The sequence below is a fragment of the Trachypithecus francoisi genome, unplaced genomic scaffold (genome assembly GCF_009764315.1).
Source record: "Trachypithecus francoisi isolate TF-2019V2 unplaced genomic scaffold, Tfra_2.0 Lachesis_group10, whole genome shotgun sequence".
In the NCBI taxonomy this organism is placed as follows: Eukaryota; Metazoa; Chordata; class Mammalia; order Primates; family Cercopithecidae; genus Trachypithecus; species Trachypithecus francoisi.
In genome coordinates this window covers 47993857-48282214 of record NW_022681455.1, presented here as the reverse complement: position 1 = coordinate 48282214, position 288358 = coordinate 47993857, and the positions used below count along the sequence as shown (strand labels likewise).

Here is a 288358-nt window from a genome sequence, read left to right as displayed (position 1 = left end):
AATAGTTAAGATTTTTCTGTTCCTCAAGAATCAGGTTTTGCCCTCTTGGGAAATGTAGGGCTCCACTGAGAATACATGGAATAAGTAAAAACATTCTTGTCTGGGCACGCTGGCTCACGCCTGTAATCCCAGCACTTTGGGAGTCTAAGGTGGGCAGATCATGAGGTCAGGAGATCGAGACCATCCTGGCTAACATGGTGAAAACCTGTCTCTACTAAAAATTCAAAAAAATTAGCTGGGCGTGGTGGCGGGCACCTGTAGTTCCAGCTACTCAGGAGACTGAGGCAGGAGAATGACATGAACCCAGGAGGCAGAGCTTGCAGTGAGTGGAGATCTCACCACCTCACTCTAGCCTGGGCAACAGGGTGAGACTCTCCATCTAAAAAAAAACAAAAAACAAAATTCTTCTCAAATATTTTCATCACAGCATCATGGAAGAAATTTAACAATGTAATAAGTGTCTAGGATATAGTCCAAAATAGTTACAAAGCAAAATTTCTTTGAAGTTTTATTTAAAAATTCTTACACAGTTTCCATTCTAATTCAGAATATACCCATGCTTTCTTTGGTTTGCAGTATATTTTCCCCAAATCTTTTATTAAAGTAGACCCACTCTGAGAACATGTCATGTGTATCCTGTGGCTCTTTGTATCCTGTCATGTTGTAACATATTCTATTTTATCACTGATATTTCTGTTCAACAATCAGTATTGAAAGGCTCATAGATTCTTGATCACTGACTATAGATGACTCAAATGACTTATGCTGATACAGCACAACTCAACTCAGGGGCTTCCTGCCACTCTTCTACCCAATTCCTGACCTTCTCCCTCAAGGAAAAAAATCTATTCCTCTTCACAAAATGTTGGGTTACATGTTTAAGAAAGGCTTCACGGGAAGCAGGAAAATGGAAGGAGTTTGCCATGATAGATAGAAAATCAATGATATCTTTGAATATATATCTGCCTGCCAGATTTCTTTCTCCCTACCTGAACATTCGACATTGCAAGATGTTATTACAACAACACAGAAGGTAAACTTACTTCATAATGTGTTGAAAAATAATTTCTAACTGTTCTAAATTTTATTCCTAAAACTATGCTCTTGGATTACCATGTTACAATACCTGTCTCTGGAACATTGTGAGTTAATATAACATGAAGCACTGTGTATCATACAACACTAAACAAATAGTACTTTAAAGCTGCACCACTAATGTATGCTTATTGAAGAGAAATTAGAGAAATAAAACAGGAATAACAATGCTATAAAAATCATATAATCATTTATCCTACTACTTAGAGATAACTAATATAAAGTAACATCATTCTAGGCCAATAATATCCTTTCAGATAATTTTAATTTTTTTGCTTTTTAATTTTTACATTAATTATATTATACTTTGTATCCCCTTATGGACTGAGTTTGTTCCCCCAAAATATATAGGCTGAAAGCCTACTCCCTAATGTGATTGTATTTGGAGATACAGCCTTTAAGGAGGTAATTAAGGTTAAAGGGATCATAAGGGTAGGGCCCAAATCCATTAGGACTGTGTCCTTATAAGAAAAGGAAGAGAAGCTTTATACTCACACAGGAAGGGTCATGTGAGAACATCATGGGAATGTGGCTATCTGCAAGTCAGCAAATAAGGCTACACTACAAACCAATTCTACTGGCACCTGTTTCTTGGAATTTCATCTTCCAGAATTGTGAGAAAATAAATTTCTGTTGTTTAAGCTACCCAATCTGCAGTATTCTCTTATGGCAACCTAAGGAGAGTAATACAAGCTTATATTTTCTTTTTTTGGGGGAGGTCACACATTCTTAAAAAACAAACACCTTTTCTTTTAATAAATATGCTTCTATTATTATTTTAAATGGTATGAACTCCTATTTATTTCAAGTAAGAAGACAAAGGTGTTTCTTTAGCATTCTAGAATTATAAGAAAACCTAATTAAGTAAAATTAGATTTTATTATGACTAGTTCCTCAATTTTATAACCACTAATGGTTGGCTTCCAGTTAACACATTCTACCCACCTGTTTGTACTCTATTAATTACTTAATTAACCTGATTTTTCATCATCCCTGCTTCAGTTGGGGGTAACTATAAAGAATACCTTTGGTTTTCTCCAGTTGTCTTCCTCATAACTGCTAAAGACCTGGATGGATATTTTGTAAGCTTTATACCTTGTGTTGATGAGTTTAAGAGCCAACTCTGATATGTATGGGGGAAAAGTAGAAGAGATTTCAATGGAATTGGGTATGGAAAGGGATACTTCACTTCAGGGTGGAATCACTTCCATGCACTGCCTTCTACTTGAGATCTTATATCTACGTGACGGCCAAGGCTAATTATTTGAGTCCCGAAATTGAAAACTTTATTGAAACATATATTCAATTTTTATAAAGATTTACCTTTAAGGATTGGCATAAGGAGCTCCCAGTTTTGTTGTTCAAATCTGTAAACATTTAGGCAAATCCGTATGCAGGAGTTAAGTTTCTAGTAATTGTTACAGAACTGTTTCAATGTAAGATTGTCCCTGGGCTCTTAGAAATACCATAATCCAAACACCAATTGTTAAAACATACACCAGCTGCTGGGCACAGCACAGAGTAAAATGTGTCATGGTGACTTTACTGATCTTTGAGCTGACAGGAGCACTTGTGCAGTGAATTCTATATGGTAGCCAGAGGTCATATAAGGACAAGGAGATTCACTCATCACCTCATTCTTAATTCTAAGCATTACAATCTACAAATTTCAAAATGAACATTGTTCTTATTCTCAGAATCCTATTTGTGTTACTAATATTCATAAAATAGAATGCAAAATCTCGATCTATCATTACACAAACAACCCCTCAAGTAAGTCTGCATTTTGATAACATTTTTGAAAGTACATGAATGTAAAGCCAGTATCTATACATTGTTGTCTTCCTCACTCCAATAAACTTACATATATACACATCAACAGCATTCCTATAAACTCAAATTTTAGTGATCATGTTCCTTTAGCACAGATTAATTTTCATAAGACCACTGTCATTTCCTGCATCAACTGTACTCTATAGAGTGGATGACAGTCTTGCTGGTGCTATGAATGACAAATCTATGTTTTATACAGCTAACCATGATATTTAAAGTAGCTCTAACTGGAGGAGGATCCTATTTTGTATATCATCCTCTTCCCGTGGTCTATTTTCCCTTTATCTTTCTCTAGAGTTCCTTATTTGAAGTTATTGACCCTTTCTAACTTCAAAGATGACATGCACTTTATCTCCAAAATTGCTGGAAATTTTCTTTAAAACAGTGCTAGTGCCTTAGGGGGGCATGCTAAAAGAGAAATTACTAGGGGGCATGCTAAAAGAGAAATTACATCGCCCATCGATGGTGGATTGGATAAAGAAAATGTGGTGTACGTACACCATGGACTATGCAATCACAAAAAAAGAACAAAATCATATTCTTTGCAGCAACATGGATACAGCCAGAGGCCATAAACCTAAGCAAATTAATGCAGAGACAGAAAAACAAATACTGCATGTCTGATAAGTGGGAGATAAACATTGGGTACTCATGAACATAAAGATGGGAAGAATAGACATTGTGGACTGCTAGAGAGGGTAAAAAGAGTGGGGCCATGGTTTGAAAAACTACCCATTGGGTACTATGCTCACTATCTGAATGATGACATTATGTGTACCCCAAACCTCAGTGTTATGCGATATACCCATGTGACAAATTTGAACATGGACTTCCTATTTTAAATTTAAAGAAAAAAGTTGAAGTAAAGCATACCTGGGGTATAGGTAAAGATTTGAGGCAAATATTTATGTGGCGTGCCCTCCCTTGCCCCCAGATGCATTTCTGATTTTCTCATTGTCTTTGGTTTTAAGCACTTTTATCATGATGTGCCTAGGTACTATTTTTCATAGACATTATCCAGGTTGTGGTTTGCTAAGTTTACTGGGTGAGTAGACGTTTATGTATTTTTTACTACACTCAGCGAACTTTCAGATGCATCCAGATGGGTACATGCCTCCAGGAAAAGTTGCAACTAATCAGTCTCAATTCATCACTCCGTTAAGAGCTTTTAATTCTTGCCTTTTATTTTCTTAGGGCCCTGCCTCTGGAAAGTTTTTTTCTGTTAAGCACCTTGAGACTGCAGGAATTTCTACTGGTTTTAAAAAACTATCTTAACTATTTGGCAACCCATGTGATACAGCTTGGGAATTCACCAAATATATTGAAAAAGAAACCAGCCAAGAGTTGAAGTTCCTTGAATCTCCAGGTTTTCGGTTTTTATTTGCTTGTTTGTTTTACTTCAATTTGATGTGAGTGCTTCTGGGTTCTTTTTTCTCTATTCCCCACCAAGGATCCTCTGCTCCCAAAAGCGTAGATTCCCAAACGTTGTTCCACAACAAAAACTATCAAAGACCTCCAAAGTAAAAGCCGGTACAAACTCTGAAAATGTCTTCCCTCTCCGGAATTTCAGTACCTTTGGTCTTCCTTGCTTTTGCAACTCCTGATTGTTGAGACGGAGTCTCGCTCTGTCGCCCAGGCTGGAGTGCAGTGGCGCGATCACTGCAAGCTCCGCCTCCCGGGTTCACGCCATTTTCCTGCCACAGCTTCCGGAGTAGCTGGGACTACAGGCTCCCGCCACCGCGCCCAGCTAATTTTTTTGTGTTTTTAGTAGAGACGGGGTTTCACCATGTTAGCCAGGATGGTCTCAATCTCCTGGCCTCATGATCTACCCCCTCGGCCTCCCAAAGTGCTGGGATTACAGGTGTGAGTCACCGTGCCCGGCCAACTCCTGATACTTTTAAAAACACATGTTATGTTGGTTTATTGGTTTTGTTGTTGTTGTTGTTGTTTTCAAAGAAAGCATTGGAATGCCACCAACTACTCCAAAACACAAGTCTGTGGTATGTTTATTAATATCTAAAAGGTCCTCACTTGACTGTAATTCTGCATAAAATTCCATATCACAAGATTCAATACATTGAGAGAGTGAACATCTTCTAATCATATAAAAACAACAAAAAAGTAATGAACACATAATTTATAACTTTCTGAATCAATTTGTTTGACCAAATAACTGTCTTCATTTTAGCAAAATGAGATCACCTGACACAATAATTTAAGGAAGGGGTATTAAATGGAAGCATGATTAAGAAAATGTACATTTTAATAAGACAAATATTAGGGGAAAGGGGGTAGTTCTAGTCCACCACAAAGCCAAAGAAAAATTTGAGCACCAAGAAAAAGTAGAAACAATTGCAGATGACGGAAGAAATTACCACAAAAGGGAAAAGGTATGTTTTGCCTCTGTAATTATTCTAACGTTTGGTTTTTAGCCAAAATGTAACAGAGTCCAAAGAGAAAAAAAAGTATTGTTCCTTCTTCATTCTCAGTAAAGGATCATAACATTTAAAAATAACTGACTGAGCCTGTAATCCCAGCACTTTGGGAGGCCGAGACGGGCGGATCACGAGGTCAGGAGATCGAGACCATCCTGGCTAACATGGTGAAACCCCGTCTCTACTAAAAAATACAAAAAAATTAGCCGGGCAAGGTGGCGGGCGCCTGTAGTCCCAGCTACTCGGGAGGCTGAGGCAGGAGAATGGCGTGAACCCGGGAGGCGGAGCTTGCAGTGAGCTGAGATCCGGCCATTGCACTCCAGCCTGGGCGGCAGAGCCAGACTCCGTCTCAAAAAAAAAAAAAAAAAAACTGACTGAGAGCAGTGATTTTTTAGGTGTGTTCTGTAGACTTCTAAGAATTATTTTGCAAGAGATGTGGTGGTAGCCTGCCTCCATCATGGCCCTGCAGTGATTCATGCCCACTGGTATTCATGCCCTTGCATAATCCCCTTCTATATAGGGCTTACCCGAGTAATTGATAGGATTTATCAGAAATGAAGGAGTATGTCTTTCAAAACTAGGCCATAAAGGACATGACAACTTCCTTCTTGCTTTCTTCTGGATTGAACTTTCTTCTGGAAGTCATCTGTTACATCATGAAGACACTCAAACAGCCCTATGAAGGCAAAGAACAAAGGCCTCCTGCCAAAAGCCAGCAGCAGTGGGCCAGTAAGCCACTTTGAAATCAGATCCTTTAGCCTCTGTCAAGCCTTCTGTTGAGTGTAACCCTGACATCTTTTCTGCAAGCCTATGAGAGACATTAGGTTAGAACCACCCAGTTTTATGACTTTTGACTCACAAAACTGTGTGAGATAATAAATATTTACTAGTAAGCCACGATTTGGAGGAGGGGAATTGATTACACAGCAAAAGATTACTAATACAGATAACTAATAGGGATACTGCATAGGAACTCAGGAGGAGAAGATAAAGGATAAAGCGAGTACTTGGAATTTGTAGCACTCCATCTTTCAGCTTGATACTATTTCTGACATTCTTCAGGAGTAGCCCTACCATTTGTATTCTAGGCAACTGAATATTATTTAAGAGAAGTCCCTTGAACAAATCCATTACATGTGATAGCCTCCTTTACTAGACCTTAAAAAATTGCTTCCTGGCCAGGCAAAGTGGCTCGCACCTATAATCCCAGCACTTTGGGAGGCCAAGGCTGGAGGATCTCTTGAGGGCAAGAGTTGGAGATAAGCCTGGGCACCATAGTAAGACCCTAATCCACAAAATAAAAAATTTAGCCACTGATAGCAGCACTGCCTATAGTCCCAGCCACTTGGGGGTGCTGAAGTGAGAGGTTTGCTTGAGACCAGAAGTTTGAGGCTACACTGAGCTATGATCATGCCACTGGACTCCAGCCTGGGAGATGGAGTGAGATCTTCTCTCTAAAGATTAAAATAAAAAAATTACTTCCTGTCCTACTTTCCAGATTTTCCCCTTTATCCTCCCTTCAAACTCAATAATCCTTAGCAATAACAACCAATAACCTTCTGCTAAACAATAGTATATTGTCATAAAAGCCATGTTGCCAATGTAATTAACACATATATTAGATTATCACAAAGAATCAAAGCAAATGCAGAAGGTCAAGGAAAAGTGACACTCAGGTGTCTAAGTTGTCATGTTTGTAAAACGTATCATTTTTCATCTGTTCTCTCACACATCCATTTAGATTAACATGAATTTTCAGCACATGCCTTCTGAACACTTGCCTCTCTTTATGTGCTTTTTAGAAGAGTCTATCAGCAATTTTAATATCTACTCTGTGAAAGACAGTCAGCTGGAGTTGTGGGTTTACTAAATGTGTTACTAGACAAAAATCATTAGTGAATCTTAACTCCTGCCTGAAATAAAAATATAAAAACTCTGAGTCATAGGCAGAGTCATTTGATCCATCCCACGACACTGAAGGAAAGTTCGCTTCTTTTTAAATTCCCTCACTCCTCTCTGGCCTTGAATTTTCTCATCTGTCTATCATAGTATATCCAGAGGTTTGCATCCAGGTGGAAAAAGGCTAAATAGCAACACAAAGCATTTACTCAAACTGCTGAAAGCATCTCAAGAAGGAGCATAAAAGTTTCAGGAAGGACAGTTACATAACCAGTTGTCTTAATAATCCATAAGTGAGTTTAGGAGACACAAGGAGGATCAAGATGAGATTTGGCAGGGTGGAACTGAGAGCTTGAGGGAAGCTTAGTTTGTATTTACTTGAAATTATTTTAATTATGTTGGACCACAGCCTTATAAGTTGGTATTAATGATATACCACAAGTCTCTTGAGTAATATTTTAGAAAAATAAAAACTGATACAGAAGTTTAAAGGTGACAGAGAAGAGAAAATGTGAATGATTATACTCAGTATTCTATGTAGATTTCCAGAGATAATTTATCATTTAGTTTTTAATGGATATTTGCATAAGAATATTAGCAGGCAAGGTGACAGTTGATGACATTTTACTGATTCTAAGATTATTCTTTCACCTCTTTCCAAAAGAAAGACATCAATTTATTTCCATCTTAGTTGGAATGTACCTATATAAATGGTTACTCATAAAAAAGTTACAATGCCAACGAGTTTTTTATAACGTCCTTAGCCAAGAGACAAGCCAATACTTTGGAATCTTATTCACCAGCAAACTTTGTGAACAGAGACATTTCTGTAATCCCTGAAATAACACAGCATAGAAGACCACCTAACCCTCTTACCATGCAGAAAGCATGAAGGCTTTGGACTTTTAGGTCTCTAAAGAAGGGAAGATAAAACAACTAAGGGGTGCCAGAGAAGGAAATTTAGCAGTCACTGATTCAGTAAATAAAAATAAGAACAAAAAAGAAAGACAATAAAAGGCTCAAGTTTATCAAAAGAATAAGCGTCAGTTCCGTGCCCCTGTGGTTTTCTTAGTCTCCTTTATGTGGTTGTATATTTAGACTTTCCAAAGTTCTTTCTCAGACCTTATTATTTACTTTAGTATTCTCTCTGTTAACTTCTCACCCAAAGGTCCTTGAATTTCCAAATCTTTATTGTCGTCCAGAGCTTTCTCCTGAGTCCAGATCCGTGCATCCAATCACCTACTCACTGTCCACAAGGTATGCCCTAAGGAAATTCGAAACCAGTAGATCTAAAGTAAATTCACCATCTTTTCTCCAAAACAACTTCTTACCCAGGTTGCCCTATCTCAGTAAATGAGAGAATTATTCATCTTGTGTGTAAGGCAGAAACATAGCAGTCATCTTTGAAATGGGTTGTTTTATCCCCTACAGAAACAAATCTTTCCTTGCTTGCTTTTATGTCTGGACTCTTTCTAAGCTGTCTTCTCCTTTCCATCCACAGCACTTCTACCATCCCTGTCCAAGGTACTCTCACCTCCTGTCGGGCTTCCACAACAGCCTGCTTGCCACTCTCTCCTTTTTACGTAGGCTCCAGCAATCCATTCTCCACAGAAAGGACAGAAAGATCTTTTGAAAAAGAAGATATTACTCCCTAACTCGCAAATTCTCACAAAGGCCTTTCACTGTTATTAATGTGATGGGAAACGTTCTTGCAATGACTGGGAAGCCTTGTTTTTTCTCACTCCTTCTAAGCATCATTCTTCTTCCAGGTCCTGTAATGCCATGTGTCCTCACACACATGCCCTGTCTTCCATCAGTCTGTAAAGCTTTCCTACAAACACTCTGCCTAATTACCTACAATTCATCCTTCAGATTGCAACCCAAATAGACCTTCTTCAGGGAATTCTGTTCTGAGCCCTCAGATTAGAACTATTCCCTAATATTTTATGAGATCAGTCTATAGTTTCTGTACTATAAATTCCGTAGATTCTGTTTCTTTTTTTTTCACCAATTTGAATGGATCTCTGCTCTTCCCAACAAGTGATTCTATATAAGAGATACTGACAGAAAAGGAAAATTTAGAAAGACTTATTTGGAATTAAGAAACATTTAGATATTTGTTGTCAGTATCTTATTTTTGGTGAAAAGATGTTCCAAAATCATTTTGCACTAAAAAAGAAAATACTTATCTTCTTTCTATACATACCTGTTATGGCCTGAATTGTGTTCCCACAAAATGCGTATGTTGACGTTCTAACTTCTGCTGTGGATGCATTTGGAGATAGAGCCTTTGGGAGGTAATTAAGGTTAAGTAAGGTTTAGGAGATGATGAAGTCTTGAGAGCACAGCCTCATAGTTGAGATCAGGTCCCCTATGAAAGGGCTTAAGGGAATGGGTTGCTCAGTTTTGTTCTTCTGTCATGTGAGGACACATTGTTCTCCTTCATTTTTGCTATGTGAGGACACCCGCATGCCATCTATGAAGCAGAGGCCCTCACAAGATGCTGAACTTGCCAACATCCTGATCTTGGACTTCTAAGCTCCCAGAACAGTGAGAAAATAAATTTCTTCACTTTTTAAATAAGTTACCCAGTCTCAGATCATTTGTTATACCAGCACAAATGGACTTCAGACAATACAAATGTGCCAAGGATACACAATGAGAAAAGAACAATTTCTTCAACAAAAGACGTTAGAATAACAGCATATCCACATGCAAAAGAATGTAGTTGGGCCCTTAACGCCCTACGCAAAAATTAACTCAAAATGAATGATTAACTATAGTTACACACTACACTCTCAAATATGTATAATTACCATTTGTCAACTAAGAATAAAATGAAATGTAAAAGTGGATTAAATAAGCATAAGATTTGAAAACTATAAAACTACTAGAAGAAAGCATAGGGAGAAAGCTTCATGATATTGGATTTGGCAATGATTTATTGGATATGACATGAAAAGCATAGGAAACAGAAGCAAAAACAGACAAATCAGACTACATCGAACTTAAACACTGCAGTCCCGCAAAAGAAATTATGGAGTGAAAGCAACCTAGAGAATGGAAGAAAATATTGCAAACCATATGTCTAATAGTTAATATTCAGAATAAAGAACTCATAGAACTCGAATAACAACAACCAAAAGCAATCCAATCTAAAAAGCGGACAAAGAACTTGACTAGATATTTTTTCAAAGAAAATATATAAATGAACAGTAAGCAAAGAATAGGATGCTAAATATCCCTAATCGTTAGGGAAATGCAAATCAAAACCACAGCGAGATATCATTTCACACTCATTAGGATGGTCACTTTCAAAAACACAGAAAATGACAATTGTTGGCAAGGATATGGAGAAATTGGATTCACTGAGCACTGTTGATTAGAATGAAAATTAAACAGCCACTGTGGAAAATAATATGGAGGCTCCTAAAGTAATTACAAATAAAATTACCATATGATTCAGCAATCCCACTTCTAGGTATATAGCCAAATGAATTGAACACATGCTCCAAAAAAAAAAAAAAAAAAAAACACTTGCACACTCATGTTCACTGCAACATTGGTTACAATAGCCAAGAAGTGAAAATAACCTAAATTTTCATGAACAGATGAATGGATGAAGAAAATGTCATGTATACGTTATATTATATATATACATTATATATATATATAATGGAATATTATGCAACCTTCACAAAGAAGAAAATCTTGCAGTGTGTTACAAGGTGGATGAAATAAAATTGTCACAAAAAAACAAATGCTTCATGACTTCATGACTATTTAGATATCAATAAAGCTATCTAAAATAGTCAAACTCCTAGAAGCAAAGTAGAATGGAGGATGACAGGGGCCAAAGATCAGGGGAAAAAAGGGAGCTATGGTTCTGTGAATACAGAGTTATATTTTTGCTAGATGAAACAAATTCTAGATATCTGTTACATGAAAATGTGCATATAACTAACACCATAGTACTCTACACTTAAAGGTGGTTAAAATGGTACATTTTATGTTGCGTGTTTTTGATAACAATAAAAACAATTAAAAGCATGAGAGTATGATAATATATTTATTGATATACAGAATGTCATTACTTAACATCATCAATAGGTTCCTGGAAACTGCAGCTTTAAGCAAAAGGACACACAGCAGGTCATTGAATAACACTGTTTCCTTCAGCGGTTGTTTTGTTACAAGGTTGACGAGAAAAAAATGGTTTTTCACATGTTATTTTGCGTAAAATAGTTTAGTAAAACAGCATAGCAAAAAAATAGCAAAAAACCTATAGATAATATTAAGTGAGAATTTACTGAATTTACTTCTCTAGAGCTGAATTTATAATAATCAGCTTAACATTTGCAGTGAACTGGCTTCCTGCAATGGAGTGACTGAAACAGGAATACTTGTTTCTTTGAGCAGACAGCCTAGAGATTTATCTCATTCTCTCTCAATGTATACAATCATTAAAAAAAAAAAGTCAACCTTCAAGTTTTGGACATTTTTACTTTAAGATTCCCAATAAAAATGTATTCTAGCAATGTTTGATTGGATATGCAAAGCTAGAATTCAGGTCAGGCCTAGAAATCACCCATATTTAGAGGTGAAAGGAAAACTGTGGCTGTGAGGGATAAAAATAGAGAAGTGCAGAGTGCTAGGAACCTTGGGAGACGTTAAAGATATGTGGGTCTAATAAAACAAGAGCTGGAGGAGGAAAGTTTAAAAGGTCATAGAGGATATTCAGCCACAGACTTTTAGCCTTAGCTAAAAGATTGTGGGTATATTCCAAGAGGCACCAAATACATATTTTTTCCACAAAAACAGTGTTTTTGGTCTCTTGTTTCTTATGTTAAAGTAATAGTTAATTCCCTTGGGAGATCTTTCCTTTTGTATTTTATAAGCATTGATGTTCCACAAATATATATATATATTCCTTGGGTGGAGAACTAAATTCAATTCTAGAGCACAGCTTGATGCAAATGTCAGAGAATTAAAAAAAAAAAAAAAAAGCAACAATTAAGAAAAAAAAAAGCTACTTGCTAAAAAATCACACAAGACCTGAAATGCACAAAAAGGGAAATGTATTTGGAAGATTGCAGAGATATTCATGCTTTAGAAAAATTGGATGAGGAGGCAATTTTTACCTAATTGTTATATCGTCAATTTGCCAATGGTGACAACCAATTTGCATGTTTAACTAAAAAGAAAAATAATAAACAACATCTGAATGCAAATTAACAGTTTTGGTTGTTCATTTTAATGGGCAGGTGAAACAGTTATACAAAACCAAACATTGAACACAGAGAAATAAAGCTATCAAAATTCAGTTTAACATTTAACCAGTAATTGTGGTAGTTGCCCTTAAATATGTATAAACATACACAAATACGGTGTAAAAAAGCAACACAGAATATCATATGTCTGGGAGAGAATGAAAACGTATGGCTATGGTTCTCAATGCAGCTGTCTGACCATTTGACTAGTTTAATTTTAGACAAAACTTTTCTATTCTCAACTTATTAAATATAATTGATTGGATATGCCCATTGTCAAAGCATCAGTGATTTGTAATTTGAAATGCCAAAAAAGTAGCTGAAATAAGAATAAGAAATTCAGCCTAAAATGCTTAAGAATGTCCTTGGAATGGATAATTGCCAAAAGACGTAATTTAGAGACAAGTTAGAAACTCCTGTTGTTCTGTCTTCCTGAGATTTTTTTTTTTTTTATCAGATTGATCGCTTTGCTTACAATGCTACAGTTACTCTGCCAAATGAGAACTCAGAGAGGGAAAATAATTATATTGAAATATGTAGATACAAGTATAAAATATATAAAATAAACAGAACTGGGATTTAGAGATAGGTATGTGGTCTGTGGTCCTCTGCAGAAGTATCATTCCCCTGCAGTCCTGTTCTCTCACCTCAACATTCCTGGTTGGAGGAAGCACGAGCCCATCCTTTTAACTGTAAAATAGGGCAGCAAGCCCAAGTTAGGGGCTTTTCTTCACCCACTGGGCGTACCTGTCCTGTACTTGTCACACTTTCATTATTTGCTTACCTACTTTTCCTGCTAAAAAGTAGGCTCTTTAAAGACGGGGGCTGTTTTGTCTTTTCATAATATCGAGCAATAAGAAACTCCTTTTTTACTGAGTTATTTGTTTTATTCCATTCTCTACTCAATCTGGTAAATTCTAAGACAATATATTTTCTTTCCAACCATGTTCATTTTGGAGATAAGAACCTTCTATATTCATGGTGCAATTCTTGGCTTTCCAACAGCCTTAGTGGCATAACCGTGGCTTCATCTTCCAACTGGAAGAATTGATCTCCATCCAGTGCCTAAGGTATGACTATACTGTAGGAAATCAAGATCATTACACTTTATTGTCCCATCCCATGTATCTTTGTATATTTTAAGATTACATTTTTTAAAGTGAATACTTACATATCATTTACAACATGTTAATCTCCTAACTCATATAACTTACAACAATCCTTCAAGCCAAGAACCATTATTAGCATCCCATTTCAGAGAGAGAAAAACTGAGACAAAGGGAGCAATAGGCAGAGCTGATATTTCAAGCAAAGTTATCAACCTGAATCTTGTCTCCATTCTGTCCCTATATAGGTACATTTCTCCATGATAGGTAAATTCTATCTGCCAATTGCATTGAAAGTCTTTTGAGGGAAGAGGCTACAATGAATTTGAATTAAACAGAGAAATTCTAATCTGGAGATAGAATAACACTAAATAACTATACAAACTTTGATGAATCGGTTAGCCTTTCTGGGTTGATTATAATATGAGGATCTCCAAAGTCTATTATTTAATATATATTACAATACATGAGCTACTCTCTACAAAATAGTTGGCACATCTAAGACCCTAAGTAAATGTTAGTTTTCCCCACCTCCAAAATGCTGTGATGCACTGAAATTTTCATTGTTCTCACAGCCCAAAAATAAAGAGATAAAATAAGCTTTAGTAAATACAAATTACCTGATGAATAAGAAAATAGAGCATGCAATACTGAAAAAGGGTAAATCAACCCAAACTTTCTATATGCTTCAGGTCTGCAGTTTGTTTTTAATTGATGTACTTTCAGTGACTGACATGATGGCATGAGCATTTTAGATAATCAGTAAAAATTTCTTAAATGAATAAACAAAATGTAAAATCTACACTGTTATTTTATTGTTTTTAACAATTATTGTGTTACATCATGTGGGAATTTGGAAGAACATTTTGCAAAACAAAATACATGAAAAAGAAGAAATAAAAACAAAAAGAAAAAATAAAACAAGATGTTGAAGAACATATATCAGACAAATTTCATTGCATTTTTATAAAAGTATACATGAATAGTGTAAAAAAAAAGGGCTTTTAAAATAAATGTACTTGTCCTTCATTTTATAAAGCAGCCAACATTTTAAAATCTAACACAATTCAACTGTTAAAATCAGTTTCATTTCTTTGGACATTAGTATATTCACTTTAATACATATAATGAAAAGTGGCCAAAGTATTTGCTGTAGATAAATTAGTAACCATTGAGAGCCACATTAGGAAGAATTACAAGCCTCAATATTTTCTATATTGATTTGTAGGTGAGACTGCAGTCATTACAAAATTACTTAACATTTCAATAAGTGAGTATCAGCTCAGTTCAATTACCAGTAATACCTGGATAATAACAACATCCATCTCAAAAGGTAATTGTGAGATTTTCAGAAGCTAAGCCATGTAAAATCTCTAGAACAGTGCCAGCTGTAGTGAAAGTTCAACAAATATTTGCTGCTACAACAAAATAGTTATCTCCAATAACCAAGATGAAGGAGAGCAGTAACAATATCACAGATCATGTACCCATGAGAAGATCTATATCTAAATAATTAATTTGGTACAGTGTAATCGTTTAACTTCTACGAAGACTATATGGTGGGAATAAATTGTAGAAAATGGACTTTAGAAGATTTAGAACACTGACTTATTGATCATTTTAGAATTTGAGATATTACTGGAGAAACAGCATTTTAATAACATAAAGCAAACTAAGCAAGAAATAAATATATATCTTTTTTGTCATTTGCAATAGATTTCCTTGTACTGAGATGGGGGATGGTGAAGGAGGCAGTAGAAAAATGAGGAAAATCTCTTAGATGCTCAAATGTTAAATGGCAATAATATTTCCCAGACAGAGCACTGGGAAATGATGATGATTGTCATGCTGCTCCCTCTCTCTCCTTGCCAATAGTAAAGGCATGAGGACTTAGTTGGGTTTGAAACACTTTCTCTACATTCATCGGCTATACAATGAATGTAGAGAAAGTGTTTCAAACCAGAGTGAGAGACTTTGGAGAGTTCCCTAAGCTCTCTAGGCCTCAATGTCTTCATCTGCAAGCTGGTAATAGTAGTAGTAGTAATCATAATAATGCATACATACATATATTAATAGATTGCAGTTATAATTAGCAACACTATAGGTAAATTACCGTAATGAATACAAGAACCCTGATGAATAGTAGTTGTGTTATATTGAAAGAGGAGCTGAGGTTCAAATTCTGTTCCACTGTAAAATAGGTGCATGGTATTGGGAAAGTCATACCAATTCTCTAGGCTCAATTCATTCACATAACAGATAAAGCCTGTGCTTGCTCATGAAGAATCTATCTACTTATAAATGTTCAGTGACTCACTCCTCTACAGAGAATGAGAACTGTGGTGAAGCACCTGCTGTATCACTCAATGTTTAATAGACATTTAGATATTCTTCAGACTCTGAATTATGAATTTTAGTCCCCAAATACCTTTCCCTTAGACTTACTAATTTTATCCCATAATATAGTAATGTGTGTCTGTGAGTGCATGTCATATGCACATATGTAAACCAATGTATACTTGTGTGTGATGAATATTGGACAGAACAATTAGCAAAAATAATCAGAACATTCAAAACCTAGGAGAGTTCCTCAGGAATCTTACTCTGAATGCCAGTTACATAGCATTTGTGAATTGTGACTGTTGATATGCGGAAATTTTGAGTAAGTCTCAAGCTTCACTCAGTAAACCATGTTGTGAAATTAACATACATTTAAGAAGGTCTAGAATATTAGTAGCTCTTCTATTTTCAATTTAATGAGCGAATATAGAAATGATTAGATTCATAAATGGTAGATAGGACCCAAATTTAGTTCATCTTATCTCCTTCAAACTCTAGTTCAAGTTTGCTGTTTAGTATTTCTTTAAATACAAAGATTTTCCTTTTTTTTTTTTTTTTTTTTTTTTTGCATTTCTGTAGGGTCCTATGAAAGGCAAATTGATGAATCCTTAGGACATGCCATGGTGTCCTGGTCCACTTCTGTGAAAGCCAATGTCTTCTTTGGGATACGTTACTTATATTCAATAACTAATTAAAATCATCAATATAAAATGAACTTTGTGTTTTAGTACTTAATTGGAAAATTATTTTAAGATTGAGCTGTTGATAATAGCCATCTTAAGAGAGTATAATGATTCAATCAGCAATAATGTCAAAAAAATTACATTTTGAAATGCTGGTTTTGTCATAATATGCTGTTGAACATCTATTTAGCTGTTCTGTTATTTAGGCCGTTCTGTATTTAGGCCGTTCTGTTATCATGTAATTCTGTCTAGTATTACATGGTGTTGATTGTGTCCACCTCCCCCACCTAAGCATGGGCCCATGTCTTACCATTCTTTATTATGCCCCACAACATCTATTATTTACTTCAAGAGCCAATCAACATATCACTACTTTTGAAGCAACTCACCCAACACTTGGCAACAGAGTAAGCATTCAGGAAAAGAAAATGGTGGCCAGGCATGGTGGCTCATGCCTGTAATCCCAGCATTTTGGGAGGCCTAGGCGGGTGGATCACGAGGTCAGGAAATCGAGACCATCCTGGCTAACACGGTGAAACCCCGTCTTTACTAAAAATACAAAATATTAGCCGGGCATGGTGGCGGGCGCCTGTAGTCCGAGCTACGCGGGAGACTGAGGCAGGAGAATGGCGTAAACCCGGGAGGCGGAGCTTGCAATGAGCAGAGATCATGCCACTGCACTCCAACCTGGGCGACAGAGCGAGACTCCGTCTCAAAAAATAAAAATAAAAATAAAAATAAAAAAATAAATACATAAAATAATAATAATAAACGTTTTGAAATTTTACTAGAATGAAAAATTGTGATAGCATGGATTTATCTTCTAACTTTTGAATTCTTAAGATAATTGCTAAACTGTTCATGTTTCAGTTACAACAAACAAAACTAACTAAAACAAAAAGAAAATTAAATTATCTTCCAAAAATGCAAAAATGAAAATCCATTTTTTTTATGAAACCCTTAAGAATTTTTACATACTGTCTAAGAAAACATCTAGTGATGCTTCTTATGGCAAACTATTCTTCAATTCAACTTAAAGCAATTATAAATAGAGAAATATTATGCATACATTAATACAAGCATCATTGAGATTTTAAGGCAGACACAGAACCATAGAGCACCTTTGTAAAGAAGTTCATGGATCTTCAAGGTTCCATGTGTGGTCTGTAGCCTTGGTTTTAGAAGGTCGGTCTGGCTCTCTGCCACTGCCAGCTTCCCATATTAGGTACAAGATTAAATGAAAAGCTGAAAAGAAAAACAAATAGGTTCAAAAGTTGGAAAACACAAAAGACTTGGGCAGGTGTTTAGAGAGACTAGTGCTTAATATTATAGACTTCCAAATCAGAAATAAGCCTTGATATCAGGCTCTGATACCTACTAGATTTGTAATGTTAAGTGCTTTATTTATTGTCTGAAATTTAGTTAATTTATCTATAATATAAAATTACTATTACGTTCTTTATCAGATTGTTGTTGGATATGATGATTTATGGCATATATGAAAATGTATTAGATACATTTATTATTTGCATTTTTGGAGATATAAGAGAGGAACTTTGATGTTAATAATCCGCAAGAGAATTTTCTCCAGCGATCATGCTTCATGTAAAGTCTTTCATCATTTGAATTCTTTTTAAAAACATTTTTAAAATGTTTATTTTAGTTCCAGGGATACATGTGCAAGTTTGTTATATAGGTAAATTACATAAGATGGGAGTTTGTTGTACAGATTATTTCATCACCCAGGTAATAAGCATGTTACCTAATAGGTAGCTTTTTGATCCTCACCGTCCTTCCACCCTCCACTCTCAAGTAGACCCCAGTGTCTGTTGATCCCTTCTTTGTGTCCTTGTGTATTCAATGTTCAGCTTCCACTTAAAAGCGAGAACATGCAGTGTTTAGTTTTGTGTTGCTGCATTAGTTTGCTTAAGATAATGATCTCCAGATCCCTTCCTTACACCATATATGAAAATCAACTCAAGATGGATTAAAGACTTAAATGTAAAGCCTAAAACTATAAAAACGCTTGAAGAAAACCTAGGAAATACCATTCTGAATATCAGCTCCAACAATGATTTCATGACAAAGATGTTAAAAGCAATTACAACCAAAACAAAAATTGACAAATAGGACCTAATTAAACTAAAGAGCTTCTGCACAGCAAAAGATACTATCAACAGAGTAAGCAGACAACCTACAGAATGGAAAACAGATATTTGCAAACTATACATCTGACAAAAGGTCTAATATCCAGAATCTATAATAAATAAATAAACAAGCAAAAAACAAGAAAAAGTAGACAAAGGAAACGAACACTGTTTTGTTTTTGTTTTTGCTTTTGAGACACTCTCACTCTGTCGCCCAGTCTGGAGTGTGGTGGTGCAATCCTGGCTCTCTGCAACCTTCACCTCCTAGGTTCAAGCAATTCTCCTGCCTCAGCCTTGTGAGTAGCTGAAGCTACAGGTGCATGTCACCACAGCCAGCTAATTTTGTTGTTGTTGTTGTTGTTGTATTTTTAGTAGAGATGGGGTTTCACCATGTTGGCCAGGCTGGTCTCAAACTCCTGACCTCAAACGATCCACCTGCCTCGGCCTCTCAAAGTGTTGGGATTACAGGCATAAGCCACTGCACCCAGCCAACACTTTTCAAAAGCAGACATAAATGTGACCAACAAGCATATGAAAAAATCAATATCATTAATCATTAGAGAAATGCAAATCAAACCAGAGTGAGATATCATCTTATACGAGTCAGATGACTATTAGTAAAAAGTAAAAAAAAATAATAACGTATTGGCAAGGCTGCAGAGAAAGGGAACATTTGTACACTACTGGTGGGGCTGTAAATTACTTCAGCCAGTGTGGAAAGAAGTTTGGTGATTTCTTAGAGAACTTAAAGCAGAACTACCATTCAAACCACCAATCCCATTATTAGGTATATACCCAAAGGAATATAAATCATTCTACCATAAAGCTACATGCATGCATATGTTCATTTCAGCACTATTCACAACAGCAAGGACATGAGTCAACCTAGATGCCCATCAGCAGTGGACTGGATAAAGAAAGTTTGGCATATATGCACTATGGAATACTACACAGCCATAAAAAGAATAAGATCGTGTCTTTTGCATCATTTGAATTCAGATCTTAACTATTTATATGCCAGGGTATAGAAAGCTGTAAATCCTCTCTGCCCTACATTATGTCGTTTTCAAGATTTATATCAGAGGATGGAATAAAGGCCCAGACTGCCTACCTACCAGATACATAGATGACATAATACTGACGTAGGTAACAAATTCACTGGATGGCAAAATCAACAGGCCAGAAAAATGGGCATAGACACATAAAAAGTATAAAATCGAATAGGGATTGAGATAAATATTCATATTTGATTCCCACCCAGTAAATGAACTATATATTTGCAAGGTAGAGGAGATTGGTTGTGGGGAAATATCAGGATTTGTGAATTGACCACGTGCTTTCTCTGTGCTGACATCACTACTATTATATTAATTGGGTCCAAAACATATCTTCTACTTGTTGCTCTTGTTTTCTTATCCTTTGGAGTTCATTTATTCTACCATATCTATTCAATCCTACTTCTATCTGTAGATTGGAACCTATAGATTGAAATGAGCGTTTTTAGGAATGTGAATATTTAATACTCAATACATATATTAGGTGCTAAAATATCAACTAAACAAGGATCAAGAACTAGGAAAAGTAAGTTCCAATGGTCAGAGAAAACTGTACTTGTATTCATATATATACATATACACACATGTATTCAGATTCTCTCATTTGCTAGCTGTGTTCCTTGGTTGTGTAACTTTTATGAGCCTCTATTTTCTCTTCTGTGAAATAGGGGCAGGCAATACATATACCATAGAATCTGTGATATATTTAAACCTTTCAGAAGGCTTTTAACTCCCTTCCTTCTCCTTCATGGAAGGCAGCTGCTAAGATTATAAAATAATTTGCTCTAAATGAAGTGAACTTGGGTCTCCTTGTGAACACTATATTGAAACAGTAAACAATCAATGTAAAGAGAAGGTCAACTAGGATAGTGTGAAATAGGGGACCTGGATATAAATAAAATGGTTAAAGAACCAAAGGATAGTCAGATGAGAAAATAATACTTAGTGCAGGATAGGGCTGGACATAAAGTTTGTCTTCAAATACAGAAAGGAATATGATACAGAAGAGTAAGTCTATTGCTGCAAAGAACAAAAGTAGGAACCAAGGGTAAAAGTTACCAAGGGACTGCTTTGGGTTTACTATAAATAGGAATTATTTATTATAAATAAGAATTTAGATGGAAAAACTCAAGCATTTGATGAAAAAATGGTCAGATGTACTGTAGAGATATCCCCACACTGGGTAAAAATAAATGAACTGGAGGTGACAGCATTCATTTCATGTATATCATACGTGAATATAAAGATACAAAAGTAAGTCATTATAAGCCTGTAAGTCTATTATTTCTTGATAGATGACACAGAAGTTCCTGACACTTGTAAGAAAGAATAATAACTGATGGCAATTGTGGAATTGCTGTATCTTAGTCTATTTTGTGCTTACTGTAACAGAATACCTAAGACTGGATAGCTCATAATAAACACAAATTTATTTCTCACTGTTCTGGAGGCTGGGAAGTCCAAGATCAAGAGACCAGCATCTGGTGAGGGTCTTTTTCTGGGTCCACACATGGCAGAAGAGTAAACAAGCTAGCTGAACACTACATAAAGCATTTATTATAAGGGCCTCAATCTCATCTATGAGGGGGGGAATTCCTTATGCTAATCACCTCTTAAACACCCTACCTCTTAATTCTATCACATTCAAATGATAGCACTCTGGATAACTTGAAATATATACTTGTAAGACAAATAGTTATTGCCTCAAGTGCCATTACCTCTAAAATAGCAGGGCCTTATCCCTCTCTCAAATTTTCTCCAAGTTATATGCAGGAGTAACCAAAAGTATGCCTCACTTGTATTCAGTTAAACCTATCAGCAGCATACGTCCCCAGGTTTCTGTCCTGCTCTTACTCTTGTAGTTTTGTTTTCCCGGATACACATCTCCTGAGCAAATCAGAGTAGCCTCACAGCAGCCACTGCAGCCATGGGAACATCATATCGAGCGATGAATGTTCATCTGGAAGTTCCCGAGCCTGAGTTCCATGGCCCGAGGTTTCATGCAGAAACAAGAGCATCTTCCACATCTCCAGGCCATTGTTTTGTTGCATGGGCCCTGACACAGTTTTTCCCATGCTCATAATTTCCCAAAGTCCCAACTTAGCAATGCCATCAGCCCTCTGCCTCTACCCTACCCTGTCAGTTCAAAACCAAGCCAAGAAGCCAATTTCAAATAGGCTTCACACCAGCTCCAGCCTTCCCTTCTACCCCCTTTTTCCTTTCTTTCTAATTCCTTGCTCCTGCACAACCCAGTGAAGACCAATTCTGTTTCTAGTTCCCAGTGACTAAATAAAAGCATCAATGCACAAAACCAAATAGATCTGGTTGGTATAGATTTATGTTGAGAATGCAAATAGGCAGTATGTTGGTGACGGTATTTAGAAGGGGGGAAATTATCAATTATTTTAGCAGCAGCTGGCCCAAATATCCTGTTTCTTTTTTTTTTTTTTGCAAGAGGAAGGCAGATTGTAAAGCCTTTTAAGATAACTTCAAATGTACTAATATTATAATTCTATAAAGAGATTTCTTTCATGCTCTATAGAAATAGGCCATTAAATTTGCAGGTCTAAAGGAACTTTTCAGTAATTACTTTGCTTAAACGCAATTAGTATATCAGCCCATGTAACTGGCAAGAAAAAGGAGGACGAAGTAAATTATCCAACTTTGTTTCACTGTGTATATTAGAGATGAATAAATCAGTCTCTTTTAACAGCTATACCTATATTTTAATCTGACTTTATAATGTGAAACAGTAAATTGCATTGGCCTATTTTTGAAGGACTTATCTGCTTGGTCTGCAGGTGTGGGAATATGCTGGTCTTAAATAGAGACTGATTTAAGAGTCGCCCTTACAGGGAAATTGGAGATAATAGAGTTAATATTTCAATATTTTTGTTTCTATGTGTCTTTTCTAGAGAAAGAAGGTTTCTTCTTTTCCATCTCTCACCTTCCTATCTCCATGAAGTAACTTAAATGCAGTAAAACATTTCTTCTATTAATCATGTTTTTGGGGCCTATTGCTTCAACAAGTACATGACAGTATAAATTCTATTGCCATCATTTTAAAAAGCAAAGGCTCTTCTTTCTACCTGGTTTATCAGAGTAGGCTTGCAGTGGCTATTCCAAAAGCAGGATTTCTAGGAACATCTGGCAGACAGGAATTCAGTTTTAAGAGACATAAATTGTACTTAGATATTTCACTAAATAGCTGTTTGAGCTTGTACAAGGAACTTAACCTATTACTTCCTACTCTTACCATCCATGAATATGATTAAATATTCCATCTTTCCCACAGTTTTAAATAAGGATAAATAAGATACTGGATTGGAAAATATTTATTTATTTTTCCCGTCTTTAAATACTGTTTGCTTTTAAACACCATGTAATCGTGTTTAAAACAGTGTTATTTGTAAAGCAAATAGTGTCCTACGTAAACCTTTAAACAGTGTTTACTTTGTGGGAGCACTATTGATAATGTTTAGAAATATCAATCCATTTAATTTTCAGAACAGCCAGGTGAGTTGCAGCTATTACTATCCACATTTTCTAGATGAAAAAAACAAAGACACAGAGAGGTTAAGTAACTTGCACAACTTTTTCCAGCTAGTAAGTAGCTGAACTGAGATTTTAATACAGTCCACCTGGATCTGAAATCCATCCCCTTAACCCCTCTGCTGTTCTGTTTCTCACTTTGAACACTCTAATATGTTGTACGAATTTTAGGCACTATTATATTACTTTTTACTTTAATTGCTTTACTCTCAAATGGGGATAGTCGTACACTGAAGGTTTATAGTATTGTGTCAAGGGTGTACTTCCAGATGCAGCTTAAGCCACAGAAAATTTATTAGAAGATTTGAGGAAGAAATAAATTATTGAACTGTTAAATTATTTAGAGTGTTGCCTTTATTTTAAAATAATAACACATATTTTTAAAGAATAAAGCAAAAATCACAAATTTTTCATAGCAAAACATGAAAATTCAAATAATTTTAACATGAAATTTAGGGCAGATGAAAACAGCCCTCAGCTGGCTGCAAGGAACATGCAGGACAGCTAGCTATATCCCCATTAGAGGCAACTTTTGATGGAAATGATGGACAAGGATGAGAAGTCACAGACATGGTCAGCACCTCACTGAGAACAAAAAAAAATTGATAATAATGATGTGTTTGTGAGTTATATATGTGATTTCTTATGTGGTACCCAGCAGACAGCTTTATGATTCTCATATATCTTCCCATTTCATGTTAGTTCCCTCCTAAATTTTAGATCACCAAAAAGGATTCTCTGGAATTGCACCAGGACCAACAGGACAAGACACTCATCTGCCCTCATGAGTTGAGAGTATCATAGCTGATGGATTATAGTATGTCTTTGATGAAAACTGCCCTCAGCTGGCTGCAAGGAACAGCCTCGCTGAAAGTTATGCCTCTCCTGGAGGTAGCAGTGGGCAATGCCTGGCTGATGTGGAAATGCAAAGGCTAAGGCCTATGCTTCAATTTGGGAAAACTCAGGAAGGCCAACCCAGCTGGAGCTTTCAATAACGGGTGAGGCCTCTGTTGCATCCCCATAGTAGGCCAGCTCCTTTCTCTGCCTGTGTCCTCCATACCTCCTTAAAGATTTATCTCAGAGCATACTCCCCGAAAACCTTTGCAAGCAACTCTGTCTCAGAGACTGTTTCCAGGGAACCCAATCTAAGACAACTGCTCTGTGGAATGTTCAGCTCCTGTGATGTGGACTTGACAGATTAATTGACCATGATCATTGTTTAAAAAAAAAAAAAAGTCCACAGTGTTGAAGTGCGTAGCTAAATGAGAATAAAATTGTTATGCTTTCAAGTATCAGGATGAGCTATACAAAGTGACTCAAAGCCAGGTTCAAATGTGAGGATTAGAACCAGAGCATATGAGGGAACGAGATCTGGCTACTCAAAGAGAAGACATGGCTGGTACCACTTAACAGAGATAGACAGTCTTACTGGCACAGGAGTTCTTTTCAAGGAGTGAGAACAGTCCTGTGTTAAAGCCATGACTCAGAAATGGACAGTCCAAAGCAAAAAAATCAATATGGGAGTGTACAAATGGACTCAATAAGAAAATGACAATAATACTAGAGTATTATTACAAGGCAGAAGAAAATATCCTAGTGAATTGCTGACCTACTCCTGACATTGTCTTCACTGCAAATCTGGTTATTGATTAGTTGTTGCCTATATAGGTCCCATGCTCACCGCTTATTCCTAAGGATTTTGTCATCTTTACATAATAAAAAAATTAAATATTTTCTGAAAATCATTCTCAAGCAATGGCAAAAATAGAACATGAGATGTATAACCAGGTTTCCATCTGAGACAATGAGCAGGTTATTAAATGGCTCTGAAATCAGTTAATCTCTCTGAGTCCTATTTTTCTTCTCTGTAAAATGAAGAAAAAATAATTACATAAATATTACAGACTTATTGCTAATCTTAAATGAGTCATTACAAGTGAAAATTATCTCTACATTATCACAGGTTGACAAAAATGTTTATTTTTAGTGACTAAAAGAAGATTTTATAAAAAAAAATAAGGATAGCAATTTTAATTCATTCCTCAAGAAAATCAGAAACAGTATCACACTGAAAATAACACTAGATAAAATATAAAAATAACTTTCATAAAAGGTATACGATATTAGAAATTGCAAAGTCAAAGCAGATGAGAAAATGGAAAGCAACAGGTAAGTGAAGAGGGAAGGTGCTTTTGCTTTGAGGGAATTTGCAAATTGTAGCACATTTGAATTTTCATTTTGATGACCAGCCAAGGCAAGATGGGTAGAAATCTAATGGAGGAAATGCAATGGTGAGGATTCTAGTAGGACAAAGTTCTCATAGTAATTTGAAACATAAAAAAGCTGCATTCTCAGAATAAAAGTGAGTCAATCAGCCTTCATACTAATTTGTAGCCTGCACTTCACATTTCAGGGCTAGTTCTACTAACATCCGACTTTGATTTAAGATGGCTTTCAGGCTGGGCATGGTGGTTCACGCCTGTAATCCCGGCACTTTGGGAGGCTGAGGCAGGTAGATCACCTGAGGTCAGGAGTTCGAGACCAGCCTGGCCAATATGGCAAAACCCTTTCTGTATTAAAAATACAAAAATTAGCCAGGTGTGTGGGCATGCACCTATAATCCCAGCTACTTGGGAGGCTGAGGCAGGAGAATTGCTTGAACCCAGGAGGCGGAGGTTGCAGTGAGCCAAGATTGTGCCAATGCACTCCAACATGGTTGACAGAGCAAAACTCTGTCAAAAAAAAAAAAAGGAAGGAAGGAAGGAAGGAAGGAAGGAAGGAAGGAAGGAAGGAAGAAAGAAGAAAAGAAAGAAAGAAAGAGAGAAAGAAAGAAAGAAAGAAAGAAAGAAGAAAGAAAGAAAGAAGGCTTTGAGTGGGTTATGTCCCAGGCACCTGGGGCATAGTTATATGCAAGTTTTACCTGGAGGAAGTTGCATTCATGCTGCAGCTCAAGTATGAACCTCTCACATACCAATGGAGGCACAGGAGGAAATGGAAAATCAGAGGAAGCCACAGAGAAAACAAAGTCTTCACATATTGGAATCATCGGAAAAATACTAAAAAACATAATGCTTATACATAAAGGAACAATAGTTTATAATATCTGCAGAAAATAGGAAAGTATAAAAAAAGTCATTATGCATTTGAAAGACAGCTAAATCAACTTGAGAAATTAAAAGTGCAGTAACTGTAAAAAAAAAAAAAAAAACTTTCAAAGGCCCCACCTTCTAGGACTATCACCTTGAGGGTTAGGATTTTAGCATGTGAATTCTAGGGGGACACAAACCTTCAGACCATAACAACAGTTATTGGAAAATGAGTCAAAAGGATGCACTATATGCACTTCACATATTTGCCTTTTTATGTGGAGAATAATACAATGTACCCCACAAAACATTTTCTTTTTTACATCCATTACAATGTTTATATAAAATTAGTTAAAAGTGCACAATAATTACCACTTAAAAGGTGTTTCTATGTGACTGGGTCTAAACTGGCCTTGTAAAATATATGATTCCATTTAATCACATATTGTTAATCTCATTTGAAGATAAAGAAACAGGCTCAGTATCACACTGCTAGTCAGTAAAAAAGCGAGGATTTAAATTCTCATCTGACTTCAAAGCACATCCTCATAATCATTGTTCTCTAAATTTATTTTTTAAATTTGTTCCTTTCATGTTTGAGGAAAGTGTAGGTGCCACACCTGGAAAGGAGTGAAAAATATGCTGACATAACAGTTGTCAGTCATATTTATTAAGCAGTGAGCTACTTCTGTACATTACCCTAATTTTTCAAGAATAATAATTTACAATTAATATTTATTCAATTAAGCAATTTGTACTTAGTGGTTAAGATAATTTTATATTTAATTTGATTATTTAATAGAGATAACTGCTTCATACATTTTTTAGATTAGAGAAAGCATAATTACTGCCAATATTGATCTACTGGTATTTATTTTTAACATTTTGAAAAGTTTAGTTCGCATTTGTTAATTTGAAAATATGGAGAGCGATTGTGATGACCATTCTGGTCCTTCTGCTCTGTCACCTACCGCCATTATTGACCAGGCAAGGGTTTAGTATTTCCAATCTGGGCCTGTGAGCAGAGAGATGTCTATGTGGGTTCACTTGGGAAAGGTTCTGAGAAATTGGAACTATGATGATTACCTTCCTTTTATTTGTGTAATGAAATGAGAAAATTTTATAAATTTGAAAAAATGTGACAAGTTGGAAAATACACTTCCAGAGATAGTACTTATCTAAAAAAAAAAAAAAAAAACAGTGTTCACAGAATTAATTTACAAGTCAGCGATTTGGATCTCTGATCATACTTCTCTATATAAAATACGGGCTATTCTTCTCTCTAGAGTAGCCCTCAAACTAGGTGTAACCCAGTGGTGCTGAATTTAGAGGCATGACATTCCCAATGTCATGTTGAGTGGGGATGGTGCTGCCTATTTTAGATTTGAAACAGCTCCCTGCCATGGTTGAAATAATGAACACATTTCATTATTGACAAGTGAGGTGTCAGCCCCTAAAAGAAACAAGCAGGCAAGCAGAAGGGTCGTTTGAAGTGGACTGGTGACATTGTTGGAAGGGTTGTAGAAGGTCCCAGCCTGAAACAAGTCAATTACAATGTTCACAATCATCCAGCTGCCATGTCTAAGAAGGATACCCCAAGACTGATGTGCTGTCAGAACCCAAGAAGATAATAATGCCGCAAAGGAGACAGGCAAAATAGAAAAGAATATTCTGAAGGGCCATTGCCTCAGAGGTGATAGGAGGCTCTTATTACTGAGACAGATCAGCTCTCCACCTTTGTCAAGTTTCTCGAGCATAAGATTGAGGACCTCACTGAACCAGCCTTCTTCGCTTTCTTGATATCAGTGCCCGAGGAGGGGTTGGGACTAGGCTGATGGGGCTGAGAACTTCATTGAGCCAGCTTTCTTTGTTTTCTTGTTATCAGTGCCTAAGAAGGAGTGAGACTAGGCTATGGGACTGAGGTTGACATTATCCTGTTAAGAGAAGAAAGAAATCTGTGAGGGGAATGGAGGATCTTGCTCCAACTGTCCCCGTTCCTGTCATGACTGCCTCCTCAGTCTGTAGTTGCAAGGTCTCACAGAGGAGCCTCAGCTTTTTCTTATTTGTCTTTAGCATCAACATTCACACAGAATCATACACTGTGAACTAGAGTGCTTCCACAGATAAGAGAAACGCTGCTTTCAAATATATCTTTAATTATTCATTTGTTCTTCCTCGACAGACACTTAATAATTACCGGGATGGTTAAAAATACTATGAGACAGACATTCTAGCATTCACCATTTAAGAAGTCTACATATTTACATTAGTATATTTGCCAAAATAATTAAAATTTTAGTTAAATGTGATGAGTATCTCTCCACAAATAAGGCACTAACAGAATTAAAGAAGATAAAAGATCACTTCACAGGTACACACACACAGAAGGTCTTATTAATACGAACTGAAAATGAATCTTCAGAATCTATGTCTCTTACTTTAGAACATTGGGACATTGGTTTATTTCCTTAAACTTATCCAGTTTCCAAAGGTTATTGATTCTGTTAACTGACCACATTTGTAAATTCTTTCATTATACTAGAATGTAATCCTTTGGTATCTAAAGACTGAATACCATTTAAAGGGTCAAAGTGTTCCCTTTCTATCTTCTCTTCCGTAGTGAGTTTCAACTCCCTCTTTCTCTTTTATATATCTCCTTGTTAAGGAAACAAAAGTAAACAGTAGTTGAGTATGTGTGTTATTTCCATCAGGTTAACAAAACTGTGAGTCCTTCTTAAATAGTTCCCTGTTGTTCAGTTTATCCTCTTTTCTGATCTTAGCAAATGTAATTTCTTTTATTGTTTTGGGCTATTTTCATAGATCTCAACACAGTCTGAGCTTTGGGGTATCCTGACTATATTGCTACATACCTGGATGCTCTAAGACATTTTTTTTCACATTAAGAGTTAATGGTTCTAGTGATCTCTTTGCATCCATTCTTCTTCCTATTGTATGTGTTGTTTTAAAGGCTAACTTCAGAGAGCTCTGTACGTAGTCAACGTATTCTCTTTTCTTTTCCTCTTCTGTGGAATTATCAGAGTTTCACTGTAGAAAATACCATCATTCTTTTGCATCAAATTTTATTTAAATGTACTTATATCACAAGAAAATGAATATGGATTTACTGTAAAATTAATACAGAAGTTTAGAAAATAAACAGATAAATTTCCCGTGCCCATAACAATCCCAATTGCATACCCAGAGGTAGTTATCATTCTTACTTTTATGTTTCAATATCACTTTATAGTGATGTTGGCATTTAAAAATGGCTGAAGATATATTATCTGAGCATCTAAACACCAGAACTTTCTACAATTTTAGTATGTGTTTTGATCCTCAATTTATAGACCAATGTGCCATAATAATTGAAGAAATTATAGTGCATGGTGCTGTTGTGCTATATATAGAGCATGATGCTTGGTAAGGTGCTGCAGCTGGCCAGTTTGTGTTGCCATGGAATCCTGGTTCTTTGTTGTATAGGCAGAGGATGTGGAACCTGAAAAAGGGATTGCACTGACATCACAGTATTGCTGCAGGAATGACATAGGTCTTCTAGGATTATCATTTGTCCATATGTTTTGACAGTTAAAGCTCTTTTTAAACCAATGAATTGTTCAAGTATGTATTATATGCCTTTTTTATTATAGGGCACTATGGATTTGAAATGTCTACATGGTAGAAATAGCATTAAACTAAAACATGGCAAATCTTGATTATTATGGATAAATGATACATATGTGGGTATTTGGATTTTTTAAAAGCAAACACATGTATTTTGCAATTGTTTTCATGTTGGTACGTATACAGTCCTGCATCATACTATTTAATAGCTGCATGATATTGCACAGTTTACATATCACTTGTGATTTCAACAGTAAACATTTATGGGCAGGGTTAAGGGAACCAGCAAAAGATGGTGAAATACCCAGGTATTAGCAACAGAAGAAAGCAATTACCACCTCTCGTCCTGAGAAAACAAGGAGAGTATGTTCTTTGTTACCGGAGTCCAGTGAATGTTGTGGTCATGGAAGTCTTGCCCAGACTTTCCCGGTAGGAGGTCTGGCCACTGGTAGAGGGATACAGCCACTACCAACCACAGTATGGCAGAGAAGTAGCAGAGAAGAAATAATAGAAATCCCCTCTCACTCTCCAATTTTGTTGTTGCCTCCACGGGCCAATCCAAACCGAAAGCCAGAAGGTAAGGGAACCCCAGATCAGCTTCCAAGCAATAAGAGCAAGACAGAGAAAGGATATAGAGGGGCAATCACAGAACAGTGAACATTGCTTGTGTAGAAGGATCATTCTGTAAACCTTTATTAAAGGTTTAATTTTAGCTCAGTGGATATTAAAATGTTCTACAGAATGAGAGATATCTTAAGTAAAGTAAAAAGACAAGCACCAGATTGGAAGAACATATTTGTAAAGATAAAAATATTATATGTATATAATACCATATATATACACACATATATAATAGAAATATGGCTGGGCGCGGTGGCTCAAGCCTGTAATCCCAGCACTTTGGGAGGCCGAGACGGATGGATCACGAGGTCAGGAGATCAAGAGCATCCTGGGTAACACGGTGAAACCCCGTCTCTACTAAAAAAAAAAAAAAAAAAAAAAAAAAAACAAAAAAACTAGCCGGGCGTGGTGGCAGGCGCCTGTAGTCCCGGTTACTCCAGAGGCTGAGGCAGGAGAATGGCGTAAACCCCGGGAGGCGGAGTTTGCAGTGAGCTGAGATCCGGCCACTGCACTCCAGCCTGGGCGACAGAGCGAGACTCCGTCTCAAAAAAAAAAAAAAAAAAAAAAAAAAAAAAAAAAAAAAAAAAGAAATATATATATACATATATAATAGAAAAGATTACTAACCACAGTATGTTTTTTAATGTTACTTTAAGAATGAACAACCTAATAAACCTATCTACCTATTACTATCTATCACTTCACAGTTACCCTGTGTGTGTGTGGTAAAAGCATCTGGACTCTACTCAGCAAATTTTCAGTATGCAATACAATGTTATTAACTATGATTCTGATGCTGTACATTAGATATCTAGACTTATCCATCCTATATAACTGCCACTCTGTAACTTTTGACCTACATTTTTCCTTCCCCTCCCTCCTCTCACCTCACCCTTTGTAACCACTGTTCTGCTCTGTTTCTGTTATGTATTCTATTTTTTTTTAATCTGTTTATAAGTGAGATTATGCAGGGCAGGTTATTTCTTCCAATGTCTGGCTTATTTCACTTAGCCTAATGGCCTTCAGGTTCATCCATGTTGTCACAAATGTCAGGATTTCTATCTTTCTAAAGACTAAATAATATTTAATTGTGTGTGCTTGTGTACGTGTGTGTGTGTATGCACATACCACATTTTTAAATCCATTCATGTGTTAATAGACACTTAAGTTGATTCCATGTTTTGGCTATTGTAAATAATGCTGAAGTAAGCGTGGTAGTACAGATATGTCTTGGACACACTGATTTCATTTTCCTTTGGAAACATACCCAATGGTGGAATTGCTGTATCATATGGTAGTTCTGTGTTTAACTTTTGAGGAAACTCCATGCTGTGTTAAACTGGCTTTACCAGTTTACATTTCCAACGGTTGTGTACAAGGGCTCTCTTTTCTCCACACTCTCACCAATACCTATCACTTGGTTGTTATTTTTTTTTCTCTCTTTTTAATTTTGTTTTTAAAATAACAACCATCCCAATAGGTGTGAGGAAATATTTCATAGCAGTTTTGATTTTTATTTCCCTGATGATTAATGATGTTGACCAATTTTTACATACCCGTTAGTGACATTTTTTTTTTTCTTCTTTGGGGAAAAAAAAAGACTATGCATGTCCTTTGCTCATTTTAAAATCTGGTTATTTTGGGGTTTTGGTTTTGGGGGTTTTATTGTTGTTATGTTGAGTAGTGTGAGTTTCTTATAGATTAGGGATATTAATCCCTTATCAGATACATAGTTTACAAATATTTTCTCCCAATTTGTAGGCTGCCTTCTCATTTCATTGATCGTTTCCTTTACTCTGAAGGAGCTTTTTAGTTTGATGTAGTTCCACTTGTTTATTTATGTCTTTTTTGCCTGATATTTTGGTGTGATATCCAAAAAACACATTGTCAAGGCCCTATGTTTTCTTCCAGGAATTTTATAGTTTCAGGTCTCACTAAACTAATGTTTAAATGATGAACAGTGTTTGTAGTCTTAGGATAAACACTTCGTTATGTTTTACTAATTTTTTTGTACAGTAAGAAATTTAATTTCATGATTTAAAAAAGTTGTATGTTTCATGTATGACATTGGGCTATTAGGTTTTTATGACAATCTTGTGGTACTGGTGTTATAGTAGCCTTGGGATGAATAAGGAAACTTTTCTCTTTATTCTTTACTTTGAAACAGCTTAAATAAAAAGAATTATCAGACAACTCGTAAGTCCCTTACATGATGATTTGAATTCACAAAATAAGCAGATGTCATTTAAAACAGTACTGCTTTGAATATTTTTTTAGTTTCATTTTTAGTTTTCTAAGGTATTTTACTTGTTTTTCCAGACATTTTTGTCACTTTTGTTGTCCTAGAAAAGATTATTTTATTTAAATTTTTAAACATATCAGCATGAATTTGCACATAATGTTATCTTCTTGTTTTTCATTTTCTCAACATCTGTAATTATGTGCCGTTTCTTTTTCCTAATGTTATTAGTGAATTGTCTTTTTCCCATTAATCAGACTTGCTAGCATTTTTAATATTTTGTTGATTAGTGTTTTCCAAAAATTCATCTTTTAGCTTTTTGTTGTTGTTGTTCTCTGTATTATGAAGCCTGAATTTATCATTGCTTATATTCATTCTCTCTATATTCTTGGAATTATTTTCAGCATCTCTAATGAAAGGCTAAATCTATTATTGATTTTTTTCATTTTCTAATATATGCAGATAAGGCTATAATTGTTTCCCTGAGAATCAACTTGGAGGGAAAGATAGTAAAAGAACAATTTTTAAAATACTTTTCATTTTTACTTATATAATAGGTTGAGGTTAAAATGGAAGTTTTGGCTGAAACTCCAGAACACTGGAAACTACATCTTGGGATAAGATAATAACCCTACAAAGAATAATTTTCAATCAGATATTTGTAAGACTTTAGGCAACTGTTAAGTTCCTCACTCACATCTAGGATATTAAAGGGTCAAGAGTTTCATTTGGTGAAAATTGTGGAAGAGGATTTCTCTGGATTGAACTTTGGTGAAGAATCATAACCACTGTCTCTCTCCTACAAGGAAGAATAGTGGGGAGTGTGCTACATCCCAGCTCCACATCGCTGGAAATGGGATTTGAGGTAATGACTAGGAGTTTAACCTATATTCCCTGCAGTTGGAAGGACAGCAGTGGTAGCCTGGGGTCTGAGTCTAGACTAAGAAATGAACGTGCAGCAGGCTGTAGTGGCTTTTGTGGCAGCAAAGTCATGACCTGAAGTTTGGTGGGAAACTGTTCTTCCACAGTTTATTGGGAAAAAGACTTGTGATTTCCATTGACCAGACCTTTATGGAGAGGCAGCATCACCTCTCTCCAACCATACCAGCTAAGTAGAGGACCTGATTAGCTAGAAGGAGAGAAGGGGTAAAAGAATTAGGTGAGGAAAAAGAAAGGAAGCCAATCAGCTTCCTTTCCTTTGCTGTTTGTCCACAGTAGGACCTGCAAGGGAAAGGGGGAGATACCTGAAATCAAGGTTAGCTTCTTTAATGATGACATAGGACTGGACATTTTAGGGGCTGAACTGAGACTTTGTTTGGTAAATGAATGTAAACAGGAATTATTAATTTATAATAAATCATGAGGCTACCCAGTTTACCTGAACAGGGAAAAGTGGAAGAAATAGCTCCACTCAACAACTGTAAAAAGCAATGAGAAGAAAAAGTAAAATCACTTTATGACTACATCCCATGAGTCATGTTTGTTCCCATTATAGTTTTATTGGCTTGACCTGATGATTTCTGAGAGGAAGTGTTAATGTCCTCTATTATGGTTATGTCTTTATCTACTAGTCCTTATATATTGCATTGAGTTTTCTTTAGCAAATTTTAAACTGATACAGCTAGGAAAATAAAGACTCCTGTTTTATAAGTTCCTAGTAAAATGGACTTTGTGTTGTAATAAAATAGGCCTCTTTATTCAAATAATTGATCTTCACATTGAATTTTATTTTTTTGTTGCATTACTGTTGCCACAGCCATTTTTAAAATAAATTTTACTAGATATTTTTTTCGATCCTATATTTTGTTTGGGATGTGTCTCTCAAAAATACCATTTAGTAACTTGGGTTGTCTACTTGCTCTTATTCTGGTTTCTCTGTTTAACTTTTTAAATTCAATCCAACATTTTCTCTCTCATAGAAAAATTTATACCTCCATATTTATTTTGATTACTTTTTATGTATTTTTAAATTACTTATTATTTTTTAAAATTATTTTGACATAATGAAACAAACATGGTAAAATATTTTAGGTTGTTTACCATGTAATTTCGTTACCTAAGTTGTTTCTCTTGAGATTTTGGTCAGGATTCTCAATCCCAAGTTGTAGACGCACAACTCAAATAACATAAGAAAAAAATGTGCATGTGTTTATGTGCAGGCTGAAGCAAGAAACACACAGAACAATGAGAGGAAAGTGACCCTCAGTGTTGATAAGAGTATCAGGGCTCAAATAGCATCAGAGTAATCTTTCCAACTTCCTGTCACCAAGCTTAGATTCACTCTCTTTATTGTCATCATTTTCTCAGTCTTCTTCTTCATGCAGCTCCTACTTGAATAGTGATGGCTTTAGGCTCATATTCTTATAATTCTAAATCCTATGGGATGAAAGAGTTCTTTTCATCTTTTCCTCAGTAAAACAAAATTGCAGGAAAGAATTTAGATGAACTTGGTTTTGATCACGTTACAACAGTTACTGTTGCTTGGGAATTGAGTCACCATGACTGAAAAGAGAGGTTCTGTTAATGGGAGAATAAGGGAAGAAATTACATTGTAAGGGAAGACATCACATTTTCAGGAGGCCTCATTGATTCTGGGTCAATCTTGTTTACTGTTTAGACATCTTACAATCCATATCCATTATCTTAGTGACTTACATTAACGTTTAATACATATTTGAAGATATACCTATTTTTCTACATATATCTTGATTGGTTTTAGTATCTAGATCCAGATCCAAGTTCTACAGAAACTTCAGCATGGTTCACACCCCCTCATGCACATCCACTCACATCCACCTACCATGTTGATATCACCTGAATTGTAAAAGGTTCATACTGTTTTCAATTTTATGAGATATGTGCCAGTAATTATTTGCTTTCACTACGCTCTTCCTGTCCTGTTACATCTCAATAATAGTAATTTTTTCTGGATTTGCCTTGCTGTTGAAAATTATCAACCCAGCATGTGCTGTTGAGTTTCATTAATATGGCAAGTAACTGAAATTGCTTATGGGGAATTTCCAATGAAATTATCTGTAGAAAATCTACTTATAGTACACATTTGTTTGCATAGTAAACATGCACCTAAAAACTCTGGGGTTCATTAAATCTATGCATAAACAAATTCAGTTTTAACTTTTACATCAAAACACCTAATTCAGAAAGCTCTATTCGCAGCATAGCCTAGAAGCTCAGGGAGGCCAAGGGGTTTGCTTCAGACATTCAGTGAGTAGTGACAGACTGACCATAGAGATGCTGCATTCTAAACCTCATATCATAATTATTTCCCCTTTGCTACAAATCCACAAGTACATTGCTTGTAGGAACATGAGGAAAATATGACTGAAAGTAAGTTTTTACCTGGATTCTGAAATAATGAGAGAATGTTCCTAGGATTTATATTCTACATCTTCACTTCAAAGGCTTTCTTTTTCAGCAAACCTGTCTCTCATCTGCATCTCATGTTGCTGTTATCCTGTGGAATTAATGTCCTGTACCCAGCTTATGGAGGACAAAAGAAGCAAGCAAATTTGATTATCTTCTATGAGGCAGGAAGTGCAAAGAGCCATGATACCAAGTTCTAGAACAGAAATTCCTAAAGTGGTTGGATGGCCTGCTTCTTCAAGGCCTGTTACCACCTGTCCAGCATGCTAGCAACTGCTGGCCCTGGAAGGAGGTATTCCTTTAAGGGCTGGAATTGTGCAGGCTGGTGACCACTATCTGGAGATCCTGCAATTTGAAAAGCCCTCTCCAAGTGCACATTAGTAATCTGGATGAGGTCCACACCAGCTCTGCCAACCTCATTACTGCCAGGAAGGAAGCAGCTTCTCAAATGAAAGGAAGATAAATAAGCTTCTTTGTCATAGCAATTCCAGACAAAAATAGCTGAAATGTTATTTAATACGAAGCAAATTACTGTAGAGGTTCTGAGCTTGTCATTTTAAGGAATCTGTGTCTAGGTACTTAAGTCTTCAAAAAAAAAAAAAAAAGTCAGATACAATATGCCGTGTATGGAGCAATTTCAAATGGCCCCGTTTTTTGGTATAATACTTAATTTTACTTTCAATTTTTAATTATAGCTTATATTCGATGATAATTCTTATTTCCATTATTTGAATCTTATTTTACCCATAGCTACTTAAACAGGACAGGGACATCTCTGCAGTTAACAGGACCAAGGAAACATTTTTGTTAAGAAGATTAGTCACTTTCTGCAAGCACTAAGTGGTAATAGATACTACCAAACATAAGCATAATGATGGCAAGAAAAATATCAATTCCATATTCATGAAACTCCAGGCAGGTGCGGTGGCTCACGCCTGTAATCCCAGTGCTTTGGGAGGCCGAGGTGGGTGGATCACTTGAGGTCAGGAGTTCAAGACCAGCCTGGCCAACATGGTGAAACCCTGCCTCTACTGAAAATACAAAAATTAGCCAGGCGTGGTGGTGAGTGCCTGTAATCCCAGCTACTCAGGAGGCTGAGGTGGGAGAATCACTTGAACCCAGGAGGTGGAGGTTGCAGTGAGCTGAGATCTCGCCACTGCACTCCAGCCCAGGTGACAGAGCAAGACTCTGTCAAAAAAAAAAAAAAAGAAGAAGAAGAAAAGAAAAGAAATTCCAGTTACTTTCCTCCATCCTTGACTTATCTCATTTCTTTTTCTTTGAAGTTAAACTAACTCCTGTGTTTGCTACTTTGCACCTTGCATCAGAACTTCAGTTCTTCTTGTTGCAGTTGTTTTGTGTTGGGAAACCGTGATATTAATGATGCTTGAAGGTATCTTCAGGGGTTGTTTGCTCCTGGGCTTTTCCTGATGTCCAGGAATGCCAGTTTGGGTGGCTGTGACTGGCAAAACTAAAAAGGGATATGGGCCCTTCTTACTGAGGCCATGAGACCTGACAGGTAATCAAGGAACTCAACTACTAATCAAGAACTTAACTGATGGAAGTAACCTAGTCTCTGCTTTCTACTGCCTTCTCTTTCTGAAATTGATGTTAAGGGACACCTGTACCCTCTCATTCTTGCTGCAAGGCTTGGCCAGGCTTATCCTATTTAGCATACATTCAGAAAGGTGAGCTGTTACTATTTGTAGATGGACTGAACTTAACTTCTGTATTTATGACCGCTTTGATTTTTTCTTCCCCCAGCAAACCTAAACTGTACTATATCCCTCTGTTTGTTCTTACAATAGCTTCCTATTAAGGGCCTATCTTCTTGTTTATATTATGTCCTCAGAAGACAGGGGCTTTGTCCTTCTCATTTCTAAGATGCTAGACACAGAGTAATTGGTCAGTGAAACCTTGCTGATTTAAACAATTGAAAGACCCAAAGTGAACTTTATAGAGGCATGTTGGATAACACCCCGAAATATTTCTTACTCTATTATTGACCATTCTTAGTGATTTATTAATTGTAAAAAAAAAAAAAAAAAATGAGCATACTACTTGGAATTCTTTAGCTTTGCATTTAAATTTCAAATCTATCATTTATCTATGGTATGATCTACACTTCTTGAGTTTCAATTTCCTTGTCTTTCAGATGGGATAATGATGCCTCTTTTAGAAGATTTTCATAAGGATTAAACTAAGTGACATAAAACTGTTAAGCATTATATCTGTCATATACAAGATGAATTTCCCCATCTTAACAATAAAAAGATTTGTTAATTATTTTTATATTTCTTTAATGTTATATTTTAAGTTAAAATTATTAATAACCATTACTTTTTAAATTATGCTTGCCTTCTAAAGCACATTTAAATTTTACGAGCCTTTATTCTCCAGGTGAAAGCTAAATTTAGTCAATATTTTTCTAAGAAAAGAATTTTTGATCCATGGTAATACATTAATATTAAACTGTTAAATTAAAAAATAAATATAATTATTACTTTACTATTTGTCATGTTTACCTAGATTTACATTGCAAAAATTGTTTTAACAAGAAATAAAATTATGGTCATTTTTGGTTTTGTTCCTATATCAATGTTTGTGTATATAACTACAAAATTTTCAGTTGTAACAGTCAAATATTTAATCAACGTATTCTTTTTACACTGATTATTCTAGCGTATTAATTCTTACTTGTCTAAGGCAATATATATTTATTCTAGTCTTGTATTGATTATATACTTCAATGCAGAGGAATTCTTGTGATTCCCTTATGTTTAAATTCTCCAAGGTAGCATAGAAGACCCATCACAATATTGCCCCATGCTGTTGCTGTCTTCAGATTCATCTTTCAACTCCATCTCACATTTAGTTTCTTCTTCAAACACAATGGCACAATGAATTTCCCTTTCTTTCTTGCTTTCTTGCTTTCGACATAGTCTTGCTCTCTGTTTTCCAGGCTGGAGTGCAGTGGCACCATCTCAGCTCACTGCAACTTCTGCCTCCTGGGTTCAAGTGATTCTCCTGCCTCAGCCTCCTGAGTAGCTGGGATTACAGGTGCCCGCCACCACACCCACATAATTTTTGTATTTTTAGTAAAGATGGGATTTTACCATGTCGTCCAGGCTGGTCTTGAACTCCTGACCTCAGGTGATCCACCAACCTTGGCCTCCCAAAATACTGGGATTACAGTCATGAGCCTCCACGCCCTGCCATGCACAAGGAATTTCAAGACATCCCCATGTACTGTGTGCCCTTATGTGTCTGTGCCTTCGCCAATTTCTTTAGTATTCAATCTCTACCCTCCTTTCTCTATCTGCTAAACGATTTCTTTTTCAAGAACTAATTGAAATGTCACTTCCTCCACCCTCAGATAATTAGTTCCTTCCTCCTCTGCACTTCTACAGTATTCTTCTCATAAAATTATTATAAAATTTAGGTTATCTTATAATTGATTTGTCTGCCTATCTATTAATATCTATCAGAAGCTTCTAGAGAAGAGACCATATCCTATTCATCATTGCTTCCCCATAGCCTGGCACAGTACCAACAAAAATATTGTAAATATGTCCAAATAAATCTGTCTTTTTTTTAAGTGTGTGAGGTGTGGCATAGATATTTTAACTCTTGTTATTCAGATGATAATATGAGGTTAGGTTCCAAAAGCACAGAGTAAATCAAAGCCCTAGCTGACATCAGAGAGCGGGCATCCTGACAATGGATGCATTGCCTTTGGCTCTCTATCTATGAATTTCACTCACACTCTACATTTCATAGAAACACAACAGTTATATTTCTTTTTTATTATTTATTATTTATTTATTTATTTATTTATTTATTTATTTAGAGATGGAGTCTCGCTCTGTCGCCCAGGTTGGAGTGCAGTGGTGCAATGTCGGCTCACTGCAAGCTCCACCTCCTGGATTCACGCCACTCTCCTGCCTCAGCCTCCTGAGTAGCTGGGACTACAGTCTCCTGCCAACACACCACTCCTGGTTACTTTTTTGTGTAGTTTTAGTAGAGTCGGGGTTCACTGTGTTAGCCATGGTGGTCTCGATCTCCTGACTTCGTGAGCTGCCCACCTTGGCCTCCCAAAGTGCTGAGATTACAGGGGTGAGCCACAACGCCTGGCCTATATTTCTTTTTTAAAAGAATATCACTATGGAATAGGTTTTCCTGTTCCACAAGAAGAGGTATCCTGTGTCAGACAGGTATATCTTCGTAGGTCAAATCCAAGGAAGTATTTGCCAAGACAACTATACGTTTTCAGTGTAAATGGATTTTCTTTTATGCATATTATTTCTTTAAAAAACTTTAGGTACACTTTATACATGTGAAGTAATACTTCATAATTGGACATGATAAAGTACATAATTTGGTAAGTTTTGACACATATATACCTCTATGAAATTATCAACACATCAATATAATGAACATATCCATAATCCCCCAAAATTTTCTTATGTCCGTTTATAATCTATCCTACATCTTTGTAATCTATACTACCCTGTCCCCAAAATGACAGTTCTTGCATTGATGTGTTTTCTGTCTCTATCAGTTTGCTTTTTCTAGAGTTTTACATAAATAGAATCATACAGTGTGTACTCTTATTGTTTGGCTTGCCATTTTTCACTCAATTTAATTATTTTGAGACTCATATATTCTGCTACACATATCAACAATAATTCTTAAAGTCACTTCTTCCTCTAACCTGCTATGATTTCAAGGAAGAGAAACCATATTTATCTGTTATCTTAAAATATCATTATATTTACTCACATTTATCATATTACCCCAACTCTTCCTTATATTCTTAGTCCATCAATCACATTTCTTTCATTGTATTGTCCTTTGAGATATAATCTTTATTCAATCACATATCTTGGAAATGAAGGATTTGAAAAACTATCCTCAAGTATTTACAGAGGGAAAGTCATTTCTTGACTTGTCAAATCCGTATATCTTCTAATGTTCTGTCAATGCTGCTCTCAGTTGATTGTATTACGCAGCATTCAGTGGGGCCTTTGCAGACTTCCTTATTTTCTAATCGATGTCAGTGTTTCTTCCTTTTATGTGTAATGTAACCCTATATCCTATTTCTTCCCCTTATCTATCAACCCAGCAGAAAATTATGCTAAAATTGTCCAAACAAGTTCCCTCAAGTGGATTCTTCTCATCGTCACTACTCACGATTCATATCTTCATTTCCTTGCATTACTTCTTCACAAATTAGTCCTTTGGTTGCACCATAATACTGTCATTCGTCCCTGTAACTTTCTTTTTTGTGACTTTGTTTTTCAGAGAAAGAAAGAATAGGATGCTACTGGTAGAATACATTCCTTTTTATCTGAAATGCTCTTTCTCTTTCAGTTCCATTTTTACCAACCATTTTTTTTCTAGATTCACTTTGAATTTCTTTCTAAATCTTCTGAAATACATCCATTTTAAATCTATGTCTCTTTTCTATGTGCTCCCATAACAATTCATATTTACCCCTATTACACATTTTATGTCATTAATTTTGTGGTAGGATGAAGTATGCATAAGACTATTTTCTTGCTTCTTGCAGGCTCTCAAATGACAGCTTTGAATCTTTGAAAATGCCTTGCATTCATGGGATGGTCAATAAATATTATTTCAGCAGCTTCAGTGTCATTCTCCCTTCTCAAAGCAGATGTAAAAGCTTCCATGGTGACCTTCCCATCATCCCTATTCATGAACCAGTAGGTCTCTTTATAGTCAATTTCCTTCTTCTCCTCGCCATTGTTTCTTCCTTTAAACTTATAGATAATTAATATATGAAGGGGGAGAAAAGGAGTGAAAATGTAGTAAGAGGTGATTATATCTAAGATTAAAAGTAGGCAGAGAGGTGGTCAGATTTAATAAAAATTCTTTTCCAGCAATTTCTCCCGTCCTATACCTTGAAATTACATGAGGAGAAGCAATATTATTTCTTCTGCTTAATGGCAGACTAATTTGATCTATTTTAAATTATCACCCATTCTTGACACATCATTTTACAAATCCACCTCTGTGTAGTCCCCGATACCTTTGTCCTGCTTGCAAAAAAAAAAAAAAGAAGAAGAAGAAAAGGAAATGGAAAAGCAGTGAACTTTCCCCCAAAGATAGGAAATAAAAGTAAAAAGTTTAATTTCTATAATACTTTAAAATGCATTCTATGGCTTGGAGTGATTCACCTAACTGTCCTGAATTCACATTTTTAAAAAGAGAACTGCTTGAGCAAGTCACTTTACCTTTTGGGGATTTCAATTCTTCACCTGAAAAATGAAGGGGTTTGAAGTAGATGATCTCTGAAATTCCTTTTATCTTCAAGCATCCATAAATCTGTGACTCTATAATATGTGCCTTGCAGGAATCCTGCAAGAATTAATGCTTTTAAAATAATTTAAGACTCAAGGATGAAAGGTTTTATGCTACTGCCAAAAACTATTTTTATCAAGTGAAGCATGCCAGGGAAGTCTGTTGTGCCTGGGGATAGCTGCTGTCAGTGGCATCCCCAGCACTGCCTGTGCCCAACACAGCCCCAGATAGTAAAAGAGAATAAAAAGAATTCCACAGATGGAGCCAGAAATCATAGTGAGTAGAGAGCATAGACATTCCTAAAATTCAAACAAGAGCATGACATGATAACATGATACACTGATAATATGTTCATGCAAACGCTAGTGCTTACAGGGAAGCGTTCATGAAAGGATCTTGCCTTGGTGGCCTCACTAAGACCCATTCCCATGCCAGGGAAGGTGAGTTGGTGACATTCCTGTGTATCTGCTTGCACAGTGTATTCCCCATGACTTTTTGTGCTAAAGCTGTCCTGTCCTGACCCTTTCTGCCCTATCAAAGCAAACCTGTTTGGTACCCCCGTTTTGGTTACCCAAGTAACTAAAGTGATTATCCAATCATAGATTAAGATGTCAAGACAATTTATAAATTATTAATTTGATTTTTCTCATTTTGCCTGAGAGTAGTCAATGAGCTATCAAAAATTATAATTAATACATAGTTAGTCCAGGACTGAATAGCAGGTCTATGACTCATAACCAGTAGTTCTTTCACCACAGCTTATTATCTTAATATTCTCTTGTCTTAATACCTCTCAATACTGGTTGATGGATGTGTAATGAATCCCCTAGCTGCCTATTGAAAAAAGGCTTCAATGTTTAAATGCAAAATATAAAGTAGATAGTTTAACATTTGGCAAGGCCAGTGGAGAAGATATTGTAAATTAACACTGCAAGAGCTGTTATGAATTCCTCCACGCCATCTAGGGATAATAAAGAAACCATGGCTAATAGACTTATCTCATCAGTGGATTCCTATTTTAATTTCTGCCTGGATTTCATTTTCCAAATATGGAATGGGAAAATTAGAATTAAAACCACTGAACTCAGAGAATCATTTTTGTTCAGGGTAGATGAACGCCAGCAAATTTAGGACAGAAGACAGATGTATGGAATGTATTAGAGTAAGATGTACTGTGAGATTTTATCTAGGTCTTTAGTGTGTGTGTGTGTGTGTGTGTGTGTGTGTGTGTGTATGTGTACTCTTAATCTGGGGATCTTAAAAAATAGAATTTCTCCTGGTGGCTCATGCCTGTAATGCTAGCACTTTGGGAGCCTGAGGCAGACGGATCATCAGAGGTCAGGAGTTCGAGACCAGCCTAACCAACATGGCAAAACTCCGTCTCTACTAAAATTACAAAAAAAAAAAAAAAAAATTAGCTGGGTATGGTGGCATGGGCCTTTAATCCCAGCTACTTGGGAGGTTAAGGCAGGAGAATCGCTTGAACCAGGAGTGGAGGTTGCAGTGAGCCAAGACTGCGCCACTATACTCCATCCTGGACAACAAAGCGAGACTCCATCAAAAAGAAAGCGGAAAGAAAGAGAGAGAGAGGGAAGGAGGGAGGGAGGAAGGGAGGGAGGGAGGGAGGAAGGAAGGAAGGAAGGAAGGAAGGAAGGAAGGAAGGAAGGAGGAAGGAAGGAAGGAAGGGAAAACAGAAAAGAAAAAGAAAAGAAAATTTCTGCTTCAAAAGACCTTGAGTGTGGTCCAAGGTTCTGTACTCAGGTGATGCTGATGCTACCAGTCTGAGGACCGCATATTAAATAGCAGTGCTCTACCTTTAGCATGCTTCAGAATTACCTGAAGAAATTCTAATTTTGCAGAGATTCTGATTCCGAAGTTCTGGGTGGGGTCTAAGCAACTATCTAACAAGCTCCCATGTGTTTGATTGAGGTCCATATTTTGAATACTACTACCCTATACTATGAGCATTCCTTTTATAATTTCATTTTTATTATTACCTTTACTTGCCACTCAACAATGACAATAATGATGCTTTTTGTTTTAGGTTAAGGAGAGTAAAAGTCATAAAAATTTAAAAGGTTAAAATGAGTGCCTAATATATACTAACACATAATGATTTTTGTTAATCTGTATGTTTCCTCACATTAGTAATCCTAAATGATGATAATTTTGCCAAGGTTTACGTTGCTATTGGTGACCATCAACCCAGAAGATATAAGTTATCAGAAATTGTTTACTGTGAAATTTTCAAATGAAATTTAATAGAAAAAGAGATTATGCTAGACACTTGTTTGTAAGTATGAGCCTGAAAACTTTGCTGCAAATTAAAGTTGTAAAAAATGGACTGTATTTAAATAATGTGGGAGCATGCTCTTTTAAAGGATGACTGAACACGCTATTGTGACTTTACATCTGTCATGAATGAAGCAATCAAATCAAGACTGAAGTGAAACAGTTGATGAATATTACATGTGACTTCTTTTAATGATTTGAACATTTATGGAGCCCAGCTGCCTACCAATGCGCATTCTACATTATGATATATTGTCTGCATTATTGAATGGCCAGCCCTATGCGTGGTGATTTTAGGGGATTCAGAAGCCCTTCATACCCTGGTTTTCTCGTGGAATATTTATTTTACCCCTTCTGAGATTTTTTTCCCAGCCTAGTGTAGAAAAATATCATAGGCTTTGGAATTAGGCAGGTCTCAGTTAAAATCCTGGCACAGATAATGACAGAATAACCTCTATGATTCTGCTGCAAAATGGCACCAAAAATATCTGCCTGACAGTGTTGTTGTGAGCATTAGAAACAATATAAGTTAACTATCCTTTACTTAAATAAAACGTCCAGCAGGTAGCAACTATTTTCTATGGAGGAGCAATGTTTTCATAAGCTTCCCTGAGAATGACCTTCCCTCCAGACAAATCCAATAATCATATAAAAATGACAAATGTTAATATAAAAATATTGATACAAAATACAGTAGATATGCAGTGACTCTAATAATTGCATGCATTTCTGAATGCATATTTACTTAATATTTTTTATAATTAAATTTCGAATTTCTAACATTAAATGCATCACCTACTCCGAACTTTAAACAGACAATAATAAATTTTTATAACAGTGTAGATTCTGAATTGACTATATCAGATATTATATTAAGAACTAATACGGCCGGGCACGGTGGCTCAAGCCTGTAATCCCAGCACTTTGGGAGGCCGAGACGGGCGGATCACGAGGTCAGGAGATCGAGACCATCCTGGCTAATACGGTGAAACCCTGTCTCTACTTAAAAAATACCAAAAACTAGCCGGGCGACGAGGCGGGCGCCTGTAGTCCCAGCTACTCGGGAGGCTGAGGCAGGAGAATGGCGTAAACCCGGGAGGCGGAGCTTGCAGTGAGCTGAGATCCGGCCACTGCACTCCAGCCTGGGTGGCAGAGCAAGACTCCGTCTCAAAAAAAAAAAAAAAAAAGAACTAATACATACTGCATATTCTACATCTACTGATAAGGACTGAAATTGGAGAAATAGTTCTGAGAAACTCTAGAAAATAGTGATGAACATTTAAAAATAAAATCAAACTGAGTCTTCAACTAAAAGAGACTTCTGAATCAAACAAGGCAGATGGAAAATATTAAAGAAAGAAAAGAATAGGATTTTTAGAAGAGGCAAAGTAATTACAGGTAGTTCAGAATGTGGACAAATGGCAAGCCCTAATCATTATGGTAGGCATAAGATGAGACACACATGAGACATAAAATTGTGATTCACAACTTTGGGAATAAGAATTTCAAATGCAATTGATAAATGCACTGAATGCTGTCACAATGAATAGGTTTTGCTCAACTGGTTGCGTGAGATATCAATACTATTTAAAGAGCTGATTAAGTGGATTGGCATTTAAGAACAAAAAAACTACAAAATCATATACAAGATTGCAATTCAATAATGGGTCAATAAAGGTTAAAATTAAAACAATATACATTAGTTTTCAAAAGATTCATCATTGGACTCTAATCATATCTGAATATGATTATTAGTTGTCTTTACAACGACTATATGATTAAATGCATTAACGTGTTAATATTTTATTATCAGTAACTAAAATCTGTTAAAACAAAAATGTCTGTGTGGGTATAGCTATTGTGATTCTTCTTTATCTCATAGAGACAGAATAACAGGATTTCAACCTATTCCACTACTTAATTTGTGATCAAAATTTCCCAGAGTCTCAGAGTTCAATATTATGGAAAGTATTAAATAAAGAATACTTAGATTATTCCTAAAAACCTTGTCTGCTTTAGAATAAAGACATTGTAAATTATTCTGCTATCACTACTATTTAATTGCTATTAGTCTTTTGGAAATTTCTGCCCTTGTTACTACTGATTTCACTCCATTATGGCACTGGTATACCTCTGTCTTCAACATGGGAAAGCTTGCATCAGAGTAATGATTACCCCCATTCCTATTTATTTATTTGTTTTGAGATGGAGTTTCACTCTTGTTGTCTAGGCTGGAGTGCAGTGATATGATTTTTGGCTCACTGCAACCTCCGCCTCCCGGGTTCAAGTGATTCTCTTGCCTCCGCCTCCTGAGTAACCTGTATTACAGGCGCCTGCCAGTACACTTAGCTAATTTTTTGTATTTTTAGGAGAGACACGGTTTCACCAGGTTGGCCAGGCTGCTCTCGAACTCCTGACCTCAGGTAATCCACCTGCCTCGGCCTCCCAGAGTGCTGGGATTACAGGAGTGAGCCACTGCACCGAGCCATCCCCCATTCCTTTAAACTAGAGATTTGGACAAAGTTTATGTGACAGGAGAAAAGAGAGCTAATTTTGACTGTATGAAACATATAAATTTTCACTGCACTAAAACCACAGTCTTTTAGTTCATCAAATGCTTAATGGTATTCCTACAAGATTTGTCAGACTTAGCTGGATTTTTGCTGATTTTCATATCACAGCTTTTAAAAGATAAGTCACCTTCAATAACTTTCACATTTACACAATCATCCAAACGTAGGAGCATTCATTTAATGCACAGCTTTTGTTTGCTCTATTCCATAGTCATCTTTAACACTATCGATTGACAGTCATTAAACAGAACCCAAAAGGTCAATTGCTTTTTATGAAGAAAGGAAATATTGTAAACTACAAATCACTTACCCATTTCAGAACTTAGGATTTTCATTAAATAGATTTCCTTAAACCAAATCAACCTATTTGTTGAGCATCTAAATTATGTTAAGAGGGAAAAATTAATCAGTTCTGATTTAGGGGACCCACCCTTCCAAATGGGGCACATTAAAATGCTGTTAAATAAGACCTCTAAAAAACACAAAGAATATTGCCTTGTGTTTTATCAGATCAACAAAACACTACATGCTACCTTATAAAACTTACAGGAAATGGCAGGGAATCTATGATCCTGAATTCCCTTGTTGATGTTCTTGTAACCTAGCATGCCCACTCAAAATTTTATTTTGATTTTTGAAATAAAATTATGGCTACAGTCTTACTTTACTGCAGCCAATTGGGTTATATATTTTTAAATAACATTAATATTTTTACTGATAAGTTATTTGTTTTTATGTCAGTATGTTCTGTATACTACATGATTTAACTAAAATCTAACTGCTTAAGGACCACCATATAATAGTTCCATTAAGACTAAATATGCATAGATACAACGATTGACCCATGTCTTACTGGCCTAACTCAAAACTGATAACTGAAGGAAAGGAGAGCTCACACAATAGCAGGTTAATTCTTTTTGATAGGTATGACTTTTTTGATTTGCTTTGTCAGCTTCCTATTTAGAATAAATATGCAGGCTTTGAAGAAAGATAATTCTGAATTTGAATCCAGGCTCTGCCATCTAGTGGTTATGAGACCTTAAGAAAATTATTTATCCTCTTGGAGCTTCAATTAGTTTATCTCGAACTCTATAACAATGATTACTGCCCACCTAGGACTTTTTTGAAGATTAAATAAGACAATGTATGCAAGGGTCCTGTCTCTTAGTAAGGGTCCCATGAATATAAATTAGTATAATTAACATCATTAATATTAATAGCATCATTGTTACATTATAATTCCTTATTAGTAAATTATACAGTAGACAACTTGGTTTATGAAATTTGTTATTTTATTGCTTAAAAGCATAAAGTTACTAGTTATAGTTATAGAGGAAAAACAACTACTAAGTATAAGACTCAGAGTGCTGGAGCTGCTGAAGATACTGGATAGACTGAAGATACTGGATAGACCAGAGGAGAAAAAAACTGAAAGATGGTCACAAGGAGTTGACATCAAATCCATTTCACATTTTTCTGGTCTGAGGCTAGACCTGTCCTTAAACAAATGCCATTTCCCATTACTGCACAGACAAAGACCTAGGCATGGAAAAGAGGGGAGGATTGGTTGGTAGGTGATAGGAGTGGAATCAGCAGCAGTCTCTGTGTCTACCATGTCAGTGTTTTAAGTGCTAGGCTTCTCCAACTCTGCTGAAAGCCTGCTTTGGAACAAACAGTTCTTTTATATTTAATATATAAGTTTGAAAATAATAGTAACTAAAGACAGTATTAACGTGAAAAGATTCTTATTTGTCCATTTAGAAAAGGACAAGAATAACAAAACTGGTAGGACAGATTTTAACACTTGTGGGATGATTAAAAAATACCTAGCAACCACAGAGCATCAAGGTGGAATTGTTTCATTTCTTTCTATGTATTGAATGTTTTCCTTGAGAGACATACTAACTGTATAACTTTATAAGTCTGAGTCTTTTTCCCCCATGAAAATAAGAAAAGCTAAGGGGGAAAATGCAAATGCCACTTTTTATTGATATCATTCTATTGTCTCCTACTCATAGACACAAAATGTTTAGTTCATTTGTAAGCAGACTTGCTCTGAAAAATAAGTGAGTATCTCTTTTTCTTTTTGCCTCCACAATCCCTGTTCTGCCCTGCTATTTTCCATTGATGTATATTAGGAAAAAAAAAAAACAGAAATTGGTAATATATCCTTGTATTTGAATTTTTTGATTTTTATTAAAGAATATTCTTCTAGTGCAGGAGTCTGCCACCTACAGCCCAAAGGCCAGATTCAGACTGCTACCTGTTTATTTATAATTTGTAAACTAAGAATGGGGTTTTCTTCTTTAAATTGTCAAGGTAAGAAAATAAGAAAAGAATAATAATTTTTTGCAAGTGAAAAATGTATGAAATGCAAATGTCAGTGTCCATAATTAAAGTTTTATTAGGACATAACCCTGCTCATTTGTTTATGCATTGTCAATGGCTGCTTTCATACCACTGCAGCAGAGTTGAGTATGTGACACAGACCACATTTTGCACTCTCATTGCTTTGCACTGCTATTTGGTTCACTGTAAATCATAGTGACACAATTACAATTCTACAACATTTCTGATGCTGTGAATATTGCTGTACCACATTTTTAAAATTTGTTGTTACAGGTCATGTCAAAACAAAAAAAAAATTAGACTCTGAATGTTGCAGTCTTATAGTACAATGGAGTGTGGATTATTTCATTGTCAAATTAGATGAAAAAAATTTGTTTTTTAAGCAAGTATTATCATTACCAGACTAAGCAAGCATCACATCTCTAACTCAGAGATAAACAGCAATCTGAAAAAAATAGAAAATTGTAAATGGAATATCTTATCATGATAGAATTTCTTCAAAAAATAAAATGCAAAAATGAGGCCGCAACTGAATTTCTCAGCAGCTCACTTATCAGCCAAGCAAGGACATTCTTTTGCTGATGTTGTATTATAAAATCATGAGTGATTGCAGCAACTGAAGAAATGTAGCTAGAGAAAGTAATTAGGACTATCAACTTTCTGGCAAGAACGGTTTCTCAAAGAACTGAAAGCACTGTGAGTATATCAATAGTCAGCTAAAAGTGAAAAAGGCAAATGATCTTGAGAGGCCTTTCTTAACTCTTGATGATCAACTCATGTTATCAATACTAGTCAGTTGTTCCTTATTAGAAAAGTCAATGGTAAGTTTGAAGTGACTGGAAAATTAACCTCTATCAATATGCTTATACATGAGAATGTTCTCAAAAAAGCCAAGAAAATACTAATTAAGCACTACCTGAAGTGGAATCTGCTAAGATGTGTTATAACTGATGGTGATAAAAATATGTATGAAGCAGAAAATAACTTAATTTTTATAAATTTACAAAGCTTGTGAAAATGTAACGTATTTAAACTCCTTGCTATGCATTTATTATTCATTAGCAAGTACTTCTCAGAAAATATTTGAATCTGTTGTGTGCTATAGAACCATATCATCAACAGTAAATTTCCTTCACTCTTGCAGACTTAACTATTGGGTGATTGTGAGCTCAGGGCCCAGACTAAATTTTTTTTGAATGAGAAGTACTCTCACTGGGTGCGGTGGTTCACGCCTGTAATCCCAGCACTTTGGGAGGCTGAGGCAGGTGGATTGTGTGAGCTCAGGACTTTGTGACTAGCCTGGGAAACATGGTGAAACCCAGTCTCTACTAAGATACAAAAAATCAGTCAGGTGTGGCAGTGTGCACCTGTAGTTTCAGCTACTCAGGAGGCTGAGGCAGGAGAATTGCTTGAACCTGGGAGGTGGAGGTTGCGGTGAGCCAAGATTGTGTGCTGCACTCTGGCCTGGGTGACACTGGGAGACAGAGAGAGACTCCATCTCAAAAAAAAAAAAAAAAAAAAAAAAAAGAAGAAGAAGTACTCTTAATCACTATTATAAAACACTGAGTGGTTTTGAAATTAGATTTTCTTATAGAATTAGAAGTGTTTCTTAATGAACATAAGAAACGCCAAATAGTGCTTATATGTGACATGTATATTTCAGTAGTCATTTACACAAAAACTGATATTGTTTGAGTCACAAATAATGTCGAATGCTCTATATGCATTGTGCTGACAAACATTAGGACAATTAACTAGATGAATTGTCCTATTCATCTTACACAAATTAGTAGTGAGCTAAACTACAGTTCTGACCGAAAATACAGTTACAGCAACATTTTTGTGACTATGATGAAAGTGCAAAGGAATTTTCTTATTTCAAAATACATTTAAATGCAACTGAGGAGTTTCCATCTAACATTCAATTGGAAGTGATTAACTGCAATGTAATCACATATTAAAAGTCAAATATCAAGAGAAGTATCCAGTAGAATACAGAGATTCCTTTTATTTAAGATATAAAGAAATCCAATTAAATCATATGCTTGTAGATTGTTAACAGTAGTTGGCAGTACCTGTGTGAAAGATATTTCATAGATGAAACACAAAAAATTTCATTCCAGGTCAACATTAAGAGACTAATATTTGCAATTAATTTTGATGGTTGAGAACTCTAAATTTGAACCCCATCATAGGAGGATTTTTTTTTTAAATACACTGCTATAGCAAATTACTACAAACTTAGTGGCTTACAACTCCCTTTTATTATCTCACAGATATTTAGCTCAAAAGTCTGAGTACAATGTGGCTCCTCTGAGTCCTCTGCTTAGAAGTCTCTTGAAACCAAAATCAAGGTATTAACATAGCTGTCTTTCTTTCTGGAGACTCTGGGGATAATTCTACTTCTAAACTTGTTCAGATTTTAAATAAATTTGATTTCTTTTGGTTGTGTAACTGAGGCCCCCATTTCCTTGCCGACTGTCAACCGGGGCTAATCTTGACTCTTAGATACTCCAGACACCTTCTTTTTCATGCTTTCCATGTGGCCACTCCACCTCTGGCAGGCAAAGTCCCTCTCATGCTTCTAATCTCTCTAACTTATTTTGCTGCATCTCTCTGACTCTAGCTTCAGAAAGTTCTCTGCCTCAAAGTGCCCACCTGAATAATTCTGGCAAATCTTCCATTTTAACCCCCATAACCCTAATTATATCTGCAATGTCCCTTTTGTTATAGCATGTAGTCAAAGGCCACAAGGATTAAGATGTAGACATATGTCTTGGGCTATTATTCTGCCTACTATATCCAACTAAGCAAATGTGATTACTCAAAAAGAATTCTATTCTTCTTCTTAGTAGATTTATGTTACAAATATTATACTGTATTATTACTATTGTATTTTGTTAATTAAATTATACTCTACTATTACTATTGGACTTTGTTAATTAAAATGTATGAAAATTTGTTTTTCTCTTGTTATATAGATACCCATATTATATTCTCTATTTTGTCTTTTGGCCCATAAGCCTAAAATATCTAGCTCTTTACAGAAAAAGCTTACCAATATCCTATCTAGTGAAAAAGTGTGTGTGTGTGTATGTATATATATATATATATATATATATATATGCAGACTTTCTGGAAGAAAGTTTAAAACTATTTCTCCAAAACTGAAAAACAAAAACAAAAAACACGGTGCAAATATGCCAGTAATTATATTCCTTTTTTTCTCCCCTGGGTAACTATGTATATGCCTATATTTAGTAACAGTTTTATTTTAAATGACATTTACTAAGCATTATTTTAAAAGGCAGAAATACGGAACTAAGCCAAACACGTACCAATAAGAGGATGGTTAAATAAATGAGAGTAAATCTATTCTGCACTAAATTATATTATAATAAATATAAATATTTCATATCATCATTGGTTATATGCATTTCAATGTTTTTAATAATGTCAATTTCTTATATTTTAAGGAGAACTCTAGTTATTTTTATAAATCTAATTGACTTAATTTTGTGGGAACATAAAAGAAGTGATTAAAAACCTTTGGTCTAAAGTAGTTAATCCTGACATCAAGCTCTGTAAATATTGTGTAGGAATATGGAGAAATCCTCAAAAAGAAAGAGCTAAAGAAAATGGCAGGGATTGCATCTTGGGAATATAACTGAAAGTAGGAAGAAGTGGATAAAAGAGTCTTATTTTTAATCACAGGGCATGTGTGCTATTTGAATTATTTTGACAAAAGTATAACATTACGGAATTATGCATTGTGTGTGGTTTAATCTGTTTAAGAAATATGTGATGAAGGTTGTCCTGTCATCAGGAAATCATTCCAGTTCACAGATCAGAAATGACTGAGGAATTGAGAGGAGAGCTAATTACTAAGGTTGCTTCTTTTGACCAAATAGGCCAGAGCTTGAATAAAAGAAACATGGATTGAATGAATTTTTATAAGACCTAAGAAGAATATTTCATAAGCCACATTTTTCATTTTGACTCCCCTGTTCTGATGTCTTCATTCTTCATTTATTTCCTGACTCCTGAACTCTGCTGGCTACAAAAAGCTCTCCCTTCCTGCCCAGAAAAGAGAAATTCTTAAGCCAAACTGTTTTTTTTTTTTTTTTTTTTTGGTGGCAAATTTGACATAGGCATTGGAATATTCCCCTGGATTCACGAATAGGCAAGGTAGGAGAAAGTCAAGAAATAGACAGTTATTCTTAAAAAGGTCATATCCAAAATAGGCCAAGAACACAGAATATTTTTCCACTCCGCAGCCTGAATATCAGAATGAACAGGGCCTCTGGGTGGGCAGGCCTGACTTTAAATTTCAGTTAACTACCAAACTCTGAACCTCAGTCCTAGCATCTGTAATAATGGATAACAATTTCTATGCCACGGGTTTCTTTAGTAATGAATTACACAATAAATACAAGGTAAATAGCCTACTGTTTAGCATACAGTAAACATTCAACATAGCTAAGTTTCTCTGCTGACTATCGTAAATTTCTTACACACAACTACATCCTTCTTAATGTCTACAATCATATAATAGCAAAATATATCTATATACATTTATTTATAGCTATTAAATATAGGTAAAATAATTTCACTCTCCAGCAATTATGTACGTCCTTTGATGTCAGATAAGCATTTTGAAGGCAAGAAGCACATTTAATAATTCTTTTATAACTTTGTATAATATGCGTACTAATTCTATTAATATATTTGAATAAATATATTTGATATTTCACTTAATCCTCATGCTAGTCTAAGAGGCGTGAGCTTTTATTATCCCACTTTACAGATGAGGAGGCTAAAGTTTAGAATGGTTAAGAAATCTGACCAACGTAACACCACTAGAAGGTGGCAGAAGATGGATTTGAGGGATTTGAACCTAGATTTGTCTGTATCCAGAGTCCATATATTTACCATGCTGTATTGCCATCATTCCTAAAACAGAGCAGAAATGTCAGTTTCACTGCTTTTATGCTTATTTTTAAAGTGAATTCAGGAGGTATGCTACCTGCTTTTAATGTACATATCCACATTTAATCTATCACCAAATTATATCTATTTCCACTTGTAAGTAACTCTCAAATTCTTTCATTTCACATCATCCTTGTGCTATTACCTTCATCCAGGCTGTCCTAGTCATTGGCTCAAATAACTGTATTAGCCTCCTAAAAGGTCACTCAGCCTTTATTCTTGCAGTCTTCATTCCTTTTCAACACTGTAGCAGAGATATACTATATCCTAAAACTCAAGACTATTCTTGTAACACTTCAGTGACTCCACATTGCTATGAAGAAACTCCCACTCTTCAATTTCACCCAATCCCAGTACTCTCCAATTCTAATACAATGTGTGCTCCATGAAAGTAGCAACCCTCTCCAACTTCCATAGGAGGGTTTTATACATTTTGGTTTTTCAGTAAATCTTTGGTGAGTGCATTGAACAAATGTGGTTTCCATGCCTCTTTACATTCTTGTATTTGCCCACCATACCTTTGTCTTTTGCTACTTCTGCCCCTGAATTTACACTTCAGCTATAATGAATTTGTTTAGATCCAGAAAATCACCAAGAAGAGAAACAAGTATCAGAAACATACAATGCTAAAAACAAGAAAGATAAGCCCCAGACAATCCATTAATACCGGGAGAGCTGAGGCTGGTGACCAGGCAGCTAGGAGGGCCAAACAAAGAGATATTTGGGAGCAAAAGGAGAATGTACACAAGACAAACAGGAATTGAGACCCACTTCATCAGCCACAAGGATCACACCTCAAGATTGAAGTTAGCCTGTTTTATCTTATCCTTAGTGACTTTTATATTTCTTTTATCTACTGTAGTTCTCATCCATACTTCTCTTACACTGGGAAAGCTATTCTAGAATAAATTAAATAGCTATTATGTGATTACGTGTCAGGCATTTTGCTAGAAATTAGGGTACAAGTCTAGAGAGTATTAGGAATTCTCCCCAGGAAGCCTACAGTCTATGTAAGAAGTAGACATGGATTACCTCAATGCAATAGAATGAAGACTACACAGGCCGGGGGCGGTGGCTCAAGCCTGTAATCCCAGCACTTTGGGAGGCCGAGGCGGGCGGATCACAAGGTCAGGAGATCGAGACCATCCTGGCTAACACGGTGAAACCCCGTCTCTACTAAAAAATACAAAAAACTAGCCAGGTGAGGTGGCGGGCGCCTGTAGTCCCAGCTACTCGGGAGGCTGAGGCAGGAGAATGGCGTGAACCCGGGAGGTGGAGCTTGCAGCAGTGAGCTGAGATCCGGCCACTGCACTCCAGCCTGGGTGACAGAGCGAGACTCCATCTCAAAAAAAAAAAAAAAAAGAATGAAGACTACACTAAATTTTACAGTTGCTCAGCAAAGAAGGGGCACTTTGCCAAAGATGAGGTCTCACAGAAAGACATTTCATCACAGTTTCTATAAATGTCTATTGATTTTGCCTATGTCAACAAGATAACTAAATCCCCAGACCATCTCCATGTTTTCTGGAGACAAGTCGGTATATATGTGTGGCATGCGAACAGTCATATAAAACTTGGATTTTTACTCATTTTCCTTACATTGCTTTGTTTGGCTAAAAGGCTGAATATATTTGCCAAGGTCATAGTAGAATTCTTCACTTTGTTTGACAGGCTGAAGACTAAATTTTTGAATGTCAAACATAGTCTGAGTTTTTTTTGGTCTAATGTCATTTCGCTTATATTTTCTGAAGAAATTTGTTTTTTCCAGCAAGAAATCTCTATTGGAAGCAAAGTCATCTGCTGATTCTGCTACACCAGCAGTTAGGCTCTTCAATCTCTTTCCTCTCAATTTCTACATCATTCTGAAGGGGAAAAAAAATCATCATAAGGGGCAGGGGTTTGAACTGTATAAGAGCAACCAGTTCTTTCCTATAATAATCCCAAATTGGCTATAAATTCTACCCAAATCTCTTCACCAATATGCTATAATATTGAATGGGAAGTTATTCAGAAATCACAGTTGCAGCTCCTAGGAGCAGTGGTATATCAAGGGTTGCAACAGACGAGGAAAGATGGAAGCACTCCACCCCAGGTATAGGCAATAATAGCATTGACTGTAGGAAAGTTAAAGAAATAATAAAACAGACTAAACACTGGTCTGCTTTTTATTGTCACAATGTATTTTTATTCTAAAAAATGTTAGGGGTCAAACACTCCTCCCTACTAGATTAGAACACTCTCTCTGTGCCAAACCCTCCCTACAAAGTCCCCTTCTTACTGCCTATATCTCTCTTTCTCCTCTACCCTACTTGTCAAGGGATGCTGTTACCAGAAGTAGGGAATATTGTACTCTTCTATTGTTGTTCTCTTTACAGTCATATGAATGTTGATATCTGATAATATAATGATAAATACAGAGCCCCATTAAGGGACAACATCCCAATTGGTTCCCCATTAGATGCCTCTTTAATGGTGAGTGTGGTGCCCACTTTTGCTCAAAAAAAGGCTTCATAAAATTCTTTAATTTGTCAAACTCTGATGGTAGAACTATCTTGTCAAGGAATGGGATTCATTTTCATGGTTAGGACTATGCAAGGTAATTAATGAGAAACTCATCCTTAGTAAGCAGGTTTCTCTCTGGGTACAGTAACACCACCAAAACCTCAGTTTGGTAACCAACAATCCAATTTTAATGTAAGCACACATTTTTGGGAAAGATGCAGTTTCATGACAAACATTAAGAGAGAAATATATTCTGGTTCGTCCAGAAGAAAGATACACATTTTTAGAGTACTTTGAAGAAGGCCTTGTTAAAAACATTTCAGAAAAAAAAGAGTTTCTGCTGGGAGAAAGGTAAAAAAGGAAGAACAAAATGAAAACAGGAACGAAGAAAAAGATGTAGAAAATCCTTCAGCTATGTTATAGATTAAAATTTACCAACTTGTATTACTATTGGATTTAAGACGAAAATAAATCTAAAAGTGCTTTCAAAAATTTGTTGTACTTCCTCCCAAATTAGAAAACGTTTATTTAAATGATTAAAAATTGAATATGCACAAAGCAGCATGTCATCTTTGTGCATTGATCCAATAAGACTGCACCGTACTGTAATTTGGCAGGCAGTATTTAATCTTCAGTCCAGCTATTCCTCTGTGGTCACAATATTCCAAGTATTTTTACAGCTTATATCTTTTTCCAGACCAATACCAAAGCTTGTGTTCTTGAGTGGTGGGCCACTCTCAATCTTTAATGGCTCTGTGTTTGATATTGTGCAAATACGTGAATCACCGGGGAAGACAGACAGAGACCTGGGTAGGGAATCAGAGGCTGCTCTTTGTTAAGATGTGGCAAACCTAGCAAAGGAATCCCAGGAAATCAAAGTCTAGAATATCATAAAATCACAGCTGGAGAAAAGTTAATCATCACCTTGTTAAATTCTATTACAGGCACACTTCATATTATTGCACTTCACTTTATTGTGCTTTGCAGATATTGTTTTTTTTTTTTTTCCTACAAACCTTCAATTTGTAGTAACCCTGCATTGAACAAATTTATTGGTGTCATTTTTTAAACAGTGTGTGCTCACTTTGTGTCTAGATATCACACTTCAAACTTTTAAATTAATATTATATCTGTTATGATGATCTGTGATCAGTGGTCTTTGATGGTACTATTGTAATTGTTTTGGGATGCCATAAACTGCACCCATACAAGATTGCAAACTTAAATTACTGTGTGTGTTTTGAATGTTCCACCAATGAGCTGATCCTTCATATCTCTCTCTCTCTCCTTCTCCCTCTCTCTCTCTCTCTCTCTCTCTCTTTCTCATCAGGTCTGCCTATTCCCCTTAGATACAACAATATTGAAATTAGGCCAATTAATAACCCTAAATGGCCTCTAAGTATTCAAGAATGTGAAAGGAAGAGTTGAACATTTCTCACTTTAAATGAAAAGCTGGAAATGATTAAGCTTAGTGTGAAAGGCATGTCAAAAGTTGAGACAGTCAGGAAGCTAGGCTGAGAGAAGTGAAGATGCTTCAAATAAAAACCTTGAAACTAGCAGAGGTTGCTTCATGAGGTTGAAGGAAAGAAGCCATCTCCATAAAAATACAAAGTGAATCAGCAAGTGCTAACTAAAAAGCTGTAGTAAGTTATCCAAAGATCTAGCTAAGGTAATGAATACAAGTGGATACACTAAACAACAAATTTTCAATGTAGACACAGCAGCTTTATATTAGAAGAAGATGCCATGTAAGCTAGAGAGAAGTCAATGTCCTGCTTCAAAAGACAGGCTGACTCTCTTGTAAGGAGTGGATATGTCTGGTGACACATTGATCATTCCCAAGATCCTAGGGACCTTAAGAATGATGCTAAATCTATTCCACCTGTACTAAATAAATGAAACAACAAAGCCGGGATAACAGCACATCTGTTTACGGCACACTTTACTGAACATTTTAAGTCAACTGTTGAGACCTATGATTTAGAAAAGAGTCCTTTCAAAATATTACTACTCACTTGTGAAAGCAGACTAAATATGGCCTGAGAAGGGCTCCATACTTCTATATTTGAGTGCTTGTGGACGAACTGTAACCTAGCTTAATAGACAAAATTGAAAACCTAACTTAATAGTATGCACCCATAACAATAGCTGGACGTTGGGCAATCCCAGCAGCCACACTTCAACCACTCGTAGACTGCTGAGTGTTAAAACTGCATTCAAATAAGGCTAACACAGAGCTGTAACAAATCTTGCTGTTTCTATATGTCACTTCCAATACCTGTACGTCACTTTACCTTTTTTTCTCTATAAATTTGTTCTGAGCACGAGGCATCCCTGGAAAATTTCTGTGAATGTGCCATGATTCTGGGGGCTGCCTAATTCATGAATCATTCATCACTCAATTAAACTCCTTTCAATTTAATTTGGATGAAGTTTTTCTTTTATCACATTGAAAATGCACCTGGTTGCCCACCAGCTCTGATGGAGTCATACAAGAAGATGATCGTTGTTTTCGTGCCTACTAATACAACATCCATTCTTCAGCCCAGGAATCAAGAAGTAATTGTGACCCTCAAGTCTTATTATTTAAGAAATAAATTTTGTAAGGCCCTTATCTGCCTTAGATACTGATTTCTCTGATGAATCTCGGCAAAGTAAACTGAAAACCTTCTGAAAAGAATTCACCATTCTGGATGCCATTAGAACATTTACAATTGATGGGAGGAGGGCAAAATATCATTATCAATAGGAGTTTGGAAGAAGTTGATTCCAACCCTTATGGATAACTTTGAGGAATTTAAGACTTCAGTGGAGAAAGCAACAGCAGATGTGGTCGAAATAGCAAAATAATTAGAATTAGAAGTGAAGCCTGAAGATGAGACTGAATTGCTGCGATCTCAATATAAAATTTTAATGGATGAAGAGTTGTTTCTTATAGATGAGCAAAGAAAGTGGTTTATTGAGATGGCATCTACTGGTGAAAGTGCTGTGAATGTAGTTGAAGTGACAACAAAATATTTAGAACATTACATAAATTTAGTTGATAAAGTAGTACAGGGTTTGAGAGGAATGACTCCAATCTTGAAAGAAGTTCCACAGTGGGTGAAATGCGATCAAACAACATTGCATGCTACAGATAAATCTTTCATGAAAGGAAAAGTCAAGAGATGTGGCAAACGTCATTATTGTCTTATTTGAAGAAATTTCCACAACAACTCTAACCTTCAGCAACCACCACCCTGAGCAGTCAACTGCCATCAACGTCAAGGCACAACCTTCCACCAGCAAAAAGATTACAACTTGCTGAAATCTTAAATGACATTAGCATTTTCAGCATTAAAGGATTTCTTAATTAAGCTAGGTACATTTTTAGATGTAATGCTATTGACAACTAATAGACTATGATACGGAGTAAAGATAATTTTTATATGCACTGGGAAGTCAAAAAATTTGTGTGACTTGCTTTATCACAATAGTTGCTTTATTGTGACGGTCTGGAAATGAACCTGCAATTTTTCTGAGATACAAAACATTAACTGTACTTTGTTTTAGTTTGTACATATGAATCTAAGGTTTATTGACATGTCATGATTTGATCAAGGTGATATAGTGGTTAAGCAGTAACTAGTAGGAAAAAAAAAAAAAACACAAAACTTGATTGTCTGAAATCTTCTCCAGAACTTCAACTACTTTCCACCATAGAAAAATACTACTTCTAGAGAAAATTCCATACTTATGATTCATTTATAAATGGGACAAAAGTGAGTGTCTACAGCCTTTCTTTTTTTACACTTTTAAACATATAGTTGGATATTTCACCATTAGAATAAGAATGGTGTTTATCGTAGGCTTCAAACAAACAACATGCAACAAAATAACAAGACTGAACCTATGAGTCATCTTTGATGTACCATCTTAAACAGGATGAATTTTAGGTTATCCATTAATGCAAATTCTATCTAAACTTCTTGTTACTTTAAGAAAAGATGTTTGCATGAACTCCTTAGGTCACTGAGTTTCATCTCAAAGATATAGTGAACAGAGATAGAAGATTTTCCAGGTGAATAATATATATGCTTATATTCTATTTAAATAAAGATAATTTAAATAAAGATATGCTTATATCCTATTTAAGATAATTTTTTAATATCAGATATTATTGGACTTCCTTCCTGTACCATTATAAAGCTTTTTAACATACATAAATTAAAAATCAGTAAGGCAATTCGTTTGCCAGATTATAGTTCTATTTTCCATTTAGAAAGCAGTCTCCAGAAGCAAATTTGCTTCATACAGAAAAACTCAGCATCAAGGTTACTGTTAGCTCTCCAAGACCCAAACATCCCCAACATCTTATCATGCTTCTTCCTAAAGAAACTGGTTTAAAATAAAACAAAGCAAAATAAACCCTGCATAAACTCCCCTATGACAATGTGCTCAGAGAGGAGGTTGGCCCCATTCCCAGCACCAGCGTGAGTCCAGATTGGCTTCAGCCAATTACCACATTATCATTCCTCTCACCAGTGATTGATTTAGACATGGGCATGGGAAATGAGACTTAAGAGAAAATCTATTGGAGGCCTTCTGGGAGAAGCTTCTTCACTCTTACAAGACACAAGAGCTGAGGCAGCTTCTTCCTGGGGATCTTGTCTGTCTGCGTGTGTTGCCTGTGGAGCAAGCATGAGCACAGAGCTCAAGCTGCGGGCATGGGCAAGGCCGAGAGGAAAAGGACCCGGGTCCTTAATGACACTCTTGAGTCTCTAAATTAACCAGCTCTATAACTGCTGTTCTTGTGGACATCTTGTTATGTGAGATAAGAAATGTCCTTATTATTCAAGCCAGTTGCAGCTGGATTCATCCAAAATGCTAAAGACCAAAATTGCCTCTAAAATGTAAAATGTTATCTCTCAGATATGCCCTTCTGCATACAAGAGGCCTGAGCCAAGCAATGAGGCTAATCCCTGGCAAACTCCTTAAATCCATCACAGAAGAAGGTCAAAGAGCATTTTCTTAAAACCCACAAGCTAGCATTGCTTGAGATGGCAGTGGCAGAACAAGTCTGATGTAAAATGACAAAAGGGGGTCAGATGATAGCCCTGAACTTATAATCAGGACTGAAGGTAAACAGGGCAAAGAATCCAGAAGGAGAGTGAGAGAGTTTCCTGCCTGATCATCAAGCTCATCTGCCCTTCTCCCTAGGCACACAGTTAAACTGCATGTTTCAGCCTCCTGGGAGGTTAAGTGCGAATCAGAGAGATGCATGAAAAAGTTATGTTTTTCATGCATTTCAGAAGAAGCCATCAAAACCTCCCAGGTGTGCTTCTTTGGGCCCTTTTCCCATTTGCAACTCATAGGCTAGGAAATGACCTCAGGAAGGACTTTGAAGTCATCAGTGGAAGGCGGATGAATGGCTTTGTGGAATCCAGGCCTGAGTTTGATTCCTTTCCTGGATGACCAGAAATATTCACAAGGGACTGCTAACCTTGAACAAGATACAACTTTGTTTTATTCCACTGAGCTTTGGAGGCTTAGCATGTTAGAATGGTTAGAATTGGTAGTTTTACAGCATTAATTAATATGGCAAACTTACTGAGTTTTTGTGAATGCTGCTATGAGTGAATTGAACAAGTGAGTAAATGTAATCTATATTTATAAACAAACAGGATCAATTAATTAGGTGTCCTATTTAAAACACCTAGGAAGTAAATTATGGAATTGGCCTAGAACTCAGCTATTCTGTGTCCAAGTCCTGTTTTCTCTGGGGTCCCATCCTGCAAAATACAAGCTAATAAGTCCCAACTTGATCCTAAGTCTTGAAAACTCATACTGACCAAGATATATCAGAAAATATGAATTCCGTTTGAACTAAATAGAACCAATTAATGTGTTGTTACTAATTGGTCCCTGAATGCACCACTTTCGCTTTATATTAAGCCCTATTTTAAATCAGATTTGCAATAATTACCATGTGATTGATATCCACTGATGTTTTAGTGAAAATTAACCTTCTGTGGGCTAATCTGGAATATTGCTAACATTTCCCTTCTTTGTAGCATATAACTTATCTTTCTAATGAATCCCTAATAGTATTTGGCATTGACTTTTCACAGTGTAAAAACTGAGCAAACATGCTTTTCTTCCTTATTTTAAATGATTTTTCTTATAAAAAAATGTATATTCTTGTTATAGAAAAACAATTTTTAAATCACTGATAGACCGACTTTTTTTTTTTTTTTTTTTTTTGAGACGGAGTCTCGCTGTGTCGCCCAGGCTGGAGTGCAGTGGCGCGATCTCGGCTCACTGCAAGCTCCGCCTCCCGGGTTCCCGCCATTCTCCCGCCTCAGCCTCCGAGTAGCTGGGACTACAGGCGCCCGCCACCTCGCCCGGCTAGTTTTTTGTATTTTTTTTTAGTAGAGACGGGGTTTCACCGTGTTAGCCAGGATGGTCTCGATCTCCTGACCTCGTGATCCACCGTCTCGGCCTCCCAAAGTGCTGGATTACAGGCTTGAGCCACCGCGCCCGGCTGACCGACTTTTCAATGTAGAAATGGGAGGTTGCAGGAAAACAAGGGAAAGGGGCTACAATAATCTATGTAGCAATAGATGAGAATTGGAGTCATCAAACTCATAGTTAGCTTAATATAGATGCAGCTACTTATATAAAAACCATTACAGATACAAAAGACACACACACATAGATATAGATAAGTATACATCCATGTAATTTCCTTGCTCTGTCAGGAATTAGAAGCAATGATACCTCAAGAGCAACCAGCATATCTGGCACCTAGATCTTTGTTTGTAGTACCATTCTCCAATAAAACAAACAAAGGCTGCTTGGAGAAGTGGCTGATTCTAGGACTGGTATAGGACAGATACACAAGATGAGCCTGCAGCATTTTGTAGTACCAGGAAGTAGTAATACTCCTAGAAAAGAAGAAAATACCCCACAGTAATGGAATATCAAAGGGACACAGGAGGCGACTGAAAGAACTCCTTTCAGTGGCCAAAGCTGGAACAATTCAAGCAAGAAAGTAGCTTCGAATTATAGCCCAAAGTAAAAAAGAAATATCCAGAAATATCCATGAGTCCATGCCACTATAAATAAAAGACTGACTGGATGAATGAATGAATAAATAGAGAAAGCAGACAAATATCTTGTGTATAAGATTTGCAAATTACATGGACTCCAACCTTAAGGAGGAAGGAGGTAGAGCATAACTCTCCACGCCTTAAGTGTAAGCTGTACATAGTGACTTCTGTCCGAAAAACACAGTATGGAGGATAGTAAAAAGATTAACTTTACAGTGGAGAAACCTGAAAAATGCTGCTTCAGTTGAGTGATCAAGGTTCACATCAACAGTGATAAGTCACTTTGAAAGAATACATCCTTGATATGATGTGATGAAAATGGCATTTTACCTTTCTGTTCTTCCTCCCAAAAACCTCCTAGCACCAGTCTAATCATGAGAAAAACATCAGACAATTCCCAATTGAGGGACATTCCACCAAATATCTGATCAATACTTCTCAAAACTGTCAAGTTCATCAACAACAAGGAAAGCCTGAGAAACTGTCATAGTCAAAAGTGTCTTAAAGAGACAAGACATTGAAAAGCAATGTGGTATCCAGGATAGGATCCTGGAACAGAAAAATAACATAAGGTAAAAAGCAAAGAAAACTAAATAAAGTATGAACTCATAATAACAATGTATTAATATTGGTTCATTAATTTTAAAAATTTACCAAATTAATGTAAGATGGTAATAATGGGGGAAACCGAGTGTAGGTTTTAAGGAAATTTTCTATACTATCTGCTAATTTTCTTTCATCTAAAGGTATTCTAAAGTTAACAAATGCATTATTTTATAAATTTACCCACAATCCCGTCATCTAGCAATAAACAGAAACATTCTAATGCACCCTTCATTTTTTTCTCTATTTTTTATTTTGCAAAATGGTTTCATATTGTACATAATTCTTCAGTTAACATTCAGTGAATGTATTTTCATGCCATTATAATTCTACAACATGATTTATATTTATGTCAGAGTGGCTCATCTCAGATATATACCATACATTATTTAGTCAATTATACATTGATATCTTTATTCTTCCCTAATTCTATTAAATTTATTGAAGAAGGGAGTGTAGGAAATGAAGAGAATAAGAAAAAAGACAATAATACTGATGTATTTGTTTGTTGTGAAAAGAGAATAGGCTGCCTGATGCTGCCAAAGGAAATGCAGTGGGCTAAGAAGCAAGATAGCCAGAGACCAGTCTCAGCTTTACAGAGAACTCTGAGAGTGGCCTTGAAGTCACTTAATCTCTGCCATTTCTAGTGTCCTTATTTATAAAATGGACTTGATAAGTTATGCAACAATGTCCATTTCTAAAATCTATTACTGCCTATTTTGCATAAAGGCTATTAAAAATTTTAATGTAGAGGACATAACCAAGTATATTTAATGTAATACAGAAGGTATAGAAAATGGATGATAGATACATTTCCTCTCTGCTGTACAGCCCAAAATTTCCCATCATGTGGCACTAATGGAATACATTATATAAAGTGATATAAAGATCTGACAGTTGGATGCAAAAGTGGCTCCACTGAAGGAGAGGAAAGACTAGTCTATGAATGTGGCAAAGAGATTGAGTTTGACTGAATAGAAGAAAAGGCAGTCTAACAATAGAATGGGCTTCCTAGAAAAGTTTTTGAATTTGGGAATGTTGTAACATGGGCCAGATGGAGAACTACCAGAGATAATATAGAAGCTATCCCTGCACTCAGTAGAAATTCAAACAGAATGGCCGCCAAAGTCACTTTCAATTTAGAAAGGGTGGAATTTTTATTTAATCTTATATACGACACCTTCTTTTAGACACTTGTCCTTAAGCATTGCCGCTGTTTCTGAGCTCTCTGCTGTGTCATTGGTCTCTTAACTGAAGAATCAATTCCAGTAGAAAAAAATAAAAGGTATCTATTATGACAAGGAGTCCTTTAGCTTGTTTATATGCATAGATGGGTCCCTTTCTACGTATCTTATGAAGAATGGGCACTTTCACTGTTGTTAAGAAAGTGTGCACAAAACATCTCTTGAAACTCAATCTTTTCTATGAAGTCATTCCAAAAAGAACAGAAACTTTGGAAAGCAAATCTCTAGTTCACAATTGCACTTTAGAGTTTGCCCTAAAAATTTCTTCATATCCTTTCCAGAACATGAACTTCCAAAAACCCCAATACGTTACACACACACACACACACACACACACACTTATTAATATTAAAGTTTTTGAAGTTGATCTGATCTGAAGCTGAGAACTCATCACACTTTTGGATGCTGAAGGAGGAATTGTATCTGGTGGGGGTTTTCTTTCTTATACGGTGAAGGACATTCACTGTTTTCTCCAAGTGACTCCAATAGGTTTCCCTCTACCCACCCAACTCTCTTTTTTTTCAGGCAAAACTACCTGGTGTGTGTCTGGAAGTGTCTGTTTCTGGAATTCGACTCACAGGGGGACAATGAGCCTAAACTAGATGACTTGAAACAGTCCTCATAGGTGAGAGGTGGAAGGAGACACTGGGAAAAGAGGACTGAAATCAGCTTTAGGAACTTTCTATTCTTTAATCTCAAGAATACAGAAAGTGAATGTAACGTGTTATGGGAAACCTCTTATTGCCTGTAGATCTTCACTTTCAACACACACATATGCACACGCACACGCACATCCCAAGACACAGGCTACTGCTATTGGCAAATGCCTCCTCTCCAGCCAACAGAGGAAGGAAGCGATCCAGACAGACCCAACGCACCAGGGATAGATGGGGTCTCCGCAGCCCTCAGCTGCAGCGGACTGGTCTGTGGAATCACAGCGAGGAAGGTGTTGCGAGGAAATCCCTTGCATGCTGCGTGGTGTGTTAAAAATGCAGCATCATCCTCTCTGCTCCTTTTCTTCGCTGAAAAGCAGAATTCGAGGGCACAGGGAAACTGGAGGGGCGAGAAGGTTGCCTCCTGGAGCCCTGGAGCTCTCTCCCTCCACGCCCCACTCCTTGGGCTCTAATTGTCCCTGCTCCAATGGGCCAGCAGCACCTTCACCATTTATTTCCTCTTCCATTCACTCCAGCGGGGAGGGAAGAAGGAACACAAAACTCTAAAAATAACTGTCAGCATCTTAAAAAAAGAAAAAAGCTTATCTGCCCCCCCACCCCCAACGTGCTCCCTCCCTTCTCCCTCCCCTCCCCCTCGAGGCCCCCCCTTATGGGGCACATGTCTGCTTCTTACAACACCGAGGCACATGGTTCCAGTTAGGCACCGAACCCCACCAGGAGAGAGAGGAAATCCACATCTGTGGGACGCTCCACACGGAACCACCTCCAGCGAGGGAGGCCAGGGGACTGCAGCACCGAGATGAAGGGCTAGACCCAGGGAACGCTGCTCATGCGGTGAGAGCCAGCGCGGGAGGCGGCGAGGGCGCGGGGAGGCCGGGGAGGGGGTGGGCCCCGCGGCGCCCCCGCAGCGCCCGCCGCCCGCCCCCACGCGCGCTGTCGATATTTGCCCGCCTTGCTGCAACTTGCTGCAGTGTTTGAAAGAGTAGTAGGAGCGCATGGAGGTGGGGCCGGGGAAAGACCAGGCTGAGTGGTTGTGGGGTGAGCGCGGAGTGGGTGGGGAGGCGGCGGCGGTGGGGAGGGGGGACTGGCCCCAGGGGGTGGGATGGGGGAGAGCGGGGTAGCCCGGCGCTTACACATGTCACATGTGCTTTTTAAGACGGCCGGGAGCGCCTGCGAGCTGGATCTGGTGGAGGATGCTGCGGCAGGTGCTTCGCAGAGGGCTCCAGTCGTTCTGCCACAGGCTGGGTTTGTGCGTGAGCCGGCACCCGGTCTTTTTCCTCACCGTGCCCGCAGTCCTGACCATCACCTTCGGCCTCAGCGCGCTCAACCGCTTCCAGCCCGAGGGCGACCTGGAGCGCCTGGTCGCTCCCAGCCACAGCCTGGCCAAGATCGAGCGCAGCCTGGCCAGCAGCCTTTTCCCCCTGGACCAGTCCAAAAGCCAGCTCTATTCGGACTTACACACCCCTGGGAGGTATGGCAGGGTGATCCTCCTCTCCCCACCCGGGGACAATATTTTGCTCCAGGCTGAGGGGATCCTGCAGACCCACCGAGCCGTGCTGGAAATGAAGGTGAACCACAAGGGCTATAATTATACTTTTTCCCATCTGTGTGTGTTGAGAAATCAGGATAAGAAATGCGTGCTGGATGATATTATTTCAGTGCTAGAGGATCTCAGGCAGGCTGCCGTCTCCAATAAGACAACAGCCAGGGTGCAAGTGAGGTATCCCAACACTAAATTAAAGGTATGCTCCTTCTGCATGCTTCTGCCAATTAAAGAGGCAGCACTTCATTTCTTGCCCTAAACAAGCAAAGAAAATGCAGAGGTCTCATCCTTAAGACTCAGAAGCTAATGCTTCTTTCATTTCTGGGGGGGAAAGATGGGCAACTGAGTGAAGAAAACAGGCAATGAATGGTATGACTAGATATTAAGAAATTCAAGGCCAAACAAAACAAATGCCAAAAAATAAAAAAAGAAAAAAAAAGAAAAATGAAAAAAAAAAAAGTTGTTTCTGAGACCCTGCAATTACATCTTTGTTCAGGGTTAATAAATCAGTGAATGGAAGGGGGAGGGGGAATCCTGAACAATTTGTGGGATTTCTTTTCATGATGGGGCTCAATGTATTTCTTATTACTGATTACACATCCACCTGGTGTCATATCCACCTATTTACATCTTCAGTCTGGCTTGATTGTTAACGTGTGGGGAGTTTGTGTTTTGGTGCCGTGTGATCGTGTGTCTGAAAGCAGTGAGTTATGAATGTAGTAGGGATTCCAGGAATGATGTGTAGTGTGTTTGCATAGCAAACGAAGCAGGAATTTTCTGTGTGTAAAAATAGGAATGTGCACCTAACTGATGCACTACTTAACTGAGTCCAGTGATCTTCCTTTCCCATAAAAAATTCCAAATGAGAGCAAGATTATTACAACAGTTTAATAACAAAAGGAAAGAAAAAAATCACAGTCAGCAAAATTTACAAAGAACGGTCATTTCAGCTTTAAATATATTGTGCTGTTTAGACTCTCAATTTAAATTTTGTCACTCAAATGAGATTTCTAAACTAATTCTACACTGTCAAGATTGAGCTGCTGCAGGCAATGAGGCATGCAGTCTCCAGGTGACTGAAGTTTCAGGGACAAATGTGACTTCCAAAAGAGTCACTGCACCATTTGTCTGCTTGACCCTGTGCATGCCCAGAAGCTGCACAGCCAAGAACTCCCAAGACAGGTGTTTCCCAAGAAGAATAAATTTTTTTAATGTATGTGAGGATATGTGTGTGCATGTGTGGAGATAGTAGAATAAAAAGGACCCCAGTTTCAATAAATGAATGGCCTAATAATCACTCATTTGATATAGTCAGCATCTATACATAATAAAAATAACTTTTTCAGGAGTTTTGAGAGAAAAACATCTTTTTCCTAAATTGGTGGAGAATTTAATGCACTTAGAAACTAGAAATTCCTCAGGAAACCTTATAACCTGCTTTTTTTTTTTTTTTTTTTTTTATTAACATGGTGTCCTCATTTAAATGGATCCAGAGGCTGGCAAGGGTTTCAGCTTTACAAAGCTGAGCAACCGCTTGATGTTTAGTGAAACGAAACAGATGATTTACCAGCTTTAAATCTAGGTTAGGGTTTGCGTGCTTCAAACTTATTGATGGGAGCATGATGGATGTGTGGTTAGGCAGCATGCTTTTCATTTCCCGAATCCTTTGCCATCAACATTATTGCTTGCTAAAGAAAAGGATGTGGTGGAGAGGTAATCTTCCCAATCTATACTCTTTTAATTGAGTTATTTCCTATACCAAACACCTGGAGTAAAGAAAGATTTGAAACTTTTGTCATATTTAAGCTTCAGTTTGCTTTTCCTATGGAGTCAACTTTGCAGTTCATTAGTATGCATTATTGGTTGGGTGCTCTAGTGCTTGTATTCAGCAGTATCCTCCAGGTGTAAAATTTTTGTTCAATCAGCCACTGAGGAAATGTTGTTTATCTGGTAATATCATTATGCTATTTACAGTATAAAGTCCCTGAGGTATTCAATTTACTCATTTAATAATCATTGGTTGTGCTCTTATGATTTACTAAATGCTCTTCTAAGCACGTGAGACAGAGTTTGGGGCAAGAAAAGCAAAGTTCTCACTCTTGTGAGGCTTAACAGTAGTAGTCTGGGTGACAGAGGGAGACCCTGTCTCAAAAAAAAAAAAAAAAAATAGATGTCAGTGTCCTCACCCAGAGTAACCTGCAAGCAGGAACTCTGCAATCATTGAGTGCACCATTGATCCAACACCATGCTAGGCCTATAACAGGTGCTCCATGGAAACTTCATGCTATTTGGTGGTTGATATACATCTTAGTAGGAGTCAGAGGGTAATCACAAAAGAAGGAATCATTAATTACAAAAGTTAATATCATAACAGCATAAAAAGAACAGAAGTATTACACTTTAGCTAAAGTTCTTATTCTGCAATATTCTAGTATCTATCAATGTTTCCTCAAATGTCTTGTCTTAACTTTCTCTACATGGCATCAGTGGGAGTCTTGCAACTACGTTTGGGTAAATTGGGCTTTTGAGATCTTCTGAGAGCAATGGGCCCTCTCAAGTGTTCAGACACAATCTCACACAAGACAAAATGTAATATTTAAAATATAATATTAAGAGTACCATGGATGCCTAGAATCTTGTCAAAGGCTCTCCAGGGGCTCCCAGGATCAGGACTCCCTGGCAGAGAGCAAAATGACATGACCTTTTGTTTTAATTACATGTTATTTAAAAATGATTTTGGTTCCTGTGTTTCAAGGGCTCTCAAAGTATGCCTCAATGATGCTGATACACACTAAAGTGTGAGAACTCCTGGTGTACAAGATTTGAGGAAAATTTTTATATGTATATTTTTAGCCCTCAAATTCATTTTGCTTTCTCCTGTTCTACTGGGTCACCACTCTTCCCAACTCTAACCAATATGAAAAATTTTAGTACTGAAAATGCTATTGGTAGGCAGAAAATTAGGAAATTGCAGAATAAATAGTGGTGGCTGCATAACATGAGTATGAATTGGCAATTACTTGACATTAAAGAAGCAGGTCAGTGCTTAGGGACAGGCTGAAGATGTGTAAACACTGACTGACAGACAGAAGTGGTCAGAAACCTTTGTTATGACAACAGAAGGTCATCCTCCAAATATTATGAAGACATCCAAAGAGTACTGGACACGGAGAGGTTTAGAACTTCTGATAAACATGATTATGTTGACAAGGTGATCCAGACAAGCAGGGACACAGAAAGGTGCCTTCTATGGAATTCTAAACAGAGGCTTGCATAAAGCTGGTATGAAAAAAGCAGCCATTAACTTAGAATACCACAGAAGAAATGGTACATATACACAATTTCAAAAGCTGTGTAGAAAAGATGCCAAAATCTAAAATCCCTACATCTATATGACATGACCTCTGCAATTATTCCCTTCATTATAATCTTTCTTTTATATTCCTCACTAGGCACACGAATCATATCATATATTGTTTCTGTACTATTCACTTTCCCCACCCCAATCTAATCTAGTTCTATGTAGATAGTATTCACGACAAATAGTCATTGGTTAATTTATTGATTAATTTGCACACTTATACTGCTATATCACAAAATTATCTTCACTTTTTATACTTTTGTGGCTTGCTTTTATTTTAAAGGTATTCTTTGCATTCTCCAGCTGTCTTTAAAGTGCTTTTGACCCAAATATTTAGGGGCTATTTTTTTTCACCTATTAAAATATACACATCATACTATTGTATACGGTAATAGAAATGGACAGACTGAATTTTTAAGTAAAATACTTATTATGTTGTTGAAGTCTACCTCTTGATTTAAGTGAGATAGGCATTCAGAATCTTTAAGCAAAGACTGTTCTGGACTCTAAGAAATGTTTTCATTATCGTTCAAGGAGGTCAGGTGCTTACAGGTAATATTTCCCTGTTTTTAGGTAGGCTATCATAACCTCACTTTTCCACCTGGCTAGTTTCATGAAAGCAACAATTCTCATATGTCCCCAGTTTTTTATTTTAGCTGCAGTAAAGACATAAGTAAATATTTAAGCAGACAAATGTCTTTGGATATGGGTTTGATTCCAAGTCTAGATCCCAACATCCTGGCCAAGAGTGAGAGAGAAATAAAGCAAATCTATTTCCCTGAATCCTGCCATTCCCATTATATTCCATTAATAACCACACCTCTGAACAGATGTTAAAGTTAAGTCAGTATGTACTTCAATGTACCACATTTGAAATAAGAGCAAAGATAGACTTTCCTACTCCTTAACAGAAGACAATGTTTCTTTGGGTACATTTCGGGTGCATGCTCCAGGTTTGGAAGATGTTGCCATTAATTATTTAGCTCCAATATCAATGGAACAGTAACTTAAGCCAACATGAAAAGTGAGAACCAGCAATCCTTAGGGAAATTTTCAAGCAAAGTTATGCTATGGACTGCTTTCTCTTATTCTAAAACCATATAAGTTATACATGTCAGGATCTTCTCTGATATTTTGATTTAAGCTTACCTTTCTGACTGAGTAAAACATCATTACCTTACTGAATCCTCAGTTTGTATCCTACATGGTGCTAGGTGTTTTAAACACACATGCTGTTTGATTTTTACAAGTTTTTAAGTCAGGGGGATTATTTCTATTCCCATTTTATGAGAAAGAAAACTGAAGACCAGGAGGTTAAGTGACTTCCTTGAAGTCCCCAAGCTAGTACTTGCTGGAGCTTGGATTTAAATCTAGGTCTGTCTGGTACTGAAGCTCATATTCTTAACCACAATACTATATTAGATTCCATGACATCCTCCATCATTCTCTGTAATGACAACCCTTTATACTAAGAAAGAAGTAGGGCTCTAACTCCTGTCATCTGAAATCCATGATAAAATACCACTACTAATATTTCACACTATTTTCCTTACTTGCTCAGAGTGCCTGGCTCATAGGAAGGTGACAGAGTGAAGCTTCTAGTTTCGGCAAATTCTTACCATTCCCTTACTGTGGAGAGTTTAGCAAATTCTTCATTGGCACATGATTTCACCTTTAATATCATTTTCTATCAAGTCAGAACAAACCAAGGTAAGGTAAAAATCAGCTAAAAGTAGATTCTTGTAACCTAGCCCAAAGTTTTGAGCTGGTGGCTTATGTGCCAAAGAAGCTTGAGTACTCCCGGCTTCAAATGGCCTGAAAAAGTAAAATTGATGGGATAGCACAATATGCTCTAAATTGAGAAATATTCAGGAGACCTGGGTTCTATGAGACCCAGGTTTCTGTACTGGTTAGAACTCTGGGTTCTAACCTCAGTTCTTTAAGGATCAATTGTGTGACATTTGGCAAGTCTCATCACCGATGTAGGTGTCAGCTTCTTTCTCTGTGAAATGATAGAGTTAGACCGGGGAGTCTCAGGATTCTTGTCAGCCAATCAAATTCTACGATTCTTAGGTACCATTCTACCACAGAGTAGATAATTATCATTATAGTGGATTTGGGTGTATAGTCTGGTATGTTTTTCTTCTGGAGTTAAGTAGATGTGCTTGCTTCCAGTTGAATAATGCTACTGAAAGACTTTTTTCATAGCATGCAACTGAATTATTGTACATATTTTTCCTGGCCATCCTATTGGGATAAGTTCTTTTATTTAATTTTTCTGAACACCGCAAGTGGGCTAAAGAATTGCTTGGCACTGGGGTCTAGCTTCTCCTCCTTGGTTTCATCAAGACCTTAAAACCAGATTTAAATCTGGTTTTAAATGTTTCATAAGTACTTTTTTAAGCTTCCTTTTATTTTCCTAAGTCAAGGATTAAGAGAGGGTTTAAAAAAAAAAAAAGGACAGAAAAGAGTTCTCTCCATTCTTCTTCCCATTTCCTTATCTTCAGCTTATCTGATGATAATTTCCTTTAGTGGCTCAGGACCACTAAGGACTTGGGATGTCGGTGGAGAGTAGAAATCAAAGAGACATACACATCATGATGGAAGTGTATAAGGAGACTAAGATCATCCCCACCCCGCCAAAAATACCATACTTATTTCCCTGTCCTGACACCATAAGCAATAATACGCCCTAACTGTTTTTATTTTCTTAATTTTTTCTACTTTAAAAAGTTCTATATTATAACTGAAGCAATATTTGTTTCATTTTTCAAAATATATTGTGTATGGAGAATATTTTGCATTTTAACCCATTAGAGATTACACCGTGATTTGACCACATTGCTTTTAAATCTGTTCTAGAATTGACCAACTTTTGCCCAGACCTGTTTCAGATACATCCAGACATATGCTCAATATAAATATTTTTAAAGAATAAATCTGAAATTTCCAACCGCCTAGATTTGCCCAAGACACCTTTCGATTGGACAGCAGATCTGTTTCTTCCCTAACTTAGTTAAACAAATCACTCAAGTCTCCTCCACAGGGTGAAATCATGGACTCATTTCTCTAGAGTGTTTCTGCCAGTGTGCTGGTGGACAAGGGTACATTTATAACAGCTCTGGCATGCAGAAATATTTAGGCAATGGTTCTGACTTAAAAGCATGCCAAATTGCATTGTAAGCCACAAAATTAATTTCAGTTTGTTTTCTAAGACCAAAATGTTTTGTATAGACCAGTAGCATGAGCACCAACTGGGAACTTCTTTGAAATTAAAACTCCCCAGGTCTTCCAAAAGACCTGCTTATCAGAATCTGCATTTCAACAAGCTCCCCAGGTGATTAATATGCCCCTTTGGGTTAGTGATTCCCAGATCTAAAACTCAAGGTTGACCTCAGCACTCCTAATTCATGATGTGATTTGGAAGACTCATATATTGTTGAGATTGAATATACCATAAGACAATATGGTAATTGAGCCTCTCAACATATCATTTTTCATGGTGTTATCTTGGAAACACCAAAGAGATATCTGGAGAATTATCAAGAGGCTGTTCTACACTGAAAAACCCTCACCCCTATCACCTACAGTTGAGCCTGTCACCTGGTTAAGCTTTAAGCTGATTACAGTCGTTCGATATTTTCTAAAATGGTTGAAATTAAATCTAACCATCTCTTTTAAAAAAAAATCAGCAGCATTTTTCTCAAGTCCCTTTGCTGTTATTTCAAAGTAGTGGCAGCATTAAACCCTAGTTACTCTAATTATGTTAATATTATGTGAGAACACAAGATATAGGCACCATACATGGGAGTAAAAGTATTTGGGGGAAAATGAAACACAGAATTACAGAAGAGTGTACCTTTAAAGTGGCATTGTAATTTATGCTTTTTTCAGACAGGATTATTGTGGAAGAGCCTCTCACTGAAATCAACGCTCATTTTCTGTCATTGAGATGAATTCAGGGCCTCTGAAAGGTGCCTGATGAACAGCATTCAAAAATGAATGGGTTGTGTTTAGTTACAGGATTTGTGTTGAAACAGTCAATGTTTATCTTCTGGAGCTCCCCTCCCAACATGCAGAGGCATCACCTGGGATCTTCTAACTTTGCCGTTTCAAAGGCTGAAGGCAGGTCAGGCATGGTGGCTCATGCCTGCAATCCCAACACCTTGGGAGGCTGAGGTGGGCAGATCGTTTGAGTCCAGGAGTTCAAGACCAGCCTGGGCAGCATGGCGAAACCCCATCTCTATGGAAAAAATACAGAAATTAGCCAGGTGTGGAGGTACACACCTGTGGTCACAGCTACTTGAGAAGCAGAGGTAGGAGGATGCCTTCAGCTTGGCAGGCTGAGGTTGCAGTGAGCCTGGGCAAAAGAAGGAAACCCTGTCTCAAAACAAAAAGACTGAAGACAGAGCATAAGTTCTGGGTTCTAGAAAGCCAGAAAGGTATGTAAAGGGCTCTCATAGCTTCAGAAGGTTCTGAAAGATCAGGTGTTCATGACAGATGGAGGTTTGATTGGATTTTAATGGTTCATCCTCAAAGTTTACTCTTCCCTTTAAATTTGAGCTCCATTCTCTTACCTCAGCAGGTCTTTTAAAGACATGGAGAGTGAGAATGTTCAGTTCTGATTGTCAGTGCAGGTCTTACTAATGTGGGTAAGACAGACATCATGTGGGTAAGATTCAAAAGCCATTCACATACACATTCATTTAGGTAACTGTTGAGTCTGCTAAATCTCAGGCAATGTGTTGACCACTAGAGATTCAGTGAGAAACAAAACAGATGCGGTCCTTGCCCTCTGGGGGCTTGAGTCTTGTTAAAGAAAGCATACACACACAGAATTACATGGATAAATTCATAATTACAAATTATCATGGTTGAAAAATACACAATGCTGTGAGAATAAAATACCAAGTTTGGGGGTAAAAAAACAGTTTTCTTGAGAAAGTGACTGTGAGCGGAGACCTGATGGGTGAGAGGGAGTTAACACACAGGGGTGAGTTAAGGGTAGAGACAAGAAACAATATGATGGAGAGGACGCAGTGCCCTAGAAGCACTGAAGGAAAGACACTGTGGATATAGGTTAAAGAGTGATGGTGGTGAGTGCTGAGGGTCATGTAATGAATTTCTTGAGAGTCAGCATAGGTAGCATCATTTAGGTCAGGATTTGTGCATCCAGATTGTGTTACATCTCAGCTCTACCCCCATTAACTCCATGACTTCAGGTACTTTTTGTTTGTTTGTTTGTTTGTTTGTTTGTTTGAGACAGTCTAACTCTGTCGCCCAGGCTGGAGTGCAGTGGCGCAATCTCGGCTCACTGCAACCTCTGCCTCCCAGGTTCAAGCGATTCTCCTGCCTCAGCCTCCCAAGTAGCTGAGACTACAGGCACCCACCACCAAGCCCAGCTAATTTTTGCATTTTTAGTAGAGATGGGGTTTCAGCATGTTGCCCAGGATGGCCTCTATCTCTTGACTTTGTGATCCGCCCACTTTGGCCTCCCAAAGTGCTGGAATTACAGGCATGAGCCACTGCGCCCTGCCCATTTTTTAACTTCTTTGTAACACTTCCCTCATAGTAGCCCTTACCTCACAGTACTGAGTTATTAAATCAACTCATAATACCTTAGGCAGTGCTTCTCATACTCTAATAATCATCTAAGAATCTTATTAAAAATGCAGGTTCTTCTTCAGTAGGTCTGGAGTGGGGTGAGAGTCTGCATTTCAAGCAAGCTCCCGAGTGACACTGATGGTGCTGGTACATGATCCACACTCTGAGTAGGTATTGCCTAAGCAATACCTTAGGCAGTGCTTCTCATACTCTAATAATCATCTAAGAATCTTATTAAAAATGCAGATTCTTCTTCAGTAGGTCTGGAGTGGGGTGAGAGTCTGCATTTCAAGCAAGCTCCCGAGTGACACTGATGGTGCTGGTACATGATCCACACTTTGAGTAGGAAGATTATAAGGTGCTTAGAACAGCACCTGGTTCATTATACATTCTTAACAAATGCTAGTGCGTTAAGTTATTGAGCGTTGACCTTCTGCCCTTATCCGGAAGACATGGAATTACCTTCTTTTGAATTCATGATTAGATTTAAAAATCATTTTTGTTTCAACCCTCAAAGCTGAAAATCTTTCCTATTTTTGGTAGTCCTCATTAATTCCTTAGTAAGTGTAATAAGATGAACGTAGACCCTTCTGCCTTTTGCACTGAAGAACTGGAGCTGCCTGCAGGTCATCATTCGGAATGTGACCTCTCTTTGCTAAGGACAGTAAAAAGTAGCAAAGGAAGATCTCTTGGACCCTTGTCTCAGTGTGCACTGGGTCCGAAAGTATTTTCAAGGTTGAATTTTTATGGTATTCTCAATAGAGCTAGCCTTGACCACTCTCTTCCCTCTTGGTTTTGTGATGTTATGATTCTTCTATTCCTCTGATGGTTCTCTACCATTTACTGGCTTACTTTCTTTTCTATTCCCATAGGCATATTTTTTAATAAAATATTTTTTCTCAGAATCCATTCTCTTAATATTCTCATTCAAGCCAAGCATCTGCTATTTGCTTCCATGTCTGTAACTCTTTCAATGACATCTCTGTGTTGCCATTAACTCAGACTCAGTGTCTCGGTCATCTATGATTAAGTTTCCCCCACTCAGTCAAAACATATAAACAGTAATATCTAATTAATCATTGGACCATAATCATTCTACAGCAGTAGTTCTCAAAGTGTAGTTCTTGGACCAGCAACATTGACATCACCTGGGAACTTGTTAGAATTAAAGATTCTCAGACCTAATTCAGGATCTGCTGAAACACTGGGGGTAGCACACCACAAGCCCTACAGGTGACTCTGATTCCAGTTAAAGTGTGATCAGTCTTGGCTGAGTATAGAAATCATTAGTGGAGCTTTAAAAATACTGATTTCATGGATCCCATCTAGAGAAATTCAGATTTAATTAACCTTGGGATGACCCAGGCACTGTGACTTTTAAAACAGATTACCAATGCTCAGAACCAAAGTCTCTTTTTCAAACATATTTTCATTTTCATTCTTGACTGTCTCTACCTGAGGCCTTTATTGTCATTTGTCTATTTTATTTAAGTGACAATCTAATTTTTCTCACTATAATTTATCATGCTTAAACCTAGTCTATTTACAAGTTCATATGAATCTCTTGATTATTCTCTTCCTTAACCAACTCTTACAAGCGCTTCCCATTTCGGGAAGAAAAACTGCAAACTCCTGACCGTTGAGAACTTCCCTTAGCTCAGCCTCCAAATTCCCTTGTAGTTTCAGTTATCATTACATCAAATGCTGCAACAAACAAAAACAATCACATCCTGAACTTTCCTAGTTTCTTATCATTATTCATACTGTTCCTTTTGCTTGGAATTTGTTGCACAGTCAAAATCATACATATATCTTAAAAGCTGAGGCCTTAAAGCCACTTTTTCCATAGAGCTTCTCTAAGTACTTCCAGAAGTAGAAAGCATTTTCATGTACTTGAGGTAGGTAGTTCCCTTAGTCTCCATCTAACTTGTATTATAACTATACAGTGAATCTCTACTAAAGTATAAGTGTATATGCCTAATGAACTAATAGAGCATTTAGCTTTCTCTGCATAAATTAATTTGCCTGGGAGGATATAACCAACAAGGAAGTCTGCAGGGCAAGTCCTTGAAGGAAGCTGTAAAGGAATCGAATCAAAGCCCATTCTAGTCAGTCTGATATCCTATGATTTGTCCAAGCCCTGCCTACAGAAAGACATTGAAAGCCATTTTTAGGAATGGTCCTGAGATACATGAGGCATGAGCAACAGCTTTGGGCTCAGAAAAAAAAAAAAAAAAGACCACCAGAAGAGGGAGGGAGAGACTTTCTACCCACCTGTACACAGCATCCATGTGGCTTCAGCTAAGGAAAGGTTGCAGAGAGCATAACATGGCTTGGGCACCTGATGGGTTGCCAAATATAGCAAGTAAAAATACAGGACACTCAGTTAAATTTAAATTTCAGATTTTGTTTTAAATAACTTTTTGGTATAAGTATGTAATAAATATTGCATTCTTTACTTATCTGAAATTCAGATTTAACTGGGTGTGCTATATTTGATCTGACAAATATGGCACCATGAGAGTTTGCAGAATCACATCTGGAGACTTCAGCACAGACTTCGGCGTCACATGGTCACCAGCACTTGCAGTTCTAACTCACAGCAGTGACCATCAGCCAGAAGGTTAAAGAGGAAGACCATGAAAGTTCTAGTGGATACTGCTAAAGCATATTCTATATTCTAAGGACCCCTAGAAATGCATAGGTGAAGGTTTGCAGGGGTCAGAGCTCCCATCATATTCAATAGGGATGCTAGCAAGTTAAATTTAGGTTACTCTTTTTTTTTTTTTTTTTTTTTTTTTGAGACGGAGTCTTGCTCTGTCACCCAGGCTGGAGTGCAGTGGCGGGATCTCAGCTCACTGCAAGCTCCGCCTCCCGGATTCCCGCCATTCTCCTGCCTCAGCCTCCCAAGTAGCTGGGACTACAGGCGCCCGCCACCTCGCCCAGCTAGTTTTTTGTATTTTTAGTAGAGACGGGGTTTCACTGTGTTTGCCAGGATGGTCTCGATTTCCTGACCTTCTGATCCGCCCGTCTCGGCCTCCCAAAGTGCTGGGATTACAGGCTTGAGCCACCGCGCCCGGCCAGGTTACTCTTAATATAACCTCTTTTGTATACTCTGGCCTTGAGAAACCCAAGTTACATTTATTGTTTTAATATATCCAAGAAACTACACTCAATTAAATTTCACTGAATCCAAATGCCTTTTGTTTTATATTTAACTATGAGAAGATAGAAACTATATATACATCAGAAAAATTTGATTACTGAAAATAAGTGACAGGCACATATTAGTGAAAAGTTACAGACTGAAAATATTAACAGGCTAAAACCTGAACCCCTAGACAGTATAGGTTACCCTTTCTATATATGAAAAATTTCATTAAAAACAAAAGTGAAGCATGCTGTTAACATTTGTACTACAGCACTAATAAGTATATGTGTTATTTAGAGCCCTTCTTATTTTCCTTCAAAATTACGAAGCTTTTGAAAGCAGCCTTTTACAAAGCCTTTGAAGATAGGTATTGTATCTCATTTACGTTTATAGCCTTCTCCACATAATTTAAAAACAGTTTTGCATATAAGAAAGCCTTCAGCGCATAATTTAAAAACAGTTTTGCATATAAGAAACCCTTCAGTAAATGACGGATGAAATGAACTAAATGTAAATGTATTTGTTTAGGAAGGGAATTCTCATTTAGTGCTGATTCTGGTTGCCTGAATCTGTTTAATTCAACATTTACCATACTTTTCCACTAAGAGTGGGAAACATTGGATACCATCCTAATATTCCATATGTGGCTCTTGCATAGTACCCTTCCCTCATGGGAAAAGCCTAGCTTGTCATTTCTCCCTTCCCAGGAACTGAGTCTTTCTGTACGATTCAAAGTAGGGGACAAAGTAGGGGACAAACCCAGGGCAAAGATCTGGGTAGGTGAGGCAGAGCCTGCATAACAGGGCATGAGGACAGGGAGAGTAGGGTGCCAGTAAGTGCCCCAGGAGACAGATACTAACCCTGCAAAAATGCCTCAGGGGAATGAGAGAAGCTCAGGGTTTGAACTAGTTTAATGACCCCATTTTATAGATAGAACATACCTCTCTGAGGGAGTAGCACATAAAACTGATATTAGCAGCTTGGCTTTTATTTTCATTTCATTCTTTCAACCATTTTCACCTTGGGGATTGTTTTTAAGGAATTGGATACTTTCTAGGTTGTGAGTCTTTAGACTATTTTATTAGCTAATCACATCATATCAGAGTATCTCTTCCAAAGCAATGTTCAAATTTATATTTTTAGAGTTAATTTCTCTTAAAAAGTGGTTTATAAACTGATGTTATCTTACTCACCTTCCTCTTGATTGAAAAATATGTTGGTAATTAATAACTAACTTGATAAGAACTTCACATTCCCCATCTTTCCCTCTTAGTTCAATATCCTGTGAATTCATTGACTGGAAATTTATTTCCAATCTTTACCTATAAAATACACAGTCATCATCATAGGGTGTGTGTCTTTTTTATCCTATTTATTTTTATTGTTTTATTATAAACTTATAAGCATCCATTGACAATCTGACTCACTTAGACTAAAACAACAAATGTTTTTACTGGGTGGATCCTGCTTCTTGATGGATTAATAGGGGAGCCAGTTATTGATCGAGTCTGTCTGTAAAAAAGTTTAAATAATGATGAAGTAATGCATAAGAAACAGACAAATCTATGAATCAAATATCTCCATTTACTTGCTGCATGACTTTGGATGTAACACTTAACATCTTTGTCCCTTAGCTTCTCTGGGTTCAAAAAAATGGTATTGTTAGTATCCACCCTACAGATTTTCAAAAATTTTAACACTTGGTAGTTTTTAAAACAAACTATAGCTAGTTTTTATTAATATAAACTAGAATCATAACATCACTGGAAGATTAGGAAACCATGTGATAAATCACTTACCATTCCCACACTAATTCTATAAAAAAAAAATTTCCAGACTTTAACTATAAAATACACAGCTGCCATCATAGGGTGCATTTTGTATCCTATTTATTTTTATTGTTTTATCATAAGCATATTTATAATCATTTTACTGGTTGCACAAAAGGTCATCAAGTAGTTGTGACATAATTTACTTAACCATTTATGTTATCTTTAGAATACTTCTGGGGCAGAGTTTTGGTACTGAAATTTACAATCCTTAACAGACATAAGGAAGAAAGTAAAACCTTCTGACTTGCTAATAGAAGCTGTAGGGAAAAATAATTCTTATATGATTTAGAATGTTGCTTTCATAAGTTTAAACTTTCATGTAAACTTAAGAAAGCAAAATATAAATATAGGCCAACAAGTTCCAGGGGAGCAGTTGTCTCAAGAAAAACCTTGGATAGAAATTAGGAGGACCTGAGTTATTTATAGGCCAACGCCAACACGCTGTAAATTGCTTTGTTAAGGACCACATCCAAGATTAAGCTTCTAAGAATACCTTGTGGTTTATCCTATTACGAAGTAATTTTTACTCCTTTTCACTTGGTATAGTTCAATGATTCTTCAAAGAAACACTTCAGGAACTTTCCAATTATGTAATGCCTGGGGCCCCTCTTAAGATCAATTGAATCAAAATATCTGGGGAAAGAACCCGAGCATTGGCATTTTTCAAGATCCTTGAACGATTCCAGTGGATAGCCAAATTGAGAAATACTGAAGAACCTGAAATCGAAGAAAGATCCCGCTATCCTACCTAGCTCTTTTGCCGACAGGATGAGAGGATAAGGGAACACTATAAAATAGAACCCATGATGCTTCCCCTGAAACTCAGCTTCAGGCCAAGTTTGGAGTCTCAAGGGAGAGAACATCTGTCCTGACACCAGGTGCCACAGTACCATTTTCCTGCCAGGTAAGTTGCCTCTAAGGGAGCTCTGTAGCTAAACGGAACAACTTTATCCTTTCCTGTACTTCCCTAATCTATAAATATTGGCTAGACATATGGTGTCTTAATTAATTTGCTATGCTTCTAAGATGTCCCGGATTGCTTATTATTGGGAAAATATGTCCCTAGACACTTTCAAAAGCATACTCATTTAACACATTAATGCAAGGAGATTCATTTTAAAAAGTAAATATGTAGACTCATGGTAAATATTTGTTATGTTGATGATAGGGTCAAAAGTAATACATTTTCATAGCTTAATGAAGTAAAATGCTAAAACTTAATATAGACATGATTTTTATTAAATTGTTATTAGCTCTCTGATTTCCATCAAGATAAACTAAATTCCTACACATACTGAGATGGTCAGTGTTTGTGACTTTGCAACTAATTTATTAATGTTATCTGTTGTTAATCTATACTTTTGATAAGCATATAGTAAGAGATAAGCATATGTCAAATTAATGAAAGACAAAGTGAAATACTCTTTGATTTTTTAACTATCACATTTTGAATATTAAAAGCATGATATTAAAGAATTTTAATCAGGCTTAGCTTAAACAAGACTTACTTGACATTCTTCAGCCGAATTGCATGTTTTCTGTCTCTTCACCTGTGAACAAAATGTTATACTCTTATTCTAGATGTATTTACTAGTTTTAGCAAACGTAAGATCTCTAATTCATTCATATAAGCATCCTGGCTTTCCCAGTTCAGTGTGGCAAGTCAACTCATATTCAAACAGTACTAATATAATATCTAATTAAAGGAAAAGTATGTTCATTAAAGTGCAATGAATATTTAAAGTAGTTCCAGCTACACAGAAACTGTAATCATCCAAGTGCCCTTCTTGGGTCAGTAGAAAGCTTTTCCATTAGCAGACCAGTGGGTTCACAAATCATTTACTCCCTCTCTTATTATTTTTAAATGGCAATTATAAATCACTTAATACATAAGGTGAAAGGATGTTTTCCCAGTCAATATGAGTGATATAGTATACACCACTGGTCACAGGTCACTGGAAATTTTACATTACAAAAGGAGAGCCAAACATTTGGTACCCCATCATCACCTTTATATTAAATCTCTATCTTTGACAGAAAGGCAAAAGCACTTTACATAGTTGAATCCGTATCTGCCTTATATTTTGCAATACCATATAAAATAGGGAATTAACTCCTCTTCTATTTACTGTTCTAACACATCTCTAAAGATTTTAACTTAAGCATCGTATTTTGTGCATAGAGTTTTACAAGACGCATCTCCAAAAATTGCGGAGGGTTATCTCATCTACGCACTTCAGGAAGCTCTGTTGTATGTAAATTTCCTTACTAAGGATGACTTACTCACTATTTAACGTCTCTCCAGAAGGAAATTTTTTCTCATATCTATTTAAAACAAGTGATTGCTATTTGTTATTCTTCTAGCAAAGAAGAAGAACCTAAGTCATTGCTTTTTTTTTTTCTTGAACTGTCCTTTACCTGTGACCTTGGAAATGATAATTATATTTTCTTAGCTTTCACCTCTCTGACAAAAAAACTCTCACACATAGATCTCATTATCAACCTCCCACCCTTTTTGTTTTTAGCTCCTGAAACATTAAACTTTTTTTTTTTTTTTTTTTTTTTTGAGACGGAGTCTCGCTCTGTCGCCCAGGCTGGAGTGCAGTGGCCGGATCTCAGCTCACTGCAAGCTCCGCCTCCCGGGTTTACGCCATTCTCTCGCCTCAGCCTCCCGAGTAGCTGGGACTACAGGCGCCCGCCATCTCGCCCGGCTAGTTTTGTATTTTTTTAGTAGAGACGGGGTTTCACCGTGTTAGCCAGGATGGTCTCGATCTCCTGACCTCGTGATCCGCCCGTCTCGGCCTCCCAAAGTGCTGGGATTACAGGCTTGAGCCACCGCGCCCGGCCAACATTAAACTTTTAAGTTCAAGAAATTGATGCATCTCCTAAGTGTTAAACACATATGATGTGTTATTTATAAAGATATCCAGGTGTCTTCTTAACTTTCTCCTCCCTGTATTTGTCTTATTTCAATGAATACTTTTCTCAATAGAGATGTATTCTATGCTTACATTGTTTCAGACACTGTGCCTGGCACTGGGGTTATAGAGATAAGTCACAGGCTTTCCTTTTCAGAAACGTACCATCTAGTCAGGAAAGAAGGCAGGTAAATAGGAAGTTAGCAACACAGTCAGGTAACTTGAAACTTGAATCTTAAAAGTTAGTCCAAAATGATCTAGAGTTCTAAATAATGCAGAATTGTTGTTACATCAGATTCAACCTCCTCAAGAGCTCTATAATTTTTTTAAAATGGGCTTTACCGGTTGGTGAAAATCTTTCAGAGCTGCTTATTTCAATTGGTAATAAATGTTTTCTTTTTCAAAATTTATTCATTAAAATTGAGGTCAATGGAGAGCTGCTGTCTGCAAGCAGGGAACTATTTTGCTATGATCAGTTACTCTGAAGGTTATGAAGTCAGCATAAAATCCCAATAATGCTATAGACTTAAAAAATGAATATAAAGCAGGAAAATTTTATGGGTATGGACCAAGAAATATCAAGATGAAAAAACCTGAGGGTTATTAATCATCCTCAGGACCTGGCCAGAAGATTGTTGGATATTGGAACTTTCCATGACCCCAAAAATTATCTTCCCTTTGGTCTTTTTTCCCTAGTGTGTAAGAACTGTTAAGGTAACTGTGGGACTATTTAATAAGCAAAAGTGAAGAATATATATATTCTTATTCTTATAAAAGAATATATGACTTCTTTTATAAATCCTGAAGCATCCACAGCTAAGATGGTAAATTTATGAAGTAACTATAGCTAAGATGTTGAGCATTTTTAATAAGGACCAAGAGCAAAGAGTTAATTCCTACTTTTGTATTGGGTAATATCTGATTTAATAAACATCTCTGACTTCATGCTTACTTGGATGATTTATCAGCATTTTTATTCCCATTAAACAAAGGGGGAGTGATTTTTATACCTTTAACAAAATGTCACATTAAATCTTTCTGGAACAGGATGGGTAAAAATAATCAACAAATGTTATCTCGCAGTTTACTGATTGAAAGGTTGTTTAATGTGTGTTCCTGAGAATTGATGTTCATCTACAAACTGTAGGACTCCAAGTCTCAGTGTTAAGAAATATAAAATGAAAATGTGCATTTTTCTCTTTTTTTCTTGAGGATTATTTTGTACTAGCAAAGTGAAGTACAGCATTACACAACTGTCCAATTAATTCAATTATCATTAATAGAAAATCTAGATATTGTTATCTGACTGTGCTAAGACAACACTTTTGTTTTAGTTGTCTCGGTAATTATTTGGCTCTGTATTTTGTTTACTTTAATGCAGACACAATAAGACTTCATGTTGGTAAGTCTCTTTCTTTAAATTTTTTGAAGACAGGGATAGGTCAAGTCTCATCTGATATGGATCTATGGGAGCAGTTCCACCCTGTAATGGTGATGTGTGCTCAATGGACCAAGTGCTCCATGTCATTTGGAACAGGACCTGCTCCAAATAATGTGCATGAATTTATTTGGTTGTCACCAACAGCCCTTAGAGCACTATATTATTCTCATTTTTACAGTAAGAAAACTGAGGCACAGATAGTTAAGTGACTTGTGAAAGTCTACTCAGATTGGATGGATCCAGTATTCTTACTACAACACCTACATTCTTACTCATTCCTAAAGCATTGACCAGCCATATAGGTCCCTCAGTCTTTAGTTTCATTGTCCATAATATATCTAAAGTTGTTCTTGATAGTTTTCATGGGAAACTCAAGATTAAAAGTGGGAAAGGATTTACTGTGTCATAACATTCATTCTTACCTAGAACTAATGAAAGAATATTCCCCATAGCATTTTTTCCAGAAGCAATTTAGTCAGTTTTATTAAGTTCAATTTATGTGCACCTCATTTAATTGATCGAATTTCTGCCACTTTTCTTGGAATACTCATCTAAAGCTCTAATAAACCTGACTAATATCATGACACTTCTCTATTATAAAACGATTTCTCTTTATTATGATATTCTCTTATTACTTTTTCTATTAACAATGTAGAATGACCTTACATAATTCTTCTTTTTTTAATAAGTCATTTTGATACCTAGTTTTCATTAACAGGCTAGAAATCGAAAAATACAACTTGGCTTTGTAGAATAGAAGCTAACGTAAACAGAAACATATTTGATGTAGTTTTACATTGATGTCTTTCTGCCACAAATTTTGACTGGGGGAAACTGTCAAACTAAAAGCCAACGTTTTAATTATCTTGTTTAATAATGACTACTCTGAGAGTACCCAAAATATTTGAAGATATGGTGAATAAAGTGAATAAACATTTACGGAGTCCTTACTGATAGTAATAGATTGTGTGTTACCAAAGCAGTATGAAATAGTACCTCAACCAGCAAAGAATTTACGATGTAGTTGACATGTCACATATATACAGACAGTCTACAAGGCAGTAAATGCCTAATGAGGGATGCAAGCACTACTTGCTATGGATAGGAGTTTAGAGGAACAATGGATCACCTTTATCTTTCCCCAAGGCTTTTAGGATGAAATGAGATTTGAGCTCATTCCAAAAACAAAGGTGGGAATCAGGTGGAGAAATGCAAGAACACTTTGCACAAAAGAAGAGCCAGTCTTTAGAGCATGCCCACTTGGGTGGTAAATCAACAATTTTATCCTCATTAAACACATGAGTGCATTATTTTACTTTTGAGAGCTAGGCAAGGTAGGCTAATTAAAGACACAGAAGGCCATCTTGGAACAGCCCAATGTAGGACCCTCAAGTATTTCAATATTTCAGAGAACTTGAAACATGTGTAAGTTCTCTAGGTCAGGATTTCTTGACCTTGGCACTATTTGGGGCCAGATGATTCTTTGTTGTGAGATTGTCCTGTGCATTGTGGGATGTTTAGTAGCACTCCTGGCCTCTACTCTCTAGATACTAGTAGCATCCTCCTCCTCCCCCAAGTCGTGAAAAACAAAAATAAAGTCTTCAAACATTGCCAAATGTCCCCTAAGGCACAAAATTGCCTCCTGTTGAGAACCATTGCTCTGGATCTATGAACATTGAGTGAGATAGTTCTCACAGATTTCTCTGCCCACGAGCCATTAAGAAAATCATCCTTGTTCCTCACCTATTTCCTCATAGTGAATGTTGTCAACTACCTTCTTCAGTGGTCTCAGAATGTGTGCCTTCCATGTCAAAAGTACACAGGCCACTTGGCAAGAAGCCAGATTCTACTCTCTGGAGAATTTCTGGGATGCCCAGTGAAAGTCACTAAGAAACGCTCACTAAAATATATTCTCCACTGAGGAAAAACTCTCCAAGCTTGTTCATTTGTGAACATTGTAGTCCTATTTAGATTAGAAACCTATTTCAATTGTAAATCCTGTTGGTCTGGGAAGCTCAGCATTTAGGAGAGAACACAGCTGGTGCTTCCTGGATGTTAAATAATTCATCTTCCTCATTTTGGAGAGTCAGAAACAGCGAGCTGAGATGCTAAATCCTCCGTAATATTGCAAAACCTAGTCACTGGCACGAAGGAGGGAAAAGGGCTACTAAATCACAGAGGCCATTCTCCACAGCCTTAGGGGAAGCTGTAGAAAAAATGTTGTTTGCTAACTTGACTTTTCCCCATTTTGGCAACATAAGGAAGATAGGTTGCCCTGAGAGAGTTTTGTGAAATTCAGTTAAACAAAATCAACCTGCTATAGGTATTTTGTATATTGTCAGACCTGTATCTCTCAGCAGACAGTTCATTTTTCAAGTGAAGTATTTTGACCTTTCTAAAAAATATTTTACCCAGAGATTAGAAGATAATCATGGAAAATGGGGAACCACCTGCTCAATTGCAGTTAGTAAAAAATAGATGACATTTGAGTGACTGCTTGATGATAAATATTTCCCATTAAAGTTTCAATTCTCACATTTGGCTATTTATTGCATAATCTATTTTAAGCCAAATTATCCTAGTACCTGCTTTAAGTGCATCTAGCATTTTCATATAACCCTGGAAACCACATTAAATTCTCCAAAATGCTCAGCTTCTTCAACAGTGTTTCACAGTAGCTTATTACCCCTTTTTCAGATAACTAGTAATCTTAGAACTTCTATTTCTGTTGCAAGAAAGAGATTTTTTTTTTACTAGAATGCTTATTTTATATCTTAAAGACACAATATCCATTTTCATATATGACAGAATTCATATGTATACTATTACATTTGTATGCTCTTATCTTAGTCACATCAGGCTGCTATAACAAAAATACCATAGACAGAATGACTTAGACAACAAAGATGTATTTCGCACAGTTGTGGAGTTTGAAAAATCAAGACCAAGGCACTATCAGATTCATGGTCTGGTGTGGGCCCCACTCCCTAGTGCATAGACGGCTCTTTTCTCTCTGTGTCCTTGCATGATAGAAGGGGCAAGGGAGCCTTCCAGGGCTCTTTAGTAAAAACACTAATCACATTCGTGAGGACTCCACCCAGATGACCTAGTCACCTCCTAAAGGCCCCACCTTCAGATATCATCGCATTGGGGATTAGGATCCCAATATACTAATTTTGGGGAGAGATAAACAATCCATAGCAGCTCAGTTCAACCAAGTTGCATTGATTATGGGGTTCTCATGAAAATTTACAATGCTGAGTGATCTCAAAAATCATTATGTTTTGATATATGCTGCTTAACTGGTTGACTCCATGTGACATAAACAATCAAACACATTTTTTCATTGGTCCAATTATGTAGTTTTGCATTTAGGTCCACTGAGAGTAAATGCAGAGAAAAGTAAAAGGTAATAATAGAAGTCTACATGCAACCATTGTGGTTATCAAAGCAATGCAAGTTTCTAAGTGATAATTAGAGGGGGATTTTCTTGGTGTATATAAATAGATAAAAATTGAATTTCCTAACTAGAAGCTGGCCAGGAGTGGTTTGTAATAGCTATATTCTCTTGAAAAAAACACTATAGTTGTTAGAACAAGAGAAGGGAAGGGAGAGAGTTCTACCAAATAAAATCTCAGTTTGGGTTCATTTATTAAACTTTATTCTCATCTCCTAAGAACAAAGGGGAAAAAAAAATTCTGGTGATTGGACCCATGGGCCAGGCAACCAATATTCAGGCTCTCATAGTGAATCCAAGACATTGCAAGTAATATTCAGTTTATGACAGTGGGGCCAGGGGAGGTGTTATGAGCATCCACACTATTTTTTCCTTCGTGATGTTTTCTTCAGAAAACATTTAGAAGTTAGGAATATAACCTGAGCTACTATAGCTTCTTAATAACACAGATTGCTTTAATATGCCCCAAAGAGGAACACTTAATTCAAACAAGCCTCCATTTTAATATGTTTCAAATATTTCTTCCTTGGGAAATTTCATTTTATGTGTATTTTCTTTCATTGGAAAGTCTACAAGTTGTATCATAAATCAGATGTTATACTGCATGACAAGATATGTATTATTAAACAAGTTGCAGGACCTCTTAAAAGTCAGAACAATTGAGAAAGCTGTTCCAAAATAATATTAGTAAGTTTAGAAGTGTATAGAATAAAAATTAAAATTGCTGAAGAAGTTTAAAATAAGGGTCCTTGGAAGTAATATAGATAATACAGTTCAAGCAGTTGTGGAAACATGGAAGGTAGAAAATAATTTCTAACATGGAAAGGTAGAAAATAATCAATCCATCCTATTAATTGAATGTATATTCATTCAATTTAAACTGAAATCATGGTGCTGAGACTACAACTGACACTTCTAATTCTGTCAGAATCCTATTCAGAGAAGACTGGGAGAATTCACTCAAAAAGCTTTGCGGGAACAGTGCTTCCCCCAAAAGCTACTTCCATCTTCTGTTATTTTGTTTCTATAAAGGAGCAGCTCCAATAGGAATGAGTGATGTAAGAAGACTTAAATGTGGTCAAATGTCTGGGAATCAGTAGCCCAACAATATACAATGAAAAGGTCTTAACCATGAAGTAATGGCATTTAAAAATTAGCTAAAGTAAACTCATTCAGACATAGCAAGTTTTAGGATTATTTTGTGATTTATTCTCCTAAGTAACTTACATTCATTTGTCCCCTGGTGTTTACTCTCCAATTTTCCGTTTTCACTGGATGTCTGAATGTCTAGTTCCAACGAATTGTTAAGTAAACAAGCTGGCACAGTCACAGCTATACCAAGACATGGCAAGTGCCAAGGATATAGCTAATATTCTTGATATGGATTTTAAATACACCTTGTAAAAATTTTGTTTAGCCATTCATTTATTCAACAAACATTTCAGTGAGAATCCCCCATATACTTGAACCTATGCTGGACCCTGAGGGAATGAAGATGCGTTAAACTCAATCTCTGTCCTCAAAGCTGCAGAGCTGAGTGGGAATATATATATATATATATATATATATAATATATATATATATATATATATCTGGAATCAGACCAACTTGGGATTGCATCCTGGCCTTGTTACTTTTAGCTGTGTGATATTGAATAAATGATGTTATCTCCAAGCCTTTGCTTTCTTATTTTAAAATGGGGATAATTATAGGAAATATCCTATACATCACTGGAAGGACTGAAATGAGACACGCTTTTCAGTGTCTACAACAAAATAAGAAATGAGTAAATATTAGCTCTTATGCTCTGAAGGAAAGAACAATAAATAAAAATAAATTCAACAAAACCACAGAGGTCTCTAAAATGGGAGTGCTAGGTATCTCTTGTCACCTTAAGAAAAAGAAGAATGAAAATGAGCCATCTTTTGTGGGTAGAGGCATTGCTAGAATAATCAAAACCTGAGATTTTAGAAATCTTACTACTCAAACACTTTTAAATGTGATCAAGGAATTACTCTATTTCTCACCTCTGCTGTTAGAGAAGGGAATGGAATCAAACCATAGTAAAGGATTAGGCCAAAGAAAAATTTTCTGATTCTAAAGGTTGTTAGTAAAAATTAATAATTCCACAAAACATATTTTTAGAAGTACAGCATGCAGTTGTCTCTCCTGGATAATTTAGATGCAGCGCTGACTGGAGCCAGAGGGGTAAAATCTTGAGGATCTTCCTCTCCTCCCGTGATTGATATAAGGATGATATGCAGAGTTGACAACTTATAATAAACCATTGTGGCAGAGATGGAAAGGCTGTCATAAAAGGTCTGTAGACATAGGTGACAGTTGTATTTCTATAAGAAATGGGGCATATTCTGTAATGTGTGGGATTGCATAATCTTTCAAAGGTTTGATGTGGAAACACTAAGATATAAATTCGGTTTGCAAATTCTGTCTAGAATTGCAACCTCTAAATCTTACGGTGCTATTCCATTGAAGCCCAATGGTATGAATGCTGTTTGACAGGATTTTGAGGACTTCATCATTTGGAATCCATGCCAAAAATATTTGGATATTTAAACCTCAAAATTCCTATCTTACTCATTTCAATAAAAGAGGAGTCTTAGCATGATAAAAAGTGAGAATGAACAAAATTGGAGCATGCCAATACCTGTTTTTCATGCTCTAGGCCAAGTGTCAGTAAACTGCATAGACAAACGAGCATGGCTGTGTGCCATTAAGATTTTATTTAAAAGAAAAAACTGGCAAGGGCCAGGTTTGTTTGGTGGGCTGTACATTGCCAACCCCTGCTTTATATTAAAAAGCACAGTGTCACTCAATCATTTTTTCAAAATGATAGATAATGTTTTTCTTCTACTGAACAACAGACACTCTCAGTTCCAAGTTTGGACTGTAAATTTGTTTTCTTTCTGTCTTCAAAATGTTGCATCTACAAATGCACTTTGACTGCAAGACTCAAATCTACAGAGAAAAAATAGACAAATATATTACACATTTCTATTACATACTTGCATTCAATTTGGGAGTAATTTGTGGACACTAAAAGACTGGATGAAAAGAATGTAGTTCCAGATAACAGCAGAATACTCTCATGGTGTGTCAAAACTTTCTGACAGGAGGGAGTAGAAAATGTCAGATTCTTTCATAGAAAAAAAATCACTCAGCTCATGAAACTGCCTTAGGATGCAAGTGCAAACATTAAAATATTAATGAAAATACACAAAACAGCAGTTTTCAACACCCCCCATCAGTCTCGGGAAATAACTCATAAAATAAGAATTTCACTGGGTCCTGTACTGAGGCTTAATTGGGAAAAACAAGGTTCCTATTTTTATTCATTTCTCCTATTCTTCCCTTCAAACCTCCATAGTTTTTACGTTCTAATTCTCGTATACTGCAGGGAATTTTACTTTAGATTTTGGATCCAGGGTCTAAACCTGAAAACTCTCTGCTTCTGCCTCCAGGTTAAGTAGTATCTTGTCTTAAGATCTGCTAGAATTCTGTATAACTTTTACAGTGCATCTGATAAGCTTTATCCCCTCCACGAGGCAGACAGCCTCACTTTTATAAATACTTGGCATCTGGAAGCACGCTTTTAATTTTTGAATATTGCAATGAGCGTGGCACCTATTTTTGGTGGCATTTCTTAGAGACATTGTACATAGTCAGAACAGCAAGCACAGGCATTTGAATTTAAGGAGTGATAACATTTTTGGGTTTGAGACTGTATCCACGCTTTGCTGTTACAAAGAAAATGCATTATAGCAAATGACCTAAACTAAAAATAAAGACATTTACAGAAAGGGCAAATGTACTTAAGGTGAAACTTTGAGACTATGATAAAAAATAGTGAGATAACAGAATCTTAACATCCTAAATTACAGTCTTGATTTTGAAAGTCTAAAAACACTGCCTCTCAGCATAAAAATAATTAGGTATTTTATAGGGAGTGAATAATACTTCTCTAGTAATTCTATGAGGTGTATGTCTCAGATGGACATCTGGATATTACTAATATTATAAATACCAAAGAGAACAGTTTGGAGAAGAAGGTCTGATTTGTTGAAAAACCATTCGGGGAAGTCTTAGAATCAACGTGGAAATTTATTGAAATACTTTTGTGTATTTCTCCATATTAAAGGTATGTTCATACCTTCTAGAAGTGAATACCTTTAATACATGGGTTTGTGTCTGTGTTTGAGCCTTTTTCAAATGCACTGTATTTCTCTCATTTCTCCCACCTCTAATATTTGTTCCCCCATATTATCAACAGTCACTGATACTGTCTCTCTGTTCTGTACAGAGTGGAAATCCAACAGATTATTTTTGATACATTAGCTGGGGACTAGACCCAAGACCACAAAGATTCACCAGAAATCTGAGCAGACCTTGATTTGGCTCTTTCTTTTTGGCTACTATTCCTAGGTAAAAATTAAGCCAATGAGAGAAGTCAGGTAACTGTCTGAGGTGCTGGATTTTGTTGGCAATAGTTTCTGATTAATCACTTTATTGATAGATGTAATATTTAGGGATCAGTTTTCAATATCAGATGTCTGCCTAGTGTTTTGACTAAAGCAAGACCTAGAAACTGCAGAATAGGAAGAACTGCAGGGTAGAAAAATAAGAAGAAAACTGCAATGCAGTGGCTTGGGAAAGTTGACCAAAGGATCGGTCAAGCAAACAGCATCTTGAATAACAAAACTGGGTCAGTGTCTTGATTGGAAAGGGCATTCTGGTCCGTTTCTCTGTTCAGAATGCTGAACTGATATTTCTATCACACCTTTCGGCCTCTGTGAAAGACTTATTTTATTGGGAGCAGGGGACATTTTCACCAGACATAAATTGAAGCTTATATATCCATTGCATTTCGCATGGAGGTGCACTGTATTATATTGTATTGTATTGCATTTGCCTTTATATCCTCATTTTGAAGATTAAATTACTAATATTTCTGGAAGAAAGTGATTTCTCCAAGGACACAAATCTGAGAAAGAATAGGCTTAAACATACATCTTTTGACTGCTTATGGTGTTTGCCTGTCTGCACACTGCCTGATAGAAAGCTATGTAGAAATCACCTGTTTTGGGGCTTGGATTTTGATTAAACATTGCTCAACATGGGTAGTGACAGGAAGCAAAAGGATTAAAGAAAGGGTGAGGAATGGTGCATAATCTTTCTCTTTTCTTGGAGTTAATCAATGTGAAGAGAACAAAGCATTTGTCTCTAACAGTGTATCACTGGCCTTTTGTAATATCTCCCAGTGTTCAGCTTGTGAACTTTAAAAGAGAGGAGGCTAATCTGTTTGTTTTCTGCAGTTATGACCTTGAGCGCCAAGATTCTAATTAATTTGTCAATATGTTTCTGTGCATGTCTTAAACTATAGCAGTCAGCAAAGAAATTTTGCAACGAGCAGCTCTTTCTTCCAGCAGTCCACTTTTAATTTTTTTACTAGTTATATAAACATTCACAAATAATTGCAGATAGCCTTTTAAAAGATAAGAAAATGAGAGTAAAAAAGAAAATAAAGATGTGACTACATGTATTCTAGCAATTATGGTTAAACTTCAAATTCAGATCAGTTTTCTGGATGTTAAGAGATCAAATTTAAAAAAAATGCGTGACCCTCTCAACAGGAAATAAGGGGGCTACTAGTTTGTCTTATTGCTGAATCTTGAAGAGCTGACATACTGGACAATAATCTCAATGACACCGTTAGCAAGCATAGAGGAAATTTACATGTAACTGTGGCGATCAGTAACCTATGATAAAAATTGAGAGTGCAGCATTAAAACACTTTAATGATAGAAGTTCTGTGAGAGGGCTAAATGATATAGTTAGATGTGTAGACCTCTCATGTTCAAACTGGTACTGAGGAGAGATTTTAACATAGTCTACAGAGTCAACGGACAACATGTTCCTTAGGTAGTCTTTACCAAGTTTACTTTATTTAGATAAACATTTGGTTAGAGTTGGATTTCAGAGTGTTTGAAGTTGGGTTATTTGATAGGGAACTAAAGAGCTGATGTCCTATATTACTAAGTAAGGGAAGGTGAACATGGTCAGAAACTACAAGAGGTAGTAGCAGGCCTGATGTTTCTTTGTGAAAATTGACAGTCTAATTACATTCTCACCTGGGTGGAGGCCTGCTTTCTCTCAATTCTGTGGTCTGAACCAGTTTGCTCACTCAACTGCACTTGTCACTGCTAAGTTTCTTTAGGAAACAAAGCTCATCTCACTGTAATCCAAAGAAACCAGTGAATATTATACCTAATGAATATTTAGATTTTAGTTAAAACATGATATTCAAAATGCAACTGCCATAATCATCACCAGGGATTTAGATATATTATGTATATGTCAATGATGCAATTTTGAAGACATCTCTGAATACGATAAAATACTTAGTACTTCAAATCCATGCTTCACCAAAATGAGATTTTACCTCTTTGTAGGTGCTATACTGTGGCAGTGCGTTGGGTCAATAAGAAGATTAGTCTTGGAAGTTAGACCAATCTTCTAGTTGACTTGTAGTCTTAACTCCATCCATTAAGAGATATGTTGCCTTGAACAACCTCTTGACTTCTCTCTGTAGAATGTGAATACTAATAGTATCCATTTCACAGAATTGTTGAGGCATTAAAACATAGGAAAGCACCATCTGGCATATAGTTGACACTTAATATATAGTTTTTACTTTTTCTGTTTCTTAATACTTCTACCATGCTCTAAAGTTGTTCATAAAATCTCCTTGTTTATAATATGGAACCATCCTTCTGGTCCCCACATTTACAACTGATCATTTTAAACCCTCATTGTGGGGGCTAGAAAATAGGATGCATTAGACTTTTTTTTTTCCTTTCTTTCTGACTCCTCTGAGGCAAAAACTGACTTATAGTAGGTGTGTCACTGAGAGAGGGAGGAAATTGCCTCTGGATCATGGTGACTATACTTCCTGTGGCTCCACTTGTTATAAGGAAAAACCTAGGATGAATGCTTGCCAGGGATTCATTATTGCATTTCACAATAGGAGAAAAAAGTCACTATAAATAAAGATGGAAGAATATCAATAAAGTTGTAACAAGAATATGTAATAAGAGGAAAATTGGCCTTCTTGGATTGATAGACGAACCTTATTACCCAGTGTGGCATGGCCTTAGTAGTATGAGATTAACTCTTGCATGTACCTAAATTAAGAACTAGAATCATAGTGTCATAAAGTTTTAGGATTGGGAATGACCTTAAAAGTTGCCCATTCTCTTGCTGTTCAAAGTGACATCCACTAATTGGCAGCATCAGCATAACCTTGAGTCTTTTGAAATGCAGAGTCTTGGGCCCCATCTCAGACTTATTGAATCAGAATCTGCATTTCCACAAGGCTCCCAGGTTTTTCTTCTGTACACAAAAGTCTGAGAAGAACTGGCCAGGACTATACTCATCCAATTTTTATATAAGCTTCAAATATGATATGTAAATATCACATATTCATCTGAGTCCTTGATAAAAATTGTTCATGGAAGCAATGAACAAGGTTGGGGACAGAGACCTTCAATATGCCTCTGAAAAACTCAAGCCTAATCTAAGTACCTAAGTCCACATATTATTACACATTTCAAATTCATCTAATTGAATATCATCACTCAATGTATTTTTCTTTACCTTTTCCACAGTAATAACATGAGACATTTCCTCTAGCATTTTAATTGTGTAATATATCATACATACAGGAGAATACATAAAAGAAATAGGTATAGTTTAAAGGATAATTATGAAGCAAACACCCATGTAAACACCACCAGGGTTAAAACATAAATCACTGCCAGTAGCTCAGCATCTCTCTGGCATCTGTCCCCAGAAACATACTTTCACCTCCTCTCCAGTGGTAATAACCAAGGAAGTATGACTTTAGTGACCTTCTCTTTCCCTTATTTTCCTTTATAGTTTCTCCATGTAAGCACTGAATCCTAAATAAGATGCCCCTGTTTTTCCCAGTTTTGAACATTATATAAATGGAATTCTATAGTATGTGTTCCTCGCTGTTTGGACTCAGCTTTCTATTTGTGCGATTTATCCATATTGATTTGCTTAGCCTTATTTGTTCCTTTCCTTTTATGTTATAGCATTTCATTGAGAGGTAATTTCACAATTTATCTATTCTAAAGTTTATGGGCATTTGCATTGTCTGCTCTTTGGGGCCATTGTAGATAATACTGCTATAAAAATGTTTGTGCCTGTCTCCTAATGCACGTGTGCAAAAATTTGCCCAGGCTCCCCAGCTAAGAGAGTAATCCCAGAATCATGGAGTCTCTGCATCTTTACCTTTAATTTGATAATTCCAAAGGTTTCTCAAAGTGGTTCTGCCAATTTATATTCTCACCTACAGAATAAGTAAGAATCTTATCATTGTCAATCACAAACCTTTTCAGATGTTGTCTTGACGAAGTCCAGGGGCACTGGGTTCTCTATAATTCTTTGATAAATCAACCCGTGGCTCTATTTGAAAACAAAGGAAAATAGAAACCAGAGCTCACACCATCTTTTCATTATCCCAGTTTCTTGTGTTAATTTCTTACTCACCACTCTTTGAAATATCATGCCTTAAATCAACATCAATCTTTATAAACCCAGGTGAGAAATTAACTTTTTTTTTTTTTGGACAGAGTCTTTTTTTGGACAGATGTGTCGCCCAGGCTGGAATGCAGTGCCGTAATCTTGGCTCAAATGCAGTGCCGTGATCTTGGCTCACTGCAACCTCCGTCTCCCGAGTTCAAGCGATTCTTGTGTCTCAGCCTCCCAAGTAGCTGGGATTGCAGTGGGCACCACCATACCCACCTATTTTTTTTTTTTTTTTTTTTTGGTAGAGATGGGGTTTCATCATGCTTGCCAGTCTGGTTTCAAACTTCTGACCTCAAGTGATCTGCCCACCTCAGCCTCCCAAAATGCTGGGATTACAGGCGTGAGCTGCCACACGCAGCCTCTAGAGATTCACTTTCTTCCTTTCCTTATAACCCAAATTACATTTATCCATCCCCAGGGTTCTGGTACTCCTCTGTTTTCTGTGGCTCCATCATCACTGCAGGCAGCTCAGTCTCCTCACATTCTCTTAGAAGAGTGGGTGGTAATTAACACAGGTCAGGAAACATAGATAATTTAAAAGCATTATTCAACAATATTTTCATCATCTTGTATTCCTTACTCAGCTTCAATTCATTTTTTCCTAAGTTACCCCTTCATTTTCACTGAAAGAGGAAACAGAAACTAAGTACTAGTTTTAATCTTTATTTTTTCTTTTTGGTCTGCCACCAGGAGTGACATTACTAGGCCAAAACAGTGGGCTTATTTCTTGTCTGATTTTTTTTTTTAATCTGAACAAAGATAAATCAAACCTCAACAATAACAAATAAAAGGAACTTTATTTTTTCTTTTAGCATTTGCTGGCTCATTTTAAAGTTAGCCTTCTGAACACTATTTTTATGGATTTGTGAAGGTCTTTTAAATTATCTTATTCTTTTTATTATTTTGACCTTTCCTTTTAAAAGTTAAGCTCATTGGAGAATCCTCTGTGCCACCTAATTTTCTATAAGCTCTTCCCCTTTTCTGCCCTCGATGGAATTACTTCTGTTTGCATAGCCTGAGTGATGTTTTTGAGACTTTTCAAATCTTTGATCTTTCTTTTTCTGTGATGAGTTACATGTCATAAATTCTGTCAACTTCTTTTCAACTTTTGAAGTCTTCCTTTCTAAAGTTCACAGTGCATGTCTGACTAAGCCTAAGCTTGATCAAAATGCGATTTAAAAAAGAAGAAAAGACACAAATCTGTGCATACTTCCTTTCTAATAAAACAGAACCTTGGCTTCTAGAGTTTATGTGCCTCTACACGTCTTCAGTGTAGCATGTCATCTTTAAGTACAGTACTTCCCGCTTATCCACAAGGGATGCATTCCAAGACTCCAGTGGATGCATGAAATGTCAGACAGTACCAAATCCTGCATATACTGTTTTTCCCTACACATACATGCATATGATAAAGTTTAATTTATATATGAGGCACAATAATAGATTGACAATAACTAATAATAAAACACAACAATATACTGTAGTAAAAGCTTTGTTAATATGCTCTCTCTCTCTCAAAATATCTTATACTATACTCATTCTTTTTCTGTGATGATGTGAGATAATACAATGCCTACATGATGAGATGAAGTGAAGTGAATTGCACAGTTATTGTGACAGAGCTTTAGGCTACTACTGACCTTCTGTATTCCTAAGTCTGCATAACCATACTTTACTTGCAGTGAATGGCTTGGTGTCATTCATCTTCGGGGGATCCCTTGCTGAAGAACAAGAAGTTGCTATCAATAGAATGCATTTTCTGTTCATGTCTTCCACTCACAAATTTAATGACTTCTCCATCTTAACTAATCCCTTATCATGCACAGTGGCAGTAACTTAGAGTGTGAGGTGCCACAGCAAAATTAACCTAATTTTCTTTCTTTCTTACAATTTCATGGATAGAAAACTGGTTCTTAACTGTAGATCTTAGAGACCTCAGCATATGACTCTTTTCTTTTCTTATTAAGTTAAGAACTTTCACCTATTCTCTTTAAGAAAGCACTTCGTGGGTTCCTTTTGGCATATTGGAGTTGCCAGCATCCCTACTCTTGTGTTTTGAGATATAATTAAGTAACGGTTCCTTGAACACAAGCACTGTGGTACTAATACAGAATTTCTTATAACTGTGGCAGCTACTAAATGACTAATGGGTAGAAAGTATCTACAGTGTGGTTTCTCTGGACAAAGGGAGGATTCAATCTGGGATTTTATGGTGTAGGATAGCATGAGATTTCATCACACTACTCAGGAGGCTGTGCAACTTAAAACTTATGAATTAGTTCTTTCTGGAATGTTCCATTATAATACTTTCAAACCATAGTTGACCACAGGAAACTGAAACTGCACAATGTGAAACTGTAGATGAGGGGCACTACTGTAATTTTCTGCTTCCTCACCTTAGCACTTTTACCTTTTGTCCTGCCTTGCATGACCTTAGTCTGGCTTGTTAGCATCACCTCTTTCTCTTTGCAAATTGTATTTCTCTTGAAATTCTTCTGTTAAGTATCTCTCTGCTTATACACACATACTTAATTTCTCCAAAATGAAAAAAAAAAATCAAACTTTTTGCCATTTTCCTGGTGTGAAATTTGACCTAATACCACTGAGATGACATTGCAAGCACTGGAGGAAGTTCTAGAAAGGTGATTCTCAAGTTTGAGATTGTGTCTGTTAAAAAAAAAAAAGTTATTAAATGACACCATTAAAAAACACAAGGCAAGCTTTATTCAGGGGATGATCTTAGTAGGTACAGGGAGCACTGCAATGGGATTTTTCAGTGGGGGAGAGAGATAAGGCTCAACTCTGCATACAACCAATGAAAGTGGGAAATGGAGATTTATAGATGAGGAGCCGGATGGGCATTTATGTTTAGAAAACTACTAAGAGGAGGCCAGGCGCGGTGGCTCACGCCTGTAATCCCAGCACTTTGGGAGACCGAGGCGGGCAGATCGCGAGGTCAGGAGATGGAGACCATCCCGGCTAACACGGTGAAACCCTGTCTCTACTAAAAATACAAAAAATTAGCCAGGCATGGTGGCGGGCACCTGTAGTCCCAGCTACTCCGAAGGCTGAGGCAGGAGAAGGGCGTGAACTTGAGAGACAGAGCTTGCAGTGAGCCGAGATCACACCACTGCACTCCAGCCTGAGCAACAGAGCAAGACCCCATCTCAAAAAAAAAAAAAAAAAAAAAGAAAAAGAAAAAAGAAAGAAAATTACTAAGGGGAAACATCAGTGGCAAGGGAGATTCTGGCTAAATTGAACTGACAGAATTCCTGCTGAAGGCAGGCCAGGGTTATTAGATATCAGCTGGGGTATACTGCAGGATGAGGAACCTTATCAGATATTGAAAGTGATCAGATACTAAGGATAAAGGAATCTGTCTAAATTGACCTAGGAGGATTCTTGCTAAAATTGGACAATGCAAACATGAACATGGAAATCCAAAAGCCGAGGCTTGGTTAAAAAAGATCTCAGAAGAGCTTGAGTAGCGTTTCTTCAAGGAGAGAATCTTTGTCAGAACAGACTCAACTGAAAGTTTATTAAAACAGATATTGGTAAACCCTGTCCCCTGTTTCTGATTCATAATTTTTTAATATAATTTCTGATTCATAATTTCTGAATCATAATTCAGAAAACAGACAGTTCTACCAAGTTCTTAGGTGATGTTGAGGCTGTTGGTCCAGGGAAAACACTTTGAAAAACTGCAATAGAGTGAAATATCAGAATCTTCTGGAAGATTGACTTTCCCAATTCATAGTGACCCAACTCATCTTTGTAATTTGTCATTATTTATAATAATAGAGTTTGAGCTGTTAGATGTATCATCATCTTCCAAGTAAGTGTTTCAATGGTATAGCATATGACTAGGAAAAATCATAATATCTCAATGTATTTCTCTACAAAATGAAGAGAGCCTTACTCATCTACTACACAAATAATGAAAGGGGAAAATATAATTTCAGCATAAAAGTAAAGAAAAAGCATTTATATTTTGCATTTGATATACATTTTGGTATACAAGGATAATAGAGCATCAGGATGAAGTGGTTCAACTCCTATGAGAAATATGTTCCCGCCCCTTTTTCGGAAGGGTGAAGTGAAAGCAGAATGTGTGCATCAGAAAATGATTCTGGAAAGGAAGGTACCACCCTGTCCCTGACAAGGTAGCTTAAGCTCGGATACCTGTATCCAGCATTTGATTATTAGTCACTTCTTTAAGACATTTTATCTCTTAATCATTTTTTAGGGAGTGAGGAGATTAAGGAGTGAAAGGTAAAATTTTCATTGACTGCAAAGAGAGTTTGTTCTGATAAAATATGGTGCTTGTGGTAATTAGACCTTGAGCAATGGAAGTACTGGCAGATCTGGAAAATTCTGTAGTATGCCAAGGCTCAGGAGTAAAAGAAATAGCAGTGAAACAAAGAAAACCCTGAGTATTACTCTGGGTGAATTTAACTCTCATTTAAATATCAACAATACTATCTCCAAGATCCATTTTATTGTTTTTCCACCCTCAGCCTTGTTCTATAAGATATTAACCAAATGGTCCATGGGTAATCTTCATTTTTTTTCCAAGGAAATTAAGAGAATGCAGTAAAAGTCAACTGCCAATCTTTACATCTAGCCACTAATTCTAATTCTTCATGTCAAGGCCCACACGCAAATGCCCCATTTATCAGGTTCAACCTGAGCAACCACATTTACTCACCCAGTAATGACTGTCCTTAGACATCTCCCCTTATCCAAATGGACCATCACTGGGACCTAAACCTGTCATTTTAAGTCAGTGTACCTGCATTTCTTGTAAAATAAAAATGACTATTATGTTTGTCACACAAAGGACACTGCACAATTAATTTTAGTCAAAAGCTTATAGTATACCGAAGCATCCTGTTTTTCTCTAATATCCAGTGGCCCAGTATTTTCTACAAAATGTAGTATCCACTAGGGCCATAATTCTTCAAGGGATCCTTATGTTTGACTTTTCAAAATCTGTTTATTTAATGGATGATTACTTCTGGGACTTGCTGAAGGTGCTTTCCAAGGTAACAGATTATTGCTCTGGACTGCCCTGCTCATGAGAAGCAATCAGCATCCATTTTAATTATTCATTAATTCCCTCCTGAATTAATATTCTTAAGAGTAATTTCCATAAAATGTTGCTCCCAACCCTATTGTCTAACACAATATCATAGCACCTAATAGTAAAACTTTCAGGCCCGAGTGAGAAACAAACACAGGCTCTTGAACTCAATGGAAAAGATGTTTGAGAGAAAGCAGAAACTATGTAAAAACACTCAGTGTTGGTCCAACTACCCTTTTGACATTAAGAAATAATATTGATTACATGAATTTCATCCACCTGCCTGCAAATTTCATGTTTTGCTCTCTTCTATTGTCATGACTGGTATTATAAGTCTCCATGCACCTGGATGTAGAGTTTTCAGTAAGCATAATATTTCTTAATGCCTAGATTCACTGTGAAAAAGGCCAGACATATGGCCTGGGGCATTTTTTGCAATGTGAGCATCACAAACTCCACATTAAGTTCATAAGAAAAAAGGGGAAGGCCTGTCTCACTCAATGGAGAGGTGCAGCCACAGTGGCACTCCTGTCACTGAAATTGGATGGAGGCAGATGCTCACATGGTTGTTCTTAACAGTTAGGGATAAAAGAGCACATCAGGCTCCAAAAATTACCAGAAAGGATGAAAAAAGTACAAACTGTCACATTTTTTTTCACAGGTCCAGAGGGCTTCTCACTCTCAGCTTCTTGCAATCTCTACGAAAATAAATGTGAAAAATTCTTTAATTACAATATTCCAGCTCCACACAGTTCAGACTAATGGGATTTCCCATGATACTGGAAGGAGGCTGAGCAAAGTAACCTTTGAGAGATGATTTACTGTAGTGGCTACAAGTTGATTTCAAATTTTTGAGTTTCATGTATAAATTAGACCAATTCTTTTTATAATCATAACCCTGTTCTTTTCTGTTCAGAAAAGACACACAATTCTAAAAGAAATATTTTTAGCTGATAAGATACATACAACTCTTTGTTCAATAAGTAAATTTTGAGAGATACTTTAGTGTAGACAATTGCAAAACAAAGAAAACAAAATCAAACACTGATTCCACCTTCAAGGAGTTTCCAGCAAAAAGGTAGAGAAATAAAAATAATGAAAATGCCGTTTAATAATGACAAATGTCATTGGAGTGATTCAGAAACTACCTCAAGACATTAAAGGAAAGAGATTTCTTTCAGTTTAATGTTCTTGAAAATTATTATGTCCATTCTAACTTGGTATGCCACAGATAAAAAGTTCCCTTGCAAATAAATTGACAGAAAATTCTGAAATTTTCTCAGAAATACTGTGGCTTTAATGGACTTATTGAACAACTTAAAAACATGTCCATTTTATTATAACCAGAAAATGTATTAATTTGTCAAAATATTCTTAATACAATATGTTATTGCTTTGTAAATAAGAGCTCATTTTTATAATTTGTTATTACTTAATTTCACTTCTATTTAAAGTGTTGCTGTGCCATATTAAGTTAGAATTTTGGAAATGTCCCTTCCCACTACATAAATACACACACACACACACACACACAGAGAGAGAGAGAGAGGAGAGAGAGAGAGAGAGAGAGAGAGAGAGAGAGAGAGAGAGCTATTTTTCTCCTTAAAATATACTGCTAACTCATCTGGCCTTGAATAATCAAGCTACTCTTTACAAATAATTCTTAGCATATTCAATGACCTAACCTAACACCTTTCTTTTTATGACTAGTTCCATCTTTACAGATGCCTGGCTATGAAACAGGAAATTTGTGAGGTCATCTCTAAGGATTTTCTTCATATTGCAAACAGCAGAGAAGAATGTTTTTTTTTCATACTCACTTTCTTTTAACTAGTTTTTTAATATCTGATATAAATTTTCTACAATGTGTCATTGCTTTATGCTGAGCACATTATCCAAAGAAATGCCTGGTTTTGTGGAGAATAACCAAGTCAAGGACAAAGGGTACATCATTATATTAAAATGCAAATTTACCATTAAAAGGCAAATCCTTCATCTCAAAGGTTGAACAGGATGCAACTTCAACTTGACTGGCGGGAATTCAGTGTTCTAGGCATCGAAAACATATTCCAACTGAAGACTATTCTTAGGATCTGAATCACTTTCATTTCAACGAATTAGAAAATATGAGTGCCTTTTAAGCCCATGTCTTACAAAAAATCATTCTGAGATACTTAAACAAATGTCAGCAAATGGATTGTCATTCATTAGAATTTCTCCTCTGCTTAATGTACTTTCCCATCCCTTGTTTAACGTATTTTTGGGGAAATGTTTCATCAATGGAGACTATACAAAAGGTGTTACTATTTTGCAGTACTGTTTGTCTCCCTGAATTTTCCCGATTGTGTTTTCCCTATTCCTATGGATTCTCCCCACGGCTTCTATTCTCACATTTTTCATTCTCTCCGGACAGGTATGGCTTTAGCCACGGCCTGTAAGCTGATACCTATGCCGTTTTTATCCTGTTAATAAAAAAATTATTCTTAACACTTGTTAAAGAAAGTAATTATTCTTTACTCAGAGGGGCACTATTATGATAGGTGCAGGGACCACTGCAGTGGGGTCTTGCAGTGGGGGAGAGAGATTGGGCCCAACGCTGAGTACAGCATGGGCAGAAGGTAATTTACAGTCAAGGAGCAGGGTGTGGGTCAGTGGATGAAAAATTACTAACAGACAAAATAGGGATAAGGGGACTTCTGGTTAAACTGATCTGATAGGATTCTTGCTGAAGGCAAACTAGGACGATTAGACATTACCTGGTGAATAGTGGCAGAGGAGAAACCAGATGTGATTAAAATTAGATTAGATATCAAGGGGCGGGAAATGGAGGGGTAATGTAAGGGTCTTGCTAAAACTGAATTTTACAAAGAAGTGCACAAACTAGCCTAGGAGAAGATTCAAGAACCTGACTAAAGTTTCCCTGAGCAAAGAACCTTTGTCAGTTTCCCCTTTTGTTCCTTTCCTTGGAACAACGTAAGTCCATTACTGTTGTCAGATCGTCTTATCCATTAAAGACTTTCTGAGTCACCTGTTGGGACTTCATAATAGAGAATATTTGCTGGATGGTACAAAGAGTCAGCCATGTAATTAGGGATATTTCTATGAAAATAAAGAAAACCAAAGATTAATAGTTAGAAACCCAGTTTCTGAGTTCAGAGGGCAGTCAGTAGAGAAGATTTCTAGATGTTAGGTTGGTATCACTGCAGTTTTTATCTTGTTAAAGAAAAACCTATTTTATTAGATGGTGGAGGATGATGGAGTGAGGATGCCAGTGACAACCTGAGAAATTTTCTGACTTGCAATTTGAATTGTTCAATGATGTTACTGGGTATTCTGGTGAATGTTCTGAGTGGCCTACACAGCAGCAGACATGAAAGTTGCCTACACATGATTTGTGATGGTGATTGACTTGTAGTTTATATCAAGTAATCCAGCTTCAGCTTGCAAAATCCTGGAAAAGAGCTTTTTCATTTTTAGTGGTGCTAAGTCAGGAAGGTAGGAGAAAAATTGGAAAGTTAGTTTCAAGAGTTGTAGCCAGATATTCAAGAAAAGTAGAATTCAGAATCTAGTCTTGTTTGCAGGTAAATAACAAAACCTTAAAGACAGTAAACAGGACTAAAATTTATTACCCGCAAAAGGGTGCTAAATTTTCCATTGAAACATAATTTTTCTCTCTTTAGTCACCCTTGTTTCTATCAAATATGATAAATTACAGTGAGACTAATGTATTTGCAAAATATGTCTTGTCTCATTAAACATGGCCTGATTATTTACATAAATCCAGAATAAGTGGTCATTGACTACATAAACCTTTTTTTCTTATTTATTTATTTTTAGTTTGCTTGGTGGGTACTATTCATAAGGGATCTCAGATCAGACATTAAAATCCTCTCAAGGACAGAAAGCCAAGCCAGATTTCACTTATAGTACCTATAGATTTGGGTGACTTCTCTTTCTGAGGTCTCCAAGATGTTCTGACTTTCCTAAGCCTACCGGAAAGTAACATTCCTTACTCACTTGTAATGCTGGAACCCTGTAAGCCAAGTCCTTGGCTTTTCAAGGGACATTGCAAGCATTAGCTTCATAAAGTCAACCTTAGTTTCTTAAAACTCTGTGGTCATGTCTGATTTTAGGCATCATTTTCAAGTACGATATTCTAGTCAAAACCTTGGTAATGTAATCAGTGTTTCCAGTTATGTCCAGAAAAACAGATTCTGCTCGAACTTACGCAAATAACTATATTGCCATGAAAAATAAGGGCACTCAATAAGAGTTTCTGAATTCTGGGAAGATCAGATAGGGAGATAAAGCAATCGTTTCACCTTTTTTCTCAAAGGCATACTTTACTAAATGGCTACAAATTATAGAAACGTAAAAGAAAGGGATTATTTAAATCTAGAAAATTAACATTTAAAAACAACAAAATTTCCAACAGAAAAGTCATAGAAATTATAATCGTCCTCATCAGTTCTTTCAGTTTCGTATGATTAATTTTTGTTCTGCTTGATCTTGGGCTAGCAATTTTATCAATCCATCAGTTTTTTTCATTACTTGTGGAAATTTTTTCTCACTTCAGTGGCATGGTCTCAAAGTTATCAGAGATTTGTCTTTCATAGTACTGTATATGTCAGAGTTTTTTTTATAAATCTCTTTGAAAATGAAGCATTTGGCTTAGAATTGATTACAAATGCTTTCAGAGAAAAATCAAAGTAAAAAACTATCTGTAGTGACCACAGATTTAAAATTGTTCAGATTAAGAATCTGATGAGAGTTTATTGATAAGGAAATTTGGTTATTTCTGTGGTGTATAATGTTTAAAATAATAACTGGAATTATGACTGATAGTATTATACCAGCATGTATCAAGTTTATAGGAATTTCATGTAACTTCTGGAACACTTATTAATAACATGTACTCATACAAACATCATATAAAGAAGATTTAGCTTTATTCTTATTTGACAGTGCTTCCCATATAATGTATTATAACAAGTAAACTGAATTATTTTTAATATCTCATTTTACAGAGTGAAAGAGTAAATCCTTTGAGATTTTCTGGGGGCCACCTGAGAAATCTCAAAGTTAGTTTGAGGTAAAAAAGAACTTCATTTAGAATTTAATTTTTGGAAAGTTTATCAAAAATGTCAAAAGCCTTAAATATTTGATTAGGTAAGTTGTCAGATTACTATGAAACAATATTTGGGTTATCTTAAATAATCAAGAACATGATAAAGGTTGACATAAAGCACAGGAAATTATTTTGCTAAGACACAAAATCTTTATTTTATAGGAAAATTATTTAAAGGGTAAAAAAAGCCCTTTAATTTCTTATTAAGAACAGACCAAAAAAAATCCAAAAATACTCGGTTACTTAGAGAAAAAAACAAATGGTAGTTTTGCACCAGGGCACTTTAGATATTGTCTTTAAAATTTTTTTCTTTCTTTAAACATAAATGAATCCATTTAAATTTTAGCCAGCTTGATCACACATAAATTCCTTTTTCAAGATTTATTTTCCATAGACCTTCTACAACTTTTTTATATCCACTCAATTTTTGTCCCATATTTTTCCTCTTTATTATTCTTGAACAAGCAGTCATTCTACTTTAAAGCAAAATTACTCTCTTTTAACCTTAGCCAAATCAAATCTTTCATACCTCATAAATTTTCTCATAAAAAAAAAAAAAACATATCCTAGGCCAATCATGATGACTCATGCCTGTAATCTCAGCACTTTGGGAGGCCGAGATGGGCAGATCCCTTGAGGCTAGGCGTTCAAGACCAGTCTGACTAACAATGCGAAACCCTGTCCCTACAAACAATTACAAAAATTAACCAGGTATAGTAGTGTGCATCTGTAATCTCAGCTACTGGGGAAGCTAAGGCACGAGAATGACTTGAACCTAGGGGGCTGGGGTTCTAGTGAGCAGAGACCGCACCACTGTACCCCAGTCTGGGCAATAGAGTGAGACTCTGTCTCAAAACAAAACAAAAATTCAGAACAGAAAAAAACACATCCTAGTTTCCTTGCCTGCTTTTTATATACAGTTACTTTCCTTCACCCTTATTATTTCTGGTAGTTTTGATTACATATATTGAGAGAAAATAAGGAAATAGACAATTGTGAATTGTCTTTCCCATAGTAGGAGTCTATAGCAACTTAGCAAATGTTATTAATATACCATTGCAAGTTTCTCATAGTCATACACTTCTTCATAGTACAATTCCTCATGTTTACCTCATGTTTACCAACAGAGCCAAATATATTTATCTTATCTATGCAATACAAAAACAAGGTGCCAAAAGTTTATGAACTTTAATTTATATTCAATAACAAACGTTCCAGTAGTTTATGCTAGGAATGATCTAGATTTATAATAAACATCTATTACTTAACTTAGCATGACTCTAAAGTTGAAAATTACCAAAGAGATTTTGGAAACTATTTTAAGGTAGACGTATTATAACTTTACACAAAGCTACCCATCATCTCAAGTTATTTTCCTGTCGTCTATTTTTAACCTTATTTGCCTAGTAAACCCAAACAGAATAAAAATGTTTGTTTATGTTATAGTAATACTGACAATTTAGAAGACGTAATGTTTTCATTAATTCAATAATACTAAGTTAATCTTATTTATCAATATTTTACCAAAGTCATATGAACTGGAAAAACATTTGGGTGAGTTTTCATATTTCTGGAAGTTTGAGGAATATTTAATTTACATATGCACTTACTTATTTCTTAGCCAATTTGAATAGAACTTTCTTAAGGGATTCTATTAATTAATGCCATAATGTTATCTATATATAGAAGAAAACTATTACATGTACATAACATGTATACATACACACATATAAACATACATAAACATATAGACAGATGTAAACAAAAATCATATCACTTTCATTCAAAAATTTTAGCCAGGAATATGTACAACACAGTAATACAAAACTTACTGGTTTGTATAAAATAGTTGGCTCTCATCTTTTCTCCACTTTAGATTTTTGTCTGAATTGTGTTTCTTACAAAAAAAAGGGGGGACAAATTGAGGTTATGTACTCAATAAGAGTGAAAGCTTTTTACCAATATTCATAAAGATTTTTAATATTTTCATTTGCCCTGATATGTAATCTCGTGGAGGCTATGGACTGCCTTTTAGGCTGAGGGTACATCTAGCAGCTGTCTGGGTATCTCCAAAGCCCATCTGAGTGGATGAAAGATCCAATCTATTTCCAATTAGATGTTTTACTCTTTCAGTCTCAGGTGGTTGTTTTTGAGAGACCCTGAATCCCTTGAGAGCTTCCAGTGGAGCATAGGGGACCGAAAGCTCCAGTGAATGTAGGGAGCTAAGGAACCGAAGTGTGAAGGGCAAGGTCTGGCAGGAATTGGCAGAGGAATGGAGGCAGAGATGGGTTTGAAGGGGATATATAGAAGGTGGTAAGAGGAAGGGGAGGAGAGAAGTTAATGGGAAGGGAAAGGACATAGAAGGATAACTCCCAAGAGATCTTAAGTTCCCCAAAGAGGCCACTGAAGTTCCCAACTGTCCCCTGCAAAATCATGTTAACAAGAAGGAGATGGACAAAGTTGCCAAAACATATAGTAAAGATTTGAGACGAAAGGCTTCAGTTGACTGAGAAGCTTCCATGAGGAAACCAGTATCAAATATAGAGAACAAAGAAACCTCACAGCCAGTCAGGAAGAAAGACTTTCAGCCCAGGGAGTCAGGGACTAATTCCCACTCAGAACAAGAAGCCAGGAAGACTTTCCAGCCCAGGAGGTTTCTTTCAAAAGAAGCTCGCTACCAGGAAGAAATACTGACACACACATCTCATCAGACAGTTTCAAAGATTTTCAATGGTCACTATGCCAAATTCCTTAGGGTGATACACAAGACCTTCCTAATGTCTCCCTCAGGTTCATACTTATTGTCTGTTCTGGATGAGCAATAGCTGTGAGGTCATGTTCAAATTGCTGTTGGAGGGAATGGTAGGAGTCATTGCCCTTTAAAACGAGGAAGATCTCTTTATTTTTCCAGTTGAGTAGCCCTGTCCCTGAGTACCATTCCATTCCTTCAGAACCTTTCTCAGTATTTTCTTGCAAACAGCTCCAATGAGGTCCAGGCAACCGGCAGCTCCAGTTCTGAGAAGGTATTATTTTGGGGGTGTCTATGTTATTATTGGTATTTTTAACAATGCATTGACACAGCAATACACATTTGAAAAGACTTATCCTAAATATCTGCTTATGTAACAAATTACAGGGCTATTGCTTCAAATAGCCCTGATCTTTCAGTCAAAGCAGACACCCACTTACCAAGTTAATTATTCTTCCACAAAGTACTTTCATGTAAGTGAAGAATGTTAGATTGTTTTCATTACATAATCTCTCTAAAGAAGAGAGTCTTTGCCCTTATTCATATGGTGTGACATAGTCACTTTGAATTCTCTGACTACTTGCAAAATTATAGGAAATTAATCTGTGTTGCAGTAAGGGAGAGTGACAGGCAATATTTTTAAGAACAATGGACCAAATTCTTATATTTTTGTGTCTGTAGCTTTGTTTTTAACAGGTGCTGTCAAAAAATTAGCTTTTTCTCAAGTGTGTTAAATTGGGAGCAAAGTCTATGTGTACCTTTTATTGTATTTGCATTTCCCACTGTGTATTTTTTTCTTGTCACTTTAACATTATCATGTCATTTTAATTAAGATATCTACTATCCATAGAAGATGAAATACATTGATTATATCTTAATACTGCACTAGACACAGTGTTCTTGCCATTCTTGAGCAAACATCAGTGATGCCTGTGACATGTTACAGTGTATTATAAAGAATGTTTAATATCTATAGCAAGAATGAAATATTACATTGAAACATATATGTTAAAGTTAGAGTTTGCTGCAAATTGTTTTGATGAAATTATATTTCTATGGCAATCCAGTAGAGTGTTCAAATAATGGGGCAGCAAAAACAAAATGAAACCATGTGAGTATAGAATCATGTCTGACTTTTGCATACTACCATTTTATACATGAAATGTAAAGATAGGTGATAAAATAGAGAAGCTTTGAGAAGCTCCTTCATGCCTGGATGCTTTTAATTATAGAAGGATCCTTCAATGGAGAAACTTCTATACTGTGGAATTAGGAGGTTTGGTTCTTCCTTTCATCTCGCAATCTTGCCCTCAAAGAATGCCACAAAGCTGCAGGCACTCTTTCCACTATGGAGCTTGTCCCATCCAGAAGCCCCATCTGTTTTGTGCCTGAAGCAAAAGCAGACGGCAATGCTCACACACGAAGCCTGACTCTAAGTCCCAAGGGATCATAGAATGCCTACAGTGAAGGAGGGTAAAGTCTGTGAGCTCAGTTGTCGCAGCAAATTTGCCTTCACAAGGAATTGTTTTCCAGAGTAAAGAAAGCCTATGTCTAGGTGGTCATTTGAAGTATATTAGAAGGAAAATTGAACCAATTCTTTTAGGTTTCTCCTAAAAATACCAGACACAGTCTGTCTTTCAAAACTGTGTTGACTTAGGAGCAAGTTCTAGATTGTATAGAAAGTGGACCTCCTGGACTGGAACAGACACAGTTGGAATCTTTTGTTCATTTTAGCTGAATATACCTTACTTAGAGAGTCCTGGACACTTTCTATATTTGTAATGTAAGCTGAGGGTTGATAGAATGTTGTATGTGTCAAGGGCCATGATTTGTTTTTATTTATTTTATTTAAGTTCAGTGAATCATCCAACCATAATTTTGTAATTAGGTAATAACTGTTGATGGAGCCCTACAAAATAACAGACGGGGTGCTATCTCTCATCAAATATCATCAAACATAATTCTTGTAATAAAGCTTATGAGCTAGACAGTCCCATTTTACAGCTGAAGAAAGAGGCTAAGAGAATCTAAGTAATTTTCCAAGGTCACAGCAATAGTAAGTGCCCAAGTCAGCATGCAAACTCAAGTTCTCTGAACGTTAAAACCAAACCACTATTGCAAGCCATGTTGTCTGTGATGCCAAGGTGGTTTTGCCATCATTGCTATGGTAACCAGGCTATATGACCCTAGCATGAACTGTGGGTCTTTCCTCTGAAGACCTCTGAAGAGATCTCAGTCTATTTCTTAACACTTTGTAAGAACAGTTTTGGGAGCATTCTCTATGGTAAAGTTTTGACCTTTTTTAAAAAAGGTAGTTATTTGTGAAGAAAAAATATTGACTGCTAAATTATGAGAAACTGAACTACTGAGACTAGGCCCTATTTGGGAACATTCAGAAGAAAATTAAAACCAACCTAAAAGAAGAGTGCAATTTCCATTGGAAGTCTTGTCTCCAAACCCCATGAAATAGGAGGTAGGAGATATCAGAATGGATACAGCTAGGAGGGATATTTATATGTGATCGCAAGAAGCAGCATTCATGTTTATGTAGTGGTGGCAGTTAAACTCCCTAGGGCTGGAATGCGAGTTGTCTTGATTAAAATTGGCCTAATTTTGAATACCAGATTCACAAGTGATGACTGCTTTCATTATAAGGAGACTATCTATCTTAATATTTGTCTCTATTGCATAAAAATTTAAGTAAATCAATTGTCAAGGTCTTTTGGGGTTATCAGTCATATTTTCTTTGCTCATCATAACGTACTACCACCAGATGTATTAAGGTTACCATATTTTCAAAACAAAAATGGGAGTATAAGATCAAATGAAAGATTTTAACTTGTGAACATTATTAATTTAAAAATCTCACAAAAGCATAAAACTAAAAACACATGTAAAGAAGTCATCCATGATTGATCTCTTTCAAAAAATGAAATGGCATGAAATTTTACCTTCCTTATTAAAGCTGGTCCAAGCATAGTCAACATAGTTTAATGTGCTGCTGACTTATTTCCTTGCTTACAACATATTTAGCTTGATTGGGTTACTTCTCTCCTACATCAGGCAAGTATTTGTAAGTGGAATGCAAGCTAACTTTAATATTAGCCTTAAGACAACTGGAAAGGCAATGCTGTTTTTTCCTTTCAAGAAATTAAAAACAAAGAATTATTTTCTAAGTATATAATGATTTTTGGTTAATTTTTTGTGATAAGTTCAATTATCAGGTGAAACACATACACTTTGCTTTTGAGTTAATTTTTCATTCAGGTACCTTACAAATTTAAAAACAAAATTTAATTTACCTTCCAAAGGCATTGAGGTGCTCCCTTCCTAGGTATCCAAGAGTATGGAATTTAATACAAAGACTAGGCTATGCACTTGACTAAAATAATCACATCAGCCCAGAAAATGTTAACATGCTTGCAAAAGCGAGCTGTTGCACCCTCATCTCCTAGTCTGAGAAAAGTAATATTTAACTTCCACATGGAATGGAAGATAGGAGAGTACTTACTTTCTTGGCTTTATTAAAAGACTTTCAATTATTTTAATATCTTTGAAGCTGAATATCTTGGTTGTAGTAAGGAACAATTGTATGGACCTCATTAGAATGTATATCACACACTGTATTTTCAAAGCATGTCTGTCCTTTTGGGGATTAAAAATAAAAGGTAATTTAGCAAAGATAAAATGGACTTAAGCAAGTGTTATATTCTTTATCTAGTATTTTACTGACATTATTCAATAATTATCCCTCACTGTGGCTTTGAGGTAGTTATCTTTCAAATAAAGGAAGGAGAGAGATGGGAGAGGAAAGAGGAGGAAAACAGGGAGAAAGGGTTAGAGAGAGAAAGAGAGGGAGGGAGAGGGGAAAGAAGAGGAGAGAGAGAAAGGAGATAGAACAAGAAAGAGGGAGGGAGGATTTTTCACATACGAAAACAATGAGATATTAAAATCTAAATAATATTCAGTAAAGATACAAGGGTGTCACTTTCGTTTTATCAAAAGATTAAGACACAACTAACTTCACTCCCAAATCTAAAAAAAAGCTACATTATTGATTTCACATTCTTTCTTATGTTCATTCTTGTACATTTCCTTGAGATGTGTGCCCCATATTTGTTTCCTTTGGCTTCAGAAAGGTGCCACCTTCATTCTCTATCTTCAGTGAACTTAGAAGTCTAGTTGGAGAGATAAAAAAGATACACAGAGAACAATAGTAAAAGACAATATGCATTAGTTATCAGAAGATGTTTCTTTGAGAATAAAAATTTGATACAACCTTAGACAGCAAAGCAAAATAGAAATTAGAAAAGTGGACTTCAGATATGACAATACTATTTTCAAACTACATAAATCAATGGCGTATTTCCTAGAAGTTGTATTCAACTTCATATTCTAGACTTCTGCAATTACAACTACATGTATAATCCAAGAAAAAAAATAAACTAGCTTTCACTTAGCATGATACTTTATGCATAGCAAATACTCAAAAATAATTATTGTTTTGTTGGTCAAATGATTTGGCCTTTGATTTGAAATTAAAGAAAACAAATGTGTGAGACGGAAAGATACAAAGGAAAAGATGAAAAAGAACCTCCTGTGGGCCAGTGCAGAAGTCAATTTCCATACAAGGAGAGTGATATTGAGCCAACAAGGTCCCCAGGATCTTTTCTTTGAAAAGAAAGCGCCATTTAGCCAAGTGCAAGGCCAGATCAGCTCAGGAGTTAAGTGTGTGTTAGCACTTTTCCCTCCCATTAGCAGCCAGGAATCTGTTGGTATTCACTTTTAGCTTCAAGCAAAATACTACTTTTATTATGTCTCAATGGGCAAAACCACAGTCTTTCATGAAGCAGAAAAACTTGTTTCTACTGTAGTATGGATAGTATACTATCCATACTAAAGAAAATATAGATTTTACACTATTTTTAAAAATAAGATTTTTTTTTAAAAAGACAGTACAAAATAACCTAACCAAGAAATCAGAAATGACCTATAATCCTATACCAAAAACAACTCAAGTTCAGTTAGACAGATTGCTTAGAACTTGAGCCTGGGCATAAGGGAATCCTGATTCTTGATCCTTCTTCCTGTCCCATTGCCTAAGTGAAATTTGACTGGACATTTGGCTGGTCATCCCTCCCATTCCAATTTACCCTTTGTTCAGTTTTCTCAATACACTTTTTATTATTTTTTTTTTGGTGAGTCAATCAAATTTTATAACGATAGTATAAAATAACCTAATAAAGAAATCAGAACTGACCTATAATCCTATGCCAGAAACAAGCCAATGTATATCCTTTGAATATTTATATATACACATTTATTGTTACATAGTGGAGATCATGCTGTAGTGTGTATAGTTTTGCAGGCCCAGCACGTATCTTCACTCTTCAGTAATGCCTTCTGTATTGTAAGTCTCTATGCTGCTTTATTCTCTTGGAATTTTATTTACGTGCTTTGTCTCTAAACAAAAATATAAACTCTTCAAAGAAAAAACTTTATCTTCCCTTTATTTGTCTTTATCATGGTTTCGACATGCAGGATAGCAATGCACTTTCCCAGATATTCAGTACGTGTATTATTAGTTAGGTGCAAAAGTAATTGTGGTTTTTGCCAATAAAAGTAGCAAAAACCACAATTACTTTTGCAGCAACCTAATATTTGTTTTAATTGATTGAATTTATGAGAAACATTAGAATGAGTAGATCACTTTTAACAACTTTGATAATTTTAGAAAGAAAATTTTTTCCAAGAATCTCTCAGCACTCTAGAAGCGGTAGTTCTTCGGAAAAAGCCCAGGTGTGGGAAAAATTTATTTTCAGCATAGTGTGCATCCCGTAAGATCTGAAAATCCTCTTTTCTAATCCTCCCATAATCAGTTAGGTAATTCTTGCCTTAGACAAAGCTGTAAGGAAGGAAAAAAAAATTATGCCATGCCCTATCTCTAGTGCTCATATCCATCCTCAAGGCACACATGGAGTTCATTTTTCACATTGCAGCAAAAGAGAGCTTTGGAATAAGCACATTTCACAATCTTCACTACCAGTGTCCATCTCTGAGAAATCACTCTTCTCTTACCCTCCTTCATTCTATGTTCAAGTAATTCTCCAAGTCTCAGGAATACGACATGCTTACTTACACAAAGGTCAGGTCTAGACCTTTGTGTATGCTGTTTCTTCTGCTTAGAAGACCATTTCTTTCCATGTCCACCAACCAAATCTTCCAGCTTTCCTCAGAATGATACTTACGCTTCAGGACTCAGCTAAGATAACACCTTCTTTAGAAAGCCCCCTTAGTACCCACTAAGTTAAGTGATTCCTCCTCGGTGCTCTCTTGTCATCTTGTGTTAATCACTGACACAGTACTTATATTTTTTTAAAATGCCTGCCTGCTTACTTCTTTCCCTCACTCCACACCATAGGCCCTTTGAAGACAGGCCCTGTAGCTGTCCACCACTCTATCCTCAAAGCAGTCTGGCACAGAGCATGTGCTCACTGAATCTTTCTTTAATGAATAAGCAATTGCCTCTTTCCACCTGTGCTGTGTGTCACATCCTTGGGTACCCCCACATATTCACACACTGGTGCCCCATGAAGGTACCTATAATGCCAAAGGTTCTTATCTTCCCTAACTTTCTTGTTTCCATGAGGATGTTTTGAGCTCTACTCTGAGTTTTGCCTCCGTAGTTTGTCAGTCTGATCTACTTTTCCAGTCAAAGGTGCTAATGTTCCAGATGTCATAGTCCCATAGCCTCCGGTTGTAAACTAGAGCCTTTTTAGAACAGAATTTCTTAGTCCAAAAGAAAGGCAATAATGGCAGGACTTTTAATCTTTCTGCTGAAGGGGGGACATTATACATAGGGATTTGCTGCTTTCCTCAAATGCTCCTGCGTTGATGGTGGCCAACTTCTCTTATGTAGGTCAACATCAGAGCTAAGTGCTGTTTGATATCGGAATGCTTGCTTTTAAGAATCGCTGTGATCTCTTTGTGAAAGCCTCATTCGTGTAATAATAGTAATATTGCTTTTTATGGAAACTTTTGGGATAGAATCACCAATATAAGTTACAGAGAAACAAAGGTTATTTTTACATGGCTCACATTTAATGCAGATGTTAACTAGTTCTGCACATTGTTAATAGCTTTGTGCAAAGACTTTACGTAAGAGAGAAATTAAAACCTATTTGAACTAGTATTTGACAAGCAAACAGCAGAGAGAATACTAGTAGACATCTGAAGATAAAATGAATTTTACTATCTAAGAAATAATTTATTCATCCGGGCTACAGAGGTGATTTACATCGAAGTAAATTAGAGCAAATTCCTTATCCTTCTCCATTTGAGAAGAATTCTCTCCAGGGATTACTCAAAGAAAAGGTAAACACATGACTTGGTCTAGCTTTAGAAGAAGATAAAATGCTTCTTGTTTCTATGGAAATGAACACTCGTCAGTTTGTGTTTTCCCTTCCTTTTTATTTCTTTTTGTTTCTCTTGGTGCAGATTTCTGCAGCATACTATGTAGTGTCTAATGGCTTTACCACCAACAAATCATTAACTATAGGGCAGATAAGACCTTTAGAGATAATATAAGCCACACTTTTTATTTTGGAGATGAGGGTGCTGGCATTCAGAAAAGCCAAACAGCATGTCCTCTGTCACCCGGCTGTATAGTAGCAGAACTGGAACTTGAAACCAGGTGTCTTGGCCCTGTGCCCTGTGTTCTTTCCACCATATTACAAATATTTGCTGGAAAATGTGGAATAATCTTAGCTGCATAAGTGAATAAACAGTATTATTCAAGCATTTTATTTATAACATATATTCATTGAAATAATAGCCAACTGTTTCTGAGCACTATTCTAAATACTTATTATATACCCACATATTCAATTTCTAATGCCTATATAATTCTTATTTAAACCAATAATAAAACTGACACAGAGCAAGCTTAAGACCCTTGCACATCTTGTCAGTGTTGAGTTTGGGACTCTTAAGCAAGGCAGTGGACTCTTGGATCTGTGTACATAACCATTATATTGTAGTATCTGTTATTTATATGTATAATATATACATAAATTATCCAAATACATGGACAATTGTGTTAAGAATGTGGAGTCAGACACACGAATCAGGTGATTGACTGTACTACTTAGTAGCAGTATAATATTTCTTTCATTGTATCCTCTCTCTTGGTCTCAATGTCCTTATTGGTGACTTGAGGCTACTGCGGTATAGCACTTCTTCATAGAGTGATTGGAAGAGTTGCCTAAGATAATGCGAATAGAATTCTTATGTCTTAGAACTGATTCTGCCACATGTGTTAAAAATTTCCACCAAGTCCCAGTTGATTGATATGCTGGAGTTCTCTTTTAAATTTATTTTATATTCTGGATGGTTAGAATTTTTATTTTATTTCAGCAACACAGAAATCTTGTTTTTTTAATCTTCTCCTTTGAAAAACATGTGAACTACACCATGGCCTTTTCCTAGCTTACTAATGTGACAAAATAAATTGAATTTATTACTTATTTAGGGCATTTTAATGCTTTAAAGTCTTCAATTTGAGAATGACTTTTGATTCTTCTTTTAAAAATTAAATATCTTGAACAAACTAGGTATTTCTCATTTTTTCTCATTTCTACTAAATATGAAGTTCTGGTGTGGAAAATAAAGATAACCAACATTTTCATTTAATCTTAGTTTGTGTATATACTTGACTCTAGTAATAAAACAAAGATATATAAGTTAGAAAATAAATATGGGGAAAAATCTGATTAAAAAAGAAACAATATCATTCCTTTAGAAATGTCACCATCTACAAACACAGGAAGATTTTCTTTTCAGTGATAAGAGACAACTAGCCATCTAAAACTTTCCAATAACTTTGCAGTGTCTGCCTCATGGAAAAATCAATGAAATCTGAATTGCAATTGTCTTGGACAAGAGCTATGCTGTCAAATTATCTTGCAGTCACAGAAAGTGTCTGAATGCCAACCTAGTATATAGAAGGAACAAATATTGTACTTTCTCCCCTGTAATTTCAAACCATCATCAAGTAATGTTTTTCTCTGCACTATTGTCTGTGACATTAATGTCTGCATCCTCTCTTATCACTTTAATAATTTTTTAATCTTCTCTCTGAGAGTTTAGTTTTCTCCTCTAGAGCTATTGAAAGCTCTGCATTGAGTGGGAGTAATTTTTAAAGCTACAGAATAGTAACCTGAAACTAAAAAAGAGCTTTCGAACCCAAGATTTTTTTTTCTCTTCAGCATTAGTGCTGCTGGAGAGATAATGTGATGAGATGCTTTGTGACCGTGAGATAGCATCATGACCTGTAATTCCAATGATTCACCTTGGAACAATTTACCTACTAGAAACTGCCTCAGCTGACATTTTCTTGTGCTGCATCAAAAACCTGAAATACTGCAGGGATGTCCTAACTGAGCTCTTTCCTTTAGAGTCACATTTACTTCCTATATCATTTTCCACAGTCCGATGAGAGTGAGAACTTTTGAAAGTAAATCATGTCGTTCGCTTGCTTAAGACCCATCAATGGATTTGTATTGAAGGATAATTAAGTCCAACTCCTTAATAAGGCTTTCATCTTTCATGGCCTTTACTGAAGAGGCCTCCTGCCTTCTGTAGCCTCAAATCCTATTACTCCCTTTGGGTCCCTGAGCATCTTACGCTGGCTTTTGCCTGCGGGCCATGATACATGCAAATTCTTTTTGCTTGCACTCCTTAAGTCCCCTTGTCTGTTGACCAGCTTACTGCACATGCTTGGTGTACAGTGAAAATGAAAAAGAAACATTTGGGGGAAATGCTATACTAGAATAAGCAGATTGAAATAGGGATGTTATTGTTTCTGTTCTGTATCAGCCTCAAATTTCTACATACGTCTCTGTTCATTTGAGTTCCTACTATTCTCAGGCACTTTGATCTCTTACTTGTCCTTGTCTTAACAAGGTAGCCTCTAAAAAGTAACCTATAATTAGTTATATACATCTTAAAGTGAATTTACTCCACTAATAAATATTATGGAATGTTTATTACACATCAGGCTTTCTCTAGGCACAAGGAAATTATCAGTGAACAAAACAGGAAAGGTGTCAGCTTTCAACAAGCACACATTCTAGCAGAGGACACAGAAAGGAGCAATTAAATGACAAAATAAGATCATTTCAAATAGAAATCATTTGTAGGAAGAAGATAAAAAGGCCTATGCAATAGAATGATTGCAGGGAAAGGCTGGTTTAGGTCTTGTGGGTCAAATAGTTTCTTTGAAGCTAAGTCCTCTGTGACCAGGAAGTAGTCCTGGCAGAAGAAAGCATTTCAGGCAGAGGGGACAGCTGATGCAATGGTCATGAGGTGGAAATTAACTTGGTTTCTTCAAGGATTAGGAGGAAAGGTAAAAAATATGTAATTGGAGCAGAGTTCATGAGAAGGGTGATAGGAGATAGGTCTGAGGACTCCTCTAGAAATGGGCTAAGCAGGGCCTTTCAAGCAAGGAAAACAACTAGGAATTTGTTGTATTCCTAGTGCAAGCGGAAGCCAGGGGAGGGTTTTAGGTGTAGGGATGATGCTGTCTCATTTAGAATTGTACAAGTAGACTCTGGCTTCCGTGTGGAGAGTAGATTGAAGAACAGCAGTGGACACAGGGATATGAGCTAGGAACCAAAGTTGTGTACTCTTAATGATGTCAGTTCAGTGAAGCACTCACATAGGAGAGCATTGAAAACAGCATGTTAGCATCTTGTCATATTCTTACTTGTCTTTATTGGGACATAAAGGTGATTTCTACACTTAAAAGAATTTCAGAATTTTTGTAGGAGGTTTTTGGGGAAAAGAAGAAGTTGAATCAGTATACGAGTAGGTGTCATTGCTAGGCAGTTGCTTTAGTGGAGAGGACGACATTGGAAAAGGAGGTCTACAAGTGAAATAAGTTTTAATCATAAAGAACATTTCATGGGGACTAGGAGCCAAACTGGCTTCCCTGAAATCGCTCCCCTAGGATTCTAGAAAGGACTGAACTTGGACTCAGAAGATCTGAGTTTCAACCTTGGAATCATCACTTTAGTAGGTTTACCTTCTCTGAGCTTCTAGGTTTGCTCATCTGTTAAACAAAAGGGCTTCATCCTGTAATAAGTAAGATCTTTATCAATTATATAAATAATCCATTAATGACTCTATTAGTTATAATGATATCCTTTCTGACATCCAGGCATCTTCAGTGAAACTTTATACGTTGTATTTTCATAGAAAAATAGAGCTGAAAATTACTTAATTATTATGTAAACATTTGTTTATATACTCATAGTTGCTCATTTTATAGATAGAAAACCAAATAAACTAGCCATGAGCTAATGAATTAGCCATAAACTAAGGAACTTTTCCCATTAATGTGAGCTGTACACTGCAACTCAGTTCACATGATTCCTGTTTAAGTGTTCTTTCCTTATTACTTGTAGTCATCTTATAACTTCAAGGAAGTTCTGTCCGCAGGATAATTACAATATTTCTTACATTCATTCTTTGTCTTTCCTACATAGAAGCATCTATGAGTTGGTTAGTTTGGGAAGTGAATAAACTCTTTTATAATCCCTTACAAAATAGTATAGTTTTCCCATACAAATAATGTACAAAAGTGTATTTCTCACGACTAAATTAGTTGGATTTTTGGGCCAACTGCAGGTACAAAATGTGGACCTTTTAATGGAGCTTTCAATTCCAGAACATCCAAAAACCTTATTTATTTTGTTCTGATGCATGGAGAAAAATATGAGTAAGAAATTCATTCTATCTGTTACATTAAGTTTAAAATAATGGAAAAAGAGGGATAGAAGTGTACCTATTATAAACTGCTTTTTGTAAAAATGGGAATTAGACAGCTTCAAAAGAGGGGTTAGCAGCTAGCCAAACTCAATGAAGATCTGTTGTTTAAAAACCAATGATACTAGCTTTCTTTAAAATTTTGTCTTTTGTCTAGATACATTATCAGCACCCCCTTTTATTCACTGTAATCTCCAAATGAGCCCCCAGATATGAATAAATCATTTTGTTGCTGCTAAAGATCTCTAAGAAATCTTTTTGATGACAGAAATAAGTAAAGACAGATAGCTGCACATTCTTAAGTAAATAGATAATGCTTTTAAAAAACTGTCTCTTTCAAATAATCAGAAGTACAAGTCCACATCAAAGTCAGATTTCAAAGGTGTAGAAACAAGGGTGGAACTAAAAATTATACCAGGCTTAAAACAAAAATAAATGAGCCTAACTGGGGAGCAATTATAGTCAATTTAAAGAGTAGAAATTTTCCACAGTTTCTCAGTTCTGAGATAAGATCCCCACCTTCTTTCTCAAAGCATGCCTACCTTTCTACTTGCAGCTCATGGTAATATCCCATGACATTTAATCAAGAGAGAGCCTTGGGAACCACAGCCAAAATGTCCATTTGATTCCGAAAGGAAAAAGATGGGAAAATTAAAAAGATTACATGGAAATGGGAGACATTCTGAGAAAAAAAATCAAATTCTTATTGGATTGTTCCTTTAGAGTTGGTCACATTGAAATAGAATGATTGTATTCATTTATTAGGTAGGGAGAAAGTGGAGTGACTATGAAATTCCTTTCTTGTTCTGAAATTGAGGGAGTAATTAAGAGCCTACCAACAACAACAACAACAAAAAGCTCAGGACCAGACTGATACACAGCTGAATTCTACCAGAGTTACAAAGAGGAGTTGGTATCATTCCTTCTGAAACTATTCCAAACAATAGAAAAAGAGGGACTCCTCCCTAACTCATTTTATGAGGCCATCATCATCCTAATACCAAAACCTGACAGAGACACAGCAAAAAAGGGGAAATTTCAGGCCAATATCCCTGATGAACATCAATGTTAAAATCCTCAATAAAATACTGCCAAACCAAATCCAGTAGCACATCAAAAAGCTTATCTACCATGATCAAGTCAGCTTCATCCCTGGGATGCAAGGCTAATCCAACATATGCAAATCAATAAATGTAATCCATCACATAAACAGAACCAATGACAAAAACCACATGATTATCTCAATAGATACAGAAAAGGTCTTCAATAAAATTAAACACCCCTTCATGCTAAAAACTCTCAAAAACTAGGTACTGATGGAACGTATCTCAAAAGAATAAGAGCTATTTATGACAAGTCCACAGCCAACATCATCCCGAATGGGCAAAAACTGGAAGCATTCCCTTTGAAAACTGGCACAAGATAAGGATGCCCTCTTTCACCACTCCTATTCAACATAGTATTAGAAGTTCTGGCCAGGGCAATCAGGCAAGAGAAAGAAATAAAGCGTATTCAAATAGGAAGAGAGGAAATCAAATTGTCTCTGTTTGCAGATGACATGATTGTATATTTAGAAAAGCCCACTGTCTCAGTCCCAAATCTCCTTAAACTGATAAGCAACTTTAGCAAAGTGTCAGGATACAAAATCAATGTGCAAAAATCACAAGCGTTCCTATACACCAATAATAGAGAGCCAAATCAGGAGTGAACTCCCATTCACAATGGCTACAAAAAAGAATAAAATACCTAGGAATCCACACTTACAAGGGATGTAAAGGACCCCACCAAAAAGTGGGCAAAAAGTTCCCTTCAAGGAGAACTACAAATCACTGCACAAGGAAATAAGAGAGGACACAAACAAATGGAAAAACATTCCATGCTCATGGATAGGAAGAATCAATATTGTGAAAATGGCCACACTGCCCAAAGTAATTTATAGATTCAATGCTATTCCCATCAAGCTACTACTGACTTTCTTCACAGAATTGGGAAAAAAACTGCTTTAAATTCCATATGGAACCAAAAAAGAGCCTGTATAGCCAAGACAAACCTAAGCAAAAAGAACAAAGCTGGAGACATCACGCTACCTGACTTCAAACTATACTACAGGCTACAGTAACCAAAACACCATGATACTGGTACCAAAACAGATATATAGACCAACAGAACAGAACAGAGGCCTCAGAAATAATGACACACATCTACAACCATCTGATCTCTGACAAACCTGGCAAAAACAAGCAATGGAGAAAGAATTGCCTATTTAATAAATGGTGTTGGGAAAACTGGCTAGCTATATGCAGAAAACTGAAACTGGACCCCTTCCTTACACCTTATACAAAAATTAACTCAAGATGGATTAGACTTAAATGTAAGCCATAAAAACATAAAAAACCCTAGAAGAAAACTTAGGCAATACCATTCAGGACGTAGGCATGGGCAAAGACCTCATGACTCAAACACCAAAAGCAATGGCAACAAAAGCCAAAATTGACAAATGGGATCTAATTAAACTAAAGGGCTTCTGCACAGCAAAAGAAACTATTGTCAGAGTGAACAGGCAACCTACAGAGTGGGAGAAAATTTTTGCAATCTATCCATCTGACAAAGGACTAATATCTAGAATCTATAAGGAACTTAATCAAATTTACAAGAAAAAAAAACATCAAAAAGTGGGCAAAGAATATGAGCAGACACTTCTCAAAAGGAGACATTTAATGAGGCCAACAAACATATGAAAAAAAACCTCATCATCACTGGTCATTAGAGAAATGCAAATCAAAACCACAATGAGATACCATCTCACACCAGTTAGAATGGCGATCATTAAAAAGTTGGGAAACAACAGGTGCTGGAGAGGATGTGGAGAAAGAATGCTTTTACACTGTTGGTGGGAGTGTAAATTAGTTCAACCATTGTGGAAGACAGTGTGGTGATTCTGCAAGGATATAGAACCAGAAATACCACTTGACCCAGCAACCCCATTATTGGGTATATACCCAAAGGATTATAAATCAATCTGTTGTAAAGACACATGCACACGTATGTTTATTGCAGGACTGTTCACAATAGCAAAGACTTGGAACCAACCCAAGCGCCTATCCATAATGGACTGGATAAAGAAACTGTGGCACATATACACCCTGGAATACGATGCAGCCATAAAAATGGATAAGTTCATGTCCTTTGGATGAAGCTGGAAACACATTGTTCTCAGCAAACTAACACAGGAACGGAAAATCAAACACTCACCCATAAGTGGGAGTTGAACAACAAGAACACATGGACACAGGGAGGGGAACATCACAAACCAGGGCCTGTCAGTGGGTGGTGGGCTAGGAGATGGATAGCATTAGGAAACATACCTAATGTAGATGATGGGTTTATGGGTGCAGCAAACTACATGGCACGTGTATACCTATATAACATTTTTACTCTCTGTAAATATTGTAAACTTTTTGTGTTTGCAACACACTCTCAAGTATTAGGGTTGCTTTGTCGCATGTTAAAAATGCAAATACAAACAAGTGCCTTAGATATAAGTGTCTGAGCTAAACAAGTCCACAAGAATTAAGACATGTGTCTGCTAGAGTACATAATACCTCCGAGTTCTGTGAAAAACGAGAGTTATCACATTATTGAGTTTGTTGTCTTCTGCCCTACCCACTCTAGGAAGAACTGTTTCTTCTCCTGACTTTACCCCTTTATATCCTTGTTAGATAAATGCTTTGGCAAGTTCAGTTGACACACAGTCTACTTGTAACATAAACATACCTTAATGCCTGCCTCTCACCTGGTACTTGAGCATACTTTCAATGCTATACTTCATCATGCAACCTGCTACCAGCTTCAGTATTCTGAGAACCATTGCCACTGAAATAAATGATAGTTGTGGCAATAATAAACTTTCCAAATTAATGATAATTTGTTGACAGCTCTTTGAGATTTCATTCTTCATGTTGGGGCACACTGGATGATAATTACTGTTCTCAACCTGTTTTAGTAACTCTTTGGCCACATGTATGTGCCTTAAAGAGGAGTGATTGCTTCTGTTAGCAATTTCCTGCTCTCATGATCTTGCCTACTCTACCTCATCTCAAACTCTGGAAATGAATTGATTTTTGGCAACTCAATCTGAAATTCTTATCAGTCTCATTTAGGGAATTTGTCTACTGTCATCAATAAGAAAAGGTCAACCTGTCTGAGGCAGGTGTTTTGAGGGAGCATTGTAATGTGTGAATAGGTGTTCACATCATATTTAGGAAATATTTCAATGCCATTAAATTAGTTGTAAGAAACAATATTTTTGTACTGCTCTTCAGTATGCAATTATATCCCCAGAATATAGAGAACATATAAGAATATTCATGTTTGCGTGTATTTGTATGAGTGTTGGCATAGGTATATGAATGAACCCTGGAAAGATTAGTGTATGTTTATAGAAGAGATAATTATCTTAACTTTTGAAATATTATTAGTTCATGGCAAGCTTTACTTTTGGCTGAAACTGAATCACAAAGCTTGATCCTGTATTAAGGAGTTTTAATGGATTGTTACCAAAGGAAATGTTGGGAATTGGGATACGAGTGAGATCAAAATATTTATCTACATTTTTCTATGCATGTGGCAATTCTTCTGTAGTTTTGTAACACTTTCACGTATTTTCTGTCCTTGATCATCATGTGTGGTATCCCAATGTTGAATGTAAAATTCTCCAAATGTTGAATATAAAATTCTAACTTGCCTCTCCACCCACATCAGTTTCACAATTACTAGCACCTATCTCTGCCTTCCTTGTACTCCTTTCACTTAGAGTAAGAATCTATTCCCTGGAATATAAATCCATTTGGTAATTGAAGTCTCTTCTTTTTCTGTTTTCAAGGATGGGAGGAACAGTTTTATTGGACACCAACTGGGCGGGGTAGTGGAAGTGCCAAACAGCAAAGACCAGCGGGTCAAGTCAGCCAGAGCCATTCAAATCACCTACTACCTCCAGACCTATGGCTCTGCCACCCAAGACCTCATAGGGGAGAAGTGGGAGAATGAGTTCTGTAAGCTTATGAGGAAGCTCCAGGAGGAGCATCAAGACCTCCAACTCTACTCTTTAGCATCCTTTAGCCTCTGGAGAGACTTTCATAAGACCAGCATCCTGGCCAGAAGTAAAGTCCTGGTAAGCCTCGTGCTGATCCTGACCACAGCCACCCTCTCCAGCTCCATGAAGGACTGCTTGCGCAGTAAGCCCTTCCTGGGCCTCCTGGGGGTGCTCACAGTATGCATCTCCATCATCACGGCAGCAGGGATCTTCTTCATCACCGATGGAAAGTACAACTCCACCCTGCTGGGAATCCCGTTCTTCGCCATGGGTAACTATCCATCCTTGTGGTAATCGGATTCTTACCGGTTTGGGGCAAGGTAGTATCTTTCTTGAATTCTCAGGTGGAAATCTGTTTTAATTTTGCATTGGTGTGTCTATGTCGTTATGTAAAATTTTACTTGGGATTGTGTCTGTTTCACCTTAGTGGGCCTTTTGTGAAATTATGGGATGACCAAACCATCTTCTCATTAATTTAATGCTGTCAAATGTTTTTAAGCTATACAACATTGGAATTCTCTACTCAGATCCTTCAAAAATGACAGGTCAGGGATTACAAGAGACAGAGTTAAGGAGATCCAAAACCTACTTTGAGCAAAATTTTGTGGTCCATATTCATGGCAATTCTCAAGTTAATGGGAGTGAAAAGTGAATATCATGAGATGAAAATTTTGAGAACCAATGATGTGTCCTAATCTCAAAGAACTTAAGTAAGCTTTGTTTATTAATTTATTTCAAAGTTTCTGCACAGAGTATACTCCATTCCCCTACCTCTATATAAACTAAAACCTTCCTGCTGCCACTTAGATATATTCTCTAATTTGTTTCATCTTTGGTGAAAAGAATTAATGAATAGCTTTAGTCAAGATTATCTCATCTTGTAAGTTTTCCACCAGCTGTACATAAAAGGTCTAGAAAATAGTGTAGGTGGTGTGTGTGTGTGTGTGTTTGTGTGTGCGCGCGCCTATTCCTTCAAAGAGTAGATCAAATCTGGGAATACAGGCAAGTACGTGCTTAGCAACAAGATTGATGTGTCTTTTCAGAAAAGAGATGATGATGGTGATAGCTATTGGTACAGCAAGAGGGTTCTACACATCAGGTGTGATGTAATTCCCTATGTGTTGCGATTTAGAGAATAAGCTATAAAGAGTTTATTGGTGGTGAACTGACATGAGCAAGACAGTCTTCATATTAGACACCTTAGGGCTTGCTAGGGTTTTTGCTAAAACTGCTGGTGAACTAATTAGGTGATGGAAAGATTTATCAGGAAAATAGAAAATTACGTATTCCATACCAATAAAGAGAAGAGCTACCTCTCCTGATGCTGGATTGTAACATAGGTTCTATGAAGCCAGAGAAGTGTTTTCATTCCTTCAACAAAATAATTGTTTCTCACTCCCCAGGTTAAAATCAGTTCTGAATTATAGCTTTATTAGCAAATTTTAAAAGATGCAGGCATGTGGTCAGAAAGTCTTCTAGGTGATGTAGGCCCTTTCTTTTTGACCTTAGCAAACATTTTGAGAATGAAAATATGAAGTGTGTTATATGATAGATGCTGGGATCTAACTTATTATCTATAAACTCAATATCGTTGTGGCCATGTTAAGATGCTAAGCTGTTAGTTCATCTTTTTTTTTTTTTTTTTTTTTTTTTTTTTTTTTTTTTTTGAGATGGAGTCTTGCTCTGTCTCCCAGGCCGGAGTGCAGTGGCATGATCTCAACTCACTGCAACCTCTGCCTCCCTGGTTCAAGCGATTCTCTTGCCTCAGCCTCCTGAGTAGCTGGGATTACAGGTCACCACTCCTGGCGAATTTTTTGTATTTTTAGTAGAAACGAGGTTTCACCATGCTGACCAGGCTGATCTCAAACTCCTGATCTCAGGTAATCCACCCACCTCAGCCTCCCAAAGTGCCGGGATTACAGGCGTAAGCCACAACACCCAGCCAGTTCATCTTCTTAAAACTCAGTTACTTCTCATATAAAATGGGGAGTATAATGATATCATTTTCAAAAACTAGGTTTGAAAAATGTAACAGTATTTAATTAAAGTTCATAGCCTGTAGTAAATGCTAAGTAAATATTGGCAAGTTTTACTCTTTAACCTGATGTTTTAAGTGCAGTGGATTCACTGATGACTAGAAAATAGTCCTTGGCTTCAGGAAATTGAGGCTTCCTGGATTTTGCGTATCATCTCTAAATACATATTAATGTTGTTAATAAATGGTATCTTTCTTTTTCCCAAAGAACTTATTCTATAAAAAATTCTTGTCATCAGGCCGGGCGCGGTGGCTCAAGCCTGTAATCCCAGCACTTTGGGAGGCCGAGACGGGCGGATCACGAGGTCAGGAGATCGAGACCATCCTGGCTAACACGGTGAAACCCCGTCTCTACTAAAAATACAAAAAACTAGCCGGGCGAGGTGGCGGGCGCCTGTAGTCCCAGCTACTCCGGAGGCTGAGACAGGAGAATGGCGTAAACCCGGGAGGCGGAGCTTGCAGTGAGCTGAGATCGGGCCACTGCACTCCAGCCTGGGTGGCAGAGCAAGACTCCGTCTCAAAAAAAAAAAAAAAAAAAAAAAAAATTCTTGTCATCAATGACAAAGTTGAGTCTAGATTTGAACCATTTACACTTGCTATATTTTTTTGAATTAAGTCTCATCACTGGAAATACTAAAATTTATAAGAAACATACAGCATGATTTACAAATGAAACATATTTCATTGGAGGTTAACAAATTGGACACCTTACTGCTTTCGAGGGTTCCTTTCTAAAACTGCTTTCTAAAATTAATTAGGTCATGAAATGATTTACCAGAAAAATATACAATTACATATTCCGTACAAACAAAAGAAAAACTACCTCTACTGATGCTGGATTGTAACCTAGACTCTACAAAGCCTGAGAGGTATTTCCCTTCCCTAAACAAATAACTGGAATGTTAAAAGCCACAGTGAGGGAAAAGTCTAGACCCTTCAACACACACTTTGCACCTCTCCCAGTGACCTTTATATTCATACATAAACCCTGGACAGTGTAGGTGCAGACTTTAGGAAGACTGCTTAATAGTCCCTCTGAAGTATTTCTGCAATTCAAGTCCTTAAAATCTTCTGAAGGGAACATTTATGCTATTTCTGAAAACATACCAACAAAAGACCTAAGAACATATATTTCAAGATTTTTGCTCCATGAAGGGGGCATTTGTTTTGTTGTGTTTTGTTTTATTTTTAAAATGATTGTAGTAGAAAAGAGGCGAAGACTGAGAACTGGTGAAATAAAAGAAACACTCTGCTGGGTTTTCATCCCAGCTTTTCTACTAACTCTGTGAGTTATATTGGGCAGTTCTGTGAAGTCCCTTTGCCCTAAGTCCTTCATATATAAAATAAAGGATTTGGAATCTTCAGCCTTACAATGTGAAGATTTCAAAATACAATTTGTTTCATCTTTGAAGTTAATATTCAATCCTTTATTAAAAACCTTTAAAGTATATATTATGCTCAAATCTGTAATCTAGGGTCTCCTTTGTTGCCTTCTAATGTTAGAGATAGAGAGAAAGACAGAGAGAGACAGAGGCTTTAGAATAAAAAAATCACAGCTTTGCATACAGAGCCTCAGATGCACAAAGCTGCGAGACATAAAAGCACATTGCTATGAAGGTGGTGAGGTAGAATGTGATGTTGAGCATAAATATGTATGTTTGCCACATATATATCTGCTGATGGTACACACAATGATGGTTGAAACCAGTTTTTGATGAATTACAGTTTACATGGTGTCAAAACTGCATAGTCCCTAAGTTAGTTGGGTATAAGGGAAAGAAGCCCAACTCTTCTGGTAAACCTCTATTTCTATTCCTATCTCCCTATAATGACTTATTTGAGTTAGTGAATATTTATTTACTCCATTATGTGTCAATACTCAAACTATTCATGCTTGTCAGTATCGTCCCTGAAGCTGGGTGTGTCGCCGATACTGTTTGTTCCTCACACTGAACTGGCTCAGCTGTCTTCTCTTTGACTGCCTATCTCCCATCTGTACTGCATCTCCTTGTTCTTTTTGGCTGATCATTCATTCACTTAGTATTCTTATGGTCATTTCAGAGGCATATATACTGTACCTAAATATCCCACATTTTTTAAGCCAGTGACAATTTTTGTACTTTGTCCTGGTGTTCTCATAATAAAATTACATGTGTCAAATTGTATGTCTCAGATTTGGGTTTAGAAAAAAAGATTATTAGAGGTGCATGCAGTCTCTCTGGCGAAGCATTCAGAAAACAATTCCAGAATTCTAATACTTTTTTTTTTTTCTTTTGAGATGGAGTCTCTCTCTATCACCCAGGCTGGACTACAGTGGCATGATCTCGGCTCACTGCAACCTCCACCTCCCAGGTTCAAGTGATTCTCCTGCCTCAGCCTCCCAAGTAGCTGGGACTATAGGTGTGTGCCACCACACCCAGCTAATTTTTTGTATTTTTAGTAGAGATGGTGTTTCACCATGTTTGCCAGGTTAGTCTCAAACTTCTGACCTCTCAGGTGATCCATCTGCCTCGGCCTCCAAAACTGAGCTGGAATTATAGGCATGAGCCACCGTGCCCGGCCATAATTTTTTTTTTTTTTTTTTTGACAGTCTCGCTCTGTCACCCAGGCTGGAGTGCAGTGGGGTGATCTCCACTCACTGCAAGCTCCACCTCCCAGGTTCATGCCATTCTCCTGCCTCAGCCTCCCAAGTAGCTGGGACCACAGGCGCCCGCCACCACGCCTGGCTAATTTTTTGTATTTTTAGTAGAGACAGGGTTTCACCATATTAGCCAGGATGGTCTCGGTCTCCTGACCTCATGATCCGCCCACCTCGGTCTCTCAAAGTGCTGGGATTACAGGCGAGAGCCACCATGCACTCAGCCCATAATTTTTTTTAAAAAATACTTGAAAGGACCTCATTTAGCGCTAGCCTAACATCCTTTCTCTCTCTAAGCACATACCAATGAGAACGGCACTCATTTAATTTATAACTCATTGTCCGCCTTTTTTTTTTTTCACCTCATTTGCTTTATGTGGATGTGTTTCCTCTTTCTGGAATGAGAAATATGGGCTAATATCACACACAGACGCCAAGCTGGCTCATTCTGTACTTTGCTGATATTCTATGGATAGTTGCCAGGGACAGTGGTAGCCTCGGATCACTATTATTATTATTATTTATTTATTTTGTCCATTCTGAGTCTATGTTATGTGTAGAAGTCTCACTTCAGTCAGCTCGACACCACAGGACACAGTGATGACTTGTTTTTTGCAAGTTAAAACAAGCCTTTCAGATGCAGACTTTCACTCATTTTTTCCAAGCTGAGACTCATATTCAATTATTTATTAATTTTCAAATATTTATTGAGCATCTACTATGTTCAAGGAATTTTGGTTTCTGGAGTCAAAGACATTGAATAGAATTGAATAAGTTGTCACCCTCATGAACCTTATATTTTAGGACTGCAGAAGGGATGAATAGAACAGCTAAATAAAGAAGTATAAACTATGTTGTATGGTTCTTAAGTGATATAAAGAAAACAAATAAACCAGAATAAGAGGTAAAGAGCCTAAGTGGTCAGATAAAAGTCTTTCTAAAGAGTAAAACTGAAGCAGAGAGCTAAACGAAGCACCTGAGATGAGTGGCTCTGGCAGACAGAAATATACATGCCAAGTCTTTAATATAGGACCTTGCTTGGTGGAGCTGAACAAGAGCAAGAAAGTGAATATGTCTGGATCAGAGTCTGATCTGAGTGTGAGTGTCACGAGAAGGGGTCTAAGAGGTAGTATTGGGTCAGGTCATACAGGACACTGAGAATTAATCTTCGGGTGAAATGAAAGCTGTTTGAAGGGTTCTGAGACAAGAGTGTGTGGCCCAACATACTTTATAAAGACATTTTTGTCTACACTACATAAATTAATCTGCAATGGGGCAAGAATAATTCTACAGAGATTATTTGACAGGTTATTGCAAATTCTGCATGAGATATAATGGTGATGTGAAATAGCATGGGAGCAGGGATGGTGATAAAAAGGAATTAGACTCAGGGTAAATATTTGAAAATAGAATTGACAGGACTCAGGGACTAGATATGGTGTATAAGAGGAAAAGAATTGTTAAGAATGACCTCAAGTTTAGAGGACCAAGTAAGTGATTGAATGTGTTTGCCATTTACTGCAGTAGTGAAGACATGACAGGAATTCACTGTGGGGGAAAAATTGAAACCAAGTGGCAAATGTAGAGTCAGTAATATAAGACAATACATAGATCAGGTTCGGAGGAAATCTGTAAATCAGAGCTGAAGATACAAATTTGAGATTCATCACAGCATAGCTAATATTGAAAACCATATAATCCAATGAGAACAACTATAAAGATAAATATAAATGAAAAAATAAGACATCCAAGATTTGAGCCCCAGAGCATTTTAATGGTTAGAAATTGGGAAGATGAGGGATTCAGAAAATGATGCTAAGAAGGATCAGGCAGAAAACTAGCGTGAGAAGCAAGAGAGAATAACTAACCAGCAGCAGAGTAAAGAAAGTGTTTTATGAAGGAACAAGAGATTGATTGTTCCAAAAGCGGCTAAGAAATTGTGTCCATTGAGAACTGAGAAGTAGTCATCTGATTTAGCAAAATAGAAATCATTGGTGACTTTGAAAAGAGCTGCTTGGGGGAATGCTGAAAATGAAAGGGTAATTTCAAGAGATTCAATACAGATGTGAGGAAATGAAGTGAAGATAGTGAATATAGACAATTCTTTTGAGGGATTTTGCATTAAAAAGAAATTAATGTTTGCATGCTGATAGGAACACACAGGTGAGAAAGAAAACTTTATAGGAAAGCAGAGAGAGGAAGAAATTGCAGAAGCAATGCCACTGAGTAGGAAAGAAGGGACTAGATTCAGAGCGTAAGTGGAGTCATTGCACAGACAGTTCACCCACTGTAGGAAAAGGAAAGGCCTAATACATGGACAGATCCAGATAACTCAGTGTATATGGGGATGAGAGCATGTGGAAATTCTCCTCTGTGCCTTCAGCTTTGTCAGCAAATATGAAGTCAGTCATCAGCTGAGAACAAACTTGGGGAAGGAGGCATTGATTTGTGGAAAATGAAAGGAATTTGAGTCACCTTGGAAAACTGGAGACTGAATTAGAGAAGAAAATTCAGAAAGATAACTAGAAAACTCTAAAGGCCCACTTGAAGTTTGTGTTCATGAATTTTTTTAAAAAGAAATAAGTAAACATGGTTTCTGTTTTTTTAACCCCTAGGCACATATAGCTGTGTAGAAGACTTAGGTAGGTGTTGAGTTGAATTTAATCAGAAAACAAAAAATGAGGTTTACAGTATACACAAAGGTGTGACTATAATGACAGATCATGAATATTGTGCAGGCCAGGGTCAGCTAGACTAGACCATGTTGCGATAATAAATAATGCCTTAATTATGTTAACATAACAAAGATGTATTTCTTGCTCGTCTCACAGTTTGGTGTGAGTCAGGAAGATCTCTTTGCCATCTCTCTTCCAACAGAGACTCAGGGATCCACGATGCCTCCATCTTGTAACCTTGCATCCTCAGAGTTTGTGCTCAAGGCCATGTAGGCAAAAGAGAAAATAGAGAACTCACACCTATTGGTAACTGCCTTACCTCAGAAGTGATGCAGTTACTTCTTATACATTCTATTGGCTAGCCAATAGCAAGGAGTATAGAAAACGCTGATGAGCAAATGGATTGTTTTATAAACATCACTTGTCTCTTTCATATAAACTAAGCCAAACTATAAAGGAAGTGGCAATATTATTCCCTATCATCACTATGATAAGAAATTGGTAAGTTGAAATATTATGGTTCTTTCTGGGTCAGATAATTGTTTTAGGTTGGAGTCTGTTCTAGTTATCTATTGCTAGATATCTAGTTAACTATGTTGGAGATTTCTAGTTATCTATGACAAACACCACAAAATTTAGTAGGACACAATAACCACTTTATTATGTTCATGGATTCTATGGGTCAGTAGTTTTGAGAAGACACAGCTCTTCTCACCTCTGCGTTGTGCACTTCTGTTTCCCAAAGCGTGAACCAGCAGAGTGTTTAGGATATAGTGGGCCGACTAAGACTTAATGCTTGGCTAAAGTTCTTTACAATGATTATTTTACAGTATTAGAAATGTCTCTAATATGTTGCCACAGGGCTTATTTTACTCAGGATGATCAAAAACATAAAAATCCTTCCTAAAATAATTCCATTTCTGTAAGAGAAAGGACCTTATTATGACACTCGGAATGTTTAGTTGGAGCTATTTCTTAACCTTACTAATTGTAGTCATGCTGTGCTTTGGTGATAGTCGCCTCCTTTGAAAAACACTGGTCAATGATGTGAAAATATTCCCATGCTTGTGCTTAGAGGCTTAGAGTCAGAAGACTTGGAGTCCAGTCCAGCTCCTGCCTCTTACCTGCTGGATGTCTTCTCCCTGGATGTCCTTCATCTTACTTTCTCATTAGATGAGGAAGAACTCATTGTTCTTTAACATCTCTTCCACTTTAGCTCTTTAATCAGTGAATCATTTATTTGACACTCATTCTGTATGTCATCACTTCTAGAGATTTGACTCACTGGGGGATAGAACTGTGTCTCCTTGGCATCTTTGCCATTGTCTGAAGTACCCATAGTCAGCATTTTTAAACATTGACTTATTGGTGGCTTTTATGACTGCTAGAGTTCTTCGAGCAAGAAAAGTCCTAACTTTTGGTTGTTTTTAGCTTAGATATTTTAATGTGCCTATTTTTATATATGTAATTCTTTAGTTTTAGCTTTCTTGCCTATTTATTTCCTTCTCTGTCCTTCTTTTAGAGCTTTGACATGGACCTACTGTGTCAGAGCTTTCTAATGAAGTGAGACATTGTCTCACTAACTGGTTTTGCTAGACCTTTTAAAGGAAGTGGAAAAGAAAGCTATCTTGGCATAAGAAGTAAGAGGTGAATTTTATGTCAGACATTTGAGGTAGCATTGACTAGTGTGTACTTTTTATTACATAGCACTGTCCAACACTGCTAGTAATTTTCCTGACTCCTTAAAGTTCTACATCTTCTTTGGAATCCACCTCCGTCTCTTGCACTTTTTACTGCAAATGAGCTTCCTCAAGTGGTTACTGAAGTTTAGGAATGAGAAAGAGTACTGTTACATAACAATTTTACTGAGGGTGAGATGCATATGGACCCATTTTAGTAATCTTGTTTATCTTGAGGGTAGCTGATATGCTAGTTTAGATTTTTTAAATGGAAAGATTTGTAAATATGCCTCCTGTTGTTCAATATGTGCTGCTCTTGTTTTTTATTTCTTGAGTCAGATAGTGAATCAGGATTGAATAGCTAAGCAGGGAGGGACATGGGAGTGACATCAATTTATCCAGCATGTGGTACAATAATTAATATGTCAGGTACTTCCGTTTCTCCAGCATCTAAGCCATCCTCAAATACATGTCTATCAAAAGCAACCTTAACACTCCTCATTAATTGAAGTCCACTTTACTGTCGTGTCAGAATGTCCCAAGAAAAAATATTCCTGGTGCAGGACAGCTGCAATTGCCAACCAGAATAGGATATTTTTTTTGCAGTACTGCATCAAGCAAGGTAAATGCTGCAGTTAATACTCTGGAAACTTGTAGGGTGCAAATGCATTAAGGGTTATGCCATTGTTTTTCTGAAGAAAAATGTATTGAGAAACTGGAGATATACTTCCTGGATTCAATTATCTTTTAAGCCAGTATTATCATACCCAGTGATCTAACAAAAAAGAAAATTGGCAGAGAAAGATGAGATACATTCTATGTTTTTTTGATGGTCCCAGAGGCCAACCTTAGGCTTCCAAGAATTGAGGAACACCTGTGGGCTGATTCCCACCTGCCTTCCTGGAACATGGTGGCTTATGTTTACAGCAAGTGTTTGTGTATCATAGTTGTCAGCTTCTTTGTTAATGATTGAGTAATGCCTTAACCCAGACCAAGACAAAATTCTAATATTCAAGACTTTGCATACAGATGTCACTGTGTACCCTTAGCAAATCACTCTGAGTACAATCCTAAGTTTGAGTGTAATATAAAGAAGATGCTGCTGTTTGTTATGCTGCTTCCCCACATTGACTTAGTCTAAATAGAAATAAGACTAGGTCCAGGCCAGTGATACCTGCAGTGATTGTTTCCCTTTTAGGTGTAACATTCTAAACTCAATATTCTATTTAATGATATAAAGTAAGATAGTATGTTAGTAAAGAATATTTATTAATAGTATTTGAGGTGACATAATAAAAGACACAAAAAATATAGCCATATTAGTAAATGATAAAAGCCAAATAATGAAGGAAAATGAGATAATTTTACCAGAAAGAATTGGGGATAAGATTAGGTTAAACTACTTTATAGCACAAAAAAAAAAAAAAAGCAAGAAAAAGGAAAAGAGGAAGAGGGTTAAATGGCTCACTTCATCGCATGAAAACCAAATAAGATCACACAAAAGAGATCACTGAAAGGCACCTAACATGTAAGGTTTGGGGTGTGACTGATGAACATAATGAGGACTCACTGTAATACTTAGCAGTAAATTAATGGCTTCACTCTTTATAATTCTATTACCTTCCTCCTCCTTTACACTGCCATGATCAAGAGTCGAGGCAAGGTTATATACTTCACTGTGTTGTCACAATGTGGGGCAAATAATAAGTGGTGTGCTCAGTAATTATTTCTTGAATGAATGACTTGTGATTTTACTAGCTCACAGCAAAGATAAAGGTTATTCTTTTAGAAAAAATGGTATAAACCTGAGTAAAATTACATGTTCTTTTAAAAATTTTAAATCAATGGCTCTTAAACAAAGCCATTGAATGTGATTGGCTGATGAGGGGATTTGGGGGTTTCAAATGTAAGTTTAGTTTAAAAGTTGTACCTTTTTGTGTTTGTGTGGAGCTTCATGCACTTAAAAGTATTCAATGGCCATTTTTAAATGAATATGGATTCCTTATTTGCTAAGAGGTAAGTAGGACAGCTGTTTCTATTAAATAAGAAAGTAAAGTCATCAGAACCATTCTCAAGACTGTGTGGAGTCAGGATTAGAACCTACATTTCTTGACTTTGCCTCGAGGGCTCCTTGGCTCTGCTACCTGTTCTCAAACTGAGCCCAGGGCTTCTGGGGTGCAGAGGGTACTGCAGGGCCTGGGAATAGTTGAGCCAGCAGGAATCTCACTTACTCTGTATCCCAGGCTGGAGGGTAGTGCTGCAATCTTGGCTCACTTCAACACCCACCTCCTGCATTCAAGCGATTCTCCTGTCTCAGCCACCCAAGTACCTAAGATTACAGGCATGTGCCACCACACCTAGCTAATTTTTGAATTTTTATTAATGGTAGAGATGGGGTTTCACCATGTTGGCTAGGCTGATCTCCAACTCCTGACCTCAAGTGATCTGCTCTCCTCGGCCTCCCCAAAGTGCTAGGATTACAGGCGTGAGCCACCGTGCCCAGCTACTCTCTCTTGATTCTGACCCTGCACTTTGCTCTAAATATTTCACATGACAAGTTTCCATAAAGACTTAATTTGAATAAAAAATTACTATGAACTAAAAAAGTATATAAAAGTTTGAAATCATCTGTACAACAAACCCCTGTGACATGAATTTACCTATACAACAAACCTGCATATGTACCCTTAAAATAAAATTAAAAGTTAAACTTAAAATAAAAGTTAAAAAAAAGTTTGAAAACTGCCATTCCTCTACCATTCGGCAGTGCCTCCTTCATAATATAATGGAAGATAGAATTTATACTGGAGATGAACTAAATGTGTTTCATAGCATGGGTGGCTGCACTTCCATCAAATATTTTATCCATGTACTTCCTGGAGTCATTTTTTTGAAATGTTCCTGGAGGTATGATTTTTACTTAACACCTTAACTTTCTCTCTTGTAGACAAGTTAACCCAATCTCAAAGACTGGAAGCAATGGTGGTTTATGGTTGCCAGAAAAAACTAACTCAGATGCCAAGACATTCAATGATAGAATTACCTATAATTTTATTGTATTCCAGGGGAAGAACTTCTGTCTTATAGGTCAAGAAATTGTTTTATAAAGGCACAGTGGCAAACCAGACTCTCAACGAAGCAATCCCATTCAGCATGTTGACAAGAGATAAATAAGTGAGTGAGAATCTCTGTCTGGTAACCTCTCCAAAAAAGTGGCTTACATATATCTTCTAATTAGGCTTCACTTTCTCCAGATATGTAAAAAGACCAACTAGTATTCAGAAGGCTTTGTGATGAGCATAAATTAAAGCAGTGATAACCTGATGAATTTCTTTGTTCCTTTCAAAGAATGCTGTCCCAATGCCTCTCAGATGCCATCCCATTTCTCCCTGGATAGTTCTGTGTATGTAAAACAGATGTTCACCTTGCTGGCCCCGACCATTCTATGTTGGCCACCTCCTTTGTTGATAAACTTTTGCCAACATGAATCAATATCACTGACTATGTAAGTAAACGAACTAAGTAAACAGTGTTTCTCATGGGACTATCACATACTCTTTCTCCTTTCTATATTTATCTATTATAAATATTTTACTTATATATGTCAATAAATAGGTCAAATGAGACTAACTCTATCTATCTAGATCAAATGAGTTTAATCCTCAGAAAGTGATCATCTTTTTATGATTTCTGGTTCTTCCCTACTGTTCCCTCCTGTAAACTTCCTAGAACACCTTTCTTTTTGGTTGTTATTTATTTCAGTCTATTTATCCCTTTGCCCGTTCTAATTCTTCTTAACCTTTTCCTGAAAAATGAAAATCCTAAAGCAGAAGTGGGTATGTTCTTGTATTCCCCCACCCTATCCAAATGCCATGATCAACATGCCATCTATATGTACTCAGCTCAGCACTACTGTGGTTCCACAGCATTTCAGCCAAGGCAGAGAAGTCCCTCCAAGGTAACTCATGGTTTTAGTGTCTGAATAGCTTCTAATTCTAAGCAAAACCAAGCTGATATCTGTCCAAATACACAAAGCTGTTTCATATCTTGTGATGTTTCTTTTTCCAGAAATGACCTTCCACCACTCACTTGTAATTTACAAGATTCAAGTGTTCTTTGTCCTATGGCATTTTTTACTGACCTCCAAATTTAAGAATCACTGATTGGTTTCCTCTTTTGCCTTCTCTGTACACTTGTTTACATGCCTATTTTCACTTCCCATGCTAGACTGCAAAGCCTTCATTAAAAGATCAAGACTTGCTATTTTTGTGTCCCAGGCACCTAGTAAAGGGCCTAGGGCAATATAGGAGGTAAGTTTAAATTATTTTTGGACTGACAATGAAAGATGCTCTGTCATATTGACCCACTTTGCATAATGGCTTTTACCTTGGGTGCCTTGCATGGGGTTTGTGCTGGTCGCTCTGTTTTCCCTCTCCATTGCTACCATATTTTCTTCCCACTTTTATCTTTTCTGATCTTTGCTCTGTACAGATGATTCCTATGGACTGGATCACACAGTATCCCTTGTCCTCTGGATTTTGGTTGGGTTTGGCCAATAAAAGTCACCACCAGAAGATAGTAGGGTAGAAGGAAAAACCGGTCAAAGTCTTTCTTACCTGCTCCCTCCTTCCCTGATCTGGTAACAACTTCAGTCTCTAGCAGGTAGCCTCTGCTCCATATCTACAGCCATCGTCAGGCACTGGTAATACTATTTTGTCTCTTATACTTTAAAAGTGATAACAACTTCCTGCTCTTGATAGTCTGAGTATCTCAACATAATCTTTGTTGTTCTGTTTTGTTTTTCCATTGCCTCTGCCCATATCTCTGTAAGTAGTCCTTTAATTAAGTTCTTTTTATTTCTACCATCTTAGGGATTTCCATATCCTGCTAAGCCTCTCAATTTCTTACTAGATATGAAACAGCATCCCCATGTCCTGCTGGATCTGAAGTCCTGCCATAAGGTCCACCAACTTGTTTTAATTCATTGCCTAACCTTGCCAACCAACCATGTTCAAGGGAAATTGATTCTACTCTACCAACCCAGTTGCTGGCCATCAGTGGACTTAGGAGCAGTCTGCATTGTCCACCTGACTTTGAATATCAACTAACACCTGGACATCTGCTGCCATATTCCACCTGCTACTTTGACATCTCAAGTTCACAAAGTCCTTAATATATTGTGCATTGCATCTCCTTTCAGAGGCCAGGCAACTGTCAAGTTTCATTTTACCTACTTTTATAATTTCCTAGAGTCTGCTTTCTCCAAGTGGAAGTCTTGAGGGCAAAGCTTCCTGTGTAGACTTACTTTAGTATCTGTCAGCTATTGTGATATGTCGGCTTTGAGAAGGAGCCTAAAGAAAATTCTTCTAACATACATGTTTTTACCATCATCATTGGCAAAATCTGAGGCTGGCATTAAAAGAGGTTATGCTCTCTTAAAAGCAAGAATAGAAAAATTATTGCATTGGTGACTTCCATATCCCCATTATCATTTTTAGGTCATGGTGGCTATTTTTTTCCATGTACTTAGTTTAAGCTAAAAGTAGTTTGACATAAAATTGTTGCCTTACAGTCAGACTTTCCAAATATATATAAAAGAGGCTGCCTGTCCTTGTTTTGTGCCATGGTGCGTGTGCTTTTGCAGCTCAAAATAGCATTGGCGTTCATTCCTGGCACATTACACTGCAGGCTTCTATCTAATTTGCTGTCCACACTCACCCTAAAGTCCTTTTCAGCACTGCTGCTTTCCAAGTATTCCCTTCTCATTGAGTATCTGTGTCTCATACAGTGCTATTCATTTTTCATTTTCAAGGTTGACACACATCTTTCTACCAATCTCTCTTCACTCTATTCTGGGTAGTAATAGTGGGTGTCTGTGTTTAATTCATGTTTTTCTTGTTACAAAAGCAATGTAGCATATTTATTATAGGAAAACATTAAAAGAAAAAGAAAGTGTCAAACCACCATCCAGAGACTATTAGTAATAAAAAATGTGTACATAATTTTATTACATCTATACTTAGATAAATATATAAATATAGGGAGATATCAAACAAAAGTAAGACGACTGTATATATGTTATTAGGCATTCTGCTTTTTAATTTCATAATAATCAAGAATTTCCATAAGTGCAGAAACTGTATAAAACCTGCATGTGTACTATTTTTACTAATAGCTATATGTTGACATGTGTGAAGACTGCTCAAAGGAAGAAATAGAACATTACCAGCATTCCAGAAACCTCCTGAGCACGTTTTCTTAATTAAAACTCCCTCCCTCATCTTTTGTGATAACATGTAAGTCAGAAGGAAGTCTTCTGGTAATCAATTTTTAGCTTTTCTTCAGTTTCACCACATATGTTATTACATATGTGCGTATGTATGTGTATATATATATATGTATATATATGTGCGTGTGTGTGTGTGTGTATATATATATACACAATTATATTATCTTGGTGAATTAAATATTTTATCAGAATGAAGTGGTATTCCATCTCTAGAAATAGTTTTCTGTTTTAAAGTCTATTTTCTAATATTACTATAGCTTCATCAGAATATTTTGTTCATATTTGTCATTTCTCCACTGTTTTTGTAATAACCTGTTTTCTTACATTTCCCGTATATGTCTTGTAAATTGTGTATAGTCGAATGTGGAGATTCTTCCAGACTAATCATTTTTTGTCTCTTAGTGGAGAAATTTAGTCCCTTTATTTCCTTCAAAATAATTTTGGATATGGTTGAATTTAAATCTATTGTCTTATTTTTGCTTTCTAGTTGTCTCATATGTCTATATGTTATTATTGTTCTTTTTTATTAAACATCTTTTGGATTGGATTAATATAATTCATCACTCATTTTTCCCTTTTGCAAATTTGAAACTTAAAAGTTTTGATTTTGATTTTGTGATTGTTACACAAATTACAGTACTCATATTTTAAAAATCTAAAATTAATCAAAACCTTCCTTTTCCTTTTATATATAATAAATAACTTAGATCATTTAAGCTCCATTTAGACTTCCTCCCGACTTACATGATATTACTGTCTAGCACTTTAAGTCTATTGTTAGTTGTTGTTTTTTTAAACTTCATTAGACCTTATTATTTCTTTTCGATATAGCTCATAATCTTTTACATTTACTAATGCACATCTTTACCACTGTTTAACAATTGTTATTTCTTCTTACATCTCTGACCTTCCATCTGGGATCAGTCTTCTTTCTAAAGAACACTATTTAGTTCTTTAGAAATGTCCTGTTGGTGCAAACCTCTCTCCATTTTTTGTTTGTTTGTTTTACTAAGAATGTCTTTTTGGTCCTTATACTAAAAGCTGTTTTTACTGGGTACAAAATTCCTTTATTATATTGAAAATAACCATTCTCTATCATCTTTATCCCATTGTCTTTTTCTCTGACTGCTTATAAGATTCTTCTTTGTCTGGTTTTCTGCAGTTCGGCTGTGATATATCTAGATGTGACTTCCTTTGATTGATTTATTCTATTTGTTTTGCTTTGAATTTGTCTCACTGGGGATTAATTGAACCTCTTGATTTCATGGTTCATGATTTTCACAAAATCTAAAAAGCTATCAGCTTTATCTATTCAAGTATTATTTTTATATTATTCTTTCCCTTCCCTCTTGTACTCCAATCAAACATATATTAGAATTTTTCATGTCTCTTATACTTCCTTTTGTATTTTCCCCTTGTCTGTGTGATACATTCTGAAAGATTTCTTCTTTCTGATGGAACAGTTTACTAATTTTCTTCTTTGTAGCATCTAGACAAAAGAGAATACATAGCTAATATGAATATGTAGCTAAATATATTCATTAAATTTTAAAATATTTATTAATGGATTTTTATTTCTACAAGTTTTAGTTCTTCTTTGAGTTGCCTATGTCTATACCTGTTTCTTGTCATCTGAAGATACTTTTTCAAGGTTATATTTGTTTTTATTAAGGTAAGCACATGTATTAGTCCATTTTCAAGCTGCTGATAAAGACATACCTGAGACTGGGAAGAGAAAGAGTTTTAATTGGACTTAAACAGTTCCACATGGCTGGGGAGGCCTCAGAATCATGGTGAGAGGCAAAAGGTACTTCTTATATGGTGGTGGCAAGAGAAAACGAGAAGTATGAAAAAGCAGAAACCCCCAATAAAACCATCAGATCTCATGAGACTTATTCACTACCACGAGAACAGTATGGAGGAAACTGCCCCCATGATTCAAATCATCTCCCACCAATTCCCTCCCACAACATGTGGGAATTACGGTTTGGATCTGTGTCCCCACCCAAATCTCAGCAATTCAAGATGAGATCTGGGTGGTGACACAGATCCAAACCACATCATTCTGCCCCTGGCCTCTCCAAATCTCATGCCCTCACATTTCAAAACCAATCATGCCTTCCCAACAGTCCCCTAAAGTCTTAACTCATTTCAGCATTCACCCAAACGTCCCTAGTCCAAAGTCTCATCTGAGACGAGGCAAGTCCCTTCTGCCCATGAACCTGAAAAATCAAAATCAAGCTAGTTATTTTCTAGATACAATGAGGGTACAGGTATTGGGTAAATACAGCCATTCCAAAGGGGAGAAATTGGAGAAAACAAAGCGGTCTGAAATCCACCAGGGCAGTCAAACTTTCAAGCTCCCAAATTATCTCTTTGACTCCAGGTCTCACATTGAGGTCACACTGATGCAAGAGATGGGTTCCCATGGTCTTGGCAGCCCCACCCCTGTGACTTTGCAGGGTAGAGTCCCCCTCCTGGTTGCTTTTGTGGACTGACATTGAGTGTTTGTGGCTTTTCTAGGTACACAGTACAAGCTGTTGGTGGATCTACCATTCTGGGGTCTGGAGGACAGTGGCCCTCTTCTCACAGATCACTAGGTGGTGCCCCAGTAGGGCCTCTCTGTGGGGTCTCCGACCCCACATTTCCCTTGTGCACTGCGCTAACAGAGTTTCTTCATGAGGGCCTCGCCTCTGCAGCAAACTTTTGTCTGGGCATCTAAGTGTTTCCATACATCTTCTGAAACCTAGGCAGAGGCTCCCAAACCTCAATTCTTGACTTCTGTGCACCTGCAGGCTCAACACCATGTGGAAGCTGCCAAGGCTTGGGGCCTCCACCTTCTGAAGCAACAGCCTGAGCTGTACCTTGGCCCCTTTTAGTCACAGCTGGAGTGGCTGGGATGCAGGGAACCAAGTCCCTAGACTTCACACAGCATGGGATATCAAGGGAAAACCCCACACCCGATATTTATCATGGGTTTTTTTCTATTTCCCTAAGTGTCTCAGCTGTTTTGAGAAATAAAGGGAAAGAGTACAAGAGGGAGAAATTTTAAAGCTGGGTGTCTGGGGGAGACATCACACCTCAGCAGGTTCCGTGATGCTCCCGGAGCCGTAAAACCAGCAAGTTTTTATCAGTGATTTTCAAAAGGGGAGGGAGTGCACAAATAAGGTGTGGGTCACAGAGATCACATACTTCACAAGGTAATAAAATATCACAAAGCAAATGGAGGCAGGGTGAGATCACAGGACCACCAGATGGGGCAAAATTAAAATTGCTAGTGAAGTTTCAGGCACGCATTGTCATTGATAACATCTTATCAGGAGGCAGGGTTTGAGAGCAGACAACCTGTCTGACCAAAATTTATTAGGTGGGAATTTCCTCGTCCTAATAAGCCTGGGAGTGCTACAGGAGACCAGGGTTTATTTCATCCCTTCAGTTTTGACTGTAAAAGGCGGCCATCTCAAGGGGGCCATCTATACACCTACCCTCAGGGCGCATTCTCTTTCTCAGGAATGTTTCTTGCTGAGAAAAAGAATTCAGCAATAGTTCTCCTATTTGCCTTTGAAATAAGAGAAAGATGGTTCTGTTCCATCCAGCTCACTGACAGTCAGAGGTCTTATCTCTCTTGTTCCCTGTACATTGCTGTTATCCTGTTCTTTTTTCAAGATGCCCAGATTTCATATTGTTCAAACACACATGCTCTACAAACAATTGGTGCAGTTAATGTAATCATCACAGGGTTCTGAGGCAACATATATCCTCCTCAGTTTACAAAGAAGATGATGGGATTAAGAGATTAAAGTAAAGACAGGCATAGGAAATCACAAGGGTATTGATTGGGGAAGTGATAAGTATCCATGAAATCTTCACAGTTTATGTTCAGAGATTGCAGTAAAGACAGGTGTAAGAAATTATAAAAGTATTAATTTGGGGAACTAATAAATGTCCATGAAATCTTCACAATTTATGTTCTTCTGCCGCGTCTTCAGTGGGTCCCCCCATTCAGAGTCCCTGACTTACCACAAAAACAGGGACCCTGGACCCCACCCATGAAACCATTTTTTCCTTCTAAGCCTCTGGGCCTATGATAGGAGAGGCTACCGTGAAGACCTCTGACATGCCCTGGAGACGTTTTCCCCATTGTCTTGGGGATTAGCATTTGCTCCTCGTTACTTATGCAAATTTCTAGAGCTGGCTGGAATTCCTCTTCAGAAAATGTGTTTTTCTTTTCTATCCCATTGTCAGGCTGCAAACTTTCCTAACTTTTATGCTCTGCTTCTCTTCTAAAACTGAATGCCTTTAACAAAACCCAAGTCACCTCTTGAAGGCTCTACTACTTGGAAATTTCTTCCAATACCCTAAATCATCTTTCTCACATTCAAAGTTCCACAAATCTCTAGTGCAGGGGCAAAATGCTGCCAGTCTGTTTGCTAAAACGTAACAAGAGTCACCTTTGCTCCAGTTTCCCAGCAAGTTCTTCATCTCCATCTGAGACCACCTCAGACTGAACCTTATTGTCCATATCACTATCAGGCTTTTGGGAAAAACCATTCAACAAGTCTCTAGGAAGTTCCAAACTTCCCACATTTTCCTGTCTTTTCTGAACCCTCCAAACTTTTCCAACCTCTGCCTGTTACCCAGTGGCAAAGTCGCTTCCACATTTTTGGGTATCTTTTCAGCAGTGCCCCACTCTACTGGTACCAATTTATTATATTAGTCCATTTTCACACTGCTGATAAAGACATAACTGAGACTGGGAAGAAAAAGAGGTTTAATTGGGTTTATAGTTCCACATGGCTGGGGAGGCCTCACAGTCGTGATGGGAGATGAAAGGCACTTTTCACATGGCAGCAGCAAGAGCAAATGAGGAGGATGCAAAAGCAGAAACCCCTGATAGACCATCAGATTTCATGAGACTTATTCACTACCCCAAGGACAGTATGGGGGAAACTGCCCCCACGATTCAAATGATCTCCCACAGGTCCCTCCCACAATACATGGGATTATGGGAGTACTATTCAAGATGAGATTTTGGTGGGGACACAAAGCCAAACCATATCATCACAGTCTTCTAAGATTTTTATAATTAGTTCGTTGCCTGAGGTTTCTGTGGCTCTACTGCTGCTTGTCATTGGTATAGGTTTCTTAAGTCAATCACCCTGTTTCTTTGTGTTCTGGTTATCTATGAGTATGTGATAGTCACTATTTTTGCAAAAAAAAAAAAAAAAAAAAAAAATGTTAGTGTTTTCAGATTCCTAGAATGGTGTTGTCTCTTCCAAAGTGGCTACGTGTTTGTATCAGCCTAGAACTTGAGAGCACTACTAATTGGAAAACATTTCAAATCTAGTCACAGCTTTAGGTTCTCTGTCCAATGTATAAATGTATTCAAAGACCCATCTATAATACAACTTCTTCTTTTTTTTTTCTTTTAATATTTATTTTCCTCCTCTGCTTAGCACAGAGACAAGCTTCTATAAAATGTTATGTGACTGGGGCCAGGGACGGTGGCTCACACCTGTAAACCCAACACCTTGGGAGGCCAAGATGGGCAGATCACCTGAAGTCAGGAGTTTGAGACCAGTCTGGCCAACATGGTGAAACCCCATCTCTACTAAAAATACAAAAATTAGCCAGGGCATGGTGATGCACACCTATAGACTGAGCAACTTGGGAGGCTGAGGCTGGAGAATCACTGGAACCTGGAGGCAGAGATTGCAGTAAGCTGAGATCACACCACTGCACTCCAGCCTGGGCAACAGATCAAGACTCTATCTCAAAAAAAACGAATGTTATGTGACTGAAAGTAAGACATGGGGATTAGTTTTCATGTGACATTGTTCTAAAGCTATGGCTTTTGAGATCCAAGCGTGAATTGAAGAAGATATCTCAATAAGATTTCTCATCTTGAGCAACCCTTGGAATTAAATTTCTGAGCTCTCTTATTCCTTCAGGCCAGCAGCCTCAAGGAGTGAGGGCATTCAGAAATGACCCTTAAGTGTATCTATGTGTTTCTTTTTTATCCAGCATTTAACTTTTTTTTGTTATTTTTAACTAAAGGGTTAATACAAATGACATAATCTTGGAATAATAAGACTCACAAGCAGCTGCACCATCACTTTAAATGGCTGGATATTTAGTCTTGTTTTTAAGCCTTCACCATTTGTCTTTTTCAAATATGCACGTGTATGTGCTTAATGTTAATATTTACTGCCTCTAACCCAATTTTTCTCTTCGTGTAATTTCCTAGTTGACAATTTATTCATTATCTTCAATTTTAATCCAATAGATAATATTCAAATGCAAACTTTTCCAAACTTGCTTTTACTGTAGACCAATTATTACATTTTTTTAATACCCTGATATCTCCTTCTCAAACGAAAGGTTTTGCCACTATGAGAAGTTTCCAAATACAAGGTGCAGCAAAATGACTTTATCCAGAGTATGACACCACACTACCACCAGCGTTGTGTGTGATATCAAGCAGGTATTTCCCCTGGGCAATGAGATACCCATGACTGGAATGTTGAGTGGATACAAAGCAGTATATTACCAGACTATATCACTAGTAGTCTTATTCTACAACTTGATATATGTACATTATGGGAGAAAAAAGAAAGGTATTCATGGTGATTCTTACAATTTACTATTCAAAAATATTATTTGAAGTACTCTGGGGTGGAGTTTGATTACACCAAATTGATAGAAAATGTAATACAGCTCCACTAGACAGAATAGATTCAATGATTTGATGACAGTAAGATATAAAGAATCTTTTATAAAGCAGTTGAAGACAGGTAGAAGCGGCCACATATATCTCCATATCAAAAGATTCTTAATTTAAATACCTCAGGAGGCAGGCTACCAACATATTGTCCTGAAATTATACAGGACAATAGGGAATGTTGGGATTTGTACACTGGTGAATATATATGCTGCTTAAAAGCATTCAAATTTAATTTTTGCAAATGTACCACCTGTCCAAGACTCTTCTGCAGGCCAGATCTTGTGGTTAAGAAGCCAGAGTAATAACTATGAAGGTTTAATAATAATTAAAATATATCGAGCATTTATAATGTCCCAGTGATGAACGCTTTCCAGGTGTTAATTGACTTAATTCTCACAATAATCCAAAATGTAGGAATGATTGTCATAAATAAGGACAATGTTACATAGAGAAATTTAATAATTGGCTGAAGGTCATATCAGATAACATGCAATAAAGCTAGAATACAAACACAAGAGCTCCACCTAAGTTCCTCTACTAAGCACATTATCCCTCCATATCTTCATAAATAGCTATTCATTTAGACAAAATTTCTACAAATGGGGGTCATACTGTCTACAGATTTTCTAAAAATTCAGACACACTTCTTATCTCATAAAAGGGATACATTTTATATGTAAATGATATTGTATTAATATTATATCAATGCAATTATATACATATATATGCTTATATACACAAATATTCAGTTCAATATAGACTGAAAGTTTTCATGAAGAAGATTTGCTTTGGCCTCTAGTCAAAAATCATTTGGATGTTGAAAAATCAAACAAGTCAAAAAGAGCAAACAAAATTTTAGAAAGAAATTTTACTTCAATATAAGATCAGATCATCAGAAGTTTTCCTCACAATGCACATTCCATGGATATTGAAAAAAAAAAGGAATGCTTTTAAATGAAAATCTTCATGCTGAAATGACAACCTTTCTTTTCCTTAAATGAACAGTGAAAAATAGGGCATGGCAATAAAAAATTGTCTGAATATGGATATATAATGCAAAAGCAATTGAATCAGCATGAATTTTATTTAATTAAAACTAATTCTTTCATCATCCACTAAATGAAGGAGTTTTTCTCCAAAACAAGAAAATTAAATAGGAATATTTATATCATAAATTGTTCTTCCTCTACTTTTTTACATATTTCCAACTAGCAATCTTAAAAATATTTTGTCTGTATAAATGACTTTCATACAGTCTTGCTATCTATGCATATGCTTTGCTACTGCAAATAATGTTATTACCATCTGAAAATATTAGATTATCCTAGCTCGTTACTTCATAAAATTGCATCTGTGTCCTAAAATTTGTCCTTGTACCACTTACAGGTTTCAGCATATTCTTCATTTTGTGCTGTGTGGCCTTTTTTTCAATATTTATTTAAGGCATAGAGAATCAATTCTATCAGCATGATGGTTTTTATTCAACTATGTCAGCTTAAAAGGGTAGTAAGAATGGGAGCTATACATAGAGAAGGCAGGAGTCAGTAAGAAGTTAGCTTCTTAGAATAATTCCAAGGAATCACATGAAAAGATACATTACATTTGATGCATAAAAATCAGTTCTCATAAGTAAATGAAAATGTGTTGGAATGGTCATAATTATATTTGAAATTCCCATATTTGGAATTCCCAATGCATTTCACTGCAGAGAACTGAGCTAACTTTATACTCATAATAAAGTCACACAGAAAAATCTTAATAAATAGAATATATAAAAATTTGTCTTCAGGATTTACATAAAATCCTGACTTATAAATTACCTAATTGCTTTTTGTACCTTTGGATTTCTCCCAGCCAAGTTATATTATATGCATATTTATTTTATTTTAGATCATAAGTGCAATTATGACAAATTACCTGAACATTAAATTAAACCATATTTATAGTTTTATAATACTAATACTTATTTTTCTTTCTGGTGCATTATCTTCTGAAACTGTTCCCATGGGTGTACTTAGATATTCTCCAAGTATTTATCTGCACTGAGCCTTTATATGAAATAGAGGCTTTCTTATTTAAAAGAATCATTTTTAATGCAAACACCAATAAATAATTGTATTAAGATGATATGGTTTGGCTGTGTCATCACCCAGATCTCATCAACAATTGTAATCTGAATTTTAATCCCCACATGTCAAGGGAGGGACCTGGTGGAAGGTAAATGAATTACGGGGGTGGTTCCCCCTTGATGTTCTGATGATATTGAATGAGTTCTCATGAGATCTGATGGTTTTATAAGGCAGTTTTCCATGCACTTGCTCGCTCTCTCTCTCCTGTCACCATGCAAGATGTGCCTGCTTCCCCTTCTGCCATGATTGTAAGTTTCCTGAGTCCTACCCAGCCATGAGGAACTGTGAGTCAATTATACCTCTTTCCTTTATAAATTACCCAGTTTCAGGTAGTATCTTTGTAGCAGCGTGAGAACAGTCTAATACATTAGATTTAGTTTAATGTCTACCAAAATAGAGAATCTTTGAATTGTTTTTAAATAATTATGAAATCAATAACTGCCAATTTATAAATATACTTATTTATATAGAAGTATTACTAATGCAATAATAAAACACTTATTGATGATGTTTGTCACAAAGCATCTACAGCACATTATTTCTAACACAGTATATTTAAATATTGGACTACGATGAGAGAAGAAGAATGAAATCAACATATATCCATCTCGTTAGATTTATGTCAGGCTGGAGATATTTTGACAGTTAAATGTCACAATTCTGAGAAGTGTGCACACCATCTTTTTAACAGAGGGATGAGATACAATGGGAATGAAATATGTTATTGTATTTGTTTCAATATTACATATGTATGTTGTCATGAATTTACATAACATTGGGTTAAATACCATTTGGTTTACTGACAAATGTTTGATATTTATGATTCATAGTATTTTGTAAACGCAAAAATCTAGAATTATCCTGTTTTACTGGGTTCTAACACTGGACTGACAGATTAGCCTAGACTACCATAATATTTAGAGATTTTTACAACTCGAACTTCATAAGTGTTTAAGCTGTTTGCATATTTTGCTAAGGTCATGGGTAATTTGCTATCTTCTTTATTCTTCCCAAGTATGTTAAGATAACTTTAGGTTAGGCATTTACCATCATTTTATCCTTTTACACACAAAGACTGAGTTTTGTCATATGGTTGCACTATAAAAAACTAAACTTGGAAATCTTAGTTATTTGCCCTTCAAATCTTGAAATACCAAATGTACCTTCCTAAATAGAAAAAACAATCTTTCTTTCAAAACTGTTTTAATGTCATGCCTTTAAAATGTTCTCAGAATGTTTGTCTGAACAGTAAGAAAGTGAAACATTTAAACCACTGAGAACTAAACGTTTGTCTTGTGAAATTCAAGAACGTAGTTTGAACCATGCATAAATTCAACATTGGCATTACAAGACACCATTAAAACTTTTTTAGATTATACTTTTTAATATGCTGAAATTCATTTTTCTACTGCAGGAACAAAAAAAAAGGCAACAAAAAGCCCTCATATACTTTAGTACCCAAACAATTTTCTTTCCTTCCTCCAATTTATCTCCAACATAGTTTTCTTCCCTTCAGCTTGACATTTATTTGACTTTTTGATGTCTATTTTTAATTTTACCCTAACTTGCAGAAATATGCAATCAACATAAGTAATCCTCCAAAAGTATCTCCATTATCTCTTTAATTTAATTAATTTCTCAAGGTATTTAGGGCTTATTTACTTTCTGCTTTGTCATGTACATCGTATATATGATTTTATATCCTTTTTAAAAAGTTTTAAGGTTATTTACCTTGGCATACATTGGATGCCCACCAAGATAACTTAATTGGAAGTCATCTTGTAGTACATTCATAAGTTAATTCATTACTTCATTCAAAATTCTTATTGAGCACCTATTATCTGCTAGGTGTTGTGCTGGGTAGAGGGGAAAAAGAGATAAAACAGACGACCGGGCACAGTGGGTCATGCCTGTGATCCCAGCACTTTGGGAGGCTGAGGATCACGAGGTCAGGAGATTGAGACCATCCTGGCTAACACGGTGAAACCCCATCTCTACTAAAAATGCAAAAATAATAGCTGAGCGTGGTGGTGGGTGCCTGTAGTCCCAGTTACTCGGGAGGCTGAGGCAGGAGAATGGGGTGAACCCAGGAGGCGGAGCTTGCAGTGAGCCAAGATTGCACCACTGCACTCCAGCCTGGGCGACAGAGCGAGACTCCATCTCAAAAAAGAAAAAAAAAAAAAAAAAGATAAAACAGACTGTTGTGATACCTTCATTTATTGAGGTTAAGATTTTATTTTTACACATATGAACAAATAAGGACTGTTTAGGCCATAATCAGGCACAGAGATAAAATATTAAGTACAGTGAAGGGCCCAGAGAAAAAGATAGAGCAGGTTGTGATGGATTTGTTGGAGAAAATCCAAAGGAAGATGGGACTTGATATCAGCCTAACAGGTAAGCAATGCTTCTAATTAAAGATGCTGCTATGGATATTTTTAATAGCTTCCCTCCTTTACAAATTACAGAAAGCAAGCAGGGAAAGAGTCACAACCCCAAACTATAAATTGTGAAGAATACCTACTATATTGGACTATGATGAGAGAAGAAGAATGAAATCAACATATATCCGTCTCGTTAGATTTATGTCAGGCTGGAGATATTTTGACAGTTAAATGTCACAATTCTGAGAAGTGTGCACACCATCTTTTTAACAGAGGGGTGAGATGCAGAAGTCACAGTAAGTCTTGGGAGAGTCAGGGGAATGTCCCAAGAGAACCTTATCTACTACCATAACACGTTAGGAAAAGCTGAGCAAAACAGGAGTAATCTTTGCTCACAAAAGTGAACCTGGATGAGGGCTGGAAATGCAGCGGTATGGAGTACCTCCTAATCTAGGGAACTGCCACCTAAGAAGGGTCTCCACAAACCATTCATGTCCTCCTGAATGCCAAAAGCCAAGAGAAGATGCACAGAGTAGAGTAACAAGCAGATTTAGTGATGGGGATTTTAAGACCGCTTGAGGATAAGCCCACCTCACTTCTGCAACCACCTCCTGAGGGTTCAGCAAACAGCTACCCCAGATAACATTACCTCTATTTAGTAAAGAGAGGCACTAGCACACAAAAGTAAGAAAAGAACATAAGCAAAATACAGATGATAAAATTCTACCAAAAGATCAGATTTTTCAGTTTTCCCCCAAAATAGAAAAATCTCAATGCATGTTCCACAAAAATACAAACACCATGACGCCTCTAGGAATTACAAAATATGAAAAATGACCACAAAGCAAACAGAAAAACTGAAGAGACAGCAAAAAGAGAGGAAAAACAAGCTGGCAGAACTCAGAAAAAAATAGAAAGAAATAATAAAGCCTTTATTAGAGAAACTAGCTGCTTTGGAAGCAACAAAATACAAAATAAACAAGAGCGCAAACATATTTAGAAAGATGGAGGAGAGACTTGAGGAAATTACACAAAATAAAACAAAAAGAACAAAAATAGGAAAGCAATTAGAGAAGAGATGATTAAGATGGAGACAAAGGCATCAACATAGTGATAAAATGTGATTCTGAAGAAAAATTAGAAATATGGAATAGGCATAAAATATTCATCATTATCCAAGTTGTTGTTCAAACATGAGGGCTAAAGATAGGTGATCTCCTGCTTGCAGTAACTACAGGAATACAGCACACATGACCCTTTCCTGAAAAAGAACCTCCTTTCCAAAATGCAGTCAGGAAAAGAAGCATCGAAGTAAAAGCTCAATGGAGTAAACATGATAAAGCTACTTACATACAGAAGCAAAGTCTTCAATTCTGAGAATTGCAGATATGAAACAGAATGCAACTATTATAAATATTAAAATGTTAAATATATATTTATTTGACCAATTTGGGGAGGAGAAAAAACTGTGTATTGCTTGTCTTTCACAGTAGGGAATATATAGATAGTGCTTAGTGTTGAAACATGAAGTTTAAAAAAATTCTATTCTTTTAATTTTTCATAACTTTTAACAATTTTCACTTAAAATAATTACTTTGAAACTTTACCATTATAAATAAAATGTCATGCGAAGTTTAGTCGTTTATTTTGAAGAACTTATTTAAAGAAAAGGATGTGATAACATTTAAGTTATCAAAAGAATTCAATAACTATCACTGATATTAGACAAATGTATGTAAAATGTGATTTGAAAACATGATTTATATAATCAAAATCCATTTCTTTGAAAATCTATGGAAGGATAGAGGGAATTGTTAAGGGTTTACATAAGATGACAGCTATAGAGAAACAAATGATAACGGGAAAAAATTAGATTAACAACACAGAGAAAGAAGAAAGGTGTATGAAGAAGTGATGAGCAATGAATGAAACTGTCCGAGTACAACGTGGAGTAGATTTTTCCATGACTAAATAAAAATTGTAGCATATAAACATATGAATATAAAATGTGGTTTTTGTGGCCTAAAGTGCATGAATTTACCCTTGTTATATAAGAACCCTGGGAAATCCTCTTTCTTCAGGTTTTAGTTGTCTTACACGTAAAAATAGAATCATTTCTCTTCCATGCTTAAAAAACTGTGTTTGATTTTAAAGTTATTGCAGGGAAACATTTTTTACTCTATGCATGAAATAAATTGAATATAAACAAATATTCTTGTTTGTCAAGTCCTAGAGGTGTCAAGGTGTCCATATTGATGAATCCTAAAAATATGGTTTATTTTAAAATTCATTAGAAATAAGATTGTTGTTTTTAAAAACAGTATTGCTTTCCAGGTAGAGCAGATTTTTTTTAGTAAGTAAAAATGCACTTGTTCTATGACCATCAAAAATACAGCAAAAAGAATTACATGAATGAGCAGTGGTTGATTTTATGAACTTGCAGGAAATATGAACTTAGAAGATTTCAGATCTCTATAATGCTTTACCTAAGGATAGTACTCTCCTCTCCAAAATTTTAGTACAATTTTCTCTGATATATGGGTACCTGGGAAATCAAAAATGGATTTAAAAGTATGGCATATTGAATTGGATATTAGGCACTAATTGAATATTAATATTAGACATAATTAAGTATCTAATATAATTTGCTTGCTAATAAAGAATTAGCAAATTTCTGTCATTTAAGAGCTTAATTTTTCCTACATGTTATTATAAACAATTTAAAACATAACCAAAAAGGCTGAAAGAATTGTATCTACCATCTAGATTTTACAATCAACATTGACTACACTTTTTTTTTTTATCATATGGCTATTCGTCTATCCATCCTCTACCTACTGATCAACCATCTTAATTTTTATCCATTTTCACTTTCACCCCAAACACATTGGTGTGCATGTCATTTACTAGAGTTCAATATTCGTTTAGTTCTTTTTTCATTTATGTAAAATTTATATATAATAAATGCAGAAGTCTTAATTGTATCATTCATTGACTTTTGATAAAAATACATACCTTTGTAACCCAAACCTCATCAAAATATAAAACATTCCATCATCGCAGGATGTTCCTTTATGCACCTTTTCAGTCAATCCCTATCCCCACAACCATCCCTCAAAGGCAACCACTGTTCAGACTATATGTCACCATTGATTAGTTTTGCCTTTTCTAGAACTTCATAGAAATAGACTCACATGGTAAGCTTTGGTAGAAGGTTTCTTTCACTGGGTGATAAGATTTTTAACTATCATTCACTAAGTGTTTTTTTTTTTTATGTCAATGAACTCAATATTTCAATGAAAGCATAAGAATGAATAGAATATTCATAACAAGAATGAATAGAATATTCGTTCTGGTTCTGGTTATGTCTAAGCTTAATTGAATCTTGGTATAACACAAGAAACAGGATGAGTCTGTGTACTTTCTGAAATCTTTTTATCAGTGGTATATGTCTCACATTTTGAAGAAACATGGAAAAATTCAGTTTTGAATCCTGACTTTATTCTCCCATTATTCTGTTGGTAGACGAGTTACTTCACTTTACTTGACCTCAGTTTGCTTAACCATCATTAGGATAGTAAGATCTGTCTCATGGAGTTATTGTGCAGAATAAATGAGAAAACTTATGTAAAGTGCTTAATGTATTACCTGGAGCATAGGAAGAATGCAATAACTGATAGCAATTCTTATCATAATTAGAAACCTATGACTTAGTTCTTATGTCTATTCTAAGCAAATTAACACATTTAATACAAAAACTATGAGGTAGTCACTGTTACTATCTCCATTTTTATATTATGAAACTAAGATATAGAGAGCTTTATTTTTCCAGAATATACACTAAGTGATAGAGCAAGTTTCACACTGAAGCAGAGTTCTCCAGACCTCTAAGTCATACCGCCTCTTGGCAGCTCAAGAGCGCTCTGTAATAAACTTGTGTGGGGAGTAATAGTAGAGTAAGAACTGTGAGTATCAGTAATAGTAGTAGTGTTGGACTAATATTAGGAGAAATGGAAAGAATCAGAAGGACACTAAATCTCAGAGTGAAGTAAGACGGAGACTACAAACAAAAGGAAATCCCAAAAGAATGAAGAGAAGGAGGAAGAGAAAGAAGTGAAGGAGGAGAAGAAACATAAATGAGAAGGGGAGAAAGGATGAGGGGGAGGAATAGGGAAGCGATAAGGATGATTTGCTCATTGCCCTGTTTCTATTTCTATCAATAAGTTCATTCCTCAGGAACAACTAGTGCTGGAAATTCCCTAGATCACAGGGTAAAGTCTTCCTGGAGCTGTCAGGCTAAAGCAACTTTACCTCCATAGGCTTCAACATGTTATTCAAGGGGGCATGGAAATTCTAAAATTATCCGCTAAAAGAAATAGATATTTGTTGATTTATCTACAACTTTCTTTTGTCTTTTAATGTAGTTTTTCTGATTGTATAAATAGAGTGTGCTATTTATAGAAAAACTTCAAGATATGGAATAAAACAAGTTGAAAAATGTCATTCTTATATTGTCAGAATACTTTAATTATTTTATAAATACATATGTTTTAGTTATCTATTGCAACATAACAAATTATCCTATATTTACTTACATAAAACAATAGCAATTATAATCTAAAGTTTCTAGAGATTGGGAACCTGGGCATGGCCATAATGAGTCCTCTGTTTCAGGATCTCTCACAAGGCTGGAATCAAATTTCAACTGGGGCAGGATCCTTTCCAAGCTCACTCACTGGTTGTTGACAGGGTTAGTTCCTCGCAGTCTGTTGGAGTGAGGACCTCAACTCCTCAGGAGCTGTTGGCCAGAACTTATCCTCGATTCCTTGTCACAGGGAACTCTTCAATATGCCAACTTGCTTCATCAAAGCCCTAAAGAGAATTTACAAGTAAGATGGAAGAAAGTCACAGCTTTTTGTAAGCTAATCACAGAAGTGAAATTCCACCACTTTTGCTGATTATTATTTATTAAAAGTGAGTCACTAAGTCTAGCTCACGTACAAGGGCAGTGGATTAAAAAAGAGAATAAATACTAGCAGGTGTGGAGATCATTGCGAGTCACCTTGAAAGACTGCCCACCTTATATATAAACATTACTTAACTTCTGTGTCTTCATTGGTAAAATGGAGTACACAATTAGAGAGGTGAGTTTCTTCATTGGTAAAATGGAGTACACAATTAGAGAGGTGAGCATACGGTTTTACTCGCCTCTCTAATTATTCCCTTATGATAAACTCCTAAAAGCGAAATTGCTAAGCCACAGAATACATGCTCTTTTAATAACATCCTCAAATTACTTTTCAACAAAGTTATGTTACTTTATCTTCTCATCAGGGAATGACAGTGTCTCTTTCCTCAAACCCTCACCAATCCTTAACAATATCATCTTCCCGCCGGGCGCGGTGGCTCACGCCTGTAATCCCAGCACTTTGGGAGGCCGAGGCGGGCGGATCACAAGGTCAGGAGATCAAGACCAGGGTGAAACCCCGTCTCTACCAAAAATACAAAAAATTAGCCCGGCGCGGTGGCGGGCGCCTGTAGTCCCAGCTACTTGGGAGGCTGAGGCAGGAGAATGGCAGGAACCCGGGAAGCGGAGCTTGCAGTGAGCCGAGATCGCGCCACTGCACTCCAGCCAGGGGGACAGAGCGAGACTCTGTCTCAAAAAAAAAAAAACAATATCATCTTAATAACTGATGATAACTTGAAAATCAAGAAGCATTGCATTTGCATTTAAATTTATATATTCTTATTGTTGATGCTGAACTTTTAAAATATCCATATTGATAATATAAATTAATTTTTCTTCTGTAAATTATCTATATTCTTTCCCATTTTTAAGAGGGACATATTCTTTGAATCATTGCTTTGTAATTATTTATTTATTTATTTATTTATTTTGATATGGAGTCTTGCTCTTGTGGCCCAGGCTGGAGTATAGTGGTGCAATCTTGTCTCACTGCAACCTCCGCCTCCTGGGTTCAAGCAGTTCTCCTGCCTAAGCCACCTGAGTAACTGGGATTACAGGTGCATACCACCATACTTGGCTAAGTTTTGTATTTTTAGTAGAGATGGAGGTTTCACCATGTTGGCCAGGCTGGTCTCAAACTCCTGACTTCGTCATCCCCCCGCTTCGGCCTCCCAAAGTGCTGGGATTACAGGCATGAGCCACCATGCTCGGCTGGTAATTATATAGTTCTGTCAATGCCTCTGGAAATATTACTGCATTAAGATTTTAGCAGACTTTCAGCAGATTCAGAGAATTTATTCCCCATATGAGAACAGGATGCTGAGAAGACTAAGGAATTCATTCTTTCTTTCTGGAAAGATAAAATTGTGCACTTGACCCCATTCTTGAAAGGCAGACAGGGAAGTATTGATTTTCTGCCCGCTAAACCATACCTAATGAGGGCTTTTCAAGGGTTTTGGGGCTCCAGCAACAAGCTGTGTGAAGAGCATCAATGCCTTAGCAGTCTCAGGAAGTTCTTTACCAAAGCAGAAAACATAAGCAATTGAAGAATGATGTAGTCCGTAAATGCCTGAAAAAGGTATTGCCAACCAGAAAGGACAAGACAGATGAAACATCTGAGAGCTAAAATGATGTTCAAAGGGGGCAGAAATGGGATCAAAGCATAGATAAGTGGAATATTTGTTTAAGAACCCATCTCAGAAATATGACCCCTCTTTTAACATTCACCTTGTGTACAAATGACCCAGAAAGTGTCTATAAAGTTGAAGAAGCATGTGACACACTGCACTTTCCAAGAACAAGAGCTTCTCTGTTCATCTTTATGTGCAGAGTGCTAAGTACAATGCCAAACTGATTAATAGGTGCTAAAGAAATATTAGTAGTTTAACTAGTTTAACTAAAGAATTAAAGTAATAGCACTGTCAGAAAGAGGCACAGGTGGGTGCAGTAGTGACACATGGATGCATGGCAGAAGGAAGACAGAGTAATTATTGGTGAAGAAGTGGCTCTCAAGGTCAACCTTACAATGCAAGACAAGATTAGTAACTAGCAAACTTCCAGTTGAAAAATCCAGGAACCAAGAAGGTTAGGGTTGATAAGTGCAGCAAACTACCATGGCACACATTGACCTATGTAACAGACCTGCACATTCTACACATGTATCCTGGAACTTAAAGTAAAATATAATATTTTTTTAAAATGTTAAAAAAGAAGATTAGGAAAACAGATGCTGAGAAACAATAAAGGGATACCTTGGTATTTGAATAAACACCTGCTTCAGCCAGAATGAGTCATAAATTTTAGAATCCATGACAGGAAGCATTTTTCGAGTGGATTAGTCATTCATTTACTTATTCAATAACTATACATTGAGCAGCCAGTATGTGATGCTACTCACCGGGCATATGATGATGAACAAAGCACATGCTATGACTTCAAGACACAAACAATCACAACAGGGCTTAGAGGCCATGATGAGATAAGGAGATGATTTTAAAGGAGTTCCAGGAAGGAAGCCCAACCCAGCCTTGAAGGTGATGAAGGCTTCCCAGAGGAGATGAGTCAATGTTTTTTTTTTTTTTTTCCCATGGAATCTCCAGTACCTAGGAGGGTTCCTAGTAAATAGATAGTCATTGAATGAAAATAAATTAACAAATGATGGTGATGCTGCTGTAGTTTGATTATAAATTATAGTTTAGTGTGAAACATTTTAAACTCCAGATTGGTTTCTGGCTGATATTTTTGTATCTATTGGCCAACTTCCTTGCTTGCCAATAATTTGTGGTCAGCAAATAAAAATCAGTGTTAATATTAGCGTATGTTAAACACAATTAACAAGGAAAATCAGCAAGACATAACAATGTTATGCCTTCCAAAATCAAGTGTTTTTCTTATATTCGTACAGCATCCTCAACCAGGGGCAATTTTGCCTCCCAGGGGATATTTGGCAATGCCTGAAAACATTTTTGATTGTTGGGACGGGAGGAATTCTATAGACATCTGGTGGGTAGAGACCAAGAATGCTTTAAACACACTACAATGCACAGGACAGCCCCCACAACAACAACAAAAGCCCAGCTCCAAATGTCACTACTGTTAAGGTTGACAAATCATGGATTTTCAGAAATCAGGGTTTGTGCTTATTTGGCACAGACCATCAAAAGTTGATTCTATCTTTGAACTCATAAAACACTTCTAGCTCTCAAAGTCCATGTTTAATTACAACAAATGTACTTGGCTCCTTAATAGAACAAAATACAGTAGGAATCATAAAGGAGAAAATGGGAGTTTGGCTCTGGGACAAAGGACATATGAAAGGTTAGCCATTTCCCTGCTGCTAAAATGAGATGAAATATTAGAGCCAACTTTTCTCTTGTTTTCTTTCCAGAATGAAGCCTGGGAAAAATTAACAAGTAGAAAGTGGTTGTCTCTGGCATTTCTCCTGACTTTTCCCTCATTATTTGTACTCATTCCCATATTCTTTATGTCTTCTCTTCATGTGCAGTAAACTCATACATAAAGGGCCCAATTACTTGTATTGCCCTGTCGTCCCCTACTCTTTCAAAATTGCCTATCTCTGGGTGTCCTGTTCTTAACCATTTGAGAGAGACTCACATCAGTGGCAATTGCTGGCAATAGCTTTGATGTTACTACTTGATAACTGGATTTTCATTTTTAAAAGGATGGTATGTGCTTAACCCAAAGTAATTAATTAATAGTGGTAGGATTTCAAGCAGTGATTTACAAGAGCATGGCTTTAACTTTGCTTTGTTCTTTAGGATTGAATTTGTGTATAAACTCTAACTCTACAAACCTAAGATATTATAACTAAGGTTGGTCTTCATTCTTGGCAACAGTACTGGCTGCAGTTAACCACTAGTATTGGTTAAAGTACTAAAATATTTCCATACTTATAGATCTACAGCTACTGCCCTAAACCTCCTGAATGTGCAGAATTATCCCTGTTGACCCAGCCCCACTGCACACCTTTCTCCATCTGCCCACAATGTAGCCACTACAGGGTAAATGCATGCCCCTCTTGGTGTCTTCCAGCTCCAGCAGCTTCTGCTCTGATTCACAGGTTCTCGATTGTTAAGTTGTTTCAACAGTGCCTTGATTACATCTCCAGCTACAATCATTGTAGCATTGTTTTTATTGTCATTATTGTTGGTGAAGGTGGAGTTTATCTTCTTAGACTCCATTAAGTAAAAGTAAGTGAAACCTTCTTTTCCTTGATATTTGGGTACTTGTTTGAATATTTTCAAGGGAAACAGAAAATCTTAGGTATGAACCAAATTTTGGCATTTCACAATAATTCTCCTTAAAGGTTTAAGAATTAAATAATGAAACATATGCACATGTATCTTTGTTCAGGAAAAGTCATTATAGTTAAATATCCATTGCAAAATATGTGGCCATTCTGTTTGTGTCTCTTTCAAATGTGAAATATATACATAATGGTATAAGTTAAGCACACATTTCTGGCTCATAATAATAAGACATACAATGTAGTAATGTGTACATGAAGAAAAAATAACAAATGAGGAAATGAGGAACATGAAACAAGTAGTTTAATTCTAAGAGTACTAAAAACATATAATGAGAGCTTATATATAGAAGCATGATAAAGGGGGAATGACATCATTCAACTTGCAAGCCATAAAATTCATTTAAAAATAGGTCTTCAATTTCAAGACTCTAAACATACTTTAATATGAATATCACTATTATTAAACAATTCTAATCAATACAAAAAGTAAAAGACAAGTGTAAAAAATAATTCCCAGTCTCATCACTTAGAAGCATCATCATTAACATTAGGTGAAGCTCATTCTAGATGTTGCTCAATTAGTACCTATGCAGACAAAAGGATAGATGGATAAATGGTTTAGATATATAAGATAGGTGATAGACTGATATCTACTTTTGATTGTTGGGAGCATATTAAATTTTGTTTAAATAATTATATGGTATTTACTTTAGATTTTTAAAAAGCAAAAGAATTTTTGAAGCTAAAAGACTTTGCTAAACTTTATACAATGTTCAAAAAATTTGAGGGCTATCCATTTCTAGAATTTCTATGGATAAGGGAATAAGATCATGCAAAACATTAGGAGATTGCACAGTTTTAAAAAAAATATTTGTTTCCCTTTTTCTGGCCACCCTATTTCTTCCTTATCATAAAGTATTTTGAAATTAGTATACTTTTTGTAGCTCCGTTTCCCAGTTCCTGATCTTTGTTAGTTATTATGTAACTTTCTAACATAACCATTATCTTCCCACTTGCCTAATTTAAGTTCTACCATTAAATGGAGCCCACATCAATGTTCAGCTTTTTCAGTAAATTCATATACAATTATTCTGCTGTTTTGTGATTGATTTAACAACTGTACATCATATATTGACTTCCTATAATGAATTGCAAAGATTTAGCCCACTTTTACCACTTCTGCCATGCGTGTTTCTCTCCCTACATCCTTTCATTATGGTTTTACCATCATTTATTAAATCAGTGTTCAGTGCTCACATTAATATGACTATGTAAATATTTTTTCAAAACTGGGCTATTATTACATTTCTTTCCCATTCAGTTTATTTTCTTAAGTTAGTAATTGCCTTGCATTTCTGTTAATAACCCTCATTCTTCCCAAATTCAGTATCAGTTTCCATGTCAAGTACTTGGTTAGGTCCATTTTTTCCTCCCAGAACAGTCACTCCTGGAGCCCTCTGGTCTCTTGAGCCAATCATCTAGTCACTCTCTAAGTCTGTTGAAACATCTTCTACCTTGAAATTTCCTATAGATTTGATTTTGAGGATCCTCTTTTTCTATGTCCAGTGATGGTGGCCTTCTTTCCCAAATCTCGAGTCTTCTTATTTACATGGAGTGCATACAGAGAAAGGGAGCACAGGAGGTACATTTTTAAGATCCATGTATCTGAAAATGTTTTTATTCCATCCTCACACCTTAAAGATCATTTGGCCTAGCATCAGTTAGAAACTTCTTTCTAATGTGGCCCATATACACCATGGAATACTATGCAGCCATAAAAAAGGATGAGTTAATGTCCTTTGTAGGGACATGGATACAGCTGGAAACCATCATTCTCAGCAAACTATCGCAAGAACAGAAAACCAAATACTACATGATCTCACTCACAGGTGGGAATTGAACAATGAGATCACTTGGACACAGAAAGGGGAACATCACACACCAGGTCCTATTGTGGGGAGGGGGAAGAGGGGAGGGCTAGCATTAGGAGATATACCTAATGTAAATGACGAGTTAATGGGTGCAGCACACCAACATGGCACATGTACACATATGTAACAAACCTGCACGTTGTGCACATGTACCCTGGAACTTAAAGTATAATTAAAAAAAAAAAAAAGAAACTTATTTCTGAAATTTGGAGGCATTTACCCATTATCTCCCAGGTTCCATAGTTTAGCTGCTGTAGTACCAGGTGCCAATTTGATTCTCCAGGCTTTATAGGTAACTTTTTCCTACCTCTCTTAAACCCTAGTGTTCTGAAACTTCAGGTACTGACTTGGTGCAGGTATTTTTTCATTCTTCTGCTGGGTACACAGTATACAGTGGGCCATTTCAGTTTGGACGACCTTCACATATAACTCTTCTAGAGGGATTTTTTTTAATTTCAGCAATCATACTTTCAATTTCCAAAGAGCTCTTTCTTGTTTCTTATTGATCCTTTTTTTTTAATTGTCTGATCTGGTTTTATGAATTCACTCTCTTTTCTTAACTTTCTGAAGTTGTCAATTATAGTTTTTATATTCTTTCTGTACTTTTCAAAGTCACACTTTTCTCTGTGTCCTTTTTCCCATTTGTTTGGGTTTCAGTGTTCCAACTTCAAGGCTCTCCTCGAAAATCTTGTGATTCCTTGGTGTCTGGTATTTTGAAAGCATATTGGAAGCTATGTGCTATGGGTGTAACTGGCTGGCAGCCTTCATAGTAGAGTGAAGTAGTTGACACCGTATCTCTTGGGCTAATCAGTTTTTCTAGAGCAGTGGTTCTCAAATCTGAGTTTGATATTCACACCTGAGTGCTTCAGAATCACTTGGATGTCCTGTTAAAACAAAAATTGCTAGGCCTCACACATGGATGTTTTCAGTCAGTACAGAGTCTGAAAATTTGCATTTGTAATAAGTTTCAGGTGATACTGGTGTTGCTGGGCCTGGGGTCACTATCAAGAACCACTTGTCTAGAGAAAACTCAATCCAATTTTCTGCCTAGTGGGAATACATCTGTTACCAAGAGCAAAAAACAAAGCAGGCAGACTGGGGATCTCACTCTTCAGTACTGTGTTTCCTCTAAAACCTTCAGTTTTAAGAAGATTGTCATTTCAGACCTCCATTGTACCTCATGTCCTGCAAATCACAGGTCTCTAGTAATTTCATCAGAGTGGAAACCTCATCCTACCCATGGGTCTAACTGCTTCTTAAGAAGATTTCAACCAGGCCTGGTCTTCTCAGGCAAGCCTCACACTTTTACCTCCTGAGATACAGCTTGCCGCCAACTCTTGCATTTTTCTACAATTCTGCAACTTGAATCCTTATTGACATCCTTCTGTTCAGGCTCTCAGGTTTCATCTTTCCCCATGCTTAGTCAATTACCGCTCTTCCACCTGCTTTCTATTTCCCCACTTTGTTAACAGTTATCTAGTATTGTCTCTTATTTCCACTTTCTTTTGAATGAAGTTTGTTCTTTTTTGAAAGCTACGTTATCTTAATGGGGCTCCAGAAAGGAGCAGACTTAAATGCATGTGCTCAATATATTCTGTATTATTAGAAATCTCCTTTCTCTTCTTGTCTTTCCCTTCTCTTCTTGTAGCTTCCTTTGACTACAAGAAAACTAAGTCATAAACAACAGACGTAGCCACAGGTGTCTCTTTTATGGGAACAGCCCTCTCTTATTCCACCTACATCCATATGCTCAGCTAGTCCTCTCACCTTTAGGAACTAATGCGACTTCCTTAAGGTTTTGAAAAGAGTTATGGATCACCTTTTACGGCCCCTTTATTTACTTTGGTTTATATTTGATGGTATTTGATTCATAGTTTATTATTTGCATTGTGGATATGCTCATATTTCATTGAGGGTAAATTTTTTTCTGTAATTTTCATTTGCTGTCAATATGGTAAATTTCAAGAAAAAAGACTGGAGTCTAAATTGTATTCTGCCATCTGTAATTGAAATTTTCTTTTCTAAGAATTTTAAATGCCCTGAAGTTTTATTTATGCCAGCTTGAGGTAAAATGAAAATTAAGTACTGAGAAATTCTTCAAGCCCCCTAAAAGAGTATTTCCTCCTAATAGTTATGCAATTTTATTTTTTGGGGAGGGGGGTCATTTTTAAAATAATTTTATGCCAGCAAAATTTAACCTGAACCATATTTACCAAATATACCACTTTGATATTTAAGTTTACTCCTTGTTGAGTTTAAATATAATTTTACTTTCTATAGGAACATATATATGATAGGTAGTAGCTATAAATTTTAAAAAAATATTTATAAGGATATGCCAGTAAAAATACAACAAATAATTTTTCAGATTTTCTCACACAATGCCTGCTAGCATTAGATATTAGAAGATACTATCTAAATCAATGAATGAGAAATGGATTTCAACAAATAAATGCATACTTGATAGGTTTGTTGCCCCATTTGTGTTCTGTCACCATAATCAGGTGACTAGTAGGAGTACACAAGAGGAAAATACAAGTATGTAAAAATGAAGCAGGCTCCTAATGTACTGCTGAAATCCTGAAGTTTAGGGGATGAAGAGATGATCAGTAACTCCATTTTTAAAAAATTTTGTCTACATTTAAGCTGTAGTTCTTTCCCTGTTGTGTATTATTTTCCTCAAGAGCCAGTGAAGTTTTTTAAAGCAAGACTTTTAGCAATGTCAAGTGGAATTCAAACCATGAGAAATAAATAGTTCTGGATTATTAAAACGTTTATGCAATATATCAGAAACTATATTTTTACTAATAGGGACTTTGCAAGTTAAGCAGTAAAGGAATTTAACAAAGAAATAAATTACTGCAAATTTAGAATAAGAAGTAGAGAAATCAGTGAATAATATACAGTCAATTATTTGGAATGAATAGGTTGGGTACTTTCATATAATATTTATCATCATATAGCATTTTCCTCTTTCCCTCTCATTTTCAATATGTTTTTCTTGACTGGGTCTTAGAGTCTTGTTTGTATTTATAGAGGACCTTTATCTTCTTTGAGGTTTCCAAGACATATTTTCCTGTCCACCTTCCTACCATCTCAAAGTTATTTTTAAAAAAATACTATTTGAGACTGTTTTCAAACGATTCAAAAGGGAGAGTATGAAAAGTAAATGATTCAGGAAATCACTTAGTTCATCAGGCTAGAGAATGACCAAAGTCTTATTTACAAATCTAGGCATATCTTGTTTTATTGTGCTTCAAGTCATCACACTTAGCAGATGTTCTGTTTTTTACAGACTGAAGGTTTGTGACAACTGCACCCAGCAAGTATATCAGTGCCATTTTCCAAAAGCATGTGTTCATTTCATGTATTTGTGTTATAATTTGTTAATTCTCAGACTATTTCAAAACTTTTCATTATTTTTGTATCTGTTGTGGTGATTTGTGATCTTTGATGTTACTATTGTAATTATTTTGAGGTACCACAAACCACGCCCATGTAAGACATCAAACTTAATAAATATAGTCTGTGTTCTGACTGCCCTGTTGACCAGCCTTTCCCTCATCTCCCTCCCTCTCCTTGGTTCTCCATATTCCTGACCTACAGTAATATTAATAACCTTGCAATGACCTCTATGCATTCAGTAAAAAGAAGAGTCACATGTCTCTGTCTCTCTTTTTTTTTTTTTTTTTTTTTTTTTTGAGATGGAGTCTCGCTCTGTAGACCAGGCTGGACTGCAGTGGCGCAATCTCGGCTCACTGCAAGCTCCACCTCCTGGGTTCACGGCATTCTCCTGCCTCAGCCTCCCGAGTAGCTGGCACTACAGGTGCCCGCCACCACACCTGGCTAATTTTTTGTATTTTTAGTAGACACGGGGTTTCACCGTCTTAGCCAGGATGGTCTTGATCTCCTGACCTCATGATCTACCCTCCTTGGCCTCCCAAAGTGTTGGGATTACAGGCATGAGCCACCGTACCCGGCCATGTCTCTCATTTTAAGCCAAAAGCCAGAAATGACTAAGCTTAGTAAGGAAGGCACAACAAAATGAGAGGTAGGGCAAAAGCTAGGCATCTTGCACCAGCTAGCCAAGTTGTAAATGCAAAGGAAAGGTTCTTAGAGGAGAGTAAAAGTGCTACTCCAGTGACCTCATGACAGTGAAACAGCCTAATTGCTGATGTGGAGAACATTTTAGTGGTCTGTATAGAAGATCAAACCAGCCACAACATTCCTTTAATCCAAAGCCTAATTCAGAGCAAGGCCCTAAATTTTTCATTTTAGGAAGGCTAAGAGAGGTGAGGAAGGTGCAAAGAAAAGTTTGAAGCTAGCAAAAGTTGATTAATGAAGTTTAGGGAAGGAAGATGTCTCCATAACATAAAAGTGCAAGATGAAGCAACAAGTGCTGGTAGCAAGTGCAATCACAAGTGCTGCAGCAAGTTATCCAGAAAATCTGGCTAATATGATGGATGAAGGTGGCTATACTAAACAACAAGTTTTCAATGCAGATGAAACACCCTTATATTGGGAGAAGATACCATCTAGGACTTTCATAGCTAGAGAGGAAAAGTCAATGACTGGCTGTAAAGCTTCAAAGGACAGGCTGACTCCTGTTAAGGGCTGATATTGCTGGTGACTTTAAATTGAAGCCAATGCTCATTGATTATTCCAAATATCCTAGGGCCCTTAAGAATTATGCTAAATCTACTCTGTCCATGCTCTATAAAGGTAACAACAAAGCCTGGATAACAGCATATCTGTTTATGACACAGTTTCCTGAACATTTTAAGCCCACTGTTGAAATCCACGGCTTAGACAAAGAGTCCACTCAAAATATTACTGCAAATCGACAATGTATCTGGTTACCCAAGAGCTCTAATGGAGATGATTATTGTTTTTATGCTTGCTAACACAATATCCATTCTTACCCTATGGATAAGAGTCATTTTAACTTTCAAGTCTTATTATTAAGAAATACATTTTGTAAGGCTCTAGCTGCTATAGATAGTGATTCCTCTAATGAATCTGGGCAAAGTAAATTGAAAACCTTCTAGAAAGGATTCACCATTCTAGATGCCATTACAATCATCCATGATTCATGGGAGAAGGTTATCAACATTAACAAGATTTTAGAAGAAGCTGATTCCAGCACTCATGGATGACTTTGAAGGGCTCAAAACGTCAGTGGAGGAAGCAAGTGCAGATGTGGTGGAAATAGCAAGAGAACTAGAATTAGAAGTGGAGCCTGAAGATGGGACTGAATTGCTTCAAACTCATGATAAATATTCAACAGATGAGGAGTTGCTTCTTATGGATGAGCAACAAAAAAAAATGGTTTATTGATATGAAATCTACTCCTGGTTAGGATGTTCTGAACATTGTTGAAATGACAACAAAGGATTTAGAATATTACATAAACTAAATAGAGAAAGCAGTGGAAAGGTTTAAGAGGACTGGCTTCAATTTTGAAAGAACTTCTACTGTGGATAAAATGCTTTCAAACAACATCACATGCTACAAAGAAATGTTCGTGGAAAGATGGGTCACTTTCATTGTTGTCTTATTTTAAGAAATTGCGACAATCACGCCAATCTTCCACAAACACCACACTGATCAGTCAGCACCATCAACATTGAGGCAAGGCCCTTCACTCATCAAAGAGATTATAAACCACAAGGCTCAGAAAATCATTAGCACTTTTTACCAAAAAAAAAATTTTAATTAAGGTATGTACGTTCTCAGACATAATGCTACTGCATACTTAATATACTATAGTATAATGCAAAGATATATTTATATATACACTAAAACAGCAAAAAATGCGTGACTTTATTGTGATGCTCAGTTCATTGTGGTGGTCTGGAACTGAATCTGCTATATAATCAAAGTATACCTATATGACCAAATGAATCTTTCACATTTATTTCTGTAAACAGAGCCAAATATTTCTGGCTACTAAATTCTAGATGCTGAAAAGTCTTGAAACCAAGAAACAGTGTTATCATTCATTCTGAAATATGCCATCTAGCTCTTACTTGTATTTTCTCCATATTTTATTCCCCAATGCACTTATATCAAATGGGAACTTCTTAGAACCAAGAGATTTTGTTTGTTTGTTTGTGTTGTTTTGTTTTGTTTTTGAGATGGAGTCTCGCTCTGTAGCCCAGGCTGAAGTGCAGTGACACGATCTCAGCTCACTGCAAGCTCTGCCTCCCGGTCCAAGCCATTATCCTGTCTCAGCCTCCCGAATAGCTGGTACTACAGGTATCCGCCATCACACCCGGCTAATTTTTGTATTTTTAATAGAGACGGGGTTTCACTATGTTAGCCAAGATGGTCTCAATTTCCTGACCTCATGATCCACCCTCCTTGGCCTCCCAAAGTGTTGGAATTAAAGGCGTGAGCCACCGTGCCAGGCCAGAACCAAGAGTTCTTGATTTTCCTATTAAGCAATAGATTTTGCATTTAAATTAGTATTATTACTAAGATCTACATCATGATTTACAGATAACAGACCCCTAGTAAATGTTAGTTTTCTTTTTAAAAATGTCTTTCATTAATTAAAATCATTAAACTCCCAGTAAAACAAGGAAATCATTCTGTCTGTAATATTTTGAGTTTGTCTGAGATCTTTTTAAGGAGAATACTTTGGAAATATTTCTCAAGATCTTTTAAAAAGTACACAGTTGCTTTCAAAACTTCAAGAGCAACAGAGTTACAAAGTGCAATTTCAAGTCGTCACATCTACAAATGATATTTTTGCAACTTTGTCATGAAAACTTATCTATCTTTAAATATATTATATTTAGTTTCAGTTAAAAAAAACCCAATTTAATAGATGCTCAGGGCATTCAAATTTGCTTACTGAAGCACTAAGACTAGGGGAAATTACACTGAGGAATTTTTTTTATTTGAAAACATTTTTCCCATTAGTACCCAATTAAAAATGCACAAAATGGTAAGAGGAAAAATAAATATGGCTCACGAGAAACCTGAATGAAGGCCAGGTATTTTCCAGATAACAACCGGCAGGAATCCTTTTATAAATACAAATATGGAATGGCATGGCTGTTATCAATATTGTACCGTCATACCCCAGAAAGTATTTTAGTGCCAAAAAACCCACTTATGTTGTTTTTTCAATCATTAAAATACTCTCCAACAGAGCAATGACATACTTCATAGAAAATAAAATGTTATTTCAACTGAACTTTACTGCTGTAGTAGAGTATCTTCTGCTAATTATTGCAAAGTAATTACAGCTCTCAAGCAAGCAAATACACTATTAAACAGAATGTGAAACTTACGGTTTTGACATAGCTGTAATGGATTAAACTACTCATTACTAAGATGAAACTACTTTATGCAAAAGTCCTGTTGCAGGTACCAACACTTAGACAACTGGTGCATAGTTCAGAAATACATTTCAGACATTTACAATTGCAAGCCTGTACTTTTTTCTAAAAGGAAAAAAAAGTCTTCTAAGTAGTAGCATTTAATTATTATTGTCAGTCTCTGGTAGATATTTGTACTTACGCAATTTCCAGCCTCTAATAGTTAGGCAGGTCTATATGAGGTTCTGACTGATAAATAATGAGCAAAAGGGATCTGTGTGTCACTTATAGGTTGAAACTGTGGAAGCTTACATGTGATTCCCTAGTCTTGCTCTTGTTCTGCTGCAACAGACGTAGAGTTCTTAGTGCCTCAATGCAACCTCCTTTTAAAAAATGTAGTAATAACACTTAACATGAGATGTATCCTCCTAACAAATGTTTATGTGCATAATACACTATCATTAATAGGCACAATATGTTGTACAGCAGATCTCAAGAAATTATTCATCTTGCATAGCTGAAACTTCATACCCATTGAACAGCATCTTCTCATTTCCCATTCCTCTCTTCCAGTACCTGTCAATCACCATTCTACTCTCTGCTTCTATGAGTTTGACTATTTTTGATAATGCTTATAAGTGGAATCATGAAGTATTTATCTTCATGCAACAGTATTATCCTTTATGGAACAGCACGTTGGCATAAAGTAGTTTCATCTTGATAATGAGTGGTTTAATCCTATTACAGTTATGTCAAAACCATTAAGTTCCACATTCTGTTTAATAGGGTATTTGCTTGCTTGAGAGCCGCAATGACTTTGCAATAATTAGCAGAAGATACTCTACTACAGCAGTAAAGTTCAGTTGAAATAACATTTTATTTTCTATGAAGTATGTCATTGCTCTGTTGGACAGTATTGTAACGATTAAAAAGACAGCACACTCGAGTGGGATTTTTTGGCAATAAAGTGGCTTGTTTCATTTAGATAATGTTCTCCAGGTTAACCCATATTGTCACACATGGCAGAATTCCCTTCTTTTTCAAGGCTGAATAGTATATCATTGTGTATATGTACACAATGAGTTTTTTATCCACGCATCTGTCCACAGACATTTACTTTGCTTCCAACTTTTGGCTATTGTGAATAATGCTACAATGAACATGGGAGTGCAGATATCTCTTGGAGATACTGATTTCATTTCCTTTGGATATGTACTCAGAAAGTGGGATTCCTGGCTCACATAGTAGTTCTATTTTTAATTTTTAGGAGTCTCCATACAGTTTTCATACCAGCTACGCCATTTTATTTTTCCACCAATAGTGTACAAAGGTTCCAATTTCTCCATACTCTTACCAAGACTTATCATTTAATTTATTATTTCTTTTTTAATAACAGGCATTCTAACAGATGTGAGGTGATATCTCATAGTAGTTTTGTTTAGTGATTATTGAGCATCTTTTTATATATTTGTTGGCATGTGTTTATTCTTTGTAGGAATGTCTATTTAAGTCTTATTCCTTTTTTTATGTCTATTTAAGTCTTATTCCTTTTTTTTTTTTTTTTGAGACGGAGTCTTGCTCTGTCACTCAGGCTGGAGTACAGTGGCACGATCTCGGCTCACTACAACCTCTGCCTCCTGGGTTCAAGCAATTCTCCTGCCTCAGCATCCTGAGTAGCTGAGAGTACAGGCGCCCGCCGCCACACCCGGCTAATGTTTTATGTTTTAGTAGAGGCGCAGTTTCACCTTGTTGCCCAGACTGGTCTTGAACTCCTGAACTCAGGCAATCAGCCAGCCTCAGCCTCCCAAAGTTCTAGGATTACAGGCGTGAGCCACCACACCTGGCATGCCTATTTTTCATTCAGGTTATTTGTTATCTTGTTTTTGTTTTGCTGAGTTGCAGAAATCCTTATATATTTTGGATGTCCACTCCTCATTGGATATATGGTGCATTAGTCCATTTTCATACTACTATAGAGAACTGCCTGAGACTGGGTAATTTATACAGAAAAGAGGTTTAATTGACTCACAGTTCAGCAGGACTGAGGCAGCATCAGGAAACTTACAATCATGGCGGAAGGCCAAGGGGAAGCAAGGCACCTTCTTCATAAGGAGGGAGGAGAAGTGCTGAGCGAAGGGGGAAGAGCCCCTTATAATCTCAGGAGATTCTCAGATCTTGTGAGAACTTACTCACTATCACAAGAGCAGCATGGCGTCACCACCCCATGATTCAATTGTCTCCACCTGGTCTCTCCTTGCCATGTGGAGATTATGAGGATTACAATTCAAGATGAGATTTGGGTAGGGACACAATACCAAACCATATCATATGGTTTGAAAATATTTTCTCCCTTTCTGTAGCTTGACTTGTGACTTTGTGATTGTTTCATTTGCTGTGCAGAAGCTTCATAGCCCGAATGCCTAATCACTAAGCATAGCCAAGTTCCCCTTAATCTGCAAAGGCCATATAGATTGAACAAGAATGAAATCTTGACTTTGTTAAGTCACTGGAATTTTTTTGTAGTATAAATTATTCAAGAAATTCTTTCATTTTATATAAAATGTCTGATTTATTACATGAAGTTTTTCATAATATTCGATTAGATTAAATATCTGTAGATCTGTAATGATGTCACCTCTTTCATTCCTGAGATTGATTTTTGCCTTCTTTCTTTTTCCTAATAAATCTGGTTAGATCTGAATTAATTTTCTTCTGTCTTCTTGAAGAACCAGCTTTTGTTTTCATGATGCTTCTGCATTCTTTTCTAATGTTCTACTTAGTTTATTTCTACTCCAGATTATTGTTTCCTTTCTTCTGCTTATTCTAAGTTTATTTTCATTTTATTTTTCTAGCTTCCTAAAGTGGAAACTGAGATGTCTGATTTAAGATCTTTCTTCTTTTCTAAAATAAGTATTTAGTGCAGTAAATTTCCCCCTAAGTATTCTTTTAGTGGCACAAATTTTGGTAGTGTGTTTAATTTTTATTCAGTTTAAAATAATTTCTTTTTTAAAAAAATATTTCTTTGAGCCAGGAGCATATTGACCAAGGAATGATTAGTAAATGACCTCTATTACTATCCCTGATAGTATTCTTTACATTGAAATTTACTTTGTTAGGCAGGCACGGTGGCTCATACCTGTAATATCAGCATTTTGGGAGGCTGAGGTGGGTGGATCACTTGAGGCCAGGTGTTTGAGACCAGCCTGGCCAACATGGTGAAACTGCACCTCTACTAAAACACAAAAAATTAGCTGGGTGTGGCTGCTAATTAAAAAAAGAGAGAGAGAGAGAGAGAGAGAGATAGTGTCTTGCTTTGTTGCCCAGGCTGGAGTGTTAGCTTACATTTATGGAACAAACAACAGCAGAATTTACAGAGCTCACTTATAGCAACATACCGCATACTAGGCCATCAAACAGTCTTAAAATTTTTTTTTTAAATTTCAGGTTCTACAAAGTATATTCTCTAAAATGTGATTAGATTAGAAATCAGTAACAAACATTTTTGAACTGTTTTCAAAAATTCGGAAACTACATAATGTACTTTTAAATAATGTACTTACAAAAGTGAAATTGTTTGTATTAATATTTAACAAAGTAAATTTCCTTCTTTTTTTTTCCTTTCTTGAGACGGAATCTCGCTCTGTTACCCAGGCTGGAGTCAGTGGCGCGATCTTGGCTCACTGCAACCTCCACCTCCCAGGTTCAAGTGATTCTCATGCCTCAGCTTCCCAAGTAGCTGGGATTACAGGGGCAATTATACGTTTAAAAAAGAAAAAAAAAAAAGACTGCTAAGTTAAGACAATTGATAGCAGTTTCCTAGTCATCTATCACCCTGCTGATTTTTTGTCTCTTGTTTTATCAATTAGTGAAAGAAGAGAATTAAAATTTCTGACTATACTTGTGAATTTGTATTTATCTCTTTGCAGTTCTTTTTTTCTTTCATATATTTTGAAGCTCTGTTATTAGGTACATAAGCATATTATTTTGTCTTTCTAATTACTGTTAGAATTAGTAATTCTAAATACTAGTCCTTCTAATGTTTCATTAGGATCTAGTTATTATTAGGAGGATTATTATGTCTTTCTAATATATTATATTGCAGGAATAATTATGAAATAACCTTCATTATTCCTGGTGGTATTCTTTACATTGAAATTTACTTTGTTCAGTATTAATATGGTCATTCCACCCTTCTTTTGGTTAACGTCAGCATGATATAATTTTTCTCTTTTTCTTTAAAGATACCCATATGTTTATATTTAAAGTGAGTTTCTTGTAGACATAATACAGTTAGGTCTTGCTTTTTATCAGATATGAAAACTTTTGTCTTTTAATTGGAGCATTTAAACCACTTGCATTTTACGTTATTTTAATGGTTTGATTTCAGTCTATCTGCCTGTTTACCTGTATTTGTCCCATCTTTTCTTTGTTCCCCTTTTCATCTTTTCTATTAGCATATATATAAAGTGTTTTTGTTATTCCGTCTTATCTCCTGGGTTAGCTTATTAGCTATAATTCTTTGACTATGTCTTATTATTACTTAACTGCTTGCTTTTGAATTTATAGCATAACTTTTTATCAGTCTACCTTCAGGTGGTATTTTACCACCATATTTAGTATAAGAACTTTACATAGCATACTTCCATTTCTCACTTGTTGGTCTTGTCATTGTTATCACATATTATTATTATTGTCATGTATTTTACATATGTCATTAACCATATACTATATTGTTAATATTTTTTAAAGTCAACTATCTCCTTAAAAAATTAAATAAGAAGAAAAGCTCTGGGTTTTTTTTTTTTTTCTATAACATTTGTATTCTTCATTCCTATTTAGAGAACGATATTTTCATCTTTTTTTTTCTATTTGGAAGACTCCTTTTAACATTTCTTGTCTTTTTTCGCCTCATCTCTGACATTTTCTATAAATGTGGAATTCTAGATTGACAGATATTTTTCTTCAATATTTTAAAGAGGTTGTTCCATGATCTTCTCACTTTTGTTTCTTCTGATCGAAAATTTTCTTTAATTCTTATCTTTGTTTCTGTGTATGTAATATGTCCTACTGCCTTGGCTACTCCTATGATTTTCTCTTTATTCCTGGTTTTGAGCACTTTGAAGATGATGTACCTTACTGTAACTTTCATCATGTTTTTTCTTTCACTTGAGTTTCTTGTGTTTATGGGTTTATAATTTTCCTCAAATTAAAAAACCTTTGGTTACTATATTTTCAAATATTTTTCTGCTCCCCCATTCCTATCCAGGGATTCCAATTTTATATATATTAGACTGCTTGAAGTTATTCCACTGCTCACTGATATTCTGGGTTCCTTTTTAAACTTTTTTGTCTCAGCTTGATTCATTATTGTTAGTTCCTATTATATGTCTTCCAGTTTACTAATCTTTCTTCTGCAATGTCTAATCTGCCCTTAATCCCATACAGTCTATTTTTATCCCAGAAATTGTCATTTTTATTTCTAGAAGTTTCCTTTAGATCATTTTGTACATCATGTCTGTTTAACTTCTTGAGCATACAAAATACAGTTATAATAACTGGTTGATGTCCTTATCTGCTAATTCTAGCATCCATGTCTCTTCTGGTTTAGTTTAAACGGATTGATTTTGCTCAATATTATGGATCATATTTTCCTGCTTCTTTTACAAATTGGAAATTTGTATCAGATGCTAAAGATTGTGAATTTTAACATGTTGAAATCTATGTATTTTTGTATGTCTATGATTATTATTGAGACTTATATTAGAAACAGTTTTCTTTCTTGGAAACTGATCCTTTCAGTTTAACATTAAAGTTTTTTAAGTGAAACCAGAGCAATGCTAATCTAGAGCTAATCATTCCCGACTACCATCAGTAGTCTTCCATCAGAAGACCCTTCTGTACATAGTACCAATGCCACATGAGATTTTTTCCAGTCTGACTAATGGTAACAGGCATTATTCCACGCCCTTTTTGAACACCAGGTCCTGTTTCCTCTGAATGTTGTTTATCTTCCCCTGTAATTTAGGGTAGTTTTGTCACACATACGCTAATCAGTATTCCTCTGAATTCTTGAAGTGGACTCTACACAGATCTGCAGAGTTCTTGCTCCTGTAGCTACTTCTTCTCCAGTATTCTATTCTGTGAACTCTATCCACTTGAGTATTCTCACACCCTCAGCTCCATCTCAACTCAAGGAGTACACCAGGTGCTGCCCAGGGTTCCCCTTCCATTATCATGGCCTGGAAACTCTCTCAAGGCAATGAGCTAGAAGTAATAGCACGGTTCACGTCATGTGTTTCCCATTCTCAGGGATCACTGTCTTTAGTTGTCTGATGCCCATATTTTGAAAACCATTATTTCATATAGTTTATCCAGTTCTTGGTTGTTTTAGGTGTGGTCTTATCTTTTAGGTGTTGTCTTGTGGTCTTGTTCTTGTCTTGGTTGTTTCAAGTGTGGAGAAGAATGGTAAACCTGATCTCTGTTACTCTATCTTGACCAGGAGTAGAAGTCCAGGTCACTGGAAATTTAAGATTAATTTGTTACTACAATATAATCTAGTCTATGCTGATTAATACACATATATTTCCCCAACATTAGACAGACTACAACCAGAGGGTATTTGGCATTGAAATAAAAACAAAACCCACAGTAATTTAAGACACTAAAACCTTGTCCATATTTGTTAAAAATAAAAGGCATCATGTTTTCTATCAGTAGCTAAAGAGTAGACTTTCTTAAATACTGAGAATTCTACCTAATGTACTTTTGAAAAATGAGTGGAATTGATTTTCTTTTGCCTCCAATGGATAGACTGTACTTAGCATTGATGTGTATATATCTTAAAAATTTAGTCTTACGGCTGGGCACAGTGGTTCACGTCTGTAATCCCAGCACTTAGGGAGGCCGAGGAGGGTGGATCATGAGATAAGGAGATTGAAACCATCCTGGCTAACAAGGTGAAACTCTGTCTCTACTAAAAACAAAAAAAGTTAGCCAGGTGTGGCAGGGGGCACCTGTAGTCCCAGCTACGTGGGAGGCTGAGGCAGAAGAATGGTGTGAACCCTGGAGGCAGAGCTTGCAGTGAGCTGAGATTGCACCACTGCACTCTGCCTGGGTGATGGAGTGAGATTCTGTCTCAAAAAAAAAAAAAAAAAAAAAAAAAAAATTGTCTTATATTTGAATAGTAGAAACCCTTTTTACTATTTCTTGGGTTGGAGGGAGTAGGATAGGAATGTAGGATAACTAATTCAGATTAAACTTTCTAAAAGATGTACCATATGTCAATTGGTCTGAAAATCCATAGCAGAAATAGAAAGTACATCTTTAGCAATAGTATTTCTGAATGGTCTTACAAATAATGGAAATTTACCTACAGTAACATATGTAGCTTAAGTAATAAGTCTCAAAGTGGGATTTGAGAATTTGTATTCTGTACAATCAACTACACTCTTTCTTGAATGAAACTATATATATTTTTTACTCTTAACCATCATACTCTTTGAATTTTATATCTGTTTAAAAATATTTAATATATTAAAGGCAATTTTTTTTTTTTGAAACAGAGTCTCACTCTGTCACCCAGGCCGGAATGCAGTGGCATGATCTTGGCTTACTGCAACCTTCGCCTCCCGGGTTCAAGTGATTCTCATGCCTCAGCCTCCCCAAGTAGCTTGGATTACAGACACCCAGCACCAAAGGCACCTAATTTTTGTATTTTTAGTAGAGACAGGGTTTCACCATGTTGGCCAGGCTGGTCTTGAACTCCTGACCTCAAGTGAGCTGCCCGCCTTGGCTTCCCAAAGGGCTGGGAGCACAGGCATGAGCTACCACGCCCAACCAAAGGCAATTTTTTAAATGATAGAAAACGTAGGTATTCTCACTGGTCCAAGACAATTATCTTCAAATGATTTTATCTTCCAGTCCTTATCTGCATATGTATGGACAGTTTAAACCAAAAAGTACATAGAATAGCATTTAAAAACCATACTCTCTGGCTTCAAACACTTGCCCTGTCATTGTCTAGCTCTTTAATCCTGAGCAAGTTATTATATCTCTGTGCCTCATCCATATAATATTACCTATCTTGTGAGGAAGTTTGGAGGATCTAATGCAAAATATTTCTGAAGTACTTAAAACAGAAGTTGGCACATAATAAGCACTCACTTAATATTAGCTATTGTTACAGGTATTTGTATAGTCAGGGTTTTCCAGAGATGCAGAAGAAGTAGAACCAGATTGATAAGCTTACTCTTCACTCATCTGTAATATCTCTCAATGAAAAGAAAATCTCACTTGATGAAAAGGATATTCCAGTGCTGTTCTACTCATTCATCCAGAAACAACATAAATGGGAGTTGAGCATAAAAAGAACTAGAAATACTTTCCTAGATGTCAAGAACCAATATATAATGAAATTAATATATAACGAAAACCTTCATTTATCTATTCATTAAAATAAATCATAACAAAAGTTCAATTTAGGTAAAAGCTATAAGAAAGGGAAAGATGGCTCTATACCATGGGACTCAGATAGGAACAGGACAGGCCTCCTGCCCGCAAATCCAGGCTTATCTCTTACTATACTCTTAAATGCACACACTCCCAGTGGTTTTCACACATTTTTTATAGTACAACACAATTATTCTGTTACATAAAATGGCCCAGGTTATACATTTATGTAACCACAAGTAAACATTTCACAATATAAGCCTTACTCTTGCTAAATAAAATGCACTTTTATATTTTTTATAATATTCTATTCTGGTCCATTAAAAAAAGTCTGATTTTCCGATTTGATTTCATGTCTCACTAGTTTTCTAATTCCATTTTGAAAGTCTACCTACACTCCAGGAAAACTGGACTACTTGCTGCTGTCCAAAACCAACCGGAACGGTCAATCATCTCTGGATTTACTCAAACTTTTCTTTTGTTATGAATGTCCTTGCTATTTCTCTTCTTCACATGCCAGCCCCACCACTGTCAGCTTATACTATTTCCCTTTTTAAAATCATACTCATAATTCAAGAGCCTTTGACAATATCCATTTTGTTTACTTTTTTCTCTTTCTCTGATTCTTCTCATCTGCCCAAGTAAGATCTCTCCAGCTGTAACTCTATCAATTTATTTATTTCTATATTATATGGTTCCTTACATTACAAATACTTTTACACATGCTCCTATTAATGCCTTATACTAATTTTTCTTATTGTTCCAGTTATCTATTGCTGCATGATAAGCTTCCTGAAAACTTAATGGCTTAAGACAATGGAATTTATCTTGGTCACAAATTTGCAACGTAGGTATGTCTTAATAGATATAATTCACCTCTGCTCCACTCAGAGCCAGCTGGGATGGCTCAGAGACTGAGTGGGAATCATTTGATAGTCATGTCTATTTTTGGCTAGTTGTTGCTGAGACTTTGGCCAGGGCTGGAGGTCAAAATACCTACCCCTTCCATGGGGCTTGGACTTCCTCATAACATAGTGGCTGGTCTGAGAGCAAGTTGGCTGGAAGCCATATTACTTTTTTATAACCTAATCTCAAAATCACATACTGTCACTTCTGCTGCATTCTATACTTTGAGTCAGTCTTAAAGGCCCACCTACCACCAAGGGATGGGTAAAGAAACTGCACTTACAGATAGGGGAGTAGCAAAGTTCTGGAAAAACATATAGGAGGAATATTCCCTTGAACACTTTTGGAAAATACAGTATACTACACTAATGCTACAACAATTTTATTAATACTACAAAATAGCTGTAATGGCATATATTACAACTGCAATACCAGCACTAACGCTGCAACACTTAAAGCATGCCTCTAATGTCAGCTACCTCACTTTAGTGTACTTCATGTTCATGTCCATCTATCACTAGACACTGACTTCATAAGAACAGGATTTGTATCTTAGTCATTTTATTTCAAAACCTTAGCAGGAGGTTTAGCACAGAACGGGCACTTAATATATGTTTGCTGTATGAAGGAACAGTTTAGGATCATCACATCTTCAAAAACAGATAAATTATGTCCTTTTTATTTTTTGTTTCTTTGTTTGTTTGAGACAGTCTCACTCTGTTGCCCATGCTGGAGTGCAGTGGTGCAATCTCAGCTCACTGCAACTCCTACCTCCCAAGTTCAAGTGATTCTTGTGCCTCAGCCTCCAGAGTAGCTGGGATTATAGATGTGCACCACCATGCCTGGCTGATTTTTGTGTTTTTAGTAGAGATGGGGTTTCACTGTGTTGGCCAGGCTGGTCTTTAATTCTTGACCTCAAGTGATCCACCCTCCTCAACCTCCCAAAGTGCTGGGATTATAGGTGTAAGCCACCGCGCAGACCTAATTATGTTCTTCTTAAGCAATTCTAATTCATTAGTAAATTTCTAGTCTCTAGCTTCACTTCAGTAGTAAAGTGGAAGAGATTATGTCAAAATAAGAAACGTTTAAGTAGTTAAAAAATATGCTGCCCCTTAAAAATTGAATTAGGATATAAGGATTTGCCACAGGAAACGTTAGGGGAAAAAAGTTACATATTCAGAAGATATTATGAGATGTAGCGTTTGTTCCTGCAATTCATTTTGGCAGACAGCATTCAAAATTAAAGAAAGATTCCATCTTAGAACAGATAGTGATTTATGTCATCATTTAAGCAGTCAATGTTTTCCTGGGAAATTATTTCATAGTCCTCAGTCACATCAATACATCACCCAAATACTCTTTTTCTTAATGGAATATTTTCACATGCAAAGCTCTTTGGACCAAGATATACATGGCTTCATTCTGCTTCTCTATTAAAGCATTTTATGTGCTTCATTCTTTATAATCTGATTTTAATTTTCCAATGACTATGTTGATTTTAACCTAAATCAATGTAACATCATCTTATGTTCATATTAGAACCTATGGGGATATCTCAAAGCATTTAGCCTAATGGAATTCCCTCTGAGATGTACAGTTCAGGAGTGATATTATAGTCTAAGTAGGACACTGATGTGTACATAGATGACTTCTTGATTAAAATCTCATCTAAACTCAGAGATAAATCTAGCACTTTCATGTAGGTAGATTTCCCAAAATCATTTTCCCCACAAAGCAAGGTGGTTAACTTTTTAAAAATTCAGACCATTGTAAAATGCTGATGAAAGATAAGGACCTCACCTTCAGATTGAAAGCAAACAAACATAATTATATAGTCACACTTTTTTGCATACAATTGTCAAAATTGTCATAAACTCTCAGGAGAACATCCATTATTCAGAAGTTAAGGGGGGAACTCCTTTGTTCTAGAGGGTACATTCTGTCATTTACAGTGTCATCAGCAGCAGCAGCAGCAGCAGCATCCTCAACATTTCACAATTATGCGTTGTTTCTACAGTAGTTTAGTGTTTTTCAGTGTACATGAATCTGTATTATTTGATTTTAAAGAATAATTGTGTGTATATATGTATATGTGCATATATGTATATGAAATATACTGCATATATATGTGATATATTTTCTACTCTATTGTATGTGTATAGTATATATACGAGAGTCATATGTAGTCATGAGTCATCTAATGACAGAGAAATGTTCTGAGAAATGCATCGTTAGATGATTTTGTCACTGCGCAAACACCATACAGTGCACTTACACAAAACTAAATGATATAGCCTATTACTACACACTTAGGCTATATGCTATAGCCTATTGCTCCTAAACTACAAATCTGTATAGAATGTTCCTGTACTGAATACTGTAGGCAATTACATTACAGTGATAATCATTTGCATATCTAAATATAGAAAGGTATAACAAAAATACAGTGTTGTAATCTTATGGAACCACTGTGGTATAATGCGGTTTGTCATTGACTGAAATGTTGTTACGCAGCACATTATTGTATCTATGTGTGTGTGGTGGTGGGGGGGGGGGTATATACTTATTCTACAGTTAATTTAGCAAACATTTACCATTGAGTATATACTTTGTGCCACGTAGTCTCATAGACACTAATAATTAAAGGCATAAAAAGTCCTCTGAAGGAACTCATATCTTTTGGTGTGGATAGACTGACAACAAAAAATTACAGAGTAATTGGAGTGCTAAGCCAAGAGAACTATAGCTGAGATAGATAAGAAAATATTTCAGCAGCTCAGGAGACAATTAATTCTTCCTTTGGGGAACTCTATTATAAAAGCTTACATTAAATAGACATGGACTAAAATAAGCTCAAATTACCTTACCACTACCACCAGTCATTTCCATTGTCCCCTTTTCTGTAATATTTATTTCTGTCCAGTTCATTCCAATTTTTCTTCTAATCCATGCACACATCCAGCCTCTCTGAGCTGTCCTCTCCTATACTTGACTAACAGGATTAAAAATCTTTTGCCATAGCATAATCGGGAATGAAATATGCCTCTGTCGCTCTTCTAAACAATAGCTTGGATGTGCAGTGTATTTTCTACTCTAGAACTTTGTGGTAACTTTAGTCATTGATATATTATCTTGGTATGTTATATAATATCTCTATCCTGCTTTTTTTTCTTTTCTATCTTGGGAAACTTTCTAAAGATTACTGTAATATATTCATATGCAAATTAATCTATTTTTATTTTGTGCAGATTGTCTTTGACATTTATCTCCTTAATACTCTTCTATTCTTCTGTTTTCTGGCAAGCTGATGTCTGGTCAAATATTTTTCTAAGATGTAAAAAGGGGTCTTTGTATAGAGGTGGAAGGTTCATTTAGGAACCAAAAGAAATACAAAAATATCCAACCTTCCTTGTTTGGGGCATGGCCTGTCTTCAGTTATTCAATAAATGATTTCTGAGTATAGAACTGGCCGCATCATTTCTACATCCTACTGCCAAATAAACGCCTGGGTCCCCTTGTGTGTAAATGGCTTCAGTGATATATTTTTGTTGTAGTATGTTAATATAATAACTTGACTGAGTAACCTAGATAGTGCCCAGCACTAGTCACACATCCTCCAATTCTGTGTGATATACCTCTGTGAATGATAAATACACAATGTCTTAGAATTATCTAGGCTGATATCAAACCCCACTCAGGATTCAGGAGCCACTTCTCCCCGTGCCCCTTTGGGCTAGGAGTGATAAATGCTCCCTACATACTAGCCCTGAAATAATGAGCTACTACTAGAACTGTGGTTTCCCTACATCCTGCCCATACTTAATTTCTAGAAAAATTACTTGAGTTTTCAAGGATAAGAATTAGATTAACACACAGGCAAAGAGGATCATGCCACAATATCTCCCATTTAAAAAGAAAATTATCTTGACTTTCATCCCCTTGCAAAAATCACATGTTATTCTTTTGCTCCCATTTACAGCAAAATCCTTGAATTTTTTTCATTTGAACTCACTCCAATCAAGCTTTTACTCATCTCACTCCACCAACATTAGCGACAAGGTCACCAATGAACTCAGTCTTCCCAAATTCTATCAATTCACACATTGACTATTCCGTTCTTAATTTGACCTCCAGAATCCCGACTCACTTGAGTTTTTAATACTAACCAGGTTGCTACTTCTTATTCTCTTTTTATGGTTTTTCTTCATCTTCCCAACTTTTAAAAGCCAATCCTTTCTCTATCTATTCACTCCCTAGGTGACCTCATAGAGTTCCATAGCTTCAAATCCCATCTGTACTCTGTTATCCCCCAATTTACAGCTCTGTAAACTACCTCCCCTTCTTCCATTCATCTAGATATAATTTCTTAATGGACATTCCATTTAGATGTCTAATAAGCATCGCAAAACTAACTTCCCCAAAATGGAAATCTTTTTTTTTTTTAACCTCACTGAAAATCTGCTTCATTTCTTAGGTAACTCCCACTACTCTCTCCTTTGCTTTGGCCAAAAATTTCAGAGCCCTTGGATTCTTTATCTTCATCTTTCTCAGCCAGTGTCTATGTAAGCCTTTTCATCTCTGCCTTCAAAATGTATCCAAATCCAGCTGCTTCTTTCTACCTACACAGTTCCTCACTAGCAAGATTATAATTATTGCTCATCTGAGCCTCTGCATTGCCCTCTTAAGTATTGTCCTGAGTCTTGCTCTCACCCAGCTTCTATTTTCCATGTGGGAGGTAGAGTGCTCTTTAAGGTGTAATTTATATCACGCAACTTTCTTCCTTCAAACCCTCCAGGAGCTTTCCAAGTAAAACAATCCAAGTTCCTTACTGAATTCGTTAGGACCTCTAAAGGAAAGAAACAGAACATTCAAACTGGGGTTGTATGGAAGACTTTGATAAAGGGACTGTTTACAAACTATGAGCAGAATGTGGGGGAAAACGGGGCTTATAGACCATTACCCCAAGGCCAGTAAGGAGGAGAGATTGTATCACTGTTTGTTCTGAAGGATCAAAGAAAGGAGGAGTTGGAAATGTGAGGAGAAAAAAAAGAGAGAGAGAGACAGTTGCAAGGAGAGAGCTAGCTGCTTGATAGTATCTGCGACCTTGAGTCAAGGACACAGACAGCCATAGCAACCCCTCAAGCAGAGAATCAGTACAATAAATTCCCAACTGCCTTCTCCCTCCTGCAGATTTCCCACTTGTGGCTTTGCATTTCCTGCCAGGGAGCCTATGGATGCAACCTACACAGATCAGACTTCAGGGCAGAGACCAGGTGGCAAAGGTTTCAGGGGACACAGAGAGATATTGAAGACACTAATCAAGGCCACAAAGACCCTTTCTTCCCCACCTGGTCATATCTCTTAATGCTTTCCCCTTGCTCTGTTCCAGCCCTATAAGTAAGTCTGCCAGGTGTCCAGCAAGCTTGATCTGACGTAGGGCCTATATACTTACATTTCCCTCAAACCTTCCCATGGATGCTTCCAACTCATCAATCCAATCAGTCCTTGGCTAGCCCTTTCCTACATAGGCCTGTCCTAACAACCTTATCTAAACCAGGCACAGGCCAATCCATCCCCGTCACTTTGACATCCCTAGCCCCCACATTATCTTCATACCCTCTTCGTGATCTAAGAAATATGCATTTATATGTTTGTTTAGTTGTGTATTCATTTATTTTTCCAACTTGTTTTTTATTTGTCTCGATGAACAGCATTTAATTTTCAGAAATGAAGATACTTGACAGTTTACTATTGGTTCCTAGAGCCTTCAAGTATATGCTCAATAATGTTTTGTTGAATAAGTGAGCTGCAAGTAATTCAATAAAAATGGAAAGAGGGTAGGGAGGGGACAGTGGTGAGAAGCACAACTGGATAAATATAAAGTTCCAGGGCTAAGCAAGATCTGCAGTTCAGACTGGACCCCAAGGCTGAGTGAAGCCACTGAAAGGTGTAAACAGAGCTGCTCCACATTCAGATATACCATGTTAAAAGATCCTATGGGCTGCAGTGTGCAGAATGGATTAGAAGGAAGTCAGATTAAAGGTAAGAGACCAGTTAGAAGAATAGTATAGAAATCCAGACAAAGGGCCGGGCGCGGTGGCTCAAGCCTGTAATCCCAGCACTTTGGGAGGCCGAGACGGGCGGATCACGAGGTCAGGAGATCGAGACCATCCTGGCTAATACGGTGAAACCCTGTCTCTACTTAAAAATACAAAAAACTAGCCGGGCGAGGTGGCGGGCGCCTGTAGTCCCAGCTACTCGGGAGGCTGAGGCAGGAGAATGGCATAAACCCGGAGGCGGAGCTTGCAGTGAGCTGAGATCCGGCCACTGCACTCCAGCCTGGGTGGCAGAGCAAGACTCCGTCTCAAAAAAAAAAAAAAAAAAAAAATCCAGACAAAGACAAACAAATGGAGAGAACAGAAGAAATTTCAGCTTCCTCTCTTATAATGATGCATTCCGTTTCTCATTTTAAAGTTTATAAAATTAGATATAGTAGCAAAAATAAATAAGCTAAAAAAGTATATTTGGTGGACAAACTCTGTGGTAGTCCTCACAATTCCCAACCTCTGATGTTCATGTCCTTCTGTGACCTTTCCCATTGAGGGTGGGTGGGGCTTGCAACTTGTTTTAAAACAACAGAGTACAGTAACAATGGTGGGATGCCACTTCTGTGATTATACTATATGAGACTGTGACCTCTGTTTTGCAAAGAGCCTCTCATCATTGCTGGCTTTGATAAAGAAAGAGCCATGGTTGGAAAGCCCACAGGGCAAGGAGCTAAGGGTAGCCTCTAGGAGCTGAGGGCACTCCCCAGTTGTCAACTAGCACTAAACAGAGACCCCAATACTACAACAACAAGAACTGAATCCACTGACAACTATGTGAGCTTGGAAATGGACCCTTCCCTAGTCCAACCTTGAGCTAAGACCACAGCTCCAGCTCTGAAGCAGAGGACCCAGTTAAGTTATGACTGGACTCCTCACCCATACAAATTTTTTGAAGGAAGAAATTTCTGAGAAATCAAGCTGAAGAAATTATTGAACACTGCACTTAGAAACAAAGAAATAAAAATTGTGAAAGAGAGGCTAAGCGACATACAGGACAAAGTGAGATAATTTAACACACCTTTAATCATAGTCCCAGATGGAAAGAACAGAAACAATAGTGGAAAAATAATATTGGAAAACAAAACTAAGACTATTCCAGAATTTATAAACGACTCAATTTCTCAGAATCAGAAGGTCCAAAGGAATTCAAGCAGTTGAAATAGAAAGCTATCCATATCCAAATATTTATATTGAAATTATAAAACACTAAAGACAAAGAAAATAGTTTAAAAGCAGCTAGAAAGGAAAATAACACACAATGGAACAAAATTTAAAGTGATATTTCAACAACTATGCGTAGTAGAGTACAATTATCTTTAATGCACTGAAGTTAAAAAAAAAACTGTCAACATGGAATTCTATATCCATAAAAAAGAAAACTCTTTTGAATAAGGGTAAAATAGTGACATTTTAGACCAAAATTATACTGAGTTTAGTAAATATGAATTAATACTAAAGGAGGAGCTAATGAATGTAATTCAACAAGAAAAAAAAAAATGACCTCAAAAGGAAGATGTGAGATACTAAAAGAAACATGAAAAAAAGAGAATATAAACTCTGGTAAATACTAAATAATCACAGATTATATAAAAAAAATCTAATGATAGGGTAAATGTGTCAAGATTGAGCTAAAAGATTGGGCAAAGTTAGTATATATGTGGAAAGTAGCATTATCAATATAAAATTTTCTTTACTTGTTTGGGGAAAAGGTGAAAATACTGATAAACTTCAAGCTTTTCTGAGTTAAATATGCACATAAACATTTCTAGAGTACCCATTAAAAACAAAGAAATAAGGCCAAGTATGGTGGCTAACACCTATAATCTCAGCATGTAGAGAGGCCAAGACAGGAGGATCACTTGATGTCAGGAGTCTCAGACCAGCCTAGACAACATAGCAAGACCTCAACTCTACAAAATAAAAAAATTAGCTGGACATGGTGGTACACGCCTGTAGTCCTCAGGGGGCTGAAGTGGGAGGATTGCTTGAACCCACGAGTTCAAGGTTGCAATGAGCTACGATCATGGCACTGCACTCTACCCTAGGTGACAGAGCAAGACCTTGTCTCTGAAAAAAATAAAAACTAAAAAGAAATAGAATAGAAATTGTGCACATAATTTCAAACTAAGAAATATTTGAAGAAAATTCATTACTGAACAAGGCAAAAAGGAGTTATAAAAATGAAACATTAAAAGCAATATAAGTTAAAGCACAAAATAAGAGGATACAAATAATCCAAATATATTAGGAATCACAATCAATGTAAATTCACTGAACTGTTCAATTAAAATAGCCAGATTGCATTTTTAAAATACAAGTATATGCTGTTTATAAGATATACATCCTAAACATAAAGATAGACAAAGGATGAATTTAAACTAATAGAAACATACAAGTCAGCCAATAATAACCAAAGGCAGGTGAAACTACATCGATATCAGGGAACAAAAGACATCAAGTCAAAGGCTTTACTAAGAGATAAAGAGGATCATTACACATTAACAAAAGGCTCAAGATATCAGAGAGATGCAATAATTCTAATATATTCTTAATAGCATAACTGCAAAATATATAAAGAGAAAATTGGCAGAAATATGAAAACAAATGGAAAATTTACTATTACAGTGAAAGATTTGAACTTCTCTTAATAATTGATAAATGTAGCAGGAAAAAGTAGTAATAATAGGGAATATTTCAACAGCACAATGAACAAATTTATTCTAACAGGGATCATGCATTGAGAGTGAGAATATACACATTTTTTTTTTTTTTTTGAGACAGAGTCTGGCTCTGTTGCCCAGGCTGGAGTGCAGTGGCGCAATCTCGGCTAACTGCAAGCTCCTCCTCCCGGGTTCACGCCATTCTCCTGCCTCAGCCTCCTGAGTAGCTGGGATTACAGGCGCCCACCACCACGTCCGGCTAATTTTTTTGTATTTTTAGTAGAGACGGAGTTTCACCATGTTAGCCAGGATGGTCTTGATCTCCTAACCTCGTGATCCACCCACCTCGGCCTCCCAAAGTGCTGGGATTACAGGCGTGAGCCACCGTACCCAGCCCATACACATATTTTTGAGCTCAAATGAAACATTGATGGAAATTGACCATTATCTGGACCTTATAGCAAGATTCAACAAATTTCAAAGAATCAGTATCATATTTACCACATTCTCTAACATCAATGCTATTAAGTTAGAAATGAATAAGAAAAATCTCATTTGTTTGTAATTAAAACTGTACTTCTAAATAATTGTGGGTCAAAGAAAAAATTATAATTAAATTTTTAAAGTATATATTATTGACTAACAAAATACTACTTAAGAAAACATGAACAATGAAGCTAAAGTGGTAATATTTCCATGGAGCTAAAATATAAGGTAACTAGGAATATCCTGACAAAAGATTATAAGACCTTTATGAAGAAAATTATAACAATTTATATTTAAAAGGCAGTAAAGGGGATCTAATTAAATTAATAATTTATAATTTTCATAGATCGGAAAATACAATATCAAATAAATGTCCACTTTTCCAAAACTGAGCCATATGAAGGTAGTAAAAAAATCAATGAAAGTAAATAAACTTCAGCTTCATCATTCAATCTGGGTTGATCTCAAAAAAATATCTTTTGCACAAAAGAAAATCAGATCTTAGAAAATAACATGCAGAATGATTACATTTATAAAAAGTGCAAAAATAAGCAAAACTAAACAATATATTGTTTAGGCATTACTTAGAAATGAGGTAACATTTTAAATAACAAAATGATTGATTTAAAATTTAAGAGAGAGTTTACCTCTGGGCGGGGGAGAATTTAAGAAAGGATATTTGTAATGTAATTCTTAGGCTGGTTAGGTGTACACAGGTGTTAGTTTTGTTTCGTTTTTCACTAAAATAAACAAGTATATTATACATGCCAGTAATATCTGTTAAGATTATACTTCTCAAATTGAATAACTGAATTCTACTCTGTTCTGGGAGGGATGGATTTTCAGAGAGAGTAAACCCGGTGAATTCTTGAGGCATTCATCCTACTTAAGATGTTTAAAATGTTTTAACATTATCAGTGTGAATAATGTTAAAAAATGTTAAAAAGCATTGTACCTAATGATTATAGTAAAATTTTCCTTCTCAGTTTCCATGGCAAACACATTATTCCTTGCCAATTACCCATTGTATGTCATTGCCTTGCAGACATAAATGGATTCTGTCACCTTTAGATTTGGCATTTTATTTTTATCACCTGCTTAGCATCTACTTTTACTGATGATTTCTCCTGGATGCATGACTCTACATTTATCCACATTTTCAAATGGATCCTTTCCTACAGGATTCTATATTCCCCTACATCCATTAGCATATCATACTTTATTATAATTTCTCAATGCTTCTCTTCACCTACTAAACCACAGGCATTGTAAAGTGAGGAGTAAGTTTGCTTTATTCTCCATTGTATTTCTGGCACTCAGCTCAGTGTTTGGCAAAGAGTAGGTCTTCAACAAATGCTTGTTGAACAAATGAATGGACAAGAAAGATGCTCCCAAGTTTCATTGCAAACAGAGGTGTAATTACAGCAGCCTAAAGAATAACATGATGACTATTCCTATTTGTTTCCCTGTTTTTCAATTCCTCTACCCTTGGCACTGTACCTGTTATTTAAATGAAGGTTTTCTAGTAGAGTTATTAATGTAGATATGTCCAGCCCATTCTCAGGTTTAAAGCCCCTGTTAAAGCTTTAACTATATGTCTCAATGAATCGCTTAGACTATATAATTTGAAGGAATAATTATTGCCATCTACTCTGCTGTTGATATTTTGTATTTTATTGTTTAAGGGCAATTTTTACAACATATTCACCTGCTAGAATCTGATAAATGTTTCAAAAATGGGTTGTGAATGCTGCCAAGCTATTTTCATTGATGTTTTCTGAAATTTCTTTGAATAATTTGTTATTGTTTAGGGGTTATCCTTACTTGTGAAAAATAAAATTTGCAATACTTGAATTTTTGATTGTGCAGTTGTAGGCAGGTTAGTCTCAATCTTTCATTGATTTCCAGAAACCACTGTGCAGTGTATTTTCTCCAGCTGCAGCACTATATTTAATTTTAGACCACGCCATTTTTATTATAGAAACATAGAACAGTGAGATATTGGAATAGGAAGATTCTTTCAAAGTCATCTACTTCTGCCCTCTCATTTTATTTATTACTACCCAGTCTGCCATTCCCTTTCTGAAATGATGCATGCAAAACTACACTCTATTCCTGAAGACTGATCATTTCTGGAGATGGAGGTTTTCAGTCCAGCATTAAAAACAAAAAAAGTTTTTAAAAAGAAATTTATAGAAAATATTTACTACTAATAAAATAGTAACCTAGGATATTATGACCCTGAAATTTTGACAAAATAAGATGGAAGGGCCTTTGTAGCCAGATGGAACTGTGTTCAAATGCCTGATTTGCAATTATACTAACCTAAACTAGGGGGAAGAAACTTCCCTGAAGGGGCAGATTGTGGATATTTTAGGCTTTACAATGCCTCTCTTTCTAGGTGCTCAGCTCTGTATTGGCAACTGAAACTAACCGTAGGCAATATATAAATAAATGAGTTTGGCTATGTTCCAATAAAACTTTGTTTATGAAAACAAGCAGCAGGGGGGATTTGGCTGACCACTGATAAACTGTAATTTTCCAGGCACAAGAGCTTGAGAAATGTATTTAAACTTGAAGCACTGTAATTGACTCTTACTTGATCATTAATACATTAATTTTCCAACCTTCACTCCCTCCCCACAACACATGTAAATTTTTCCTCTCTGGATTTAAATTTTCTCTATTGCCAGTAGCACAGTGCCAAGCCCTAGTAGGTATTCATCAATGTCTATTGAATTACTGAATGACAAATAAATAAGGGTATTCTCAAGAAAGCACAATAAAATCATAAATATAAAATAATCTTAAGTTTTGTGCACAATCATCAAAGCATTTTAAAAATCTAAAGCCCCTTTCTTTCTTTACAAATTTTACATAAAACATGCACAACATTGTACATGTTCAAATACGTGACTCTCAGATTTGCATTTATAAGAATTTCAAAAAAAAAATAAGAGGTTTTCTCAATGCTTAATCTGATATTTTTCCCCAAATGAATAGGATTAGGAAATTGGGCATGTTCTAAAGAACCATCTTGATAAATTACTGATATCTGCAATCAGCTGGATTGAAATAGACTAATTAACTAGAACAAGTTTCTCATGAAACTGTATACAGAAGGGTTATACCATAAGAAAGTTCCAAACTACTGTTGCAGGCTACAGAATTGCCACAGAATGTTTTCTGATATAAACACCTGGAAAAATATTTTTTAGGTTACCTGACATATTCTTGCTGAATTTCTCAACTGATGAGTGAAACGCTTAGAAACCAGAGGGAATAGTTTTGCACCTGAGAGAACAAACAAGACAGAGATTATTTTTTCCTCTTTCTCCCCTGGCTGGCATCTGCCAAGAACAAAAAGTGTACTTCACTTTGCAAAACTGAGCAATGTCTGCTAGGAAAAGCATAGAATGTCAAATATGAGGTTGCTACAGTATGAGGAGGTCTGCTTATTTGTTGTTGTTGTTTGCTTTTTGAGACAGGGTCTTGCTCTGTCACTGAAAAGACCTGCTTTGTGAAACCAAATTTTCCCAAACTTGAACTTTCAGCTGTCTGTGCCTAACAGGGCAACCTTGGCAACCTTCACCAGCTGTGACAAGAACAACAGCAATAGAGAGAGATCCTGCAGCTTATACTTTTTGTCCTTGAAGCTGTTTGTGTTATTTTTTTAGTTGTGTTTTACTATTCTTTATTCTGCAATCCCTGAGAATTTATGAAGGACAACCCTCACATACTCATGGGTTTTTATAAACCAGGAAAATTATTTTTTTAAATGCATCAACTAAAGAGTTCTATCCTTTTCAAAATAGCTATTCTGAGACCATAAGCTTATGCCAGTGATGGTGTCATTGTCTAGGATGTATTTGCAACTCCTCAGTTGGAATCCCTTTGGATTCTCTGCAATGCTATTTTGAACATCTTTGAAAGTAGCAGTGCTTCATCCTTTGAGAGTGTGTTTGATTTTGGATAAGCAGCCCTAAATCATTCAGAGTTAAAGCACATGAACAAGGTGAATGGCCAGGTTGCATAACATAGACAGAAATACTGGGGCTTGGGAGCTTCCTGCACTGGGAAAAAGAATATTCCAAAATGTGCAATTGCTGATTTTCCAATGTGACTGCTAGATTCACATTCAACACAACTTCAAAAATGACCACATTCTAGTAATGCTTGGAGCATTGGAATCTTCTCTAGTTTGACGCTGATTTTCTTAAAAACAGACCACTTTTAAGGAAATATCAAAATGTGTATTTCTTTTAATTAATTTTTAAAATTAATTTTTCTTTAGAAAAAAATCTTAGTAGTAACCATATATCAGCCTCTATTCTATGCATTTTACAAACATCAGTTCATTAAACCACATAACAACCCTATAAGGTAGGTACTATCATTAACTTCATTTTACAAATGAGCAAACTGAAATCCAGTAACTTCCTCAAAGTCAAACAGCTAATTAGTATTGAGTTTGACTTAACCCCTACTCAGTTCAACTTGAGAGTATTTTGCATCTTTCTAGATGGTATCAATTTTGCTACTTCATGGCTCTGCCTCCTGATAAACTGGTCTATACCACGTGGATTCATGTGGATAACTTCTGTCTCCCAACTCATCTCCTCCCACCTAATCTAACTATGTCAGGTTCTGTCAAGGAGAATGGTATTTCACTCTAGATCGATATAGTATAGGAAACTGGGAGCTTCAAGACCATTAGAAGGAATAGAGGATAAAGGACAGAGAAGTTCTCCCCAAGCTTTCAGAAACTCAGGACTTGCTGACCTGCAGGGCATGCCAGCAGCTTCCACAGCTCCTTCCATACTCTAAGATTCACTTCTACCATGGTACATGTCTTTTGCTTTTTCTGGAAGAACACAAGTGTGTCTTCTGCTTTTCTTCAATGTCCCAAAAGTTTCAAAAGTGTCTTTCATTGGCGGACTTTAATCAGAAACCCAGCTAGCAAGAATTCTGGAAAACATAGTTTCCATGTGTACAGCCCTTGCCTTACAAGGAAGTATGGAGGCGGGCTGAGTTGCCAACAGACAGGCATGCTGGAAGCTAAGGAAGGTTTGTTTCAAAACAATTGATATGGTGACTGTGTAGGCAGGTCAAATAATAAAAGGTCTGGAAGTGAAACTCCGTGTCAGGAAGTCGAGATGTATTAGTTACCTGCTGTGGATCAGCATCGGAATGGTGCTATAGGAGATATTAAGTGTACCACCCCCTTTCACATTTTAATATTGATTTGACTGTTAGCTTGAGATGGCCTATTGCTCCCTCTTTAAATGGATTAAGAATAGCACAACTCCTGATGTTAAGAAGGAGTGAGTAATTAGAAGGAAAAGAAAAATGGAAACATCTAAATTGGTTTTTCCCTTCCCTTATACTCTGAGTGACTTTCTTATTAAGTCACATTTTTTGAAATGATATTTCTTACATAAATAAGCACAGTAAGTGGTGAAGGGAAATGTCTATTTTCACAAGCTTTTACAGGGTTGTGAAAGTTAAGGCTTTAACTATTTATGGTTTTAATTTTAGGCTCAGATGCAGTACAATGACCTAGAAAGACTAATGCTTTATGGTATAAAGTTTAAAACATATTCAGCTGAATGGCTCTGGGGAACTCCCTTTGGAGATGAAAAACAAAATCATTAGTTAAATTGCTTCCCACTCTCTCTCTTTTTTTAATAATTTTTTTAGGAAAGTCATCCACTGCAGGGCGGGGGAAATATATGGACGACATGGAACCCAAGCTTTGGTGAGCAGCCCCTAATACCTCTTCTTAATTATACTGCATGGGGCATAATGCAGGAAACATAATCCAGATAATTTAAACTCAGTGTACAGGCTAGTTACAGTGGTTACATTATCTGGTGAAATTATAATGGCATTGAAGATGTAGGAAAACTATTTCTATTTATTTCTCCTGTAGTTTCATTTTTATTTTCTTTGTGGTCATGTATAAGATTCAAGATAAAAAGATCACAAAAAAGCTGTGGTTAAATCCATTCCCATCACTGGATAAGGGACCTTTGCAGAAAACAATAATGATCATAATTTCAGTTTACAATACTTTCATGTTATGTCAATGTCCTTTACAACATTGCTAGTTCAAAGCAATGAATGTCTAAATCACCAAAAGTTCCCTTTGTCATGGGGAGTCAGATCTTAAAATTCCAAATAATATTGTGTAAAGTATAGAGTTCACCATCAAGCCAGAGGTAAAAGACCAGTTTCAGGGCAACACAGGGAGTTTCAGGAGAACTCATTTAAACAAAGAACGTGCTCTTTCTATAAGAATTTATTATTTGTTTAATAAATAACAGGTACAACTGTGGTGAGATTAGTGAGCATCATGTCTCAAAACTGTAATAAGCACTTTAACATTTTTAACTCATACATCCTCCCCACAACCTCAGGATTTGGGGTAACAAAAGCCCTACTTTAGAGATGAGGAAACAGATACACAAAGGTAACCAACTGGTCCAAGGTCACATTGCACATAAGGGACAGACACAGAAACCAGCCTGATTTCAGAAGCTTGAATCACTGACACAGAGCAGAAGTGTAAGACAAAAGTTTGCATTGCATTATCATCACATTATGATCTCCACAACACCTCTTTGAAACCGTTCTCTACCCGCCTCTGGGTTACTCCTTCTCCCCTTGTTTTTGGCAATTTTAGCTCCAGCCTCAGTGTCCCTCTCTTGCATATTATTCCTCTCCTCATTACTAGTGACTTTAATGTACCTGCAGGCCATGTTTTCCAAATGTAGTCTCCAACCAGAGACATGAATATCACCTAATCCTCAGGCCCCTCTCCAGACCAACTGAATTAGAATACTGGTAGTAGGGTTTAGTAATCTGAGTTTTAGTAACTCTTCATGGGATTTTGATTCAGCTAAAGTTGGGAACCACTGCTATGGATAATCCACTTCCTTGATGTCTTAGTTCTTGGACCTCCTCTTCTCCAAAGAACTTATCCTCAACTCAGGCTCAGCCACTTGTTCCTACACCCATAACCTATGCCTTCCCCATTGGCCCCCTGTAACTTTGTGTAATGCGTTCCCTCTCTGAACACTACCTGCAATTTTCCAACTCACTCCTTCTTGTATCCTGAACTCTCTTTCTGCTCCACTGTGACCTTCAGTACATTGATTCTGACTGTTTTCATTGCCCCTCACCCTCTTCATGGTCTCTGTTTTCTCCTTATCTAGCTTAAACTTCATTGTTAATTATTTTAATCACTCTCTTGGGAAGATTCTCAAGACTCTGACCCTCTCTCATGTTCCTGATGTTCCCAAGTAAAACTAAAATTATAGTTAATTTTAATTCTGCCTGCTTGCACCTGTACTTGTGTAGCAGAATATGGCTGAAGCAAAACACACAAGCATACTACTATTCTCACTATAAATTCATTATCACATACCTGAATTTTCCCTGATGCGATGATTCCCGGCAATTATGTTCTGCATCCCCAGTCCATTCACTACCCACTTGCCTAGTACTATGTTGCAGTCCTCTCCCATCGCCTTTAGCTTAAGGTCTTGTTTTATATTTCAGTGAGAAAATAGAAGCATTCAGGAGAAATTTGCATAGGATCACAATCTACTTTTTTAGCATCTGTAGTCACAGGCTCTCCCTTTTCTTCCCACGCTTCGATCTAATCCCTTTGCTTCTTCGTTAGATTGTTGGTGCCTAGATGTGTTCTATAGACCAGCAACATTGGAATCATCTGAAAAATTGTCAGACATACAGAATCACAAGCCCCTTCATTCCACCAGACAGTTCATGTCCAGTTCCCATTGACCTCCATATTGCTAAATTCAATGATTAATCTTCAGTCCTCATCTTTCTTGACCTACTAGCAACATCTTACAGTTGATCAGTCCCTCCTCTCTGAAATACTTTTTTTTTTTCTTTTTTTTATTTTTTAAGAGGGAGTCTCTGTCTGTCATCCAGGATGGAGTGCAGTGGCGCAATATTGGCTCACTGCAATCTCTGCCTCCCAGGTTCAAGCAATTCTCCTGCCTCAGCCTCCTGAGTAGCTGGGACTACAGGTGCGTGCCACCAAGCCCCACTAATTTTTGTATTTTTAGTAGAGATAGGGTTTCACCACATTGGTCAGACTGGTCTCGAACTCCTGACCTCAGGTGATTCATCCACCTTGGCCTTCCAAAGTGCTGCGATTACAGGTGTGAGCCAGCCCGCCTAGCTGAAATATTTTCTTTACTTGCCTATCAAATCTCTTTCTTAGTTTTATTCCAATGTAGTTGCTTCTTCCAAGTCTCCATTGCAGATTCCCTCTGTTCTTCCTACCCTCTTTCAGTTGAAGTGCCTAGACTCAGTTCTTGGTCATCTTTTCCATATCCATTCATCTCCACAATGGTATCATCCAGTGCCCTGGCATTGAATACCAAGTATGCGCTGACAACTCCAAACGTAGGCCTCCAACCCAAATCTCTATCCTGAACCTCAAGTGTGTCTTGATGCTCATACACCCAATAGCCATTTGATCTGTAACGGACATAGGAAACCTAGAATGTCTAAAACAAAACTCCTAAAACTTCCTCACAAACCTCCCACCCATAGCCTTTCCTGTGTAAGTTAGCTGCATACTCCAACCAGTTATATAACCAAAAATATGGAATAATCCTTACCAGCTCTCTTTTCTTCACACAGTCCATAAGGAAATAATTTGATTTTATCTTCAAAACATGGCCACACCCTCACCTCTTCTCACCATCTCCACTGTATCCTTACTGGTCCAGGTCAACATCATTTTTCATGGTGATACTACAGTACTTTCCTAACTAGTCTCTCTACTTCTACTCTTGCCCTGTTACAGTTTATTATTGAAAAACAGCCAGTCATTCCCTTAAAACACCAGTCATAGCATGCTTTTCCATGACTCAGAACTTCATAGTTGATTCTGATTTTACCCAGATGGAAGACCAAAGGCCTCACAGTGGCCTGCAAAGGGTTACATGATCTGACCCCATTGTCAATCTGACCTTCCTTACGACTCCTTCTGTTGCTTACTCTGCCCTAGCCACATGGGCTTTCTTGCTATTCTTGGAACACAGCAGACTTGCTATTGCCTGCAGCCTTCACGCTAGCTGTTCCCTCTACCTAGAATGCTCTCCAGCTTAATTCAGTCACCTTTTCTAACCTACCTTGACCACCTCTAGGTTAAGATGGGAGTGTTTTTGGATCAATTCTCTTTATCCTACTCTACTTTTTTCTATTGTACTCACCACAGGCTAACATACTATATATTTTACTTATTTATCATATTTATTATTTCTTACCCTTTTTGTGTGTATTAGAATGTAAACTATAAAAGGGCAGGGGTCTTTGGTTGATTGATGTATCCCAACTGCTTAGAATAATGCCTGGCACATCACAATAGATGTTTAAAAAATGAACAAGGACTAAGTAAAGGGATAAATGGTGTGTTTGTGTCTTATAGGTAGAACGTCACTGGGATGTAGGAAAAAGAACATTGGATTGGAAGCCAAAAGACCTGGTTTGAAATTTTGAATTTGCTATGATTATGTTGGACAAGTCACTGAAACTTTCTCAGCTTCAGATTTTTTTGTCAATCAAGAGAGAATAATGGTATCAGAGATTTTTGAGATTATGTTTGAGGAAATGTTTTTGAAAGTACAAAGTGCTTAATAAAGAAGGGACCATAAAATTTATCATCTAAACTGAAACACTTTTGAAAATGAAAGAAAGCACTCTTTCTAATTATCCAGGAGGTGTCCAATGTAAACCAGGACAAAGAGTCATCCTGTATGTATCAAATCATATTGGATAGAACTTCAGTATATGTCTCTAGAATCTTGTAATTCTCATCACGTCCACCAACACTGCCCTAGTCCAAGCCACCACCTTCTTTCACCTAGTCAACTGCAATAGCCTCCTGTTTTGTCCCCTCTTGTTGCCTATAGTGTTTTCTCCACCTCACCCTGAATGATGCACAATTATATGTAAATCAGACCAAGTCACTGCTGTGTTTCCAAAGATTCACAAGCTCTCCCTCTCACTCAGGACAAGACTCAACTACTTTGAATGGCCTACAAGGCCCATTGTATCTCTGATATTCTCTCCTCTGCTTAAATGTCACCTTATCACCCTATGTGATAAAATACCAAGTCCTTCCTATCAATCATACTGCCACTGGCACTCTCTACTCTCCTTATCTGCCTCATTAGTTTTACTTTTCTCCATACTACTTGTCATCACCTAAAATTATATGCTTTGTGTAAATGTATTCATTGCCTGTCTCACTCATCAGAATGTATCAATGAGAGCAAGAATGCTTCCTTTTCTGTTGCTGTATACCAGCATCTAAAATAATGTCTGGCACCTAATCAGTAATCTATATATTTGTTGAATAAATGAATATATAACAGAAATTGAAAGCATAATTAAATGCGTACCAGATACAAATGAATGTGTTTAAAGCAATAACAAGTAAAGGAGGATATGTATGTGTATTTGGTACCGATGAATTCTTCCCAAAATGCTTTCTTGGTGTTTGAGGCCTCCCTTGATGCTGTTTGGTATCTGAGAAAAAGAATATTAAGTCAGCCTTAGTGGTGATGTAAAGGAGAGCTGGCAGAAAGCACGAGATGAGTCAGGTGGTGTTACTTCTCTTGAATTCTTGCAGACATCTGAACAATGCAAAGTGACCCATGACATGTCCTCTTTTTAAAAGACTCCAACATATTAATTTTTCCCCTAATTGAGCCTCACCATATGAACAAGCCTCTAAATACAGTTCAAAGCCACAAATTAAGAGGTAGCATAGGGATGATAGACTTCCCAATTGATCTTATAGTTTAATTAATTAATTTAACCCAAGAACAAAATCGGATCTAGTGTGTAAGGTTGTGTGCAATATGTAAGAACAAAATAAAGAAGAATGACTCTAATTTTATAACAAGAGTCCTTAAAAATATCCAATTTATAAATCTATGACTACATCTCACAAACACAACTTACTGGAAATTAAATAATATTCACTCTAAAACAATACCAAGACAAAGAAACAAGTTACATAGATCTTTTTCAACCCTATTTATTTTGCTGTGTGAACATAGACTCATTTAATTTCAGGCATGAGTGAAATAAAATATTTTAAAACTTAATTTAATACTACTGTGCACATCCCATATATAAATTGGTTTACAAAGTCCCAGAAATTTGAAATTTTATTTAAAATCCCTCTTCTCAAAATTGACATGGGTTTTATAGTCATATACAAATAATATCTGTATTTTCACAAATATTTCTCACCTAGAGATGAAGATAACGGAATCAAAGTGGGTGAGGAAGTGAGTAAATATATAAATTGAAGGTATTTTGGGGAGTGATTTATTGAAGAGCTGCTACTTCATTTCAGACCCAAATGCTTTATTTTAAAATAAATACAGTTTTAGGAGTTTAAGGAAAATGTTTAATAAGAAAGAATTTTGAAAAGTGAACCAAAAGTCATACCAGTCAAATTTAACTGTTTCTTATATACTTTTGCAACTAAGTCACACGTATATATTTTTATGCAACTAGATTACATTCCTAGATTTAGATCTGTAAGATGTGCTGGAAAGCAAGCATTATACTCATTTTTTTTTTCTTGGCTTAATATCTAGAAAATTTCCATATATAATAGTGTTGCAGGACTTTTTCCTAGTTCAGCTAAAGATGGGGTTATTTTGTTCCATGACCACAAAAATTCAGGCTTACAGATGATTTGAATGGTGAGTAAGACAGGGTTTTATTGGGTGACAAGGAAGAAAAAGGGGAAACAGGAACTCTCTCAGGGCCAGAGTCCCTAGAGAGCGCTACTCGCCTGCAACTTGAATCCCAGGTTCCACACATGAAGAGGAAGGACCAGGCTCCTCCCTGCTGCAAACTTCCTGAGGCTCCACCTCAGTGGGCAAGCTGGTTGGAGTTTCTCCAGGGACTCCCTCCCACCTGGCTGTCCCATTATAGTTCAATGGAATAGTTTCACGAGGAATTTGGTGATATGGATATACATGTACATTATATATACAGTAAAGTTTTAAACTGTGAACAGATGACCCTGCTATTCTACCAAGACGGTATAAAGATAACATCTGAAGCATAATAATCAAATGAAACTTAAATTAATAATTAATAATTTGATGCTTTTAAGAAATAATTTGTTTTATAATTCATAGTAATCAAAATAAATGGCTAGCAGTTTAAAAATAATATGATCAGGTAAATGTAGTTATGGTTTAAAACAAAGAAGAAAGAAGCTGTCATTAATCTTGTAAATATAGATAAAGTATTTTTCTATCATAAATGAAGATTGGCCTTAATAAATAACTGATACGCATGATTCTTAAAAGAAAGAACTTGTATCAACTAATCTTATACTAAATCCATGATTTTCCAATATTTATTTGACTTGTGTCTTACTGCCCTACCTATCAGGCCAAAACTCAGTTTTCGAGAAGTATATTTGAATCCAGTTCATCTTACAGGATTCATTAGGAATCTGCAGCACTTAAAATGTTTTTGGTTCCTTATTGAGATTTATAGTCAGGATGGATAAATATTTATAATCACTTTGAAATTTCTTTAGACTAAAATTATTTCAGTCAAGATCTCTCCAGTGCACAAAATGTGGGCCCTTGAAGAGCTATGTGTATCTTAGTGGACACAGAACTCTTTCTTGAAAAATCTTTGAATTCTCTCACAGGAGAATCTGGCAGAATATCTAGTAATGACTATTATTTTTTTTCATGCTCGCTCTTAGAAAATGCATCTGAAGTCATTAAAAGCACCTGTGGAGCTCACGGTAGGGAAATGACCTCTCATTCACCATTTGTTCAATTGGGTTCCTGAGTTCTCATTTCAGATGTCAACCTAGCCTTCCACTGGGCTGATTATCAGAGTGTATGGTTCCTCCTCTAATCAGCCATATCAAATTCCTGCAGGCTGGGAACTTGCAGAAAGTGTGACCTTGAACTCTCACTACTTGACTGTGATCACAAGTGCAGCAGCAAGAAATATGGTTTATTGTATGTGTGGCCTACATTATATGTCCACTTTCTTCTAGATATTCTGTACTCTCTTCCTTTGATTAATAATACAAAAAACTTCATACCAGTGCACTACTCCAAGTCTTCCCATATACCAACTAATTTAGCCTCATAATAAAACTATGAGGTGAATGATTTTATTACCTCACTTTATGGATAGAGCCAGGGAAATGAAGTAATTTGTCCAATAGCACATAGCCAGGAAGTGGCAAAGTTGGGCTCCCAACTCAGGCCTGCTGTCCGCAGCCCGTGCTCCTGACCCTCACACTGTACCACACAGAACTAGCCTTGTACTTGCTCTAGAATATGTAGGTTGCCCTTCAAAACTGTGCCTTTCTGTAGCTTTGCTTTGGCATTGAGCCACCTGTTGTATTGCAGGCCATTCGAAGATGTAGCCTGAAAAACCTCATCATTAGACTCATTGAAAAATAGTACTCGGAACATAGTTTACTGAATCACACCGTGTACCTTTTAGGAAATTTCTCTCTAATATGTCAGAAACAAATAAAAACTTATGCTCCTTATCGTATGGATGCCATTAGTCTCATTCTCATAATCTGTTGTGTTTATCTCGTTATCCAGCCACTGGTAGAAGCTCCAAACCTAATTTTTGTTCCACCTCTAGCCCCATCTTTGCTCTTGACAAACATTCTTTCCTTTGACTGAACTTGAGTCAGCCTCCTCTGAACTCACTTTTTACACGCCCTACTCAGCACAGTGCTAAATCCTCCTAGCAATCCCTGAGGTCACAACTATTATAATCCCCTTTTAGATATGAGGACCAAGTGAGGATAGATTACTTATGTGCAGTCTCCTGGATAGTGAAGGCAGAAATCAGCTGGCTACAGAGTTGATGTTCTCAACTGCCACACCCTGGGGATTCTGCAGTGGAGAGCAGAGAATGCAAGCTAAGCAGGATTGTTTCTAGAAAGAGGAAATTCCTGTGTAGAGAATAATGTCAAAGGTTAGGTAGAAGCAGTCCCCATGATGCATACAAGTTGAGGCCCACTCTTAGGTTTTGAAGCATTATATGGATTTCGATAGTGTCCAGGGTGTCCCAGAGAAGCACTTTAGTCCTTGGGTCACTTCACCTTTGAATCTCAATTTTCGCACCACTAAAATGACTATAATTCTGGTTGCTGTTTATCTCCCTACAGGAACTTTGGGAGGATACATGACACACCACTGTCTAGGAAAACTTCCTGGCCCCTAAGAGATGAGCATAATCATTACCCCTGCTGTTGTGTGCCATTATTATGCTAATAATACCGTTATTGGCTTCAGGCCAAAGGAAGAATCTATATGTTTATTCAAAGAGCATACAGCCTAAATGAAAATGGGAACTTGCTTCTTCATATTTATTTTTAAGCGTATTCACATTTGGAGATTATGTTTTAAAAGTACATCGCCTTTTAACAGCAAGTAAAGGAATCATTTCATTGCTCCTCAGTCAAACAGCAATGATTATACAATTACCATTTTTCTCCATCTGAAATTACCACTACAAATGCGCTCCTTTATTCATGCATTTAATTCTTAGCTTTTCAGCTGCCATTTGAAACACTTGGATTTTGCTATGCGTTCACAATGCTGTGTTCGTCCATCTAGAATTACTTCTTTTTCCAAAACTGGGAAAACTTGTCCAAAAAAAAAAAAAATGCCAAGGACACATACGTAACTCTGATTGGACTCTCATGATATTTGCATGTCTGGTGGTAAGACCAAAAAGTCACTTAATGACCAGGAACAAGGACTAGAGTAAGACTGGTGATCATTGGAGACCTGGCTGCAGCCCCCTCCTGTTGGTGGTGAATGGGGAGTGCTAAGCAGGATGCTGCCAGGCCCCTCATTCAGGAACCTTGTGGGTGGATTGATGAACCCTCTGGGAAGGATGCTGTCTTACATAAAGTCAGTGTCAAATAAAACATGATGCTTGCCAGGCGCAGTGGGTCGTGCCTGTAATCCCAGCACTTTGGGAGACCAAGGCAGGTAGATTCCCTGAGGTCAGGAGTTTGAGACCAGCTTAGCCAGCATGGTGAAACCCCATCTCCACTAAAAATACAAAATTGGTTGGGTGTGGTGGTGCACGCCTGTAATCGCAGCTACTCGGGAGGCTGAGGCAGGAGAATCACTTGAACCCAAGAGGCAGAGGTTGCAGTGGGCCAAGATCATGCCATTGCACTCCAGCCTGGGCAACAAGAGCAAAACTCTATCTGGAAAAAAAAAAAAGCTCTTCATAAATCATGTGAAGTAAGGATGCCACCATTTCCAGTAATGCGCAGGGTGAAATCATCAAATGTTCAAAGAACTCTCGGGCTTGCCTCTCTCCTCTTTTTTTTCGGCCTTTTTGATTCTGGCCCTTTGACTTCCCTCCTTCTCCTTGATTGAAGTTATGATACCTAACTCCTTCCCCCATATTTCTTCCAAATACGCACACTGTGAAGGACCTGGTAACCTCATATTTATAGACTAATAGACCCAATTAAATTTGGACTAAAATCAATTCATATCAGAGTGTTATCTCAGCTTCATTTCAAGTTCCCTGAAGAAATCCCTGTAACACACTTCCACATCTTAAAAGGTATATTTTTCTAGGTAACTGCGAAGAGGTAGATATCTTGGGAAAATGGTATGCAGAAATCTGATATTAGGGAACACACACTAGAAGGCCACCCCCCAAAGAAAATCTGATTGACAATTTATGAATGACAAAGACGGATGGCTGGATGGTCACAATCAATAAACTAGCAGCACTTAGAGACATGGTGCTCTCCCAGGAATCCAGTCTAGACTCTTGCGACTGAAGAATAATTACGTTTCAAAAACTGCAAAGAATGAAAGAGCCTAAATTGATTTGTTCTTCTCCCACCCCCACCCCCACGCCTCAGAACCAGATCCTGCCTTGCCCATAGCAAAAGAGTAGCTTATGCTCCTTCCCCCATCACAGCTAACCTCTTTGCTCCCTCTGTCAGCTTTCCACATCATAGATAATGAATACTTTTTAATATTGCATATTTATCGTGTTTATGATTGTGTTTTGGGGACTGAACTCCCTTTCTCTAATAATGGGAAATAGAACCTAATGACATCAACATTTCATATCTACCCACTGTATGGAAGTTTATGAGAAGAAAGAATGTTCCCACAAAGAGTATTTTTCTGCTGAATAGGAGTATTATTAAAAATACCCCCATTGTTAGGTTTATTGAGCAATTCTGTCCAGCTCTGTAAGGGACTCAAAGACAGATAAAAGGCAGGGTTCCTTTCCTCAAAGAATTCACAGTTTTGAGAATACTGTTCAGCCCACCAGAGATGACAAGTAAATACTATCAGCTAGTTATCTTCAAAGACATGATCCATTTAAGAGAAAGAGGAAGATGGGTGTCAGTGTACCCAAGGAAAAAAAAAAAAAGGTCAAATTGCATTTGCATTTGCCTGAATTCTCTGAATGACGCAAACCAGAACAGAGTGTGTCTTGAGTTACCCAAGTAATTGCTACTCTAGGTCTCTGAATGTTTAACCATTTTTAAACAATTGGAATAAAAAATAATATAGACATCTATATCCAGGCATAAATCTGGGGGGTTTTTAATGGCAAACATATTCTCACACAAATAGCTAAAAGGAAGACTGGAGAGTATAATATACATTTCAGGCCAGGTGTGGTGGTTCATGTTTGTAATCCCCGCACTTTGGGAGGCCGAGGTGGGAGGATTACCTGAGGTCAGGAGTTCAAGACCAGCCTAGCCAAAATGACAAAACCCCGTCCCTACTAAAAATACAAAAATTAGCCAAGCATGGTGGCATGCACCTGTAATCCAAGCTACTCGGGAGGCTAAGGCAGGAGAATCATTTGAACCTGGAAGGCAGAGGTTGCAGTGAGCTGAGATCACACCACTGCACTCCAGTCTGGGCAACAGAGCAAGACTCTGTCTCAAAAAATAATAATAATAAACAAAATGTACTTCATGAGTACCTATGTGTAACTTCTTCATAATACCCATATTTATAATATGAGAGGAGACAATATTTCCTGGACATTGCCTATGTAATGTAAAGTTGCTGACTCACTCAAATTCCAAGCTGGTCCAGAACTATCACTTGGAATATACATTTTCCTAGAACTCTGTGTACCTTCTAAGCATACATAGTTCTCATGAATTTTATTTTTTTAGGTTTTCTGGAAAGTAAATCTCCTAAAATTATTTTCTTTAATGTGTGTCATGGATCCTTGGGAATATGTGCCTAGGAATACATAGAAACATAGTGATCTTGTAGACACAGATAGCTAAGGTTTTGCTACAAGAATTGATGTTGTAGAGTCTCAGAGTAACCTTATTTTAGGAAATTATATTTTAAAAATCCATGTCTCTTTTACAGACTTTATATCAGATCCTAAACATCTGTATACAAAACAAAATTTTCATCCAATTACCTGAATATATTTAGAATGGATCTCTGGAATTATTTAATGTACCTGAATGCTAAGGCGTAAGACATTGTTATATGTCTGTAAAATATCCACCTTTTTTTACCCTTTCAAAGAGCTTTGTGCTTACCCCAGTGTGCTGCTTCTCCTCCCACTCCTTCTCTTTCCTTTCTTGTGCATCCACTTTAGAAAAAAAATACACTATTTTCGAATAGTTGATTGAAGGCCACTGACCCAGCTTTAACCACAGGGCATGGAGGTCAATAGAACTGGTCAAAACAAGCTTGAGAGGAGGACTGCAGAACAAGTTTCTTACTTCAGACTCTACACATTTGGTCATGTAAAAAGTGAATCTGAGAAGCTGTAGAAACGCTGTAGAACGAAAAGCAGGTGTCACTGCTTCTGTCTAGCATGGTCTCTGATTCACTGATTTGTGAGCGGCGTAGAATGCTCCCACCAGGGTGCAATGAAAAGTGAAAAGGGCCAGAAAGAGGGCCACATTCAACAGCAAATAATACCTGGCAGTGAGTAGGATGGTCAGGATGGCTTGTGTTGGCACACAGTCGTTGCACACTCAGCAGATATCCACAAATCACCTGCGAAACAGCACCAGCGCATGTAAGAGCCTGCTTCTCAGGCAATGATTCAAACTCTTTAGAGCAGCCTGGAGTTCCTCTCTGGAAAATCATGATTCCACATCTATAGACATATACGACACTGTAGTGTCACAAACTAAAATGTAATGGTGATTTGTCAGAGTGTACAACTTTTTTACCTACTGCAAGATGAAAGGATTAAAGTTATGTTCTCTTCAAAATAGGCAGCATCTTAAAATGCCCGCAAGTTTCAGGGGGGAAGAATTGCAGTGCTACAGAAGCATCCCTTTGGGCTTATCAGATACCCTTCTCCACTATGATTTATATTAAATATAAATGTAAAGGTTAAAAAATAATAACTGGCCACCTGGGTGCAAGTAGGCTCTTGATATTCAGTGACCTATTTAATGCTTTTTAAGTAGAACTTTTTACTTCTGCTAAATCTTCTGAGCTTAAATCTTTAGTTCAAATGAACGTTTTCATTTTGGTATGTAAATTTTCTTTTCCATGTGGATTATTTTACTTGCTCAGCCAATTTCTTTTTCATTTGATACTGTTTCTAAGACAGATTTTACATATCAAGGTACTTACATAATATTTGATAGGATGTCTGGTTATTAAAATGAAATATTAGATACCAATGCATGATTTGTATGATAATAGCCTCATTCTAAATGCAGCTCCATTTAGAGTCACACAATTTGAAAACATTCTCTATACCTCAGATGTGGCTAGCATCAGCTCGAATCTTGTTTTAGATTATAAATTTCCACTGTAATATGGAAAATCCATGATTGCTTATAATACTTCTCCTCACAAGCACCATTATAATAGGTTCTTTACATATTAGTGCATTGCATATTATTATAACTCATTCATTCAGCATTAAAAACACATTTATTGAGTATCATCAACACCAAGTACTAACTTAGTCCCTGGGAGACAAAGATGATCAAGACATGTTTCTTATCCTCATGGAACTCACAATGGAGTAGGCAAAAATATAAATAGGAATTGCTACAAAATAATATAAAGGCTATAATGTAACATATATCTGAATATAATACAATAGCATATAGCTATATACAAAGCATGGTGCTATAACAAAGACAGATCAATTCTTCATGGTTGGGAGTACATAAGGAAGTAATATTATTCAAGATGAATTCTTACAAAAAGAATGTGAGTTCAACGGTAGGCCTGTTATCTGTTGATATCATTTAATGAAAATCACTGAAGACTAAAGAAAATGCTAAAAGTAACTTCAGTCATTTTATTTCCTCACTAGTTTAGGGAGACTTTTTTGGAATCTCATCCCCTGTCCTAGGCCGCTGCCTTTGATCCACTATAACACAGCATTCCTTTAGATCTCCTGGTTCCATTCTCACTGACTTTCCTATTTATAGAAAAAATTGTTAGTGCCAGTTGTAGAAACTATTTCCTGCTAAAGTTGGAATGAAAATATTTCACTCATCTTAGATAAGGGATGCTCCTTTCCAAATTATTTGGATAGGCTTTTTTTGAATGCCTTAGGAGCAATTTTTTAAAACTGAGCCTACTGGAAATCTTCAAGGAGGTGTGAGCTTGGGAAAAGCAATAGTGCAGAAAAACAAAGTCACTGGATGAAGGAATGCCTCCACACCTCACATGGGCCATATAGTGTTTATATGGAGAAAGACAGAGAAAACTGTCACCATTTATTTTATGTGGTTTAAAACTTTATGTGAAAGATGATGATGCAATCTACCAAACTTTTATAAAAATCTTTGGGTTTTTCATCTTGGTGCATATGAGATCAAAAAATAAGAAATAGGATGAGCACAGTGGCTCATGCCTGTAATCCCAGCACTTTAGGAGGCTGAGACAGATGGATCACTTGAGACCACAAGTTCAAGACCAGCCTTGGTAACATGACAAAACCTTGTCTCTACAAAAACAATAATGAAAAATAAATAAATAAATAAATAAATAAACCATTGACTTTTAAAAAATGGAAAAATAATTTAATCCAGTATTCTCATATTTAAAAATAGAAAATACAAACCCAGATTGATAAAATGTTCTGGAAGAGATGACCCAGATAATTGTATGTATGGAATTAGAGAGAGAATTAGACCTCAAGTCCTAAGTTTTAGTAGAATGTTCTTTCTCCCTCTCCTTTTTAACATAAGATCCAGTTCTGATCCCTTCATCACGTCTTGCATCACTTAAATTAAAAGGTGATTGTTTTTTCCCATTCTTCATCGTGTGCCCAAATAATATTGTTTGGCAAAGGGCTCAAGCAAAAATTAGTTGCATCCCTGAAAGCAAGCTGCAATGCATGGATGACAGGACCAGCAGGGAATGAGTGCCCTGTTACTTCAGCATCTTGCAGAAAGGCTACAGAGGGACTACTTGACCTGAGGCAACATGTTTATCCCCACTATCACTCACATTCTCCCTCTATCAATGGCAAGCAACAAGAGGCAAGCCCCACAGAGATTTAGTCTCCTTGTAGATCTCTCTTTTTAATAGAGCAAGTATGAGGCAGGGGATAGAGGGCACATAAGCATATCTAGTTCAGGCTCCAAGTAGCTGAGCTCAGGTGGTGACTCTTTTGGGTAGTCCTGAGAAATGATGGCTTCCAATGCTTGGAGAACTTAGGAGATCCCCAGTCCCATGAGAAGTTGAGTGGGTACAGCCTCTTCCCTAGGAGGCAAAGGACTCATCCAGTCCTAGGGAGCTCACCAAAGGACAATCTAAAAGGAACTCATCAGACAATGCTACTGGCCTCCCACTAAATGAACTTCAAATGAGTGCAAGAGTTTCAATAATCCCGTAACTGTATAGATTTCAATGAGAAAATGATAATAGTTATCAGGTTTTAGTGTCAGATATTGTGTGTGCTAATACTTTACATATACAGTATAACCTTTAATCCTCACATCTACCCTGAAGGCAGATGTTGCTTCCTCCACATTACAGATCAGAAAACTGAGGTTATTTGCCCAAAGATTACTAGTAATGTAGCTGAAATTCAAATTCAGATCTATGTTCTTTCTACTACAGGCTATTTGTTTGCATTTACAATAATATCTTATTTTACCTATGAAATAAAATAATAGAATCTCAAAATATTAGCTCTGAAATCAGTACTTTCAAGCCTATAATGTGCTTTTGAATCAAGTGAACACAAATTACAATACAGATGCTGATTCAACAGATCTTGGATGGGGCCTGAGAGTCTGCATTTCTAACACATTCCCAGGTCAAGCTGATGCTGCTTATCCAGACAACACACTTTGAGTAGCAATACATAAAGTATTTTATGCATCACCAACTCCTTTTCATCCTATGGGATTTTAAGTTACAGAAAATCAGACATATTATAGTTAAGAAATAAAAAAATAGTATCCTAGTTCTATCAAACAAATAGCATCTTTTCTCAGAAGCAGTCCTATCCCATTAGAATAATATCGTGTACACCATTAAGCTCTTTGGAGAAAATATATAAGTATAAAAGTGTCAAGGGAGACATCTTCTCATTGGCCATTGTCAACCTAGAGCACTCACCTTTGCTCCTCATCTCCAGGAGAGACTTTTACTCCAACACCCTGTCAAGATTGTGACAATTGCATTTACAACGTTGAGGTGAGGATGCTCTTCACATGTCCTTTGATAACGCAGATAAGTTGAGCTACAATATCTTTGAGTGCAGTTGTATTTTGTGTTTATTGGGCTCAACAGAAAGAGGGAAATGAACAAGAGTCTCATTTGCGAGAGTCTTGGAAGCTTCGCCTGCCAACCCCCAGCCTCAGCCTCTGCACAGCAAATTGCTCATTAATGTGAGGAGCTCCAATAATCAATCCCCAGAACCTGTTCTATACTCAGCTGAAGAATGATGAGATAAAGGAAGCATATGTAACTGGAAGCAAGTGGGAAGCAAGCCCTGATAAATTGCACCGAGACTGAAACAGAATAAACAGAATACTGCATCTGACCAGAAGGGAAGAAAGGGCCATGAAAATTCATTGGGAAGCAAAGAATAACTAAAAGCAAGCCAACAAAGAAAGTCACAGACCCCTGTGGAGTCCCACCTTTGTGATTGTCATCACAGGTCATGTGTGAGATGAGACAGGCAAAAAGTTAAGGAGTTGTGTTGTTTCTGTGCTTCTTTTAGGATTGCAGCAAGTCATAAAGAAACCCGTCAGGTCCTCTGGGAACTCTTTGCTTTGATGGTATGAGTTGGTGCCACTCTTCTCTAAGACAGAAGAACTTTTATGGTCAATTAAACTAAGCATACTAGGAAAATACCCTGCCAGTGAGATGTGTAACTCTCTCTGTAGGTGGCTGCAGATAGTCACCATAATAAATGCCATATATTCATAAACATGAAATAGGAATATCAACAAATATTCATGAATGCCTTCTTTGTCCCAGACATTTTTCTGAGTACTAGAGATACAGCAACAAACCAAAAACAAACATTTTCCTTGATGGAGCTTAGATGCTGGAGGAGGAAGAGACAACCACCAGCAGTAACAAAAAACATATACATACACACACACACACACACACACACACACATAATATACACATACAAACATATATACATATATAAAAAGCATATATGTATATATAAAATGTATACATATATATGCTTTTTATATATAAATATATACAATGTCTGGTTGTAAGCACTATACATATGCATATATATTAAAAGCATATATACATGTATACATTTTATATATGTATATGCTTTTTATATATATAAAATATCTGGCTGTAAGTGCTATGAAGAAAACAAATCAAGATAAGAAGAAAGAAACTGATGGGAAATGCTCTTTTATATAAGGTGGCTGGGGAGGGGGTCTTTGTGAGGAAGCAACATTTGATTAGAGGCTTGAATTAATTGAGTAAAAGGAGAGAAAAAAGTTAGACTCAAAGGACTGTATTTGCATTCTTAAAAACATATTACAACCTGCTCTCAACTGGTTTTGAACAAAGTCTCAACGAAAATTGCTTAGAAGCCCAAGGCCAAAGTTCTTGAACCCGTTGTTTTGAGCTACTAGTTACAGAATGCCTGTTATGGGTGGAGCACTGTGCTAAGTGCATCACATACCTCATATCTGTAATCCACACAAGTCTATAAGGGAGATATTATGTTTCCCATTTTACAAATGAGATAACTGAGACTCACAGAGTTTAAGGAATCAGCCCATGATACTCGAAACAAAGTGACAAGCTTGGATTCACTCTGGGGTCTTTACCCACTTGCCCTTAACCTCCACACCTACTCCCTCATTTTGAATGCCTCTGTGCCACTGAGTTTCAAAGTCATCTTAATCTTCACTTTGATAATAACCTGAAATAACCTGTTAAACATCCTTCTCTTTCTCTCTCCTCCTTCATGTTCGCTCTAAAGTGAATCTCGACTCTGAGCTTTTCCACGTAGTCGTGACTCGGTTACACTGGGCAGCAGCAGGACAGTGCCGGCCAGCAACGGCCTGGATCAAGTTTCTGGCCAAGCAGGAGAGACAGCAGCTCAGGAGAAGGGTGAGGCTCCTAAGAACCAGCTGGCAACATTGACCAAGATAGTGAATTCCATGTAGAAATAAATCAGGCAATAAAGGATGTAGCCGGCAAGATGCAAAGCCCAGACAGGTAGAAAAATTTAGGGCAGTGTCAGTAAGTACTGGAAATGTCAAGGGGAGTGCTGACCATCCAGAGTTACTTTTTTGTTCCCCATTCATATTTTGTGAGTATTGTTAGCCTCAGCCAAGCGCTGTGAAGTGTCACTCAGAAAGGAGAGGATTTTAAGGAATCACTTCCTCTAGCTGGGACAAGAAGCACATGCCAAGAGAACTGAGGTGACATTCGTCATTCACCTGAGCTGATTCCAGAGCACCTCTTTAACCTATGCAACTAAGCATTCTTACATGTTCAAACTCATTTTTATGTCCAACAAATAAAAGTTCAGATGAGAAAAACCTAACAAGGAGCCTATACCATTTACAGTGGTTTTATAGTCACCATTGTCATTGACATGAAATATAAATCACCAACTTGACATCATCCATGCTCTTTGCATTTGGAACAAGAAAAGAAATCAAATGAAGGGCACAGAAATCACCCTGTAAGCTTATATCGAGTGGGGAAAACAATAATAACATCAGTTTTATTCTTAACCTTAAAGACATCTGGTTGGAAACGACACGGAGGTCTAAGCAACATCGATCTGTGCAACTTAAGTTACAAGTGAGGACTCTGGAAAAATAAAATATAAAAAGTGCTTAGTGCTATAACTTGAGTAAGGCCAAGAGATCTTTGATTGTGTTAGTGGAAAGAGTAGTCAGACTATAAGAATTCCTAATGAAATATAGTATATAATATACTACCAAATTCCAGAAATTAGAAAAAAGAAAGCCTGTAAAGAAAATGAGACTGCACTGCCTAAAACACATAGGGAAGTCTTTTTATCAAGTATTTTGATTTTCTCTTTTATACTTTAAATTTGAAGAATATTTTAAATGTTATTTTTATAATAACATATTTATGTTATATATGACAGAAGACTCAGTATATTTGATGAATTTTTCAGCTATTAATAATTTCTCTGATATCGTTTTCTCTCTATACTCCTGTCCAGCACTAGTCAGTAAGACATCAGCACAAAAGAAAACTGAGAACTCAGATGATAAGAACGAAATATGTACCAAGCACTTCAAAAAGCAAAATAAATATCCAGATAGACAAGCTTTGGTAACTTCTACCAAAAACAGTGTCAGCAATAAAGATATATGCATTCAGCAATGGAATCCCAGTAGGACTCAGCAGTAATTGGGAACCAGGCACCTAAAAAGAGTCCATTTTTAGGCAAGGAAAACCAGTAACAAAAATAATACTCGATACTGAATCCAAGGGACTGAGCTCTAGGGAACCCTTATATGTTTCCTTGTATCACAGAGTCCTGTTGTAGATGAGCTGAGCCTACTGATGAATAACCAGCCAGCTGTGAACATGCACATAGAGTTCATTGAACAAGGGCAACCAGCCAAGGGAATGAAAGGGATTAAAGCCCAGCCCAGATTTCACCTGCCAAGTCACATGTTCTGTGTGGCTCTGGATCCACCTGGAGGAAGGGATACCTTTATCTGGTCCCCACAATCAGCCCTCTCACCAAGTCGTGAACTGATGGAACTGCAGCCACTTAAAGAATCGCCTCTTCTTTTGAGAAATGTCTGTTCATATCCTTTGCCCACTTTTTGATGGGGTTGTTTGTTTTTTTCTTGTATATTTGTTTGAGTTCTTTGTAGATTCTGGATATTAGCCCTTTGTCAGATGAGTAGATTGCAAAAATTTTCTCCCATTCTGTAGGTTGCCTGTTCACTCTGATGGTAGTTTCTTTTGCTGTGCAGAAGCTCTTTGGTTTAATTAGATCCCATTTGTCAATTTTGGCTTTTGCTGCTGTTGCTTTTGGTGTTTTAGACATGAAGTCCTTGCCCATGCCTATGTCCTGAATGGTACTACCTAGGTTTTCTTCTAGGGTTTTTATGGTATTAGGTCTAACATTTAAGTCTCTAATCCATCTTGAATTAATCTTCGTATAAGGAGTAAGAAAAGGATCCAGTTTCAGCTTTCTACTTATGGCTAGCCAATTTTCCCAGCACCATTTATTAAATAGGGAATCCTTTCCCCATTTCTTGTTTCTCTCAGGTTTGTCAAAGATCAGATGGCTGTAGATGTGTGGTATTATTTCTGAGGACTCTGTTCTGTTCCATTGGTCTATATCTCTGTTTTGTTACCAGTACCATGCTGTTTTGGTTACTGTAGCCTTGTAGTATAGTTTGAAGTCAGGTAGCGTGACGCCTCTAGCTTTGTCCTTTTGACTTAGGATTGTCTTGGCAATGCCGGCTCTTTTTTGGTTTCATATGAACTTTAAAGCAGTTTTTTCCAATTCTGTGAAGAAAGTCATTGGTAGCTTGATGGGGATGGCATTGAATCTATAAATAACCTTGGGCAGTATGGCCATTTTCACGATATTGATTCTTCCTATCCATTATTGATTCTTCCTATCCATCATTTCTCAAAAGAAGACATTCATACAGCCAACAGAAGATGAAAAAATGCTCATCATCACTTGCCATTAGAGAAATGCAAATCAAAACCACAATGAGATACCATCTCACACCAGTTAGAATGGCAATCATTAAAAAGTCAGGAAACAACAGGTGTTGGAGAGGATGTGGAGAAATAGGAACACTTTTACACTGTTGGTGGGATTGTAAACTAGTTCAACCATTATGGAAAACAGTATGGCGATTCCTCAAGGATCTAGAGCTAGATGTACCATATGACCCAGCCATCCCATTACCAGGTATATACCCAAAGGATTATAAATCATGCTGCTATAAAGACACATGCACACGTATGTTTATTGCGGCACTATTCACAATAGCAAAGACTTGGAATCAACCCAAATGTCCATCTGTGACAGACTGGATTAAGAAAATGTGGCACATATACACCATGGAATACTATGCAGCCATAAAAAAGGATGAGTTTGTGTCCTTTGTAGGGACATGGATGCAGCTGGAAACCATCATTCTTAGCAAACTATCACAAGAACAGAAAACCAAACACCGCATGTTCTCACTCATAGGTGGGAACTCATGAGATCACTTAGACTCCGGAAGGGGAACATCACACACCGGGGCCTATCATGGGGAGGGGGGAGGGGGGAGGGATTGCATTGGGAGTTATACCTGATATAAATGATGAATTGATGGGTGCTGACGAGTTGATGGGTGTAGCACACCAACATGGCACAAGTATACATATGTAACAAACCTGCACGTTATGCACATGTACCCTAGAACTTAAAGTATAATAATTAAAAAAAAAAAAAAGAATCGCCTCTTTCTAATTCCCACAAAGGAGCCAGTTGGGCCGGCAGGGGGCTGGTAAAAGAAACCAGACATTCATATCCACAATGGAAAGGTGGTGGTAAAGAGGGAAAGGAATGGAGATGGGATAAAAGGAAAGAGTCAGAGGGAAGAGTGAAGTCAAGACATTAAATGTAGAATTTAATAAAATAAGTTTACTTCATGATTTCTTCTAGCAACTACCTTGTATTCAAGGAGTCTCTTAAAACTGGTGTTCAGTTGAAAATGAAAATTTGAATTTAATAACTACATTAGTTAAAAATTAAGCTTGGCTATGAGTAACAGAAATCTACAAAATAGTAACTTTTTTTTTATTTTTATTTTTTTAAAGACAGAGTCTTACTCTGTGGCCAGGCTGAAGTGCAGTGGTGCAGTCCTACGTCACTGCAGCCTCACACTCCTGGGCTCAAGCAATCCTCCTACCTCAGCCCCCCAAGTAACTGGGGCTCAGGCATGCACCACCATGCCTGGCTAGTTTCTTTTCTTTCTTTCTTTCTTTTTTTTTTTTTAGACAAGGTGTCTTGCTATGCTGCGCAGGTTGGTCTCAAATTCCTGGTCTCCACCTCGGCCTCCCAAAGTGCCGGGATTATAGGCATGAGCCTATTTTGCTGCCAGAATAGCAACTTAAACAAAATAAAAATATATTCTTCCCTCAAGTAAAAGTTTGAATGTGGACAGACCAAGGTTGGCATAGTGACTCCTCTTCTGAAACCCAGTGTGATTCTTGGCAGCCAGCTACAGAAGATGTCCTTGTCTTCATGGTCCAAGAAGGGGATGAAGTCATTGTGTTCATATTTTAAGGACAGGAATAAAAGGAGTGGTAAAGGGCTCATGCCACTGTCTCTTAAAGAAATTTCCCAGAAGTTGCTATACTATGTTTCAACTAATAGGGCATTGTCTAGGGCTTAGTCACATGGCCACACCTAGCTGCAAAAGAGGATGGGAAATATTGTCTTATTTCAAGTGGCCTTAAGCACAGCTGAAAATTAAGGGTAGCAAGAGGGAGAGACTGGATATTTGGGTAGGAGATTAATAGTCTTTAATAGAGAGACAAAAGCTGATTTTTAAAAACAAAGCCAAAGGATAAGATCATTTAATTAACAAAAGATAAATATAAGTGGATAGCAAATAGGAGGGTGAATGTGTAATGCACTATTAACCAAAAGTGTAAAACAAAGCAAAGAAATGGCTCTTTCTCCTATCAAATTAACTCTTAAAAAGAAAAAAATGCTGAATAATTTATAGAAAAGTGTCAGAGTTAATAATAACTATCTTGAAGCAGTGGTATTACAAATTTATTTTTGTCATAAGAGCATATTTTATATTTAGAGTAGTGACAATACTATTTTCTTTAAATGTTAGCCAGTTGTTTTGCTTTGTTTTTTTTTGTTTTTTTTGTTTTGTTTTGTTTTGTTTTTTTTTCAATCGATGTCTCTTTGTTTAGCTGTTGCTGCAGACAGCTTCAGTCCTTGTCTCAGCAGCCTAAACTGACAGTGTGGTAAATGGAATTAGACTTCAATGATCACCTTTTCTTCCTTCCTCTTTCTATAATCTCAGCAATAATCAGCAGAATCTATTTAGCTGTTCTCAAGAGGTTCCCAATTTCCTTATCTTATCCTTTTCTTTAACACTTGGGTGGCAGCCATCATTCTCTTAAGAATGGAATTTTACCTTTTTTAAACCTATATGTCTATCCATGAGCTAATTCTTTACACAATGTGTACTTATTTGTCCAGACTTATCTCTTTCTGACATTCTTCTCTAATGCAACTGTATGGGTAGATCTTTGTAAGTGTTGTGGAGCAAAGCAGTAGACATTGGTAAGGGATAGGCATGTTTATGAGAAACAACCAATTCTGTGGACAGGATCGTGAATGCAAATGTTGGCTGAATCCATATCCAATATTAGATGATAATTTCAACTTTTATCTTGAACTCTTCTTTCTCTTCTGGGATACAGATTCATGCATCCAACATTTTCATTTGATGGAAATTAAGTATCTCAGAATGTATCCAATTCAGAATACAACGCTTAATTTCCCTCACTCTGCATATAATTGCTAATTCCCAGGTTTCCGCATCTGGACCCCCACCCTACAGTTAATGAAATCACAAGCCACACAATCAACTCAGGTAAAAATCTAAATCACCATCGTATATACAAACACATTTTCTGCCTTCGCTAGCTCCATCCTATCCTCAGTAAATTATATTTGACCCACTTTCAAATTATATCCCAAATCCAATCTCTTCGTATATGTCTTGTGCTACCTTTGGTCCAAGCCACTATCATTTTTTGTTCAGTTACCTCACTAGCAGTCTGTGTTAGTCAGCTTAGGCTGACTGCTGAAACAATCAATATTTGAACTTCCAGCTTAACACAGTAAAGGATTATTTCTAACAGGGAGGCTCTGCTCCATACATTCATTCAGGGACTGGGTTCCTTCAAGCAGTGACACCACCATCACCTAAGTCCTCAAAGTGCAGCACAATCACATGTAGGGTTCAGGTCCTATAGTGGCCTCCCTCATTTCCACCCACATTCCTTTGGCCAGAAGTCAATCCCATGACTCTACCTAATTGCAAGGCAAACTCAACAACATAGCCTTTCTGTCTGACCAGGAGGAAAATAAAACATGTTTTGGTGAAAATCCAGCATTGTTTTTGTCAGACATATATCCTGCTTAGACAACAGAATGTCTTTTGGAAAAATTAAAAATCACAACCTAACACTGCCCTGTTTAAAGCCTTTTAATAGTTGTCTTCTGTGATTACACAAAATGCAAACTTCTTACCCTGATTACAAAATCCTACATGATCTGACACTTCCTTTTATTTATAATTTTCTCCCCTAAGAACACTCATGGCCCGGGGCTTTGGTAAAAACCAGTCTCTCTGCTAGAACTCTCTTCTTTCATATCTTTAGATATTTAAACTCCTTCTTATCATTCTGATTTCCTAATTGTCAGCTCCTCAAAGAGGCTGTCCATAATCAACTGATTGAAAGTACTCTCCTTACATAATCAATGGCTCACTCTCTAATTACTATATTTTGTTTATAGCATTTATTATTATGAAATTATCTTATATATTGTTTTATTTTTTATTATTTTCTGAAGCCCTTCACTCTGTTAAGAGCAGGGATCTGCTATGTTTTGTTTTCCATCAAATTCATCATTAGAACAGTGATTGATATATGACAGGCTTAAAATTATCAGTTCAATTTGTTGAATGATTGAATACCTATTTTAGTTGAATGTGAGTTTGGGTTCAATGTCTCTAAAAGAACCCAAAATAATGGTGCTTATGATCAAAGCTTATTTCTCTCTCAAGTAAATAATTTGGGTATAAGAAGCCCAAATTCAAGCAGTCCCAGGCAATTATACTGTCTTCACAGAGCCAAACTCCCAGATCCCTTCAACCTCATTGCTTGGCTATCACTAGGGGTTTGGTCTAATCTAACTAGTTCACTATGGTTCACACCTCATCCGTATTCCAGCCAGCAGGTGGGAGAAAATAGGATCCAAACTTCTTTATCCAGGACTCAGAAGCTGAACACATCATCTTCTCTTACATCTCATTGCCCAGAATTTAGTCATGTGATTACACCTAGCAGTTAGAGTACATGAAAATTTCAAAGTTAACCTATGTAACCACTTTAGCATTGTACCAAGATAAAAACTGGAGTTCTGTTATTGTAGAAGAAGGAATGATATACTGGGAGAAAACTAACAGTCTCTTCCATAGTATTTGAAGTGATTTTTTTTCCACTTAGAATTTTATAAGAGAAAAAGTCTATTGAAAAGAATTGAATCCACAGTAATGAACGACCACCATAGCATCTGGAGTAGCTAAATATGTCTATAGCTAGCCAACTACAAATATTGTGCAAATATTCTAACATTACCAATCCTTTTCTTTTAATTATCCGTAATATCCTAGCAAAGATGGCATAGGGCAATATCTGACTTATTTCTTACTCAACTTTTTTGGTACTTGATTGTCCTGGTTCTTGCCTCTTACTCCAAGATCCCACACCATTTTATTTCCCCAGGTTGATCTGGATTTTTTTTTCCTAGTTTAGAGTTAATAGACTAATTGCAAAGAACTCAATTTCAGGTTGGATCTTTAAAATGCACAAGCATTCTATCTTTACTACATTAACTTTACCAATAGCATTTCTATTGATTTAGCTGTTCTTGTTCTCCTTAGAAATATACTAATATGCACAAAATGAAAATTCAAAAAGGGTGGCTTTCTAGTGCAAACATGAAATTTCTTAGGTCCAAATGTCTGTGAATGCCCTCTGTAGCTGCTATTGGAGGTTTAAAAAAAATTCCTAGGATTTTGTGTGGAAAATATAACATCTGTGTTGAGTGTAAGATAGAAAACATGTACTTAGAAGCCCTTTCTTCTACTGATTTTTCCCCTCTCCTCTTGGCAGATCATCTTCCTAGACCCATCCATCCCTCAACCACCTCTAGGCTCTACTGCTTCACCAACTTAAGTTTGACGTTATGCCTGGAGATGAAATTCTGCTCAACTGCAGTTTAAATTTTTCTATTTTTTGTACACTTTTTCATGGTTACAACTATATGATTCATCATCTTGCTACTGGGATTTTTTTTCTGTGAGGGTCTTTAGCACTATCAGGATAGAAATCAGTTGCAGGTATGTCTGTCTTCAAGAAAGTATGATGAAATCCCCAGAAATATTTCAAACTTCCAGTAACTCTACATAAGAGACACATATACTGTACATTCATTTGGCAATTGTAAGATTTCAAATCTTTTTTCTCCAGCGAATGTCTCAATTTATTTGAGTTTGAGGAAATTTATAAAAGTATGTGCATAGTAGAATCAAGTATTTTCTTCAAGATGGTTCATGAGCTAAAAGGGTTATGGGATACTTAAAGAAGGAATAGTAAAGAAACCATTTCAAGACTAGCATGAGGTGGTTGATAGTGTCTTTGTGTTTTTGAGCATCTACCTATTTAGTAATACACATGTTTTGTATATGTGAGAGCCATTGTCCATTTCACTGATCATGCATGTTCATCACCCTGACTTTTGTTATTTAGACTGTGTAGGGTGACTGATGATGCTTTCAATTCTAAACCAGTTTAAAACATGACCTTGAGCAATTTACTTACCTTCTTTGTGGCACGGGAATTTTGAAAGGAATGACTGATTCTTTTACTCTGATTCTTTCAAAACATAGTGGTTGTTTTGCCCAAAAGTAGTGTTATTGAAAAAAATATAAATTAAATTTTGAAAACTATAATTATGTTTTAGATACAAAAATATAATCAGATTTTGCTTTGCCCAAAAGTAGTATTAGTGGAAAAAAGATACGAATTAAATTTTGAAAAATATAATCATGTTTAGATACAAAGTTATCCACTATATGTTACTTTATATTATAGTTGTAGTTTAGCGAATGGATCTCTAAAAGACAAATAAACAACTTGATTTTTTTTTTTTTTTGAGACGGAGTCTCGCTCTGTCGCCCAGGCTGGAGTGCAGTGGACCGATCTCAGCTCACTGCAAGCTCCGCCTCCCGGGTTTACGCCATTCTCCCGCCTCAGCCTCCCAAGTAGCTGGGACTACAGGCGCCCGCCACCTCGCCCGGCTAGTTTTTTGTATTTTTAGTAGAGACGAGGTTTCACCATGTTCGCCAGGATGGTCTCGATCTCCTGACCTCGTGATCCGCCCGTCTCGGACTCCCAAAGTGCTGGGATTACAGGCTTGAGCCACCGCGCCCGGCCAACAACTTGATTTTATTTAAATGAAGATCTTATTAAACCAGAGAATTCCTTTAAAAGAATAACTGAGAAGTACCACCCCAGGAAGATGTAAATATAAAGTTGTTTTATTTTTCTCTAATTATTTTCTCCAACTCAAGCTTTAACATCTTGGACAGATTCTATAACTTCAGGTGAAAAATTTTTAGTTATTACAATTCAGCCTGTTTCACAATAAGTCATCAATTTCCTGGTCCATTAGCCATTATCAACTAGCCTTGTAGGAGGAGGCATGTTATATTCCTCCGGTTCTAACACCTTAGAGTGTATGTGTGTATGTGTTTGTGTGTGTGTGCATGTGTGTGTGTGAACTGGGGGTGGAAAGAAAGTTTGGTTCAGGGCTTCCTGTTTCTGCCCCCTCTTCTAGGTCTAGCTCTTTCATAGTTGGGAATGGAGATAAGAGGGGCAGATCTTCCTAATCAACTGCTTATTTATAGGTGGTGGGGAGAGAGCCTTTTCTTGCTCTGGCTCAAAATGGTCCATCCTGCTGCTGGAAGCCTCAGCAGTTGTGGTAGTCTTCGCCTGGATGACAGGAGTGGTTTGCTGAGGATTCCTTCAAAAAGGGTCAGCAATGCCAATGCTTGGATTCTGGGGTGGAGTATAACCTCATTTGGCCAGTTTCCACCTAGGCAATATGTGTCCTGCCTCCTCCGTTAACATTTCTGCTCCTTCACTGAAACTAGAGGGACTGCTAAGGTCCTTTCCCATCTACTGAGAGAGCCACAGGGACCCAGAGGAGAATATCAGCATCCTCTTATCCTGAGCCACACTACACAGTCCCTTCTCACTCTGCCAATGTCAGGTCCTCCAGCAGCCTTCAGCACTTTCTGGGACTGGCAGACCAGAAGCAGCCATCAGTCTTTGTTCACACTCACAGCTTCAGGGCATGCACACACACCACACTCTCTCAAGAAACCTCTCACCATGCACTAGATGATAACACTGAAACAGAATTCAGATTCTGCAGCTCAGAAATCTTTCAGCAGTGTGTATAAAGGATTCTTACAGTATCACCACCCAGTCCACCCTCACTCCCCCAAAATTCCTCACTTTCTTTTTTGCGCTGAGACACTCAATGGTTTCTTTCAGCCTTTGTTACTGATTTTATGAAGTTAGGGGTGTTCTCAGGTACTTTGTGCTTCTTTGTCCCAGTAAGGGGCAATGCTGAGGCAATGCAAAAAGTCCTAGTCTATGTTTATAATAAAGATGGTAATTATAAATGTCAAGCACTGTAATTTATTATCAAATGTATTACAAATGAAATAGCATTACGAAGAAACTAATTTCCAGGTGTGTCTTTTAGTTTTCATTCTTTTTCAGCTTCAGTGTTCTTATATGCAAAAAATAAAATAAAATAAAATAAAATCTGTCTTCTATATTCTATGAGTCTCTTCTACCACCTGAGAGCCTTTTGGAACTTTCCACCATTTTCTTCAGAGTTGATGTAACCACCATTAATCTGTGAAAGATGCTTAGGACTTTCAACGCCAACCAATAATTTTTCTCTCTACCCAGGAATTGTCAGCATCTTGAAGTGATCTCCATAAAGAATTTTCTTATACTTTGTCATAAACTTGAATTCTGACTATGCCTCAATAATGGTTAATATTACAATATTAACCTAATACATAAATCAACATACCTTGCAATGTAAAAAAATGCTGACAAAATAAATATGTCACTTTCTTAAATAAATAAGTGCTTAAAGATTTAACATCAGCTTTTACAATCCATATTGACAAGCATTTTGGAGAGCCTGAGGCAACCCTCTTTATGGCTTTACTTTTTAAAGCAGAGAAGTAGTAAAAAGCCTGTGACATTTAATTAGGTTTCTTTTCCATGGAATTACCACTGTAGACCTTTCAACATGCATGGTTAATCACTACCTCAGGCAGACATATTTTATTGTCCCAAATTTGAAATGAATTCTAATAAAGTTTCAGGAAGTAGCTTTGGAGAAATTTGAAAAAGTTGATGAAAGAGGAGAGGAGAAAGAACATTATGATAAATAATATATTATTTTCATGCTCCCTTTTGACTGATTTACACAGTACTTGCTCTTTCACTTCTTCTTTCTTTATTGATTTACTTGACTGTATTAATCAAGGTTCTCCAGAAGAAAAGAACCAATAGGAGATGGTACAAATATAGATAGATAGATACATACATACATATATACATAGACTCTATTATATATAAAAATCTTTTTATATATTTTAATTATAATAACATTATATTAATACTAATTAGAGAGAGAAAGATTAACTATAAAGAACTTCTCACATGATCCTGGAGATTGAGAGGTCCCATAGTATGTCTTCTGGAAGATGAATACCTAGGAGGGACAATGGTGTAAGTTGAAGTCCAAGTATAGGAGAAAATGATGTCCAAGCTCAAAAACGTTCAGTCAGAGAGAGCAAATTCTCCCTTCCCTTGCCTTTTGTTTTACTCTCACCTCTACCGGGTTGGATAAGGCCCATCCATGTTGAGGAGAGCAATCTGCTGTACTCAGTATACTAATTCAAATGCGAGTCTCATCCAGGATCACCCTCACAGACATGCCCAGAACAATATTTAACCAAACACCTGCACATCCTGCAGCCGAGTCAAGTTGACACATGAAGTTAATTGCCACAATGACAGTAAGAAAACACTTAAATGGCTGCTAAAACAAACACAAAACATACTGGTAAAGAAAACAAAAAGATTCTATCATCCATGCAGATATTTTGTGTACAAAATACCAAACATAAGGATATTTGAATGTATTTTGCAAATTAACTAAATTTTCCCACTGTTATTCATATTTTTGGTATGGCATAGCCAGATCATTGGACAATAACAAACATGAGAGAAAAAAAAAATCACTATTATGTTAACACTTGTGCATCACATATATTCAGAAATAGAGTCCAGCAGTCTGGATACAGTGTGCCAATATCTACCTCAGAGATAACCTGCATCAGAATTGCCTAGATGCTTGTTAAAAGAGAAAGTTTCTGAACTCCAACTCAATCTACAGAAAAATGTCTAGAGAAGGGACATGAGAATCTACATTTTAACAACCTCTGCAGCATCAGCCTCCTCCAGCATTCTTCAGTTTCAGCATCTCTGCTCATAGACTTTTTCCTTGAAATAACTGGAGCCTTGAAATGAGAAGTGGTTAGAAAATAATTTGGGCTCTCTTTGTTTTTGTTCACTGGCCCCACTACTTACAGTGATAGTGCTTTTCAAAGGGGTTTCAACTTCTACTTTTACCTACACCAGTCTAACCCAGAATATATACTATTTTTCCCATTGTGAATCAATGACTTTATCTTACCAAGCACTAGCTTGCCCCGAAAGTGCAAAACCTTTACTCAAAATTCAATCATTTTCTTTCTCTGAGTTTTTACCAGAGTGAAAAAATAAGTTATGACATAAAAGAGAAACACATTGTTTCAGTTTCTGGAAATGAGGATTGGGATTGCAAGTCACCCAAATCAAAAGAAGTTAGTGTGAGATACTTGTCCTCATTAGAGGAAATAAATATGACTTTTTCTTGGCGTGCAAAGTGATATTCCGTGAAACTCATTTTATAGTGCTCCCCATTGGGATACTGTCATTATAAACAGAATATTATTTAATCCTCATGAAAACACTATGAGATTAGTACTACTGTTGAATTCCCAGTTTACAGATGAGGAAAACTGAAGCATAGAAAGCTAAGTGCCTGGCACAAAGTGACACAACCAATATGAGGTAGGGCCAGGACTGGACCCAGCACCCAAACAGAATGACAGAAACTCAAGTTTTTAACAAATCCAAACTGTAAAATTGGGGATAAATTAGCTTTTAGCAGTGATGGTCACGACTTTAAGAGAGATTCTCAGTCTCATCTTGAGCAATCACATGGGGAAGCGAGGCAAAAGATAGAAAAGCTAGACGAAAAAGAACATTTTAAAGATTATTCGGAGGAAGAGGAGGGAGAAATAGGAGTTGCTCAGCATTTCCAGTGAAATTCAAGTCACCAAAATTTCTCATTTTGCGCTCTGTGCTGTTCTTGGAACAAAGCCTTGCAGATAATATTTTTTAATGTATGGTTCAATGAATTACATTATTTGACAAGACGAAGGGTTTATTTTACCTCATATTATCTCCCTACTATTATTACAGTTCATCAACTATTGATCCCAATAAAATGTCACTAATTCTTATTCATTTGAATTATTAAATGTCTGAAAAAGAAAACATTCAAGGAAGGTATGAAGAAAGGTAGTCATGAAACTGAGGAAATGGAAATATGGTTGGTAACAATGAAAAGCATGTAGAGAGGAGAACATTAAAAAGCAAGTGTAACTATTTTGGCATTTAGGTTTGGGGGACGCAATGGTCAAAGATACCAAAAGTCTTGTAATGCATTGGCAGAGTCTGGTTTTACAGAATTTTCCCACTCAAAATGTCATAACCTGTCCAACTGAGAACTTCTGGCCCAGAATTACAGGACAAGCCATCGTAGGTTTTTCTAATTTCAGAAACTTATCCTCCACTGGGATGGGATTTGGTGGGGGATGGAATGGGGGTGGGAATTGCTTCTTTTTCTAGATCAAGAAAGTGTCTATTGTCTAGTTGAGTGAAGGATTTGTTTTCTGCTTTGGTTTTCCACATCTACTGCCTTTTGTCCCTTGAGCAAAACCTCACTACCATCATCACAGATGCTGCAGGGCAGTGGCTAATAACTCTAATCAAATCATCAATTCTCTATTCTCTTCTTTATCAGCCTCAGAGCAACATTTGACACAATTGATTATGCCCTCCACTTGAAACACTTGTGTCACTTGACTTCTTGTTGCCACATTTTTCCAATTATTTTTCTACCTCCCTGGATGCTGCTTCTCAGTCTGCTTCATTGAATCCTCCTCCACTATCCACCTTCTAAATATTGAATTGCTCCAAGGTTTAGTCCAAGGGTCTCTTTGACATTTCTCAGCATTTACTCCCTAGATCTCATCCAGTCTCCTGGCTGTCTATACATTAATGATTCCTAGAATTCATCTCTAGCCCCGTCTTCCTGGGACTCTGGAAACACATGTTTAAATGCCTACTTGACATCAGAACTTAGATGTCTACTCTACTGGGCATCTCAAATTTAACATGTGCAAAATAAAATCATTGGTTCCTGACATCCTCAGAGCCCTTTCCATGACTATTCCTCATAAAGTCTTTACCAACTCAGTCAATGTCATCACTGCCCATGGAGTTGCCAAGGCTCAAAACCTGGCATCCTTTACTCCCTTCCTCCAACTTCATTGCACTGTGTCACACAAAGTCCTATATGGAAAAAGAATCCACAGTAAATGACCCAAAAGAAGAGTTGTGATGTAAAGAAATAGTAATAAAGGAGTTGGAAGAAGCAGCATAGAGATTAGAAACAAATAGGAAATTGCTAAAACTTTAGTGCTTGAGGGAGAAAGTGAGATAGCCTCACCAGAGCCCAAGAGCTGCCCTTGGGTAAGGAGTAGTAGATTTACATAGTGGCTTATGTACAGAAGATAGGTGGCTTATCTAGAAGAGATGCAGCCATTGTAGGATACACTGCCTGAAAAAGGAAGAAGGGAAAATAAATACTCTGGATTTTTTTTTCTCCCCTTGCTCTCCAGTCTCCTGTTAGTTCTTCCCTTTGACATTTAGGTTTGGGGGACGCAATGGTCAAGGATACCAAAAGTCTTGTAACGCATTGGCAGAGTCCGGTTTTACAGAATTCTCCCACTCAAAATGTCATAACCTGTCCAACTGGACATAACCTGTCCAAAGCTAGCTGGGGACCAGAGTGCAAGGAACCTTCGGGAATATATTTTCCAGGGGAGAAACTGGGAATGGATCCAAGAACAGTAAGCAAGTGTCGACCACAAGTACTAATCATTCTTTGACTTTATTTTTATAAACAGATACTTGCTGTTGTTGTTGATGATGTTGAATATTTGTCTTCTCTATTAGGTCATGAGCTTTACTAAGAAGATGTGTTTTGCCAATTTTGTTCTCTCCTGTATGTCTGGTGCCTAAAACAGTGCCCGACACACTGCACCGTGAATAAATATTTATAAGTGAGGAGCAGGAAAAGGGGTAGATTTTAACCAAAAATATTTAGAACATATTCTTCTATCCAAAGTCTCAATGAGGATGTTATTGCTTTTCAAAACCCCTTAATATCTTAAAATCATATGGTTATATCTTACCAAGAGAGGAGACTACACATCTCTTAGAATGATGGATATTTAGGGAGTGGATACTAAGATTCAGGAGGGAGGGCTATAAATGATGCCATACAAGAGAGTAAAAAAAAAATGTAGACTCACAAGGAGTCAGTAGCTTACAAGAGCTATCATGATTTAAAGAACCAAAACAGTTTCTAGCAGAACTGAAAGAATGTATTTTTCTAACACATTCTCTTTATTATTTATATGGCAATGTGTAGCAAGAAAAAATTAGCTTAAACTGGAAAACTGTTTCTAAAGGGTTTCATCAAGGCGATTCCATGATTTAGGGGAAGATAGGAAAAAAATGAACACTCAAATGAGAAATAAGACTCTGCTTTTATAAACAGAAATATACAACATAATATGCCCTCCCTCTATGCTGTGTTTGTTCAAGTTACAGAGGAGCTAACAGACACAGGTTTGAACTAAACTAGTGAATTCTCCATCCTGTGGAGGTGTTTTGAGTAGCTCCATATGGCAATGGACACCTTGAGTAGGTGAAGCAAGAGTAAACAGTGTCTCTTCTGCTGGTCCATTATATCACAAAGTGAATAAATGATAAAAACAAAACACCAAAATATTAGCTAATAAAGGAAGATGACATTATATCAATGTCTACAACCAGGAAAGTCCTAGAGGGGAAAGAAGTGCTTTACACATCCAGTGAAGAGCAATGGCGGTAGTGCCAAGATCCTGATTATCTCCTACTAAACTCACTGCTTTTGGTCAGATTTTATAAATGTTAATCAGTTATTAATGACCTCCTAAAAACAGCTGAAAACAAACACATTTATATAAATTTAATAGCAAGTTATTACAAATTCCTCCCCAAAACATTGGAGATATAAACTTTAGATACTAGCCCTGACATTTCTCATGCCAAACCATAGCCAAGGGCTATGATGTATAATGTTGTAATGTCATGAATTAGAAAAGAAGGTCAGAAGGGAGCGAGGAAGAAAGGAAAAAAAGAAGGATGGACTTTGTCAAGAAAATCTAAAAGAAGCCAAAAGAAAGAAAAAATAAGACCAGGTATGGTGGCTCATGCCTGTAATCTCAACATTTTGGAGGCCGAGGCAGAAGGAGCACCTGAGGCCAGAAGTTTGCAACCAGCCTGGGCAACATAGTGATACCCTGTCCCTACAAAAAAATAAAAATAAAAAAATTATCCAGGGTGTGGTAGTCCTAGCTATTCAAGAGGCCAAGAGAGAAGGACCACTTGAACCAGGAGGTCAAGGATACAGTGAGCTATGATCACACTGCTGCACTCCAGCCTGGGCAACAGAGCAAGACGCTGTCTCACAAAAAGGAAAAAAGAAAGACTGAAAGAAAGAAGAGAAAGACAAAAACAAAATTGGGAAGAGATAGAAGAATGAAATGGATTGCAGAAGGAAATCAGACCAATGAAGAAAGAAATGAATGAGATTAAGATGTCTGAGTTCTATCTGCAGTTGGTTGATGGTGTGAGATTTAGAGTGGGAGGAGAAAATGGCTAGCGTTCTTCCACTGAAGTCTTTAGACACAGTGATTGTTGATGTGGCAGAGTGAGCTTGTCACTGACAATCCAGTTGTTTCTAATCCAAAGAATGCCAGAAATGAATCCCGTGCCTCTGGTTTTATTTGTTTATTGTTTTCTGAGGTGATCATGGAATAGCCTGTCCTAAAGAAAAGATGTTATAAATATTTGGGATCAGAAAACCAGGTGCTATTCAGTTTCCTTTGTTCTACTTAGCTTCCAGGACTTACTTTCAAACAGAATACATACTTTGAGGGAAAGATAAAGATAAGATAAAGCTGAAAGATAAATAAAAATTTGATTAACACAGATTTCATTTCAATAGCTCCTTGAAATGAAAAAGAGTGTATAACTCCATGCCCCAACCAAGTTATAAGTGCCTGACTAAAATTTGGAATGAGTCTATATGTCTTCACATGGCCTGTGTATGTACATCCAAGCCTATGCAATACATGTCAATGTGTGACTGTGCAATTCGCTTGACCTCACCCTGACTTTTTAGCTACTCCTGTAGCCTCACTGTCAAGATCTCAATAGGTCCCTCTACTCAAAGGAAGAAATCCTCAAAACAAAGAAAGCTGTTATTTTCTGGTGTTAGATCAGAGAAGTTAATACTAGGTAAGATCTTACAAACCATTTAATGTAAAATTCCAGATATAAAAATTGAAGGTCAAAAAAGTTAAGTAACTGCTTCTTTCCCATTTGGCCAGAAGGAAGTAGATCATTTTTTCTTGGAGGAGATATTGAGCCAGATCCTCCCATTGCAATAGCTGTGTTTCCCATGTGGAGAGATGACCCACTATTTATATTCTAAGGAATAGTGTGTATTTTTGGTTCCGATGTGATAAATGCAATGCCTGCCAGTGCTACAAGGCAGCCAACACCAGAACCTAGCAGGGTTAAGGTTTACAGAGTTCAGTTACTCATCTATATTGCCACTGTTAACCTCTTGGCCCAGTCAGTTCATTGTTAGTGCTTGTTTATTCATCTATAAAAAAGGGGGGAGATAGTATCACTGGCTCATCTCAAGGAATCCAAGACATGAAATAATAAAGAATGAAAATGGCATAGTAATTGAGTTTGAACTATAAGCTAATGAATCATCATTAGACAATTGAGGGTAACAAAAATATTTGTCATATGGCTTATAGTAATTATTTTCTTAGTTTTAAAACCCTGACATCAAAATCAAAGAAAGTACTGCATCTTAATACTAGAAAAATTAAAATCTTCGAATTTTTATTCAATATTAATAATGTTTTGAGCATATAACTTTTGTCTCTACTTTAAATATATTAAGAAAATGTGCATTGCATTCTTAGTGGTTTATGATGATATCATGTGAACAAAACCTTTCAATTTCCCCATTTTAGGTTAGCATTTGGTATGTATATACTAATCTACATCATATCATATGAAGAAAAGATTTAACCTAACATTTCTCAGAGATTGGAGAACTGGCATGACTTTGCAGAATCTATAGTCTCTAGGTGTTCGATGTGTATTCTCGCTGGTATTTAAACTACCTCAAACTACAATAATAACTTTTATCTCAGGATTACAGCTCACTTCTAGATTTCTTTTGACCATCCTGACTAAAGTAGCAGTAAGTCCATATATTAGTGTGAACAAATCATTCAAAACATAATTTGTGGTTTTAATTTTAGTAAATATATATTATTACCCACTGTATACCTGGTAACCTGTTAAGTAGTTTGATATTTCATTTATGCAATATTCCTGAGAGAGAGGCTTTTTAAATGAGCAAACTCTTATGTCTTTTCTATTTACATAATTATTATTATTTCATTATTCCATAATGTAATCTCTTCAAACGAATCATTAGCCACCTACAGTTTTACATCTACTCTCAAGGAAGAATTTTATTAAAATGAATATTTCACAATTGCAGTTAGTAGGAAAGATACGGGCCCTAGGTAGCTGAATTTATAGTCAAGGCATAATTAGATACAACCAAAAGATTTGGTGACTTACATTTGTCATTTCTGCTAAAAACCATGACATTCCTTAAGAAAACATTGGTAGAAACCATGATGAAATCTCAATAAGATGCGTTAGTGAGAGGGGGTGACTTCCAGCCCAAAATAGATTGACAAAGAGTGGCATGAGGGAAACTGACTTAGCTCTCAGGCTCCTTTGGGCATTATATTCAGAAGGACCCCCACAATGGGGTAATATCATATTTATATCAGCTGATCCATTCACTAGAGTCCATTCATTGCAGAGGCCATGTGGAGCAGAATCAGCTCTCTTTCCTGGAGGCATTAGTCAATGCACATGACACTTGAGTTGGAATCATGACTTTGAGTTCTAAGCAGGGAAAGGGAGACAAAATCCCAGTTCATGGGCAAGAGCTGGAGGATGAGGGACAGACTGAGAATTGATTGACGGCCATTGGAGAGTTCAGTGCTCACCCCAATAGTAATAGTAACTGAGCATTTGGAGCACCATGTTGTAAGACCATGTTATAGATCCTAGTTTTCTTTTAGCTGAGTCCCTCTATAGACTCATCATGGAGGTTCTGGTCTGCCTTTTGGGGCTATGGTTCCAGTGACATCTCAGTTTTCACAGCCTTTGCAGTGTTTTTGGGTCTGCTTTGTGTGTGGGCTACTCAGAGGCCAATCCATAGCTTGGGCAGTATTCTATACTGTAACTCTTCTCAAACGTTTTACAGTGTTATGTAAATTTCATGTAAGGGTTACTAAGCATCGACCCATATAAAGGTTTAAAGAAACCCTTTCTCCAGCTTCCTCCTCTCCAAAATCCTCCCCTTCTAACTAGTTGGGAGTCCAGGTTTCCCCTACAGTCTGCTGACACCATCCTGGCTACAGGGGATTCTGAAAGCTGTGTGCTACCTTGCCACAGGTGAAATTAGAAGTCCAGGCTCCCTGCTCAATCTTTTTCAGCAGCAGAGGGGAATAGAGATAGGCATGTTTTTTTTTTTTCATGATGTTTGGCTGGAATACGGTGACTATTGTCAAAAATATTGGTATCCTGCTGGACCAGTTATTTTCTGATCCTTTGGTGATAGAGAGCAGACTTTTAACAGGACTTTTTGGCTGTGCCTTTTGGCAATTCTAAGTCATGGGCTTCTCCAGTACCGAGCCTAGGGGGTATGGAAGGCAAAAAGAAAACAGGGCATTCATTCATCCTGTGCTGTTAAAATCCCTGGCTCCTTAGTCTCTCTACTCTCTTCATTCCTCCTTTCACAGTTTCTTCTTCTTGTCTCTCGTATTATGGCCAGGGTTTTATAATTATATTTAGTGGGAGATAGAGAATGAAATGAGTCTTTTCCATCTTGCATAAAACCAGAAGTCTCACACTATTTATTATAATCATTAACAAAGCGCATTCTACACAGTGGTTGTGCGTCTGGGACCCTGGACTAATGTAAAATAATACCAAGACCATTTGGCTGCAGAATCTCAGGAAATTTTACTGGCCTCATGAGGAGGCAAACAGTCTTCTACTGAGAAAAGTTTTCTCTGTTCCAAGGTACAGTCATTTCCAAAATCCCTTCCCACCAATTCCACTTGGCCACTAGAGACTTGTAGCTCCATCCAAGATTTGAAAACAGGTTCGTTTCAGATGGTGTTCTATGTGGAAAGAACAAAATGCAGGCATTCTGCTGATGCATATCATTTAAAATGGTCCTACTTTGGAAAACAAAGATGGGAGGAAGCATGTCAGAGTTGACATTTCCTGTCTGTTTACTAAACTGACTTATGATTAAGTTTCTGCATGAGTAATAATTATATCTCAATAAACAATAATACAGTAAATTCAAAATAACTCTATAAGTGGTGTCCCAAAAAGTGAAGGTCTCACTACTGTAAAGTTAGTGAAATGATGAGAGTGAGCCTTCTGTGGAAAACTGCCAATCCCCTTATATCAAAAATGTGCAAAATACAGAAATGTCACTGCAGGGATTTCACCATAACTACCACTTATCTAACACCAATATTGTGTCAAGATATATACTAAGGATTTTATCCTGGGAAGAAGATTTTGCTATTCACTTTCTATAAATGGAGAAATTGAGTTTTAGGGAAACTAAGAAATCTGCCCACATCGTGTAGTCTGAATATAGAGGTGCAAAAAGAGAAAATGAGAAGATCTAGCTTCCAAACACTTTTCTTTAATCAGTACTCCATCCTGCACTACCCCTCAAAAGAACCAGAGTATATGGCTCATGGTCTAATACCAGGCTCCATCTCTTGAATGTGTGTAAAGTTTGCAATATGGCTCATGCTGAGTGAGACTGATCAGACAAGTGGAAATGATTCCAGCTTGGAGGGCAAGGAAAAGGCTGAGGCTTGGCAGACTCTCTCTCTAGCAGCAGGAAAACACCCTTGAATAGTCTTCACTGTGTGCAATGACAGCTGTGAACTGGCCTAACTGAAACTACACCACAGCTTGCTTTTTATTTTTTGATTTAACTAATATTCATTAAACTTTTAGTACGTATAGTCACTCTTGGAATGGCTGGGACTCCACAGCTCTCATAGAGATCCAACCTGAATTGAATAAGACAGGGTACATTTGTGAGATCCTGGACTTCTGTGAAGTATTTCAACTTTATTTGGAATCTTCATTTCTTATTTTTGGCTTCTTTTCACACTGTGAAGCCAGGCACAGATTGACAGATAGGAGAAAAATTGATGGACCCCCAGAGGCCCAACATACAACAAGTAACAAGCAATAGAGTCCAGCAAGCTGCTAGCTTAGTGGGGGACACAGTTGTCCCGACAGGCTGTCTGATCATGGCCTCAGGAGGGACTAGTGGCAAGCCATAGACAGACTGCTAGCAACAAGAAAAAGTATAGAAAGGAGCTCAGGTTGAGAGATGCAGTTACAGAAATTACTGTGCTTGGAAACAATTAGACAAGAGTTCAGTGACATGATCGAGGACATTATTCCAGTATTTCCCAAGCCTTTACCATGTGTGATGTGTCTATGTGTTAATAGTACACATTGGGGATACAGTAATAACTAAATTTCCTCACCAATCAAGCTAATAGAAAATTTCCTTCCTTTGGGCTCCACTAGTTCCAAGTAGTCATATAGAATTTATAATTTATCATAGTAGGCTACATGTAACAAGTATTTGCATACTTTTCTTACTCTTCAAAGCTAGCTTATTGAAAGCACAGGCAGTTTTCATTTCTCTTTGCTACTCCCAATATAGAACCAAGAATAATATTTAGTTCATAGTAACAATAAAGTTTGCTGAATTAAACTATTGACACAAACTTAGTCTAAGCCACCATCATCATCTCTCTACTAAGCCACTGGAAACCAGCTCTTGACTAGTCAGTCCCTGGACGTCAATTAGTGGCCCATTTCAATTCATACTCTTTACTGCAGCCAGAATGGTAGATAACAGGTAAAACCTACCATGTTTTTGCCTATATCCTTCAATGACTTTGACTTACGATAAAATTAAAACACCTTCACATGACCTACAAAGCCCAGTATTTTTCAAACAACTCATCATCTCCAGCCACATTCTATGACTGTTTCCACATTGCTGTCAAAAGTCTATCCGTTCATTTATGCGTGTGTGTGTGTGTGTGATGGCTGCATTTTCTTCCTAGTTCTTCTACTTCAAATTCTCTATTTTACCACCTTTTCACATCATTTCTTGTGCGTGAAATAATTCTTCCCCATCTTCTCACCACTTCACGTCTTAACTCAAATGGCATTTCCATTGGCCTCCCCTAATGTAAATTATTTTCCTTGTTTTCTCACCATTGAACTCTAAGCCTTTTCTTCACAGCATTTAGATCTTTTGTAATTTATACTTACTAAGGGTTTATGTATTTGCTATCTCTCTAGCACATTAAACTTTGAAATGAAAACATTGGTAAATGTTTTCAAAGAATATTAATTGAGTGAACATATGAATGATATTCATTATCTCTTATTAAAAACTAATCATATTTTCATACTGTACCATTCACTAGAACCCAGAAATAATCCTCTCTACCTTCTGCAAAGTTTGTACACAATCGTAATGGTTTGCTCCTGTGCCAGTTTGCATATAGAAGATAGCTTTACTGCTATAATCCTCTTTCCAGGACATCTAAGTCAGAGGTGGGCAAACTTTTTCTGTGAAGAGCCAGATACTAAATATTTTCAACTTTGCTAGGCATATGGTCTATGTCACAACTGGTCAACTCTGCTATTGTAGGGGGAAAGCAGCCACAGGCAATATGTAAATGAATGAGTGTGACCATGTTCCAATAAAATGTATTTCCAAAACAGTCCACAAGCTGGTTTTGGCCCACAGACTCTAGTTTGCCAACCTTTGCACTAAATGCCTAGAGACACAGCTTTAGATAACACATCTATAATGCCTGGGTTATCCTAACTGGCACTGACTCTTTATCACTTTTATCCCTGCCTTCTATTCTCATGATAGCGACCAAGGTGATCTTATCTAATGGCCTCCCATCTTACTCCATGCAAAATCGAAGGTCCTTGCTATGATTTACAAGGCTCCGTCTGCCTCTCACCATTATCTCTCTGAGCTCATCTCCTATCAATCCCCCCTTCTTTCAGTCCACTCCAGCCACACTGGCTTTCGGCCACTCCTTGAACATTTCAGGCAGGCTCCTGCCTCAGTGCCTTTGCCCTTGAGGTTTTTTTCTATCAGGAATATGCTTCTTCTGAAGACATTATAGCCAGTTTCCTCCCTTCTTTCAGGCCATCTTACAAAAGTGATCTTCATGGTGAGACCTTTCTTGGCTGCCCTATCAAAAATCCACCACTCACACCCCAGATGCTTCTAACCCCTCTGTTCAGCTTCAGTTTCAAAATTCATCAACATATAACTTATTAAATACTGTGCTTACTTATCTTATTTATACTTTGTCTTTTTCACTAGAATGTAAGTCCCATGAGGGCAGGGACTTGCTCTGTCTTGATTATTGCTGTATTCTTAATGCCTAGAACTGTGCCTGACACATAGTATACATTCAATAAATATATATTGAATTAAATAATGAATGAATGGGCCAGCCATGGTGACTTACATGTGTAATCCCAGCACCTTGGGAGGCCAAGGCAGCCAGATTGCTTGGGTCCAGGAGTTTGAGACCAGCCTAGGCAACATTTCAAAACTCCATCTCTATAAAAAATACAAGAAAGTCTAGCACGGTTATGCATGCCTAGAGTCCCAACTACTTAGGAGGCTGAGGTGAGAGGATCACTTGAGCAGGGAGGTTGAGGCTGCAGTGAACTGAGATTGTGCCAGTGCACTCCAACCTGGGTGACAGAGGGAGATCCTGTCTCGAAAAAACAAAAAGAAAAACATGAATGAATGAATGAATGAATGAATGAACAGATAATCTCCCCCTATAGACACTTCTGTACCTGAAACAAGATACTATCACAAGTAGTTTTTTCTTTTCTTTCTCTTTTAATATTCAAGAAACTAGTCAAGCTACAAAAAAGTTTGTACACATTGTACTCATCTTTGTGCTCAAAATAAGAATACTTCAGAGTCCATTTTGGCCACTTCTTTCCTTCTAAACTATCTCTCTCCATTGACAGGATAGATTTGAAGGGAAGGAAATTAAGTTACAAAACAAAGACAAGATGTACCTTTTTCCCTCAAATAAATGTATGCACAAAAATTTGATATTGAGAAGTTTTGCTTAAATTATCTGTGCTGACCAGACCTTCAGTCCTGGGTCATCATGATACCAAAAGCTCTTTTTAGAGAGCTCCAAGACAATTTATTTCATAATTTTAAAAGGAAACTATTATATGAATGTATGTTTACACTTCGGAACAAGGAAAACCATCAACATTTTTAATATTCAAAAGTGTACATGGGTTATTTATGGGCATACAAAATTGGCTCAAGGTAAGACGTATTTTACAATGACCCCTCTATGGAAAAAGAAAGATTAGAATGTGAATTCATTTATATGTAATTAAAAGGAGACCACAGTAGTTGAAATTTTTTAAATTGGTTGCTTTGTTTGAAATGGAAGTGAAAACTATTGCTAATTAATCTTCTAATTGAACTTTTCACTAAATGTCTCCCATTTCGTTATTAATTTAAATCCTTTTCATCTTTCTGGGTTTTAGAATCATTTCCCTCACACGAACTTTCACATTTATGTATTCCCTGAGTTCTTATAGTTTTACCCCTGAATTTTATGCAGTGGGTAGGGACAACAGATACCAAATTTCCTGTTTTAAAGTGCCTTCAAAGTATCTTGAATTCTTATTTAAGTATTGCTTGAATATATACCTTCACCCAGTGAGACTGTAAACTCCTCAAAATAGAATGTATCTGAACCTCCTTCTCTGTAATTCCTCAAAACCCAGAGCATATGAGTACTGAGTAAATACCTGTTTAACTTAATTTTTTAAAAGGAAATATTGATGTGTATCAAACATTTAAGAATTAAAATCATGTAATTTTATAGTATTTAAAATGGAGTACATTCATAAAGTCTAGTATTGTGAGAGGGACATGAAGATGTTGATTTACCCAGAATCAGATAGGTTATTACATGGTTGCTGTTGTTGTTGAAGATGATGATAACTCTTCAGTTCCCCAGTGTTTGTACTATGCTAAGTGGGAAATATGAGTTAGGCTAGAAATATAACATTACTCTTGTTACTGACTTGCTCATACGATTTTTAAGGCATCAGTGGGTTTTCTCCACTGAATTTACCTCAAGCTAGAAACAAATTTAGTTTGGAAGAAAAAAAAGAGAGAACGTGGGAGAGAAAAAACTAGAGAGAAGGAGAAAAATGTCACATTTGGAAGATTATATTTTAAGACTCCCTAGAGTACAATAAAGTCATCATCATCATCATCATCATCACCACCACTACCATCAGAGCAATCTGAAAGTTTAATCTAAGACACTATCTCTCTGTTTTCTTGGAGGATAAGTATCCTCCAGGTATTTCTTTCCTCCCTGTGCTTAACAGCTGTGTGTCTGTAACGCATACTGTCTTTTCTATCTCCCACCTGGCTCCTCTAATGGGAAACTAAATTGATTTAAATCATATGGAAGCATTATAAGTACTATTTAGTGATGAGAATAAATTGATTCAAATCATGTAGGCACTTTCCTAAATACTGACTGATGAGGAAGTTTAGATGTGTTGTAATTTATAAATAAAATGAAGGAGGTTACCTGGCAAGATGTGAGAGGGAGGAACAATTATTGTATTGGAGATTTAAAGGAAAGAGTGATGAACACTTCCCAAATAATTCTATGAGATAAGTATTACCCTGATACTAAAACCAGACAAAAACATCACAAAGAAGGAAAACTACAGGTTAATATCTCAATGAACTTGAGTGTAAAAATTCTCAAAAAATACTAGCAAGCCAAATTCAATGAACAAATGAGGTTTATTTTATAAATGCAAGAGTAGTTTAACATTTGAAAATCAATTAATATAATATACCATCAATAGAATTAAGGCCAAAAACCACATGATCATCTCAATAGACACAGAAAGAGCATTTGACAAACTCTAACATCCTTTTATGACAACAAAATAACTCTCAACAAACTAGTAATGGAAGGGAACTTGCTTAATCTGATATAGGTATCCATAAAAACCCAAAGCTTATCTCATATTTAATGGAGAAAGAATGAATTTAAAACTTTTGTACTTCAATGAATACCATCAAGAAAGTGAAAAAACAACTCACAGAATGGGAGAAAATATTTTCAAATTATCTATCTGATAAGAGACTTGTATCCAGAATATTTAAAGAACTATTACAGCTTAATAATAAAAAGACAACTCAGATTCAAAGTGGACAGAGGATTCGAATACACATTTATTCTAAGAAGATAAACAAGTGGACAAAAGTATATTAAAAATACTCAAAATAATGAGTTATTAGAGAAATGCAAATCAAAACCACATTGAGCACATCATATCCATTAGGATGACTAAAATCAAGAAGTAAGGCAATAACAAGTATTGATGAATTAGGATTGGAACCCTTTACACCTTGCTGATGAAAATGCAAATGACGCAGCTCTTTTGGAAAATAGTCTGACCGTTCCTAAAAATGCTAAACTTAGTGTTACCATTTTGATTCAGTAATTGCACTGCTAGGTGTATACTCAAGAGAAATGAAAATATTTACCCATATAAAATTGTACAAGTGTTCATAGAAACATTATTCATAATGGCAAAAGGTAGACACAATCCAAATGTCCATCATCTGATGAATGGAAACATAAAAAGTGGTATTATATGCATACAATGGAATATTATTCAGCCATATAAAGGAAAGAAGTACTGATACATGCTCCAACATGGATGAACATTGAAAAGATTTTGATAAGTGAAAGAAGTCATGAAAATGTACATAATTGCATGATTCTATATATATGAAATGTTCAGAGTAGGCAAATATATAGAGACAGGAAGTAGATGAGTATTTGCCGAGGATTGGTGGGTTAGGGGATGAAGCCAGGAAATAGAGTCACTGCTAATGACACAAAAATTATTTCAGGGTGATGAAGTATTCTGAAATTGATTATAGCAATCATTGCACAACTCTGTAGTATACTAGAAACTTTTAAATTGTTCACTTTTAATGGATGAATTGCTTGGCATCATATCACAATAAAGCTGTTAAAAACAAAAGGAAGGGGTTCGCCTTCCATTACCTTTTTCTACTTCATTTGCAAACCTTATTAGGACAACATATGAAGTTACTTCAGCAAATACTTGCTCGCTAGACTCATTTTCTGTCCCCAATAAAATGAATTCAAACTCAAGAATCTTCAACATCTGTACAACACTGCACCTATGTTATGGAGCACAATAGAGGATTACTGTTCCCACAGCCATCTCACAAATACTGTCTCATTCGGTGTCCGTCAGGGGAAATATTTGCATTCAATCTGTCAAAAACATGTCCTAAGCACCTATGATAATCACAGTACAGTGAAAGCTCAGGTGTTTGGGAAAAAAAGAGACATCAGACGTTATTTCATGGAGGTGGCAAAATAAGTGAAATGGCAAGACCAAGATAGGAGCAACTAAGAAATATCTAACTATGCATTACATGGGAAAATTCCTGTGAGAATCCCAGGATTTGTGGTGGATGTGATATTTTATAGCCTTGCTGTTGAAAGAAGAGTTTCTCCTAGACCTGTATCTGCTTTAGTATCTATCCCTTGCCTCTGGTAGGAGCAAATACTTTTCCACTTATGGATACTTCTAGTCTTCTCCCTGAAGAAAGAGTGTAAGAGGAAAGCCTTCCATTTCTTCATGAAAACCAATCACTGGATTTTTCTCCAGGGAGAGCATGACCCCTTTCATTGGAGAAACAGAGAGAATCTGATACTCAATGTCCCCAAAACCAGCGGAGACTTAAAAAGGAAGGACACTTGCTTCTCTTCCTCCTCTCTCTTTTCTTCTTTCCCCTTCTCTCTCTTTCCTTGGTTCTTATACCTCTTCATTTTCTCACTGGTGGCATGACCTCTCTCCTCTTGCAAGGGATGCATCTCTCTCTGAAGTGACCTTGATTTTAAATACTAGTCATCTACATCAAGTTGGGGGGTAGAAGTATACTCCTATCTAGTTTTACCACAAGCAAACTGATCAATTCGCTGCTGCTTAGCTCAGGTCTTTGTGTTTACTTTATTTACAGGAATCCTTGAAAAAATGTGAGTGGTAGCATATACACATTAAATTGTTGCTGAATTTCCAGCATTACTCATAAGATTGTCTTTTGCTGGCCCCATGCTTTCATTCTTGTTCAATGAGTAAAGTTCCTAAACACAGTATATGTTTTATAGTTTTGACTAATTACTGTGTAGGGGAAATCACTGAGAAGCACAGGATCAGGTCCAATAATGGGAGAGGTGCTTTTTTATGCAGAAATTTAAAAATTAATATTACACCAGAAGTCTCTGGAGGTTATCTAAAATTTTAGATATGGGATTATGATAGTTTAAAATGCAGTTTTTAAAATATAGAATGATGTTTTGAAAGGATGAAATGATGGCTGGGTGCAGTGACTCACGCCTGTAATCCCAGCACTCTGAGAGGTCGAGGCAGGCAGATAACGAGGTCAGGAGATCGAGACCATCCTGGCTAACACAGTGAAACCCTGTCTCTACTAAAAATACAAAAAATTAGCCAGGCATGGTGGCAGGCACCTGTAGGCCCAGCTACTCAAGAGGGTGAGGTAGGTGAATCGCTTGAACCCAAGAAGCAGAGGGTGCAGAGTGCCACTGCACTCCAGCCTGGGCAACAGAGCTAGACTCTGTCTCAAAAGAAAAGAAAAGAAAAGAAAGGATGAAATGATAACAGATATAGAATAAAATACTGTAGCTTCAATGTGGTATATTTATGGCATGTCTATTAAGTTAGAGATGTACTCTCACTAGTCATCGCATAAATATTGTGTGGCAATCTGTCATCTCAATCAATCAACTATCCTCCTTGCTGGGCTTTTTGTAGTAGAGAATACACCAAAGAAGCTAAATAAGAGTCAAGCTGTCATCCTTATAAATAAAAGCACAGTGTTTCCCAGAGTCCTTGGAAAAGCTGGAATCGAGACCTTATTTGGGACCAGAAGCCAATGTAGGAATCTCCACCTAACAAATCCAAAATCTAGATTTTCTTTCCTCACCTGAAGGGAGAATTAGGTCTTAATGGCATCTCCCTCCCCAGGAATTACTTAGCAGCCAAGTACATGGAGGACTGTGGTTTGCCTCATAAATTCAGTTGCTGTTGGAAACAGAATGCCAGAGACCAATGTTAAGAGACGGGTGACTGGCATCCTTTCACAACATGGGGCCAGGACTGCCTCATGAATGGAATGAGAAAGCTGAGAGCAAGCCTTGGCACTTCTTACTTGTCTGTTATGCAAGTAGTGCAGGAGACAGAAATGAGATTCCACTTACTTACTGTTTTAGAGGAATAGCAGCCAACCTATTGATAAATTGCGGCAAGGGGTTATCAGACTCTCATCATCAGATCAGCAGTTTCCAGTGCTTGGAGAAGAATAGTTAATGAGTGAAAAGAAGGAGTAGAAATGTACTCCTTAGCACTACCCAAATGAAACTGGAGTAGGGAGTACCCTCTTCGTGGAAACACAGGAATTAGAGAACAATCATCTTGATATAAAATTCTCGAACACCAGAAAACATGGGAGCTCAGAGGCACACATTCATTCCTCAATTTTACAAAAAAAATTTATATTTCCTGAGTGCCAAGTACTGACGTAAGAAAAGATGATACACGAATGATGGCAAGACACAGTCATTGCCCTCAAGACTGATCCTCAAGGAGATCAGTCCCCTTACACTGGAGTAAGAGTCTGATGATTTGGGTGTTGGTTCTGTCTACCAAAAGAACTCTGTACATTTGCATGTCTCTGATTCTTCTGAGCCTCCATTTCTTAACCATTAAATGAGAGGAGAGCATAATATGCCTGCCTCACAGGGAGTTAATGGGATTCAGATACAGCAGTGTTCCCCAGGATCCCTTTGTGTACATCTCCCCACTTAGTTGGTTCTTCCTTTGTACCTAGCCTACTTTATCAATACCTTAGGAAAGAATATGAAAAACCCGTTCACCAAAAGAAATAAAAAACTACTGTGCTTGTAAAATGAGTCTTCCCAGGAGTATTTACATTTTCATAGAAGATTAACTCCTAAAATTGAATATGGAAATAATTTCCATGTATACACTTCCATGTAGTAACATCTTTTCTTAGCATTAAAGTGGCAGGCAACTCCACTAACAAATCAAACTAACGCTTCTTCATGGAAAACAATGATCTGGTAGAGAAAACCTATTTTTTAAAGCATTTATTAGTTCATTCATAGACTTTGTAAACTTATTCAAAAGGTATTATTAGGATACTCTGCCTCATAAGAGAGAAATGGGTTTCTTTCCTTTGAGGATCTCCACTGTTGGTGAAGACAGAATTTGTGCAGTACTGACTGGACCACATCAGTCGCAGAAATCATCTCAATCATCGCATTAGAAGAGAGTGTCACTACCCACTACAGTACAGAAGATGAAAGAAGGATAACAATTTGCAGCATGTAAATGTTCATCTCTCTGCCATCTTCCTTAAGTGTACTTAAGAGATGATCACAAGGTTATCATCAGCTACTCCCCAAAACCTCAGTCTGCTTTTGAGCTTAGCAAGTTTATCTACAAAACATCTTAGCACTAGATTCAAAAATATTTATTTAGTACCCGTTATCCCCATGACACTGCTAGGTACTGAAGGGCAAACGAAAGACACAGGCTTTGGTTTCAAGGCACTTTCACTGCCATATGACACTCCAAGTGGAATCCTATGCAGACGGCATCTGAGTAAAAGTTAAAGTAATGAGACGATTGACCTGGAGTAGACGGAACATACCATGCTACTATCTCCAGTATCTGAAATATGGATATGTGGCAAAATACTTGGCATACAAGGATACAACTGGGAGCAAATTTTGGAAATTTCGTGACGAATTCCAATTCTAAATACGGAAGAACTTTCCAAATTCTAGAAAATACCTGTGCAGCTTATGTACTTGTTGGGCACGTGGAAGGAGGTTACATATGTTAGGGAAAAAGTTGAATGTTCTCTCAGGTAGCACCATGATTTGCATATGGCAGGTGCTTAATTAGTATCTGCTGATTTGTTGTTTGATTTCTTTGAAAGGCAGGCTATCTTATTGAAGTTCCCATGTCAATGTTAAATAATCTACCTCTTGAGAAATCTCAAGGAGTATCAAAGAGAAAGTTTACAAGCTGCTAACATGCTTTTATCGGCTCTTTATTTAACATTTCTGAACACTAGGTTGTTGTCAGTTAATTATAAGTGAATATGGTCTGAAAAGAAACAATGTGGACCTGTTTTGTTTTGTTCTGTAACTACTGGAAAAACCCTAGAGTTTTTTTATAGTTTTAGAAGCCTTCAGATCATTTGTCTAAACTTTCTGGTAGTCACGTGGCCAAGCTCATCTTTCCCTAAGATCCAGTTAGCTATTTTACAGTCATAGCTGTATGGGTGGGTCTTCATTTGACTGTTTCTTATTACTGTTCCTTTTTTTTTTTTTCTTTTTTGAGACAGAGTCTCACTTTGTTGCCAAGGCTGTAGCACAGTGGCACAATCTGAGCTCACTGCAACCTCCATCTCACAGGTTCAAGCAATTCCCCTGCCTCAGCCTCCCCCGTAGCTGGGATTACAGGCATGCACCACCACGCCCAGCTAATTTTTTTGTATTTTTAGTGGAGACGAGGTTTCACCATGTTGGCCAGGCTGGTCTCGAACTCTCGACCTCAGATTATCTACCTGCCTAAGCCTCCCAAAGTGCTGTGATTACAGGCGTGAGCCACCACACCCAGCCCTTATTATTGTTTCTTGATGAATCATTGCCTAATGCAAATGAGCAGGACAAAGTCCATGGACATTATCAAGATGGAAAGAAAGAATAAAATTTATCACAAGAGAGCAATAAATATTCTGGCATGTTATCATGATTGACTTCATTTCTATTGATAACTTCAAGAATGAATCCTAGAAGTGTATTTTGATATGCTGTGAGTATATAGCTAAGATCCCAAATTAATGTTCATCCATAAATAAAAATGACAGCTAACATTTATTGAATGTTTAGTAAGTGCCAAGGGCACTTTATACAGATGATCTCATTTACTACTCTCAGCAACACAGTAAGATAGGAGTTTGCATTCTTTGTCCTGCATATGAGGAAGACTACATGGAGCAGTTTCTTGTTGAAGGTTATCTAGTTGGGAAGTAATGCAGATGGGGACTGAACCAGGCATAAAAACCAGAACTGGTGCTCCAGACCTCTCTGCCATGCTGCTATCTTCCCCACCCCCTATCCTCAATTCCCTGACTTCAAGAATTAACACCAAATATTTTTTGAAAGAACTTCTGTTTATAAATTTATGTTGTAATAAGGCCAAGGCTAAGCTGTGGACTGCTGAAAGGGGACTGATTGCAGCAAACTGCGGTGAGAAGAGGGCCTTTTCCGTTTGAGAGGAAGCCTGGACTGTACTCGTCAGGAATAAGTCCAACTGACTCCTGCTCCTGTCACTTCTGAGAGAGTCCTCTGGCAAAGGTCTCTCTGCCCCATGGGCTGATAGAACTCAGCTGGCTGCCCAGCAGCTCGACTGTGTTCTCCTCCTGAGTGTGACTGGTTTGCTGTTATTTGCAGAATAAATTAGAGACAAGAAAGCTCTTTCAGCTTCTCCCTACTAAATGAAACCAACTCTATTAGCTTATTCTGAATAAGAACATACATATAAGGAATGCCTCAATTAGTTTAATCCAGTTAACTAAACTCTTTGTTAATGAGCATTTTTCCACAATTAACTTCTGAGGACAAAAAAGGCAAATTTCAAAATAATCAGAGAAGAAAACTTTAAAACTCTGCTCTAGGCCTGATACACATTCAACTTAAATCCCTAAGCTGCTACAACTATATAATATTATAATATTACTCACTAATAGTTAACATTTAGGGAGCACAGTAATTGTGTACCAGATATTTGTACAGGGACTCATGTATCTGTGTTTCCTTTAACACAGCAAGTCTTTGAAGCAGACATTGTTATTCTCTCCATTTTGCAGGTTAGCAAATCAAGCCATGGAGTAGTGGCTTGATTTGCCCATCTAATAGATGATAGAGAAGAAACTTAAACCCACATAGCCTGATGCCTTGACCCGTATACCACATTGCCTCTTGATTATTAATGCGTGAGAGAATGATGACTCCAAAATATATTATTCAATATATGGAGCCAGAACTGGGAACAAAATGCCTGACTCCACAGTGCATCTTTTTAATTGCTACACATACAACCTTTTCTTTTTCATTTTGTCAGGACTAGATACAGAAGAGGAACAAAAGTCTAATGCATTTTAGAAAGATCTCTAATAGCATGGCCGTGGTGGCTCACGCCTGTAATCCCAGTACTTTGGGAGGCTGAGGTGGGCGGATCATGAGGTTAAGAGATAGAAACCATCCTTCCCAACATGGTGAAACCCTGTCTCTACTAAAAATACAAAAATTAGCTGGGTGTGATGGCACGCGCCTGTAGTCCCAGCTACTTGGGAGACTGAGGCAGGAAAATCACTTGAACCCGGGAGGCGGAGATTGCAGTGAGCCAAGATTGCACCACTGCACTCCACCCTGGTGACAGAGCGAGATTCTATCTCAAAAAAAAAAAAAAAAAAAAAGGGCTGGGCGCGGTGGCTCACGCCTATAATCCCAGCACTTTGGGAGGCCGAGGCGGGTGGATCACGAGGTCAGGAGATCGAGACCATCCTGCCTAACACGGTGAAACCCTGTCTCTGCTAAAAATACAAAAACAAAACAAAACAAAACTAGCCGGGTGTAGTGGCGGGCGCCTGTAGTCCCAGCTACTCGGGAGGTTGAGACAGGGGAATGGTGTGAACCCGCGAGGCAGAGCTTGCAGTGAGCAGAGATCGCGCCACTGCACTCCAGCCTGGGCGATGAGCAAGACTCCATCTCAAAAAAAAAAAAAAAAAAAAAAGATCTCTGGTAGAGTTAATCAACCAATCAGAGTTAAATCAAAAAGGAAGTTCTGGTTGATTAATTTAATGATTCTTCCAATGATCACAATCATTTCTGAACTTTTGGTTTAATTGGTTTTCCATTGGCTTCAGGGCATTCTGTTCAGAAAAAAATCCAGCTGTGGAATGTTTTTATTTCATCTTCATTAGTAAGAAAGGCCACAAAACATTCAGAGATGCTCGTAAAAAACTTGTCCTCTGAAGTATTATGCTTTTATCAAGCATCTGTGCTACAACTTTGAAGATTTTTCTCTTGAATCATATTTAGCAGAAATCAAAACTGTGCATAATCTAAGTTTACAAAGTCAGATTCCTTCCATTTCATAAATACATCCTAATGACTGAATCAGACATTTTAAAAACATTCTCCAGCTCTTGATATTGTAAAAATCCTAAGTCAGCATCCGTTTTACTCTTTATAGGATAAAAGATTTCCAGAGCTTATAATTAATGAACTGTTAAATTCGGGCATATGGATGTGATATGGTTTTCAAATGGGACAAAAAGAAGTTATTAAACTTCAAAGTGATGACATTTTACCATATATTACTGGGCAGCATTCAGGAAATGTCCTTCAGATGAAAGAATTAATTTTTATTCCTTAAATGTGTATAGTTCAACAAATGCTAAGATTGTCATAATTGTTATTTCTGCAAGTTCTTATATTTATTATTTTCTTTTTTATTCTAGGTCTTAATTTTTTTAAGTATATGCTTGTATTTAGTTTATAAACTACCAATTCCTTCCTCTTGACAGTTGTAAGATTTTCAACCCCACTCCAGATTATTCCATTAATTGCTCTTCTCTGCCTAAAGCAATGAATTTTTAGTTCCACATGGCTCCTCCTCCCTTCTTCTATGTTAATGTTCATGTTATCATCTTCTTAGAATATCTTCCCACTTCTCATATGCCCAACTGGCATTCTCTTTTCAGTGATAACACAACTAACATATTACCAGGAAGCCACCCCTTTTAAGTGGTGGCATGGTTTGGATATTCAAATCCTTCTGGGCTTAATTCTCACCCAATGTTCCTGTTATAACTCCTGTACTCAAATGAAACGTACTTATAAATCAGCAATGATAACAAAAGTTTTAGTGCATTTTATTTTCCAAAAATATTTGTTATAAAATACCAGCATCCTTCAGCCAGACCACCAAGAATACTATTATCATTGAACATATTTAGGTGTATTGACTAATTACAATGAGGAAAAACCCACACCATCAGGGACCATGGAGTATTTTAGGAAGAAGGTATTAAAATGGACTTAAATGATTGTTGCAAATGTTAGATGTTTTCGAAGAGAATTCAAGGGAGCATGGTTGTTTACTGTCAAGAAGAGAGGGTAGTTCTGTGACTGATTATCTTAATAATAGTTATCTTAGTAATTATTATATCCAGATGGAAAGAATACTAGAGTAAGGGTAAGCTGTGATTGGTAAAGAACTGGCAGTTACTACTATCACTTTTGACAGGAAGAGATTTGGTCCATTTTATGTTTTGGACAATGTGTGTGTTTTGTTCAGGCTTGGTTCTGATTATGGAGGGGTCTTGTCTTGTCTCGGTTCATCCCGGTCATAGAATGGCCTTGTCTGATGCTGTTTTGTGAGGTCGTCTGTGGTCGAGAAGATCACACTCAACACAGCTGGGAATGCCAGAACAAGTCCTGGCAGCACCATGGCCTGCTTGACAGCACCCAGCCCTCAGAGGCTGCATTTCCTTCCTCAATCTTATTTTATTTTATTTTTTTTTTGAGACAGAGTCTCACTCTGTTGTCACCTAGGCTGGAGTGCAGTGGCATGATCTCAGCTCACTGCAACCTCCGCCTCCCAGGTTCAAGCAGTCCTCCTACTTCAGCCTCCCAAGTAGCTGAGATTATAGGCATGTGCAACCACATGTAATTAAAAGTTAATTTTTTGTACTTTTTTTTTTTTTTTTCAGTAGAGACAAGATCTCACCATGTTGGCCAGGCTGGTCTCAAACTCCCGACCTCAAGTGATCCACCAGCCTCAGCCTCCCAAAATGCTGGGATTACAGGTGTGAGTCACTGCACCTGGCCCCGTATATTCATTTTCTAAAACTTGAAAAGCATGGAAGGTACAGAGAAGAAAATTAAAAACTTCCTGATAGTGGCTGTTTACCAGGGAAGGAGAGAGAGCAGGAAAGCAAGCCATCCTGTGTGTGCTGGCTCCACAGTGGTGCTTCATCTTTTGGCAGCGCCAAGGCCCTGCAGCAAGGAAAGCTGAAAAGAGAGCTCCGGGAATCTCCCCCCCAAAAGCCAACTCAGCTGGGGCAGTAAAGACATCAGTAACTAAGCTGCATTCAGAAGCTGGCATTCCAAGTCCAACAATTTGGAATGTTCTTCATAGCAATTGTCTTGCAGTTGCCAGCACTGTGGTTTTCCATTCAATGTAGCACTTACTGTGTTCCAAGCACATGTACTAACTTATCTAAAATGCCTAACAATCCCATGAAGTACATCTCACTGTCACCCTTTCTTACAGATGAGGAAACAGATACATGGAGGCTTACAGAAATTGCCCGAGGTCACAGATCTAGGAAGTATGGGATTTAAACTCAAGCAGTCTGTTCTGGGGGAATGTGCTACTAACTACAATATCAAATAGTGTTAATTACCAAGTTTTGCCCACTTTGAGTATGAAAATCTTGACTGTAATTGTCAACAAGTTTTAGGACATCCCCATCTCCCATCTCTATTGCCATTTCTCTTCTCTCTTTTTCTCTCTCTTCATATATATATAGATACAGATATGAGCAGTCTCGGCTCACTGCAAGCTTTGCCTCCCGGGTTCACCCCATTCTCCTGCCTTAGCCTCCCAAGTAGCTGGGACTACAGGCGCCCACCACCACGCCTGGCTAATTTTTTGTATTTTTAGTAGAGACAGGGTTTCACCGTGTTAGCCAGGATGGTCTTGATCTCCTGACCTTGTGATCTGCCTGCCTCGGCCTCCTAGAGTACTGGGATTACAGGCATGAGCCACTGCACCCGGCTCTATTCTCTGTTCTTTACTCTGACCCATTCTGTACTGGGATGGGAATATTTCAAGAAAAGTCACTTCCTGCTTAAGGACAAGATGAAGCGAGGACCTCCCTCACTGAACAACATTATCAAACGTTTCCAGGTAAAACCATCATATATATCCCTGGCAGTAGCAACTTGGAGAATTCCTGTTGAACACCCTCTACCCTTTGTGGGCTATATAAGAACCAAGAGGTAGATGTTTTGGCCATTGTCTGAATTGAGCAAACTTTGGGGCTTGATAAGCATCTATTTACTTTAGATGATATTAAATTAGAAGCAGTCAGTATACAAATACACACTGATCATCACCTCAAGACCTAGACATTATGGGGATGAGAAAATATCTAAAGAGTTCATCATCTTTTAGGCAAATGTCTTATGAACCCGCTTCTACCCTGTCAAAGAACATCATAGAACAAGTAAGTTCATTTCCTATTCCATTCTCTGTTAGACAACTATAGTCCTGAACCAGCCAAATTAATGAATAATATGCTAATTTCCCAATTAGGTATAATTGACATCTATTGCCACCTCTACCAATGTGAACTGAACAGAGGAGGAAATGGAAGAAAAATTCAGAATCATTGGGTGACACTCAGCAAGTTTCCTTCTCAGTAAAATGAGGCAAATAATATCTATTTCACAAAACCCATTGCAGAATATAGGGCTGTTAATAATAATTATTGTAACAACTAATGATAAATAGTAACATTTATTATTATTAAAGTTATAATGTATATTTAATTACTCAATAAATTTTATAAACAGGTTATATAAAATATATAATTCTATTAAAACATGTAGAGTAAATATTAATTTCATAAAATATAATAAATATAAATTAATATATTTATATCATTATACCTATTATTGTTAAGCTAGTATCATTACAGTAACTATTACAAGAAGAATGTTTTCAAATATCTTTAAAATTCCTACATGTTCCTGTAATCCCAGCACTTTGGGAGGCCGAGACGGGCGGATCACAAGGTCAGGAGGTTGAGACCATCTTGGCTAATACGGTGAAACCCCGTCTCTACTAAAAATACAAAAAAAAAAACCTAGCCGGGAGAGGTGGCAGGCGCCTGTAGTCCCAGCTACTCGGGAGGCTGAGGCAGGAGAATGGCGTGAACCCGGGAGGCGGAGCTTGCAGTGAGCTGAGATCCGGCCACTGCACTCCAGCCCGGGAGACAGAGCAAGACTCCGTCTCAAAAAAAAAAAAAAAAAAAAAAAAAAAAATACCTACATGTAGATCATGGCCAATTCAGTTTTAAAAACATTATTGAGGGTTTACCATAAGCCAATCATTAATATACAAAAGTGAAAAAGGTAAGTGCCTAACCTGGCCAGTGAGGAGTTTCTGGACCGGATAAAAGATGGGCCCACCAATGGGCAACCTCAGTCTAGTGTATAGTAAGTACTGTGATTTGGGTTGGAATACAGAGGAGAGACGTCTAAGCTGGTGGAATGGGGGTGAATAGGGCAAGCGGAAAGTGTTAGAGATGACACATGTTCTAGTGGTGAGATTATGCTTGAGATCGTGCTAAGTTGGAATCAGCTAGCTAAAGAGAAGGAACAGTGGATAAATGATCCCACATAATGCCAAAGAAGTGAACAATAACTTAAAATACTGATGCATTATCCAGACTTTTTTTTCAGCCGCTTTGCTGGACTGAGTTTTCAGTTGACTGTGATTTTATTTTTTCATTCATTATTCATTCATTTAGTTGGTGCTGGGATGTCATAATCAGGGGTGATTTTCACAAACACAATTATTGAAACTGTAGCTGACCAAATGCAGAAATAACTGCTAAGGGAAAGTAGTAAGATTTCTTTGGAACAGGTCATAAAAAGGAGTATTTTTTTTTTTAACCTCTATTTCTTTACGTTTCTGATATCGGTGTCAAGTTTTCACATCTTGATTAACATGTTCAAGTGAAAAGGGATATCCACTAGTATGTCTTCGGAAGGCAAATGTAGAGAATTCTAATTCTGCTGATTAAAATAAACTAGAAACCACAGATCATGCTTATTAAAGCAGTATAGCAAAGAAAAACTCAGTAGAGAGCATTAATTGAGTCAGTTACAACTAATTTCAATGGAATTTGATCCTTGTTAAAAGTATTTTCTTTGGAATTGTAGGTTTTGGAGAGGTTGAGTGTAGGATTAAAATAGTAACTGTAAAAATTATATTGGATTTATAGAATAACATTGCTCTGGAAAAAAACTTGCCAGCACCATGGCTCGCGCCTATATTCCCGGCACTTTGGGAGGCCAAGGCAGTGGATTACTTGAGGTCGGGAGTTTGAGACCAGCCTGGCCAATGTGGTGAAACCCATCTCTACTGAAAATACAAAAATCAGCCAGGTGTGGGGGCGGGTGCCATAATCTCAGTTATTCAGGAGGCTGAGGCAGGAGAATTGCTTGAACCTGGGAGGCAGAGGTTGCAGGGAGCTGAGATCTCGCCACTGCACTATGGCCTGAATAAAAAAGTCAGTCTCCGTCTCAAAAGAAAAAAAAGAAAAAAGAAAAACTTCTCTTTAGGCCTAACTATGTCACCAGAGAGTTTTCCTACAGCAACATTAGATGCAATTACAATATGGAAGCTTACATTAGAAGAGTAGGAGTTTGGAAAAATGTTCTTACAGGTAGGCTGGAGCTGGTTCTCAGAGAAGATCCATCTTACTTTAGAAGTCATCTTTATTTGTCGGAGAATGATTACTAGAGGTTCAAATGGAATTATAACCAGTTCTGAGTGCTCCCCACCTCAATAAAGACTGATATCAGTTTTGTCTGGTAACAATAATTTTTTTAATTTAAAACATTTAAATATTCACTCTGGCAGACCTGCACTACCATGACCATGAAGAACTTTCATGATCTTTATCTTTTTCATACGGCTCAATTGCAAATAGCAGAACTTACCAAATAATTGTTAAATGGGGATATGTTAGCAAGCTGCCATGTATGTTTTCCTTATTGTTACACAATGCTTCCAATTGCTTTCATTTGGAAAGAGGTCTCCCCATCAGCATCCCATCAGACTTGTGGAGCACTCAACATACACACACACACACACACACACACACACACCCCTATTATTTCTATTCATCTCCCTTCTTGAATTTTTCTCCCAGTTTTTCCTCTGTCAAACTCTTTTTTACCCTTAGGAATTTCCTCTTTTATTTCAAAAAACTGTGCCAAAGGAAATATTAGTCATCTAATGATGTCCCGAGTGAGTTACTTATTATATTATTCTAATACAGTATGCAAATATATACTAATGTAATTCAGGGAAATCATGACCAAGTGTGGCAGTCCAGAACTTGAATGGAGTTCTTCTTAAAATAAGCAGTGGCCTCAGGTGAGAATTAAAGATTTTGGTGGGAAAATGATACAGATGCAAAGAACAGTTAGGACTGGGTACTGGGAAATAATATAATGTAGTTCTAATCATCATTCAGTGGCGCATGTCACATTTATATCTGATCCATGCATCGCCTGAATTGGTGGGCCACCAGTGTCTTTGGGGTGGACACTGGTGTATCAGTTTGAGGTGGATGACTTGAATTAGATTAAGACTCTCTGAGTAAGGGTGGAACTTCAGGGAGTAAAATACTACTCGAAAAAGCTACAGAGAAAGTTGGGACTTCTTTCAAGAGAGCAGATGCTCAAAAAATGGTTCCAGCCTCAGAATGGAAACCAAAGTGAAAAGTAAGAAACCAAGACAGAAAACACCGCAGAGATTGGAAAACAGGCTCTCCATGGTTGACTGGCCTCTGAACAGAGTGGCAAGAGGAATCCTAAATCCCACTTTTTGGTTGGTAGCAATCCAGTTCTTTGAATTAGTTATATAGGTAGTTACCTATCTGAATAGATGGCTAGATAGATACACAGATAAATATATACATACACACACATACAAACATACATAAGCTTGGAAGATAATAAACAAATGACTGGAATAAATACTTGAATTTTCCTTGGAAATGTGTCCTGATTTTATAATCAGAAACAGATAATTAAGTATGTGTGTGTGTGAGTGAGTATACTATTTCTTTTTTCTTTTGACTAAACCAGTAATTTTCAACTCAGGCCAAATTTGCCTCACAGACAGCATTTGACAATATCTGAAGAAATATTTGGTTGGTGCAACTGTGGGGTGTACAACTGGCATCTAGTAGGTAGTGGAATGGTGCTAAACATCCTCCAAAGTTCGTGACAGCCCCCGACAACAAAGAATTATCCAGTCCAAAGAGTCAATAGTGCCAGGTTGGGAAACCTGGATTAAACAAATGAAACTTTTATTAAACTTTTATCTCTCCATACAATTAATTCCATTGATACTATACACAGTTATTTCATATTAATTAAGGTTATTTTTAAATCTAAAATCCTAACAATATCTAGCATTTTGATAAATATAGACATTCTATATGCATTAGCAAGAGCTTAAAATAACTAAGCTGTTTTCACAACAGTATATTTTCTCATTATATGACAATAGAAGTAATATCTACAAAAAGAAAAATCACTCTGACATATTCTCTTCTTAACTCATGCTCTTGCTTCTTTATTTTTAGGGAAGTATTGATGGCTTTGTTACAAGTGCCAATATAATTTTTTAGGCATATATCCCTATTTTAAAAGCAGTTGCATTAGAAGCTATAATATTGGTCTCAGAATTAAGTGAAAATGACTTCCTGGACAGACAGTTGTTGAAAAGACTGTGTTTCTTGTTTACCTCTATATCTTATATATCAACTAGCAAAAGTTCTTACATAACAAACTCTAAATAAATATATATTGGATTGAATGAAAGTAAATAGTGTATAGCTCTTCTGGATACAGTCGATATTTATATAGGTAAAAAGATGTAGAATAAATTTTAGAATAAGTAATAAAAATATTCATTTTTTGACCCATCTAGAATCAAGAATTACAGTTTATTTAATTCAATAAGAAGTTAATGATCATCTTTGGGGCATCTATCACTTTACCAGATGTCCTACAGAGTATAAAAGTAAGATAAAATGCATTCTCTAGCCATGAAGAATTTGCAATCCAACCAAGAGATAGAACATATCTTGAGAAAACCATTTAATTCCAGAGGAAAACAGCACATGGTTGAGGGCCAAAAAGGTGACTAATTAGCGCAATAAAAATTTAAGGAATATATATATCTGACTGGAATCATTAGAAATAGATTCACAGCAAAGAACAGAATTGAACTGACCCTTAACAGACCAATGAATAGAATTTTAATGTGACCAGAACTGAGGAAAGTATTTTAAGGGACAGAAAATATCATAAACGAAGCTAAGAAGATAAGACTAATCAGGAACATGCACACAGGGCAGTGAAAGACAATTACCTTGGCTGGAGCAGGCAATAAATTTGAACTGCTAGTAAATGGGCAGATTATTGTGACAGTCAAATGAATGAATATCAATAGGAAAATCATATAAAATCCTATAAAATATCAAAACATATGAGTAGGATGAAACATACCATCTCCAAACAAGTTTGGAAATTGTATTTTCAGTCTCGACCACATTTAAAGTGATTACCTAATCTATTATGGTTTAGTATCATCTTCCTACACCTACAGGCCTTTGTACTACATAAAGCAAAAATCTGGCCTACATAATGTACCTAATGTTCCATAAAAATGACCACTATCAAAGGCAAGCCAAATTTAGCTGTAGCTCTATGTAGCCTTTCCCCACCTTGTGACTACAAAGATAGCAGGAGTCCTCATTTCTGAGGAGAGGTGCTCTCGTTAAATAATTACTTTAATTACCTTAACCCTTATTCTAACATTGTGTTTTAGTCAAGGGAGTAATAGAGCAAGTACTGTATTCTGTCTTTTCAAGGAGTTTTGCCGAAGATAGGAATGAACACTTAACATTGTTAAGAATCATTAGACTAAATTTAATACACATATGTTGAGCTCATGATAAAATGCAAGAAGGAACAGTTCATTACCTCCAAATGAAAAAAATAAATGTCTTTTACCTAAATGCAGTTTACACGAACCTTTCTACTTGCTATGATAAACTTATATTTCTTGATTGGAAACCCATAAGAGACAGCTTTGAAGAATAAATAGGCTTTACATTTGAGGTAAAAAGAATTCCAATGCCTAGCTTCCTTTAGTAACTATTAATAATTAATAAAAACTACCAAAAGTTTGGCCAATGTGTCTTTAAAAATCAAACATTGCATTAAATACACTTAAGTCTGTAAATACTACAGCTACGCAGCAAGAATTCTTAGATCATCTTAAAAGAGGTTTTTGGTAAATGTTAGCTGACCTACGAAACGTTGTTGGTTAGTAATGGATTCAGCAGCAAGTAACAGCCTTACCTACAATGGCTTAGTCAAATGGAGATTTGGTTTTCTTAAAAGAGAATTCCAAAAGGAGGCAGACAAGAACTCTTACTAGTGGCTTCATTATACTATTTCAAACAAGGTGTTCTCTGGTTTTCTAACAAGCATCCTTAGATGACTTTCAGTTACATTGCATTGTCCAGAACTATGTCACATGAACCACCTCTAGTTGAAAACTAGGCTGGGAAATAATATTTTTAAGGATGTACATTGTAGTCTCAAATAAAAGAAAAGAAGAATTATGTAGGTCAGTTAGCAAAAGCTATCGGCAGTGCAAATTCAGAGCGATTGCAGTAAGACCCCAGCTATTGTATCTTTATTAGAGCACTACTAAGTAAATTAAGTTTGTAACACCTAACTCCAATATCTAAGTGCCACACAGAAATCCATGTTCCAGGTTTTCATAAACTAAGTCATTTTGTGCCTTTCAGGTATGTCTTTGTCTACTGGATTTCTTGGAGAACAGCCCAAGCACAGCTTGTATCCATTCACAGAAAAGGTTCCTAGGTAGTATTGCTATGCCCACAAGGGCAAGAGTGATCTATGAAGATTTCCACTCACTCAGAAAGCTACCAATGGATATATTGTGGATGGTCCTTGATAGGTCCAATTCAGGGAAGTGAAAAAAGGGAAAATTGCAGATATGGCATAATACCTTTATTTACCCAGCTGCTTTCTTCTTTTGCTAGTAAGAAAATGGTAGCATCTTAAGAGCTGTGAAATTCCTCAAAATTACAGCTCAGTAGCCACTAGAGTCTGATATACAGTGGGTGTTCAAGTAATATTTGTTGACTAAGCCTTTTGCCTACTTACTCTTATCAAAAGATATGCAAACATTGGTTTAAAACAAGCATTCCTCATTTACTTTAATGAAACAGTCAGAAGTATTTAGTCAGCATCCATCTCACGTGAATCAGAGCTCTATGAGGAGCTCAAAGGAAGTGCTTGCTAAGATTTTTCACCCCGAAGGTCTTGCCCTGTCTTTTACGTGATGTGGCAGATTTTTTTTTTCTTTACTTTTTACTCACATCCGGAGCTAATTAATCAAGTCTGTGGAAATTGGTTTCTAAGCCATTTGGCCACCAAGGAGATTGTCAACATTATTATTATTATTATAGAGCCATTTTTAAGTGTTTAACATCCTTTTAAATCAGCATATAAATCAGCTTGAAACAAAAGTTGGGAACTGTCAGTCAATGAATCAGCTAACCAAGCACTTGACATGATGTTAAGGGTCATTTGAAGGCACACAAATAACAGCCCCTGCCCTTGACAACTTACTCTCTATTTAGGAAGACAATATGTGTTCAGGGGAAAAACTCATGTAATAATGTAACAGTATATTTACAATTTGTCATATTAATAGAGCAGACAGTACATGTTTCATTTTTCCCAGAATATCAATAAATTTGGGCTTTGCTAAAATGAAACGGGGACCAAATGTATCCTGTCCATAACTCAGCTTTTGAGGTCCTGATAGGAGGATCACAGCCCTTTGAAGATTAGAGTATAAAGTGCTGTTTAGCATAGATAAACTATAAGGAATTCACTTGAGCCATAGGAGGAAATAAAAATAATTATTATTTTCTTTTTCTAAAACATTAGGTCATGGAACTAAAGGAGTGTTTGAACTTCTGTCTGGATGGCGGAGAACCAAAGAGAACTTGCCCTTCAAAGACAGGATAGCAGATGCCTATTCTGATGTGATGGTCACCTATACCATGACCAGCTCCCTGTACTTCATCACTTTTGGCATGGGTGCCAGCCCATTCACAAACATAGAGGCTGTGAAGGTCTTCTGTCAAAACATGTGTGTCTCCATTCTGTTGAACTACTTCTACATTTTCTCCTTCTTTGGCTCCTGTCTGGTCTTTGCTGGCCAACTAGAGCAAAACCGCTACCACAGCATCTTTTGCTGTAAGATCCCTTCTGCAGAATACCTGGATCGCAAACCTGTGTGGTTCCAGACAGTGATGAGTGATGGGCATCAACAGACGTCTCATCATGAGACGAACCCCTACCAGCACCACTTCATTCAGCACTTCCTCCGTGAACATTATAATGAATGGATTACCAATATATATGTGAAGCCATTTGTTGTCATCCTCTATCTCATTTATGCCTCCTTCTCCTTCATGGGGTGCTTACAGATCAGTGACGGAGTCAACATCATCAATCTACTAGCCAGTGATTCGCCAAGTGTTTCCTATGCCATGGTTCAGCAGAAATATTTCAGCAACTATAGCCCTGTGATAGGATTCTATGTCTATGAGCCCCTAGAGTACTGGAACAGCAGCGTCCAGGAGGACCTAAGAAGACTCTGTAGTGGATTCACTGCAGTGTCCTGGGTGGAGCAGTACTACCAGTTCCTGAAAGTCAGCAACATCAGTGCCAATAACAAAAGTGACTTCATCAGTGTCCTGCAAAGCTCATTTTTAAAAAAGCCAGAATTCCAGCATTTTCGAAATGATATCATCTTCTCCAAGGCAGGGGATGAAAGCAATATTATTGCTTCTCGCTTGTATCTGGTGGCCAGGACTAGCAGAGACAAGCAGAAAGAAGTCATAGAAGTGTTGGAAAAGCTGAGGCCCCTATCCCTCTCAAAGAGCATCCGATTCATCGTGTTCAACCCCTCCTTTGTCTTCATGGACCATTACAGCTTGTCTGTCACAGTGCCTGTTCTGATTGCAGGCTTTGGTGTACTCCTGGTGTTAATCCTGACTTTTTTCCTAGTGATCCACCCTCTGGGAAACTTCTGGCTAATTCTTAGCGTCACCTCAATTGAGCTGGGTGTTCTGGGCTTAATGACATTATGGAACGTCGACATGGATTGCATTTCTATCTTGTGCCTTATCTACACCTTGAATTTCGCCATTGACCACTGTGCACCACTGCTTTACACATTTGTACTAGCAACTGAGCACACCCGAACACAATGTATAAAAAGCTCCCTACAAGAGCATGGGACAGCCATTTTGCAAAATGTTACTTCTTTTCTTATTGGGTTGGTCCCCCTTCTATTTGTGCCTTCGAACCTGACCTTCACACTGTTCAAATGCTTGCTGCTCACTGGGGGTTGCACACTTCTGCACTGTTTTGTTATTTTACCTGTGTTCCTAACGTTTTTCCCCCCTTCCAAAAAGCACCACAAGAAAAAGAAACGTGCCAAGCGAAAGGAAAGAGAGGAAATTGAATGCATAGAAATTCAAGAGAACCCAGATCACATCACCACAGTCTGAGGGGTATACAACAATGGATTATTTTTCTTTTCCAGTATTGCACAATGATGCAGGGCAAGTAAAGCTCAGACCTCAGCTGCTTGGGCTGGCCAGGAGTAACAAGGCAAGTCAGATCAAGAGTGCATTATTCATGACACTTCAAGGTGTCTGCTTCTTGCGGGGGAAGAGGGAATTTAAAAAAGAGGAAAAAGTTATTTGCAACCTTGTTCTCCTCTAAAAACAAGTTTCTGGATGTAATCTGAGAGCTCTTCCAAGGAATGGATAAATCAATGGAGTGTTAAGATAGAAGGCCAAAAAGAACCAGCTGCTTTTAAAACTAAAATGCTTAGGAGTGATGGAGAAGCAAGGAAAGGTGTCCTTCAAATAGGGGGAAAGACACAGGAAATGTGCCATGGCACTTTTCATGCTTGTATTTTTAACAGGTTGGTCAAAGGAAACCTATGCACTTGGGAAGTACATATTTAATACTGTCTAAACCAAAGGACTTCCCAATCCATTTTATGTGTACATATATATGTATATATCCCATATATACATATACTTAGACTTGTCTTTAGTGTACATTGACGTTTATGTGGAGGGAGGTATCATTTGCAGATAGGCTGGCCTTTCCCTAGAAAGTCAAATCAACCTTAGCCAAATATATAGATTCATTAATAGCCATTCTAAATCAACCCAAGTGTCTCAGCAGTAAGAGTGCCATTCAACTGTGAGATAAGCAAAATAAACAGAGATGTGAGTTCCTTAGATTATGCATATCGTGTCAGCAGTCATCTAGACTTTTGCTTTCGATGACTTCGCAAAAAAAACCACAAAAGGCGTTTGAATTAATAACCACATGGACAAGGTTTACAGTTTTATATTAGAAAGAAATAGCTGATATGGATTTTCATTGGCTTTTACTGTGTTTGGAAGGCTGATATGACTGCTTTCAGTGAGCTCACCCAACTGCAAATGAGCACTTACACAGATTATGCATACATGTATCTAAGGGTGCACAAGTATGTGTATGTGAGTTGGGATACTCCATAGTTACACTGTTCTAATTTTAAATAGGGAAAACAACTGCCGTGGAATATAGTTAATTAACACAGGAGAAAGGAGACATAACTAGGAAACTCATAGAGTGAAATAGAATAAAATGGACCATACCCACTCATCACACGCCATTTACTGGTTCTTAGTGTAAGGAAACTATTCTAATCCTATAAACTCTAGTGAATTCCTTGCATTAGTATTTGGAACATAACTCAGGCCATGATCACTACAGTGGTGGTCACTATACCTACTGCAGTATCATTTGTAGCTTCTTGCAATAGCATTGCTCTTGTTACCTGGAAAGTGCTCCTCAGTTGGCCCACCTCCTAGGGTGATCACAGCTCTCCACGGGTGGCATATGAATTGTAACCGCTGCTGAATTCTTTCTCAAACAAAAGTACTGAAGTAAAGGTTTTCATTAAGTTAAATTTTAAAACTACTTCCAAGCAGATGGACTCAGCCTGTTGGGTACTTACTTGGACTAATGCTGTGTTTCCTGTCATAGATTACTAGAAAATGCCTTTTCCCATGCCAAGCAGTAACATAATTTATTTCCAGGTAGGACAGAATAAATGTCCAATGATTATAAAATCTGCTAGTAAGCTCTTTTACCTAGAAGAAGGCTACTGTTTCCCATCAACTTTGATTCTATGTTTTAATCAAATTAATAATAATATCTAAAATAACGAAACTCCTTGACTCAATTATGCTCAGAAAAAAGATACAAACAATTCCATTCTTGTTATAGTCTCTGGAAATAAGTTGATAGACTAATGAAGTAACAAAACAAGTGTACTTAGACATATAGCTTTCCAGGATATAAAGGGGAAAAGGAATAGACCCCAAAATGAAAACATTTAAGTAATATTTCATTTATTAAATGGAGTTTGTTTTGTTTTACCTTGAGGTAATTGGGTTTCAACAGGAAATGATCTATGTCTTCTCCATTGTGTCAATTTCAGTGCAATATCTATAGATTTAAGTATGGAAAATTATTACCCATAACCATAGGGTTGTTGCTTTTACATTATTTGTAAAGTCATGTTACAAATACTCCTAGCCTTTTGCCTCATGAACTGCTGTACTAGAATGAACTGGTATTTCATATGAGTAGCCTCCAGACCATTATCTCATATCCGAAGTAGAAGTTTCTGAGGAGTTTTTTGGCTTAGGTTTCGATTTTTTGTTTGAGTGGGGGTTTTGTGGTAGGGGTGCAGGGAGGAGGAGAATTCCTCTTACAGATTACCCATCATTTGTAAAGATTTTTATTTTGTGGCATCCCTTTCAAAATATAGGAGATAATCACTGAGAAAGTTAATTAACTATCACTCCTTCCCATTATGTGCCATGCTCCACTCATTCACATATGTTTTAAAAGATTGGCTATTGGGGTTGGTTTTTTCTTGGTTCCTATAGACATTCTACATGCAAAGATTGGCAGGCTGATTTACAGAGAAAGAAGCAAGCATGCCAGTTGTCAAATGCACATGGAGGAAATGGCATATGCTGCCAAACGGCCAGGGCAGATCTAATATTATGTCTCCATCCAGATAATCTGTTTGGATAGGGAAGAACAGTTCTTCTTTTTTAGTTTATGTCTTAAAGAATCAAAGTGTCTAAGATAAATATGAATTTCTCATTGTTCAAGTGACTAGAGGGCATTTTGGAAGGAATGTTATCTTTCCCAGGACACCGTAGTACTCTTTAGAGAACTGTAGCAATAATTTACTGAAATGGAATTATTTGTTCTGGAAGAGTTAATATACCACCTAAAATGTCTTATCTCAGTACTAGGAAGTAATTTAATCCTAAGAAGCATCTAACAGAGCATCATCTGACCTCCCAACCTCACTGTGAAACAGATGTTTCCAAGAATTCCATTTCCTGAATACTAAGATACATCCTAAGATATGAGATCATGATTGGCAAGTCACCCCCAGCCCCAACCGTTTTTGGTGCTTGTGTGCACCTCTCCCTAGTTTTTCAAGTTTACACTCATTGTTTTGTTCATTTGTGAGGTACTAATGCCATTCAAATTAGGAACTTATCTCTTGTCAGCAGATGACCAGTTAACTCCTAGAAGAGAAGAAATTTGTGGGAAATATGTCAACTTTGTGTAATATTTTATTTAATTGAAACATGTATGCCCTTAAAGTAAGATGTTATAAAGTTTGAAAAAACTACTACTTTTCTATATTTGAACTGGAATGTGGATTTATTTCCTTCCATCAGAATTTAAATTTGAATTAGAAAATGCCATGTGAACTCCACTCTCTTTGATGTTAATAAACTTCAAAGAGGTACTCACCTAAATTACAGAAAGAGATCAGCTAAAAGTTAGATTCTTAACCGCTTATGGTTAAAGGTAATCATAACTTAGAGATCTGATTCTTTAGAACAGGCTTAATTCTTTTTAATGAAAGTGATGCTTAGATGTCTTCCCAGGAATTCTTGCAGTGACTATGAACCTCTTTGAAGGTTGTGCATGAGTATTCCGTGAAAGAACTATTCTCCTCTGTTGTTGTATCATGTAAGTGGCTCTTTCCTATTTGATTCCCATTTATTTCCACAGAATTTAGGTTTTTACCTTGTGAGGTGAGAAGAATAATGATGACAAATGAAGTTTTATGATGCTATTATAGTTATTCTTGAATGTTGAATTCAAGAGAGTAAAAGCTTTGTCCATTTTGTAATTATCTATTGTACTTTCCCATAATAAGCTAATCCTTCTAGGCTTGTGGTTAGAGCTAGGGATTAACTATTGCCATTCAGAATTACATGTATTTTTATAAGTTGACTGTAAATATCATAATTACAGTCACATATTTTTATGACCAAATAGTTATGAATGCACGGCACTATGCATGCATTGTTATTAATAGTACGTAGGTTATTAAAGACACTATTTTCAGGGTTATTACAACTTTTATTAAAATTTCTTACATCAACTATTCATAAATGCCTCATGGCTTCTGGTCTTAAGGGCCTAAAGCCTACAGAAAGTTCCATCCCCAGGTAAGCAATTTAAGAATTGCCTTCCCTGGGTATCAGTAACAGCCACCTCTTCTAGAATGACCTTTGGAAAATCTCAGAAGCAAAATCTGGCTTCCAGGTAAAGGGCCTAGCATATTCTGTATTGGTTAGTAAATAAACATAATTTTATGTCTTGTGTTTGCTAACCTTATGGTGAAGCAGAAAATACAATGCCATGAGACTGGCATTGAGATACTGTCTCTTAGAGATTGGAGAAGTCAACAATTTGCTTGGCATCCTACCACAGGGATCTTTCTGTTCAGTCTGGTTTGTTGGTGTCTGTGAACGATATTGGCAATCTTTGCAAAAGTGAATCTGAAAACTGTTACTTACTCCAAAAGAGCCTCAGAGGCACTTTTCTTCCCTTTAAAAACAAACAAACAAACAAACAAAAAAGGGTTTTAGCTCTTTCTGGATTACCAAAATTTTGTGACAATTTTATGACATTGACTCGAAACATATTTATGGCTGAATTGGTATGCCCTTGCTATTTCCCCATCTTCAATTTCAATATAAATTTGAACATCATCACTGTGGTGCGGACCTTTATGCTCATATTTTAAATCAATGATCTGCAGATATATTGTATAGGGAAAAATCAAGTTTTACTGCTTTGTCTACAAAATAACTGCAATGTTATTGACTCAAGTGAAAGCAGCAAAATCATAAGTGAAGGCAACAAAGCCACATTGCATGAGATCCAGCAGAGGAGGGACTGTGTATGGGTATAGTAGCAGTAAATTACCTTGATTTCTGAACTAAAGGACCAAGATTAATCCACCATCACGTTTTACTTAGGGAGCACAAGAGGTGGTGTTCTGTATTTGAAGTGTTGTGGAGTTAGATCTGGTGACATTTGAAATGACACTAGAAGGATATTGAGAGATGAGCCCACATCTCAGAAATCAAGATGTCTGTAAGTAGGTGTGATAGAACAAGTGGAATAATACCACATATTCTGTGATTTAGAATACAGCAGAGAGAATCATGTGGTGTTGCACAACTATAGATTCTCAACTGCTAGCAAACTTGATCATAGGCAAATACATCGCACTTGAAGACTGGGTTCTCACTTGTCAGATTCATAACCTAATCCTTGCAGTGGGAGTTGCTCCTGAATTTCCAAGCACAAAGGAAGAGCCATAGACCCTTTGTTAGTGAAAGTAAAAAGCTAGGGAGACGCTTTGTAAAGAAGCTTAATGTAAGCACCGAGATAAGCTTCATTCATTCCCAGAGTGGCTCTCATCATTGACTGGATTTTGTTGAGTCTTTGAGTCATAATGAACACTTTTTGTGATACTTAATTTCTAATTTTCTTTTTCATACTTAATGAGGACCTCTCTATTGCTGATAGAGAAGCCACTTGCTTTTCTCATAAAATGGAAAACAATTCAAAAGAGCAATATATGGGGTTAAGAATATATGTATAGTATAGCTTGCTAGTCTACAAATCACATTTTATGTCTTCTGCATCTCTAAAGATGTCAAAATTAAATTGGAGTGTACCTTAAACTGAAAACCTCTGTAAGGTAGATATTTTTAATATAATGAAGTATTTATAAAGAAAACCATCACTGATTTTGCACTACCTTAAATTACAGAAAGCCAGCTTCTACTATTTTTCCCCAGTTGAAAATTTCCCTTAAGAAAGGTCTCACAAGTCATGGTAATTATAAAATCTTAATAATCAGAAAGAAACTTTAGGAACAGAGTAGGAATCATCCACTGATGGTGTGTGATTCCTGGTGTGTATGTTTTGATTGAATTTATCTGAGTTGAGGTTTTTAGAAGTCATTTGCAACTGAGCTCTGGTTTCCCAACAGCGAATGGTACGGTCCAATAGAGGAACATTATGGTTTTCTTTCCCTCTGTTGCCACAGTTCGTAGAGTAAGCACATTACCCACAGGGCTCTGTCAAACCAGTGGGGGAAAAAAATCTACTGCTTTGGAAGATTGCATTGAAGAATTTCCTAGGAATTTCCATGAGAGACTCTCATGGATGAAAGATTAGTGATGTTTAATAAAAATGTATAATTTTCAGTGCTATATAAATTTAGCTTATATTCTCAGTAGAGGCAGTCTACAGTATGTTATGGGGAGCATTTAAATTATCTAATGTAATATGGTTACTAGAATCTCTCCCTGGACACTGAAATATCTTCTATCATTTTATCTGATGAATTCGCTGGTTGTTGCTAGCAACACTGATAGAGCTGGGGGGTAAAAAAAGAACAGGCCATCATATTCTTGCATTTCCTGATACAGTCTGTAGCATCTATTTTCAAGTAGAATAAGGAAATCTGGCATCTTTTCTTCACAAACATAAATGTGCTACAAACTGATAAATTAGACCTTAAACTGGTCAATGCAAATATCCCAAAGTTTTAGTAGAGTTTAAGCAACAACTTTATTATACTTTCCTGTTAATTGTGCATATTTTTCAGCAATAGACTTTTTTGCTCTTAACTAGGAAATCTGTCACAGATTGAAAAGGGCAGAGGTCTCTCCAAGCTACCTCATAAAGGTATTTAAAGACAAAATGGCATGCAATCTTTGATTAAATGGCAATATAGTAAAGCCACAAAGCAATATTATTTATCATCTTTCCTTGATGCTTATTCACGTTATCAAATTAGACAAGGCAAAATGTAAAATGAGCACTGCTATATGCAGTCCCACTTACACATTCTGGTTAATGTAATATTCATTAATATAAAATCTCTCAGGGCAGTTGTTGGTTGTTTCTCTACAGATATCCCAGAGCACAAAAATTGACTCAGAAAGAGAGTAATCTGACTTTGATTAGAGGCAGCGGTCTACCTAGTAAGATGCACAAATAATCTGTGAATAATTTCAGAAAAATTCCAAGTGCATTTCACTTATCACTTTTCTTGGAGGAAAAATATCTGTTTGTTTGTGTGTTTATTTGTTTGTTTAATTATTCTAGGCAAATAGAGAAAGAGTTACCATTATTTGGCATTTTAAGTTTTCTTTTCCTCTGGAAGGCATTGCTATTATTTTCTACCAAATTAGGGTTTTTAAAACACAAGTCACTTACGGAAACATTAGCATCAATGAAAAGAAAACTCGTAGGGAGAAACAGTCTTCACCCCTGCATAGACAAATTGTAGAAATGAGAGTAAAAGTCGAGCATTTTAATTTTTTTTCCTAAAACAAAAACCTACTTGTTCTTAATCCTAGCTAGATAGAATACCAATTTCTACAGCAAAGAAGGATGACTAAATGTATGAAACTATGAAACTTTGATGTATTAACACTACAAACCTCATAGCAAATCACCAATTCCAGATGTCTTTACTCATAAGAATATTCTTTCTAAAATACTCTATTACATATAGCTTCATCTCATTCATGAAAACTGCCTCATTTATCACTCCCAAAATAGTACAAACAAAGCCATTATACGTTTCTGCTCTGTAGTTCTGTACCTTGGGCTCTACAACTAAAGCTACCTTACTGAGGAAAGCTTAAAAACAAATTGTGAATGGAAATGTCAAATCTAAAAAACATTACCCAAGTTGTATTTCCATCCAAAAATATCTCCTGTGAAATAGAAAACTGCTGTGTGGCCATTTTAGATCTCACAAAGAAGAAAATATTTTAAAAGTACTTATTTTATGTCTTACTAAGAACCCAAACCAAAAGTCCTTCCAAAGTTTCCAATTCACCTGAATTTGGTCCATTATCAAAATTTACCTCTACTTTGATCAGTGAAAAAATAATTTGCAAACCAGATTTTTCTTAACTATATAAATAAAGAACAAGTTATTTCTCATAGATTTGCATGTGTAAACACACATTTAATAATTAAATGAATCTCATAGCTCAGTCAAGGGAAATTATGTTACAAATATTTCCTTGTTTGGTTCTTCGGTTCATCATTATTTTCATATTTTGGACACACTGAAATACAATAATTTTAGTTAAATTGCTCAGAATTTCTCTGCATAACAAATCTATTATTTAAAGCTTAAAGGTAAAAATTTTAAGAAAAGTAACAATTAAATCTTAGCTACTTGGAAAAGAAAAGTCATCAAAATTGTATTTACTACAGTGCCTCAGGCAAAGTTAAACAGAGTATCTCTGGCTATCTTGACTTTTTGTTTTAACAACAACAAAAGAAATCTAGTTCCATTAGTAACAATAATAGAAATAATTTATATATTAAAATAGCGATAAATTATACAGGTGTATATTCTATAGTTCTTAGGGTCAAATACAAGGTCTTTTAAAATCACAATCACAAATGCTGTAAAAGCTAGGCTATTCTTAAATTCACCAGACTTTTCTTCATTTTTTATTGTCAGTATTAAATGTCCTACAGAATATCATAATATGCAACTTATTCCTCTAACCTCAGTGAAAACTTTGAGTGTGCTACCTTTTCGGGAAAGATTTTTCTAGGCTAAGAATTAAACTTCCTAAACAAAACATCTTATAGCATCACAATGTAAAGTAACATAATCTATGCTTTTTTTAGTCTTTTCTTGAATCACAAGTTCTAAAACTTATAATGTAATTTTTATCCTTTAAACATTCAATAATACATACATTAAAAGTAATACTGCAATAATATATATCAATTATCTCTCCATGATTAAGATAAAAGATTCTGAAGCAAATACAAAATGTCTTGGCATTCCTGAGAGATATTTTTATGAATCCCTAAGTTCACAAATATCTCTAAAACACACAAATTACTAAAGTGTTACTAAAAGATTCAGATAGCACTTTAACACCCCTTAATAATTATGTTACCTTCAAATCTAAAGCAATTTATAATCGGGTCAAATAAATTCTACCTAAAATTTATCACTGCATTACATTGCATTATTGTAGCAACATTAACTATAAAAATACTTGAACCAACATTTTTCTCGCCATATGAGAGCTACAGAAGATGGAGACAATGAGTAAGCCAGTGGCTCCTCAGTAGTACCCAGAGATTACTCACAAAGCACATCCCTTTGGCTGCACGCTGTGCAGTTCCAAGCCAGGGCAAAATTGTTCATGCGCTGTCAGCACCACTTCTAAGTCACTAAAACCAATCATGTTAAATATTGAAATATCCAAGTCCACTGTATTTTGACGAATAATGTGGTGGCATTATACATAATGCATAGATAACCAACTTTCAAAATATTTAAGGTCACTTGATGCCAAAATTATACTTAAACAATTTAATATTCCACAACCCACTTCAAAAGCTTTATCTTTGCAAAGTTCTCCTCATTATTGATGTATAATGAGGAGACCAAAGAAGTCTTAGCAATATTTCCATTTATATAGTTTGCCATATGCTTTCTTAAAAACAAGGATGCCTTTATGTCTTTCATGGAAATGTTTGGACTTATTCAATAGCCATTTTTCTGTCAACTTTAGTATTTTAATTATTAATTTTACTCTGCTTTTTTCCTTTGTTTAAATATGTTCAACTTTCATCATTTCTAAAATAATTTTTCTTTAGAGTAATTAAAACATGTTTTCTCCTTTACATAAAAATATGCATAGCTAGAAAGGAATTAAATAAGAATTTAGCAAAATTAAGTTGAACATGTGGAACCTATTTGCAAATACTAAGTAAAGTTTGCAAAAGTACTATTTATTATCATTTATATGTGCTTCAAGTTGAAATTCTCCACTGATTTTATTTTTAAAATGGCAACTGACATGGCAAACTATGAAGCACATAATGTCTGTTTTGCAGATGTTCAATAATTATCTATTCAGTGAAGAAAATATAAAAGACTTTTCCAGCTTCTCAGTTGCCTGCTCATGACCTAATGAAAAGGAAGTTAGCCGGGTGCGGTGGCTCAAGCCTGTAATCCCAGCACTTTGGGAGGCCGAGACGGGCGGATCACAAAGTCAGGAGATCAAGACCATCCTGGCTAATACGGTGAAACCCCGTCTCTACTAAAGAATACAAAAAACTAGCCGGGCGACGAGGCGGGCGCCTGTAGTCCCAGCTACTTGGGAGGCGGAGGCAGGAGAATGGCGTGAACCTAGGAGGCGGAGCTTGCAGTGAGCTGAGATCCGGCCACGGCACTCCAGCCTGGGAGACAGAGCCAGATTCCGTCTCAAAAAAAAAAAAGAAAAGGAAGTTATTTAATAATTTCAATCTTTGAGAGCCCATATTCAGAAGCTTTTGTTGTTGTTTTGTTTCATTTTCTAGAATTTTCCTATATAGCCAGTTACATAAGAATAAGGCCCCATATAAAGGAAGAATTTAAGATTTGTTGATAATAACTGTCCTTTCCTATAAGTTGAAATGCTAGAGCCTAGAGCTATACATATCTTGATAGTAAAATAAGGGAGAATGTGATCTGACATAAAGAAAAAATTAAGACAAAGGTCAGTGAGAACAGATCTAACACTGTTGAAGAAGGAACTAAACAACTGAACTAACACCTTTTTGTTTTACTTGGTTTCTGTTCATCAGTTTACTTTGGCTTTTAAAAAAAGAAACACATTGGAAAGTTTCAGAAAAATCCTGACATATCTAAGTCTCCGAAAGTTTGTTACTCTTTAAAAAGATAGAACTAGAAATTCAGTACCATTTTAGGATCAAGAGTTGATGTAGTTGGGTTTCTGAAGTACCCCTAGATGGCTTGGGATTGTACCTATTTACTCACCACATATTTAGGAGCATCTATATTGGTCTCTGTGCTAGGCTCAGAAGAAAATATCACTAAACTCTTCATAGCTCCTGACTTTGAGCTATGTATGATCTATTGACAAAATTTGCAGCTGGATTATTCAAGGAAAGTGAGGAAGGAATTATGAACTAATCCACGTTGAAGAGTGGGTAAGATTCTAATAGATGGAGATGGAGGATGGGCACAGCAGTTAGGAAGAAAAAGTAAAATATACAAGGGCAGGAAAGCAGGTTGTCCAGGATGAAGGCTATAGCAGATGAGATGATAGGAACCCAGAGGAGACTGGTTACAGATGGGAATAAAAAGGAAGCACCTATTGTGAGTGGTATAATAAAGGATTGTCAGGATATGGGGAGTTATTTGGAGTTGGGAGAGGGGTCATAAAGAAAAAGCTCTTTTTATGATGTATTCTTGGGCTTAAATGCAGTGAATCATTTACAACATGTAAATACATAGTCTCCATTTTTGAATTTTATCTGTTAAAATCAAGGATCCCAAAACTCAGCAATATCACATAAATTTATAATCTCTCTTGCTTGGAAATGTAGTGGTTTCAAGAGCCAGTTTAGGGCATGAGTTTGAGTCTCCTGATGATGGAACACTGTCCATGTTCTGGCACAAAAGCCCACGGCCATCTGGCCACCTCATATATACCTGGTGTCCCTCAAAGTGCTGAGAGTAAGAGACTGAGATGGATTACTTGGAACCCAAACTCTTCAGAACACACAACTCAAACTAATACACTCCAATTAACTATCTCTGTTAACATTATTTTAATTAACAATTCAAATAATACTTTCCTAAGCATAGGTATTATTGCCTCTGATTTATAGATTGTTTCAAGAAAGAAAACATTGTAAACACGTACTATGTCCCTATAGTACAATATATCATCTTTGCATCATAAATCAGTAAGAAAGGTGCATGTACAGAGAAGTCCAAATGCAAACTATATGTGATGAAAAATAACTGCATAGATTTTCTCCCTTCCAATCCTTTTCTAAATGTGAATTTTAAGACAATGCATTTGTCAAAATGCTTAAAACTATTTTTTAAATTCACTTCCTTATGATTCACTTATGCTTTCTTTGAAGATCACATAAGGTATATATGGACTTAGTTTTTAAGCATAAACCTAACCGATTTATACACTAACCTTGTCCTTTTTAATAGTTAAAGTTTTAACTATAATAGTGGTGCTGCCCAAACCCAGCAATCAGATTACAAGGATGTTTGGAGGAATATATTTTAATCTTTAAACCTGAAAAAGCATTTCCTAATTATGCTATTTAGAGTTATAGATAAGGTTGGAGTTAGCCTGGGAAGGCCCCATTTTCCAACTGGTTCGTGAGAAGGACATCTGTTCACAGAAGTAGAATGGAGATAAATCCACCAACCAAGTGGGCATAGGAGACTATGGCCAAAAAACACTACTCTAAGAGACATTTTGGATAACCCTAAGAGTAACAAAACTAGTGGTCCTCAAAATTTGCTGTGCTTTGGAATGACCTAGAGAGATGTTTAAAGTCTCAATGCCCAGACTTCATGCCAGACTACTTAAATCAATATATGCTGTAGTGAGACCCAACCTCAGTACTTCTGGGAGCTCCCCTAGTGATTTCAATGTGTGGCTCAATTTGAAAAACAGTGTCTTAGACAACCAACTCAACACATTTAATTCAGTAAACACTGATAGAGTCTTTTATTAAGTGAAGTTTTAAAAAGTCAGAAGACAAAAGCATCTATGATATCTATAACTAGAATATAAGCCAGAACTTGTACAGAGTCCAAAAGGGGGTATCCAGAGGGTAGAGAGATGGTTTCTAGTAGAGCCAAACCTGGTAGAGGTGCGTTGCATTAAGATAGCACTTAAGATGAGGTAAGATTATTGGCCTGAGCACCCCATGGGACATGACCAACCTGAGCAAAGCCATAATATGGAACAAAAGCACAGAATATGTGCCTGGGTCAATGAACTCAATTCAGCTTGAGTGTACATTTCCAGTATAGGAGTTGAATTTGTACAACCAGAAAGTTTGATAAAAAGACCTGCAAACATCGTGCTAAAGAATGTGTGTTTGATTTAACGGACTCAAATTACTTTTTATTATTATTATTAGATTAAAAATTTAGAAGTATTAATCTGCAGTGTTTTAAGTGTAGGTTAGACTGGAGATGAGAGACCTGAACCAAAGAATTAAGTTAGGAGACTGTTGTTATCATCAGCAATGAAGGTAATATTGGCTTGAAATAGAGTTGTGGCACTGAATATAAAAAGGAAGAAATAAATACATTTCACAAAACTTATATCCATAAGATGGCCTGAACACCCAAGAACTTCTGAGTGTCTAAAACACAATGATATGGTACCCTATAATTGAATATTTACATTAGTGAATTTAATGTGGTATAACAGTAACCAGTTATTAACTCTGTGTGATCTATTTACTACAATACTCTAGTGTGTAATTTAACCATCACATTCCTGTGGTTTTGACATGCAGCATAGCCCATTTTTATAACATTTATAAAGCTTTACCACAAATCTTCAGGAAATCTCTTTATCTTTACAGAATGGTTGATTTGGTTTTCTGCATATCTAACTTGGGGAAAAATGGTTTATATTGCATTATTTAAATTCAGTAAATAAAAGATGAGTCAAAGAGGAAGAGACAAATATCTTAGGAACATAAATAGGTAGTCTAATCTTTTGTACTTTTCTCCATGTAAGATTGCTGGATACTGGTATATATAACTCTTATCTACATGCATGTATTATAGCTAGAGACACTATGATAATATCTAGATTAATCTACATATATAAACATCAATTTAACTAGCAAATAATTCTTGAGATTTATTTGCATTTCAGGGAATTTAGCAGTTCAGGTGATTTATGCTTAGAAACAAGATCACTGTTCCTCCCACAATCAGATATCTGGTCTGCAGTCATCTTCTATGAAAGTTTTGTATAAGGTACATGCTTTTATTCTACCACAAAGGTGTAGTATTGCAATGTTATACCAGCACTGGGCAATGAGGGATATATATGTAAAATGTAATTTTCACAACATATCCTTACACATAGTTACACATACATTGGATGGCCAGTCTCTAATTCAATACTTTTCCTACGAAATAATTTTCCTGTCAAATATTTCACACATACATATTTTTTAACATTAGCATTAAAATGACCAGTGAAAATAATCCATACGAATTCTTTGTATTCTTCTACAGTCATATAACTAAAATATGTGAGGATGAGGAAGCAGATAACAACTTGAGAAAATGTAAAAGAGTTGGAACTTGGAGCCACAGTGCCATGCAATGGGGCCACACAGTAGCTTGATCATCTGCATAGTTTTATGCGATGCCCTTTGGGTCATGGCTTTCACCAGGTAGCTTACTAAAAAAAAAAAAAATGTAATTATCTATTAACCCCTTTATTCACCAAATCTTTCATTCAAAAAGAATTTTAAACATCTTCTATGTGCCAGACACAAAGAGTGTAAATGCAAAGAGAAATGAGAGGCAGCCACCACCCATCAAGGATTTTAGCAAAGCAAACCAGTAGGTGAAATAGCTCTCTCTATATATAAAACAAAAGTAATGGGTGTCATTTGTAGAGCAGTGATTCTCACACTTAAGCATGTATCAAAATCACCTGGAGGGCTTGTCAAAGCACAACCTGCATATCCCCACCTCCAGAGGTTCTGATTCAGTAGATCTGGAGTAAGGCCTGAAAATTTACATTTCTAACAAGTTTTCAGGTGATGCTAATGCTACTAGTCTGAGGAACCACACTTAGACTTTGAAAATCTCTGAAATACAAGTTTATGAACAGCAGCAGGCATTCTGAGAGTAGCTGGATTAAATCTGTTCAGGGAAGAAGGTGAGGACAAAGGTCAGCTTCTCACCACTAGACCTGAAACGCTGCATAGTTGAAGAGTGCAAAGACATTCCAGGTTGAAGAAAAGAAATTACTGAACTAAGGCCATACCTGACAAGTCTACCTGTTGGTAGAACTCATCCAGAAGAATTTTTAACCTCTTGAAGGGATGGCCTTAGTAATCTGTATTTGTAATAAGTTGCTCTAGACAGTCTTTTTGAGAAGAAAACTTAGGAAAATGGAACTGAGGCATAGAGTATAAAATAATGTATCATTTTCAGAGAAGTCCTGTTATAGACTGGTTTAACTAGAACCACTGTATACTAGAACTAGCACTCCATACTAGAACTGGATTCATATAGGACATGAGTTAAATTTGAATTTCCAATAATCAGTGAATGAAATTTTTAGTACAAGTATGTTTCATGCAGTATTTGGAATCTACTATACTAAAAATACTTGTTTCTCTGAAATTCAAATTTAACTGGGCATCTTACATTTTTACTTGCTAAGTCTCACAACCCTAAGAACGTAGGGTATGTGTCAGGTGGAGAAAAGAACCAGAAATAATGAGACTGAAACAATATTATATTATTAGGCTAAATAACAGTAAAGTGCTATTTTTCTTGAGGGATATGCAAATGTAGCATGTAGCTAATGAAGCTCAAATTTCTGAGCCCATTGCTTATGTAAGTCTTTTGAAGGCCCTAGGACAGTCTTTAGCAGTATGTTCTCATCTTATGTTTATATAAAGTTTTCAAATGTATGATATTTTTGTATTATTCTCCTTGAAAAGGGACTCCAAAAACGTATACACTTCAGGCTCAACAGAATTTTGATCTGCCCCTGCATGTGGGACCACATGAGTATCAAATACAACACAAAAATGATATTGATAAATACCAACTCTTAAGTAAAAAGTTAAGTACAATGAATACCCAGAGAATTTGAAGATCTTTTTGTTCCTATATCATCACGAAATGCTACTTGAAGTTCAAATGGCTTCAACACTGGCAAAATGAAGCCTATTCTTTGAATTACCCTCGATGTGTGAAAATAATGTTCCAGTAGCATAAAGACAGTATTTCATTTCCCAGATATAATTGACCATGGGACATTATGTTCATGGGGCATCTTAAAGAACTAGTGCTCCAGGGAGCAAACATTGATAATGTTGTGTTAGAGAAGCCTGTCTTTGTTACTGAAGTGTAGATGAGTATTACATTTCCAAAGGAAACAGTATTAATGGGTCTGTGTGGAAATCAGTTCCTATTTTCTAAACAATATTGCTGATTTCTAGCTAATCGAGTAATTTATAACCTAATAGAAGAATAGAATACTTAAGGAAAAATGATTCATCAACATGAATTTCAATTAAAATAATACAGAACTAATTTTTCCCTTCTGTCCCAGTACAAATTTGGGGAATGAGAAGTAAGTAAATGGAAACCAAGTTAAAGTAGACCATAAATAATAAAATATGAAGAAAAAAATGTCAAATGGCCAAGAAGTCAAATAAATACACAGGTTGATATTTTATTTTTCATTCTTTTGAAAAATGATACAGCATTCTAGAATAATTGAAAAATTTTGACGTTGAATAAAAGACTTGAGGAAGGTTATTTCTTGGAGAACTTTAATGAAGGGAAAAGGGGGAAACAGCCTACAAAAAAAAATTTATTGTGTGTTGAAAATGGTTGTAAGCAGATCTTTGGTCCCAACAGCACAGCTATTAAACTATGATATATGCCAGACCCAAGATATTAAAAAAAGGGGGGGGGGGCATGATGCAACAAAAGTAATGATTGGCAAAACCAATAATTTATTAAAAATCTATCAGGCTTCCTAAAGGCCAACTTGGTCAGACCTATACAATAAAGAGGTGTTGAAACTCCAATCAGAGTTATGCACAATATGCAAGTCAAATATCTCTTACCAAATATTCCAATAGATTTTCTTTTTGTATTAGATTCAAATACTTAAGAGTACTGGGTTATGTTCAATAATAGGAAGTCAAAGCTAAAAGTCGACAAAGAGAATAATTGATTGGAAGAACTTTTTCAATAACAGGAAATATGGGCAGTTACCTAGGAACTAGGAAAATAAAATGACCTGATGAACTAGCCATATCGTTCATTCATTAATCCATCCAACAAACATGGATTAAGAACCTACAAGGTGCCAAGTGATGTACAAAGTCCTGTGTGAAGGACAAAGAAGTTCAAATTGCTCAGCAGAATATCTTAATGTCTCATAAAAAGAAGAAGGTATTTGCTTTCCCTGAAACATTTGTTACGAGACATTGGCAAAACTAGTTATTATTTGCCTGCTATTAACCTAATTAATCTGCTATTAATCTAAAAATTGTTCAAGATTCTTAGTTAACATGTTTTCCATAACAAATAGAAGTTGCTATACTAATTTTTTTGTTTGTTGGACACAAATGTCAATGAGTATTAGATGTGTTTTGGATAAAATGGTAAGATAGGAAGGCAAGGATGCCTAATGATTGATTAGCGTATTAAACACAGAAGATGCAGCCTTGAGGGTATACACTTACACAAATTAGTGAATGTAATGTAAACAGATTCCCAAACTCATAATTTTACCCAAAGAAGTAAATACTAGTAAATAGAATAGTCAGGCAAGAATTGAGACACTAATAACATTTTTTAAAAAATAGTTTTATGAAAGAACATCAGCAAAGAGTATTAATGAGTCATTTTCTACCCTGTTGCCACCTCCTCTATTTAGCATGGCAATGACTAACACATATTTAGAAGGATGGCCTAAAGAAAAGAAAAATCATAACTAACTAGTTTAGGTAAAGAGAAGAATTCATCTACAGATGGAGAAAAACAATCTTGCTCCTTCTTCACACCAAGTTCCAACATGTTTGAAATTTAGCACTGAAGGGATTGGGAGATCTCAATAAGTAGACTGAGATTGAAATGTTCCACTAAAATAATGATTTGAGAGGCATCCAGGGGCACCTTCTTTTCTTCTTCACTCAACCTCAGCATGGAGCACATCAACTTTCTTAGTTGAACTATACTACCTTAGATACAGAACTGATTTTAAAAAGCATATGAAATTATTTCAAGTCTAAAAATCATAAAGAATTTATTTCAGGATAAATAATTTTATGCGAGTATCTTATCGTCAGTTCATTTGTAACCTAATTACCTTGCTTAAGTAGATAAATCCCAAGCAATGGGTGAAATAAACTAGTAGACTAGTGGGTTTTTAACCCTCTAGCTATGTCTCTCAAATGTTTATAATCTGTGCTCCACTAATAGCCCTGACCCTGCCGGGTAACAATACCATAGGAAATTGGAGATATGAGTTTAGAGAAAAAAAAAATCATAAATGAAGATAGACATTGTGGAGAATGGGCAGTAGTGCTAACATAAAGAAAGAAAGAAGGCTGCATGGATGTGGTACATTACATTACATTTTCTGCAGGACAGGAAGAACATATCTACAGATGTATAGGTATAATCTCTAAGTTGGGATAAGCAATGATGTAGATTACTAAACAAAATCAGATCATGTGTCTTATCCAGAGCTCCACCTTAATGTTTTTGTTTTCATGGCTATATTCTCAAAATTAACTGAATTTATTTTTAGAGTCATATATTTCTTTGTTTTTTCTTAATTGACAGTTTTATATATTTCTTTCATTTCTTTCTAGATTACCTTGAGTTTAATATCATGTGCTATATGGAATGAAGAAAAAGCATGATGTATTTTCTACCTTTAAATTGCTTGCAATCTATTTAAAAATGCTGACAGAGGAAATAGTCACTCACAATAAAGCACAAGAAATGATTGCATGATTCATACTTTAGAGTTAAGAGAACCTAGGTGTAGGGAACTATTGGCATTAAACGGGAATACTTCAAGAAGAAAATGCAGCTTCAAATAGGCCTTGAAGAAGGCATTCTATCTGCCTAAACAAAAGATCCATCTCTTCAGACATTAACTTGGGTGGGAGATTCATGAAAGAGGGGAAGCCCTACCCAGTCTGCCCCCCTGCCTCCTCTCTGACCACTTCTCCAGCCACTGCCCCCTTTTTTCTCTCTGCATCGACCATGCACCCACTTTGATCTTTTGTCATTGCTGTTCCCACTATGCTGAATGCTTTTCTTCCCTCAGTTAGCCACAGATCTTCCTCCCTCACTTCTTTTTGGTTTCTTCTTAAATATTACATAGGTATGCATTAGAGAGACCTTTCATGATCATCTCATGAAAATACAGTAAATCTCCTCCCTTCTTTCCTATTTGTCGTGGGATTTGTTTATTGTCTGTCTGTCCCCAGTAAATTGAAAGCTCTAAGGGGGCAGCAATTTTTTTTTTTTCTGCTCTGTAAACTGCTATAAGCCCAGCACCCTGGAAGAGTTCCAGGCACATGTTAGGCATTCAATAAATATTTGACAAAGGAAGGAAGGAAAGGAGGGAGGCAGGGAAGAAATTAGTTCAAAGTGCCGACCAATTTCAGGTGGACCTTGAAAGCTTCAAGTGTTTCAGTTGCAAACTGATATTAGATGTATCTCATTATCTAGTAAGTCATTTTAAGGTAGACTTACTGATACCTTTGAAAGTTGTTTGCCTGTGAATTCTTTGCTAGGTAATATTAACATCTACTCCTGCACTCACTTAAATATTTATCAATAGCTTAAACTTTAACAAAAGCCATGGTTTCCTTTGGTAGAGCAGGGACTTTGCTCATATCCTAGCTTGTCAATGGAAAGAAAAAGAAATACAGCTGAACAAGTGAAAGATTATCATGGCAGCCACATCTTTAAATGAGAGCAATTGCTAGGTTGCTGCTTCTCAGGCTTAAAGAAGTAAAAGATACTGCCCCAAGTCATTTTCAGCTGGAATTGTAAGAGTATGCACACAAATACACAAAGCTACCCTGACATAAGCATGAATATTATCTGATGCTCAGGAACATTTCCTTCTTCCCTCAAAATGAATACTTTATTGGTTTTCTACCTGCTGTTTTCAAGCTCACATTAATGATTCATTGATTAGTCTCAAAAACAGATGCTTTTAATTAAATCATAGGTTCTGTAAGATCATTAACTGGTTCTCTAATGACTGAAAGAATTAAGGAGAAATGGGGTAGTTTAAATTCATAGATTCAAGAAGGATTATAGGAAGCATTTTCTGTACAAATGTGACATTTGCTGTATTGTTTTCCTTTCTGATAGAAATTTCTCACCTTCTAAATTTTCATTTGTATGGAACTTGTTTTAGTTTTCTTAACATCAGCAGTTTTATTATTTATTCCACCCACAGAAATTCTGACTCAGATGGCTAGTGGAGTGTAGCCTTATTACTTGTGTTCAGATTTCTTATTGCTTTTTGTTTTATGCCTTAGTTTATCCTTATTAGACTCTCTCGAAAATAATGGATAATTTATGTTGGTAAAGTAACATTCCATTATCTGTGGTAAAAAAAAAAAAAAAAAAAAAAACGCTTTATTAATTATACCACATAGGTTTCAGCATGTGCAAAGTCTTCTGAAAGTATTGTAAATGATAGTTGTTTGGGAGATGTGATAACTTTTATTTCCATTAATGTTTACATTTCTGCCTCATTCTCAGCTGAAATTGTTACTTATAGTTTTATCCACTTGAATCTTGAAGTTAAGGTAAGCTGAATATATCTAATTGTCTTTCACACACATTACTTTGTTCTACATAAGAAATTTATTTATGGGGTAAGGTGAATATGAGAAACTCAAATCAGATTTTCTTCTTATGTCTGCCTCTGAATCCAAAATTGGGGGTGCCTGCTACAAAATCAAGTATGTTTATGAAAACCTTCCCTCTCCTATAATTGCTGGAGTATTCATTCAGAGCTCTCACTTGCTATATAATTTCTAACCAAACACTTTCCAGGGAATGTACAACAAGGAAGTACGTGGGCAACACTCAAATTCCAATGTCCATAGATGGTGGAATTTTGCCACTCTTTAGCTTACAAGCTAAATCCACTGAAATGGTTCGGGAATGTTTGTGTTTGGGATTTGGGTTTGAGATGTGAAACAAATGACATCCTTAAACATGTTATTGTTAGTCTTCAAGGTACATTTGAGTACCTTGATATAGAATTATTTATAATTACAGTTTGCTCAAAAACTATTATAATGAAATTAACTTTGGGATGTAGATGTTAAAGTACCAGCTTGTAAAAAGAATGTTGAATGGCAACCATTTGTATGTTTAATACCTGTGTGCTCAATGTAGTGTCATCTTTACTAGATGATTTACTTCACAATGTTTTCATTCCTGTTCCCCAAATGAAAATAAGTAGTCTATTAACTAGTTTACAGCTCTTAGTTTTGGATACTATTGCAGAGACACAGGAGCACTTTTAACTCAAACACTATGGCTTACCATAGTTTTGTGGTGGTATGAAATTGAGTTAGCACTGCAATGCAATATTGAAAAAAATCAGAATGCAATAAAGAAATGTAGATATCACATGTGACTACTTCATATAGTACCCAGACTCCTCATTTATTGTTTGAACACAAGGGTTAGTTTTTTATATTGCCGAAAGGACACGGTCAGGAAGTCAGTGTGATACCATCTTGCTGCAGGGCAGAAGTTTTAAGAAGCAAGATATTTTTTAATAATGTACTATTACAGGATAGAAGTTATCCCCCACATGAAACTACATATTCACAGAGACTTTGTATTGTCAATGTGCATCTGTTCTTACTAGTCTGGAGAGAAAAAGATAAGATTTCCAGTTTTCTGCTGATCCAACACCATTTCCCATAGGCAGCACAATACACCAGCACACAGTTAGCAGCACTTTGAGATAAAACTGTTGAAAGAAACAGTGATTATTCTGAAAACATGTAAAGCAACACTGATCATAAGTAATTTTTGTTAGGTGGGACAATACTATCTCCTATGATTTCTTGTGTCTAAGTTTTCTCTAAAAGATTATTTGGGCTGGGTCAAGAAGGCTCAAATTTCCCTAAGCAACCTTGATCATCAATGTTGTCCTGCTTCAGCTTTTGGCAGTTTTGATTCATTACTAATTATTAATATCATTATTTAAATATGAATATTGTCCCTTCCCATTATGAAAAGCTATGACAAACATATATGGATTTATATAAAGGTTGATGACTATATGCTTTTTTATATTAGAAAATCACGTGAAAACAAAAGTAATCTGATGAATGCTCTTAATTATTTTAACTTTTTTATTAGGTATAAAATGTTCATAAAATTATTCTCTCTATAACTTACCAAGATTTATTAGCTTGTGTAATTTTTATAATCAGAGGAGTCTGGTTTTCTAATTAAAGTTTTGTCAAAGAAAATGAATTGTGTGTCTCTTTCCTTCCTTGGAAGCATACAGTAAAAATGCCAAAAACGCAATCCAGGTTTTCTCTCCTCCTCTCTGTGGTATGCAAATGAAATTGTATGCGGCCAACATACCTGGATCTGGGGCGAGTTTCAATTCCCACTACTGGCCTGAAGTAGGGTGATGCGGTGGTAGAAAAAAAACTTTATGCATATCTGAATACCATTAAAACAATTTAAAAACAGGAAATTCATGTATTTAAAAGCTGATTATACTGGGGTCCTAATCATGCTTTCTTAAAAGTCACTTTTCCTGTCTACTTTCCATTTGAGAGAAAGTGCTAACATGATGTCCTAAACATTATCAGCTTTCCTCCAGGAAGAGCTGTCAAGTCTCTGAGCCTCATAAGCCTTAATTATGCCATTTCAAATGCCAAATGAAAAACACTACTATTACTGAAAATATAATCACTGAATCTCACAACCCTGATATCCTAGGAAATAATGACAAGAACAATCAGGGGAAAAGCACTAAATCACATACAATGTCACTGCCATTGCTGAGTTACCTAAAAAATGACAATCAAAAAGAAAAATATTATCAGAAATAGCTATTATTTGAAACTTTTATTCTCAAAAGAGCCCACCTTACCAATTTGCTGGACGCCAGTTGTATGGGATAAATTAAAAGAGTGACAAGCAAGAAAACTATCTCCAAAAATATCAACTTCAGGGCCATATTTCATGGTCATTTCACTCCTTGGATCTTGAAAGCTTACTAGTTCCCTTAAGAGTTCCCTGTCAAGACGCAAAGGTCTCTTGAAAAAGTAATATTGTAGGTCTATAGTTGTGAATCCTAACAGCTCAGTTATCATTTATTCATTAACAATTTAGCAGGGATTAGCAAAAATGGGAGCTGGCTTTTCTTCCTCTGAGGGATGATTTGTTATGCCCTAATTGGGAAAAAAAAAAAAAAAGGAAGGAAAGAAAAGAAAGTTTAGGATGAGAAAAATTTTACTTCCTCCTTCATTTACCAAAACCCAGAATTTCTTTAAAAGAAAAAAAAAAAAAAGTCAATCGAATGTACAAAATTTTAACACAAGGGTCACGTGTCTCAAAATACCCAAAACTGCATGGTAATGCTACAACAGGCTGTCAGGTAGATATTTTACTATACATAACACTATTCAAGCTATTATGTACTATTACCCGCCATACCTAAGCATGGAACTGTCCATATGGGCTTATAACCTCAGTTTATAACCTCTGAGTCTATGCATCATGCCTTATACATTAAATAGTCCACACATCACCAACAGTCTAGGTATGAATGCTAATCTTGGCTAAACTAGGCTCTCTGTATCCTAATAATTCAGGATGAATGGAATGTTTGCCATAGAAAGGAGGTAGCTGTATCTTCCTTCTGTATTGTACAGTGATTCCTTGTGTATTGTACAGCAGTCAGTCTGCAGCTGAAGTTCTGTGACCAGTTCAGGGCAAGCTGCTTCCAGAGTGTCACTGATGAGCTGGAGCATGTTCAAACAGGATAACCAGTATAATGAGGTGTCTGGAGATCGTGTCATCTGAGCAGTTGTTGAAAGGGCAGGAAATTTTCTTTTCTTGCATTTTTTTTTTCTATAAGACAGGAGTCCTCAGGGGAACAAGTGAGCTCTCTTCAAATATTTGAGGAACTGCTTTGTGAAAAATGAGTGAGATTTATTCTGATTAGACTAAAAAGTAGACATAGATATCAGATCAATATAGGGAGGAATTTTTTTATTGTACATAATTGCTGTACAATACAAAAGGGAATAAAAGTGGCCTATTGGGCAAAAAGGACCTTCATAATTGTCATGTAGTAAACAGGCAGTTACAGTTTGTTGAAATAGGAATCTAATAGTAAAGAGAAACCAGTAAATATCCATGTCATGTCAAAAGGATGTGATGAGAACTACATGTTACTAAAAATTCAAGTCAGCGTGGGAGAGAAAATGAATATATAAGCAATATGCCCACATAGGCTTTCAGAACGCATTTGAGATAATATTATCAAAATCTTACTTGCAAATTGCTCAGGCTATACATGTTCCCATGGTTGAAAGGCTGACAGTATCAACAAATGAATAGAAATGAATCTTGCTGAAGGAAGGTGTCATCTGCAGCCCCTGGAGTCAAACATTGTTTTACATCTTCATTATTGATTCACAACAACAGATAAATGAAATCTGCAGCTGATAATAAAGCAGGCAAAGTCCCCAAACCTCACAGGAGAGGAAAATCAGAAAATACAAGCATAAAGATGTTAAAGATGCAAGCATTAGAAGGACCTCAAATGAATTTGGCTCAGAAACACACTGGGAAATTTACCAGAAACTCGGATTTGGAGGTGCAGTTAGGAGAAACACACACAAAAAAATAGTTAGGCTAACAGAGCTGAACAAAGACACGAGAAAGCAAGCTGAGAGTGCATTTGTAATATTTATAAGAAATAAATAGGCCAATGCTATTTGGGATGACTTGCAGTATAAAACTGAGAGATGAAAATAGTTTTTAGATACCACTGAAATGGAGAGGGTTGGCCATTTTTAATCCCAGAAGGGTTTGAGGCAAATTGGGAAGATCAATAGTGAGAGCAAAGATTGGAAGCAGTTAGGTTAATACACATACAAAAATAGGCTGCAGCTCAGGAAAAATAGAGCAGTGACACACAGTGGCGATGCAAGTCAGGAGGAAAATAATAAATCTCAACTTGGGCTCAAAATCAGTGAGCCCAAGATATGCAGCACTTCTTCAGCCTGTTGTGTTATCATGGTAATAGGTGCTTGAAAAAGCAACTGACAGCATTTCTCAAGGCAGAGAACAAGTGCCATTGTCCCACTACCATGAAAACTACAGGAGATAGAAGGGCATGCTATTTGGTATAAACCAGTGTTTCTGAATTTTCAGCTGCAGAGCCTATCTCCAAAGGCCAATGCAGAAATCAAACATTTACTGTAGATGAGCACAACAGCTCTGAGCTCATGAGCCTATC

General features: G+C 36.7%; 1 protein-coding gene across 2 annotated transcripts; it reads left to right on the top strand.

Annotated features, from left to right (window-relative positions):
- The first annotated feature begins 67698 nt into the window (after window positions 1-67698).
- On the top strand, window positions 67699-263627 carry PTCHD4 (patched domain containing 4). 2 transcript variants are annotated; one of them, XM_033217402.1, is made up of 4 exons: window positions 67699-67838; window positions 68161-68572; window positions 128608-129088; window positions 261717-263429. In XM_033217402.1, the coding sequence occupies exons 1-4, from the start codon at window positions 67834-67836 to the stop codon at window positions 263348-263350; spliced, it is 2532 nt and encodes an 843-aa protein (XP_033073293.1). In that variant the 5' UTR covers window positions 67699-67833; the 3' UTR covers window positions 263351-263429. The 2 variants fall into 2 exon arrangements, with proteins under 2 accessions (XP_033073293.1, XP_033073292.1); XM_033217401.1 differs by lacking the exon at window positions 67699-67838 and having other exon boundaries at window positions 68113-68572; window positions 261717-263627.
- Window positions 263628-288358: the final 24731 nt, after the last annotated feature.

What these genes read in the sequence shown, in the direction of transcription:
- PTCHD4 (XM_033217401.1), top strand. Translation starts at nt 68,147, where the DNA reads ATGTGCTTTTTAAGACGGCCGGGAGCGCCTGCGAGCTGGATCTGGTGG. An exon ending in GAGCCGTGCTGGAAATGAAG is followed by an intron (nt 68,573 to 128,607) that starts GTGAACCACAAG and finishes TCTGTTTTCAAG; the next exon opens with GATGGGAGGAACAGTTTTAT. An exon ending in AATCCCGTTCTTCGCCATGG is followed by an intron (nt 129,089 to 261,716) that starts GTAACTATCCAT and finishes CTAAAACATTAG; the next exon opens with GTCATGGAACTAAAGGAGTG.